This window comes from Crocodylus siamensis, chromosome 3 (assembly GCF_052110815.1).
Source record: "Crocodylus siamensis isolate JL-2025a chromosome 3, ASM5211081v1, whole genome shotgun sequence".
Lineage (NCBI taxonomy): Eukaryota > Metazoa > Chordata > Crocodylia > Crocodylidae > Crocodylus > Crocodylus siamensis.
Genome location: NC_143397.1, coordinates 143,889,211 through 144,177,568, shown reverse-complemented (window position 1 = coordinate 144,177,568; position 288,358 = coordinate 143,889,211). Strand labels below are relative to the sequence as shown.

The 288,358-nt window shown below is 44.0% G+C and overlaps 1 protein-coding gene across 5 annotated transcripts; it reads right to left on the bottom strand.

The window, feature by feature from the left end:
- Positions 1 to 131,823: 131,823 nt before the first annotated feature.
- On the bottom strand, positions 131,824 to 285,545 carry RNF144B (ring finger protein 144B). 5 transcript variants are annotated; one of them, XM_090039406.1, is made up of 9 exons: positions 285,359 to 285,545; positions 222,005 to 222,064; positions 189,069 to 189,265; positions 168,786 to 168,890; positions 155,497 to 155,557; positions 145,749 to 145,953; positions 143,999 to 144,143; positions 140,406 to 140,495; positions 131,824 to 139,702 (listed from the first exon to the last, which is right to left on the bottom strand). In XM_090039406.1, the coding sequence occupies exons 3-9, from the start codon at positions 189,231 to 189,233 to the stop codon at positions 139,562 to 139,564; spliced, it is 912 nt and encodes a 303-aa protein (XP_089895532.1). In that variant the 5' UTR covers positions 189,234 to 189,265; positions 222,005 to 222,064; positions 285,359 to 285,545; the 3' UTR covers positions 131,824 to 139,561. The 5 variants fall into 5 exon arrangements, with proteins under 5 accessions (XP_089895532.1, XP_089895531.1, XP_089895530.1 ...); XM_090039405.1 differs by lacking the exon at positions 222,005 to 222,064; XM_090039404.1 differs by lacking the exons at positions 222,005 to 222,064; positions 285,359 to 285,545 and adding an exon at positions 212,190 to 212,472.
- Positions 285,546 to 288,358: the final 2,813 nt, after the last annotated feature.

The following is a 288,358-nucleotide window of genomic DNA, read 5'->3' as shown; positions in this document are numbered from 1 at the left end:
AAACTCTCCCAGGAGTGATTTAATCCTGGTTGTTCTCAGGTTATTTTTCTCCTGAAGTGGCCATTTTTTCTCTAAGACAAAAAGCCTTAACATCTGTACGCTCATGGGCAGAAACTCTCCCAGGAGAAACAGAATGTCTGTATGAGGCCTCTTTCTCATTCTAGCTTTTTATCTCTATGTTGCTACTGCTGGACTTTATCCAAAGAGGACACCTCCCAAACCTGTGAAACACAAATCCTCAGCTCTTACAAAATGAATCAAGAATCCTGAATTCCTAATAGGTAGATGAGAGAGAGAGAAACTGATTTTCAATTATATATCATACAGTTATAGAATCATAGAAAATTAGGGTTGGAAGGGACAGTAGAAAGTCATCTAGTCCAACTCCCTGCTCAAAGCAGGACCATCCCCAACTAGATCATTTCAGCCAGGGTTTTTTCTACCCAGGTCTTAAACACTTCCAAGGAAGGAGAGTCCACAACCTCTCTGGGTAGCCTGTTCCAGTGTTTTACTACCCTCCTAGTGAGAATTTTTCCCTAATATCTAACCTAAACTTCCCTTGCTGCAACTTGAGATCATTGCTCCTTGTTCTGTTATGTGTCACCACCGAGAACAGTCTAGTTCTATCCTTTTTGGAACCACCATTCAAGTAGTTGAAGGCTGCTATTAAATTCCCCCTCGGTCTTCTTTTTGCCAGACTAAATAAGTTGAATTCCCTTAGCTTCTCCTCATATGTCATGTGCCCCAGCCCCCAAACCATTTTCATTACCCTCCACTGAGCTATCTCCAATTTGTCCACATCCTTTCTGTAGTAGGGGGCCCAAAACTGGACACAGTGTTTCAGATGTGGCCTCACCAGTGCTGAATAGAGGGAAATAATCACTTCCCTTGATCTGCTGGCAATGTTCCTACTAATGCAGTCCATTAGCCTTCTTCACAACAAGGGCACACTGTTGGCTGATATTCAGTTTATTGTCCACTGTAACCTCCAGCTCCTTTTCTGCACAGCTGCTCCTTAGCCAGTCAGTCCCCAGCCTGTAGCAGTGTATGGGATTTTTTTGTCCTAAGTGCAGGACTTTGTACTTGTCCTTATTGAACTCCATGAGATTTCTTTTAGTCCAATCCTTTTGTCCTAAGTGCAGGACTTTGCACTTGTCCTTATTAAACTTCATGAGATTTCTTTTGGTTCAATCCTCCAATTTGTTGAGGTCTCTCCAAATCCTAGCCTTACTGTCCAGAGTATCTACTACTCTCCCCAGCTTGGTTTCATCTGCAAACTTGCTGAGGGTGCACTCTTTCCCATCTTCCAGGTCACTGATGAACAGGGACCCTGGTTTTCCCAATGAAAAAATTGCAAATTCTCTGATAAAACAATAGCAAATTCTGTGATGAAAACCCCAAAATCCCTGATTAAAATGAAAGTTCACTATATACATAGCATAGGTATCAGTTGAACACAATGTTTTATTGATATATTTACAGTTTTAAAGCAATTTGGATGCTTACCAGTGTCTCAATCTCTATAATAGAATGAATTCTAAATACCTATAAAGTTTGGTATTTAATTAGGGGTTTATCGTGGAAAATCAGAGCTCCCACTGTCCCCTTAGTTCACAGAACACAGGTACAGGCCCTTTACTCTGCCCCTCCCAGCCCTGCTGGTGTGCTTCACTCCCCACAACATCCCCCTGGTGCTGGTGCCCCTCACTCCCCTGCCACAGCCCCCTGCACCTGCTGGTACTACTCAGTCCCTCCCCTCCACAGACCCTTCAGCCCTGCTGGTGCCCCTCACTCCCCACCCACAGCCCCCTGCCCCCCCAGTCCTGCCAGAAAGGGCCCCCAGCTACCAGGGCTATGGCAGCTGGGGGCCCAGGTCTGCAGCCCCCTTCCCCTTGCAGCAGCACCCAAGCCCTGGCTGCTGCCTGATGGAGGCAGCAGTTGCTGCAGCAAAGCAGAGCATGGCTCTCCATCCCCCATAGGCAGCACAGCCACAATGGAGCCTGTGGTGAGGTGGGGTGTTGGCTGCCTTCTGTGGGCTCAGGCAGGGCCAGCTCCCCACCGCCATGTGCACTCCCAGATCTGTGTGCAGGGCAGGGGTGGGTGTCAGCTGCCCATTCCAGGCTCAGGCTCTCCACCTTGATGTCCTCTCCTGGGGTCCCCATTGCCCAGCGGATGGGATGTGGCATGGCAGAGCAGAGCAGGGTGTGTGGGGAAGCTCCTTGCACTGCAAGCTACACACTAAACTGGTGAGGTGTCCTTGCCCACCTGGCAGCAGCGGAGGTGGCAGAGTTGTGCCCCTCTTCTGGGGGGTAGGCAGAGGGCACATAGCCAGGGCAGCATGGAGTTCACAGAGACAAGGAGGTTCCCCACCTGGCCCCGATCTGCCCTGCCACACCATGTCTTGCCCACTGGGCTAGCGAGGCCCTGGGGGAGGGCAGCAGGATGGGGAGCCTGATCCTGCAGCAGGCAGTCCACACCTGCCTCCAACCTGTGCACGGATCTTGGAGACACAGGTCTCCCCTGCCCTGCTAGGAGTGGACATAGCAGCAGGGAGCTGGCTTCAACCCCTGCCCCTGGACAAGCCACCCGCCCCATCCCACTCCCTGTCAGACCCAGCAGCCACACATTCCAACTCTGGGCCCCAAGCCCCGCATCCCCAGCCTGCCTGACTCATTACCTTCCACGATATGGGGGCCCAAATCTCCACCCCGACCCCACCAGACTTACATGTGGGAACTGTTCTCCAGGCTGCCTGGTGGCCATGTGCATATACGTGCACATGGTGCCCCCTGCCTGGGTGCCCTCATCCCACTCCTCCCAGCCCCCTGCAGGCTGGAACTCTGCCAGCCTACAGCGAGCTCTTTGCAAATGGGCAAAACCCATGTGTTTCTTTGTTAAAATTAGAAACCTGTGTTTTCCTTAAGTAAAGAGGCAAATCTGCATTTTTTGTTTCCATTTTTCCATGGGAAACAGAAAACTGGGATCCCAGATGATTAAAATATTGAACAAAACCAGCCCCAGAACTGACTCCCAGAGCACTCCACTTGATACCAGCTGCCAACTAGACATTGAGCCATTGACTACTACCCTCTGAGCCCAATGATCCAGCCAGTTTTCTATCCATTTTACAGTCCATTCATCCAGTCCATACTTCCTTAGCTTGCTTGCAAGAATGTTGTAGGAAACCATATCAAAAGCCTTGCTAAAGTCAAGGTACAGCACATCCACTGGTCTCCACACATCCATAGTCAGTCATCCCAGTCACAGCTATGACTATGCACAGCTCCTCTTAGCTATTTTGAAGCCAGTTTTTAGCTAAATGTAAAGATATGCTTTCCCATTTAGCTTGAAACTTAGTTCTGTGTGACAGAGAAGAGAGACATCAAATAGGAGATAAAAAAAAGAGAAAGAAAGGAAAAAAGCAACAATGCAAGCTTACAAATTACAACCAAGTGGAGCTGTCAATAAGATCTTATTTAACATACTGTCAGAGAATTTTCCTTCTGTGTCATGCTGGTCATTACTGTAACACTACATGAGAAGTTACTCCATCTGTTAAAAGAAAAAAGAAAAGCAGCTGCGATCCTCCTGCAAAGATAAAATTAACAAACACCAGTAACTGCATTCCTTTAAACTTTTACAGTCACAATTTTAGTCTTGCTTTATTTGTTTTGCACAAACCACTAACAGTTCTCCTGTTGTAACAAGCTCCCTCAAAAAAGCTCATTAACAGAAATGAGAAGAGTGGTACCTGTGAAGATAATAATGACTGCTAATGCACATACCATTATAAAACAACACTCTGCTTTATTTTTAATTCCAAAGGCCCTTTTGTTACTGAGTTACTGCCTTAGCCTGTTTTGCTGCCATAGCCTGACAGCCAAACCATGTGGGTCCCCATTATCTGCAATCATGGAAAATATATTTGACTTTTTCTGAAACCAAGGGAGCCTAAGGTAAGGATAGCAAGGTACTGCAAAGACAAGCTCAGGAGAAAGCCCAGATAGGTTTTTAAGTTTGCTAGCATTTAAAACAAAGTTAACGGAAACCCTAGAAAAGGGTTCTACTATTTGGATCACAGCTAGAACTGTGATATCAGGAGTGGGCAATTATTTCGGGTGGTGGGCCACTTAATGAGTTTTGGTAAGCTGTTGATGGCCACATGGATAGCCCTGCCCCTTGACAGTTGCCCTGCCCCCTGGTTGCCATCTTTGAACCAGAAGTCCCACCCCCTAACCCCTGACCTTTGCCACCAGAAGTCCCTCCCCTTGTCCCCAGAAATACTCCTTTGGGAGGGGGGCAGCCATCTTGGAACCAGCAAAAGCCCAAATCATACACTAAAAGTCAAACACCCACTATTCCACGACATATTTTAATTTTATTACAAAAAATGCTTTTGCCATGATTGTGTTTGCATCGAGTATATAGACACGATTGCATAATTACTCAAAAATATATCCTTAGTCTTATATATTGTGGGGGGGGGGTGTATGGTGGGATGTGGGGCTGTGAATAGTGGGGTGTGGGTATGTGTGTGTATGGTGGAGTGTGGATATGTGTATGGTGTGTTGTGGGTGTGTATGGTGGGGTGCAAGGGTGTCTAAGGTGAGTTGTTGGGGGTGTATGGTGGGATGTGTGTGGATGTGTGTATGGTGGGTTGTGGGTATGTGCATGGTGGGGTGTGGGAGGGTGTGGGGTATACAGTAAGTTGGGCGTTATGTATATGTGGGGAGTTGTGGGGCAGGGTGTGCAGTTTATGGAGCGTGAGGGAAAGTGGGGGGTGTGGGGACCCTCCCACTCCCCATGTGGCATAGCAGCAGCAGGTGGGGGTGCTCAAGGCACAGGCATCCAGAGGGGCTTGGCTCTGGCCAGCATTGTACACTGCAGTGAGCTCCACCCCGCACCCAGCCGTCTCTATCACTGGCGCTCCCTGCATTCATGTAGCACAGGAGGGAAGCCCCACACACTGGTGCCAGCTGCCTTCCAAGCCAGCACTGTGCTGGCATGAGAGAGAAGCCCCAGGTACCTTCCCCTGGGGGGCAGAAGAGGGAGCTGGCTCCTGCATGTGGGGACGTCTGGATAGAACTTTTGATTCTATTCAATGATGTACAAAAAGCCAAACTCTACAGAGAACCAAATCAACCATAAACAAGAAGGCCCATATTGAAAGTGGCTTGACTAGATCTCCCACCCATTAAATATTCACTTCCCAAATGGGACACATGTCATTAGAAATGGGATAATGACTTTTACCTTTGCTTTGACTGAGTGTTAAGGTTTCAGATGAACACAAGAGGCAATCTTTGGATCAACTAAGGTTTAGATCAGTGGTTCAATATTTGAGATCAAAGTCAACTTGAAGTTAAAGCTTTTTATTCAAACCTGATAGTGTCAAACTTTTGTAAACAGTATTCTTCTAAGAGTTGCATACTGAAATTTCTACCCTCTTCACCTGAAATCTATCAGAGGGTTCTTTTGACAAGATCTGGAACTGAAAATAAGTAGGTAACTTTGGATTCTGCTTTTTTTTTAACTTAAACCTCTGGAAATGGAGAGAGGTCCACTTTCAAATTTCACAATTTGGTGCATTTCCAGTTGTGTTTGGCTGTTTCAAGAAAGTTATTTGGTTGCTCAGGGATTATTTTGGGAAGAGGAGCTGATTAAAGGAGTACTATAATCATTTTTATGAGACTGCACTGCCCAAAAAAGGAACAAGAATTATTACAAAGGAAAAGGTGTGGGATATATCCTTTCACTGGATCATCTAGGGATTCCAGAATGGGATTAGTCTTTCATTTCTAAAGTTGTTAAGTAATCTCCAGAGCTGCTATTACAAATATTTTTGAAATATTAGTCAATTACTTCAGAATTACTTATCATTTAAATTGTAGTGGGAACATAAAGGACTAATTGAGATCAAGGCCTCAGTTTCTAGACACTGAGCAAATAAGTAGTTAGAACAGAATTTTTCCTGAAGAATCTATAATGTAGAGCGCAGGAACTCAACCTTCAGCCTGCAAGCCATATCCAGTCCATGAAAACATGGCATCCAGCCTATGGGTTTCCCCATGGGCCAGGAAATTTGGTGGCAGGGGACCAGCAGCAAATAATACTGCCACACCTCCTCCCACTGACAAATTCTCAAGCCACAGACGGCCTGATTGCACCTGTCCACACTCCCTGCCAGCCTCCCTTGCATGGCTGAAGTGAGGCCAGGCCACACCCCTTTCTCCCTGTAGGCCTGAACTGGGGATGGCTCATGGCCCCTCTTTCCATGTAGCTGGGTTGGGCCAGTTCTTGCCTCCCCCTTCCTCCTCCCCCTCCCCTGGCCAGATCAGTCATGACTCACCCATCCCGCATGCCAAATTTGGTTTACTAGCCAGATGTGGCCTATGGACAAACTGGGCACTGTGCATCTGGCCCACAGGGCAACAAGGTTGGACATCAGTGATGTAGAGGGACAATGATTGACCAAATCATTTTAAATCTCTGTGCCTGAGTTGCGCATTAAGTGGCATGGCCAGGAACAGAAACAGGCCATCTTAGCCTGAGTTCAGTATTTTATAGACTGGATTATGCTGTTGTTCATTATATAACATGTTCAAATAAATAATTCAGGTGATTATAGTTGGGGGGAACCCCCATCACTATCCACTAGAAGTAATCAGGAGATTTTTCAACAACAGTTTTTCATCTGAAAATGTTAACCCAAATAAAGTGAAACTTGTCAAGAGAACATGCAAATTTGGGTGAAACTCTGTTGGGGGAAGATTCTCTGATTCAAGGTAGAGTTTCTGGTCAAAAACTCGGGGAAATGGCAGTGGTTAGGACACTTCTGGGTTGCTGGAGTCCCGGGCTCAAGTTCAAAACCCTTCTCTGCCCAATTCTGAGCAGGGTTCACCCTGGATCTTCCACAGGCCAAATGACTTCCCTAACCTCTTCTAGAGCACAGCTCTCAGTCTCTCCCAGTGGCATTTGATCCCCTTGTATAAAACAATAGAAGATTCTACAGCTTACCACTTTCAGTGCACTCTCTCAGGATGCTAGAAACCCCTGCTCAAGTCCCTGTTCTGAAGGTGGAAAGGCAGTGTCATCCCAGGTCCAAACCACTAGGTCAGGGCTAGCAACCTACAGCGTGCCAGAAGTGGCACGGGCAGCCTCTGTGTGTGGCATACAGCTGATTGGGGAGGGTACAGGCAGCACAGTGGCACACAAGGCAGGGAGCAGAAAGCAGATCATCAAATCAGGCAGGGATCACAGAGTAGTAAGCAGAAAGAACTGCAGCTTGGTGAGGGAGCACAAGGCAGGGAGCAGAAAAGAGAGCAGCAGATCAGGTAAGGAAAGAGGATTGGAGTGGCACTCGGGGCGGGTGCAAGGTTAATTTGTGACATGTCTGCCAAAAACAAAAGTTTGCCTCTACTGCACAAGATTATTCTAACACTTTCCTTCCCCACCCAGAAAAGGTCTCCAGATTGTTCTGATGAGGAACAAGGAACTTTGAAATCCCTGAAATTGTTCCAAATTTTTGGAAATCCCCTTCCTTAGTCACTTATACAGACCAAACAAAAAAAAAAAGAAGGAAAGAGTTATGATATAGGTCTTCCTGTGCTGGTTAAAACATTTATTTGAAACATACCATTCTATTCCTTTGAATTAAGCCAAATATTTATTGGCCTGTATCTTAGAGAAGGAATAAAAAGAGTAAGAAGTTCACATATGCACTATAGCAATTTTACCCTTCTAAATTTGTTTTTATTTGATACTTTATTCCCCCCCCCCCACCCCAAACTGGGAATTTTAAATCTGGGAACATGTTGAATTCAAAGACATGTTATATTCATAGGGATATGGTATGCCTAATGGACAAGGTAAATTTCCAGTCCTATTGTTTTAACTACAGATTAACAATGAAATGTAGGTCTTTGCAAGAATTCTGAGCATGATGGAATTTGATGTTATCATTTGTGTGGTTTTGGACCAGGCAGGCATCTCTAGTTTTGAAAATAAAACTAGAGGCTACATGAGGTTAAGGGATTTGGTGCCACTGTCAGTCCAACAAAGTAATTTTTTCAGAGCAAAGGATCAGCAGAACAACTGCACCAACCATGAACTTTTACACAGCTATATTTATTGTGCAAACAGAAAGCTATTTTACACAGCTTGCCTGACTGAGATCTTGGCAATACAGCAAAAGCTGATCTATGAAGTAAACTGGATTTTATCACAGGCTGAAAGACTCTTAAGGTCCTTGAATACAAAGGGCTCCATTTAGAACAAAATTGCAGTCTGTAAATATAATCCACAATCAAGGCTCTCAAAGTCACAAAATAGCATGACTATATATCTGATTACTAATTTAATCAGGCACCACAAGCACTTAAGTGAAGCACCCCAACCAGACAAAGGGAGCTCCTTACAGCTGTTTTCAGTACGCTGCCTTGTGCAATGAATGTCTGAAGCAAAGCTCCCAGTTTGTAAGTAATCCCATGTCTGTGTGGCAACACTTTACTAAAACAGAGTTAAATTATGATGATATGTATTGTAGAAATATGCTTGGATCCAATATTGCCTCAGTAAACAACGTATTAGCTACATTACTAGTAATCATCAATCTTTGTAACATTCTCACTGACTTCAGGTCAGTCAAGAAGCATCAAAAACTAGAGCCAATCAGGTACAATATGGATGTCTGAACAAAAGATACTGGAAAGGTTAAGTATTTCCAACAATCACACAGAATACTTAAAATAGGACAAATGATGAACCAACAACAGCCAAGCATCTCATGCTGATGAAAATCTCATCTCCAACAATAAGTATAGTCTGTTCTCTGTATGGAGGGATCCCCAAAGTCACCTTGTTGGTATTAAGACATTATTCAGAAACTAAGTTCTATATTAAGTTTGCTTTTTTTTCCCTCCAGTTTAAATCATCATTTATTTTACGGATCTCTTAGATACTAAAACAATGTGAGCAAACTGCCAGCTTTTAATTTGGGCTCCAGAGGCCTCCTTTCTTTTTCTCTCTTTCCCATTTTGATTCCATTTATTCCATCCACCTTTATGTAGAGTTGTTGCTACACCTGGCAGGCATTGTTTGCAGCTTACAAACATTTAATATAGCCTTCAGTCGTATTATTTGGGAGTACTTCAAAAACATCATAAACACGTTGAAGTAACACAAGTTATCACACCCCTGAATAATGTAATGGGTAAAAAATTCACAATGCCACGCAATGTGAAATTTCTGCTTAGCTGATATATTAATAGCTCAACCCATTTTCTGATGTAATTGAATTAATTGTTCCTGTCCCAGCTGGCTTTGCAGGAGAAAAGGAAGGTTTATTCAAATAATAAACAGAGAAAGTGTTGGATTTTTGTTATGGGTTTGTAGGCAGATGTGAAACAGAGTGCTAAATATCAGAACCCTGACTAGTTAAAGGCTGTTGTGTTAGCAGGAATCCTCACCTATTCATATAAACTAGCACATACCAGATGGCTCCATGGGAGTCAGGAGGCTTGAAATGGAGCAATCATTCAGTCTGCAGATGGAATATACAGTACGTTCCCAGTTAAATAAGGGGCTCATTTATTTAGATGGATTCTGCATATATGGAGCATGTCTCCAAGGACATACCATTTTGTTCCTCCAGATTTCTAGCACATTTCAAAGCTAGTGTCCACCCTCCTTCACATTTCTGCAACCCCATTCAGCAAAAACTCCATTTAACTAAAGGCCTGAAACGTTGCTTGCTAAACCTGGGCTAGAAGATGAATGTAAAATTTATATTACATTTCTAATCCTGCCTTGGGAAATAAGGGAGCTCCATTTTACAGAGTACCATTGTTTTTACTTCTCAAAACAATTAGTGGGTGGAATCTTCAAGTACTACATACTTCAAAATTGGTAGATCTAATGGTATGACACATTATCACCAAAAATTAAACTAATGACACAATGTTAAGGACTATGCAATAAAACCTTTAAAATCTAAAGTACCAGAACCAGTTTTGTTACCATATAAAATCCAATGAGGTAAGGTCCCTTTCAGCCTTGTTACCATATAAAGTCCCATGAGTTAAGGTCCCCTTCAGCCCTTAACAACTATACAACTATGAAACTGTCTCCTTTATATGTAATATAACATATTATATTGTGGAGTTCCATAGGCAGAATGCAGGGAAATACATGTATCCTGCCTATGAAGCTCCATACATACAGGATCTAGAACTTGACATATAGAAAATATGAAATTATTATGTCCAAATTTACGTATTCACAAATGAAGGTTAACAGCCCTTTTTTTTCACTTTCCATAAAGTATTTTTAGATAAGTTCATATTTTTGGGCAGTTGGGGTGGCAAGGGCACTTAGGCACATGGTTGACAGTACAAAAGTCACAAGTTCAAGGTCATAGCAGAAATGCTCACAGTGGGCATGTGCACATGTGCTTTTATGTGTGCCTAAACATAATGCGCATTTACTTAATGAGCATTAAGATGATTTAGGCATGTGTCTACACATGTATACGCTAAGGTGCATTAGCACGGTGTGCAGACTGACTTGGGACTAAAGTTAGTCCCAATTCAGTCAACATACAATGTGCCTTAGCATTCCTAAGGCACATTAAAGGCATGCATGTGCAGACCTGCACCCTTAATGTGCCTTAAAAATGGTTAAGCACTTTGAATCAGTATATGTAGATGGTCCCAGTGTGACCCTATCAGATTCTAATGAATCTATAAATTCTGCTAAATACCTTGTCACAAGGACATAAGGAAGGATAGCATTTTGGATGGATGCTTTTGGAAATTAATAGGAAGTTTCATAGTACAATCACAGGAAGCAGGATTTTGGGACTGGCAAAATAAAAAGAAGGGCAGCAAGATACTTTATATAAATTATGAGCCGTGAACACTCAGTCAGCATTCACAGCTAATAGTGCTAGGTAGGTGTGAGAGAATGAACCTTATATCTAACCTTACACATTGGGGAACCTACTTCATTTTATCTGGTGTAGTATTTGACTATTTTATGAAAGTAACACATACCTGACCATTTTTTCAGCGTCTTACTTGAGACACAAGACTGAAATAAGAAAATATTTCAGGTCAAGATTGCTTTGCCCACAGACTGGACTATGCAGTATAAAGCCCAAGCACCGCAGGGTCAAGCTAGGTCTGGTTCAAGCCAGTGCCATGGCTGTTTGTATGACAATAGCACCCAAAAGCTTCCCCCAAAGGAATCAGGGTTTCACAGCGCCCAGGGCTGTTCAAAAACATACAAAAACATAGGGCGCTTGTACATGTGGTGATCATCACAATGTACACATGATGCAAATGTAATTTGAATGACTTAATGGAGTCATGCATTACACATGGGCCAGTTTTGGGGGGTTAAAATTACTTTGCATCATTACAAACTAAACTACATCTGTCAGCTCACCCTCTGCTATGGGAGAGGTGGGCAGGCTCTGCCAAAAAAAGGATCAGGCCTCTCACCAGTTCTTCCTTCTACAGGCACCTCCTAAAGGCAGAAGTGGCGAGGAGCCCGATTCTTTTTTTTTTTTTTATGGCAGAGCCTGCCTGCCTCTCCTGTAGCTGGGGGGGAGGGGAGGGAGGGGGCAAGCTGAGCATCCCCGGAGTTGCAGGGGGCAGTCCTTCCCTGCACAGCAACAGCACCCCCAGAGCCACCCAGGCAGGCTGGTGCTGACACAGCTCAGAGGCAGCACCCAACTAGAACCAACTCTTCCCCAAGCCTGGCAGGGTTTCCAGTGCCCATGCACTGTTCCTGCCACCTTCCCACTGCCTGGGACCACCCCGGGGCAGTGCAGGGAGGTGGCAGGAGGATGGCTGAGTGTGCTGGCAGCCAGAGAAGGCAGCAGAGAATTGAACCCCCTTCATGTGTACAAGTGCCATTGGTCCCTAAGTTAGAGATCAGCCCCAGATTTTCATATACCCTAAACTCACCTACCTACAGAACTACTGAAGACATCTGTGCAAAAATTTGTACATATTATACAAGCTTGGGGAAAAGTTATTCATAACATTACATTTAGAGTCAATGAGAATAGTCACCCACATAAAAAGATGTATTATAAACTCCCTCTTTAACCAGCTCTAAAATAAAATCTGCACAGGAAACCACAAAGGTCCATATCTTACGTAGAGCAAAAACCTCCATCCATCGATCAGTTCCATTGAAAAAGATATTAACAACAACAAAGTACAGCTTAAACCTTCTCCCAAAACTTGGCCAGCAACTCAGGTTTCTGCCTGTAGGGTGTTCAACTCTAACCTTCAGGCTTTTCTCTACAAAATCATGTCCTCCTCCAACCTCTTGAGGTGATGAGCTACCTGCTTCACAGAACCAGCAGAACTCATTTAATCTTTTCCTAGCAGGAACAATTGTAGCAACACTCCCAGTTTTTCTTTTTTTAATACATATTTATATATATATAAATGGTAGATATGTATTCCCTTCCCTTCCCCAATTATTTCTAACTTTTCTTTCTCTCCATTTCTATTCCCTATAGACAAGCATAAGCGAGCTCAGACTTAAGATAAGCTTTAACATTTTTATTTTGGTAGCAAGTTTTTGGTGTTGGATATCCACTGTTTTATATTGTATTATTATTAGGTTTGTATTGATTCTTACTGTTGCATATTGTATTATTATCATTTTCGTATTGATTTTTATTGTTTCATATGGATATTATATGGTTTAGGCCTGTGTTTGTAAGTGAACCAAAGTCATGTTAAGTTGCCATTTTGTATGTCAAGTCTCCATCTTGTGTCCTCTTCCTGGGCATCCCCTGTGTCGCAACTGTATAAGTCATGTGCCCCTCCCATGTAAATTGGTTCCCAGATGAATGAGAGTGATTTGGAATAATTGAAATACAATGGTAGCAGGCCTCTACTGAATGCCCTGTAATGACTGGGCCATCACCTTGCATTGATTCATCCAGGAACCAGGGACCTCACCCAGGAACAGAGACAAGAAGCCAGCATTTGACAGATAAAAGACCCTGCAGAACCAGCAGCTCTACCATTGTACCCCACCATTACAGACACCCGAAACTGCACATCCCTGCATGGATCACACATGCTTAGTACACCAGGGGCTGACCCTTGCCTGGGCATGCCTCCTGTCATTAGGGTCATACAAGGCCTGCCCCTATAAAAAGGGGCAGTGAAGACAGGCCCAGTGGGATGCCCTCTCCTTCTGGACCAGTACCATGCCACACTACCTATCCACCCAGAGGCCCTGCCGGCGACCCTCCTCTGGACAACACTTACTGAACAAGGACCCCTTTCAAGCCTGTATAGGCAGCCATCATCCCCCATCCCCTCTTCAACTAAAGACTTGGACTCTGCTTCTCTTCCCTAGCTGGACTCCAGTCCTTCCACTGAGTCTCTTTCTCCTGCTGCCTCTGTGTGTGTGTGTGTGTGTGTGTGTGTGTGTGTGTGTGAACAAATAACTTCATGGGGCTGTGTAGTGTGTTGTCTGTGTAATAAAACTGTTATTTGGACCCCTAAGTTGGGTTTTCCTTTACTATGGTTTGGCCCTGCTCCAATTTCTGCTCCTCGCCCCTCTAACTTCTGTCTCATTTCTCCCTCTCCTGCTTCTGGCTCACTGCCACCTCCAACACCTTTCCAGAGCTCCTGTCTGCCTCCAAACCCCCTGTTTCTTTGCCACTGTCTTATCCCACTGCCTTTTCCTTTTCCCCTGAGCAACCAAGTTTCTGCCTCAGTTTCTTTCCTGGCTGTCTCCTCCTTGCCACCACTTATCTGCCCCCCCCCAATATCTCAGCTGTCTGCCTCAGTTTCCAGCCCCAGTCTACCTTAAGTAAACCCAAGCCTCAGCTCCTCAGCCAGCTTCTCTGTAGTCCACCGATTCTGTCTCCCGGTTCTGGCAACTTTCACTCCCTACACTTCAACTCTCTCTCTCTCTCACCTGAATCTTCGCCCAAGTATCCCAAGTACGCCAAGCACACACGTACACACTGTACCATCCAAGTTAGGAACCAACCTGTGTGTATGTGTAGGTGGGTTGTATGTGTGTGAACTGGTGAGTGTGTGTGTGCATGATATATGAATTAGTGATCTGTGTCTAACTTTTGGGGTGTATAGTGTATGTGCTTGAATTGGTGATAGGTATACATGTGTCTAGGCTGGTTTGGATGTGTATGTGCTTGAGCTGGTAGTGTATGTGTGTATGCATCTAATTGATTTGTGTGTTTTTATATGTGCAATTGTGTCACACTCTCCTGTCTAACACCGCAATATTGAAATCCTGAGAATTGGCCTGATCCCACAGGGCAGCACAATATCTAACAGAGCGAAGTGTTTTAAATGATTACTGCCAGCCTATAACATGGAGCAAATCACACTAATCTTTGCAGAGTTCTATATCTCCCTTTTTTACCCAGTCCACGATCCACACCAGCCAATGGGTGGAGAAAAGCAGAAGGCAAGCTACACAACTGGGCCATTGTTATTCACCAGTAGACAAAGTTCTAGCTTTTAATAATGTGACAGTCAGAATAGGATAATTATATAGTTTAAAAATGTGACGATCACAGGAAATGTATTGATTTATATTAATAATCTGGACAACAGGAAGAGGGGACATTTTCCTCTCAATTCTGTGTTCTATCACATTCCAAGGATGGAAGAAACTTGATTATACACAGCAGCATTACTTAATGTAATTGTGTTATCTGGCTGCTTGCCTTTGAGCTGACTCTTCTGCAGTGTGTCTTGGCAATGTATTCTGCCACTTCAAAAGGGAAAGTTTTACTACCTGTGATTTTGGAAGGCTTGTTAAAAGCACACCAAGTAAGAGGATGGAGCAGATAATTGCTATCAAACCTCCTGGTTTTGTTTTCCTTTGTTTTCCCCTCAGATCACACAGCAGCACACACACTTTGTGGACTCTGTTAGAGAAATGTTGATCACACAGCCCTGTTAATACATCACAGCTTTACTGGGCTACTTGTCTTCATTTGCCATAAAAAGGCAAACAAATTCTACAGACCTGCCATACCAAATCTGTTCTCCTGAAAAGACACATTCACTGGTGAAACAAAGAGAAATGTAATGGCAATTAATAAACTAACATTTACTGCACTAATTAGCATCTCCTAGAGGGCTTGATTATGTGTTTACACCAGTTAGTTGCTGCTCAGTATGAGAAAATACCCACATTTCATACATCAAAAGGCACTTCTTTCATAGTCTCTCTTCCATTTTACTGTAGTGAAGTGTGAAGACGAGAGCATGAAGGAAGGTAGAATAATTCATTACCTTGTCTCCTACTGATTTGTATGTTCAACATTTTTTGAATAAACACAAAGTCATAAATTAGCTTGTAGCAAAATAGAATTAATTGAATGTCTTAGTAGGATCATCAAACCAAGGTTTAAAGTCAATTTATCTGCCTAAGATTTCACTAATGTAGTTTCAGCTCATTAGGGTGAGAGCAGATATTGGGGATGGGACATGCATAAGCCCAGATCAAACTACATTTTCTCTAGGTCTTCGATCACAGATATATGGGAGATATTTTGTATCTTAATTTATAAAACAAGTCTCCTGAGGAAAAAAATCTTGTATCAGGGGAAACATGCTAGGGGAAACTAGCATGATTTCAAATATCCTCCGAAGGCACATATAGAGTACCTTTGGCTGCCTTGGGTTTCCCAGGGTCTTTAAGATACAATATAATTTTTTTAGCCCTATATTAGATCAGTCCCTATTACCAAAAATGGTAATATTCTGGGGCACAAGACTGATAAGAGAATTTGTACACAGGAGTCAGAAGGAGAATATGTGGTGTTAGGGGAGGTTTTGGTAACATAATTGATATTAAATCTTAGTGGATGCTCCATTAGAGCTAGAATGTTTCCCCTTGGGGGGCTTTTGACAATAAATGTTCCACCTAAATGAGGCAAAGTGCTGCAGAAACTGCCTGAAATGTATCATTCTCTGCCCTCATCACCCTACATCTTGTTCTTGGAGGCCAGTTTGTTAGGGTCTTGGATCAAGAGTTTTCTGGTCAGTGGCCAAGTTCATCCATGGTCTCAATCCAATATGTTGGTACAAGCAAATGAGAAAGAAATGGTATTTTAAGAAAGAGCATACCAGCTACCTCAGTACACATAATCAATCTTGAGTTGTAGTTTGAGTGCTGCAGAATTTTACATTATGAAACCAGTGATGGGTCTGTATAGTTTTACCGGGTTAGTGAAAAGCACCAGAGCACTAAAGTCCTTCAGAACCATACCCAGTTGAAACAAAAACTCCAGAATAATAGGAAGGAAAGTATAATCACTGACACTATTTTTAATGACATACAAAAGGTCTGCCCAATCATAACAGACCATTGGACTAGCAAACCTGACTGACAAAGTAGCCTAAGGGTGGGCAAGTATTTGGGCTGTAGAACCACTTAGGGAGTTTTGGTGAGCTCTTGCAGGCCAGGTCAGCACCCCCCTCCCACCCTTTGCCCGCTCACCAAACATCACCAAACCTCCTTAAGTGGATGTGCCCCGGGGCCAGGTCCTGCTCTGGCACTGCCTGGTGATCCCAGCCCCAGGGTCTCCATGGAGACTAGTCCAGGACTCCTGGCTGCAGCCACTAGTGTCACTGCCACTGCCAGCCCTGGGTCAACTGCCTGTGTATGTGGGGTGGGTCATGGGTAGGTAGGGAGCAATGTCTAGGAGCAGGATGAGTGGGTGGGGGCTGGGGCTGGGGTTGGGGCTGGAGCCGGGGCTCATACCTGGGCCAGCTGAGACAGAGGGACCTGCCATGGGCTGGATAAAATCCACTGGTGGGCTGAATCTGGCTGGTGGGCCATATTTTGCCAACCCCTGAAATTGCCTTTCACAGCTGGGTTGGCTGGTTGGAAAGCCATAGTGTTTCACTATAGTTTCAGAGGCATAAATTCAAGTTCTGCTAGGCTGTGCATTTCTGTCTCTGAATCTGTAGTAAAACACCTTAATTGCTCTTCCACCATGCCTCAGCATATGATATTATAAAGAAGATAAGCCCATGTATCATTTATACACTGGACTGGACAGACTGGGCGACCATTGCCCAGTCACAGTTGGAAATGCCAGGTTATTGTGGTGGGCGACTCACTCCTGAGAGGCACTGAGGGGCCAATCTGCCAGCCGGATCCTATGGCAAGAATGGTCTCCTGCCTGTCAGAAGCTAAGATCAGTAACATCACTAAAAGGATTCCTGATCTCATCCAGCCCTCTGACTACTACCGCATGGTCCTTGTCCATGTGGGTATGAATGATGCAGCTGGGAGTAGCCCAGATGGCATCATGAAGGACTTCCATGAACTGGGGGCCAGGCTTAGGAACTTGGAGGCACAGGTGTTTCTCTTCCATCCTTCCAGTTGGCAGCAGCCAGCAGCACCAGGATGCCTGGGAGATAGTGACCATCATTTGGTCGAATTCACGATCCAGCAAAGGGTAGGAAAAATAACCAGTGAGGCTAAAGTGTTAGACTTTAGACAGACCAATTTTAGTAAGCTTAGAAGCTAGTTAGTGACGTGGCTGAACTCAAGAGCATTGAGTAAATGGGGGTCCAGGAGGGTTGGCAGTATCTCAAGGGAGTGATCCTTGGGGCACAAAAGGAGACTATCATATTTCACAGGAAAGGGGGTAAAAGGACAAAAAAGGCCCCTTGGCTGAACAGGGAACTCCAGAAAAGACTGGGGGCAAAGAGCGAGATTTACTGGCAGTGGAAGCATGAGGCAGCCACCAAGGGGGAATATATCTTCGGCATGCTATTGCAGGGAATCAGTTAGGCAGGCCAAGGCAGGACTGAAGCTTAGGCTGGCTACAAAAACCAAGGACAATACAAAGTCCTTCTACAGATACACAGCAAGCAAAAGGAAGGCACAGAGTAGCATAGGGCCGCCTACAGGACAAATCAGGGCAGTTGGTGACAGAGAAAGGGAAAAAAGAGGAGCTCTTCAATGAGTTCTTCGCTTCAATACTCCTAAGTACTAGCCAAGACTATTCGTCCAACTTGAACATAGATAGATGTTTGGGAGGCGTTAGACTGCCAACAGTTAGTGCTGACTTAGTGAAGGAGCACTTGGAGGGGCTGGATGGGTACAAGTCAGCAGGCCCAGATGACCTCCATCCATGGATGCTGAAGGAATTGGCCATTGGCACAGCTGTTCGAGCACTCATGGTGCTCTTGCCAGGTCCCTGAGGACTGGAAAAGGGCCAATGTGGTGCCCATTTTTAAGAAGGGGAGGAGGGATGAGCCAGGTAACTTTAGACCAGTCAGTATTACCTCTATCCCCGGGAAAACACTGGAAAAAATCATTAAAGAGTGCATTTGTGAAAGACCAGCAGGGGAAATGATGCTGAAGGGAAACCAGCATGGGCTCATCACAGGTAGATCCTGCCTGACAAACCTTATAGCCTTTTATGACCAGGTTACACAATGCCTAGATGCAGGAGCCAAGGCAGAAGTCATCCACCTGGACTTTAAAAAGGTCTTTGACACAGCTTCACATCCTAGTCTCATAAGGAAGCTAGCAAGCTGTGGAACAGATGCTTATACAGTCAGGTGGGTGGCCAACTAGCCTAGGGACTGCACCCAGAGAGTGGTAGTGGATGGGTTGTTTTTGGCCTGGAAGGAGGTGGGCAGTTGTGTCCCACAGGGTTTGGTCCTTGGACCGGTGCTATTTAATCTCTTCATCAGTGATTTGGATGAGGGTGTGGAGAGCACCCTGCACAAGTTCACAGATGACACCAAGTTATGGGGTAAAGTTGACACACCAAAGGGCAGAGAGCAGATACAGGCTGATCTGGACAGGTTGGATCAATGGGCAGAACATAACAGGATGCAATTTAACAAAGACAAATACAAGGTGATCCACCTAGGGAGGAGGAATCCCCAGCACACCTATAGGTTGGGAGATGACCTCCTCAGCAGCTCAGCAGCTGAGAGGGATCTTAGAGTCATAGTTTACTGCAAGATGAACATGAGCTGGCAGTGTAACAAAGCCATCAACAAAGCCAATCACACCTTGTTATACATTAGCAGATGCATGACCAACAGATCAAGGGAGGTGATGCTCCCCCTCTATGCAGCATTGGTCAGGCTGCAGTTGGAATACTGTGTCCAATTCTGGGCACTGCACTTCAAGAGGGATCCGGAGAATCTGGAAAGGGTTCAAAGGAGGGCTGCTCGTATGATTAGTGGTCTCCGTGCAAGACCCTACGAGGGGAGATTGAGGGACCTGGATGTCTTCAGCCTTCACAAGAGATGGCTGAGGAGTGACCTTGTAGCCACCTATAAGTTTGTCAAGGGAGGACAACAGAAAATTGGAGATGCACTATTTACCAGGGCACCCCTAGGATTTAGGGCTGTGCAAAGCTTCAAACCGCGCTTCAGATCCAGAGGAGATTTGGACGCCTTGGATGCTGATGCACCATGTCTGGATTGAAGTCCTGGCTTCTTTAAGCTTTCTGAAGTGGTTTGGAGCTTCTGAACTGCTTCAGAAAAGTTTTGGAGCCACTTCAGAGATCTGGCCATAGGGTATAATGGGGAATCAATTAAATATCTATAATTTTGTTATTGTTTTGTCTGATTTGGATGAAACCTGTGGGGGGGGGTAGCCTCTGCTGAGAGCATGAAGCCTGCCAAGTTTCAAGAAGTTAGGTGCAGGGGTTTGGAGGGACCTGCACCCCAAATTCTTGAAAGCAAAACTCATGTCACATGTATGTGTTATGCCACAGTGGTGTGAAAACTGCGGAGATCGTAGCCCCTGGTGAGGCCATGAAGCTTGCCAAGTTTCAAGGAGATAGGTGCAGGGGTTTGGGGGAAACTGCACCTCAAGCTGTGGACAAGTAAAACTCATGACATGGGTGACACCGTGTATGTTAAGGTGCAGCAGGATGAAAGCTGCAGTGATGGTAGCCCTTGATGAGACCATGAAGCCTGCCAGCTGTCAAGGGATAGGTGCAGGGCTTCTGGGTTCTAAGGCCCTGCACCTCTAGCTGTAGACAGGCAAAACTTGTGTCATGGGTGCTTGTGCAACTGTGTCTGTCTTGGGGCATGGTAGGGTGGTACAGCGGGGGCACTATTTCAGGCCTGGCTGCTAGGCTACTGTGTTACCAATAAATTGTGATTCACTCAGGGACCGGCTCCATACGCAGTAGCTAGATAATGTAACCAGTTAATTAGCATGGATTAACACCTACAAAACCACAGACTAAGGAGAGGAAATAATCAATACAGATAATCAACTGCCCCAAAACAGAGACAGTCAGTTGCACAAGCACCCATGTCATGAGTTTTGTCTGTCAGAAGTTAGGGGTGCAGGGCCCCAGAACCCCCCTGTACCTATCTCCTTGACAGCTGGCAGGCTTCGTGACCTCAGCAGGGGCTAGCAGGCCTGCATTTTTGACCTCACTGTGCCTTACACACAGTGTCACCCATGTCACAAGTTTTGCCTGTTAGCAGCCAGAGGTGCAGGGCCCCAGAAGCCAGACTCCCCCTGCACCTATAACTTTGAAACTTGGCAGACTGTGTAGCCTCAGCAGGAACCACCACCTCTGCAGTTTTCAGCCCACTGTACCTTAACACACACAGGGTCATCTATGTCATGAGTTTTGCCTGTCAGTAGCTTGAGGTACAGTTCCCCCCAAGCCCCTGAACTTATCTCCTTAAAACTTGGAAGGCTTTGTGGCCTCACCAGGGGCTACCATCCCTGCAGTTTTCACACCATTGTGGTGTAACACATACACATGACATGAGTTTTGCTTTCAAGAATTTGGGGTGCAGGTCTCTCCAAACCCCTGCACCTATCTTCTTGAAACTTGGCAGGCTTCATGCTGTCAGCAGAGGCTACTCCCCACCCACCCCCTTGCAGGTTTCATCCAAATCAGACGAAAAATAACAAAGTTATAGACATTGCATTGATTCCCTATTATACCCTATGGCTGGATCTCCAAAACATCTCCAAAGCTTCGGGGCAGCTTTGGCTGAATCAAAACGGGAAACTGATCTGGAGCTGCAGATTGGATCGCTGGCATCCAAAGTGGCCAGATCTGAAGCCAAATTGAATAGCTGCCTATTCACACAGGCCTACTAGGAGTAAATAAGAATAACGGATACAAATTGGTGAAGAGTAGATTCAGGTTAGACATTAGGAAGAAATTTTTCAGAGTAAAGGTGGCCAGAATCTGAAATGGGCTGCCAAGGGAGGTGGTACTCCCACCTAACTTGGAGGTCTTCAGGAGGAGGCTAGATAGATACCTGGCTGGGGTTGTATAACCTCAGTGCTCTTCCCTGCCCAGGGCAGGGGGTCAGGCACGATGATCCTTCATAGTCCCTTCTGACTCTACAATCTATAAATCTATGAATCTATTTTATCTTAAGTATTAAGGAACAAGTTACAATCTACAGCTACATTAATGTGCTACATCAATGACACCAACAGTCTTTGTGTCTGCTTATGCCAACGGGCAAAGTCATATCAAGTCTAACTCCATTGAACTGATACAAGCAAAACAAGAAATAAATGCACTCAAACTAAACCCTCAGACACAAAACCTGCCAACAGTGTACATTCCTAATATGTCAGCATACTTTCTATTCATTCCTATCCTTATTCTTTGTATTATACCAATACTCCAAACTGATTAATCTGTGCTCAAGTTTGTAGCAAGGAGTAGTTTCTATTCTATTCTGTTTTTTTAGACCATTACAATATTATTCAAGGACCAGACTCTGAAAAATATTTAGGAACCTAACTATGCAGGTAAATATCTAGCTGGATCTTCAGAAGAGCTTAACTCAAATCCTTAGGTGCCTATAGTCAGGTGCTGAGGCACTTCTGAAAATATGCATTAATACATTTAAAAATCTGAAGACAGATTGGTGCCATAACCTACTCAATCATGGGTAACCAAGGTGGTTGGCTAGGGACTGAATAACTTAAATTGTTTAGCACCAAGCTAAATTTTTACTCCAAGAATTTAAGGATGAGCAAGGCTTTCACTAGATCCATCAGCACCTTTGATACTACTGATCACAAGATTTGTTGAATACTCTACAAGAAATAATGGTCAATCGGTCAATTCCATTTTTTTCGGCAGGCACCAAGAATCTCCTTTTCTCAGATGGGCAAAGGAATGATGCCAACAGGTTTCAAATTTGTTGCTATCCCTGCTTAATGCATTTGTGTGACCACAGACAAGACAGACAGTTTGACCTGTAATGTGATTTGTGCAAAGATGGTACTAATATCTAAATATTCTTTTTATTGAAACCACATCTCATGTGTCTTTGCTTTCTCGGCATCTGCTAACATTAGGCAAATGGATAAGAAGCTATCCGAGGCTCAATGTAGATATCATAAATGCAATGTCAATAATTAGTCACGACATTCTAGGGAAAGGAAGTTTGGGCCATGACTGCTGTTGGATGTGTGTGTTAATGCTTTTTGAGGATAGTTTGCTGTTCTATGTTGTATTGGATCAATTACTGCTCTTCAATTCTCAGGAGACAATGGGAGGGGCAGGGGGGGAAGAGGAGGGTGGCACTCTACTTCATCTAATGGTGGCCAAAAGAGATTGTGGCTTCTCTTAAGTGATATGGATTTTATTACAGTGATCCAAACCTCAGCACTACATTTTATTTCAGTTTAGCCTTGATGGTTCAGTTAATTCTGAATACAGTGGCTAATCTCTTAAGTGGAATGAGCCACTCTGAACACATAACCCAATGGCTCTGAACTCTGCATGGGTTATTTATTCATTTCCAAGAAAAGTATGGTGGAAGTAGCAATCCATAAATCTAGTTTAGCTATTTGTAAAATACTTACCCCTTGCAGTTTGCACCTTTCTGCGTTAAGGAAAGCAGCTCCATGCGGGAAAGGGTACAAGCCATCCAGGAGAGGGAAGGGCCAACAGGGTATTGCAGTCAAGACTCTATGAGAGCCCCAGCGGTAAAGGCGCCCATGCCTTCTCAGCAGCCAACATCACACACTTTTGCAGTTACATTGACTGGCTCCAGGCCACCTGGTACAGAGAAGATTGCAGGCGCCTTGTCTGGATAGACTTATCACTGCCAAGGGCTCTGGCACTGGGTTTTTACAAACGAAAGCCAGAGCAGAAATGTTTTATATGAATTACTATATTATACAGGATTAATAAAAGTCTTGGGTCATATCTTCAGTGGGAGTAAATCAGCCTAGAGCCACTGGCTTCAAGGGAGCAATTCCATGCTACACCAGCCAAGGATATGGTCTTTCTAAAGGCTTTAGCTGAACATAAAATAGCACCTATGTATGTGAAACAGAATCTATTGGAGCAGAAGCCATTTTTAAAAACGAACAAATCCTTTTTTTTCCAGGTAAAATTCCCATGAGGCTTCAGGGAGGGTTGTAATGGAAGAAGGTGTTTCAGGCTGAGTTTTTGGAATCTCTACATCCTGCTGCCTTTGGAGTGGAGTTGGGCCAACTCTGAGGAGCTCTGAGAAACTGTGGCCCTTAGTTCTGTTGTTCCTACACAGGCTACTACCCTTTGGACCTTATATGTTTACACACATGCACAAATCTTTTCTGGGAGTGGCTTCCTGATTTCTTCCCACATTATATGCTCATTTTGCAGGTGATGTTTCAGCAGCAGCCTTGATATCACCTATTACTTTTTTTTTTTTACCTAGTAGAAATCCCCTTCCAGACTGACAGAGGCAGTTCAGGGAATACCTTCTATTCAGACTTTTAGCAAGTAGTTTGTGCAGCTTGGAAATAAACAAACACAAACAGTTAGGTAAAAATAAGAATGAAATTAAGAAGATGACAAAACCCTGGAAATTCAGCTATTTTAAGAAAAGGGACGTTTGTTTTCCAGCAAAAATGACCCTGCTGCAGTTAAAAAAAGAAGGAGATTGTTTATTTTTGGTGGATTTACATTTATTGCCAGCAGAATGTCACTCCAGTGCCACTGTTCCTCTATTTCTCACCTCCACACTATGCGAAAGCAACTTTTGGTTTGCTTCTCTCCCTCACAGCAAAGCAGAGCTGCAATAACAGCAAATGGTCCTTGGAAATCACAGTCACATTAGGCTTCTGTTCAAATAGCTTTTAGGGTTGTGATAATAGGAGGCATTCCTAATAACTTGTGACTCGGTGAGACCCTGCACAGAAGGCCTCCAAATGACAGTACACAATTTAGAATTTAATCTAGAAACAGTGGCGGTGATGAGAATCCAGCTGGGGACCTTCTGGTCTGAAGGCCGGTGCTGTACCAAATACTCTAAAGTGACTGTTTCACTGGATCATCAGTCTTTTTCTTTTCACAAACTTCCCAGTAACTTTAGTTCACACAGACTATCTTTGACCACAGAAGAAGACAGTACCAAGGTTCCAGTCATTCTGGTGCCAGGCAGATTTACCCCTGAGCTTACAGCACATTATTCAACAGTGACATGTGGAAAAGTTCAGCACAATATGATCATGCAGAATTAGTAGAAAAGTAACCGTACTCCTCTCCCCCTACCCCCTGCTATTTTTCACTATGCTGTGCTTGACTTTCTGTTATCATAGACTCGACAAAAAATGTCTTGCATTCAAATGCTTGCCTAACTGCATCCCAACTACATAGTTAGTCCAATAAATAATATCACCCAAGAAATCATTGCCTCTTCAAAAGTAAATTCAAAGAGTCTGAGGAACTGCACTGCTCTTCATTTCACAGGTCGCTCGGACTGTGGTTTTTAACTATCCTTGGTCTGCTATCAATCTCTATTAGATGCATGCAGAAGAAAGACAATTCTCCTTTCCTCCCACCCCTCTCAAAATACTCTTTACATTGAATCATGTCACATTAACAAGCCCTGAACTTGCCAGCACTAATGGAAGGCAGGTAGGCAGGCTCTCTCTTCTGTGATAGGGTAAAGAAGTAGCTTATGTGGTAGAAGTGGGTGCACCCCTTTAAAACACAGCCTCAAAACCCTCACTCCTTGACTCAGTAGGGACTGGGGAGTATTTCAGCAGACTGTGTTCAGTGGTACTGTTGTCACTTCAGTGGCCACTGATATTTTACAATGAAATAGTGGGGTCAACAGCTCTGGAGAAAAACCAGGATCTATGCCAAAACACGAGGGGTGTGTGAAGCGGGCCATATTTGATTTGGATTCAGATTTGGCCTGATCTGTGGGACCGTGATTTGATTAGTTGATTTGGATCACTGTCCCGATTCGATTTGGCCAAATAGGAATCTGAAGATTCGATGCTGATTCAGTGAATCAGCAATTTAGCCATAGACGCAACTTTACATGTTTTTTCTACTTACTTTGAGGTACCAGGTGTGGCTCATGAACGCTGCAATGGTGGGGCAGATGGAGCTTCCCACAGGAGCACGAGGAGGGAGGGGGGGACGCGTGCTTGGTGGCAGACCTAGAAGTGGACCACAAATACTTCTGTTCCACTTCTGAGCCCCAGAGTCCCATGCCCCACAGCTTGGCAATTGGCCGCAGGGGGACCCCAGGTGCCACCCCAGACCCAGGAGGCACCAGCCGCTGAGCTGGGGTGTGGGGGGGTGGTCCCCCATGCACTCCATGGTGGACCCAGAAGTGGACCAGAAGTGCTGGGGACCACCCCCCGCGCTCCCATGGGATGCTCCATCCATCGTACCATCTCAGCATTCACAAACCACCTGGTACCTTCAGGTATGTAGAAAAAACATTTAAAGCTGTGTCTATGTTCTAATCATCAAATCTCTCTGAATCAATTTGGAGGGTTCTGTTTTGATCTGGAGAGATTAAAAGGTCTCTTGATTCAATCTGGATTCAGAGATTCAGCGGCTGAATTGGGCCAAATTTCCACCTAATTGAATCAGTGACCAAAGGTTTGCAAAGCCCTACATAACACCAGTTCTTTGACCAACCAGTTGACTCAATTCTCTGCCATAGGAAGATATAACCACACTTCTACATTCAAAGTTAAATTGGTTTCTTTTTCTGCTGTATATCTGTAACATTACTTTACAATTATGGGAACCACACACATGAATGAAGGGGAAAGGAGATCCTTACACCAGGAAAAGGAAATGTAGAGTAGAAGAGCCTGTGCCTAGATGTTGGGTCCTGACTTGAAAAATCACAATAATAATGAGGTTACCATAGACAGGACCACATTGGCTGGAAGGTAGTGAGCACACACCAGTGTTTGGGAATTTCTTTTGTAGCTGAGTTTCAAATGAGGTATAATATTTGCTAACACAGAGTAATTTGAATTATCCATGGATAGTTCAAAAATACAAAGAGTTCATTACCCAGATATCTCTGTTTAAGATGGATTTGCTTTTGTTCATCACTGCAGTGCACGTGGCTGGGAAATGGCAAGATGCCAAAATGAAACTGCTCCTAATTTTCAGAGGAGGCCACTGGCTAATTACAGAGACTGCAGGTGTGAAGAGAGAAGCTCAAAGTAATCAATAGCAGTAATTAATCTGCTAGACTGGAGCTAAAGAGCTAACAGCTGGACATCAGAAATGGACACATGCAACAAGATCAGCAATAATTACCTCTTTAAATATTGAATTTCCATAGCAACAATTAGGCATATAAATAAAAGCTTGAAATCAAGGCTCGCAGGCATGATGCTGAATTGCAAACACAACATTCTCCAAATCAACCCTTTTAATAAAACAGCAACAATATGCTTGGACTGGGTCAACCATTCTCCAGTGCTACTGCAAATTCAGCTTCTGTTGCTTCTACCGTCTTCGGAGCTTCTTCCTTGGCTGCTACTGAACTTAAAGGCTCTGCTGTAACTTCTCTTTGTTCAGCCATTGGCAAAAGAGAACAGGTGATATTTTTGGATACAAAACACATTCCCCCTTCACCTTCAACATGCCTTTTTTTGTTTGTTTGGTGGTTTGCCCCTGTAAACTGGAGAGGCCACTCTCTAAAGAGCTTACCTGAACCAGATTCTCATCCATAGCACACATGGAACTCCTCAAGCTCCACACTTTTAATCCATAAGAACAGCGGTAGTGGGTGACCATAAACAATCCTCTTCTACCAGTGGTCAATCACCACCCGGGACTTTAACTTGGGGACTCCCAAGCATATCCTTCTTCAAGTAATAAAAAACTCCTACCATAACTTTTCCTCTTCAACTCATTCAGCTTTGATCCTTCTTCAGGTGTTTGTGTCTGCCATGTCTCTCTTTCTCTTCACATACTCCCTCCTTGTGATATTCAATTTGTTCCCCCAGTTCTCTCATTATTGCTGGCCTGAGAGAACCAGAGCTGGTTGCAAAGTTTGGGTTTAGGAGTGAATAGAATAAACAAGCTACAAAGTCTTGAAGCAGCTTTTGGCCCATAGTGTCTTTGTTTCTGCCACTAAAAGATTTAGCATCCTGGCTAGGTATTTCAGTATCCTTGCTTGCTTTGTTTCAGTACAGTTGGGCCTACATTCTGATGCCTATATTGCTTCAAATGATATTTTCTAAGCCTATTCATTGCCTGGAAGCATGGGTTTCTCCATATTTTGGGTATCACTCAAGTTCAAGGTACCTTGCTGAGACTATTTTCTGTTGATTTTAAGAGTTCACCTATTGCCTTGGTCCACCAGGAGGAAGGTGGAGACCCACTGGTTTCAGTGTTAGTGCAGCATCAGAATACTCAAAACTGATGGACAGGTTTCATTGCATCATCTAGTTGGAAGTCAGACATGTTGTTCAGAGATGGCAGTTTTGTTAGAAGATGTTACTTTGAGCATCCCAGAATCAAGGAGAAAATAGTCCCTTCACTAGAAATCACAGGATGATCCCTGTAATGTAAAAATTAAAGAGCTTCAAGGGACAAGCTCTTAGAGTAAACACTTGAATCCACTTTAGCCATAGCACTAAGAATCTATTACTAATGTCTGTGGTAGAGACCAGGTAAGTGGCATTCAGTACTATTTCAGAAAATTTTAGATCCAATTCCTCCTTGCACAACTAGACTTGTCTATAGGTGGATCCAGGATTTTGTAAAGGGGAATGCAAGAGCAACAACTGAAGCTTCAGAGTTGGCAGCACCTCAATTCTCAGCTCCCTCCACCCCACCAGAGTAGGCAGACCATGCTGCAGAAACAGCAGCTGAGGACTTTTTCTTAAATTCCTGAATCAGGTGAGAATCCCACTCCCATCCCTCAGCACGCCCTCCTTTCCCTCCATGGTCAGTAGCACATCTTTTTCCTTCCCATTCCCCTCTCCCCCTCCCAACAGATCTGGGGGCAGGGGGAGCTTCAGTGCCACTCTTGCCCTGCTCCAGCCAGGCTGCATGTGGAGCTGGACTCAGCCAGGGACAGTGGCAGCAGTGGGAGGGTTCCCTGTCCCTACTCCTGGGCCCAGGGAATACCCAGGGGACTGAGCAGGGAGGGGGATTCCACATGTTGTCACTGCTGCTGTTGTCCCATGCAGCCCAGCTGGGGTGGGGCAGGAGCAGCACTGGAGCTTCCCGTATCCCAAGGGTAGCCAGAGACAGTGGAGGCATCAGGAAGGGGAAGGGAGGGGATATAGCATTAGGCACAGAGGGGAATGGAGGTAGGGTGGAATTTTTACTTGTTTTGGGGGCTTTAAAAAGTCCCCAGTTGCAGCTCCCATGGCATGATCCAAAATGGGAACAAAGGTGCAACCACACCACTGCACCCTGGCTGGATCCGCCCCAAATTTTGTCTGCTGCACATACTCACAAGTGATCTTAACACACCTACCTAGTTGTCTAACACTATTTATGCCCTGCTGTTCTCTTTACTTATCTAGGAAAATGCATAAATTCCATGCAAGTCCCTTGTAAGTTCCCAAAAATATCAGACTGAAAAATTATATGTCTAATAATGGTGGGGGGAACCATCGGGGAACCATCTACACATGTGCTTTACAGTGTCACTGTCCACACATGCAGTGGTATTAGGTTGCAGTAAACTAATTAACTCCACCATAAGATAGTACTGTTGGGGACAGTACTATCTTACAGCAGAAAAATTTACTATGACTAAATGGACGTGTGGATGGTGACTGTGAGTGTCAATTGCACCCTATCAGCCCAGCCAGTCGGGGGGCCAGACTCCTGCTTACCATCTAACCACACAGCTGCACATGTCAGCACCCCTGTGCTACAGCCAGTCCCTCCACTACCTGACACCACCACCACAGTCTGGGGCTGACCCCCTAGTGTCCCCTGCCAGCCTGAGCCTGCTTCACTGCAGCTCAAATTGCGGCCTGGGTATAGTTTACTCTGGCTCAAACTATTCCAGAGTTTATTGCTTCACATTAGTTGCACATGTAGGCAGACTCAGTACGATAGTCAGCTTCTAATTGCCCTGCTTATAACTTTAGCACACATGCATGAACATGCACATGCACATACACATAGATCACCTAGCCACTTCCTTTTAATATGATTTTTTACCAAAGTTAGTCTTTAGAAATTTATGGGGATGGAAGAGGAAAATATTTGACTAGAATGGTTTAGGGAACCTCATTTTGAATGTCTTGAATTGTAAGCGTTTGTTTATCCAGACATTTATTTTAATCTTGGAATGCCTTTGTTTTAAAATATTTTTCCATAAAAATATTCTTAGAACATCTAGAATGTTCCTTTAAAAATTGTCTAAAATAGCCAGAAGAAAGGGACAGCTCTTGCAATGTTATTTGTATCTTAATTAAGGCCACAGTCTGACAATCTAATTCTGTAGCACAGACCCCTCCAGAGCTCCATTGATTTCAGCAAAACTCTGCAAGGGTCCACACTAGCTGATGTTATAGTAGGATTGGGGCCTATAATTTTTGTCTGGGAAAAAAAAGGCATTTCATAATCACCTTCATCTATTGATTTCCACAACCAAGTCAGCAGTATTTCTGAGTCTCTGTGGTCTGTAATATTTCTTTACATAGCATTTCAAAGTCTCTGTAATATTGATTTGTGTTGTTCTTCTTCTATAATATTTTGTTTTGTACTGGGCTTTTGCAGTCCTGGTATTGACTACAGTAGTTTTCTGCCTTCCTAACAAATGGAGCAGGACTCAGGCCCCTCTCAAGAATATTTTAGATATTAAAGAACCATTTATAATTAAATGAAAACAGAATCAAGCAATGTAACAGGAAGACAAAATTTCGCTTCTGACCGCCCTTCTAGCAGCATAACGTATTGCTACCCAGTCTCATCTTCTCCTCTCCCCATCTTTCTTTGTGTGGCAGGAGTGGTCCACCCACTTTGCGGTAGCAAGTTATGTATGTACTGCTGCAGTCACCACCAACAGGGGTCTGGAAAAGCCAGATCTAGTAAAGAAGGGTTCCTTTCTCATCTCTTCCTGTAGCATTGGTGCGTGGGAATGAATACATGCATTGATCCATTTATATTGTCATAGAGTGCCCCCAGGGGTGTTGGCTCAGGAAGGCTGCTGGCTTGTCTGGTCTGTAATAGTGTCCCCAGAAGCCAGCACAGGAGTGGCTTCTAAAGCAGGAGAGAGGGGAGCCGCAGCTAATTTCTACTCTGATACCCTGGGCTTTTTGTTCCTCAACCTCCCTAGTTTTCTGTGGCCCTGACTCCAGGAGCTGGCTTTTAGTTCTGTTCCTGAGAGAGGAATTTTACTTCTCATGGGGAAGAACAAGTGCAACTGGAACTTCCAAGCAGCAAGGTCACCCAGATAGAGGTTCTCTGCCTCCTCTAAAGTCTTAACCAGTCCTTCTGTCCCCATTTCATGCCACACTGCCCTGAGCACCCCAAAGTTACTCATCTGTTCCCTTTCTAGTCTCAGCTTCCTGACTCTGACAGCTATCCAGCTGTTCTCTGCCTCCAGACTCTCTCACCCAGGAGCTAATACCTCCATATGTCCACCCTGCTCTCCTATTGTCATGCTCATCATGCCTCCCTGGAGTCACCAGCAATCCGTACCCTTGTTAATGTCAACAAAACTCTTCAAGTCTCTGTTGATGCTAGGTATCCATCTCATCTCCTATGACTCTTATTATTTGTCTCAAATCTGAAGTTTGAAGTGAATACCAAGAATGGTGATACTCTGAGCCAAGTTGATCTACACAAAAACAATGAGATCTGGGCACTGGATAGAAAAGCATCAAGATAAACAAATGCCTCCCTAGCAGTCACCAAGAAGCAAGAGATCCAGTTAGTACCATAGCAAGGTTGGTCTCAGTGTTGCTCCAGGTGCCAAATTGGAGGGACCAATATAAAGTGGCTGCTACCAGCAGCTGCATGATTGCAATTGCAGATAGCGGCAGTCAGAAAACACTGCTGCTCCTGTGCACGGGGCAACCGGCTGCGACCCTACATGGCTAGGTCCAGTTCTTCAAGGCCTTGCATCTTATTCCCGCTCACAGAGTAGAAAGAAGTGCTGACATTCTAAATTGGACACCAAGGATAACCTTGTCATCAAGGGGATGCATCAGGGCTTCAGATCTGAGTTCAATTTGTTTTATGCCCCAAACTTTCTATGTGACCATGGTTACATTATTTAAGGTCCTAGAACAACCATTTACTATCTGTATTAAAAAGTGTAGGAGGTGTAGGGGAATATTGCTTCCTCCCTCTCACCATTTCTCTGCCTGCTCCTTTTAGACTAGGAATTATTCAGAGCAGGTACTCACTACGGTTTGTCTAGATTTTTTTGAAGTTTTTTGTCTAGATTTTTTAGTCAGCTTTTTCTGCTAAGCTAGACAAACTGTGTTTCTGTAGTCTCTAGCACAATGCAGGTTTAATCTTCCTGGAACCTCTAGGCACTATATCAGTACAAATAATAATGCTCCAGTTATTGTGCATTGTGCAAACATTGTTTTAGTGTTAATGAACACACAGAGTGCTAAGCAGTGCTGAATTAATACAACAGTGCTTTCCCCAATACGTATGTAACAAACACACACACGCAGATATAAGCATAATATATGTTTTCATGTGAAATACCAGTTTGCCTTTCCATTTAGAGAAACGTATAGGTAGATGAGTCATAAAACACAATCCCTTTCTTCAGCAGCCAGGACACAGTAGCGCTTCCTTACAGCTTCCCTATGACTATCCTTAAAATTCCTAGCTTGAAGGCTACAGACAGACATTCAAAAAGCCTGCGCCTGAATTGATTCAATCTTTGCAGGTTAGTCTAACCTGGCTAGGCTAAACCAGTTTGTAACTGACCAGACATCCCAGAAATGCAGGCACATGCCTGCCATGGCTCAGGCTACAAGTCGGGGGGGGCGCTACAGTAGCCCTCCCTTTCCTTGTACAGAACTGAGCTGAGCAGGGGGCGGTATGGCCAGGTTCTGGCAAGAATTGATAACAGTGTTTATCACCCCTAATTCAGTGTTTATCATCCCATTAAGAAAACAACGTAGGGACATTACCAGCTACCTGTTGATTCTACCTGTTGATTCTGTCTGTTGATTCAGCATGGACTGTAGCCAGCATGTGGTCTGCTAGTTAATACACAGATACCTCCTCAGCAAGGCAGACGGGAGGGGGGAATTCCTGCTTATCAGGGAGTGGTAAGGGGGGGGGGAGCAGGCCACAGTCTGTGCTGGAGCTGCAGCCAGGAGGCAGAGGGGAGGGGCCAGCCCTGCTGTGGAGCTGAGAGCCCCGCCCAGGCCAGGGAGCATGCAGGAATGCTGGGGGTGTCAGGTTTATTTTAAACCAGGAAGTGGTCTAGGACAGACAGTGCATAAACCAGTTTGAGCCAAATCAGTTAATTCTGATACTACATTCAACCAGGTTTATCTCAAACCGGTTTCAGTCATTTTCAAACTGGTTTATGTGCACTGAACATCTGTTATGTTACAGGTTTAAACCAATTTCTGATCACTTAAACCACTTTGTTTGTAATGTCTGCCCTTTGCTGAAGGGGCAGCAAAAAGGAAGAACTGTCTTGGTCTCTTAAAATGGGTGTTCTAGGTACAACCCCAATAATGTAGTTTCTAAAACATACATGGTACACAGCCTAAAATTAGGTTGCTATTCTTAAGAAATCTTTTCTGATATAAAGTAAAAAACTTTGCTGAACTAGAATTAGGATCAGACATACCTCATCAGGATAAATAGAGTCCCATTAACATTGGGCACTGGAGGGATTTTGTCATTTCTTTGTCCAAATGTTCCAGTGGGTCTCATCAGCAGGCATCCATCTCAGGGCCTGAAAATTGCTCAGGATGCAGGTGGAGTCTGAAAGCTGTGCCAGGTTGGATCCTCTGCTATGGTGGCAGACTATCATCTGTCCTCCTCCCTTCAGCTACCAGATGGACACTCTTAGAGTGTGTGTGTGTGTGTGTGTGTGTGTGTGTGTGTGTGTGTGTGTGAGAGAGAGAGAGAGAGAGAGAGAGACTCTGTCCCACTCTCCCTGGACCAGCCCTGATAATACATGTGGTTTCTTGCCTGCTGCTCCCTCATCAAGGCCATCTGTACTGGGGACATGCAGCATTTATAAAGGCTCTAATGGAAGGCTTTACAGTGTATGCCTCTGAAATAGGGGTCATGCAAGCTTTCTAAGGCACACATCACAGCTGGGGCAATGTTTTGGAAATCCATATCAAGCTGGTATGATCACACTTGAGGCCAGCAGCCAAATGCCTCTGCTACAGCAGGTCTCAAAGGCATACAACACTCTTGCACATGACACTCTTCTCAATTCAGTTTCACAAAGAAGAGAGTATTTTAGAGTGACCATTGCTGGCCACATCAGTATATACCTTCTTTGCTATCTGTTACATTTCTTCCCTTTTATCTTGGGCACTGGGCCTTTTACATTTGTTTCACTTGTTAATTTAAATGAAGATGATCTCTGTGTTAATATTTTATAAAGTTTATTTCAAAATGGGTTTTAATTATGCTTTGAGTATTGCCCAGAGTCTCTTGGTGGGAGTGTATTTACTTAAAGTATGTATAATAATTTTTACTAATGCTGACATCAGTCAGGCATGGGGTGAGAAGAGATCCATTTTTTCTTCCCTATGCAGCCATCTTTTTGCCATTTCAGGAAAGAAGCCAGGAAGAAGAAGGAAAAAAATCAGGTCAAAACGAGTTCATTAGGAAAAATACCAAAGCTGCTTTTCTCAGGGTATTTAAGCAGATTCACACTGGAAACAGGCAAGGATAAGAAGTCTCATGCTATTTCTTCCAATGTACGTCTGGATTGAATTAATATTTGAGGATGAGCTCAGCCCAAACCAAAAACTGTCGGTCACTTCTACAAACAGTCACTGAACTGACACAACACTGAATGCAGCTATGGATGGAACCAAATACAGTTCAGTCTCAGACCCCACAATTCTTAAAGGGCCCAACTAGCATGGACCCGCGTGATTATGCTAATGCTTCCTAAGGTCAGCTGAGACTGATGGATGCTTGGCACTTAAAAAAAAATGGTCCTCTGATTTAAATGTTCAAATATGGATTTAGAAGCTTAACTAATAACACCCGTCTTAGAAAATCTTGGCCTCCACAAATGATATACAGTATCTTTGGTATACATCAAAAGAGACAAAAATGGTCTTCAGGCTTCTGATCCAGTGGAAGATAACTTGCCCCGAGCAGGCTGTTTGCCTGGGTGTGTAAGGGCTCCAACAGTATGTATTTGTAGTGTACACACAACATACTACTGGATCTGTTATTATTTCAGGGGGAGTTATATACTTTTGCATCTGATTAGAACTTCATCTCTTCATGTAATCAGGATTTGTTGCCTCATAGTTGCCTTGTTAAGCTTTAGCTGTGTCTTGATTACTTCTCTTTGGGCTTTATTGCAGAAATCCTTAGCTTTCCTACACAAAGTATTAAGAATCAGAGAGCAAAAAGCCACCAGGCTCTTAACCAGTTTAGGAACCACCAATTCAGTGAAAATGGGTTCGCAAATTGCCAAATGTTTTTTCGTTTTTATTGCATTTATAACTTTTAACTCCAGCACTGCTGTGCTCACTAATGTACTAGGTTCTTTTTACTTTACATTCCTGTCCCATTCCCCACCCCTTGACCACACATTATTATATAAGGTAACAAACTGTTTAACCCTACAGTTGTATATTCTCTGGTTTCTGTCAGAAAAAAAAAATGCATAAACATGTAAAATGGGGCATCTGCTGAGCCCAGGTTGAAGCACTGATGTGTGGGCTCCTTTGCGACAACATAAATTATTTGCATATTGATGTTATAGGAGGGTTTTCATTTTGTCAGGTAAACTGCACAAGGTGATTCAACAGAGGCACCTGCAGATATTTCTGGGGATCTTTATACTTTATGGAAGCAATGTCACATCAGAGCCACTTGTTCACTTTCAGCTGCTACTGAATGAGTGTTAAGGTGCAAATTGGTATCAGTGTGACACATCACAGCCTCTAGCTATTGAGTGAGACATCTAAATAAGGTCACCTGTCTAATGCCAGTAGCAGCTCCTGAAACTCTTGGCAATGACTCAATGCCTAACACAAATAGTTGTTTCTGGAAGATTGAAATGATATGACTGTATCCAGTGTGACAGTAGAACTTCCCAACCATTTTTGCATGGCACAAAATGACTCCTCATTGGGCCCAATGCTTTATTCTTATTTACACAAAACTCCTATTGAAGTCACAGCATGAGAACATGGATGCTTTAATTGAGCACAATTTGATCCATTCTTTTTTTTTTTTAGCACTTTCCTTTTTAAGCTTATTAGCTTAAGCTTCTGTAGAAAAAGACCAGCAGACTCTCCCTATGCCTAAGGAAGGGTGCCTGTGTGCAAAAGCTTGCAAACAACAATTTTTCCAACTACTCAGGTGGTCTAATAAAAAATATCCCGTTTACCAAATAACCTCATCGTTCCAGAATGACATTTTTCAGAGGGTGAGTGTTCAGGTGGCCTGAAAGCCAGTTTCCTTTTAAGGATCTCAGGCTGGGCAACAAAAATTGAAATGTTTAGTTAACTGTAAAACAAACAAATCAAACAAAAAGGATGTTGGGGCAAACTAATCCAAAATAGCTTTTTTCAGTTTTATTTATTACGTTAAAAACCTGAAATATGATAATTTGGGTTGAACAAACTGCAATTTGACACAAAGTAAAATGGTTTGGTTTGGGACACTCAGAGGGAAAGGAAATTAATGCTAACGTTCACCATAGATGCCAACTTTTATTTCTGCTGGGGTCGGGGGGAGGGCTAAAATGATGGACATGAGAAAGTTTTATGTATTTCACATCACAGTCCTCTTCCTGAAGGGAGCCACAGCCCTTGGGCCCTCATGTACTTGGCACCACTGACATTAATATAACCGCAACAGGAGGAAGACCTCTCTTTCTATTATTGGCATAAAGTGGGGGGGAAGGAGGGGACAGGTGGGACACTAGCCTTGGATGCCATCTTAGGGAAGATGCCAGAATCGCTCCCCTCCACAGGAATCTTGCCACAGCAGAAAGAGCCCTGCACCACCCAGGCAAAGAAGCCAGGCAGGTGTAGCTGGTGTGCAGTGAGCCAGTCCCCCAGCATCAGCAGCCCAGGCTCACGCTGGTACAGCAGCAGCCACAGCAGTAACAGCTGCCACTTGAGCGCAGAGAGTCCCCTCTGCCCTCGACTCGCCCTGGGTGCTGAAGGAGCTCACTATGTCTCCACCTTCTATCCAATAGCTTGATGCTTAGGGCACTCGCATTCAAGTCCACTGTCTTACCACTGTCCGCCTGTTTTATGGTAGGGATTTGAACAATGGTCCCACACATCTCAGGATGCATCTCAGTGGCCTAACCACCAGGGTATTCTGTGGGGGTGGTTTCCCTACATTTCTCTGTTGGAGCTGATTCACTTGGTATGGGATACTTAAATAAAAAAAAGAGGGGAGGCAAAGACGGAAAAAAATTCTCTAGCCGGTTGGTTACTACATCTGCCTGGGAGACAGGATCCCTGGTTTCAGTCCCTGCTTCAATACCTATCTAAGTTTGAAAACAGGTCTCCTTTATCAAAACAGAATTTAGCAGGCCTTTTACCCTAGAATACCATAGGGATCAGGGATTGAAGCATTCTGCTGGGATGTCAAAGGTAGATTCAAATCACTTCTGAGAGAGAAGGGAATTGAACCTGGCCTTCCATGTTTTGGACCGGTGCCCTAATTAGCAGGCTGCTGGGTAAAAGGGAAAGCACAATGACAAAATCTGTTCCCACCCTTTTAATTATGTGGTTGTTTATTTACTTAATAACAGCTGAAATGATTCAACCATAAAAATTCCCACTCTAATCTCAAGATGGGCATCCAAAAAAAGACGCATGCAAGATTGACAGCTGTTCTTAAAAGGGTTTGTCCAAAGTTGGTCCAATGGTCTAATGACTCTTAACAACAGCATTTATTTCTTTTGTCAAATGTTCTGAGTTTTGAACTGTAATCAGTTAAATGCATGTGCTTGAACCCAGTTCTTTTCTCCTATCATACCATCTTCTGCCCTGATTTACACCTAGAGGCTTGAGTGTTATTTATATTGAATGTTATTTTGGTATCACTTAAAATGACCTACAACACATAAATACAGTAATAATTAACAAGGCATCCATGAAGAATAATCTACCTCAGTCAGACCAAAATTAATTAAGCTGATTGAGTAAGCATGTGGATGTTCTCCATGAATTTACCCTGCCATAATTGTATTCCAATGCATACTATTTTGCGTGTGTTTTAATGTATTTTGAATGTGTTGTGTAATGCATTTGTGGTCTCTTGCTATAGCACCCTGGTGAAAAATGCCCTCTGGTAAAAAATGTTTGAATAAATTAATAAATCTAACACAAAGGAAAGAAAACAAACAAGGAGATTGGGGAGGACAAGAAATCAGTGTGAGGAGAGAATATATTCTTAGACAAAAACGCCCTTCCATAATATTGTGTTCAGTAGATTATCTTTTTTCTTTAGTACTTAGGAGAGAGGGGGTTTTCTGAAGATCAGAACATTTTAAGCATTTGATGGAAAGCAGAGTTAGTTTATAACTTAACAGACCTGCAAGGGAACAATAGTCATTTACATCTATAGTCACTTGTGAGTTATGTTTCCAAGTATCAGCCTGAGAATATGAATCGTTTCAGTGCAGACCATACAGTTTATCATCAAATCCAGTTCGGTGAATATAACACCCCCAGTGCATGCAATTATATGTCTTCAGGATTAATCCCATACAAGACAATGATTTGGAAAATAGATGCATTGTATTTGAGGAGAGCTTTTAAATCATAAAAAAGTAATTTTCCCTTCTAAACCCTTTTTTCCTGTCCATTAAAGGTATAAAAACAGTGCTCCACCTGCTAACACTCACAGACCAATAACTTTAATTTTTGGCATTTATTTATAGACTGAATAGATCCATCCACACCTGCTTTCCACTTAATTAGTTGGCTATCTACAGGCTGCAGATTGGATGCTGCCAGCTTCCTGTACTAATAGGAAGATCATTCAGGGCTGATGTAGGAGCACAGAGAAAAAACCCTCATACAGAAACATTAAGGGAAAAAACATCAACACAAAAAGAAAATTATGAAAAACCAAGAGGTGACGGAAAGGTTAGTGCACTGCATTTTTAATGAATTCTGAACAGCAATGCTCTACAGACTCAAACAGACTCATAGTAAGCAATATAGGGCCTGATTCAATGCCTATCAAAATCCATACTGGGCTCAACAAGCTTCTGGAATAGAATCATGGTCAAGATTCACCTCTTAACACCACACGCCTCCAACGAAGGACAGCTACAATGGCAAGAGTCAAATCCTGGACAACAGCCTTCAGACTTACACCCTGCTCAACTTCATTCACAGACTTGACTTTAAACATAAGTTTAAACTCCACAGCCGCACACTCTTGAACCTGGTTGCTAGAATGGTGTTTACTCCCCAGGATCTCAGTGGTATACCAAACATGTGCACCAGCCACCCCCATTTCCTCACCAACCATGCTCAAGAAAGCCTCACTGACCTTTCCAAGAGCACCACTGTGTATGAATAAGCCTTACTGGGACTGCAGGAACAAACCATCCCAATGTGCAGGAAGACTAGCAAGTATGGCAGTTGGCTTGGCTTATCAGGGAACACTTCAGTAAACTAAATAACAAAAAGAAAGCTTATAAGACATGGACACTTGGACAAATAACTAGGGAAGAATCAATATAAGAGCACTGCTAGAGCATGCACGGAAGAGGTCAGAAAGGCCAAAATGCAACTGGAGTTGCAGCTAGCAAGGGATGTGAAAGGTAACAAGAAGGGTTTCTACAAGCTTGTCAGTAGTAGGGGAGGATGAGGGAAAGTGCGGGTCCCTTGCTGAATGGGGGAGGCAACCTTCTGACAGAGTGGCTGAAGTGCTCAATGCCTTTTTTGCCTCTGTTTTCACAGACAAGGTCAGCTCCCAGACTACTGCACAGCACAGTTTGGGGAGGAGGGGAGCAGCCCTCAGTGGTGAAATAACAGGTCAGGAACTACTTAGAAAACCTGGACCATGGAAAACTACTTGGAAAACCTGGAAAAGTCCATAGGGCCAGATGGGATGTACCTGAGGGTGCTGAGGGAATTGGCTGAAGTGACTGCAGACCATTGACCATCTTCTTTGAAAACTCATGGCAATCAGAAGAGGTCCCAGAGGACTGGAAAAAGGCAAACAGAGTGCCAATATTTAACAAAGAGAAAAAGAAGAATCTAGGGAACTATAAGCCAGTCATCCCCACCTCAGTCCCTGGAAAAATCATGGAGCAGATCCTCAAGGAAGCCATTTCTAAGCACTCGGAGAAGAAAGTGTTTAGGAACAGTCTGCATGGAGTCCCCAGGGGCTAGTCATACCTGACCAACCTGATTGCCTTCTATAATGAGGTGACTGGCTCTGTGGATGTGGGGAGATCAGTGGATGTGGTATACCTTGATTTTAGCAAGGATTTTGATACAGTATGCTTGCAAGCAAGCTAAGGAAGTATGGGCTGGATGCATGAACTGGGCGAGTAGTAGATACTGGAGGATTCAGAGGAAAATGTAATATGAATATTGCAAGACATTCAGAAGACATTCTGAAAGTGTTCTTCAAAAGAAAGTGAATTGCAAGTGAGTGAGTGCTTCTACACGAGCTGCTTAATGCAAGACAAATGAAAGGTTTGGGCCAAAAGGAATCTCATGAGGTTCAACAAGGACAAGTGCAAAATCCCGTACTCAGTACAGAACAGTCCCAACCACCAGTACAGGCTGGGGACTGACTGGTTGGGCAGCAGCTCTTCAGTAAAGGACCTTGGGGTTATAGTGGACAATAAGCTGAATATGGGCCAGCAATGTGACCTTGTTTCCAAGAAAGCTAACAGCATACTGGGCTGCATTGGTAGATGTGTTGTCAGTAGGTCAAGGGAAGTGATTCTTCTCCTCTATTCAGCACTGGCGACATCTGGAGTACTGTGTTCAACTTTGGGCCCCCACCACAGAAAGGATGTGGACAAATTGGAGAGAGTCCAGCAGAGGTTGGCAAAAATGGTGAGAGGGCTGGGGTAGGTAATTCTTGAGGAAAGAACGAGGGAACTGGTCTTATTTAATCTAGAGAAGAGGAGAATGAGAGGGGACTTAATAGCAGCCTTCAACTACCTGAAGGGAGGTTCAAAAGAAGCAAGGTCTCAAGTTATAGCAAGAGAACTTTAAGTTAGCTATTAGGAAGAATCTTCTTACCAGAAGGGTAGTAAAACACTGGAACAGGTTACCTAGAGAGGTGGTGGAATCTCCTTGGAGGTTGATCCTGCTTTGAACAGGGGGCTGGATTAGGTGACTTCCTGAGGTCCCTTGCAATCCTAACTTTCTATGATTTTATATGTAGCAAAACCCCCAATTTTTGTTGTTGTTGTTTTTTTATTGCATTCACTCCCCTTCCCAAGCATATCCGACTTTTTCTCTCCCTCTCTATTCCCTATAGATAAGTATAAGTAAGCTAAGATGTGGGATAAGCTTTAACATTTTAATTTTGGTAGCAAGTTTTTGATTTTGGATATCTACTGTTTTATATTGTATTATATTTAGGTTTGTATTGATTCTTACTGTTGTATATTATATTATTATCATTTTTGTCTTCATTTTCATTGTTTCATATGGATATTGTACAGTTTAGGCCTGTGTTTGTAAGTGAACCAAAGTCATGTCAAGTTTCCATTTTATATGTCAAGTCTCCATCTTGTATCCTCTTCCCGGGCATCCCCTATGTCGCAACTGTATGAGTCATTTATCCCTCCCATGTAAATTAGTTCCCCAATGAATGAGTGTGATTGGGAATGACTGAAATACAATGGTAGCAGGCCTCTACTGAATGGCCTGTAATGACTGGGCCATCGCCTCACATTGATTCTTCCAGGAACCAGGGACCTCACCCAGGAACAGAGACAAGACCAGCATTTGAAAGACAAAAGACCCTGCAGAACCAGCAACTCTCACCATTACAGACACCTGAAACTGCACATCCCTGCATGGAGCACACATGCTCAGTATGCCAGGGGTTGACCCTTGCCTGGGCATGCCTCCTGTCACTAGGGTCACACAAGTTCTGCCCCTATAAAAAGGGGCAGTGAAGACAGACCCAGTGGAATGCCCTCTCCATTTGGACCAGCACCATACCACACCACCTATCCACCCAGAGGCCCTGCTGGCAGCCCCCCTCTGGACAACATCTACTAGACAAGGACCCCTTTCCAGCCTGGACATGTAAATATTACCTGCAAGCCTTCTCCTACAATTTGAACTCTTTCTGTCTGTCTTACTATCTCCTCCTGGACTTCAGCCCCTGCACCAAGTCTCTCTAACTCTTGCTGCCATTTTGTGTGTGTGTGCATGTGTGTGTGGGTGGGTAAGTGCAAGGGAACCAATAAGACATTGTGTCACCATCTCCCCTGTTCAATAAAACCACTGTCATTTGCAACCCTGATTTGGGTCATGTTTTTCTAAATCCCAGTCCCTTCCTTATCTTAAATGCCAGCCTCATTCTCTCTCTCTCTCAGCTCCAGTCCCCACCCTCTGTGCTAGTTTCCCAATCTCCTTCCAATTCCATCTCCCCTTTTCTGCCATCTCTCAGCCCCCCTACTCCTACTACCTTTTCCCTGTGACTTTCTGCTGCCTTTCTCTGCTTTCCTGCTCCCCTGCCGCCTGCTGCTTTTCCTGTGATTTTCTGCTGTCTACCTCTCTGTTTTCAGGCTTCCCCTGCGCCTTCTGTATTTCTCCCCCCCCACCTTCCTGCAGCTTCCCAGCTCCTCTTAGCTGTCCTGCAGTTTTCTCCTGCAGCTGGAGCCTTTTTCTAGCTTCCAGCACCTACTGCCACTCCCTGCAACTTCTCTAGTTGCCCCAGAGCCATCCTCTGGCTCCCCACATCCAGAGCCCCTCTTTAACACCCACTCTTTCCCTTAGTCCCATTTTCCCCCCTCCCTACCTACCTTTTCAGCTCCCGCATAGCTCTGGCTCCAGCCCAGCATTGCTTCCCTGTTTTGCAGGCTTTGGGCATTGTCTTTTAATCAATTAAGATCAATTAACCTGAAGTTACCCCCGAGCCTCAGTTCTTCAGCCCAGGCCCCTTTAGTCTACCAGTTCTAATCCTGGTCCTGGTAACTCTAACCCCCTACACTTCTACTTTCTTATCTTAACCTTTCCCCAGGTATCCCAAGTGCACTAAGCACATACACATACACATCACAACACCCAATTTAGGAACTTACCAGTGTGTATGTGTAGGTGGGTCGTATGTGTGTAAATTAGTGAATACACATATGTATACATATATAGATATCATTGTGTGTGTGTGGTATATAAATTAGTAATCCACATATGTGTATTGGATGTGCAGGTGTTGGTAACTGGTAACTGATTCTGTCTAAATTTGGTGTGCGTAGCATGTATGGGCTTAAACTGGTGATAGGTGTGCATGAACCTAGACTAGTTATTTTGAACGTGTGTGTATCTCAGTTGCTAGTGTGAGTGGTGGGGGGTGTATATATATATGGCATTGTGTGCATGATATACGAATTAGTGATCTGTGTCTAACTTCTGGGGTGTACAGTGTATGTGCTTGAATTGGTAGCAGGTATTGGTGCCTAGGCTTATTTGGATGTGTATGTGCGTGAGCTGGTAGTGTGCATGTGTATGCACCTGATTGATTTTTGTGTTTGTATATATGCAATTGTGTTACACCCTCCTCTCTAACAGTGCAATATTGAGATCCTGAGAATTGGCCTGACCCCACAGGGCAACATTTTCATGTGCATTATGCAATATTAAGTGCACATTGTAGCAGGGCACTGAGGTGCCTGCTACTGGTGAATCAATAAGTAGGGGGCCCAACTGCTGGTTGCCAGGGTAACCAGGGAAGTCAGCTGACTGAAAGGGGCAGGGCCTGGATCTTATATAACTCCCAGGCTGAGGCCAGGCAGGCAGTTCCCTGCTGGCAGCCTAGGAGGAAGGAACTCTGCTGGAGTGAATAATGAGTAGAGGCCAAACAGCAGGTGTGGTCTGAGATTGGGGATGGATGGAACATCTCTGATGTGACATGAGAAAGGTTGAAGCCAGATGGCTTAGAGTTATGTTATAGCCAAGGGGCTTCTGTTTTGTTTACTGTTTGACCAGAGGACTGGGTGGGGCTAGAAGGGGATGGAGGAGACCTCATAGGGGAACCATGATAGTGTGGGAGCCCCAGCCCCAAGCGTGGGCAGCGAGAAGCCCCAAGCATGGGCAGCACAAAGCCCCAAGCATGGGCAGCACGAGAAGTTCCAGAGCAAAGGGGGCGCTGAGAGTGACAAGGGCTGCAGGGAGCCCGAGCACCAGAGGGTGCCGAGAGTGACGAGGGCTGTGATTAAGACCAAACAACATCTGGTAGATCTGCAAGGCTTGGAGCGTGGTACAGGGGTGGTTGGAGCCACGCATAGCCCAGAAAGCTTGGGTGCTCAGACCCTCATTATATAAACAAGGGTCGGGGTAGCAGGAACCTTGACAGGGAGGACAAGAGGTGACCTCCCTTTAATTGTTACAAGATCAAAACGTGGCAGGCAAGAATGAGGGTGTTTTAACCCAAATTTGGCACGGTAGGGGGCACTAGGGGAGAGCACGGCAACCCTAGGATATCCCACCCCCCCACCTACCTGGTACACACATGATAGATAGATAGACAGACAGATACGTTATGTAATACTAAGTGCACAATCTATACATAATTATACACACACACACACACACACATATACACACATATAATATACAATATACATATGCATATACTCTTAATATTGCATAATCCTTACACCAGCTTCAGTGGGCCAAGTTAATGTTGCACTGACACATACCTTAACTTTGTATTTCCTATTTTTCAGTGGTTTGAAACAGCACAAGATGCCACCAAGAAATCTAAACTCTATGTTAACAAAGTGTTTTTTGTCATAATGCTACGTGCTTCCTTGTGTTACAACTACTGTAATTGCCTTGGAGTCCTTCTCTTATAAGGTTTCCATTTCTCATGCAATACATTTATAATGGCAAAATACAGAACCTGAATTGAAAGAGTAACTGACAGTGAGATATGACACACAAACATACTAAACTTGATTAATGAAAACAGATTTGCAGCTAAATGACTTTCGTTTCTTGAGCTGTTACTGGAAAGCTACTAATGATAAGTATTCTGGTGCTGTTTTAACTACCAGGACAGTGAGACATGTTCATGGGCTCATACTGTTCTTTATCAATAAACATTTAGATTGCTACCAGTATTCTCTGAGGCATTTGAGTATCCTAGAAGGCCAAGAAAAAAAATCATTCCAGGAACGTATTATTTTCTTTGAGAGAGAGTATCAATATACTGTATAGAATTCAGGAAAAAAATTGCATTTGAAAAGTGTTATTGGGACTTGTGCCCTGAACCCCTCTGGCACATTTGAAAATCTTCAGCTATGCACCTGGAGTAAATATTAACCCCATTCCTTGTATCCACATAGACAGCTAGACTTTGGAAAGTCCTGGTGTTTAGTATAACTAGGTATTTAATCCTAGTGAGAGAAAACTATAAATTCCTTTTAAGTTCTTACAACATCCATGCCACGAAAAGCCTCTTAAGAGATGAACCAAATCAGTATTTTCCCCATGTGCCATAACTTCAATTGGGTCTACATGAATTGCTAGGGAAGCTGACAAGCTCTAGAACCCCTAATAGACTGAGGGTTAAACGCAGACAGATGGGAGTGCAGTCAAATGAATCAAGCCCATTGGGCATGTCTACACATGCCTCTTTTAGGCACGATCAGCCAAAATCGCCATTTTTAAGGTGCAGCTGTGCATGCAAGTTGGAGGCTGTCCAGGGTGCTGCTCAGTGCAGGCTGCAAATGCGTTCACCCAGTGAGCCGCATTAAGGTACCTTAAGGTGTGCACATGTAGACGCGCACCTAAATCACATGAACGTGCCTTAGGCTAAGGCACATTAAGTTTAGGTGTGCATAGATTCACATACTGACACACCCATTAAGTTCTATTCTTAGTTTATAAGCTCACGGACACCTGACAAATAAACAGTGTTGTCACTGTTCCCCCCCACCCTGATGGGGAATCACTTCATCATGTGTTAATTATTTAAAATGAAGGGCTACCAAGTCTTATTCCCCTCTCCTTTGCATCTCATGTCATTTTACTTCCGTACAGAACAAGTAGGAGTGGGGGAAGCTTTTCTGAAAATAAAATACCAAACGAGAATAGTATCTACCCTACTTTCCTCAGAGGTAAAGGTCTACCCAATGGTTGTGGAAAATCTGGCCCTATAGATCTTGTAGAAATTGGTGTTTATCCCATGACCCCTGAGCCAATCCTCACACAAGCAGCAGTGTCCAGCAACCCATGGACAGCTACATCTAAATGATGTAGACAATGTAGTTTATTCTGACCTTGTTCAGAGGTTGTTCACTCAGCAGTATAGGAATTATCACAGTGATGCCAAACTCGGCTGTCATGTCACCAGTGTAATACAATCTTCTCTATATGTTTATTATAATTACTTAACTTCATGAAAAAATCCTTCCTCTTATTTTAAAATAATCATAAATCATATTGAATCATGGATTCTAAAAACTATTTTATATTTTTTGGCAATACTCTTTCACTTAATTTTATTTCCTGCCTGTTTGGCCTAGTGGAATAAACTTAACTTTTAATTTCTCTTTTAAAGTATATCCCTTGTCCCCTGCTTCCCTGAGAACTTTTAAGTGTAGATGTCTTTTGCTCTTATTCACACAGCTCCATATTGCACCTACATTTTTTCTGCTGCTTAAAAAATGGGAGTGAAGCCAACCAACTCACTGTCATTAAAAAAAAAATCCTACCATATACTGAAAAAACAGCTTTACATATTTTATAAAGCCTCATCCCCTTCTTGTCTTAAAAAAGCTCTTTAAAGGATACCAATATTCCCAAGGAAACGGTGCCTTCTTCTTTTACTGCACTAGTAAAATATAAGAGAGCTAGCAGCACCCATATCTTTGTTTGGCAAATGGAGTAGTCTCATCTCTTAGTCCTGTTCATAGCAACCTACAATGGAGTACACTGTAGCCAGGGGTAATAGCTGATCCCATAATCTGGCACTAACACTTAGAAAGATTAATAACCCTATTAAAATCTTAGACACTACTAAGAAAAATCTTTGTACAAACCTTTTAACTCACAACAAAAGCAGCATATTTGGTGCCATCAGTTTGTTGCACAATAAAGGTTCTCACCCTCCCACACTTGTTCAATTTTGTCTCTGTCTCCTATACTACATAAACATGTGCACATATATATGCGCGCGCACACACACACACACACACACACGCTCACACAGGTTTGGGGTTTTTTTTCTGATTTTCAATACAAAGGAATAAAATACAAGCATGTTTGCAGCAGATAAAGTAAAAATTCCTTCTGTCCCTAAATTGGCTGCCTCAGAGATTAAGCAGCAAGAGCAGACTCACACCGATTCAAAGGCTGCTGCTGTGTCAAAAACCAGAGGCATCAAAACAGATCTGGCTTGTAATCACCATACAAATTATATATCCAAAATATGAGGAGGGTTAAATTAAAGCATGTTATCAAAGACACTTCCTAAAGTATTGTAATGTGGCTGTAATGTGTGTAACAGCAGGTGGAACCAGGGGGCAGTCTGAAGACCTATGATGTCTGTTAATTTGGACTGCAACTCCCAGAAACCCCCAGGGTTTGGTGGGGCAGGGGGAAAAGGAAGAGGAAGCTTGAGGCTGAAATAAAGGGAAGAAAGAGCAGCATGCACGTGGAACCTAATCAGCCCTACACAGGTTGCACAGTGGAGCTGGAGAACTCACTGGCTCATTTAGCCAGGACTGTGGACGGAAGGAGCTGGACTCAGACTTGGAAGCAATTGCAAGCTGCTGTTTGAGCACACTAGGGGCTAAAGGCTTGGTTTGGGACACCTCTGGAGGTGTGGGGGGAAATGAAGGAGCAGAGGATATGTTACCACAATGTATGTAACATTTTACCTGTTCCCTTGACCATCAGTATGGACAACATCTCAATAACATCCATTTATAAGCTTCCAGGGAAGCCTTTCACCTTTGTGAGCCCAGGAAACCTAGGCCACAAAAAATCACATGTTATCATTGGTGACTTTAATAGCCACAGCATCACATGGGGTTACAGAGAAAACAATGAGAATGACAACTTGGTTGAGTTGTGGACTGAGATATACCGCCTAAACCTGATACACAGCTCAAAGCTACCTAGATCTTTCTGACTACCTTCCAATGGAGATGAAGCTATAATCCAGGCCACACCTTTGTTGATAGCAATATAGAAGATATGTGCAAAAAAGACTAGTTGGAATGCATTCCCCACACACAGCACAGACCAATCGCTATCAATGTCATAGCAGCCATAACTCCAAATATAGTGCCAATACTTAGATGCTTCAATTTTAAGAAAGCAGACTGGAGAGGCTTTTCTGAATACTTTGACAAAAGAGTGACACACATTGAACCAGTTTTGGATAACTATGACCTCTTCATGAATGCACTGTGAAAAATCTCCACTGGTTATATACACTGAGAATGCAGAACTGAGTTCTGACATCCGTTCTGACATCCGTAAGAACTACTTCACAGTTAGGGTGGCTAGGATCTGGAACCAACTTCCGAGGGAAGTGGTGTTGGCTCCTACCCTGGGGATCTTTAAGAGGAGTCTTGATGCCCACCTGGCTGGAATCATTTGAGCCCAGTTTTTTCTCCTGCCCAAAAAGGGGGTCGGACTTGAAGATCTACAAGGTCCCTTCCGACCCTACATCTATGATTCTATGAGTGTATACCAGGGCTTACTACCCTACTAGCAGCCAAATACAAAACAATACCAGTAAATGTTTCAAAGGGATGCTTTCTTAGAAGACACTATTGAGGCAGGGACAGCCCTAACTAACAAGCTCCAAGAGGAAAGACAACAGAACTAGAAAGAATTGATCAGAGGAATAAATATATGACCCACAGTAGCAGGAAAGCATGGGTAATCATTTGCAAGCTGGGTAATGACTTGAAGGAAGTACAGTCACAGCACAACATCACAACCAGGTGGCTCACCAACCTCTGGTCAATGGTAGAGCCTCAAACCAACAGCCTAAAATATGGATTACATGGCACACTGGTCTGAAGGAAACTCATTTTAATACACCACACACAATGGATGAACTTGATGTCAAAATAAGTCACTTGAAGAATGGCAGAACAGCTGGACTCAATGACATGTGCATGGAACAGATGGAACGCTCTGGTCCTGCAATCAAGATATGGGTATTATACCATTTTAACAATTGCTCTTCAACCCGTAGAATACTGAAATTATGGAGACAGACCCATGTAATATCTCTACTAAAGCCAGGGAAGCATGCCTCTGGCCCAGGGATCTTTAAGCTTTATGAACATCTTATCTCAATTACCTTTCACCCCAAATTGAACTACGTCTAGTACTAGAACAAGCCATATTTAGACTAGCCAAGTCCTTCACCAGACAAATACTAAACATCACCTAGCATACAGAAGATGGATTTATCATGGGTGACCTAAACTGCCCAGACATCTGCTGGGAAGAGCAGTCAGCCAGGTCTGACCACTCACGTAGGTTCCTAGCTAAGTTACATGACTTCCACCTAACCCAGGAGTTGCACAGTCCCACCAGGGAAAATGCCTTGTTGGACCTGGTTCTGGCCACAGGCAATGACTGGTGAGGGGAGTGCAGGTGCTCAACCACCTGGACGATAGTGACAATCGCCTACTGGAATTTACCATCCAGTGCATGGTGTCAAAGGCCTGCAGCAAGGCAGCAGCCCTGGACTTCAGGAGGGCAGATTTCAACGAAGTAAGGAGACTAGTCAGGGAGGCACTAAGGTCCCGGAGGGGAGAGGAGCTGGGAGTCCAAGAAGAGTAGTCGTTCCTTAAGGAGACGATCCTCCAAGCCCAAAACATGACAATCTCCATGCAGATCAAAGGGGGCAAGAGTGTTCAAAAGCTCCCATGGCTCACCAAAAGCATCCACAAACATCTCAAAGCCAAAAAGGAGGTGTACACCCAATGGAAGGGAGGGGCCATCACCAAGGAGGCTTGAGATTGTAGGGGGGCTATTAGGAAGGCTAAGGCAGAGATGGAATTGGGACTAACGATGCAGATCACAGATAACAAGAAGTCATTTTTTAAATACATAGGGGGTAAAAAGAAGGTACCAAATAATGTGGGGCCTTTGCAGGACATGCTTGGTAATCTGGTGGTAGCACCAGATGACAAAGCTAATCTCTTTAACAGATTCTTTGCTTCCATTTTTCTTAGCAGGAACAGGGACATCCCCCCTACTGGGATTCCAGACAGACCCAGGGGAGGCGCAGCCAGGCCCAGGGTCAGTGAGGACCTAGTCAGGGAACTTCTGGAAGGACTAGATGTGTTAAAATCAACAGGTCCAGATGATCTCCACCCCAGAGTGCTTAGGGAACTGGCAGAGGTTATTGAAGGACCCCTGGCACAGCTTTATGAGCACTTCTGGTGAGGTGGCAGAGGACTGGAAAAGGGCCAATGTGGTCCCCATTTTCAAAAAAGGGAGGAAAGAGGACCCAGGAAACTAACTAGGCCAGTTAGTTTTACTTTAGTACTGGGGGAAACTCTTTGAGAAAATTATCCAGAAGCACATCTGCGAGGGGCCAGCAGGGGAGGTTATGCTTAGGACCAATCAACACAGGTTCATTAGAAGCATGTCCTGTCAGACCAACCTGGTGGCCTTCTATGACCAGGTCACAAAAGCCTTGGACATAGGTGTTGTAGTGGACGTAGTCTTCCTGGACTTTAGGAAGGCCTTCAACACTGTCTCTCACCTCATCCTCATTAAAAAATTAGGTGTCTGTGGTGTCGATGCCTACACAGTCAGATAAGTCACAAATTGGCTGGAGGGCTGTACCCAGAGAGTGGTGGTGGACGGATCATTTTTGACCTGGTGAGATGTGGGCAGTGGGGTTCCCCAGGGCTTGGTCCTCGGGCCCTCACTGTTCAATATCTTCATCAGCGATTTGGATGAGGGGGTGAAAAGTACCTTATTCCAGTTCGCAGATGACACTAAGATGTGGGGAGAAATGAGCACACTAGAAGTGAGGGACAGGCTACAACTAGATCTCGACAGGTTACAGAGGTGGGCAAATGAAAATAGGATGGGTTTCAATATGGGCAAGGACAAGGTGTTGCAACTGGGGAGCAGCATCATACCTACAGGCTGGGGAACTCCATTCTCATTAGCACAGAGGCAGAAAAGGATCTTGGAGTCATTATTGATTTCAAGATGAAGATGGGCCGCCAATGTGAAGACACAGTCAGGAAGGCTAATCGCACTTTGTCATGCATCCATTGATGCATCACCAGCAGGTCCAAGGAGGTGATCTTCCCCCTCTATGCAACATTGGTAGGGCCGCAGTTGGAGTACTGTGTCCAGTTCTGAGTACTGCACTTCAGGAGGGATGTGGACAGTAACGAGATGGTCCAGAGGAGGGCCACTCGCATGATTAGGGGGCAGCAGCGCAGGCCCTACGAGGAGAGGCTACGGGACCTGAACCTGTTCAGACTCCACAAAAGAAGGCCCAGAAGGGACCTGGTGGCCACCTATAAACTTGCCAAGGGGGACCAGCAGGCAATGGGAGAGTCCCTGTTCCCCTGAGCACTACCAGGGGTAACAAGGAACAATGGCCATAAATTGACTGAGAGCAGATTCAGGCTAGATATCAGGAGGCACTATTTCACAGTCAGGGTGACTAGGAGCTGGAACCAACTTTCCCTACCCTGGGGGTCTTCAAAAGGAGGCTAGACAGCCACCTAGCTGGGGTCATTTGACCCCAGCATCCTTTCCTGCCCATGGGAGGGGTTGGACTAGATGATCTGCTTAGGTCCCTTCCAACCCTACCAACTATGAAACTATGAGAAAAGGATAACAAATGCTGTGTTTGCAGACATATCAATAGCATACAACACAGCTGGTCACCAAAACCTGCTTGCCAAAGTCTACACAACTACCACCTAGTGCAGCTTACCCAGTCTCTTTTGGAGAGCAGACATTTTTCTGTAGAACTGTGTAGGAAACGGATGCACTGGAGATTAAAACAATATGGCCTCCCATAGTTAGTGCACTAGCACTGATCCTTTTTAACCTGTATGCCAATGACCAACCCATACAGAATAATACAAGCAAATTCATATATACTGATTATCTATATATCATATTGTAAGAGAAGGACTTTGCCACTGTCAAGAACAGACTGACACATGCACTGAACAACCACTCAGATTACTATAATAAGAACCAGCTTTGTGCCAACCCAACCAAGATGCAGATCACAGCTTTTCACTTATGCTACAGCAAAGCTAAGTGGAAGTTAAACATCATCTGGCATAGAATACCGCTGAGTAATCACCAGAACCGCGCGTACTTGAGGGTTGCATTGGACCAAACACTTACCTTCAAAGAACATGTAGAAGAGACAAAAGGGAAAACAAATACTTTCAACAACATACTTCAAAAGTCGGCCACCTCTGGGTGGGAAGTGAACCCAGCTACATTATGAACCACTGCTATTCTCTTGTGTTAGTCCACTACAGAGCATACATGTCCAGTATGGGAACAATACTGCTCTTGCCAAAAAAACAGACCCAGTTCTAAATGACAGGTATCATGAAATAACAGGATATCCAAAGCCAACACCAAAGGATAGCTTTTACTTACTGGCTGGCATTGTACCACCTGATATCGTAAGAAAGGTAGCGAACCAAAAAGAAATGACAGATGGAAGGCATCCAATTTACAGTCACACAGAAGTAACTAAATGACTTAAAGTTCAGAAGAGTTTTGGACATCTTTAGACGTGTGTGCAATACAGTACTAGGTGCTTTTGAAAGCACCTGGTGCTGCATCGCATGTATTTGTATAAATGGTGAAATGAATGTCAGTGCTGAGAAAATGACAGGGGTGTGCTTTTGAACTAAAACACATTGAAGGTATTTTAGTTCAAAAGTGCAACAGTGCCATTTTCTCAGCACATTTCACCATTTATACAAACACATGCGACGCAGCGCCAGGCACATCAGCTTGCATGTGTAGCAGAATCGATTAATTGAGTCTGCTCCAATGCACCAGATCTCCAGTGCATCATAGCACAAAAAGGTATTGTGACCAGTGTTGTTACTGGACTCAATGGCTGACAGGGTGCAACTGAGGTTATGGAAGGAAAGATTACATGCAATCAGGTGCTGTGAAATGGACCTGCAGCCCCAGGAGGACCTTCCAAGAGGGGTGGTTCTAGGTTGGTCAACATGGCAATTCCTGAATAACCTGCACAAAAAAAAATTGGAAGATCAAAAACAAATATGGTCAAATGGGGCTATTCTAATTATATGAATATATGTGAATTCAGTCAAGTGCAGATTATGGAGCACACACCTGTTTGCTGACTTTGTGGTGAGACCTGTAGAAAGCAGGACCTCGCTGCAGCAATGGAAAGAGCCATTGCTTGTGCACAATTCTGGAAAAAATATCTAACTTATGACAAAGCCATGAGAAGAAGAACCTGTTTTCTCCTTTTGGCCCACTGGCTTGTTACCCTAACCCCTACGAGTTTCTAGGTAAAAGTGAAACTCCCCCTTGCTTCTTTTGCCAGTTTCTGGGGTTACAGGGTTGGCACAGTATGTCATTACAGATTAACACCACCAGATGCCAGTGCAAAATAGCTTGTCATTTTGGCGTGGCCTTATGCTTTCCATTTACATGTCTCTCTGCCACACTGTCATTACCAAAGAAAGCTTTAACAGTATGAACATACCTAAATGTTAGTCAGGCATCAAAGTTTAGGATCTCACTGCCTTGGCTACCTGACAGATAAATCACACAATTAACATCTTGTAGAACTTTGAAACCTGTCTTACAGGAAAGGAGAACTGTGCTAGTCAAAGAAAAAGCTAAAATACTTATAATCAGGGGCATCAGTAATGCTGTTTCCATAGTTGGGGCATGTACCTATTTTTCATTTATGGTGGTACTAAGTCAGGCTTTCTATGAGGGGAAGCACATCCCTATTCAAGAAAATGGAGAATTGTAAGCCCTTTCCCCCTCCCCCACAATACTCCAATTGACACTTGAAGGCTTTGCTTAATCTCTCACAATACTTTTATTAGGATTTACTTTCAAAATTTCGTAATAATCCTTGATCCTTTTTTCCAGCAGGGACTACAAAAGTGAGTTTCCTTCCCTTCCCTAGAGTCTAAATATAAAAAGGCACATTAGTAATTGTCCAACAACTTACCCTTACTATGCTGTTATCAGGCCAAGAGCTCAAACAGGCACTTTTAATTAATACTTTGCACATTAATAATTTTTACACATACTTTGTGGCTTTCTTCAAAGATCTCAAGGCATTTCATAAAATGGGAGTAACTATTATGTGCACCATAACATTAACTAATGATTTTTTTAGACATCTTTAAACAAAAACTCTACAAAGCATAGCTACATAGAGAAATTTGATAAGGGTGTGCTCCGTACTCCTGAGATATTTATCCTTTCATGGACTCTTCAGAACCGTAAGATTTACCACCTTCAGTAAGAAACTAAGTGGAAAATCTTTTCTTGGTTTCAGTGATATATGACAATGATTAGATGGATTTGCTATTCTTCCAAGTTTCAGCACATTGCTCACCACTTAAGACTGGTCTTCAGTGGAGAGTGACCAAATGGAAAAAAGGAAGGCATAAGAAAAGCAAAAGCAAAGAGTATACAGCAAAGCTACCAGACTTTTCCTGATTGAATTACACAAGCAGCCAAGTGAAAATACTGATTGTCTTGATTAGTCTTGGACCTCTGTGCCACAACTTTGAAATCATGTTGCTTTGATTTGTTGCCCTCATTTTGCTCTACTTCTGAAAAAGCTGCCTTTGGGAACAAGTCATCATCCCCTACAGCATCACTCCTTAGCTGGGATTCCATCAGAGTGGTTCATGTTATTCAAGTCAGATACTAACCACACAAGTGGTGTGAGCTTGCCAAATCATGCCCTGCTGCCTAAAAAGAGCTCACCACATTTCCAATTGCTTCTCCATAATCATACTCACTAGAATATATTGGTGTAACTGAGCAACCTTTACATTGATGAGAACTTGCTCATATGAGCAGACAATTGGACTATTGTGTACTCTGATGATGCCCCATTTCCTCCTCACCGACATCTGGCAGTTTTTCTATCATCCAATAGCTAGGACAGAGTGCAGTACCTCTGATATCTTCTGATGCAGCATCCAGGTCCTTTCAGTGCCTGATGGCCTGCACTGTTCCTGTCGCAGTGATTATGGAGGCAGCAGTTGTATTGTAATTAGGATCCTCATGGGCCAGCCAATCTGTACAAGCAGTGGAAGCCAGCTGCTTTTCTGCCAGCAAGATCTTTTTGGCACATCTTCATCCCAGCCACTCTTTCTCTCTTAGAATCCATCCTCTCTTCCAAACCACTGGCAATATTCATTTAGGCTGCCTGCCAAGTAGACTGCCCTATCTTCCATCACAGACTATAGTCACTTGCCACCTGTGCTTATGACCCAAGGTCTCTGCTTGAGACCCAAGCTGAGCTGGAAGCAGATCTTCAGTCTCAGATTCCTCTCTGCCACTTTTCTCACACTGAGTGTTGCAGATGTTGTAGACTTTCCATTGGGAATGTTAAATCCTTGCAGCACTATCCAGTGCTGCTGTTCCACTAACCTTCATTTCTCCCAGTTTGCATATCCTTCTGCTACTGCTTCTCCACCTATTGTCTTGGGTATTTCCATGTAAAACTATGTATTTTCAGCATGCCTGCCTATAATGGCTACAGATACTGTCTTCCAACAGAAATGAGTGGTCTCTGGATCTCCCCTATGTCACTCTAATGCATTCTCATCCTTCCCTATCAAAGATCCAGATTAGAAATACTCTGACTGGATCACACAGTTGTGACTCCTAGAGCTTTTCTAAAAACTGTTGTGTTGTTTGATCCCAATTTTTCAGAGTTAACAATAGGTAACAGTCTTGTTTTACTTTGTCTCATTACAACAGGAGCAAACATAAAATAATCATTTAAAAGAAAAAACCCTTAACTGCATTTGATTCTTTGTATAGATATATATACACATACATACATACATACACACACACACACAAATCTTTTCCACCTTTTTAAAAAAAAACAAAACATTGACTCTTGCTCCAGCCACGCAAAACAAAAACAAAAACTGAGTCTATTCCATGTTTGTTTAGGGTTAGTGTTACCCTCTTGTGCATTAATTCAGTGCTATGGGACAGGCTATTCTTGATTTATGTAGGTTCTATATATGGAAATTTGCTCTTATGCAATGACCCTTTTTATACCCCAAATTCATTATGTACGAGGTAAATTCACTCTTATGCAATCGGCACAGCTGCACTCCTCCCTCCCCCAAGCAGGCAAGTCTATGGGGGGAGGGGAAGGGGCCGTAAGGCCAGGGCCCCACTCACCCCAGCCCCTGCTGCAGCTGCTTTGGGATCAGCTGACACCAGCCACCTGCAGCCACTGAGCTGGACCATACCCTGAACCCTCCAGCGCTCCACTTGTTCCCACAATGTCTTCTTCCTCCGATTTGCCTGTCACTTGCAATCACAGGTAAGACTTGAATGCAGTTCAACCCCTCACTTTTGCTGTTGACCCAATGGCTCATGCTGGCAGTCTTCTTTTTCCTACTCCAAACTATGACATCCCACCCCCCTTTTCCTTGCCAGGTTCACATAGGTGCCCTAACCAGTTTGTACGCTTTTGGTGAGATACAGGTGGCTGAAAACTCGGCTTACCTAACTATTTAAAATCAAGTTAATGGATGATTTGCATCCCTTGTATGGCATGTAGCCACTGGAGTATACTTGCAAACCTGGCCAATGATTTTTGCAGTTCAACATGCAGGTGAATAGCGAAATACTGCAACTCCAATAAGCACATACAAATAGTGTCAGACATACTAGAAAAGAATTTCAGTTGTTTGAAATATTCTTTACCATCATGAATCATGCCTCTTACTTCAGTGTGTTGTACTCAGTCTTGTGGATTACCTAAAGCAGGGCTGTCCAACTTCTTGGTGGTTAGAGGCCATGCACCATACAAGCCACAGACTAGGAAGCCCACAGACTAGGGTGCCACATGCCATTCATATAATGCCTAGCTTCCTTAGTGGGTTAACTACTTAATTTTTTCCTACCTACCCGTTTTGCCTCTAGCAGCAGTGCTCCCTCCATTTCCCTCCCCTTTGTATTCTAATCACTGTTTTCTATTTAGAATCTGCTTCCTTCTTGATAGGGTTATGCAAAACTACAGTAGCCAGTTCAATTCGGAGGAGATTTAGCCCGATTCGGTGGCTGAATCTCCAAATCCAAATCAAATTGGGAGACCCATTAAAAGCTCTGAATCAAATTGGAAGCCTCCAAATAGATTTGGAGAGATTTGGCCATACACTAAACAGGCAGCAGTCCTTCAGGATGCTGAACAAAGCTGTCTCCAGCTGGTAAGTCTGTTATGGTGGGTGGAGGGGGGAGGGGGGATTGGCCACTGGGGGACCCCTGCAGTCAGTGGAACTGGCCACAGGGGGTGCATGTGCCCCGTCTGACTAAGGCAGCATCACTCGCCCATGCCCTCCACTCACCATAACAGACTTACCAGCTAAAGGAAGCTGTGTCCAGTGTGGTGAGGACTGCTGCCTGTTTAGTCTATGACCAAAGCTTCAGATTCGAATCAGTAGTATCAAATCGGGACAGTGATTCAAATCACCAAATCAAATCCCTGTCCCTCCGAATCAGACGAATCTGAATCGAATACTTGCCACTTCACATAGACCTTCATCCTGAAGTCCCTTTGTAGCATCTGATGAAATAAGCTGCTGTTTACAAAATCTTACACATCTCCGACTTAGTTGGTCTATGAGGTTCAAAACTACAATGCCTTCTGCCTTATTTCAGACTAACATGGCTAACTATATCCCTACTCCAAAAAAGAAAAAAAAAGGCTCGCCCTACTCTCCTGTCAGTGTGGAATTTTGTTAAACTTCTGTTTCTTGGTGCACACAAGACTCAAAACAGTCTTTCCCTATGGAATATAATAAACACTCTTCCGAAAGAGTGAAAAGGTTTCTAATGTATCTAATGTATGCTTCTTAGGCTTTACTGCATTAACAGGAAGAAGTTGTCCCAAGTAGATGATAACCCACAATCTTCCTTTTAGAAGAGCTACTGGATCTTATATCTAAGACAACGCTGCCTTCCTTCTTCTCAGAAATGAGAAGCATAACACAGCTGGACTTCAGCCAGGCCTTCAACACACAAAAACATTACATTATTTTGTTCACAACCTACCTGGTTAGTGACACACTATTGAGGCCACCCAGTTTCTTAATCATTGAACTAGAAGGTCAGCTATCAAAAAATATCCCAGAAAAAAACATGGGTAGTACTTCTTGACTGTCTTTACTTCTAATGTCTTAAGGGTATAATCTTCCTATCCCTTGATGTTCTCTATTCATCAGGGAGATCAGCAGCTACAATAAAAGAGTACATGCACAGATCTTTTCCAAAAGATGCCTCTATGGTATGTTCCCCAGCCACATACAAAATCATGGAAAAAAGTTTTATGTATAAATATTTTTTTAAAAAGCTATGAGACAATATTATTAATAAAACACCTTTAATATAGTTCTCTCGCTAAAGACACCAAAAGAGCATTGCCCCTCCTGTTTGAGGTGGATAAACAGATGGGTAGATAAGGAAGAAGTTAAGAAGCTTATAATTCCATGTAGTTGCCCTCCCTCTAGTGACTAAAATAAAGATTACACCTCACTATTTATAGATTGGTACAAGGCTCAGGAGATGCTAGGGAAATCCTTTGCGATGAAACTTCTGCATTTCAAATTAGAGGGGCTGAATTTTCAGACTAACCTTCAAAATTGTATATGTAAAACTTAGGTTTATGTTTTTGAGGGGGCCTCTGCATACTAAAATTGGAGACTTAGGAATGCATTTATCTGATTTGCATTTGCAAAGAATTCCCTCGTGGGGATTCAGAAGCAACATTTTTAAATTTTGATTCAAGATATATAAGGACATGTCTTACTATACAGACAAAGGCAAAACAGAGTGATAAATGTCAATTGCATGAGCCCTTACATGGTATTTTGCCATCTCTTAATGATCACAGAACTTACAAAAGAGCATGTGTCTTCACAACATAGCTTGGCAGAGCTTTTCAAATATTTACAAAATCTATTTTGTATCCCATGCTAATAATAGTCCAGTAGGTCCCCAGATAGAGTGTAGGAGACTGAGGCGCCCTTGTTCTGCCTGTTATTTAGTACCCCTCCGTCAGAACGCTGAAAGACTTCTCAGTTCATGTTAAAAGTCAGAAACAGGGAAAAAAGGATTGCAGGGAGTCTCGGATGCTGTCATTACAGGAAACTTTTGGCTCCGGGTTGAAAATGCCCATTTTTACAAACTGAAGTCGTGTGGTGCCCCATATTCCACACTGCATGCACTCGATTTGCTTATATTATTCATTAAAATAAAGAAGAAAATTCTTTTAAAAAAATCAAGCCAGCTAGTGGGAAACATCACACATGATTCCCTTTTCTACAAAAAGTACTGTCATTTTGGCTCCTATCACATTTCAGGTAAAAAATTCCAGGGAGCAAAACTGCAGTTTGAGACCCCTCATATTGGGGACTCGTGGATGAGAGCTCCACAGCCAACACTCCTCTGTATACCAGGGCACACGAAACCAGACCCACACTCTTGGGTCAGTTCCAGGTTATGCCGAGCTTTGTTCCATGTGCCTGACTGGTAATGGAAGGAAGCAAAGACACTTCATACTTTTCCCCTTATTCTGGGCTGGCGGCAGGACAAAATGGGCTCTGTCTCATTATGGCAGTATTGTGCCCCAGTCACACACCCCACTATGCTTAGAAAAAAATAGAGTAGGGACATTTTCAGCATCCTGGCAGCCATGACCTCCCTGGAAAGACTTTTGCACTCCCTATCCCTGTAGCATGCCAAACCAAAGCCATATCTGGGGCTCCATCACTTCTTCATGAACTTCCTCCAGCAAGCATAGCTCAACCATGGGTAGCTCCACAGTGAAGGCAGGGAAGTAGGGATTCACCTTATATACTAAGTGCACCAGGCAAACATAAGTTAGTGAGTCTATAATTCAGTTAGTCTCTAAGATGCATCTCTACCCTGCCTTCTGCCTGACTTCAGAATAACACCGCCAACTACCTCTCTCTAGCTTCACATTGGTCTTGTAGATATACTAGCACGCATGATCAAGAAGTCACAGGCCTTTCCATTCTCACTGCTTTGACTCAGTGACTTTCAGTCTAATCACTCCTGATTTACATCAGTTAGATTCAGAGAAAATATAGGTCTACCAACTTTGCCACCATTAACCATTTAAGAGCAGTATTGTAGATAGGTTAAGATGCCTCCGCAACATTCCAGAGACCCACATTTGAGCCTTACTCTGGGCACAAAGATGCTCGGTACGGATGCTTTCTTGAATAAGGATCAGCATGCAGATTTCTTACACTCTATACAGTAGGAGAAACAAATTTAATAGAGGTGTTGTTATTATGGGCATTTCTACAGGCTATGGAAAAACTCAGCAGCAATGTGTTAGTGACTAGGCAAAAGAATGTGTATTGGCAGAAGGAAGGTTTTTCCCCCCTCTAAAGTCCCCCTCTGTGCTCTTTGGTGTGTGTGTTGAGGGGTTACTGCACATGTGTTTGTGGCAAAAAAATGAACAACAACACTCAATGGTGGCGAGTCAGCTCCATGGGGTATGTCTCCGATTCTAGGAAATTTGGACTGATGCCAAATTCAAGGGAGCCATGTATCCCTCCAGTTTTCAAGAATACTGTAGCAGTCATTCCAAGGGCATGTACTCACTCTGCAAGAAAGCTGTCCGCACAGAATACCAACACCATCACTTGTCAGGAGAAGATTCCACACACATCCATGCACCCCATTCATCATTTTTATACCTCAGCTTTATACATTCCCTTTGATTCCCAAGGTTACCAATTGGCATAACAGTGGCCAGCCATGAAAATGAAACAATGATAAATTACCAAGAGCCCACACTTACCACTGACCTCCACCCTGCCTTGTATTCCAGAAACTGCCCACAAATGTTTATGTATTAACTTAACTGATTTTTCCCAAATCTCCAAAGAGCAACATGATGCGTACAGGTTCATCTCCTGAACTCTCACAGTCATAACCTTTATCCTCTCATGCCCTTTCCCCCCTCCATTTCATTAACCATCATCACGAGCTATACGTAGTGTCTAAGTTGTAAACCTCTGGGACCTAGGCATGTCATTTGATTGGTTGTAAAGTGATGTCCACACTTGTCATTTGTATAAACAATAGTAATGCATGCTAAGGCACTAGCACCCTACTTGGTCACTATAACTGAAGTATGTGCAGACAAGCAAGAAGAAAGAGGGACCAAAGCTTTCTTTTCAAAACAACTTTGTAAATATCCTTTAAGAGCCATGAGATTTCATTTGAAAAAACAGGAGAGTAAATTTACAATGAGAACATGTATATGTGTATGTCAAGGACAGGTCTGGGGGAATGGGAAACTAGCTCATACAATAATACAATGTACAATGTACTTATTAATGCAGTTCAAGACTGTATAATAATGCATATATACATGTATAGGAAGATCTTCCTCCCCTTCCATTCCCCAAACTCTCCTTTCCCAATTGTACTAGTTCCTTGTATCATTTCTCACGTAGGACCACCACCATACATCAGCTCCTGGTCTGGCCTCAATTTATACCTCTCAAGTGGCTCCAAATGCCATCCTCATTCTTTCGTTCACCATTCCTTTTTACAGAGTCCCAGACATCCCATCCCTTCTCTGTCCTCTTGCCCAGCTGATCCCCTTCTTCCCCCGCCCCATCACCCGTCTGAGCTGTCCATCCCCCCTCCCACCTTATAGTTTAACCTTTTTCCCCCACTTACACTCTAATCTGACTTGTTGTCTCTGACATCAAATCAGGAAGGGTCCTTCTCCCTGCATGGGTTATTGATACTGCAGAATTAAATTCCAATGCATGGAACCAGGCCTAGCCCCAAAAAGCTAGGAATTGCAATTGCAAGAAATGCCCTAATGAGTCATAGCCTAAAGCGGTAGCATAGCAAACAAGGATGGCACCCAGGGTAAACCCTGAAGGAAAGCAGGATGAGGGGTTAGCACATGCGTTCAGGATTCTTCGGGTTCTCAGAGCAGTGGCTGGGGGGCACCAGCCTTACCCATGTTGAGACTCCTACATAGTCCAGCTGAGCTGCTGCTGCCGCCACTGCACATGCTCTGCCCACCTTGGCTGTTGCTCTTAAACCAGCAGCAACTGAAAACTGTTTAGAGCTCCCAGCATTGGCAGGCTGCTGGGGTACAGACACCATGGAAGTGAGGAGCAACTCCACTGTCCCTCCTGACTTGGTAGCCAGGGCTGGTGCTCCTCTTGCCCACCTCTACTTACCATAGAATCAGAATCTTAGAAAGTTAGGGTTGGAAGGGATCCTCCTTGTTCTCTTTCTTAAATATGGGCACTACGTTTGTCTGCTTCCAATCACCCAGGATCTCTCCTGATTGCCAAGAGTTTTCAAAGATGATGGCCAGTAGGGATGTGCGAAGCAGGCTATATTCAATTCAGATTCTGATTCGGCCCAAATCTGTGACAGTGATTCAATTTGTTTCATAGTTCATAGTTTCATAGTTTCTAGGGTCGGAAGGGACTTGAGCATATCATCTAGTCCGACCCCCTGCCATGGCAGGAAAGAATACTGGGGTCAAACGACCCCAGCAAGGTGTTCATCTAACCTCCTCTTAAAAACCTCCAGGGTAGGAGCCTGCACCACTTCTCTTGGAAGTTGGTTCCAGACCCTAGCCACCCTGACTGTGAAGTAGCGCCTCCTGATATCTAACCTAAACCTACCCTCGCCAGCTTGTGACCATTATTCCTGGTCACTCCTGGCAGTGCTCGGGGGAACAGTGACTCCCCCAATGCCTGCTGATCCCCCCCGACTAGTTTATAACAGGCCACAAGGTCCCCCCTCAGCCTTCTCTTTTGGAGGCTGAACAGGTTCAGGTCCCGTAGCCTGTCCTCATAGGGCCTGCCCTGTTGTCCCCTGATCATATGAGTGGCCCTCCTCTGGACTCTCTCCATGCTGTCGACATCCCTCTTGAAGTGTGGCGCCCAGAACTGGACACAATACTCCAGCTGCGGCCTGACCAGTGCCGCATAGAGGGGGAGGATCACCTCCTTGGACCTGCTCGAGATGCAGTTGGCCTTCCTAACTGCCTGTCCACACTGCCGGCCCATGTTCATCTTGGAGTCAATGATGACCCCAAGATCCTTTTCCGCCTCCGTGCTTACAAGAGGGGAGTTCCCTAACCTGTAGGTATGGTGCTGGTTGTTCCTCCCGAGGTGCATCACCTTGCACTTGTCTGTGTTGAAACCCATCCTGTTCTTGTCCGCCCACCCTTGTAACCTGTCTAGGTCTGATTGTAGCCTGTTGCATCCTTCCAGTGTGCCCACGTCCCCCCACATCTTAGTGTCATCAGCAAATTTGAACAGGGTGCTTTTTACCCCCTCATCCAAATCACTGATGAAGGTGTTGAACAGTGCGGGCCCAAGGACCGAGCCCTGCGGAACCCCACTGCCCACGTCCTTCCAGGTTGAGAAGGACCCATCCACTACCACCCTCTGGGTGCGGCCCTCCAGCCAGTTGGCGACCCATTTGACTGTGTGGGTGTCGACACCACAGCCCCCCAGTTTCTTGATGAGAACAGGGTGAGAGACAGTGTCAAAAGCCTTCCGGAAGTCCAGGAAGACTATATCCAGTGCTACCCCTGCATCTAATGATCTGGTGATCTGATCATAAAAGGCTACCAGGTTGGTCTGACAGGACCTGCCACTGATGAACCCGTGTTGGTTGCCCCTAAGCATGCAGTCCCCTGCTGGCCCCTCTTGGATGTGTGTCAGCATAATTTTCTTGAACAGCTTGCCTAGGATTGAGGTAAGACTAACCGGCCTATAGTTTCCCGGGTCCTCCTTCCTCCCTGTTTTGAAGATGGGGACCACGTTGGCCCTCTTCCAGTCCTCCAGTACCTCACCAGAGCACCACGAGTGCTCGTAAAGCCATGCCAGGGGACTTGCAATGACCTCGGCCAGTTCCTTTAGAACTCTAGGGTGGAGATCATCCGGACCGGCTGACTTGAATACGTCCAACCCCTCCAGAAGCTCCCTAACTAAATCCTCGCTAACCCGTGGCCCAGGTGTGCCCCCCCACCCCGGGGCCTGAGGGGGGCCCAGCAGGGAGGTGGCTGTTCTGGTCCCTACTTAGGAAGACAGAGGCAAAGAAATCATTAAACATGTTAGCTTTGCCGTCTGGTGTGACGACCAAGTTTCCCAACGCGTCCTGCAAGGGCCCCACATTACCCGGGACCTTCTTTTTACCCGCTGTGTATTTAAAAAAGGACTTCTTATTGTCCTTAATCTGGGAAGCTAGTCCCAGTTCCATCTCTGCCTTGGCCTTCCTAACTGCCCCCCTACATCCCCGAGCAACTACAGAATAGTCCTCCCTGGTGATGACCCCTTCTTTCCAATGGGTGTAAGCCTCCTTTTTAGCAAGGAGACATTCCCAGATGCTTTTGGTGAGCCACAGAGGCTTATGTGCTCTCCTGCTCCCTTTGATCCTCGTTGGGATTACCTTCCTTTGGACTTGGAGAATCATCTCCTTAAGGATCACTGTCCTAATTTGATTCGGCCAAAACCAAAGATTTCATAGATTTCATAGACATTAGGGCTGGAAGGGACCTTGGGAGATCATCGAGTCCAGCCCCCTGCCCAAAGGGCATGAAGTCAGCTGGGGTCGTAGGATCCCAGCAAGATAAGCATCCAATTTACACTTGAAGGTGTTCGATGTAGGTGCTTGAACCACCTCCGCTGGCAGACTGTTCCAGACCTTGGGGGCTTGGACAGTAAAGAAATTCTTCCTTATGTCCAGCCTGAAACGGTCTTGCAGGAGTTTGTGATCGTTCGACCTCGTCATCCCTTGGGGCGCTCTGGTGAACAAACGTTCCCCCAGATCCTGGTGGTCACCCCTGATAAATTTATAGGTGGCCATCAGATCACCCCTCAGCCTACACTTTTCCAGGCTAAAGAGTCCCGTGGCTCTCAGCCTGTCATCGTAAGATCTGTTTTCCTGACCTCTGATCATGCGCATGGCTCTCCTCTGGACTCTCTCAAGCTTCTCCACATCCTTTTTGAATTGTGGAGTCCAAAACTGGACGCAGTACTCCAGCTGCGGCCTCACCAAGGCCGAATACAAGGCGAGAATGATGTCCCGGGATTTGCTCGAGAAGCATCTATGGATGCAAGCCAGCGTTTTGGTCGCTTTACTAGCCACAGCATTGCATTGCAGGCTCATGCTCATTGAGTCAAAGAGTCGATACTGATTTGGAGAATCAGCAATTCAGCCATAGACACAGTTTTAAATGTTTTTTCTACATTCCTTGAAGTACCAGGTGTGGCTCATGAACGCTGCAATGCTGGGGCGGATGGAGCATAACATGGAGTGCGGGAGGGCCCCCCGTGCGCTCATTGCCAAACCTGGAAGTGGACCGGAAGTACTTGCCCCCCACACACACACCACCCTTGGCTCAGCAATTGACTGCAGGGGGACCCCAGGTGCCCCCTCAGACCCAAGAGGCACCAGTTGTGACATGGGGTAACATGGGGGTGGGGCCTCGGCATGGTCCCCAGTGGATCTGGCAGTCCTTTTGGTCCACTTTTGGGTCTGCTGTGCTGCTGAGTGCCCCGGGGGGACCCCCCAACACATGCTCCTTTGGGATGCTCCATCCACCCCACCATCAGAGCATTCACGAGCCGCCTGGTACCTTGAGGTATGTAGAAAAAAACATTTAAAGCTGTGCCTACGTCTGGATTATCAAATCTTTCTATATCTCTCCTAATTGATTTGGAGGTTTCCAATTAGATTTGGAGAGATTAAAGGGTCTCATGATTCATTTCAGATTCAGAGATTTGGCCACTGAATTGGGCCAAATCTCTGCCGAATCAAATCAGGGACCAAAGCTTTGTACAGCCCTAATGGCCAGCAGCTCTACGATCTCATCAGCCAACTCCTTCAGCACCCTCGGATGTATCCCATCCAGCCCCATGGACTTGTACACATCCAGCTTTTCTAAGTAGTCCCTGACCTGTTCTTTTACCACTGAGGGCTGTTCCTCTCCTTCCCAAACTGTGCTGCTTGGTGCAGTAGTCTGGGAGCTGATATTACCTGATGAACACGGAGGTGAAAAAGGCATTGAGCAGTTCAGGCTTTTTCCATCCTCTGTCACAAGGTTGCCTCCCCCATTCAGTAAGGGTCCCATACTTTTCCTTATCCTCCTCTTGCTACCTACTTACTTGTAGAAACCCTAGGACACTACCTCCCCTCTGACCAGAACCCAGAGACTCTCAACAGGCCTATCTCCAGCTTCATAGTGGAGCTCTGAGCAATCTTATGGCTCTTTTACAAGAAGTGCAAGTCCTTCTCCTCTTCTCCCCTGCCTGTCCTTCCTGAACAATTTGTAGCCATCCATGACAGTACTCCGGTCATGAGAGCTATCCCACCAAGTCTCTGTTATTCCAATCACATCATAGTGCCATGATTGTGCAAGGACTTCCATATCTTCCGGCTTGTTTCCCAAGCTCCATGTACTTGTGTACAGGCACCTGAGGTAACTAGTTGATTGCCCTGATTTCTTAGGAAATATGAGAGTATCTCCCCTATTGCCCCCTCTTGCTTGCTCTTCCTTGAGGTCTCCCACTTCCCTACTTATCTCAGGGCTTTGGTCTCCATCCCCCAGCGGACCTAGTTTGAAGCCCTCCTCACTAGGTTAGCAATCCTGGCTGCAAAGATGCTTTTCCCTCTCTTTGTCAGGTGGATCCCATCTCTTCCCAGCAATCCTTCTTTTTGGAACAACATCTCATGGTCAAAGAAGCCAAATCCTTGCTGGTGACACCACCTGTGCAGCCAGGTGTTGATCTGCAGGATGCAGCTGCTCCTACCCAGGCCCTTTCACTTGACTGGAAGGATCAATGAGAACACAACCTGAGCCCCAGATCCCTTCACTCTTGCACTCAGAGCAGAGCCCTGTAGTCATTTTTGATATGCTCACGGTCTCCCCTGGCAGTATCATTGGTGCCCACATGGATGAGCAGCATGGGGTAGTAGTCAGAGGGCTGGAGGAGCCTGGGTAGCATGCTTGTACTACTGGCCTGGAGCATGCTCACAAAAACAGAATCTTTATGGAATTTAATTGTAAAACTCTACCAATTCTACAGAGTGCCTGCAATATGTGGTGTTTCAAAGGCTTAAAATTTGGTCAAATATGGATGGATTTTCACTGAAACAAGAGGCAAGGGCCTCCTCTTAGCCAAGTTTCAATGTCATACTCCAAATTATGAGAATGCTTGAAAACCGTGAAGAAAAGTTTACCAGAAATATTTTTAAGATGTACAAAACATATATTTTCATCTTACCTTGATTTTTGAAACCACTAATTCAATTTGATTGAAGTTTTCCAAAAATGTTCAGCTTCAAACATCCATCTAGCATAAAAAATTCCCATCTAAATTGTTAAAGCTTGGCAACACTAAAGCAACTGAAACAGAATCTTAGAATAGAAACATTAACAATCCTAAGGCAACCTTAAAAACAGATGGTGCTCTCAGCTTCCCTAAGATAGGAAGAAGGATGTATGGATCTCAAGTAGCTCACCTTCTAACATTTGGTGTTGCTCTGCTTCAGTTTTTTTTCCGGTTTGAACAAGTAGATTTTGCTTTATATGCAAGCAAACATGGGGTTCATTTAATGTTCACTTTCTCCTCCCCTTCTGTCTGAAACTGTTCAGACAAACCTGCATGTTCTCTAGCACAGTTCCCTCTCCTCCCCTTCCTTAGGAAATCACAGCTAGTTTCCATCCAAAGCTCTCGCTCAGAAGCAGCTACTGTTGACCTTGGATTTCTTGACTGCCCTTGTGCTACTGAAGCCAAGCTCAAGTCAGGGCTATATCCCCAAGCCTCTTTTGGACCATGAAAGAGACACTCAACAGACCATGATTTCTCTTATTCTCTGCCTGAGCTGTAGGCAACCTTAAATAACCATCCTGACACATAACTTTTGATCACATGACCTTCTACTTCTAATTCTCCAGCCAAAAGGAAAACTCAGGCATAGATCAGAGCTGAGACTTGAGCTCCAAAATGTCCCAATCCTATGACAACGAGTGGATCTGAGAATGTGAGGTGAGGTTTTGAGTAAAAAAAAGCACAAAAGTGTGTATGCATATATTCACCTCACCTCTCCTTAGCTTTGCTTTTCAAATTTATTTGATCCCAATAGTGGTGCATAAACCAAATGACATGATTGGGCACCAGACACAGCAGTTTTTTCTGCATATACTATAATCTGTCCTTCAGAAAACTTCAAAGCATCGTCATGAATCTCTATGATTTACATTACCTGCTGCTAGCTGGAACACACAGATGGAGCATCAGTACTTCAGACTGACAATAAGCAGCCAGTAACATCAAATGGGGAGGTATCACCTCTGTAGAGGTTGAAAACAGGACAAAATATCAGAGAATGGAATAAACTATCAAAGAGCCTATTAAAATTTTCTCAGTTGAATATTCAGACTTATTTTTATATTTTGCATTAGGCCAACTGACACCCACAACATGTCATAACACTGAAGCTATCAATGAATGTTAATTTTGTAATTGCTCTACAAGTACAATTGGTCACTTACTTGATTGTCAACTTACTGATAGATTTTGTCAAAAAAATAAAATGGAGAAACTAATGAAAATACTTTTGAGGAGTAATTTTCCCCTTGTCAACTTAAAAGACAAACAGGTTGTTTTGTCACTCCCAGTGTGGAAACCTCAGTTATATATTTAAATTATTACACAACAGGGATGAAGATATGTTTCTGAATGCTGCACTGCTAAACCAGGTGCAAGTATTACACAATTTTTAATATATCAGACCATTTAAATAGGAAAAATAACTAAAACAAAAAGGAAAAATTAATTGTTGGAATAATACCTAAAATACTAGCTAAGGACCAGGAAATTAGGCAAAAGTATCTAATTTAAGCCTCTGTTTAGTTCTGCATTTTTCTTAGTTCATAAAGCATGACCTGAGACACCTATCTGTCACACCTATTTGTCTTGACAGGGTCATGCTAAAGAGAATAGGAAAATTTCTAAAATATCAATGAAAATTCACATGATTTTTTAAACTGAGAGCAAACAAAAAAAGTCTGACTATTTTTTTCTCATCCCTCCCCACAGATTCCATTATCTTCAGGATATATGACCTTACCTGGAATTCTGCATGCTACAGGTATTCTAATATTTGTTTCACCAGTGAAAGAAAATGTTAATATACTGTGGCTGATAACAGTGTTTCCCATCAACCTCTCCAACCACACATTCAAAAACTTCCCTTTGTTTCTTCCCACATCCCAAACTGTATCATTCTTTGTAGATGCAAAGTATTTTGGAATACAAAGGGGCCATGAGATGATTTTTGAGGGCAATTTTATGCATTGCTGACCACAGAAGTTGAAAACTGCAATCAAGATAGGCTTACTCATAGCAGAACATGCTTCAGTTTCAGTCCCTTCCCATAATATATGGAGTTTAACAATTTTCACTTATCATCTAGTAAACATTGCTGTTTTCACATATTTCCCAGCAGAAAAGATTCAGGCTGCTTCCAGCCACATCTCATGGTGTGGCTTCACATGTGTTTGCAAGTTTGGCTTGCTCTTATGCTCAATGGTGCTGCTAGGAAGTTAGGTCATTCCAGTCCAGTTCCCAGTGTACAACTGTTCACATAATAAAAATAGGAGCATCACTAGTACTAAACTGCATGTACAATAGACATATTAGAATAGAAGCTGAGGGATAAAAGGGGATTGAAAAAACCTTGGCAATGATGCCTATTTTATACCAACCACAGCCATGAATCTTTATTTTAATTAGTGATATATTTTATGTTAAAAGTAATGCCTACATAAGACCCTTACAAGTAAACACATCATATTCCCTTGTTCTTGCACCCATGATGCATTCCACTTATACTAAATTAAACAGGAGATTATGACAAACCCCAGACTAGATTGTGATACTGACCCTACTGATATTCCAAACAAGGACTTTGTAGCATGGAGTAAAATGTTTAGTTTGTTAAGTTCGAGATACTTTGGTTAAAACAAAGATTAAGATTAGGTCAAACCACTTAAACTCAGTTTAGGAGAAATTCCTGGGCTTTGTTTGTTAAAAGTAGGTAGAATACCTCAATACCTTTAAATATTCATTTTCAGGCAGATCTCCACTAAAATATCTCTGAGAGTCTGCTCTCCAAAGACATTGTTATAACACCTTCAGTATTTAGGGCTACCTTTCCAACAACTTTCACCAGTACGTAATTCATACACACATGCACATGTCAAAGAAACCCGCCCCACAAAAGCTAAACTTCTCTAAATTTCTTGCACATCCTATACTATAGAGTACATCCTTTTTACCTTTATAAATGTTACTTTTGCACATGTAAGATGAGCAATAATGTGTCTGAATATGCATACAGAAACAAAAATGCACACTTCCAACATACAAATATATGCTTCTTCTTGTATTATACATGGACTTTGAGAACCAATATATTTCTGCTTTTCCTCCCTTCATTTAGTTCTATTTAGAAAGGACCAAAGTTTATTTGAAAGCTTTTTTCATATAAAATAAAAATCTCCAAAGACAATAACATTATTTATTTTATGCATTTATTTATTGGCATTTTCTGTGTTTTTATTTCAAGGAAATGACAACTTTTACTTTCACTTTTCACAAACCAAAACATTTTCATGGGAAACTTCAAAAGCAATCTTTAAAAAAAAATCCCATAGAAAGCAGCAGGGGGGGAAGGGAAACAAACTTTAGGTGATAATAAGCTAAACCGAGAAAGAAAAGAGAGGGGAAAGAAAAAAATAATGTCCTTAGGAAAGAAAGTCAATTTACTGTATAACAGGACATCTGGCTGTCTAACAGAATTTTTAAGCTTTTACATAGGGTTCTGGATAAATTAGTTCCTTTCCTTTACTCCACAGAGAAAGACCTCTCCCTGAAGTTACATTCAATTATTGCAGATTCAGAAAGGTAATTTTAAAACATTAAAAATTATTACAAAGAATGGAATCATAGCTCATCTTACCAAGGAGACATTTAACAAATGAAGCTACAGACTACAGCAACACAAATAAAAAAAAAACAAAACAAGGATTCACAGCATTTGAGTTCCAGCTTGCTCTCCTTTCTTTACCAAAGGCCTACTTTGCTGGAAATTCTCTGCTGTATTAGAGACATCTCATGGTTGATGAACATACTGCATGGAAGGTATTATTACTTAAGTGATGCATCAAAAACATATAGCTAGTGGCCACGTATACACGAGACGCTGACTGTGCAATAGCTTGATACTACTGAACAGAAGCTTCATATGGCATGAAATGTGATGTGACACTACTCTACAGTAGTAACGAGCTACTGCACAGTAATAATGAGCTACTGCACAATCAGCGTCACCAAAAAAAACTGTTCGGAGACACTATTGTGCAGTAATACCAGTTACTGCACAGCCATTTAGTACTCGTGTATGCAAGTTCTAGATGACTGTGCAGTAACAAGTGCGCAGTCAGCATCTCATGTAGATGCCAGTGAGATCTATTGTAATGGAATGAACTGAAAAATAGATTAACGGTGACCAGATTATGTGCTTAAATCTGGTGGCTTTGACTATTGATGTTTGAATTCTATTAATACATAAAGATAATAGAAGATACCACGTCTAAAAAAAATATCGCATCGACTCAAAGAACCTTGCATGTCCTTAGATCAACACAGCTACAACCAACAACCCATTAATACATAAAAGCCCTATTCAGGTTCCTTTTTGCCTGCTACTTCCACCCTCCCAGCCACTATTCATTACCCATATAAGATATTACCTGTAGCAACACAGAACAGAACAGCCCTTTTCTGAAGAAAATTACAATTTAAAAAAATTAAGGAAGCAATTGTTAGCTTTCTTAAGGATACAGGGTCCATTTTTTTTTTTCAGATTTATACTTTTGAAAGTGGCCCTGGCTAGGACACAAGCTCGAGGGACTGATTTCAGACCTATTTTCACTGAGTGCACTTGGACTTGTGCTTTATTGCTCTAGGGCTGCACTTGGTGCTGGGTTGACAAAGAGAATATCACCTTTTTAATCTTAGCCTAAGAGTCTGAATAAAACGCCAATTGTTATCACATACACTTGATGAACATCATTTCAAAGACAGTTCAACAGACTGTGGAGAGGTCATAGGGAATCAGTCATTTTAGTGATGAAGGAAGCTGTGTTTCTGCCAGTCAAAAGCTGGAGCCAGCTGTGTTTGGCCCGTGACAAACCAGGTGCTGACAGCTGACTCAGGAGCACACTGCCAAACCTTGGTCATGGAGGAAAGCTGGCAACTGTTTCAGGTTTTGCTCCTATAACAAACTATAACAGACCCACAGGGGCCTAAAGTGGTAGTAAAATTCAAACACAAGCAAAGAGGAGAGTGGCAGAGGTCAGAAAAGGAGAGAAGACTATATAGGAAGAAAGCAAGAAAAAAGAAAGGACAGCTGACATGGGAGAGAGAGATCCTATTTGGGAGCTTTAAGGAACAAGATTCTCATGAAGTGAGGAAAGGAATATTGGATAGCAACCTGCTAACAACATAGAAGAGTACAGTATAACCTCATAAATATGGATCTTGAAAATTCCCACAGATCTGGAACTTTTTAAGCTTCCCCCTCTGTTTCTCCAGATGTGGAGGGGGAAGCTTGCATGAGGCGACCACCGTCGCCATCCACCACCCTGGGTCGCTGCTCTGTGTGCAGTTGCTTTTCCAGGACTGGCCGCCATTCTCCCCCACCCCACCAGATGTGGAGGGGGAAGGTTGCACACAATAGCTGCCACCACCATTCACCACCCTGCTCTGCATGTGGCTACTGCTTCAGAACCAGCTGCCACTACCCCCTCCCCTCCACCTGCCCCCCCACCTCCCACTCTGCAACCAGCAGCCACTCTGGTTTAAAAAACCCAGAATTTTCAAATTTTCAGCAGATGCTCAGTCCCAAGCAAGCCGGATTTTTGAGGCTATACTATACCCATTTGTCAAAAACAAGCACACTGTAAAGAAGTGGCACATAATTGGCCTCTCTCCCATCATCTCTTTCTCTCTCCTTTTCTTCCTTACTTCCCCTTGGACTAATATTTTTTTATATATATATATATTTGGTTTTTTTTTAAATTGAAGTAAATATAGGGCTTAGCATCCCAGACTTTAGGGATGCATGCAAGCCTTTGGACAAGTTCTATAGCATGGTAGAGCATGGGACTTGTCATTTTTGTGACTTCCATTTACAGCCTTCTTGGCCTGACAGGCCTTCATTGTAATCTCCCAGGAGGCTGTTGTTAGTGCAGAGCTCCAAAATCTGATGAACCCAAAAAGACTGGGGTGAGAAAGGGAGGGCGAAGAGAACTATCCTGAATAACTTTTACAGACTGACTCATCCTTTCACTGACAACATTAACATCTCTGCTTTTGCCAGCTGGACAGCTGCTCTGGCCATGTGAACAGTAAGGGAATGTTTTGTTCCAAGGAGAAAAAAACCCCTCTGTGTGCATGCGTGAGTGTATATGTGTAATTGCTGTATGATTTCAGCTATTTTGACCTAATAAGAGTGTCTACATTAGTCACTAGGCCTGGTAGGAACAGATGGATTTGTAATGCTTGAAACAGCAAAGTGACACAAGACACGCTACAGATCCTGGCACTTGACCGGGACAAAAGAAGTTACTTTTGTCGGAAAAGTGAGAGGTGGAAATATTTGATTTCCAAAAAGAGGAGCCCTGACTTTGTGGCATATATATGCTGTGAGCAAAATCCAGGAGAACATTTCAGACTAGCAGAGCACTGGGTTTATTCTGAAAGGGTTCTTTTTTCCCCTCCATACACTGAACAGATTGATTTTGGAGAACATATTTTTGTTTCAAATAACCCAGATTTTTCATTCATGACCACTTAATTGATAGTTAAAATACTTTTCTTATGAGGGGAAGCACATGTGATTTTAAACAAAGGTTCTTTTAAGCTCTCAAAACTCCATCATGAGGAAGCAACAGCTTTAGGTCACAGGCCATGAAGATGCAATCCAACTGTTTATTAATAATGTTTCACTTAGCGTATGAGCTGCATTTTGTTTAGGGAGATGTATTGGAAGGTGACTCTTTGATACCACCAGGTCTCATCCAACTTTTTCTTCTAAAAATGGTAGTGAACACAGCTCATCGCTCAAGGAGTCATAAATATTTCATCTTATATCCTAACTCCCTTCCCTACTTCTTCCCTTCCTCACTCCACATCATTCATTGTTCATCTAGAGGCCCTCTGCACTGATAGGTCCCTGTTCAGAGCCAGCTGATAGCTCTTAACTAGGCCTGTGCAAAGCAGCTAGTATTTGCTTTGGATTTGGATACGGCCTATTCGGGGGACAGTGATTCGATTCAGTGATCTGAATCGCTGTCCTGAATTGATTTGGGATGGGCTCCACCCCCCATCTCCGAATTGGACAGGCCCTGTCCCCCATGCATTCTCCCAGCTCTGTCAGTGGCTGTTCAGCCTGGCCCCAGCTCCTGGCTCTTTAAAAATAAATAAATAAAAAAGGTCTGGCCTCACCAGTTCCTGCCAGGCAGGGGAAATCCCAGCCTGCTCTCCCAGACCCTGCCCTGGCTGCCCTGCATGCTCCAGCTCCAGCTCCTGGTTCTTTAAAAAAAAAACAGGGGGAACGGGGCTGGGAGAGCAGGTGGGGATTAGAGGAGCTCATGGCAAAGCCCCTCAGTGTGGGGTAGAGGGGGGCAGCAGGGATTGCCCCCCTGCCTGGCAGCAGCCAGTGAATGGGGGCGCTTTCTTTTTTTTTTTTTTAAGAGCCGGAAGCAGGGACCACATGGGGCAGTCATGGTGGGGCAGGGAGCTGAGAGAGCAGGTGGAGGATGGGGCAAGGCAGGGGTTCCCCCATGGCCCTCTCTGCCCCCCCCCCCCCCCGCCCCACTTATCAGCATGGAGTCCAGGTCTAGTTCCCTGCAGCAGCGAGCAGGGACTGCCCAAATCCCTGGACCTCTCAGAATCAATTTGGAGAGCTTCAAATTGATTCAGACCTTTTTACTGGTCTCTTGATTTGATTCAGATTTAGAAATTCAGCTGCTGAATTGGGCCAAATCTCCTCCAAATCAAATCAGCACCCAAAGCTTTGCACAGCCCTACTCTTAATACATTGAATTCCAGTCCCCAAAGTGACTGAACATATTCCCTACAACATAACTCAATCCTGATCCCATTCAAACTGACGAAAAAAAACCTCATATTGATCTCAGTTGAAGAGAACTGAGTCCTATTTCCTTCTTGTCAAATCATTCCTTCATTCCTGTTTGTTACAGACAGGTTGGTTAGAATCTTCATTTCACCGGGCGGGAAAGAACCCGCAAGGGTTATCTTGTCTAGGTGCCTGCCCAGATAAGGATTTGTATTCCTAAACCCTCTTAAACAGATGTTCATAAATTTCATAGACATTTGGGCTGGAAGGGACCCCGAAGGATCATCGAGTCCAGCCCCCTGCCCCAGGGGCAGGAAGCCAGCAGGGATCATAGGATCCCAGCAAGATAAACATCCAAATGTGTCTTGAAGGCATTCAAAGTGGGTGCTTGAACCGCCTCCAGTGGCAGTCTATTCTAAACCTTGGGGGCTCAGACAGTAAAGAAGTTCTTCCTTATGTCCTTCTTGAAAACCAGAGAAGGAGACTCCACAAATGTCCTAGGAAGCTTATTCCCTTTGTCTTACCGTTCTCATAAGCAGGATTTTTCCCAGAGATTCAGTTTAAATTTGCCTTGCTACAGTTAAAATTCGGTGCCTTTTATCCTGCCATCTGTGGCAAGGGAGAACAATGTTTTTCTGTCTTCTTCATGGGAGCCTTTCCAATATTTGAAAACTCCCATCATTTAATTATCTTTTCCCCTAACTAAATTTACCTAGTTATTTCAACCGTTCCTTAACAGCTTGCATTTCAATACTTCATCTTCTTAATTTCTTGGTTCTGGATCTTCTCCAGCTTTTCCACATCCTTCTTAGGATAGGGGCACAAAAGTTGGACATAGAACTCTTGTTCTCGGCCTCTGTCTTCTTTGGGCACAAAAAATGGTACTGCCCCATGGCCATTTAAAGGGATAATGGCACCTTCAACACACTTGGGTCTTATAGCTCTGCTTATACACTTTCAAGCCAGTATTTACCACTGGAGCCAGCCAGAGGACAGGCAGGGAGGTGTAGCTAATAAAAAACAGTAGCCCCTTAGAACAATGCGTGACAAGGTTGCAGAGAAGCCATGATTGCTTTCCTTTTTCTGAGTGAAAAGATTTTTAAAAATTGGGAACTGGAAGCACTGCCAGAGGTGCCAAACTCATACACTTAACGCAATCCAGCCAGCAGAGAGAAAGGAAAGGAGGGCTTCCTACACTAAACACAATTATAAACTTAACTATAAAGAGCCCCAAATGCTCGGAACATATGAAGGACCTGCATAAATATTTCCATTTCCATTTAAAAAAGTACAGAGAATGAATCTGGGAGCAAAAAGGTTTTAAACTGTTGATTGGAAGATTTGCATGTAGGCAGAGTATTGTTTTCTTCTCCTGGCTCCCTGGGTAGCAAAACAGAAAAATTATATGTAATTAAAATTGAAACAGTATCAATTAGCAGTGATTCTGTGAGCTAGGGAGGGGGTAGACCAATGAGGAAAGACTGTTCTTATTGTGCAGCAGCCTCTTCACATCAAGATTACTCCAAAGATATCTCAAAACCACTTCAGCATAAAGTATGCAAACTAAATTAAATGACATTTATGCAGGTGGAGGGTTACTTTTCAGTGAGAATAATCTTTTATGAACAAACATATTCTGAAAAGAACTAACACTTGATTCCAAATAACTTGTGATCAATTGTTTAGTTCTCCAAGCCCTTGTCCTTCTCTGTTTGCACTATAGTCTTTATCGCCCCTGGATGCACTCAGCCTGTATTAGATAGGAAGAGACTTGTCTCTTCCTTATCTGCAAATACCTTGCATGCTAGCACCTGAATAGGTTCCAAAGCAAAGCAAAATTTAAAAACAATAGGGAAAACTGGTAAGTGACAATACCTGAACACCCACAAAACCAAAGCTTTTAAAAGCAAGCAAATGGTTAAGGAAATTATAAAATATAGGACTGCCCACAAAATATGTTATTCTCATGAAGCATAAATCAATGAATAATTCACAATAACACACAATCTTAATTGTGCCCCTAAAAGGGTTTTTAACAACTTTTATCTTGAGTTTGGTATCTAAATGTTTTCTTTTAAAGAATATTTTTAAGTGTCAAGTCTTAGCATTAGCATGTTTTATCAATTCACTACAAGATACTTTTTTTCAAGATACTTTTTATTGCAGCTTCTTGAGAATCTTGTACTGAATGTGTAGCTTAAAAAGCAAAAGTACATTCTTGTTTTATATTATTTTTTTATACAAATATGGACTTACACTTGAGTCTAAGTAATTCATACATAGCTAGCTAATGTTTACATATCTTTATTATAAAGCCCATTGTTTACATGCTTATAGTGAAGCACATACTTCAAAGCTTTATGGGATAGATCTTAAATCTTGACTCAAGTTCAGGGCTCTAACCATCTGACAAAACACATTCTGCTTACCATAATAATGTTTCCCTTTCTTTGCATGCATTGTTTCCAGCTTTAGTGCTAACAGCATTTATATAGAAGAAAATACCTGAGAGTGTATACTGTAGTTATCCCTTTTAAGAATTACTATAGGGACAGTCACAGTGCTGTCTTGAAGTACTTGAACATGCAAGAATATATTATACTGCAATCAATGCAGGGCTTGCAACATACAATAAATACAAGGACATCATATAGTATATGTACTCTCCGAAATAAAAGAGATGCCATGTTATTTGTTGATTGGTTTATTTTGGCTTTTCCTTAACCACGATCCAGCTCAAGTGAATCCTCCTGAATGAATAGACAAAGAAACCCTTTCATTTGGATGAACACCTAGGGTATGATTCTACTGCTTTGCACCTTGTGCATGACATTTACGCTTGTGCTAAGCAAATTCTAGATTCTTAGCAGTGCAGTTTAGACCTGGAACAGCTGAGGAGAGCAGGTAGGAAAGATAACTCTTCGATCCCCCAATCCCTAGTCAGCCATGGACAACTATGTTTCTTGGCATACATTAGAACAGGCCAAACAATGCTCTAAAATAAGGCTGTCTAATTCTGGTGTGGCCAGGGATTTCACATGATGTTGGCATGTGGCCCCTGGGCCACATACCACATGAGTCACCCACTATGGGGGCAGCACTCCCTGGGTTTCCCCACCACTACCTGGGCTGCACGAGCAGACCCCTGCCCTCTACTGCACAGGTTATGAGGACAATGACAGTAGCAAATGGCCTTCTACTTTCCCCCACTACTACAGTGTAGGCGGCATGCAATTGCCTTGGCCCATAACTGTCACAAAGCAATGAGTGAGGCAGCTACCAGGGCCTACAGGCTGCATGTTAATCTCATGGCAAATGTCATGATCTGTTCATGGAAAAAAGACCTCCAATCCAGATAAAGTATTACAGTGATTCTCAACCAGGGGACCACAGAACTCCAGGTTGCCTTGAGATCCTTATAAGGTGCCACAGGATGCCATGCAGTACTAGGTGTGCAAACACATTATTTACAAGATAAACCCAACAATTTCAAATAGGAAGCCAGAGCGTGAAAACCATCCTGACCTGTTGTGGCTTTTCTAAGTTCTTTTGCAACAGAAGAACTACTCCATTACTTTTCTGTAGTCAAATAACAACTGACAATTAAGAGCTGGCATTTCCGAGGAGTGCCTTGAGTCTAGTGAGGTTGAGAACCACTGAACTATTAGCCGCAAATTAATGTCTTGTTTCTAATAACAACAGTGACATTACTGGTACATTTTATTTGGTCAGATTATTATAGGTAGACACTGACCCTTGTTAAAAAAAAGACAGACACATTTTTCTGTGATGGCATTCATGATTACATCAATTATATTTGGTGGGCAATACTGGCAGATGCAATTTCATAGATATTACTACACAATCACCAAGCTAGTCTCATGTTAGTCATCAAGAAATCTTTATAAAATTTGCTTATTGTCGATGTCTCAGGTTCCTGGGATCTTGGAGCCCTAGGCGTCTGGAAAAGATGGCACAAGCTATCAAAGCTGGGCACTTAGAAAACAAAGTATACAAAATGAATGGATGCTTCATGCTTCATGCTTCTGCCTTCCTTGTCAAGACAACCTCTAGACCGTATTTACTTATAATTTGCATCTACTTCTAAACTAGGGACAACAAAAACTGCAAAGAGGCTTGAAATGTGATATCACATATCACAATTTAATGAGGCCTCTAGGGCTACCAGAAACATAGCCTCTTTCCCTCTGCATATACACAGACACTGAATCAGAACAGAGAGCTTCTTGCAAAGCACCCCAGGGCTTCACTTAAGGAGAAAACTGTGATTTGTCAAAGATACTACAGCTACAGTTGTTTAGGAGGGATGAGATAGCATTTTTGGAGTATTTGTTTTTGGCAAAAGAATTGACAGAGATGGAAAAAGAGAATATTTAAAAAATCTACAACTGAAGTACAGCTGGGCATCAGAAACATGCCATTCCTCAAAAATCACATACTTCTGACCTAGAAGAGGTTTTACACAGGAAAACACATCCTCTTCCACGGATGAGAAGCAGTTCAGATAGCATACAACTTCTATCCAGGGGCCTTTTGAAGGCAGGCTGCCAATCGTCTCTGTTACATGAAGTTGATTAGGAGGTTGGTTAATGCTCCCTAACATCACTGATCTCATGCCTGCAAATTAATGTAACACCTTAAACTGGAATTAGTTTCTAATCCTAGAAATTACCTGATAGGCAGGCAGGAGAACAGAGGCTCTGGGGGCAGGTGGCAGGGAGCAGAGGTGGCAGTGGGGCTAAGCAGCGGCTACAACTCCAATCCCAATTCAGGGCTGGACTCAGAGCTGCAGCAGCCACCTGCACCCCCACCCTTCCTCCCCTGTTCACCTTGTACTTGAATCCAAGACAGAAAAAGGGGCTTTTTTTCACCCATGTTAAATGAGGAAAAACCTTGTCTTAGATTTGGTAAATATAGTAATTTCATTTTAAAAAGACAAAGCAATGGTGAATCTACCACCTCCTACTCTAAACTACTTATGAAATTGCACCTTTGTTCAACCTTTCAAGGTTGAATTTGTCTAATTCCAACTCCCAGGCAGTGTTCCCTGTTACGCTTTTTTCAGAAAGGTTGAAACCCTCTTCCTCCCTCCCTCCATCACTAATCAGATACATCTTTTTCCACATATAAGCACTTATATACTCACTTGTATTTGATTCCAGAACTGGATATAGTATCCTAATAGCTATCTTACTAACAGTGTACAAAAGTGAGAACACTTGTCTCCTTCAGTGCAATACTCCCTTTTGTCACAGCACTGCCCTGAGGGCTCATGACTAGGCTATTACCTGAGACGAGTCCTCCAAAGTCCTTGTCTAGGTCATTGCATTCCAAGACTCCCATGCTGCCCTGCATCCATTGTTTATAGATGTTTTATTGTGCATTTGCCTGTATTTAACTGCATGCTTCAGGGTGTCAAAGAGAAAGGGATAGGTCAGGTGAACATGGCTCACTGAATGCCTGTCAGCAAGGTACCATAGATCTGCACCAGAGGAGGAGAAATTTGGCAGATAGAACAGGCATTATAGAACAAACTAACTACAGCTTCTATTTGTGTTATTGAAGAAAGCAACAGACAGAAGAGAGATCAGCTAAACAAAGTCCCCTGACGAAAAGAAAATGAAACTTCAAATGTTTTTTTAGAATATTGGCATGCAATTTTGCTATGGAGTCAGTAGCAGGAGGGCTCTGAAAGCGTATGACAGCCAGACAGAAAACGCTCTCCTAAAAATGCTCATCTTTGGACATTCTGCTGTAAGCACCCAATGTGTCTTCTTTACTACATAGTTTGGTTATACTACAATGGCCAAGTTATAGGGGAATAGCTAGCCTTAAACAGACTTGGGTGTGTTGGAAAAATAAAAGGGTGGCATAGCAAAGATGTCTTCACATCTCTTCTCTACATTTTCCATCTCTCAGTTTTCTACCTTTCATCCTGTTATTGCCAGGGATCCTGGTTTTCTCTGATTTAAAAAAATCCCCAATTCTTGAATTAAAAAAGTAACCCCAAATCCACATTTCCCTGTAATTAAAATGAAATGCCACCAATTTATAGATCTATATAATTGTGTTTCATTTTAATCACACAAAAATGTGGATTTGGGGTTACTTTTTTTATCCAGAAATTGGGGATTTTTTTTAGATCAGAGAAAACCAGGATCCCTGGATCATGACAGGGACATTGTGAAATTTTTTGCTGATTTAAAATCACGTGTTTATATTTCATCTTTAAAATGCATTACCCTTTCCTACCTTTGATGCCCTCTCTTTGCACATTCAGTACTGTGAAGCTTTTTTCAAAGAGATTTATTTAAAGAGAAAGAGAGAGAAAGCTGGCAGTTGAAAATTTAAGGGTAGTGAAATACAGCTAAGACTGTGAACTCTTCAGACTTGGACTGTCCTTTCTTGTATGCCTGGGAAGTACTTATTACACAGCTTGAGCCACAAACAAATAAATGATATGGTAATGATGAATATTCAGTCTCTGTGCTATTATTATCTATATTACAAGAGCAGCTAGAGTTCCCAAACAAGGATGATAGCCCCATTATGCTAGGTGTCATACAAACATGGAGATACATTCAGATAACCATAATAGCTTTATGGGGCTGGATTCTGGTCACTCTATTAACAGGGTATCAGCTTCCTGCTCCTGCTAGTCTCTGGGATTGCAAATTAAAACAGTTTTTCCAGAGACTGACCAAAATAGAAATCTAAGCTTGCTAAATCTGCTATTGGAAATTTCAGTTAATGGCAAGTTTTTAAATAAAACTTGAAAGCTATTCAGGTTCAAAATGAATTGCTTAAAGAGATCTGAAATTTGAATAGTATTTTTTTAGTTACTAGTCAGGATCTACAATAAACATGCATAATTACTTTAAAGTTAACATTAATTCTCATATTTGAGAAGAAAATAGACTAGTGAGGGGAGCCAGAAAGAGGGAAGCCTTAACCTTGGAGAACACTATCTTATTTCAAGGCTATGATTTTTATGTTGATTTCTGGGGTCCTAAAAGTCAATAATGCAGAGAAAAAAATGAGGAAATGAAAGGGATTCATGCAGGTGGAGCAACATTTGGGCAGCAAACGTACTCTCCAAAGAGCAAAGAGTCAATTGACCAATAGCATGCAATTGATTGATTGATCGATCCAGAGTGTGTGGAACTGCCTTCGGGAAAGGAGGGAGTTATCTTGAGAGACAAGCAAAGCAATTGTTTGCCTTCTCTCATGTTCACAAAGTGCCCTGCGGTAACCCTCGTGCTCTGAAATCCTCATATTGGTTATTTCAAAGTTGGGTGCAGAGCTGCGCTTTCCCATGTCTGCCACTAATGACTTGCAGCTGTTGCTAATCTGCGCTTCTGATTTCCTTTGATTACTATGTGTATTGATGCCTGTGGTAAATAGGCATCTGCCAGGTGCCAGCACAATCAGGGGGAAAATATAAAAAGTTCCCTGTTTCAAATTCAATGTGACATTGTGCTAGTTGAGATGCAGCCGTTTAACTATTTAAGGGGAACCGTTTCCTGGGACCATCACTAGCCTCCTGGCTATGGAAATTCCTACATTTTTGTAACTGCAATTCCCTCTTTTCCCATCCCATTGCCCATGAGGAAATAGCAATGAGATGAAGTTGGCTGTTGGGGAGTAAGGAAAGGTCATCCCATGGCAAGTGCAGTTTTAATGAGAATTTGGTCTGGCTTTCCAGCACAGCTAGACTCCGATGCACTACTTTCCTCAGTCTACTCTGCTGATTTGGTCTCCTCTGTTTGCTAAAAGTGGTAGTAGCCAATTCTCTGCTGTCTCCCATCATCCACCATCAGTTCTTTCTGAGCAGAGAAAAGGTAAAATATCACACTGTGCACCTATCTTGCCAGGAAGAAGACAATGAAGAATTTCAGCTCATAATACCAGGATTACAAGACTAGAACAGCAGCAGCTTCTTACTGTCTGTTAAGAAACTATACTCTAGGCAGGAAGCCAGGCCTAAGTGTAGCTTTGCTCGAATGAAGCAAAGCATACCTCACTGCAAGAAGAGAAACAGTACTCCAAGGGTTTCCTCAAAGACTGTTTGCTATCTTGACCCACCACAATCCATTTGCTAGGCCCTGCACATCTGTGCTGCCTATACACACTAGAGCTTGCAAGAATAATTTCCCTTCCAGCATGTTCTCAGGGCATTTCTCCTGTTCCAGCAAGCCAAAGTACCACCAGATGCTGTGCAGCTGTTCTGTGCTTCCATCCATCATTCTTCTTTCTGGTAGCAGGTAATTATTTCCAGCTGTTAATTATCTAAAACTATAGCACCTGACCCATATTGTTTGCCTTTCATTTGCTCCTCATGTGTTCAAAAACAAAACAACAGAAACCAACAGATCTAGAAAATAGTCATATGCCATCGCCAAAGAGAGAGGCCTCCCAGCTGAAGGCTATTCTTGCGGTCAGTCCCATCACCTTTTAGAAGTCATTATTCATTTAACTATCAGATAACATTCCCATGCCTGTCGTGATCTGAAGTTATAGAGATTACTGGAATATTTTCCTTCTTTTCCATGTCCTTGTGACAAGGGATTTAGCAGAATTCACAGATCCATAGGTATCCGACAGGGCCGCACTATGAATGCTTCTGCTATGGCCTCAAACTTGCAACCTCTAACCTGTCAACCGTGTAGCTTAGCTCACTCCAACCCCCACTGGGAAGGGTGATGCATGTGTGGTATTTATAGGCTAACAACATTCACACATTCTCTCCTCACCTGCCTCCTGCCTTTTCTCCCACTACCAGGCTCCCCTCCCTACTATAAGCAATACTTAGCCTATGGGCTTCAACAGAAAGCATGCCGGCTACTAAATGTATAAATACTGAAAGTGAATTGTGCGTAATCAAAGGACTGAATATTTCAATTATATTACAAGGAGATTAGGCCTCATCTGAAATCATCTGCATGGGAAGACAGGACTGGAAAGGGACACTTGGGTCATCAAGCCCACAGCTGTCCCCTGAAATCACAAGCAATAAATCCACAAGAACATCCACTCCAGCCTCCTTCCCCCTCCTCACCCTCAAATACCCTATGGTCACAAAACACCACCTAACACTTCTAACAAATTTAGGATTTTCAGTGCAACAAACCAGGAGTCTTAAAAACTATGAGCCACCAGAAAAGAGAGCCACGAGTGTCTTGGCTTCCTTCAGTGGAAAGGAATTTTAGGTAAAATATGAAGAAGTGGACAGGTCCCAGCCAGCAGAGGAAAGCAAAAGAAGTCTGACTAGTCTGACCCCAAAACCTTACATGTGGCAATTGTTTTAACTATGAGAGCAAGACCTACCAACTAAGCGCCTAAGAAGTTTCAGTGTACCACTAGAAGCATGGGTGCATCCTAGATAATTTCGTGTCTGTAGCTGTGGCTAATCTCTAATGCTTCAGAAAAAGGAAAGAATAAAGAGAAACCAATATGTATTCAAGCCTAGGAAGGAGCAGAGGGAGTTTTTCTGTTCTTTAGGGCTAGGGACAGACATTCAAAAAGCCCAGTCCTTCATTTCCATAGGGAAGCTAAGCTGGGGGAGATCCTGGGGGGAGGAAGGCATGGCCAGGCCTGGCCACTTTTCTTCCTCCTCCTCCTCCTTCCCCCATCCCCCACAACCACAGGCTGGGGAGGAGAGCTCTCTATGGCACTGCCTGGACCGGCCCAGCTGCCGATGGTCCCCCCCACTCTCATGGCCCAGACCAGCCCCAGCCAAGGCAGCTGCACAGTGGGGCCAAACTGGGCCATGGGGGTAGGGTCACCTGTGACAGCTGTGGCTCGGTGACAAGGATGCTGAGCCCTGTCAGTATCACAGTCCAGCCTGGCCCAGCACACATGGCTGGTGGCTGGCCAGGAAGAGGGCTAGCCAAGCTGGCTTAGAGGCACTGGCAGGCCCAAAGCCTGGCAACCACCCACTGCTGGGGCTGGCTATGGACCCATGAGCCCCTGCAATGACTCTGACTTGGCCCTACTAGCCTGCTGCTTGGCCAGCCACCAGCCATGCACACCAGACCAGGCTGGGCTGCTTTCAGGGCTCAGCATCCATGTCACTGAGTTGCATCCAACAGGGTGGTCCTGCCCCCGCAGCTCAGCCCGGCCCACCATGCAGCTGCCTTGGCCAGGGCTGAGCGAGGCCAGCCCAGGCCATGGGGGCAGGGCCACTCCCAGCTGCAGGAGTGGGGCTACTCCTGGCAGCTGTGGCTCAGTTATAGCCACTCCCCATGCCCCAACTGGGCCAGAGCAGGCAGCACTGCACAGAGCCCCCCTTCCCCACCCTGTGGCAGTGAGGGGAGGAGCCAGAGGAGATGGGGGAAGAGCCCCCTCCCCTGCACTGAACAGAACCCTGCTCCCTGCCCCATGGTGGCAGGGATTGAGGAGTGGGGGGATGAGTCCCCCTCTGGGGCTGGGCAGCCTGGCATATTAGCCCCCTTCCCTACCCTACAGCAGTGGGGGAGGAGCAGGAGAAAGAGTCCTCATTTGGGGCTGGGCAGGCTTGCAGAGCCCCCCTCCCCACCCCATGGCAGGGGGGGAGGGGGAGGAGGAGACACCCTCCACCAGCACCACACAGAGCCTCCCCCCTCCCAGAGGGAGAAGGAGCAGGGGGAAGAGTCCCTGCCAACACAGAACAGAGCCCCAGCATGTTAAGGTGAAGGGGGCAGGGAAAAGGGTTAATTCCTCCCTCTGTCCACTCTGTCCTGCAGCTGGGGCCTGCCAGCCCCAAGGGCCACCGCCGCAGCTCCGTTCCCTCTGCTCCCTGCAAATAGGCAGACCCCAGCTGCGGTGAGGGAGGAGGGGAAGTAGGGAAGAATTAACTCCTTCCCTGCTCACTTTGCCTTAACAGGGCCTTGCTGGCCGGTGTCTTGCCATGTCCCACCCCCGGTCAGGCTAGAAAGCAGAGGAGTGGGGCCATCCCTGCTCTAGAACAGAGAGCAGAGCCCCACCCACAGAGCATACTGGGATGCTGGAGGACTCTGGTTTAATTTAAACCAGGAAGGGGTGTGGGACAGATGTTGCATAAACCAGTTTGAGTTCAATCAGTTAAGTCCAATACTATATTCAACCAGGTTTATCTCAAACCAGTTTCTCCCATGTTGAAACTGGTTTATATGCACTGAACTTATGTTCTGTTACAGGTTTAAACCAGTTTCTGACCACTTAAACCAGTTTATGTGTAATGTCTGTCCCCAGCCTAGAGGTAACCAGCAGAAACCCTGAAGCACAGTCTAGATTGATTAACTACATTAAAATACAGTGCAACAAGTAATAAAGCATATTAACAGCTCAGGATGATGAACAAGGGAAGAAAATCAAATCTAGAAAGACTTGATTACTTAGTTTAGAAATGGCCAGGAAAAATTGTAGTGGAGAGGTATAAGATTTGCTTAGTGCAATAAACTGTGTTTTACAGAGAAAGGTAACTATAGCCAGGCACAGGCATTCATTTTCTATTGTGAGAGTCCTGGCAGAAACCACAAGCGTACAGACATTCAAGATCTGTCCTGCCCCTAGTGGCAGTGGCAAAAAGACCACTGTCAAGAAGAAAAATCTTGTCTTCGAAATGTACATACACATGTATTCTATAGATTTTCTCCCCTAAGATTAGTGAAACTACTTGGAATAAAGGGTCTAATATACTGTTTTAGGTTGAGTTAAACCTGGTTGTCATCCTTCATTTAAAATATCTGCAAGGAGACAGGTAAGCTCATTTTTCTGCATCGAAGCAAAAGCAAATTCAAGTCTGTTCTAGAATTTAAATGTGGGATATAAGACGTCTCTGGTTTAGAATGAGTGAGCCAGCATACAGGAACACACAGAGAAAGGAAGCTTCTACACAGCCTGAACTGCACTTACAGGCCCTAGGAGAAGCCTAGGAAATAGCTTGTGGGTTGAACTAGCCTACTGTGTGTGGCACTAGGAGAAGCCTGGGGAATAAGCTGTTGGCTGAAGGAAGTCTGGGGGCTGTGAGCAGAGAAAATATTTTCTAGTCATTTGCTGTTGCTAGCTACTGAGATAAAAGGGATAATAATTATATTGGAAAGGTGTGTTTTTGATTTAGGTTTTGCATTTTTTCCAGCTTGAACAACAAAATCAGTCAAATCAGTTTGACTGAGGCTTCTTCTACATGTTACAGGTACTGCACAATTAACTGGCTAATTGTGCAATTACCTTGAGACCAGGTACATATGCAAAGAAGTGATATATCACAACAAAAAGCTTCAACCATCTATAAATTTAGACTTTGAAAATATGTACTAACTTTATAGCTGGTTGCTATCTAGGTTTAATTTGCACATGTAGCATGGCGGCTGTGACAGCGGTACAGCCAGGAAACAGCCCTATAGGTTGCCAGGTCTCAGGCCCAGCTGCACACGGCCCCCACAGCTGGGAGCCCCCTCAGTGAAGGGGCCTCCCCAGTGTGGGTGCCTGCTTCTTACTAATGCATGGGGAGCCCAGGACTCAGGGAGCCAATGCAGGCAATAAGGCATGACTGGATCTGATGTGTGATCCTGCAAACGTATAAAGTACATCTACACAGAGCTTTGTTCAAGTTCAGAGGACAGAGACCTTTCGCGTTTAGGAGATAGAGACGTTCTGAGTAGATATGATCAAGAATTTTTAAACTATTTTTCTGTATGAATTTGTTGGTTCATCAAGCTCCACACTATTTTGAGTAATCCCTTGACTTAAAATAATGTCAAAGTAATGTTTGAAATGTCTCAGTTTAACATTTTTTAAATAAACTGTTAATTGTTTCTGGTATGAAAATACTTTTTGTCCTGAAATGTAAGGTAAAAACAAAATTAGTAGGATAAGAATGATAAAAATTGAAACAAAATGTTCTTGCACTTTTAAAAATAAATGTATTGCTTGCCTAGATGTTTGGGAGGTTGTCAGTTTGCAAACATTTTTTTTAATTCCTGTTATTTTACATCCTAATAGGGAACTAGAAAAATATCTGAAATCCTCGGGCAGTACACAGGAATTGCACTGACAGAAGCCAGTTGCTTGCATGCAAGCAGCCAGTTCATGAATGCCACATGCCCCCAGAGGCTGCGGGGGCACAGCAACTGCCTGCAGACAGTGGCAGTGTAGGCGGAGGGGGCTTGGCAGCAGGGAGCTCCCGCAGGTGGCCACAGTGGTGTTGGTGGTAGGGGAGGGAAAGTGGCAAGCGCCAACTGGCAGTCAGCAACCACCCGCAGACACTGCCGGCTGGCAGTGGCCAGCAGTGATAAGGGACTGCCTGCAGACACTGTCAGCGGTGGGTGGGGCAAGCAGTGACCACTCACAGGCACTGCCAGCAGTGTCAGCGGTGCTTTTTGCAGGAGGTGCACCACCAAGCTCAAGGAGTGCACATGCACCCCCTACGAGGCACCAATAAGCCAGTTAGAGAAGACTGGGCATGCCAATGATGTTTGATGGAAGAGGGGATTGGTTCAAGCCCATCTTAGTATTCTGCCTGACAATAATCAGCGATCAAACAGGAGTTTGCAGTATTTAATAAACTGAAAATAATAATAATACTTCAATAGAAAACAATAACCCTGAAGTTTGCATGTTTCTTAGCACCTGCCAGTCAAGCTTACTGCACTCACTATAGGTTCCTTATATTCCTTCAGGCCCTCCATTAAGTTGTGCATCACCCTCCATCCCCTTCTATTTAAGGTCTTTTCTGCAGCTACTCAACTGCCTTCGCCATGCTTCTATACGACACCATTCCTCCTTCCCCTTACATCAGGGTTACACATTTTGCCCCCTGCCACAGGTTCTATGTACTCTATTCCTTAATGCCTCTCCTTTCTCTCTTCCCCTCATGCCATGACTCTGTGTGTTGCCTTCCCCTTTCCCCCATGTCATGCTTTTTCAGTGTCTCTCCAAGGAATTTGGTGTGTCCCCTTTTCCTTATGCCACATACTAGGGCCTCCCTTCATCTCTCACCACACTAGAGGCTCTATCAGACCTTCAATGCCCCTATTCCCACTTTCTTCTTCACCAAGGATTTTTGTGTATTCCCTACCCACTATGTTGGAGTCCATTATTCCAGACTGTGCGTATGCCTCCATTAACCTCTTCTCCTCATGCCCCACCTTTCTCCCTCTCTAGTATTTATCTTTCTATCTGGTAGTCCTTCAGTCTGTCAACCTGCTAGTCAATTAGGAGACAGACTGAGCTGAAACTGGGTGTTATTATGATGGAAGACATTAATGGATATCAACTTTGATCTACAGACAGCTGCAGAGATACTTGAAACAACAGATCTGCTAAACAGATGATGAAAGACTTATGTATTTCCCTTTTCTGACCCCTTTTTCCCTAGAACCAATGGAGTTTTGCCCACTGGTGCCTGAAACGTCCTCTGATATTTCAGAACACATCATATATGGTATCCTAAAGGTATCATGGAATAGACATAACTATGGAGAAATGTAACTGAGCTGAATATAAGGCCTTGCAAACTTGGTTAATAAATAAAGCATCTCTCTTGCCTCTGGTCCAGTTCTTTGCTGAAAACAAAATTCCCTCCACACTTTCAAGTTAAAAAAGTGTGCAGTTCACAGCATCCCCAATTAGCATGTTTCAGTTTTCTTTGAGAAAGCTGTGTATTTAGAAATACCCTTGCTCAGCTGTGGCTGGGGGACCGATAGGGGCACAAAGGTTTTGCATTTCACCACTGGGACTCCCAAAGGTTTTGTGAAGAAGCCAGTAAGTTATTTAATACAAAAACAAGAACTCCCATCTGGGCTTCTCCTTTGTTTAGGACATGCTTTGAGCTCACAGGTTGGGGACAGCAGCGGCAGCTGTGTTTCTCTTTAATGGGGTCAGGGAAATGGGGCATTTTTTTTACTGTCATCCCCATTGGCATATCTAATTTCTGTAAACTTACATCCTGTAACTAGTCAAAGTTAGTTAGAGTATTACAATAAAAAAAATGGACTCTGGCTTCAGAAATGACTGGAAACTAGCCATTTCCCAGAATGAAACTGAACTATTCAGCTTGGCAGCAATGTGCTCTCAGCAGCTAGAGAGAGATCTCCCAGGGTAAAATATTTACAAGATTGTGAGCAAAAGGGTGTTTTATTATGAGTTATGATTTTAGAGGTACAGGTCATACGGTGCTGTCATATTTGCATAAAACCAATATTATATAAGTTCTATTTACACTCTGACATCATTATCATTTGGGAATCGCTCTCTACCTTAGTTTCAAACCTGGCCAAAAGTGGAGTATTATGGTCTAAGGAGGAGACTGGATTACCAGAGCCTGCCTGGAGGACAGTAGCCTCTGCTGAGATCTCTCCCACTGGCACAGATATGGAGTAAATAGAAATCTGGCATGCAAGGATGAGGAGTGGATGAAGCCAAGACTGCACCCAACAGCACTTCAGCCCACACATCACAGCTAACAAGGGTCTGTGGCAGGAAAACGTGTGTCATAGATTACTCCATCCCACCCCACAGCAAGGGAAAAGTAGGGACCAGATTTTGCCTTTAGAATCTGTTTCTTGCTTTGCAAACTGACCTGTATGGTGATAATCTAAACACTTCAGTGTCACATCATGCACAAATTGCCCTGGAAACCACACAGTACCGTACTAGGATCAAGTATGGTAACAACTCCTTCTAAGGCTGCCACGTTCTAATACTCCATAGAGTAATAGAGCATTGCAATAAACTAACATAAGCCCCTCTTATGGTCACCACTTTATGACACTAATCTCTCCCCACCATGTCTAGAAACTGTCATAGAGATAAAAGAGGGTGAAAAAATTGTTACTATATCGAAGCAGATCTGTTGTGCATGAGTTTTGTTTTGTTTTCTCTACTTATAAAATCCAAGCTAGAAAAGTAATTTGCTCTTAAGCTCAGTGTGTAAAAGAGTTTTCTTTTTATTGGCATCTTTACTCACCCTTATCTTATAATAAGACCCAAGCAATTTCTTCGAGTTTCTTTGAGCTTCTTGTGCCAGACTTTATTTCTCCTAGGCGCTGCATTTACATGTGCACCTGGGGCCGCAGCATAGTGAGCTGGGTCAGAGCAGTCCTGGCTGGCAGGGGACCCATAGGGTCAGACTCAATGTGCTGCAGAGGGGCTGGCTGGGGCATGAGGGTGATCTAGTGTAGGGCTAGCTGGCTAGCCTGAACCAGCCACATTAGTATCTACACACATGGTGCTGCGGAGTAAAAAACTCCACAGCAGAATAGTACTTAGTCTACTCCTCAGTAAACATCTCATGTAGATGCTCCCACTGCACAGCATCACATCCCTCATCCTGATGTGAATGTTTCTCTGGGCTGCCTCAGGACCATTCAGTCAGCTTCTGAAATGTGACTAGCATTTTTCTTTCCACTCTGGATGTGCTATAGGCAGATTAGGAAAACGGAAGTGAAATGGATTTGCCAAGGCAGTAGAGTGAGAGTTTCTAAAACTGAGTTGGTGGGATCCTCTCAAGGGATGTGGGGAAGGGAAATTAGGGCCACCCAAACTCCATGTACTAAGGAAAAGGACATGCTTTTCAGACATGATCCAAAACATATGGAGACATGACATGATAATATGACATGAGAGTCTTATTATTAATGTTAATGTTTCTAGATTAGACTCATAAATTCTAGTTATACACAGTGCCTGCTACTTCCACATGTCTGCCTGTAGCTATGGCCACAAACAATTTAATGAGTTCATTGCCTGGTTGACCATTTGTGATCTCAAAAATTCTGTATCCTCTGTGTCAGATTGTCAGCTGTCTAAGATTAGTTAACAAAGAGTGAGCCTCAAAATATGAGATTAGAATATTAAGGCCTGGTTCTTCCCTCTTGCAGTGAATATCATGTGAACAAGATGCTGTTCTCACCCAATCATATAAAAGAAAACATTCATTTATTTGATATTGCTGATGAGAAGTCATTATACTGTTAACAATACAGCGATAAGGCATGACTGAGGTCCATATTCATGGCAATGACAGAAACCATGCTGAGATAAATTTTTTATTTTTATTTTAGTAACAAGTGATTTTGTGTGGCTGAAGCTTTGGCACCTACTTTGACATACCTTAGATCTTACCTGGAAATGCTAAGCATCTCCCTTCTGACAATTAAGGCCCTTCTAAAGTTTTTCTATTTGAATATTAAAACTTGGTATTAAATCACTAATTCCTTTTTTAAAACCTTGGTCTGTATGCAGTGGCTACAGCTTCCTGAAGACTGATCTCATGGTCTTTTTCTGACCAAAGAGGACTGGATGAGAATATGGAGCTGTGGCACAGAAGCCAAATGTTCTGATTTAAGTTTTTAAGGCCACACTTAATTTCACAGATTAGCATGGATTTGTGCTTAAACTTTATACAGCCCCAGGTAACCATATCATGGATAGCTGCACAACCCATGGTGATTGTTTGCTCCTGGGTGAAGCCAGGTAAAAGCACAAACAAACTTGTTATTACAATATTTATTAAATAACCATCTGAAAATACTTTTAACAAATTAGCCACCAACATATTGAGCATCCTGAGCCTTCCCTTTGTGATCCTTTATCTATAAGTAATAATCCACTGAGTGGAAGGAGAACACTTTACTTTAATTAGGGAGGAGCTAATTAGCCCTCATCAATTAGATCCTCCAACACTTATCTGTAAACAGTTGTTGGGAAGGTGCATAACAGATTAGTGACTGAAGGCCTAATTAATAAGAAATAATGAGCTCCTTCCTCTACAAGGTGGAGGAATTGTATTTGCATCTGTAAAGCACACTGATACAAATGATGCAAGTGATATATAGTTTATAATACCATCCTAATTTTATTTTATATCTAATACATGCTCTTTATTTTACAGACTTACCATAAGATCAAGTTACTTATTGCACTAATGAATTTGGCTTGCATTTCCTCTGACCAGAAGTAAGGTTGCTACACCTCCATGTGTAGCATGGAGGAAATCAAGGCTATATTGGAACCTTCACTTACTATGACTTATTCATATTATAATAATATCTAGACACCCCAGCCAAGATCAGGGCCCCATTATGCTACAAGCAGGGGGAAAGAAGCAATCTCTATCTTGAAATTATCTTCCTAGTGGAGAAGAAAGACAGAGTACAGTAAAAGAAGCAGATGGGAAACTGAGGCACAAAGAAATTCAAGAACTTGCTCAAGATTACACTAGAAGGCTATTATAGAACCCAGATTTGAATGAACATCCCTCAAGTCAAGTGCTATAGCCAAAAGATTGTCCTCCTTCCCTTTCAACATTTCTTTCTGAACAGTTGAAATTCCTAAGCTATATGCAACATCAGCAGGCTGGACAGTCACAAAGGTCAGTCAAACAGGAAATGATGCTGTAACCAGGTGGTTTGTTCTTTTAAGAGGGAATAGTTAGCCCTGTTATGAGAATCCAGCTGCAGGAAATTTAGATAGGCAGAGTGTCTTGCAAGGATAGAAGAGTAATCAGGAGAGGAGGAACCATGTTGGAACACAACATCTTGCTACATAAGGGGCCGGAGTCAAACAGCTCCCATTCTAGGTCCCAGGACAAGACTGAAAGGTTTGGTTTTGTTTGCTTGCTTGTGACAGACTGTGCTTTATTTGGGAGGACTGGCTAAAGAGCTCTACAGGCAGCAAAGCCTATTTGGAGAAGCCAGCAAGTAGGTAACTTATTTATAGTTAACATGTAGATCTTGAACTTAGCAGAGATATGTTAAATGGGGAACTCAGCAAATTCTTCATGGTGCTTCTTTTCCAACTTTGCAGTAATTTTTCAAAGCTGCACCTGCTGATTTGGCTGCAGGGTTCCCATTAGCACAGCAGAACAAATACTCTACAAATCTTGTGAATGTGAGGTGATAATTTTACTTCTTGATATTTTGCTATGAGTAGACCTAAAATTCCACAATCTGCCCTGAGGGACAGAAGCCTTAAGTGTTACATGAAGTGTAGGATCATGGAAATGTAGGGCTGGAAAGGATTTCAAGAGATTGTACAGTTAGTACATCTCCTACATTAAAACTGACTCAAACATTCCTTCCCAGTTCCTGAAAAATGCCAATTCCCTGATACTAGATGCCATATCCAGCTAAGAATCACCAAGCACAGCAAAATAATGACCTCCTGTGTCTTATATACAACATGCCTATTAATTTATCCCAGAATGAGATTTACCTTTTTTTTTTTTTTTCAACATCATTGCACTGCCAATTTATATTAAATGATTAGTATGGTTATTTCATCTAGATTGTGATTCCTTAGTTTGCTTCTGAAAATGTTGTATGGAATAGTGTCCAAAGCTGCCTAAAGACAAGACATGCCACATGCACCATTTCCCTGTTACCTACAAGGCCAGGTTTCCCATTTTAGAAGGAAATTGCTTGGTTAAACATGATTTGTCCTGAACAAATCCATGGGGCTGTTTTTTTTTATCACCTTACTATCTCTAGGTGCTTATTAGGTGTGTGCAAAACAGGCCGTATTCAATTCAGACTTGGCCTGAATCAGGGGCAGTGATCCAATTAATTGTTTTGGTTTGCTGTCCCCAATTCAATAGAGCTGAATCTGAATCTGAAGATTTGATGCTGATTCAGAGAATCAGCGATTTGGCCACAGAGACAGCTTTTAAAGTTTTTTCTACAGGCCTTGAGGTACCAGGCATGGCTCATGAACACTACAATACTGGGGTGGATGGAGCATCCCACAGGAGCACCCCCCCACAACCCAGCATGCTTGACGGCAAACCCAGAAGTGGACCAGAAGTACTTTGGGTCCACTTCTGGGTCCATTGGGGAGTGTGCAATCAGCCAAGGGGGGACCCCAGCTGCCCGCCAGATCCAGGAACCACCAGTCACCAAGCTAGGGTGATCCAGGTGACCCCCCCCATGTGTGCTCCCCAGCAGACCCGGAAGTGGACTGGAAGTGCTTCTGGTCCACTTCTGGGTCTGCTGCCGAGCATGCTGGGGACCTCCCCCACTGCCTCCCGCACTCCTGTGGGACATTTTATCTGCCCCACCATCACAGCCTTGATGAGCTGCTTGGTACCTTGAGGTATGTGAAAAAACTTTTAAAGCTATGTCTATGTGTGAATCTCTGAATCTTTTCAAATTTCTCCGAATCAATTCAGAGGGTTCCAATTTGATTCAGAGAGATTAAAAGGTCTCCTGATTTGATTCAGACTTGAAGATTCAGCCACCGAATTGAGCCAAATCTCAACCAAATCGAATCAGGGAACAAAGCTTCACGCAGCCCTAGTGCTTATAAACTTTAATTATAACTTAATTGTTTGTTCTGGCATCTTTCTGAGTACTGAATTTAGACTGACTGGTTTATTAGTCTCTAAGGCTAGGGATAGAAGTTACACATAAACTGGTTTAGATAATTAGAAACCAGTTTAAACCTGTAACAAAACAGAAGTTCAGTGCATATAAGTCAGTTTCAAAATGACTGGAACTGATTTAAGATAAACCTGGTTGAATGTAGTATCAGACTTAACTGATTTGGATCAAACCAGTTTATGAAACTTCTTGTCACGGAGTCACATAGGTGCCCCGTGACTGTGAGTGAGATTGGCAGAGCTGCCAATCACCAGGGCAGCTCAGGTGCCAGTTGCCAGGGCGACTAGGTGGGTCAGGTGGCCAGAAGGGAGCAGGGCCAGGCCTTTATAAACAGCCCAGGCCGGAGCCTGACTAGCAGTTCCCTTCTGGTAGCCGCAGGAGCTCTGTGGCTGAGCTGAGCGGCCAGAGTTGGTGATTGCAGCCTTACCTTGCTGACCGGCCGCAATGATGCTAGGGAGGAGAGAACCCTGAAAGAAGGTAGGGTGGAAGCCCTGCTGGGGCTGGGAGTTTGCATTACGAGCGGGAAGGCTCTTTGTTATTTATGTTATAGCCAGGTGGCTTGGCTTATGTTACAGTTTACACTGGAGGACCAGGTGAGGCTGTAGGGGAGTAAGGAGACCTCACAGGGGCTCCCCAGCAGCTTGGGGTTCCCAGTGCCCAGGAGGGGCAGGGTGCCAGTGGGGCACTATTGTTGGTGCCGGAGAGGCGCGGGGTGTGGGGTCAGGGACCCCAGCCCATAAGGGCGGTGTTTGCCCAGTGAGGGCAACAGACCCAGCGAAGGGTCCGGGGGATAGGCATAGTGGCGGCCGCCTGTGCCCCAGCATGCGGAGCGCGGTAGTGGCCCCAGAGAGGGCAAGGCCCCAGAGCGGGACAGAGAGAGAGAGAGCGCATGCGAGGAATGCGGGAGTGGGCCCAGAAAGGGTGGGCAATGGCTGCAGAGAGCGCGGGCGCCGGTAACGGGGGCGGCGGCGTCGAGCCAGGCCCGGGGGCGCCGGTAACGGGAGAGAGCACCAGAGGGGCGAGGGACCATACAACGTCCCACAGAACAGCTGCAAGGCTTGGGGCATGCTAAAGGGGAGGTTTGGAGGCACACATACCCCTTAAGGGAAGGGCACACAGGCACCCCATTTGGAGTAGGGGTAAGAACCGTCATACCGTTCACTAGGGGAATAAAGGCAGCCTCCCATTTACCGATTCAACATCAAAGTTGTGGTGGGCGAGGATTCGAGGGTGCTGAGTATAGCCTTGAGTGATGGTAGGGGGTGCTAGGGAGTTCATGGCCACTCCTAGGCCCTGCTCCCTCACTTCTATCCCAGACCCCTTCCTGGTTCAAGTTATATCACAGTCCCCCCAGCATGCTTTCCATCCCTGGGCTGTGCTGTGCAGTGCAGTCTGCTCCAGCAGAGAAGGGTTGAGTGGGGGGAGAGGAGGAGGCAAGGACTGCCCCCCCAGACAAACCCCAGCTGGGGTCGGGGGAGGGCTTAAACCTCCTTCCCCCCCCCAAGTACAAAGCTATCCTGCTTTGCTAAACATACTGCTTACAGCAACTGTGGACTACAAATACCAGAGGCACCTGGAAGCAGGAAGAGGAAGTGATGAGCAACCCTGCAGAGTCCTTCTGCTGTGATTCTGGACTGGAAATCCCAAAGACCTCAGAGGCAGCAGGAAGAAGCAGTAAACACACGGCCCATACTGGTTAAATGCCAGAAAGCCATGCTGTAGCACCCCCCAGCTCCTGGCCTGTGTCACTGCAGGCATGTGGCTGCAAAAGGTAAATGTCTGTTCACTTTTTAGTCAGTTTAATCTTTGTAACTTGAACTAAACTGCAAAGGCTGAGTCTATTCAGCCTTGGGCTTTTTGGCTGTCTGTACTTAGCCTAAGTCTTCTTTTTGCCCTTTTCTAAGGACAGTATGTTTACCCTTCCCCAGTCCTCTGGGATCTTTCCCTCCCCTCTCCTCCAAATGTTCTCAAAGACAATTGCTCATAATTCATAGATCACAGTAGTTAGTTTCTAAAGCACTATAGGGTTAATTTCAGTTCAGTTGTTCAGTTGAATGCATCTACCTTATTTAAATATTCTTTGACCTGTTTTTTCCTATTCTGGGCTGTGTTTCTGTTCCTACCTCTTTTTGATTTCAGGTAATTGAAGTGCTCCCCACACAACCATATGGTCTTTTAACATCCTTTCTATCTTCTTCTCTGGGAAGATTAGCAGGTGGAGTGGGGATGGGAAGGTGACACATCATCTTCTCATCTTTATGGTACCCCTTCCCTTAGGTGGCACCTAAGGCATGTGCCTAGCATGTCCAGCCCATGTTGTACTCCTCCATCATTTGTTCTTTTCCCCATTATCTTCATACAGAGACATCGAATGAGTTTTCCTCTTGCCTGCCTTCAAAGTAATTATATTAATTCTTGACATGTAATGCAACACCACCTTTCCTTTTTCCCTAGCTGCCCTTCCTGTGATAGCTTTATCCTTCTTTATTCTATCTATTATCCTTTCCTGTTGTTTTTCCCACTATTTGTGAATTTGTAATATTCTCATGCTGAGGACCAATTTTAGAGAGACAGAAACTGAGGAAAAGATTGTTGCTTCTGGCCATGTTAGAACTAATATTCAACAACAGCTATCATGATTGGAAGATGTATTGTCTCCCCACTCCAGCACTTTTGCACTTTTGGTCAGTTTTCCACTCTGAAAAATATCTCACATTTGTTCATTGTTAGTGACTACCACAGCAGAATTATTATTCCAGAGTCATAGTCCCATACAAAATGTGGTAGACTTTGCCAAGAATGTAATGACCTATATTTGTCACCTTCACTATACCAGGCTCCTGTTGACTCTTTCAACCATGCAGCAACTTGCTATGCCAACAGCTGTATCATGAAGTATGATCAAGTTGAAAAAAAATCTTATGATATGCTTCAGCTTATTTTAGAACAGGAGAAGGTGGTTGCTGGTGAGAGCATATAGCTGGCAGGACAGCAGAGCAACTGGGCAATGATGAAAAAATCTCTCCCCAGCTTGGCAACTGGTGCTCCTGTGGCTGATCACCAAGCTGGGTGGGTGCAGGGAGAGCCCCCCATATGCTCCCCAGCACACCCAGAAGTACTTCCAGTCCACTTCCAGATTCACTGCCAAGCACATGGGGGGCCTGTGACAGGTGTCTCTTCGGGGTCTGTCCACTGGTGACACCACCCACCTGTTATGGGCCAACCGCCTGCCTTCTCTCCTGCCATGCTTTGTTATTAGTTGCTTAATTAGAGAATGTTAGTTAAGCAGGAGGCTGCCCATTTTCTGCCCCGATGCCAGGGGGTGCCATCTGTGGCTCCTTTCCTCCCCTTACACCGCAGCCCAAGCCTTGCTGATGTACTGGATGTTGTTTGCTCAGTCTTGCTCTCTGCACCCTCTGGCGCTCGGGCTTTGTGTAGCCTTGTCTCACAACTGTGCCCCCCTGGGGCTTGTCAATTGTCACCCCCTCTGCTCTGGAGCTTCTCTCAGCCTCAGGTCTCAGGGGGCTGTAGCCGTGCCTGGCCCCTTCCTTGGTGCCGGGGTCAGTGTAACCAAATGCTGCGCCCTCCCTGGTGCTGGGGTCAGTGCACTCCAAAATGTTGTGCCCACTCTGGTGCCAGGGTCAGTGCACCCCAAACGCCGTGCCCTCTCTGGCGCTGGGGTCAGTGCACCCCAAATGCAGCACCCTCTCTGGTGCCAGGATCCCCATGCTACCATGGACCCCCTATGGGGCTGCCTCCAACCCCTAATAGCCTCACCCAGTCCTCTGGTTTAAACAGCAAACCCCAAAACACAAGACCCTGGGCTATAACATAAAATCTATGCCATCTGGCTAAACAACATTCAATCCCTACCAGGGAATTCTCCACCCCATAACAGCAATCAGGAGCTGCTTGTGCAGTCAGGCTTTTCCTCGCTGTTTTTTCTGGCAGAGCTCCTTCTCCCTTGACTGCCAGCGGGGAACTCTCAGCCTGGGGTTATATGGGAGCCAGGCCCTGCCCCTTCCCATCAGCTGACTCCCACTGGTTACCCTGGCAACCTGCAGCTGAATTCCTTACTGATCACTCCACAAGTAGCAGGCACCTCAGTGCCCTGCTACAGAGCCCCCCCACACTCCTGTGGGATGCTCCATCCGCCCCGGCATCATAGTGTTTATGAGCCCCACTAGTACCTTGAGGTATGTAGAAAAAGCATTTAAAGTGGTGTCTACATCCAAATCACTGATTCTCTGAATCAACATCGAATCTTCAGATTTGGATTCGGCCAAATCAAATCAGGGACAGTGATCCGAATCAACAAATTGAATCGCTGTCCACGATTCAGGCTGAATCTGAATCTGAACTGAATAGGGCCCATTTTGCACACCCCTAGTGGGCATGTTAACCTGGCCCAAGACCTATGAAACAGGAGCGTGGTGGTCATTTTGTTATACATTGGATGATTTTGTTACTATTTTTAGGTGTGTTTTATTTACTGAGCATTCATATTTAATTGGCCATAAAAGAAAAAAGGTCAAAGCAATAAGGAGTGACCAAAGAAGGCAAAGGTAGTTTCATTGCACTGTGGAGCTAACTGGTTTAAGTACTTACTGGAAAACTTTATAACGGTGTGTTCTTGTTTCTTTATTAGGTCTCACAAAAAGGCCTTTGGTTGACTTATATCCAGATATCCAAAGTCTAGCTTTGTTTTTGAATTTTGGTTTTCTCCTTGAGTCACTACTTTTTTGACTGAACAGAAAATATGATACTTCAGAGATGATCAGGAAGTTTATGTCAAAATGATTTTTCTACAGAACATGTAGTCATTGCAAAATCCAAAACTAACACAAGGAAATGATTAATTTTACCTTTAAAAATTACATTTTGCATTTGGAAGATTGAAAAGCAACACTTCATTTTGGACTGGGTCCATTCAAATCAAAGCATTTTGGTTAGTTGAACTGATTTTAAATGAGTCTCCTTAGAGTGCCCCATCAGAGGCACAGCTGGGCAACTTCATGCCCTGAGCAACTGGGCAACACTTTCAGAGCAGCACCATCTGCCATAGTGCTGTTAGTAGTGGCAAGATCAGCCACTGCTGCAGTTATGGCTATTTTTGCGTTGTTCCACAAAGGTGGTATCTGGGGTGGCTGCCCCTTTTTCCCTCTCTCACCCCTCAGTTATGTTACTGTATGCCATTGCCTTGGTTGAGTTGCAGTTAACATACTGGATTCTACATACCCTCCCCCCACCATAGTCAAGGCACAGTTAACATACCAGATTCTATATACCCTCCCCCCGACCATAGTCAAGGCCCTTTTGTTAGACTGTATTTCCTATGATTGATCTATATAATCATGGGAGGGTGGTCTATAGTCTAGCCAAGGAAATCAGAAGAGTGGTAGCCTTAAGCACTTAAATTAGAACAAGCATAAGGCAATCTGCTACAAAAGGGAATTGAAAGTAATGTTCAACTAAGAACAAAGTCATTTTGCAAGGAATGAATTTTTTAAAGTTCAGTTTTCACAATTTCTTCCCCAAGTCTTCATCAAAAAAGTTGAACTATGTATCAATATAGCTATGTAATATTTTTTTGTTTATAAATCATTTTTATAAGGTTAATGATGGAATTTTCATGAAAATAATGTTTTAAAATAGGTCTGTTATAAAGTCTGAAAAATGGAAAAAGTTTGGCAAGTTCAGCATTTTGCTTATGTTTTCAGCCAGACTCTGGGGAAAAAAAAGTATTTTAGTAGTTCCCACGTGTCCAGTAGGGGTAGGCAAACAGATTTGGTATAAGATACAAATAATGCCTCAATGAACTCATACCATAAACTTGAATGTATTCAAAGCATGTATACTTACTGAAGTTCAAATAAATTAGGGTAACATTTCTTCCCTTTGTTCTTGCCTTTAATTCCCCTTTGTACCTTTTGATTGCCAGCCAAGATGGAAAGCAGATATACAAATCATGAAGCCATTGGGACCCTTGTGGCCACATAGAGCTCCACTTATATAAACACTTTCTGGACCTTCCTGGACAAAGGGGTACACAGGATCAGGTTCACAGCATGCATCTACATGTGTGCGTTTACTGCAGTAACTGAAATTACTGGGCAGTATGGGCCTCTTGCAGTGTCTCAAAGGGTTTGAGATGCTGCAAGAGCACATGTAGGCTCGTCTGGACACACCCCATGACTTATAAAATAAACCCAAAGATTTCAACCATGAATTCATAATGTTAAAAGCTTTCTGACCTGCTCTGGTCTTTCCAAGTTTTTTGCAACAGAAGAATTGCTCTCTTATTTTTTCACTTGATTTTTGATTATCAAAACTGCAACATGACATTTTCTGAGAGGTGCTTTGAGTTTGTTGAGGGGTGCCTTGCATCTATCAAGGTTGAAAATCACTGGTATAGAAACTTTTTTCAGGAAAACTATTTAAAAATTTGATCTGATTAACATATTTACTTGAAAGCGGAATGCCAACATGTTTACATGAAAATAATATGTAAATATATTAACTGGGGGGAAAATGGGCCACATATTGTGTTGACTTCTCTGCTTATGCACAACCCTTTGTGCCATAGATGCTGTACAGAATGATATTAATGAAACTAAAATATTATTGCCCTTAGTTTACATTAAATGGAACCTAGTTAATTTTAGAAAAATCTAGAAAAATGGGGAGTCCCTTAAATGGTTTAAATTCACACCCTTTTTATCCATATCTTTCCTCTCCTCCATTTCAGGAAATTACTACTACTTGGAGTCACTTGAAATAAATACAGGTAGGCTTCCTTCATAAATTTGTCTAGCCTTGCTCTTTTGTATAGCATTTCATTCCAATTTCTAAAACAAGATAGTATTCAGAAAGTCCCGGGAGCTGAGCTTCCAAACTTTTAGTTGATTTCCCATCACCATCAGCAGAATACAGAAGTGAATCAATGTGCACACAGTCACTGTGAAGAAGTCTTAACTCTCTTTTTCTTATCTGAACATGGTACCATGGAGTAAATTGATCACAGGCTTCATGGGTCTACATAATCATGCATGATGTTGTCTCTTTGCACGTATTCACCACTAGAGGTCATAATACAGTTCTTTCAACACCCACATTACAAGAATCTTCAAATAACATTGCTGCTAGATATCTTCAGAGGCGAACGATCTGTGCAGAATGGAGGGCAGAAACTTTTCCCCTCTGATACTTCCTTTTCTTAGTTTTTTATAGTATTTGCCATCTGGAAGGAATTTTCCTCCCCTGATTTTTTTGTCTTGTTGCAGGATTCTAAAAAAAAAAAAAAAGCAAAAAATCAAACTACCTGCTTTTTTCTTCTGTCTGGTTCAATGCAAGAATTTCAGTGAATAATATTTTGCCACTACTAGGCGCACACAAGTACACACAGGATTCCCTGTCTGACATTCAAGTTTTTCAACATCTTTTCAGTTGTGGATCTAGGAGAAGGGTGAAGTGGTACGATTGCACCCCCAATCCACTGTAGTACAGTGAGCTCTCCACCCCAGGGCTGGAGGGGGAAGCCAAGGTGGCTAGACACAGAAAAGGGCAACCTGCCTGATGCTGCTCCCACCATCTCCAGCCAAGCCTGGCACCCTGTGCAGCTGTTCTCCACAGCTGGAGCCCCGACATCAGCTGAGGAAACCTGGGGGGTGGGGGGACAGCCAGGTAGCAGGGCCCATCTGCCACTGCTGTTCCTGGCCAAGTCCAACACACCACACAGCCACACTCTGCAGCTGGAGTCTCCAAGAGCAGGTGCAGGAAGGGGGAAACCCACACACAACCACTACTGTCACTAGCTTAACTAGGAGCAGGGGGAGCCCAGGTTGTCTCTTGCTTTGCTCTAGCCAGGGGCTGTAGGGAGCAATAGCATGGTGTATTGAGTTTGGTCAGGGACAGTGGTGGTGGCAAGCAGTCCCCACCCCCCCTTCTGTGCCTGCTCTGCCCATCCCTGGTGCCCTCCCACAGGTATCCTACCCCCTTCCCTCTCCATTGATTGATCTGTGGCACAAGGCCACCTATGCTATACCTCCTTTTTAATATCCTGGATCTACTGATGAAGGGTTTTCTTTCTTTTTTCCCCCTCCTTCATTTAAAAGCCTTATTTTAGATTTAATACCACCTTGTCCCCAGATATTCAAAAACCCTTTCTTGTGTTTGATTTCAAACAAAGGAAGATGTGTGTAGGTATTCAAGTCTAAGCTTATGGCTATTCTTTCCTTGCACTGTGATTTCATTTAGTGAAAAAGCAGGGGTGGATCCAGAGGGGGAGCAGTGGTGTGCCTACAGTTCCCCTTTCTGATCATACCCCCAGATAAACAGCCTGGGATTAAAGTCTCAAAGAAGGTAAGCATTTCCCCCCACCTTCCCCTCCATGCTCAGAGAAACATCCCCTCTCCCTCGCCCTCTGTTCTCCACCTGCTGCTGGAGGTGGGGAGCTCCTGCCTGCTCCAGCTGGGTGGCACAGGGACTGTAGATTGTGTAGCCTGGGATTGTGACAGTGGTGGCAGCAGGCAAGTGCATTCCCCCTCCCTGCCTGCTCCCATGGGTGTTCTCTGCCAGCCCAGGAGCTGGTGCAGGGAAAGGGAACATGCCTCCTTGCCACTGATGCTGCTGCCACCATCTCCAATGAGTACAGCCCCCATGCAACCTAGCTGGAAGGGGCAGCAGCTCATTTCATTCCCAGGGCAGCACCGGGCAGTGTCAGGCAGGAGACAAAAGGAATGGGAGGAGAAGGGACAGAGAGGGAAGGGGACCTGCCTCTGAGCATAGAGGGGACAGGGGTAGGTAAGTGTTTCTACCGTTGGGACTTAGACAGGGCTGCAGGAAGAGTAGCCAAGGGCTTGCCTGCCCCAGTTGAGAGAGCAGGGGGAGGAGGCTGGGAGTGGGGAGTGCAGCCACCTCTGCAACTACACTCCCCTTCACCAAATCCTGAATTCATTTCTGCTGCCACCCCTGCAGTGCTACATTCCCCTTTACCAAATCCTGGATCCACCCCTGTAAACAAGGTCATCACAAGATTAGAATAGCATTTAATTATTGCATTCACCGATTGCTACATTTATGCCCCTTAACATATCAATCAGGTTGTAAAGAGGGTTTTTTTGTTTGTGGGGTTTTTTTGGTGGTTGTTAAGCATGACCTCTTCTAGGCCAAGGTCTTTATTGAACAAAGCATTAAATGGTAAAAAAGAAATGCCGTTGAAATTCAAAAGTGTTTTAGAGCTTCAATAATTATTATGAAGATGTTACAAGCAATAGGATCTGACATCAGCAGCCGGGACTTCTGGACTATCTGCTAATGAGCTTCAGTTACCTGCAACCACTATTGCCAAAAATTAACCGATAGCTTTTTGAGCCATTTGGGATCACCTTCTCTGATTTCCTGCATATGAAGGATGTAGATTTCACCCAGTGATTCCTGCCCTGTACTCAAAGACTTGTGTAAAAATGACTGCATATGTTCTAGAAAGACATCCAATTTTGATCTGAAGGCTCCAAGTGACAGAGCACTTGCCACATCACTTGGTAAGCTAGGTGTTCTAGTACTTAATTACCCTTTCTGATTAAAAAAAAAAAAAAAAAAAAAAAAATTTGCATCTCATTTCTAGTTTGAGCAGGTAGCATGAATATGCAATAACACGTGTGGTATTTGTGAAGAATGATATTAGAAACAGACTTTTCATGGTTATTAAACATTCTGGGCAGCAGATGCCCAGGGCTTCAGCATTCACAGGCTAGATTTCTTCATACGATCCAACTGTGACTATCAACTGTTTGAGCTGGCCATATCACCACCAAAATAGAGAATGCAAGGCTCTCACCTATGGAGCTTGAAAACATGTAAGTGCTATGAGCAAGCCCTGCAGGTGGCATTTCTGCATATATCAGCAAAACACTTCAAAATCACATGCAAATGGTATTTTCCGCAAGTGTTTTTGCAGAGAGCATCTTGCAATGCACTGGCTGTCCTTCAAAAACGTTGTTAGGAAACATCCCAGCTCAGCTGCAGATTTTTCCAGAAGTCCAGGGCAGAGCAAGAATTCATCAAACAGAAATGGGCTTTATGATTGTGTATGTACCAAAGGATGACAAGGGCAGTCAGCCTGCATACCACAGGAGTTAACCACAAGTTGTGCTGTATGGTCTTTCTGAGCACAGGGTAATAGCAAAGCCATTCACCTTGTGGAAATGTATTATTTTTGGAGAGGCCACATTGACATTGCTATTTTTAATCTCACTTTCACCACCTGAGGGTGATCCACAAGCCTTCAGGAGCTTTTTGACTTTGAATCACTTCATCGTTGCGCTTCCCCAGTATTCAAAACATACTGCAAACCTGTCAGGAAGAAGACAGATTCACCTTTAGAGGGAGGAAATATCGCACTACTGCCTTATTATGAGGTAATCTGAATGTGCCTGATACATGATTCCCAGTTCCACTGAAGTGCTTTCTACACTCCCCTGTGTACCATGCATATAACTAACATCCATTTGAAGCAAGCTAGACTCCAGTGAAGAGTTCTCTAAAGGGACGATCCTCATTGATTTCCAGGTAATAGTCAGGGGGGTGGGCAGAAGCAAAACCCAACAGCTAAAATGTCCCCATATTTTTAAGATAATTACACATTTGTTCCTTAACAAAAAATCCTTTAACCTTGTTCTAAAAAGATTTGGGTAGCATAGCAATTGGCTGAGTGCTACACCCTACTGCACCTGTACTCTGCCCTCAGTGCCAGTCTTTTATGCCCCATCAAATATTAAGCTGTCCTGCGATTATGGCAAAACTTCCCTGATGGTGGAAATGAGGGTCACTCAAAATAATTACAACTACTGCCCCAAAGAAAAGGAAATGTAGGAGTGATTTATTATCACTGGCACTATTAAGCCCATGGGTGCTATTGAATGTAAATGAGAAAGTAGCAGCAATAATGGAGATCTTAGGGTATTTACAGTAGGGCTGTGTGAAACACCATCATTTCATTTCGACGTCTGTTTCACCATTTTAAAGGGACAATGTTTTGTTTCATTTAGTTTTGAAGCACTGTCCCGTTTTGTTTTGTTGAAACTGTTTTGCTGTTTTGACGAGCTTCAACGTTCCACCCTTAGGCTATAATGGGGAATCGTGAAAATGCCTAAACTGTTGTCATTTCTTGCCTAATTTGGATGAAACTTGCAGGGATCATAGCCTCTTCTGAGGTTTCAAGGAGATAGGCGCAGAGGTTTCTGAGAAACTGTACCTCAGACTGTTCAAAGCAAAAGTCCTGATACTTGCTGTCAGTGGCAGCCTCCTCATCTGGTGCACAGAGCTAGGGGCCTGCAACCCCAGGAGGGCTGTGGGGCTGTGCCAGACTCCTCCCAGTGGTATGAACCCCTGGATCTGCACCCTGGATAAGAGGAGGCTGCCGCTGCCGCCTGGGACCAATGCAGCCCGCACCCAGCTCAAGAGAAGATTGCTGCTGCTGCCTGGGATTCCTCTCATCCAGCATGCAGATCCAGGGGCTTGCACCCCTGGGAGGGCTGCGGAGCTGTGCCGGACTCCTCCCAGGGGTCTGAGCCCCCAGATCTGTGCTGGATGAGAGAAGGCTCAGGCTGCAGCAGCAGCAATCTTGTCCAGTGCTGGGCAGAGCCTGTGCCCAGTGCCAGTCCCAGGTGGGAGAGGCAGCCTGAGCCTCCTCTCATCTGGGGTGCAGATCCAGGGGCTCACACCCCCAGGAGGGCTGCAGGGCTGTGCCAGATGCCTTTCGGGGGGTCTGAGCCCCCAGATCTGTGCACCAAATGAGAGGAGGCTCAGGCTGCCACCTAGGACTAGCACTGGGGTAGATTGATGCTGCTACTGGTCCCAGGCGGCAGCAGCAGCAGCAGCCTCCTCTCATCCAGCACACAGATCGGGGGGCTCACACCCCTGGGAGGAGTCTGGCACAGCCCCGCAGCCCTCCTGGAGTTGCAGGCCGCCAGATCTACATGTCAGATAAGAGGAAGCTGCCACCTGGGACCAGCGCTGAAGCCAAGTAACCCTGGCTTCAAAACTCAAAATGTTTTGAAACTTTCAAAACATTTTGAGCACCCTTATTTCATTTTGATTTCAGTGTTTTGAGCTCAAAACGCATTGAAACAACTTTGAAATGAAAACACCCAGCAAAATTTTGCACAGCCCTAATTTACAAGTCCATTGCTCTCAGCAGGTGAGGTCATCTTTGGTACACCTAACACTGAAGATGAAAGGGTGAAGCATAACAAAATAATGATATGTAGCAATTGTTTTAATTACTGTTACTGAAAGTCACAGATATACTTAATCATTGGTTGCAAGTGTACAGACAGAAGGCTGCCAGGAGTTAGGGCATGAAGAAATATTAGGTCCTATAGAGAAAAATAAGAGGCACTGGCAAATGTTTTGTGCCGCATATTGCAATAATTCCAGAGTGAATTTATATTTGCCCATGTAAGTGCACACATGCAAATGGGAGTCAAAGATTTTAAATCAAAGACCCAAATGAAAACCTGACCTAAGTGAAGGCAATAGGAGTGTTTTTTTAGGGAATCCTTTTAAGCAGCAACAGAAAAAGGCTAAAATCTTTATTGATATTTGGGAGGTGCCAGTGTTCAGAGAACAGTCATTTAGTTTAAACTAATTTCTGGTAAAGGTAGCGTGGTTAAAAAGCCTGAATACAGTGGCATTAGACCAACTGCTGTATACTGTGGCATTAGACCAACTCCTGTATACTGTATTTGTCTGTCTAGGAGTGGCCGTGATCTCTCCTAGCGCCCCCTACCGTGCCAAGTTGGTATAAATGCACCCTCGTTCTTGCCCGCCACATCTTTGATGGTATTAGTGTTATGGGAGGCTGCCTTGTCAACCCCTTGGACACGGTACCCCTGATGTATCCCAGTCAGTGCCCCATCTCAGCTGACCCCATGCATTAAAGCTTTAAGGGCTACATGTGGCTCCTACCACCCCTGATACCACGCCCCAAGCCTTGCAGATGTACCGGCCGTTGTCTAGGCAAATCCTTTGCTGCGCCCTCAAGGCAGCCCCTTGCTTGCCTCGCTATAGCCCACATCCTCACGGACGTCCTCTGTGCTCATCTTAGTTGCCTGCACCCTCTCAGGTTCCCTGGCCTCTCTCGTGGCTGTTTAGCCTGCACTCTCTCACAAGCACTCCCTGGTCTCTCTCTCCTCTCACCAATGCCCACGTTCCCCATGGACGCTTTCTGGCCTCTCTTGCAGCCGTACCCCACCGGGGCACTCTCACAATCCCACCCGCACTGGGGCCCTGGCTCACAAACAGGGCTCAGGTGGCCGTAGCCGTGTCTGGCCCCCAAATCCCCTCCTTGGGGCTTCTATCCCTGTGCACCCTCCCTGGGGCTTAATGCAAGCACCCTCTGGACTTCTCTCTGGTGCCCATCTGGTGCTCCTCACAATTGGGGCTCAGGTGGCCATAGCCATGCCTGGCCCCCAATGCACTGTGCCCCTTCTCAGGGCCGGGGTCAGTGCACCCCCTCCTCAGATCTACAACCCCCGCCGAGGATCAGGTGGCTGTAGCTGTGCCTAGCCCCCAAATCCCCTCCTTGGGCCTTAACCCAAGCACCCTCTGGGGTTTGCAATACAATTAAGGGGGGTTGGGGTCAGTACCCCCTTAATGCTGTGCCCTCTCTGGCACCGGGGTCTCCTCCAACCCCTTATAGCCTCACCCAGTCCTTCGGTGTAACAACAAAGCAAAGCCATAAGCCAATCAGCTACAACTCAAAACCCAGCCTCCTGGCTAAAACGCAAACTCTAGCCCTCTGGCTAAACCTCCCTCAAATCCCTACTACGGGTTTCTCCTCCCAGTCTTCATGAACCAAAGCTGTTCAGGCTACCAAGCTGCTTTAGGCTGCATACTCTAGCAGAGCTCCTCCTCCCTGGGATGTTAAAGAACTGCCTGCTTGGCCTCAGCCTGGGCTGTTTATATAGGCCAGCCCCTGCCCTCTTCCGGTCAGCTGACCATTGCGGTTGCCCCAGCAACCGGCACCTGTACCTTTCCTAGGAGCAGGGCACTTCAGTACACTGCGACACACCTCCCCCCTTAAGTTCATACCTCACTAGGAGCAGGGCACGAGAGTGTCCTGCGACGGTCTGTATTGTTAGACTTCTTTATATGTTTAATACAGAGGATTCATAACCTTATTGATATCAAACTGCCTGTGATAGGATGCTGCCTTCTGTAATCATAGAATCATAGAGAAGTAGGGCTGAACAGTACCTCCAAAGGTCATTGTTGCACATAGAAAGCAGGTTTTTAAACCTGGTGCCCCAAGAATTGACACAACACCCGGTTGATCAATTGTAGAAAGGCTTTAATAACAATACCACAAGCAAACTTATAAAACTAAATGAAGTAGCAATAGTGTTTTCTCACCAATGCTGGTGAAGAAAGGTGGTCCAATCTTGCAGCTTTCACCAAGCAGGATCTATTTCTGGATAAGCTGAGTGCAATGTAGCAGTGATCTCCCTCTGCTTCTCCTGGAGTGCACACTTTGCTAGCAAATTCTGTTAGTTCTTATACTGTTTAATTGTATAACTTCAAAGCATTTTTCCTTCACGGTTGGCTGATTAGAGTCCAAACAAACAGAGAGAAAAGGTTGATCATCATATCATAACTGTTAATTGCCTGACTCCTGTTCTGGATCATCTAGGTGTCAAGATGTGTGCATTTCTGCAGCCCTTGCAATTATAGGTCACTTTACAGGTGATGGGCAGTCAGACAGGATGCTTACAGGTGTCACCAAACCTGTTTTGGGATATTTGTATATCCATGGGGCACATTCACAATAGGTGGTATGGGTGATGGTCTGTTTCCCAAACTCCTGACATACACTGAATGATTCAGACATTTGTAACACCCTATGTACTAGATGTTTGTTGGGAGAAATGTGAGCAGGGTGTGTTTATCATGTACAGGGCATTTTCCTGTATCTTTTACAAGTTTCTCTTGATATGCATATTTAGCCTTTTGTCTTCTTTAGCTGTTAGGTCAATTGAAATACATATGTAGCTTCATTGCCTCTCTTAGACACACACATGTGAGGAGTATGCTAGGTCTTTGTTGACAGTTTTCTTGATTTGGCATAATCTAGCACAGTGAATAAAATGATTTGGGGTAACTCTATTTTGTATGGTTCCAGCTGTCACTTTGCATTTTTGTGCAAGATGAACTGTTATTTTAATTTTTTATACAGATTTTTATATATAGGCCTAGCTAAGCTGTTACTATACTAAAACAGCCATCTAGTCCAACCCCAAGGCTGTGGCACCCCTGACATCCACACTAACCATGCCCTACCCATTCTAGTATCTCAGGCTGCTGCCCTGTCCTTTCCTGCCATACCTTTTGATGATAAATATAAGTGTGTGGGGGGGGGGGGGGGAGTGCTGCCCTCCAAGTACCAGAATGAGCCTTCACTCTCTAACTAGTTTCATTGTTGGTCTGGCCCAATTTCTGCCTTGAGCAAGGTATTGCTTTTTCCGTGGCCTCAGCCACCTCACTCTCCTAATTTCTTTCTACACTAGACCCCTGATTTCACCTTGATCCACCAGGCCAGGCCCTAAGCCCACCAACTAAAACCAGTATCCAACCATAATTTTCAATACCTCCTACCCTCTGGACACATCTACACATGCATTTGATCTGGCCAAAGTTTACTCTGGTGTAAGATAGTCTGGAGTAAGGACTTTTGGACAGGTGTCTATACATGCAGGGATTAGGGAGAAGATTTGCTGTGCTTTGCACCAAGTTCCCTGCAGCCCTGCATTGGGCCCCTGCTGACATCAGAAGGGAGCTCCAAATGTCTCCTGGCCCCAGGAAGCTACTTGCAGCTGGAGTGAAGACAATGTCCCTTTGCCCCAGTAGTACAGAGCTCTTGGCCCAGGGACAGGGGACTTGGAAAGAGCTGCAGGGGAGGGGCAGGTCCCAGCCCCCTGCTCCAATCCACCAGTCGGGCAGCTAGCTCACTGCTTTAACAGAAGGAGACAGTCATATGGCCCAGTAATGGACAAGACCCCAGACTAATCCATTCCAACTTGAAAAACAAATTCTAGAAGAGGTAGAATGTTGTTATTATTTTTCCCCTCTACTTTAGATATGGCCTAAACCAAGCATAAGACTGGAACTATTTTGCAAGAGTTCCTGTTGGGAAGAAGAAAAACAAGGATGATATGTTAAGATTCTTTCCCCTTCTTGCTTTGTTCTGCAAATGTAATGGCCTAGCCTGTACTCTAGTCCTAAACACAGATGCCTGTGTTATAAATGCCATCACTGATACTGTAACTTATTGTACAAAATCAGTTTTCAGATACCCCTAAAAGTCACTAGGTGGCAGCAAGAAACTATGCTTCAAAAAGTCCGTCAGTTAACACATGCAGAAGTCTGTCCATCATCTCAAATGAATAGCTTCTTTCATGCACATCAAGTTTAAGCTAAAGGCACTAGCATTTGGATCCAGTTTCAAATTCTTCCTAGTTCAGGCAGTGGAGGGAAAAACAGATCCAATCTACAGAATGGACCAAGTTCTCAGCTTAGGTTTCCGTTCAGCTTCTGAAAATCAGCAACACTCAAGGATGCTCAGGACTACAGTTTCACATTCTCTCTATACTTAATACATGGTTTCTAACCATAAAAATCCCTGAGCCTAGTTGTCTTCTCACTTGTACTGGTATAGGTGTAGAGAAACTCTGTTAAGTCGATGGAGGCACCCTTATATACAGCTGCTATGAGTGATGAGAGAATCAGGCCCTGTTTCATTATTACACTCTTCCTATCCGGTTATCCTGCCCCCCGGAGTCCCTCATCCTTTCACTACTCCATAGGAGCAGATCCAGGATTGTGCAGCAGTACGGATGTATGTCCTTTCCACCACTGTCACTGCTATCTCTTGCTGATCCAATTGCAGGGGGAGCCCCAAAGCCACTCCTGCCCTAGTCCAGCAGCGTGCAGTCCAGGCATGGCAAGGGACAGAAACAGCAGTGCATAGGTTCCTCCTTCCTTTGCCTGTTCTCTGCCCACCCTTTTCTTGCAGTTGTCTCCCACTGACAGAAGCAGGCATTAGAAGGAGGAGCCAGCATGTTTTTACTGGCACAGGCATGGGGAGAGTCCCAGAGCTGCTCCTGACCTGTTCCAGCCCTGTGCTGCAGGGAGCAGCTGAGCTGGGAGCTAGGCTCAGCCAGGAATAACGGTGGTGGTGCACAGGTTTCTTCTTCCAGTGGCTGCTCCCAGGAGACCCCTGGGCTAAGTACATACAGTCAAAAAGCCCAAAGCTGAATTGACTCAGTCTTTGCAGGTTAGTCAAAAGCTGCAAAGATTGAACCAATAAGCAAATGAACAGACATTCACTGTTGATTCAAGAAATGCAGCCACATGCCTGCCGTGGCTCAAGTCAGAAGCCAGAGAGCACTGAAGCACAGATCTCTAGCACATAGCCAGAATAGCTTGTGTGTTCACTTCCTCTTCCTCCTGCCCCCGAGTTCTCTGGGATTTGAAGTCCACAGTCACAACAACAGGACTCTGCAGGATTGCTCATTACTTACTCCTCCTGTTTCCAGGTGCATCTGGGTTTTGTAATCCACAGTCAGAACCAGCACTAAGCAAGCATGGCAGGGCAGCTCTGTACTGTGGGAAAGGAAGTTTAACTGTCCTCCCAGACCCCAGCAGCAGTTTGCTGGGGTGGGGACAGTAAGCCAGCCCTTACTGCTCCAGCTAGGGAAGAGGGGTGGGACCAGCTCTGCCCCATCTAGGGCTGGAAAACTCTAATTTAAATTGAACCAGGAAGCGGTCTGGGTCAGAAGTTTCATAAATCGGTTTTACCAAAATCAGTTAAATCTGATATTGCATTCAACCAGGTTTATCTTAAACCAGTTTCAGCCATTTTGAAACTCATTTATGTACACTGAATTTCTATTTTGGTACAGGTTTAAACCAGTTTCTGATCACTTAAACCAGTTTACCTGTAACTTCTGGCTCTAGCCCTGGGATAAGGGGGCAGCAGGGAGCAGGTGTTACCTTTTGATTGGATTTGTGGTTAAGAGTGAGATTAATTGATCAATGAGACTGTTCCAGTAACAACTTGAAAACAGTATTAGGATATGTAATAGCAAAGTCTTATTGGTACTAATAAAGACAATGCTTATGTAGCCTTTGATTCAGGAAGAACAGATTTGTTGGCCAGGTGTATCAGCTTTCCTGGAGACTCTTCCTGGGTTGTTTTTTCCGCTTAGCTTTGGTAAAGGTCCAATTTGTTGCTTGTTCCAGGCCCAATATTTATAGCTGGTTGATTTGACATGCTAATAGTTGATCTCTGAGTGGTTTTACTTACATTTCTTTGTTTTACTGGAACTTTTGAAACTGGATGGAACCAGATTTTAATGGCTCTGGAAAAGGGGTCAAGGAATCAACTTAGCTAAGGTTCCTTATATTTAGGAGTCTGACCACAGTCTTTTAATTATCTAGTAATCTTTGCTTTAATCAAGATTGTGTTAATCAATTAAAAGTTATATTTTTGAGATAAAGAAAATAAGAAATCTGTCCTTCTGCTATGGCTTGCCTTGTGGCTTTTGGTAAGTTATTTACTAACTGTGCCTGTGGTCTGACAAGACTACTCTGCACTTTCCATCCTCAAGGCTGCCTTTGTGTCTATAATCATTTGAACATGTATTTTTTGCTAACGTTATAGCAAAATAATTCATACATTTGGTTACCTTAGTTATTAATGGTTTAGGGTGCACTTGTAATCCAGAATATCTTGGATATAGGCCCTTAGCTTGCTCTTCAGTCATATTTCTGCAGCTTTTCCCTGAAAAAGGCCAAGCCTGACATCCACATTTTCCCTACAATTTGGTTATGCTTTGGATGATATGTTTAATTCAAGTTATAGCACTGTTTGTCACCCATAGCTCATGCCGCACAGGCCTATGCATTGATACACAGGCAATGGAAGAAAGAATCTGTCACTGCCATTGTCCCAGTCAGTCCCAGCTCCCCACAGCTCTGGCTGCAGTGGGGCAGGAGCAGCTCTGCCTGTCCCCTTCATAGGTCAGCTGGGAACAGGTCCCCTCCAGCCCCCTGCCCTGCTTCCTAGTATCCTCTGCTGACCTTTAGGCTCCGGCCACTCCACACACCCATGGTCTGAGGGGCAGTGTGCCACACCACCTTTTATTAATTCCTGGATCCACTCAGGCTGCACAGGAATGATTGCACTTGAACTGTAAAGGGAACAGAAACACCTGCTGGACCTGCTCTTCAGCTGTAGCCTTGACAGCAGCTGGGTAAACTGGAGGAAGTCTCTCCAACCCCTCCCCCTCCCCCAGTTCAGAGCAATATAACCCCTGCCAAAAGCAGCTCCACAGACATTTTCTACAGTCAGCATGCATTTGATTAACTATTTTTCTATGCTGTGTGCAGAAGAAAACAGGAGTTCACGCATTTACAGTAAATGGCATTAATTAGCAGGCTGCTACTCTGTTTCACATCCTCTGAACAATAGTGTCAGGCTTTTCCTGCCCAACCCATTATATGCCTCACACCAAGAGTTTTATCTTCCCCTCTCCTATGTATCTTCCAGGCTTTATCCCCTTCTCAGAGGCCCTGGCCCTGTCCCAAGCTCCCCATTTCCCTTTGCCTTCATTGGACTATTCCCTGTGCTTTACTTTGTACCAAAATATATTTTGAATGGCTTTTTCCCTTTGCTCCCTGGCCTGTTCTTTGCATTAGACTTTCCCCTTCCTCTTCAGATTACAGTGCACTGCACTGTACCTGACTTTCCTTCACCCTAACCTATCCCTTAGCCAATCAGCCACTTTCTGTCATAGTCATCAGACTGTGCCTGACATTTTCCCCCATTCCACATTGCCTTGTGCCTCTTTTATCAACCCAGCCCTGAACCTAACACCATCTCCTGCCCATCCTAGTTTAGCTCTAGTTCTCCTCAGTTCAGGAGTTTTCTCTGGAATTAAGGATGAGAAATAAACCTTTCTGGTATATGTCTGAATAACTCACTGGATTGGGGAAGTGACAGAAGGGAAGGGAAATAATTAGGATAATGAATTCATTCTGTTTGACTGCATTTTCAGTGTTTATTGATGCCTTCTGGGGCCTGGGAGACCATACATAATGCAGTGTTTTCCCAAATGATATGCCATTACAGATCTCTCCTGAAGAGCTGTGAAGGTTACATCAGTCGTGGAGAGCCCTCTCATACATCCTGTCTTTGCTAATGCATTCTGTACATCATATCCAGTGTCATAAATAGAAACAAGGCATGGAGCTATTTAAAAATCATGACAATGGGCTAGATAACTGTCTCACGTGGCACTTGGATTAGCAGCTTTTCACAGGTTTATTTTCCTGGCCTCTTTTTTTCCCCTGCATGCATGCTATAATATTCTTACACCAGATATCAGTTTTTAGGATATCAAAAGGGAAGAGAGCCATTATCACCTTTCATCTGTGGGAAGATTTCAGAAGTCATGTAGGTTATAAGGTGTCATAAAACCAATATCAATGGTTAGTCCTTCATTTTTAGTATCCAGTTAACGTACATTATACCTGTTTCAACAGAACTTGTTTTGCCTTTGTCTTAGAATTATGACAGCACATTGGTTCAGTTGAACATCTGTTTTAAGGACCCCGATTATACAATTTAGGGAATGTATTCAAACATCTATCTGTACTACAAGTAACAAATCAGTTCCTCCTTCCTCGTTATTTTTGCATTACTTGAACACCAAAGCAGATACACAGACAAAGGAGGGGTGGGGAATCAGGTGGACCCATGCTAAGGGAGAGGACTGAATACCAGAGAGAGCAAGGAGGAGTTCATAAGGTGAGTTACCTGGAGTGCCTACGTGGAACAAAGTGGAGAGGCAGTTGGTTGATCTGGGCAAGGGAAAGGATGTTGGATGATGAGGATAGACTGGATGAACCTGGGATGAGTATGAGGAATATTGGATAAGGAGGGTGAGAGAGGAAAATAGACAGGATAAGGTGACCAAATTGTTTTAATTGGGTGGGAAAGGGGAGATGGTTTTGTACATACTGGAGAATGTTTCCTGTAAATGACATGTGTCTTAACATAGTATTACCAATGTCAAGAAAGCATGGAACAATCACAAATCAGGATTGGGCTCCCTCTACACTGGCAATAAGGTGCGACTGGATCGAATGCATAATCCCACAGTCATGTGTGGCAGGGCACCAGGCGTAGCAATATAGATCAGACATTAGATCTAATCATACCTGCATGTGTCAATGGATCTTTCTGTACAACAAACCTTTTTATTTTTTTTTGAAGGCTGCTACTATATTCCCGTTTGGTCTTCTTTTCCTTAGACTAAATAATCCCAGTTGCTCCAGCCTTTCCTTAACACTTACTGTTCCTCACGCTGTAATATTTGTAATCAAGCATTTTTACACCACCTTTGCACCTAATAGGGCTTCTGGCCTGTTCTTTACTCCATTTCCTATTTCATGTCCCCATCATTTGCTGTGATTTTCATGAACTGACATTTTCTGAGAGAAAACAGTTCTGTTGGAAATTTTTCAACCAACTCTAGTTATTCTTGATTTAACAGAGCTGTCCCAAACTGTCTTTTCTTTGTCTCCTCACTAAAGAGAGCAGAGAATTCCATCTTCATAGTTTCATAGTTTCTAGGGTCGGAAGGGACCTGAGCAGATCATCTAGTCCGACCCCCTGCCATGGCAAGAAAGAGTACTGGGGTCAAATGACCCCAGCAAGATGTTCATCTAGCCTCCTCTTAAACACCCCCAGGGTAGGAGCCTGCACCACTTCTCTTGGAAGTTGGTTCCAGACCCTAGCCGCCCTGACAGTGAAGTAGCGCCTCCTGATATCTAACCTAAACCCTACCCTCTGCCAGCTTGTGACTGTTATTCCTGGTCACTCCTGGCGGTGCTCGGGGAAACAGTGACTTCTGTCTTTGGTTTTACATATACCAAAGCAGCTATTGATGTTGGGTCCCAAAGACAATTAAGAACATTTATTTATGGACATGGGTACTGCAGTGGATCTTTACTGTCACTGAAGTCTTGATTTTTTATTTAGAAAATAATACAATTTGAAGATGACCTCTGTTGATGTAAGGCATTTAATCCAGCCTTGTTGCATGCCAGGATACATTTTATTAGCCCGAGGGTATTCCCAGTACTGGCTATTGACAACAATTCCATCATCTCCCTTGATAGCTTTTTTCATTTGTCTTAATTGTTCTTATTGTGTGAAATCATGATCTTATTGAAATCAATGGGAATTTTCCATTGACTTAAAGTAACAGGTGAAATTCAAGCTCCTTTGAAATCAGTGGCAAATTTCTGGTGCCTTCAGGTTGGGGGGAGCTTTTCCCTATTGCTTAACTTTAAATATCCTCTGCTGCAGCTTTAGCCTATTGATATTTACTTGTGCTTGCTGACGATGAGAAAACTCCAGTTGTGCTTTTCCATATTTTATTATTTTGACAGGCAAAACAATCTCCCTTAAGTTACATTTTAATAATATTTTGTTCCAGCATTTGGGTGTCTGAGGTTTGAATGCCCAACGTGGGGCATGTAGTCACTGAGGCGCTAAATAATTGTAACTTCCCTTGATTTCATTTAGGAATTTGTAAGTTCATCACATCTAAAACACAATTTCTCTCATGCCTGTAGACATGCTGGGATACTGCTCCAAGGTACTATAATTACAGTGTATCGAAACAAACCTGATTAACTGAATTTGCTGCAGCACTCCGGCCAGTCTCCGTGTCTCGTGTATCAGCATCCCTGCACTTCAAAATGGCGGTGGGGGCATTTTAACTAAAGCTAGTTAAACTGCCCCACTGCCATTTTGAACCGTGGAGATGCTGATACGTGAGATGCTGTGGACACTTTAATTAAAGCAGCTCTCAGAGCCACTCTAATTAAAGCATCCACGCCACACCCTCATGTCTAATACCAGGTGTGCAAAGAATGAGGTACCTAAAATAACATCATACTTTAGAGAAGCAAAGATTTCTTGGGTTATATCTTTTAATGGACCAAGTGCATAGTTGGGATGGAGTTAGACTTTTGAATGCAAGACATTCTTCTTTAGGTCTGAGGGGAAAAGCAAGCCAGTGATAGTAGAAAACCATTTTTGTAGTGCTGTGAAATGTAAGGGGAGAGAAATGCCTAGGGGTAGCAGTCAAACAATTAGCAAAAGAGAAGATGATTACTGGGAGAGAAAGGCCTATCAAAAGGGAAGAGGGCCATTATCATATATGGGAAGAATTCAGAAATCATGTATGTTATAAGGTGCCATAAAACCAATATCGATGTTTAGTCCTAGGGTTTTAGTATCCAGCTAATGTACAAACTTTTGTTCTCATGTTTACCTTTTAAAGGTGTCAGGTAGATTTCCCTTAAGCATGAGGATAGTGAGGTCAGAGAAGGTGTGGTTTTTCTGTAAGAAATGTGCTTATAATAGTGTATGTGCGCCGCTGTCCTTTTTTTTCTATAGGTCCATCCTGGTGTATAGTTTCTGTTTAGTATCACCCACATTTGCTATGAGTGCATCTGGTGCATTGGATAAGATATAGCACCTTTTTGGAAAGACTTGAAATTTAGCTATAAATGGCAATCTACCCAAATCAAGGTAGCAATTTTGTGGGCTTATTGACCCCCCCACCAGCTGATTGGTTAAGAGGCCCTGGCCCTTATCACTGATTGGCAAAGAGGGGTAGGACCACAGCTCTCTCAGCAAATCTGTGGTGGAGGGAGAAGACATTATCTTGGCTGCTCCCCCTCCTGTCGGTGGCTTCCCTGCCCCTAGCGGGCCATGAGGCTGGACCACAATGGCTGCTGGCTCCCACTGGGATGCCAACATTTTATTTTTAGTAAGTTTTTTCTTATTTTTCCCAGTGATTCCATGCAAAATCACAGAAACCACCATTTTTCATGATGTTCATAGAAACCACCATTTTTTGCAGTTTCCATGAAAATCGTGAAATTGCTGTTTGAGTAGGTCCCTCCTTATAAAGCGCTGCTGAACTGAAAATCTCAAATTAAAGTGTTCTCTGCTCTTGTGTTGAAGAAGAATACCTACAAGATCTTTGGATAATCACTGTTGCCCTGCAAGCCATTTTCATACTTTCTAGCATTCCAGAAATGCAAAAGGAAGAAAAAAGAAAAATAATAAGAACCTGGAAATGCAGAAGGAAAACACACCGATGGGAAAGGAAAATTATTTTCACTCTTTTAAAGAGCCCATTCCTGCAAACAATGGAGGAAGGCCAAAAATGAAACAATGTATGAAATATTTTTAAGTGTGTCCCTTTAAGTATGGGAAATCAAGAATTAGAATGAATTTTGTTTCACTTTACTGAGGTAAATATTTTACAAGATCAACGGGTTCATGACAATAGCAACTGGTCTCACTTAAATGGAATCTGCCTCAAGCTAATAACTCAGACTATTATTTACATGCTCAGACAATAGACTTTGAGATTATGACTTATTCAGTTGTATACAAATCTCCCATCATAATGCACTTGGTGAAATGAGGTGGGATATGAAATTGGCTTTGGAATGAGCCAGGATTTATTCCTCTCTTGACTTCAGGAGTAATAGACATCCTTATTGCTGAGTCACTATATGCACAGAATTCACGCAGTTTCTCCACGCCACTTGTGGAGGACTTACGAAGAAAGAGTGTGACTGATGTTCATCAGTTGCCAACACAGTCTTTCAGTTTTGCAATGAAAGCCAATGTGCCCTGATATCTACTCATGTCCCCTATTATCTACTCATCTACCCCGCTGCCTGCCTGCAGAAAACAGATGGCATTTTATGAACTAAAAAGAAGAATATTCTTCTGTTCATTGCTGCAGCAAGTACCAGCCAAGACTGCAGCAGACTTTCCATGCAACAAGACTGACAGAAACGTCTCACAATTGTTCCCAAAGGGCCTCCTTGCAAAGTCCAGTTGGTATGAAAAGACCTCCATGTCAAGGTCAGTATTCTTTGATTTTAGCTCAAATTGTGTTGACAAGCATAACACATAATATTGTAGAGTAATGGGATTGTGCTACTTCAGCTCTGTACATCAATACAACTTTCTACCCATTATGAAAGTGAGGACCTCAGCTGTGACAACTATATCAGCTGTCCCTTCCATCTACTCCTGTGGAAAGTGCTCTGTGGAAGGTGGGAGCAATGTGACTGGCCAGGGCAGAAAAAAGGATGAGCAAAAAGACCTAGATTGGGAGGGGTGAGGAGGGAATTAACATCATTTCCCATGAAAATAAAGCTTGAAGCTGAAAAATCTGTTTTTGTGAAGCCTTGTCTATGGGGGATGCTCTTTTGAGGTGGTTCAAGGTAACCATGTGCAGTTCTGATACGTCTCTCTGGAAAGCATCATCAGAAAAATCAAAGGGAAAAAAACATGTAGTGCCACACTCAGTGCTGAGCCTTTTGTTATTTCACCAGAGCCATGAAGATGTGAGAAGAGGGATAGAACCTCACAGCCCAAACTGATAATGATCTCACTGGATATAGAGCAGGATCTTTGTAAGGAGAATGATAAAATGATCTCGCTTTCCATAAAATCTGTCCAGTCACCCAACTTGGTGACATATGTAATTCTGTTAGGAATAGAAACACTGCATAATCTATCACTATCTGGTCCCTCCTCTGTGTATGCAGGACATTCTCTCTCTAGCCCTATTCTCTCCTTGCATCTCAGTGAGTGTGTCTACGTGGGACATTTACTGCTGAGTTGTCTATTTAGCTCTGCAGTCTCTATGAGTGCAGCCCTATTAGGCCACAAAAAGTAATAAACTCTGAAGCAGGTTAGCACTTGTAAATACAAGTATTACCCTGCTGTGGAGGGGTTTTTTTCTGTGTACAGCAAAGCACATATAGACACTGACTTGGCTGGCTTAGGCACGAGGATGATTCAGTGTGTGGGCTACCTGTTATCTAGCCTCACACTTAAAACACTCTTTGCCCCAGCCAAACCCACTTCTGCATATTCAGTCGGGTTAGAGAAGACCTGGGCTTGCAGGTTTACCTTCCCCCACCCCCCAGGGCCCTCTGCCAGCTGAGGCTGCTCCAAGCTGACTCAGCATGCTGTGGTCCTAGGTGCATGTGTAAACATGGCACCTGGGAGTAATAAACCCCAGCACGATAAGCTGTTGTTAGTGTGTAACAACACAGTCAAGCAACCAGGGCAGCTGAAACACATGGGGACAGTGCCAATATCTGACTGCTGCCATGCCACCAACACGATCCTGTTAGGGCTGTGTGAAACGCCTGCATTTCATTTTGGTTTCTGATTCGGTATTTGGGAGAGACAGTGTTTCATTTCAGCATTTCAAATCATTGTCCTGTTTTTGTTTCAACTGAAACTGTTTCGGAATGTCGATGGTGTTTAAGTGTTTTGGTCATAGGTTATAATGAGGAATCACAAAACTGCCTATAACTTGTAATTTCTTGCCTGATTCAGATTAAACTTGCAAGCGTGGTATCCCCTTCTCAGGCCATGAAGCCAGCCAAGTTTCAGGGAGATAGGTGCAGGAGTTTCTTCTGGGAAACTGCACCTCAAACTGTTCGAAGCAAAACTAAACTAGTACTGGTATCACTTGCTGGCAGCGGCAGCCCACACCCCCCAGGAGAGCTGTGGAGCTGTGCCAGACTCCTCCCAGGGGGCACAGGCTCCTGGATCTGTGCACGGGATAACAGCATGCTGCCATTGCCAGCTGGGACCAGCAGCAACACTAGGCTTCCCTGCGCTCAGCACGGGCTGCACCCAGCGCCAGTCCCAGCCAACAGTGGCACCCTGGTGTAATCCTGCATGCAGATCTGGGGGCCTGTGCCCAGTGGGAGGAATCTGGCACAGCCCTGTGAAACCATGCCTCTAGATAGCTTGGGCCAAGGCTATCCCACAAAGAGGGCTATCATTTTCATCCCTATAGAGGAGGTGCAAAGCATCCTGGGACACTACGAGTTAATTTGAATCTGGAGAGAATCTGAAACAGAAGTTTAATAAACCAATTTAACCTAAATCAGTTGAGTCTGATATAACATCTATCCAGCTTTATCTTAAACCAGTTTTGGCCATTTTGAAAGCAGTTTATATACACTGAACTTCTGTTGTGTTACAAATCTGAACCAGCTTCTAATCACTTATACATTTTATGTGTAATTTCTGTTCCTAGCCCTAATGAAATCAACTCAATAGCCTCAGGGTTGCTATTTTTCCTCCCAGCCTCATGCCTTTTACAACCTACTTCTCATTTCTCCAGGCATCAGTCTATCATTTATTCATCCAAAATCTGATTTCAAACTATGAAAGTAGGGAGCAGTTTCATGGACATGAGCTCAGCCAGCAATCAATATCCCAAGCGTAAAGCATTTCTAGTAACCCAGTCATTTTCTGGAAGCTTAGATGATTTAGAATGACTTGTGCTAATGACATGCCATGGCACTATATAGCACTGCTTACATGTGCAGAAGAGCTGTTTTCTGTTGTGCTGGCCTCCCTGTAGTAGAACATCCAAAAGGTTTTCAGGCATTATTAGTATTAGTCAGTGGAACCTGAAATCACTCAAGCACTCACCAATGCTTCTGCTTCTCTCCTCTTCCCTACCTTCCTGCCATAGGGTATGTTGCCGTCACACTGAACTAGTTAGTGTGAAGCTGTTCCTGTGCCTTTTACTGAACAGACTCAGAACTACTGAACTGTGTGTCATTGACCCCATGCTGGTACTGGATACAAAGATCCTTCTTCAGCTCAAATGGTACAGGGTTGTGCTTTCTATTTTCAGTGTCCCCAGTTCCAAAGGACCGTAGTACACGATGTAGTGCCAACTGTGAACTCTTCAGTGACCATGGATTTCTTATATTGAGTTTATGTCACACTGCTCAGTAGCTTTTAATTACCTACGTACATCTTTTACTGATTGCTTTTGTTTAGCATATGAGATGAAACAAATCCTGAGAGACTTCGAGCAGGATTTTTAGGAAATACTGTTTAAACAGCCTGCTTCCTTTTAATGGCTTAGCTTCTGCTTTTTATGACAAATATTTTTGGAAAATTAAATGCAGACCTATGCAGTCCTTACAGAATATAAAAGAGGCTCTTCTCTGCCTTCTGTCCCCAGACTTCACTGCCTCAGACTCTGGAAATACTGTGGTTCATCAGCAGCTATATTAAAATTGTCCTTTATATGTCAGGTTTAGAAAAGCTCTCCATTTAGGCCAGCTTTCACTTGATAGAGAAAATATTCTCTTGATTTTTTTGAATTTCAGACAAAATGCCTCCTCAATGTCTGAAAAAGGTCTATGGGAAAATATATCATTTTAGAATGTTAAAAAGTCTGGTGGCACTGGAGAGCATCATCCCCCTCCTCCCCCAAGCTTTTAATCAGGGTCCTGAAATTTCACCTAATAATGCACCCACATACTGTAATTCTAGAATTTCCTGACTTTAAGTGCTTGATTTTCTAGCACCTGAGCACCTAGTTTCTTAACATAGGTGCTCAGTGTGCATTTATAGCATACCAACAACGTCTGACTGTCTCCCCACCCTTCTGTCCCTGGATGGTGGCCACATGTTCTGGTTTTGCCTGTTCTTAGAGCATAGCCTCTTCAGGGCAGGACCTAGTGTCCCAGTTGTTTTGAAAGCACCGTGTATATGTGTAGCTTTATATAAATAATGATAGTATCATTATTTATAACTACCAAGTTGCCAAATCTTCAAGTAAACACTTGTCTGTTTGTGTGTTTAATTAGACTAACAAAGATTATATCTGTATATCAGATTCTCAACGGATGTTTTTCTGTGTCTATTTAAAAAACCTTAGAAAATATATCTAAAGTTTAACACAAATCTGGAGTTGGATAGTGTTATCATTTTCATCCCTACAGTAGTTGTCATTTCACTAGAATTTCTTTAAAGCAGCCTTCATTTTGGGATTGTGGAAAAAAAATACTTTTTTCCCGTGGGCCACAGAAGACTCTGGTGTACTTCTTAATATGTAATAAAATTATTTCTATAATTTTTTACTTTGTTTTGGAAATTATTTAACTGGAACATGAAGTGATTTGGCTAGATTGCTGGGCTCAAAAGGTGCATCTACGTGACACGCTTTACTGTGTAGTAGCATAGTTTACTGCACATTAAGTGTGCGCGTCTACAAGTACACATGCTTACTGCACAGTAAACCTTGTTAATTGCGAGCAAATTTGCTACATGCAAATACAAGTATCATATTTACTTGCAATTACTTACTGTGCAGTAACGCTTATGTAGACACCTCACCAGGAGCAAATCTGCTCCCCGTCAGCCAGCTATCAGTGGGAAGGAAATTGTTCCCTGCCCCCAGGAGCTGCCTGCTGCCGGGGCAGTCTCTGCCACTGGAGCCTAGGCAAGGACTATGTTCCCCTGCCCCAAAAACAGGTTGCTCCAAGCCACCCATTCCAAGATTGCAATTGGGGAGTGGGGGCTGAAAGATAATGATCACTTCACTATCACTACTGGGGAACAGGGGGCTGGGAGATCCTTATCTCCCAGCCTGAGCACCGTAACCATGGAGCTTGGGCTGAGAGAGAAGGATCTCCCAGCACTGGCCCCATGACTGTGGAGTTTGGGCTAGGAGATAAGGATCTCCTACTGCTGGCCCCATGCTCACAGAGAGCACGGGGAGCACGGGGCACTGGGAGCTCCCTGCTGGTGGAGGCTGGAGAACCTCTTCCCTGCCCAGCTCTGCGATTATGGAGCTAGGTGGGGGAGCAGGCCTGTTCCCTCACCCAGCCTGTTCCCCCACCCAGCTCCTCAATTGTGATCACAGAGTGGGGACTGGAAACTGTCCTGGTCAGGGGAAGATCCCACCCAGCCCCATGCCCCAATAGGGCAAATCAAGGTGTGAGGTTTGGAAAGAGCTGCAGGTGTGCCCTGCCTACCTGCCACACGAGTGGATCAAGGCAGGGGTCTGGGACCTGCCCCACCCCTGCAGCTCTTTTCAAGTCCCCTGCCCCCAGTTGGGGAGCAGGGACCAGAAGCTCCCTGTTGCTGGGGCAGGGGGACATTGTCAATGACCTTTAGTTAAAGTGCCCCCACCTCCATTTTGAAATGTGGGAGTGCTGAATACATGCGACACAGAGGCTGTTGGAGCACTCTAATTAGCACTCTCAAGCAGACTCAATTAATCAAGTCTACTCCAGTGCATGCTAATTAGTACATGTCAGAGCAGAGGTCCATCACATGTATACATGTCCATAATGTTCCCCTTGCAGATATTTCGGCATGTGTTCTATTATCCCTCTATATCAGTATGGCCCCCCATCACAGATCTGAATGTGTTCAAAGCATTTAAAATGCTTATGACAGTAATAGTGTCTGTCTCTTCCTTCCTGTTTCTGCCTCAGTCATAGGAAAAATTGCTTGATGCAGGTGGGGGGCTCCTAAAGTTGTTAGATGCTGACATATAAAAGTTTATGCCCAAGCCTGGCCCAGCCCCACAACAATGGTGGGGAGGGTTGGGGTGCAGGGCGAGCCTGGCCCTGCAGCAGAGGGGAGGAAAGGGGGAGCAGGCCTGGCCCCAAATTTGGTTGGGCTTTTTGAATGTCTGTACTTAGCCTTGGAGAGGATGACCTGCACATGTGATTGGGCACAGTACACCACGAAGGTAGTCATGTGAGATAAACTTGATGCAAATCCTGAGTACCAAAGGCAGGATTTCGTGCAGAATGTCTCCACCTATGGGTAGGAAACATGCCTTGAAGACTGCAGGGCTGACATAAAGATAGCATTGTGGGCTGCCTACTGTAGCTGAGTTTTGCTTTACTAAACCAGTACTTCTGATGACAAGAGGGAGGTGATAGGTAGTGACTGCATAATAAAGTTCTCTCTTTCCTTTGGCTTCTCCATGGCAGGCCTTTGTCAGAACTCTGTGCAAATGATATGTGGGTCCCAGCATAGCTCCCACGTAAAAGCATTACCACTGAGGATGGTATATTTATGACCTTTTGTCATGCTTATGCAGACTGGATTTCTGAAGTAATGCACCAGCAGAGAGTTTTGTGCCAAGCCCAAATAATCGTGAAGTACTGCAGGTTTTAAACTCTTCACAGCTGGCATTTCTCCAGTCCTGATCACACTCAAGTTCAGTACTCTCCTCCCCTTGACTTGCTTCAGCAGAACATCAGACAACAGAAAAATCCACCCGTAAGCAAACACAGGGTTCAGGAAAATGCTATATTTCCCCCTGAAGGATTAACATACTGAATCAAGACATTAACTCCATTCTCCCAACCAATATAAACACTTGAAGTCTGCAGATTTAGTAAATGGATTTTGCTACTCAAAAATATCCTATCCACTCATATAATGTATATATATTTAATCGCTCACAAAAACAATGAAGTGACTAGAAAAAAACTGGAGCAGAATGAGAGGTGTAGAAGCAAGCAAAGTGCAGTGCCACTGAAGAATAATGCTACATACTAAAAAAAATTAACCTGAAACAACCCTAAGTTTTAGGAGCACTGAAACCAGGTACCAGAGGATTTTGATTTTCTTTTATTTCAGTGCAGGCCTTCATCTCAGTCTCTCACTTGTCTCCAAGTTACAAAGGGCATCCCTAATTGGGCATAAATATTTTCTCCCTTAACTGTATGATATTATCCATTTATTGTTCCATAAATCGAAAAGGTTGCATTATTTTAACCCTTCCATACATTTTGTGTCAGGAGGGCAGCCTAAAAGATTTCTTGGCACCCAATTGCAGAGACTGCTGAAGACAGACTAACTCAGTGCATTGCATTGTCCTTTTCCTGGCCAGTGAGTCCTTGGACCCTTTTTTACATGGACAAAGGCAGCATAAGTCCAAGCTGCTCCTGGTCCAAGGCACATTTACAAAAGTAGTAAGAAAGTAATGAGTACCTTAGGCTAATTTGTTTTGACAGGATCTTGTTCATGTTACATATGTGCTGACCCAGGTAGAGACAGTAGTTTTCACTTTCATGTTGACTAAATATATTTTTTTTAAATCCAAAGGATGCTTTATTGCTTTCTATCTTGGAAATGTGTGACCTCAGCTTCCCCAGTTTAGTGGATGCTTTCCCACTTCAAAAACTCTGCCCCTGCCCAGCAACATAAACAAATCTGCAAAGCAAGACGTTTACCAGGCTGATTCAGATTGTGTAATAAGCTCCTTCCCCACTGTGGTGAGTTGAAGAGGATCTACCCAACCCACCACTGGAACTGCTAGGCCCCTAAAAAGAATAAAAAAAGCTTAACCCAGATCTTCCTGAATACACACTCTATTTCCTATCCCAAGGTTAGTTATTTCACCTAAAATACTCCACTACTTCTGGTTCCTAACTGGAGCCGATCACAACATTTCAAATTCTGAATGAAACACGTGACAGCATTGAGAAAGGTGCAAGGTGAAAAAAGACATGAAGCTGTATTACCAAAAGGTTTCATTGAATTCTTGTCCAGAAGAAATATTTCGAAACATTCATTTTAGACAGCAGAGTTAATAATGATTTCACTTTTCAGGTAAACATGGGCAGCTACCTTTTGGACAGAAGGAAACAGAACTCTTACTCACCAGATCCACTACCATATCTAGTTAAGCATATCTGCTTGCTTTAAAACATCTATTTGAATCATCAGTCCTCTAGAAACTCAGTTTAGGAAGGAAGGATCAAGTGGGCTTTTTCCTTGTCACTTTACCGCTACTAACAAGGTTTTGAAGACTTAAGTTTACCTTTAGTTAAACCCATGCAACCCCATTACTTAATTATGCCTTTAGTTTCACCAGCTGCTTTCAGTCAGGTATCAACCATTGCATCCAATCAGGTTGTATAACTAATCGTTTTTTGGGGAGATGAACAGATGCAAGTGGCATGTAATCTGGCTCTGCAGCTGAAATATATTCTACAGTGAATTAGAATTGGCAAGAAATGGAAAGTATCTCTATAAAAAGGATTTAAAAATTCCACCAAGTTTTCAGGGATTCCTGATGGAAACATAGAAATTGATTTTCCCCGTATGTTTGTGGTTTTAAAAAGCTGAAAAGTTGTTAAATGCAGTGGTTTTTACATTAAAAATAACTTTTCAGAAAAAAAATTTTTGTTTTAAATGAGATAGCAATTTTTGTTTAAAAACTAGTTATGGTTCCCTAATGCTTTTTATTAGGAATATCTTACATCTCCAGGATGGAGACATTTGCAACTTTTGAATGCTTGGCCTTGTTTAAAATGTGGCACAGTTTTATGAGAGAGAGTCACTAAAGAAATTTAATAGATACAAGGACTAGTTGGGGGTGGGGAGGTGCTATTTTTTGCACAGCCATTTTTCAGACTAGTACTGCACTTCAAAAATATTTTACTGGCTGTATCTGCCATACATCAATTGAAAGGGAGATGAAAGACATCCTCTTGGTTTTGCCTTTAAAAAAAACCTTGGTTTTAAAGTGAGAAAGAGAACACTGTTTTTAACTCCAGGCCTGAAAGCACTTAGGTCCACAAAGATTCAAAGGGACTTGGGAACCTAATTTCAAAATTTAGATCTTCAAACTTTGTCCCCCTGCCTATGAAGGCATCTAAGTTTCCACCAATAAAGTTCCATAAGTCCTGAAGGTACCAAGCTGTACAGAGATATAAACACAAGGTTATATTGTCATACCCATAAAAACTAGGAATACAACAAAAGCCAATCTTACATCTCCAGGATGTAAGAGTATCTCTTGAAAAAGAGTATCCAGGAGATAAGTATCTCTTGAAAAAAAGCACTGCAGGCAGAAACTAAAATTAATTAAATCCATCCATCCAAATCAGAGAAAGAAACTGGAAAAATTTTTTTTTTACATCTCTCCACTTTGATCCAAGCTTCAATATATATTTGCTTCAATATTAGCTTATATATATATATATATATATATATATATATATTGAAGCTTGGATCAAAGTGGATTTAAAACCCCAATTTCCCTAGAACTGGTCAGAAAACATTGGGAGTGACATAGGTAAATAACATTTTCCCTGGAGTCACATGGGTAATTATATCAGACGCACTGATTAGTTCCCATCTGTCATGAAGAATAGACCTGAATTGAGGAAGGTGCCAGTTAGAGTAGCAAATGGAATGTCCATCTTGCAGAACATTTCAAATATTGATTTTCCCCCATTCTGGAAAATGTATATATTTAAAACATAGCTGACTTTTCTCCCCTAACAAATACCTGGAAGCAAGCCAGGCAGCCCACCCACCAACCAGGTGGGAAGCCAGGCAGCAAGTTTGCCAAGCAGCTGCTGGTAGCCTAGTGGAAAACCAGGCGTGACTGCATGCTTGCATGGTTTCCATTCAAATTTTGACAGGATTGACACTTCCAACAGAACATGTCAATTCCACTGAATCAACATTTTCCAACAGAAAACCATTCCCTCTGGAAAATTTTCTATCTAAAATGTTTTATATGTTTCTGTATACCCTTGCCATGTGCCACTGTTGTTTTGTTACACATTCTTAAAACAGAGACATCAAACTTGCTGTAAAATATCTTATAGTCTCATAGGTGAGTGGCCGCTAATATCAGGCATGGTTAATTTGCCAAACTTCTGTGCTTTAATGGTAGTTACAGATATCTATGTATCCTTAAAAAGACTCAGTCAACAACAGAATCTAGTGATTGAATTTTCAAGAAGCCTCTGAGCCAGGGAAACCAATGTAGCTGGGGGGATGCAAAAGAAAGTGGGCAATGGGAATTTGGTAACACAGTTATCCAGAAATGTACAGGTGTACAACCCCTCTCAATCTCTTCCCATGTGTTTTCCACAGTCAGAAAATCCCAAGATTTGTCAGGTTACATACTGAGAAGACTCCAAACACCAAGTTGGATTTTCACGTTATTTCACCAAGATGAACAGCAAATAGGATAAAATCCTGTTTTAATGTTTGGATAGCAATGGATAGCTACAGATACGAACACAAAGAAGCCAATGTGTGTATGTTCTACTACCTGATACTTGTCCATAAATGTATTTAAGACAAGCTGTAAGAGCGTATCTGGTTGTGTAGTGTAAGGCCAGCATTAAAAAGTAACATAAACCTGTGATCACATAGGATAATGGAAAATAGGGCTGGAAGGGACCACACAAGGTCATCTATTCCAGCCCCTGGCTCAAGGCAGAATTGTCCCTGACTAAACCATCCCATGGTTGAATGCAAATGCATACTCCACTGCATTGAGGCCCCAGCAGGCATTACATTTAAGATGCAATTAGTCCATTAAACACATCTTAAATAGCAACTGGCCATGTGTTCAGGCAATTAATAGCACCATAAAGAAGGAAACCAGCCACAAAAAGGTTACACAAAAAATGTGCAATATATTTGTGGCTGGTTTCTATCACACCATAAATTGAACATGTGGCAGGGTTAGGACCAGGGTTTCCAACTATGCCTCATGTAGTTCCTGCCCACTGCTGATCAGCTGGCTCCAGGACCACACTTTGTCTTGAATAAGACCTGGAACCCTGGCATGGTCCTGATCCAGCCAGCGATTGTCTGATTATTGGCTGGCTCCAGGGAACACAGTGGGGCTAGTTCAAGCTCCAGTGCGCTCCCAATCCACCTGATAAGCTGACTGTCAGCCAGCTCTGGGGATCACGCTGGAGTTGGCTTGAGCCCTGGTGTAGTCCTGGAACTGGTAGATAATTAGTTGATTGTTGGGCACTCAGCTTTCAACTTGCTGGTACAAGGGGAGCCCAAGATAATGAGCCCAGGCTCCCCCTGCACTGATCAGTAGGGCACACTTGGAATCTGACACCCATTCCAAAATTGCATGTCCTGCCCATGAACATATAGCATGGCAGGATGTGCAACTGTTGGGGTAGGGATCAGATCCCATCTAGTTTTAAATGAACTTCTTTCAATGGCTTGAGTAGCTATGAGGGGGCCATGTGTAGCAATGCTAAACTTTTCTGAACAGAGAACACATGCATCATAATCCTGGCTTTTGTATGCCACTGCAGCAGCATACAAGGGCTGAGTCTCATTGGGTCCTTCTCTGTGTGTATATTTTGCAATCTCAAAGCCTTGAAAGGTTGTTCTAGGGTCCAACAAAGAGTCCCTACGGCAATATGTACCTTTTTATTTTCTTTTAAAGAAACCAGATGAAATTCAGAAATTACATGGGATCTCATTTCTTTCATCCTTTGTCTTATCCACCCCCCCCACCCCAATACCCATTAAATACTGTGGATGTGTTTAAATTATTTCCATTAAAAACTCCCCCAAATGTCCATAGAATCAGTTATTTGAGAATTAAATCGAAGTAAGACAAACATCTACACACTACTTTTTAATGTTGTACATATTGCATTTTATGGCATCAGAAAGGAAAAAAATAAAGTAACCTTAGAGGCAGAAAATAAATATATACTATAGGAGTATATGCACAGTGCCAAAATTGCATTTGTAAATTTGTAAATGCTGAATCATAAAACAAAATGTACAAAAGCACTTATTATTTCTTTATACATGTCAACCTTCTTTTTTAAAAACTCAAAAATAGTTTAACAAATCTTACAAAGATCAAAGTCTTTTTCCCCTTCACCTGGTTAAGAAGGGTGAAGAAAGTATATCAACAGGAAACAAACAAATAAAATAAGCCTAAACAGGTAACATAATTGGGGCACATTGTAAAGATAGATTTCACCCCTTGGCAGAAAGCCAACAAAAAAGCTAATACTCCACTTACTTCCTCCTAAACCAGAAATGTTGGCCCTCTGAAGATCGGTCTGAAACAGAACTACTCTTTACCACCCTACTTATCAGGTACAGTAATGTTCCCCTTTTTTTGTCCTTTTCAACTGATACATTAATTTAAATCAAAATGCCTATGAAAATAGGGTATCATGTTTTGTGTCCCTCAGTCCTGTGAAGAATTATGCACATTATTAACTTCCTGCACTGTGAGTAGCCTAGTTGATGTTTCTGGTACTACACACAAAGTGTGAAACTTAGAACAAGCCTAAGTTCTTGCAGGATTGGGGCCCATGACTGGTGCCAATTTGTGTTATTAGGTGGAACTGCAACCTCTTGCTATATTTGGGTGTTTACATTTAATTACACTTTTGAAAATAAAATCATTAAAAATACATAATACTGCCTGGCATCTCAACAACAACTGTCAAAGTATAAATGTCACTTGGTGTTTGTGATGCTAACAACTGCTTTGTTCATTTTGCAATGTATTCCTTTAAAAAGAACATGCTTTAACAACTATTTGTAAAGAATTGAATCAGTCTTGCTTTTCAGAGCAAACAGACAGGTATCAAACAACAGACTTCAAAGTTATGGGATATGATATTTTGCTGTGAACTTTAGCTTTTGCACTTGCTGATTATTTTTATTAGAAGAGGCATACTAAAGAGAGAAAAGATGCCATAGGTTTTTAAGCACAACTCTCTACCAAAATTAGTGGTGAATTCTGTTTGAAACTTGTTGGTACTACATGAACCAATATTACTATGTATAGTCAATTGTATGGTCATAGAGAAATTCATTGCTAAGAAAAAGTGAAGTTGTCTAACAACAGAAATCAGTAAAGTTTACTCAATGTGACATGATTTTGGGGAGTATAACAAGACATGTTTACATACTACATATTTTTTTATTCATTGTACCTAAACATGTTTACAGTAGGTTTCAGCATAATCTTGAGTATTCAGGCTTGCTATAAAATGTACTGTAATGACATTTCAATAGAAAATTACAAAGTTTTTCCATGACAAACACAATTAAAGTAAACATCATATTGTAAGAAGTATGTTGAACCAGATCTTTACTTTCTGTTCATCATGGACAACTGAGCTCTATGCCAAAACCCAATAAATCTTCTGAGGCCTTACTTCATCCATGCATTCCATTGAGCAAAGTGCATGCTGAAATGCTTTGCAAATCAGAAGCCCAAATTATTTAAAAATAAAATGCATGGTGAAGTTTTCCACAATCTTAGTGGCAAGTTTATTTTACAGTGGTCCTTGGAAGCATCAACCCTCGCACTAGTTTAGAGAGAAATGTTTATGTGCAGTAGGATACAGTCTTAGAGCTGATAGATAGAGAAAATTTGCCATGGCTAGGGACTGCCCGCAGCGCTGGCCCATGATCCCTAGGACACACTGCACAAGCCGTCTGCTAAGGTGGCAGGCACCTTGAATCCCTCCACTGTGCAGATAGCATGAAGCCTCCTGCCCCATCCTATACAGGTATTACTAGTGCCACAAGGTCTTACCTCTTCCCTGACCCTCCCACACTATGCGCCAGTGGTAGAGACGGCTGCAGGAGCTTGCAGACCACACGTTAATCACTTGCCAGCCACATGTGGCCTGTAGGTCTCCAATCGGACAGTGTGATAGAGTATGTTATGATATTTTTTGCAAAAAAATGTTACTCCATTGCATAAATATACAATTTATGAGATCCTAATCTTTTTTTCTGGAAAGACGTACCCTAACTCCAAATACATAAACAGTCATTTGGACTCCTTATAATGGGCATCTAAGGAATATGGATACATTAAGGAATATATTTTGATGGAAATAATTAAAATATGTACATTTTTTTTTCAGCAACATTTCCCAAAGACTGGAGTCCTTCACCATACAAAAAAGTTTCTCTCATCTAGCTCATAAGCTCCATCCCCTGATATCTCTATCTCTGATATTTGTACAGTCAATAACAGAACTTTATATCTTCTTACCATTCACAAAACAAGTTAAAAGCGGTAATTGCAATAGAGACTGGAACTCAAAAGTAGCAGGCACTACAGCACAATCATCCATTATGGTACACAGAAAAACAGCAAACAAATGTTGATGCTGTTTTCACTGTCCAGTTCCACTGAAAATAGAAGTGGAACTGGTCTTGCTCATTTACATGCTTCCACATCAACTATGGAGAAAAATGCATTATTCTCTTTATTTTGATGCATTTATTTTATAGGTTATGGCACAATTGCCTCTCTGAAGTATTAACCGTAACTCTTGGAGAGACACTATCAATACTGAAATGCAGTAATTGACAATTAATTAATGGTGCATGTGCTATTTACCTCACAGAAATGCATGAGGAATAATAGTAGTTAATATTAGTATAGCATTTTAAAGCTATTAAGTGCTACATACTGTTGTTTATATTTAATCATTTTAAGAGTGGGAGTGTGGATGGATTGGATCCCCACCTTGCAGGGGCTCCAGTCTACCCACCCCATCCTCCAGTGTGGGCTGAACAAGCCCCAGACTGAACTCCCTCCCTTCTCTTCTCCCCGTCCCATTCTAACAGCACCCACAGCAGGGCTGGGTTGTGTTAGCTCAGCCCAGCTCCAGGCAGGTGCTGAAAGATGTTAATGAAGGTACTCCACTTCAGAGTACCTTCATCTAAACCCTCATGTAATGAGGGTTCAGACTGTCATGAGAATGGGCATTTTTAAAGCACTTTGCACCCATGCACTTCTGTCAGCGCATGGCTATAGAGCACTTTCAGTGGCTGATCGTGTGACAAACCATCATGTCTGATCACGCTCCAAAGGCCTGACTGACTTAACTAAGGTCACCACCATATCACTGTTACAGCTGAGACTGGAAATGAGAAGGGCTCAGTGAAACCCAGCCTTATCCCACTAAATTATCCTGCCAATCATAGGCCATAATACCTCTAACTAGCCTTCATACTAGTCACCATAAAACTGGTGAAAGATGGTACAGTGACAGTAATAAGAGTAGAATGGAATTACTATAGCATAGTTCAAATGTAGTATCAATAGCTGGTGCTCATTGAGAGATTTTGAAACTACACAAGTGTGGATCCTCAGTGACATTAATTTAAAGGGGTCATAAATACTCTGCGTCTCCAGACCTTTTGGCCCTACTATCTTGCTTGCACAACTTGTATCACTTGTAATTTATCATTTGTCTCATAAATAAAGCCTTTTTAATTGGATTCTTCTTTAAATTATTTCTTAGGAATGCCAGAACAGACTCAGTGTGGACAGTTTTCTGTACGGTGTCCCAGAAGAATCAAGCAATAGCTCCATCAAGTAGTATGGACCTCATGCTACCTACACTTAAGCGCATGTGTAAGTTCAGCCATGCAAAATTACTATGTACTTAAGATCTGGCCACCTAAGTTGCCAAACAGAAGCTGCTAAGTTGTGTAGAGAAGTTGCTTTTTCACCATTCAAAGCTCTATATTGCTGTGACTTAGAAGCGCATGGCTTTACAGCACTTTAAAAATGAGCACAGCACTTTAAATTAACCATTGTTAAATGAGATATTAAAATTTGAAGTGCTGTATTTTACAGCACTTTCACAACCTACAGTGCTTTAAATAACTTTTGCATGCTTGTCAAATTTCTGGTTCTGGGCTGCAGAGACCCCTGCATCCTAGCCTTAGCCTTGAAAGTGCAGGGAGGCTCATGCCCGGAGCACTTTTGTACACAACCTAAAGGCCCAAGTTACTGCAAATGCTCAGATATATTGTACTTTGAAAAAACAAGATAAGTTGATGCAATTAATATGCCCAATTAATGGAAAACCATTTTGGTCTGATATATAGTTTCAGTTTTAAAAGCACTTTTAAAAGATTTTTGATTTGAGCACTTAAAATATTGTGTAAAATACTTCTCTTAAGGTATGGCCACATACATATAGACACAGCTTTGGAAAGAAGATAGCTTGATTGTAGAACAACATACCAAAAGTGAAAAGATATTTTATCATTTCAATAAACTGGTTTCTTAGCAAAAATGCTGTTATATAAAACACATATATACTTTATCAACTAATAGTCAGATTTCAAATATTTTTAAAAAAAAAAAAAATCAGACTCTACTAACTAGAGATTTTCAGTTTAGATCATCTTAAAGTGCTGAACAAGTGTAGGATTTTACATTACATTATAATAAACTGAGGCATACACAGACTTTATATCTGTTCATGTGTACTGAGCAAAATTCTCCTCGGTTACTTCTGTTCAACTGAATTTGGTATACAGAGGGGATGTCTACATGTGCGCTTTAATGCACAGTAGCTTATTTTACTACACATTAAGTGTCACATCAAAAACCACACTAATAAGCTAATGCACAGTAAAAGAAAGACTACTGCGCATTAAGCATCACTAAAAAAAAGTGTGTGCTTTCATTCCTGCACATTAGGACAGCCCAATGCACATTTATTACTACCTCACCCTAGAGATACTAAATTTAATAGACATGTAGATGCTCCCAGTTTGTAACTGAAATATAAACAAAACCATTATACTTATAAAGAAATATCTTCAATTTATTTGGCAACACTGACTTCAAAGGGGAAAAAAAGTTGGGGTAGGGAATGGATAGATTGCACCCAGTCCCACAGAGCTACTGGACAGTCTTTTAGACAGAATTAAAGCATGACATTTATGAAAAACTCATTAAATTTAACTGGCAAATGGTACAGTCTCATAGTACCAGTTATAGTTACAGAGAATCTACAATGAGTTAGAGAGAGTCTACCATTACTTTATCCTTGGAGCTTCCCTCAAATGAGACTCTACTAGAAATTCATAAACATGGAAATGACAGTAGTGACAAACTGTAGATAGAAAAGAATAGTGCAAAGCCAAGGGCTAGACATTTTAATCTGTCACAACTAACCCTGAGCACTATCATTACTGCTCTTAAAGAAAACATGTACATAAAATAATTTCAATCTTTAATAAATCAGTTGCCTGCATTGCACTTCATATTTAGAATGCACTTACTATCTTCCTGCTTTCCTCAGAAGCAGTGGATGGACAATAAATATAAATTTTCAAACAAGTACATGCTGACTGCCTTCCAGTCATTATTGGTAGCAAATTCATTCAGCATTTAAAAAAAGAAATCAACTAAAAAGTAAAGCAGACAATATTTAAGGCCTTTGTCCCTGCTAGTCTACTCTACAGACTATACTTCCTTAAAATAAGAACATTTACCACTTGTGTTACAGTAACCAAAAAGAGAAGTAAAAAAAGATCACATTTACTGCCAAGAAGGCAAGGTTCCTGAGGCTTAGCTAAACAAAATTAAAAGGATGTTCACTTTATCAGTTTTTCTCTAGCCTCACATATAATAAGCAAAAAGGTAAGCTAAAAGATATTGTCCGATGTGTTTATTTCTGACTTTGCATCACGTTCACCACATATCTATCTTCAACAGTCCTTAGCAAAAGGACTTGGAATCACTACTGATTGTAGTGCAAAATCATACCAATTCCCACGTTATGAAAATGCACAAACAGAAACCAGGCACAAAAGCAAACGCTGGCCAATGCTGGTATGAACACCAGCCAATGATATTATAATTGCTAGGGAATCCAGATCCAATCTTGGTAGTCCCACGCGAAGTAAACCCACTAGTTTCAGTGGAGTTACTCTGAATTATGCATTGGGGTAGCTGAGATCAGGATTTGAAACACTGTAGTGAGGCACCAAATTAAGAGAGCATTAAATGACAGCCTTTTAGATACAAAATAACCAAAAATAAATCATTAGTAATAGTGCTATTTACCTATGTGGGGGACAGAAGTGAAGATGACCAAATGAACAGAGTTAATATTTACATAGGATTTTTTAAGAATTATTTGTAACAATTCCTTAAGGGTTACTTGGCTTAGCCACATATCTAACCAAGTAATAATTTTTCCAAGATTCTTGTTACTACTTTTTTTGAGTCGCTGCAACATTATGATGTACATATATTACATACTGTCTGAGTACATACAAAATGTACTGTGTACTTTGTGTGCATGTGTTCCATTTTTTCAAATATATGTAGATTTCACACGCACCTGCACAATATACATCCACACACACATTCTCCATGGTGTACTTTATGCTCTCTTGGAGATAGATCGTGGCTTTTCATAATGTATTAGATTTACACAAGTTCATAACATCCTCATTATTCACAACAGGCAGCCAATAGTAGATCAGCCCAATGCAGCAGAAGTGCAGATAAACCTAATATTTCAAGAAAACCATGCCACATTTGACTTGAACCAATATTATTTTTTAAGAAAGAATTTGCTACTTTTCCACTCCAGTGAAAGCCCCATCAACTTGAAAAGCAGCAAATTTGGGACATTTTTAGAACCTTATTGTAGTAATAGATATCCAATTTAGATGACACTTTATAGAAGTTTTCAAGTCTGGTTATATATAGTACCAACTGTGAGATGTGCATATTAGTTTCACAGTTAAATAATACACCAAACAGTATCTTTTAACATGATTTATAACACAAATATCAACCATCAATAAGGGTATAATACTCCTAAAACATTACCAGCATAAACAATTCTGTATGTGTGTGTATGCAAATTTTCACTGAAATAATCCATATAATTCAATAGTTTAGTTACAAAATATGAGTTACCTGAATTGCATTCTTGGTAACTTATTCACTTCATAATTTTTCAAGCATCCCTCCCAACAGACATTTTCAGATACAGAAGAAAGAAACTTCATTGCATCTGGATACACGGAAACTAGCAAATACATTTTGTTAAACAAAATGGTAAGAACAGACCAACAGGTAACAGTAATTAATTTCTTTAAAAAAAAAAAAAAAAAAAAAAATCAAAATCTTGATGTATTAGCAGAGTTTTAAGAGGAAGTCTTATATGTTTACACATACTCCCTCGGTTGAATGAGTGGTTCTGCTAAGGCAGAAGAACAATACTGCAGGAACAACACACATTCTGACTGTAGGAAGTTCTCTCATTCTTAGCGCATCTATCATGTTCAAAGGTGGAACATATATGGAGCCTAAACTACCTGACCATCTTTTTGACATAACCATATATACACACCACAGATTCCTAGTCTTTTCCTGCACTGTGACTTGCAAATGATATAGTGGCCTGTAAAGTAGAGGCACTTATCCCAAAAGTTGGCAAGAAGAGGGAAAAGTATTTGGTAGGGATGGCACCAAAATGCAACCTTTGTGCTTTCTCTCTCACACAGATACTATATAGCCAGATGCAAAGACGCACACCGAGTTTTAGGTTGTGGGTGGGTTGTGCTTTTTCTTTTTGCCTCGGCATGATTTGCAGATGCAGCAGATAATACATGGAGATGCTACAAGCAGCAAAGGAGATGTCACCAATGCTATGATGCCCAGACCCACCAGGATGCCCACAACCTGAAAAACAAAAGAAAATTATGATATTTAACAAAACAAGAAATAAAGTGAATTTTATGTGCAAATCACAAGCCAAACAAATGCAGCTGGTCTAAGTACAAACAGTCAAAAAGTATGCGGCTGAATTGACTACATCCTCACTGGTTAGTCTAAGATGTGTGGATTAAACCAACGAGCAAATCCTCAATTTTAATTCCAGAAATACAGCCACATGCCTGCAGTGGCCCAAGCCAGAAGCCAGGGGGCACTAGAGCACACCTCCCTACTTGACTGGAGCAAACAGCTTGGGCCAAGGCTAGCCCACCCACCCTGCAAGGTGAGGAAGAGGTGGGTGGGGGAGGGTTGCGAGGGAGGTGAAAAACCATCCTGGGATGCTGGGGGACTGTGAGTTAACTCAAATATGGAGGAACCTAGAACAGAAGTTCAATAAACTGATTTAACCTAAAATCAGTTAGGTTGATACTATATCCATCCCGGTTTGTCTTAAACCCGTTTCAGCCATTTTGAAAGCAGTTTATGTGCACTGAACTTCTGTTGTGTTACAGACTTGAACTAGTTTCTGATCACTTGTACCAGTTTATGTATCATTTCTGTCCCTAGCCCTGAAGTCCTGATTAATGATTTGGTTCATTAACCAAAGGATGAAATCTCCCTTCCCCAGATATTTGTGACACTGCTCTGTTTCAGTTCTGTGTCAGCCTACCTGTGTTCTGTTCCACATAACAGAGGCTCGGGAGTGGCCCAGTTTATTTCTGCAGGGGCCTTTGTCATAATGTCTTAGGAAGATATCATTCTGAAAGACAAAGGAAAGCTTGTACTGAGCTGATCATAATAATATGGGAAGATGCCCAGGACAGAACTAGAAATACCACTTTTCCATGAGTGCTGTAATATTAACTGCTTCTGGCAAGCAAGCTCACCTGCCTGCCTGGAAAAATATCAGACACACTTTTTAAGTTACTTCTGATCTTTTCGTGGGGGGGGGGGGAGGGGGGGTGTGGTTAATCTTCAGTTCTAATATTGCTATATTTTCTAGTCAGTTCATTCAGATGCTTAATGGGGTGCTCATCAAAATGGGAACTCCCCACTTCCATTTTCTTCTTTCGTAATGTCTATTAAACTATTTTATCATAATAAAACCGACAGTGTTCAGTCTTCTGCCAGACAGGTCCCCTACTGTCAAAGCCTTGCATTTCCTTTTATTTCTCAACCTGTATAGCAACCTGGTTGCTATACCAGCATTCTAAAACTATGAGCACTTATAACCTTGTGTGTTTTACAAATGCTTTATTGTAACCATTTAATTGCTACACTTTGTTGAGAAATAATTTAATAGGTTTCTCTTGAGCTGATTAAATCCAGATAAGGGCATTTCTACAGATGATATGGAAATTTGACATCCTTCCAATTCAGCAGAGCATTAAGTGATCATTGCGTACTGTATGTACCCAGAGCCTACGAAACAGGCTTGAAAAAACAGCATGCTTACATAAATAAATGGCCTGAACAGAAAGTTGAGCAAACCCTACTTAATGTGTTGAAAAAGGGAAGGCTCGAGAAGAGGAGGTTTCATAATTTACAAGCCACGTAGCAAAAACAAAATCCATCATTTTATCTCAAGTACTGGTACAAGAAGTTCTTTTTTTCTCACCTCCCACAAGCATTACTAGTGACTATGCCAAACTGATGCATCACTGTACACCAATGCATTGCTTCTTTTGGACTTACTCCTACAAGGAATCCTCAAACCAAAGGGAGTTGAGTTTATTTGATCTTGTGTAGGAGGTGGTTGGCAAGTTGCAAATTTGGGCCATTTTTATGGTAACACGCCAACTGAGTTCAGACTCCCCATACTTGCACGCCCTTGAGCAGTTTATATACATAATAAAATTCTAAACATGGAAAATATTTTCTTCCACCATTAAGCTTATTAACCTCAGCAAACACAGCACAAAAAACTGTCTATGAAGGAGAGACTTAAAATGAACTCAACACCGACTGTATTTTGGATTGTATTCTTCACCTAGAACCAAGCAAAGGTTTTGGATAAGTTGGTATTGGAAGCAGGGAGAAGACATCAACCACTTTTCTCTCTTTAGCTCTTCTCCCATTTATCTTTAGCTAGGCCACCAACAGAGATTATCTTAGAAATGCATGGCTGGAATCTCAGCCACAAGTCCATCTCACTACGCTAAGACAGTATCCATTTTCCCCAGAAGAAGTTATCATGGACAAAGGGGCTTTGATATATTCCACTTCTCTCTTTGGCAGCAAGGGAGTGGCAGGTAATGCTGCCACCCTTCCCCCACCACCAAATTTCTGGACCTATGGGGGGGCCCTGGGCTGGATGACATGGCCTCATGCATGAGGTCTGGCCCATCAGTCAGAGGCTGAGTACCACTAGTATAAACGATAGGTTTGGATGAGTGAAACAAAAAACACGTGAAGGTAAAGAAATGGATCAAGAAACTTATCAGAAGATAAGGGAGTGTGGGACCACTTAAATAGTAACCTCAGACTTTTTAAAATGTACTCTTTAACCATTAAAGAATCCCAGGGAATCAACATTAATATATCATTGTCCAAGAAAGAGTTGAGGAATATGGAGATACCATATTTTCATGCATGCCCTGGCCTTTCACACACGCACACATAAGACATGCACCTTGTTCTGGCAAAACTGGAATGAAAAATAAAAAGTTTTTTCTATGGTTATGACTGCACAAAACAGGGATGGAGAATAATCTTCAGCTCACTTCTCCTCTCTTTTCTCCTTAACCAGAAGTTGAAATACTAGCTACTGCTGAAGACTGGTCTCCATAAGTGACAAACCTGAGGAAAATTATATAATCTCTCTTAGGAATGATGACTGAAGCTAGGGATCCAGGTTTTCCATTCACTGTGGAAAAATGTGGATTTTCTCTTTTAACTGAGAAAAAATGTGGGAAACTGCGGGTTTCCCCTCACAGGTTGGCAGAGTTCTAGCCTACAAGGAGCTGCTTTAGCTGGGGGGAGCAGAGAGGGTGATTGGAGGCAAGGGGCACCACATGTGTGTGCACACGCACATGCACATGGCAGCCAAGCAGCGGTGGAGAGCAGCTTCCTCCAGGTATGTTTATAGAGGCACAGGGGGCTCAAGAGATGCACTGGGGGAGAGGTGGGGTGGAGAGATAGGCAACATGACAGAGGGGCCAAGGCAACGTGGCAGAGAGAGCACAGGCCCCCTGAGATTTCTGCACCCACAGCTGGCCATGTGGGGCTGCAGCTGGGCCAGACCAGCTTTGGGCAGGAGCTGCCTCCACATCCCAGTGGACAGGACCCTGCACAGGTAGCAACACTGCTCTTGCAGTGGCCAGTCTGAGGTATGTCAGCAGCAGTGGTGCAGTTGTGCCCTTGCTGTTGCAGGATGGGCAGGGAGCATCTCACCTTGGCAGCCATAGCAGCATGGTTCTCCTTCCTGTGCCAGGTCCTGCCAACTGGCCTACAGAGCTGATCTGGCCCACTGCAGCCATGACACCCACTGTAGGCACAGAAATCTTGCGGAGGCACGGCCTCCCACTCCCCAGCTGCATTGCCTGTGCCCCTTCCTGCCCCCCCCCCGCCCTTCTGCACACACTGTGGGGGATGGGGATGGGGAGCACATGTCCATCATCTTAGCCCACCCCCCCAGCAAAAATAAAAGTTGGTCCTTAGGTCTCTAGGTAATCCATTCCCAGTGCTTCATCACCTTCCTAGTGAGAAAGCTTTTCCTAATAACCAACCTAAACTTCCCCTGTTGAGGAATGCAGTGCCACTAAGTCAACTGATTCCCTCAGCTGCCTGGATATAAAATGCCATCGGTGCTGTGAGCTAGAATCAAAGCTGAAGCAGAAATCAAAAGCAGAATTTTTCTATTCCAGGAAGAAAAATCAGCATCCCCGCTTTTTGGAAAATTCATGTGTGGTATGTGAGTAAATACAGTAATTCGACCTAGGCATTAAAAGAGTGCGAGGTAGCCTGAAACAAAACCTTGTAAAATTAAGGAGCTCCCAACAAGATGATAAGACATAGAAAAAGCTTCTAGTCTTCCTTACCCACCAAAACCAAAATATATTTTGGCCCCTCCAAGATCCACTTAGATACTAAGACATATCTTCAAGTAAAAAAAAAACCCCAAACCCAACCACATCCCCTCTATCCTTCATATAAAGGACACAACAATGGCATAAATGATTCTGGTTTTAACAGGCATGAGGGACTTGGCCCCTGAATCCCCCAAAACCCTTTCCTTAAGAGTGTCTAGCACATGGAACTTACGTCCAAGTTCTGTAGACAGTACCAGCAAAATGTATGCTTGCAGTTCTTACACATCATTTGAGCACAGCCTTCATTTCGTTCAATATAGATCCGGCACACTGGACACTGTTTAATTGAAGCCTCTGTGTCAGTTCTGATAAGCGCTCTAGAAGAGTAAAGAAATATTTAAAAAGAGGAAATCAAAAGAATTGTGGCTGGGAGTCTCAAAGGTACAACAACGTCAAGCAGTAGGTACATCATTACACGGTCATGATCTCTAATTCACACCCAGCTCTGTGGCTTGATATGCCCTGTGCTGAGTTTCCTGATTGCCTACAGTCTTAGTCTTAATGCACTGGAAGTGTAAAGTCCAGTACGCATACTAGAATACATTAAAACATATATGACTTGAGTAGAAAAAAGCAGAGTGACAAATTAAACTTTCAGTTCCATTAACCTTTCATACTGCATAAAATAGGCACCCAGAAGACATACTCATATTGCATGGCTCATATTCAGCATTAAAAGGATCAAAAGCCAAATTCAAAGGGCTGCCTGAGCTGGATGGCTGGATAGCTGGGTACCAAGGTTAAGGCACACAGATTCTGTCTATAGTTAATGGCACTCAAGGAAGAGATGCTGCCAGAATCATGTCCAACTGCCTTTGCCCAGTCTGCATAGCCAGGTACCCATTTACAGCTGCATCAACTGGGAACAGCTTTTGTAACAAGTCTAGAGCAGGGCTCAAATTCATGCCTCTGAAGATGTAGTAGGCTGTTGTAATTGCTCTGTCATCAAACCACAGCATTAAAAGAACTGGTCTTCTACATTATGGAAAAAAGCTTATGTAATTTATTAAAACGACTGGACTATGTATTTCAATGTACTGCCCTTGCTGTTGAAGAACAAACTTGGAGATTAAAAAAAACAACAACAACAACCACTTCACAGCTTGCCTTGAGTTTGATAAAGTCTCCAGGCCTATCAAACTGTTTAGTTTTAACTCTTTTAGTTCTTGCAAAAATTGTAGCAATCTTTTGAGCACAACAGACAGTTTACAGATTATACCGTACATGCCACTGAGAACGTAGTCATTTCTGAAAGCACAAATTAGCTACAGACCTTACATAATGTAAAAGCAGGAACACTTAAGGTATATCAGTTACTAAAGCACTACACAGCCATTTCCAGTACAATGAGCAGAGTGTTGCAAAAAACAACTCCTGTGCATGTGTACAAAAGATTACTGTATCAGACTTGTTTAAATCACACAGATGAAAACATTTTACATCCACTTAATACAAAATTTAGGCCTGACCTACAAGTGCTTTTATATTATTATTAAATATTATTCAACAACGGCAATTTTTCTACTAGACTCAACATTACCAGTGTATGGATGCCGTTATATCAGTATACCAGTGTTTTGTTTTGTTTTGTTTTTTTACTGTTATAGCAATGAACTCTACAGAGTAAACAAGGCCTTAATGACACATGGATGTTCACAATGCTGGATAACCCAATCTTCCTTGAGGACCAACGGAGGTCAAAACCCTAAAAAAGCCCCCACATAGAACATTACTCCTTAATGCAGTAATTACAGCAGCATCTGAATTAGATTGATAAACACTTGCAGATCCGTGCTGTACTAGAAAGATGTTTCATAAAAGTAGAGGATGTGGATTCATAAGGCAAATGAAGCATCCAACACTCATTTTGTACCACTAGTAAAGCTGAACAATTGCAAACCCATGTTGAACTCTGTTCTTACCCATGCTCAGTTGGCATTACAATGGGTTGGTTTTCTTGGCACAAGCTTTCTGGGTGCCATGCTTCCTTGCAAGATGAACAGAACTTCAGGTGACATGCCTGGCATTCTACTGGCACTGCTTGTCCCAAATCATTCAATTCAACATAGCACACAGTCTGGCAGTCAGCATCAGGGCACCACATTCTGTTTGGATCCAGATGAACTTCTGAAATGTAATAAAGATGTGAAAACTAAGAAGTTTAAGTCCATTATATACCCCTTGTTTCACTCCTACTAACATTTCTCTGTCCATACAGGTCCTCTTTCATTGCTCATATACTCATTGGCAATTTTCCTTTTGATTTCCATGGATGTTATATCTTAGATCTTTCTACAGATTTACTGTGACTATGGGGCATTTTGTGAAGACAGCTGCACTGTAAACATTATCAAGATTTTAAGAAGCTCTATCAGACACACACCTCTCCCCTTTCACCACAGGAAGCCTGTGAAAAGTTAATGACAGATTCTGTCAGGTAGTACCTTGTACCTACATTTAGAAAAGTAAGAACAGGTGTACTTGCATTGCTTTGCTCATTCAAAGCATCCTGCAGAAAAAAATTATATGAGAAAATGTATTCTTGCTTATGGACTGGAATGGTATATTTTTCTGGAAGCCCTTGCTGAGCAATACTTGTACTGCTGTGATTCTAAATTTAAACTACTTGTTATCCATGCCCTTGTGTATTCATAGGCAGCACGACTGAATTACAAAAATAGGAATAAATGCTGCTAGGTAAGAAGTCTTTTAAAGTGTGGCATCATTTCCTTCACAATGCCAGACCCGATATGTTCATGTGCCCCTGTAAAAACATGGGCAATTTTGATCTCATATCTCTATGTAACCTTAAAAGTCAAGTAAAGTTTGATGTTGTCTAATTTTCCTCTAATCTGTAAACTCATAAAACCATTACTAACAATCTTATTAACTCATCTTCATTAGAGCTAGGGATAGACATTCAAAAAGTGTGAGCTTGAATTGATTCAACCTTTGCAGGTTAGTCTATGCAGGCTAGGTCTGAACCAGTTTCCAACCATACAGACAATCCCTCTGGACTGAGAAAATTCAGGCACATGCCGGCAGTGGCTCAGGCTAGAAGCCAGGGGACACTAGAGCAGCCCTCCCTTCCCTTGGACAGAGTTGAGCTGAGGGGGGCATGGCCAGGCCCCAGCAGGACTTTCTCATTAGGGAGGTCTGCCTGCACCATCTCAGGTTTTTCCCTGCTAGCACTTTAAGACTAGGGGGAAAGGGGGTGCAGTGCATGCATCTGTTGATGATACAGAGCCTTTCAATTTCCCTCCCTGCTTGTCAGACTGCCTGAAGCAAACTGACAGATAATCAAGGTAGCCCAGAGCTGCTAAGAGTCTTTATCACCCAATTAGCAAAGCAATAGCCTCTCCTCCATTACTTCAAACTCTGCCTACACAGCTTACTGGGGTGATCTATTGATTAGCTCCAAAAGCCCTGTTCTGTCCGCCTGCCTGTCCCAATGAAACTGGAGAGACGCACACAAACACACAGACACTTCTCACGTTAGCTAGCATGCCTAGGATCTGTGGGGCTGGGGTCTATGATGTAGGAGAAAGGAGGAAGGGGGGTGGGATTTCCTGCTTGAGCAGCGCGGGGGATAGGGCAGGGGGAAGACAGCAGATCCTGCTGTGTCTGCAGTCTCTGCCAGAGCCTTATACTAGTACTAACTAGCATATCACATGATGGCTATGGTCCGTGGTGTGGGAGCGGGGAGGAAGGGATCCCTGCTGAAGCAGCAAGTAGGTGAGAGGGGAAGGGAAGGGAGGCACAGGGAAGCCAGCAGACCCTGCTGCATCTGCCAGTCTATGCCAGAGGAGCTATGGCCAGGGAGCAGAGGGGAGGGGCCAGCCTTGCTGTGAAGCAGAGAATTCCCCCAACCTAGAGAGCATGCCCAGCATGCCAGGTGTCTGGTTCATCTTAAACCAGCAAGTGGCCTGGGACAGACATTGCATAAACCGGTTTGACCCAAATTAGTTAAGTCTGATACCATGGGTGACTGGTGCCTCCTCTTGAGTTGGGGGGGCACGTGCCCCAATCACGCTAACCAGGGAGGTAGGGGGGGGCAGCAGCTGATTGCACTCACCAAACAGTGGCCACGCCACTTCTGGAAGTCCCACGGTCACTTCTAAAAGTGGCACGGCTGCTTTTGCTGGTGGCCCTGCTCCCTGGCCGGCACAGGTGCTCCTGCCTGCCCATCGCCTAAACAGGGAGCACGGCCTTACAAGAGGGGTACCAGCACTCTCAGGGGGTGCACGTACACCCCCATGCACCCCCTATGCCTTGCCACTGTCTGATACTACATTCAACCAGGTTTTTCTCAAACAGGTTTCAGCCATTTTCAAACTGGTTTATATGCACTGAACATCTGTTCTGTTACAGGTTTAAACCAGTTTCTGATCACTTAAACCAGTTTCTGTGTAATGTCTGTCCCTAGCCTAAAAGGTCAATATTTGTCAGATGTTATCACACAATCTTAGATACCTTTGTTACCACTTGGATGTAGACACTGTGTTGCATACACTCACCAAGATGTGTGAATGTGAGTACCTTTTTCCACTGCTACTCCCCCTTGACCCAAGAAATCTGCACTTGAAGTGAACCCCAACTGGATGATAATCACTAGGCACATCTACACGTCACCATACAGCAATGTTGCTATGGCACTGTACTTAAGTACTTCGTTTTGGAAGTACTAAAGCGTGGTGCGGTACGAGCTGTTATTGTGCCATGTGCATGGTGCTTGAGTAAATTTCCCAGCTACCTCGCTATAGTGGCACGCTATACTGGGAGAGCACACCATTCTGGTGATGTACTTGGTGATCACGTGTTGGCCCATGTGATTGCTACATTGCCGTAGTGTGCCACGCAGTGATGTAACGTATTGCTACATTGCCTTAGGGCAATGTGTAAACATGCCCACTGTGAAGCAGTTTCTCCTTGAGACTTCTCAAAAGGCAGATTTCCCTGCTTACATGCATGACCTGGAAGAGCCCAACCTGCACGTTACCACAGTATCACTGCAAAAGTTTATCTGGAGCTTAGAGTTTACAGCAGCACATGTAAACTGCAACTCCTCCTCCTCAGGCAGCTTTTGGGAACAGCCACAGGAAATGGATGGGGGTGACAGCCTTAAGTAGGACTGGTCTAGTTCTCAGTTATTCTTCAACACATCTAATGGGACACCTTTTCCAGTAAACCTCCATTGGAACTCACCTCACAGAATGCTCAGTGAGGCCCAGACAGCTTGCTATGCAGCGAAACAAATCCTGTGCCCTGGGAGCCAGAGACTAGAAAATGTGCAGATAGAGAAATGCTCACTGGGAAATCAGAGAATGGAACTTTTGCCAAACACTGGAATAGTGGAGGGTCTTCAAACTTCAAACCCAGTTTGAAATTTCATGCTAAGATCTTCCATGTTTTTAATGAGCCAAATCAAAGCCTTTGGTTTGACCATCCTTATACCTTGATTCAAGCTAATTGAATTTTGAATAAATGCTGCTAGGTAACACATCTTCTAAAAGTGTGGCCTTTACTTCACAACATCAGAACCAATATATTCATGTGCCCCTGTAAAAATGCAGGCACTTTTGATCTCACAGCTCTGTGTCCATTAAAGTCTAACTGAAACAGAAATATTTTTGTTTAAGCCGCAGTTGCTGAGTTCCCTGAACTCCCCATGGGAGCTCAGAGCAGTCCAGATTAGAATTAGGCATATTTTTATGTGAATAGTTGCAAATTCATAGCAAAAATGCACCACCTCAGAATACCTTTGCAGTTAGGGCACTCACCCAAGAGGTGAGAGAGAGAGCCATGTTCAAATCAGCTCTTTGCAACCAATCTCTGGGTTCAGGGCAGAGCTTTGACTCTGGGACTCCCAGCTCTCAGGTGAGTGTCCTAGCCATCAAGCTACAGGACATGTCAGTGTGGAGTATCTGCAGTTCCTCCTGTTGTGCAAAATATTTAAGCAGTCATTAAGCAAGAGAGCAACAATGACTCTAACCTCCTGATTAGACAACACCTGGGTTCCAGTCAGTGCTCCAATTAATGGGTCTTTATTTATTAATAATCATCTGCAAAAGTGGAACAGTGTTAACAGGAGAGATTTAGAACACCACACCTGAGATGACTTCATCACCTCATGCTTGGGAGATGGGTGACATGGGTTCAAATCCTGGGGCAGAAGAGGGAATTGTGCATCCTTGATACGTACACTGAGTGTACTACTTGCCTCTTCCTCAGACAGCTGTGTAAATCTGCCTTTCTATTTCCTCTGCTTTTCTTATGAGCCCCAAAACAAAACATTCTGTTTGGCTTAACACAAAGCACAATGTTTTGGCTCTTAATTTTGGCAAGAAAAAGCACACCAATATTTTAATCTAGGATTGACCCAAATTGATTAATCCATATAATGATTACTACTGTTTTGGGTTCATATGCCAAACTGAAAAAAATCATTATTCACACAGCACTACTTTAGCACCTCCCAAGCTATCCTCCAAACTATATGGGATCATGCTACAACATGACACATGTGCATATTGTACATATTGTTCACTGAACCTAGCCCCTGCAACTACAGAGGTATAACAGGAAGAATGGATTTCCCCCCCCATCAATACAGAGCAGTAAAAATGAAACAAATTGTCCAATATAAACAACTATGTGGCATACTCTGGAAACTTCAGTTCTTTCAAAAATAAAAGGTGAGGGAAGACAGGGAAGGAAGTCTGCTTTAGACATCCAGTTATCAGGTTTTTTAAGCTTTACAGATTTACAGGAATCATTGTAGCAAGATATAAGTGATTCATGAAATAAAACTTTCTGCCCATCCATTTCACAAAGAATATATAGGTGGGACTTTACCTTCACTGCTCAGTTGTACTATTTGATTTAATATGGAGCAGAAATTAAACCAGAAAGAAACACTAAGCCTAGAAAGCGGCAGTTAAAAATAACCAAATAAATAAAGGAAATGCATTACTTTACAAGGTTGTTAAATATTTGTGGTTGGGTGGTTATTTTTCTCCAAGTCTCACTACTTGTGTAGCCAACCCAATTCATGGTTAAGGAGGGATGTCTCCCAAACACCAGACCAATCCCACACCATAGTGGCTATGATCTGGTCAGCTCTCACAAAACCAGCAGTTAGGTAAGATCTGGGAGAAAGCCTAAGAAAATAGCATATGCTACAGGAAGTGGCATTTCTGGATCAGTGGGTAATACTCTTTCCTTTGAATCGGTACTGAGCCAATGCCTTTCACACAGTGTAAAGGCAAAGCATGGCATTAAATGTGCTACATTTTCGATTCAACATAAAATAGAGGTCCTGATCATTTGTGGTCCCTAGCAACCACATGCAAGTTTTCCCAGTAACAGAAATACAAACCATGCATTGTGTCCAAATTCCACTCGGTGAACTGCATTCCAGTTACCTCAGGTGGGCACAGTCTTCTTTAATTCCCACCCTAAACAGTTTTACTGTGCTACTATCCACCAGGGGTGGATCCAGAGGCAGTGTGGTGTCATGGTTGCACCCCCTTTGGCCGTGTTCTCAGTGTAGAGTCTGGTCAGGGACTCTGCTTTCATGAGCCAAGGGTCCAAGTGCTGCTCATTCCCTCCTTTTCCCTCATGTTGAATTCAGTGAGAAGTAGAGAGGGAGGGGAAAGGCTAACAACAGCAGTGTTCACCTTCTGGCGTGGTCAGAGCTCCCTGCTTATGCAGAGTGTTCCACCACTAGCCAGGTACACCAATTCCCCCTTGCCCCATTCCTAAATCTGCTACACTTAACCACAGTTAAAGAACTCCAACTTTTCACTGCAAAGAAGGCTGCACTGATTTAGTGGATGATCCCCTATTTATTAATAGGATTAAATATTTAGTAGAGTGAAGAGGCCTAGATATCCAAGATTCTCTACAAACATATAGAAACACCTGGCCTCTGCTCAAAGAGTTTACAAACTAAGATGGTAATTGGCAGAAACGAGGGACACAGGTACATCTGCTCACCTTAAAAACACTAACAAAGAAAGCACAACTAATCCCAACTTCCCCTCAAGCCACTATGAACTGTCTGATTTCTTACAGCCATCTCTCTCAACAAAAGATGTGTCTTGAAGATAAATTTGAAGGACAAGAGGGTAGTGGCTCTGATAGTCACTCCAGGATTGGTGTAGCATGCCCAAGAGGGAGAAGGAGCAGGAAGGTGTGTGCAGAAGCCAGCAAATGATGCTGATGTTGGCAAAGTAAAGGAGCTGAAGGAATTTTAGTGGGAGGCAATTAAACAAACAGACTCATAGGTACGGGCAAAATTGTGAAAGGTACTGGTGCTGAGAAAAAGCACCTAGACCTTGATGCAGTAGGCCTGAGGTAGCCAGCAAAGTGGTATTATCAGAACAGTCAGAAGAAAACGTCTTAGTAATGCTAAAGCAGATCTGAGGGTATTCAGAAGTCTGGAAAGGAGGAGATTATAATAATTAATATGGGATGTGGGGATTACTAGGATGACAGGGTTGCCCGTCATAAAGGGAAAAGAGCTTAGAAAAATTACAGAGGAAGAAGTGGGAGAATTTGGACACAGCCTGAGACATTTAGGGTAAAGGGAAGAAATTAAAAATGACAGTTATGGCTGTAAGTGTGTGGGAGGTTGTTGGTGTTGTCAGAAAAGTGACAGAATGGGGAGGATGGGGGTAGAGTGGAGAAGAGCTGAAGATCAGGAATTCCATTACGTAGAAAGAGGTGATTGCCTAAGAGAATTTTTAGAGTGGCACAAATTGTGAGCCAATAGATGGTGCTGGCCTTTGCCACACATTAAAACAAAAATCAGTGGCACAACAAAAAGTTCTCACTTCTTGGCCTCTTGAGGGCTAAGATCAAGTATAGACTCTGCTGCTATATGATGAGATGTCTATTAGCTCTGTATGGGAGAGTACAGGCGGCCGTATCCTTCAGCAACCATGGGCAGATGTTTTGGGGTCTTGAGAGTCTCTCAAGCCTCCAAAGCACCTGCTCTCTTCCCTGCTTACAGGGAGACACTGCAAGTAATCTCAGGATGCCTCTACATACATGGGGAAGTTGGGGTTCTCTACTCAGCAGGGAAAGTGGCAAGTTCACATTGTCCCTTATCCCACACCGCAGGCAGAACAAGGGTCAATGTGTGGTTCATCCAATGTTCTGTGACACATTGCAGCACAGCCGATCTGCTCCATTTGGTGATGTCTATTTCTCGCCATTTTGACCAGGTTATGTTTCAGCTGACAATGCAGCATCTAGTAGGAGAGGTGAGACTATTACTATCATCCCCATCTACAACTCTTTCTTATCTCCAAAAAACAAAAACAAACCCAAAGACAATTTTTCCAATACTTTGTTAAAAACAATCAAGTTAACATATTCTAATAGCCTTCACTTTTTTAATCCTTTAGCCTGGACCACAGGAGAGTAGTGTTGGAAGGGATTTCAGAAGGTCATCTAGTTCTGCCCCCTGCACAAGGCCAGATCACTCTTTAAGGATATTAAGTAAAAGGATATTTACTTTAACTCTGAAGAGTTTGCCTATATTTTTCTGTTCTTTCTATCAAACCCTAAAGAAGAGGTCACTTGTTATACAAAAAAAGAAAAACTGCAATGATTTCCCAAAGACTTACATGAAAAGAGGAATCAAAATAAGAGATGATTATAGAAATAAATGTGCCTCTTGATTTGGATCTGTGGAAACTATTATAGCTGCAATCTAATGTGCCTTTTGCAATCTGCATTTAACTATGTTTTTTAAATTTATCATGCTAAATCAGTGGTCTCCAACTTTTTTAAAGGTGAAGATCACTTTCTGAAATAAAGGGTAACCCAGGATCTACTGCCCTCCCACCTCCCACCCCACCACCTTGCCCTGCCCTCCCCACACTGGGCTGGGTCAGGAGCACCCTGCTGGGATCAGCAGTGTAGTGCTCTTCTATTTCCTGGTGCTGCCTGGGCTTACTCCTGCCCAAGCCCCAGTAGTCTCCTAGCCCCAAGGGCTCTGGGCTGCTAGTTCCTGCCTTCCCAGCTCTTTTTCTCCCCGCCCCACCCCAATCCCAGCCAGGTGGAGCTGTGCCCTCTCTGGCCCAGAGCTGTGGTGGGGCTGGTGTGGGGAGTGGCCAGCAAGCAGAGGCAGGTTCTCCCCTCATCTCTCAGCATTTCTGGTACCCTTCTCAGCCTCAGGATGCAGGCCTTCCCGCTCTGCCAAGGGAAAGCGGGTTTCAGCTGGAGTCCAGCACTGGGAGCGGGATGGGGGAGGCTGGGACGCAGAGCCTGGCAGGCAGGGGGGCGAACAGCGCCTTGCTGGGCACAGCCTGCATGGGGCAGAGCAGACTGCCCCAGAGCCCTCCTTCTCTGGCCCAGGTGCAGGACAGATGCAGACAGGGAAGTCCTGGAGCAGGGTTGGGTCCCAGCCGACCTCCCAAAGTAGAATGTTCACTTCCAGTGACATACTAAACTTATAATTCATAAACCCTCAGTGTCAAAGAGGCTATTCATTTTTAACCACTTTAAAAGAAGAAGGGAGCACCTGTCAGCTGTTACAACATAACTATTGTATCTGTATGCTCCTATGACAATACAAACTAGCTAAATTGCTAAAATTTGAACCCTGAATGAAACTGAATTAACCTTGCAATGTTTTTGTTATGCTTGCATTGCTACAGGATCATGTGGACATAACAGGTACATCATAACAGATTATATCAGTATAATTTGATATTGATACAATTGATATGTCTGTATATACTTATACTTGTTTTAGGACAAGGCACTAGTTAATAATAATGAGCAAGATCATGTCCTCCGTGGTAAAACAATCAAAAAGGAGCTTCTAGAAGAGAACCCCAGTGAAGATTCCCTTGTAAGTGTTTTCTCTACGTCATCCCATCATAAAAACTGAGTTTACCCCACACTGAAAGCAGAAACTTCAAAGATCTGCGTGGATGTATGGAAGGCTAGGACATACCATGACTCTCCATCAATACTAATATTTGACACACTGCTCCTTTTCTGTCATCTGTACCTGCCTTCCTGCACTCTGAAGCTAAGATAACAGTTTGGGGCAAATAACTTTGAAAATGTTGCCAAGAATCCAAAAAGCCTAATTGAAAGATTTATTTTACAGGTTATTTTACAGGGCACATCTACACATCACCCTACAGCAATATAGCAATGAGCTACGTTGCCATACAGCACACTATGGCCAGGTAGGAATCACACATGTCTATACATGATCTTGTGCTATGTTGCAGTAGTGGTATGCTCCATGCTTATTGTGCACCGCTATGGTGACATAGCAGAGAAATCTAAGCATGTACTGCCCATGTGATGCAGTACCCACCAACTGCACCAACTTTACTACTTCCAAAAGGAAGTATGAAAGCATGGTGCCATAGCAACATCATCATGCAGCAACTTGTAGACATGCCCAACGTGTAGCTGAGTACCTTTCTTCCACTGTAGTCTTTGAAGTTGCAAATAAAAGCCTCACTGTGAGCACCAACTTATTGGCTACTTGTACTTAACTATATCAAAATGAAGTTTTTCCACAAACCTCCAAGTCTTTGCTTGAAAACGCAGTGCTTTGTGATAGTCAAAATTAATCCTTCCTCCCCCCTCCCTTTTAAGCCAAGGTAATATAAATATAAAATAAATGGTCCACACCTCGTTCAAATTTCAGTCGCTGATATAACTGAAACTGATCAACAGGTACCAAACAGGCAATCTGAAAGGAAAAACATAAGGATAGGAAAAAAATGTTAGAGTTTGACTCTTTTGAGTATAATCTTAAATCAACTTTCCTTTTCTACTGTCCTTCCCACCCCCCACAAATATTACTCAACACTTAGACTTACAAGTCCAGAAGAAAGGAATGTCTTCCATTTCAGTCGCATGTCCTTCTAACTTAGCCCATGTATTTATTACGTTATATATGAACAGCATTCTAAACATTTTAGAAACATATTTCCTGTAGATTTAGTACTAATGGAAATTAACAGACTGGATGCTCTAGAGATTTAAATCTGCTATATACACACACACAAGATGCAGCAAACATAGAAGTCTCCCTCATCTATGCTTCTAAAGTTTGATGATAAGGGTTATCTCGAGGGATCCAAAGGTTGTTTTCTCTCTATTTACATTCCTTCCTTGGTCTTGTGGCTACAACGGACACGACCAGTGATTCTAGATTCTGCGATCCACATATTTGTGAATCCCAGTTCCTGGGATATTAACTGAAGTCACTAAACCCATTTCACATCATGAAGGTAACTAAAGAGAGGTTAGCTCGTGTGTGTGTGTGTGTGTGCATACATACTATGTATGTATATTAACAACCTAGGCTGAATTAGACTAACTCATAACCTAGAGCTGAAAAGCTCTATCCTCCATTATTAGTCCAAGACACACACTTAGAGAGGTTTCTTTAAACTAGTATACATCAGTACATTTTTGTTGAAGCCAATAATGTTATACTAATTTACACCAGCTGAAGATGTGGCATTCTGCTCTTTGATACTGAGCCCATCATCTGTATCTGAATAGTGTACATCACTCTAAACCAGGGGTGGGCAAAATCCAGCCCACAGGTCTGATTGGGCCCACGGTGGACTCCATTTCCCAGGTCTCCCCTCTACCCCCATATTGCTCTGGCAGATCTCCATGGAGACCCCAGGAGCAGTAGGGCCATAAGAGAAGGGAGCCAGTATCTCCATGGAGACCAGCCTGAGACACTGGCAGGGCATGTGACTGGGCAAGGAGCTGCTCCAGGGCTGGGGCCAGGATCTTTAGACAATGCCAGTGTAGGCTGGAGCCAGAGCAGAGCCATGATCCATTGCCCCAGGAGTGTGCAGGCAGCGGATTGCAGCTCTGTCCTGCCTAGCTGAGGGCATTGTCACTGCTGCAAAATCCTGCCCTGGCCCTGGAGCAGCTCCCCACCCAGCCACACACCCTGCCCTGCACTGTGGGCCGGTCTCCATGGAGACCTTGGCCCCACAATGTCACAGCCCCACCAATCCCGGGGTCTCCGTGGAGACCTGCCAGAGCAATGCAAGTGGGAGCTGCTGGCTGGATGCACCATTTTGCCCAACCCTGCTCTAAAAACCGTCTGCAATAATTTTTGAAGGTTTCCATTAGGCCACCTAAGCATCTTCTCTTTTCCACTGAGAAGTCCAGCTCCCTTACCTTTTCCTCATATGTCAGGATTCTTTTGAGGGACTGAGCAACTGCAGCTTCTACAGATATACATTCATAATTTCTGAGAGGGGGTAGAAGCTCTTAGCACAGCACATGAAACACTGTGGCATCATAGCCCTCAGATTCCAGAGGTAGGGCCCAATCAATGCCTCACTGAGGGAATATCAAACTGGTATCAAAACACCTTCATGGCATCAGCCTAAAAAAGAATTCAAAACAGTAGGGAAAAAATCCTGTTCTCCTGCTTGTGGATGGCTTTTGCCAGGGTGAATGGAAAAGGAAATAAAAGCAAAGAATAGATTCATTTTTATGTAATAACTGTCGTTATTTTATTAAAAGATAGAAATCAATCAATCAGTCTGGAATATAAAATTACATTTAAAAGGCAGCTATTTGACTTAAATCCTTGTTATATACAAACAATAATGTCACTAACATCAAAATGTAAGTGTTCTAGCAGTGCTTAAAAGATTTGTAACCAAGGAAATGAAAGGATTTGATAGCAGATTGAAACATTGGCAGGTCTTTGCAGTTTCAGTTGAGTCATCCATAGGCTTATGCTTTGAAATGTTTATTTTCTTTCTAATTCAATAATTGATTAAATACAACTTAGCATACATTGTCTTTTAAAAGGATAAATCATTTTTTCTTTTATATCTCTCTAGGGTACAAGGAACTGCTAAATTTTTATCAGTTTAAAGAAAACATTCTTAGAAATATAGCAAGAACTAACCGAAATTAGGAAAGATGAAAGTTAGAAAATTTCAGCAACAAATGATGTGAATCAGTGAGCATTATAAATAACTACAAGAAGTATGCAATGCTGGTATTATCCATATTCTGGACTTGAAATCTAAACAGAGTTTGGAGAACAGTTAGGCCATCTGCTTTTCAGGCAGATAGATATTTAAAAGTGTGTGTGGTATCATGAATGTACTAAACAGTAATTCTCAAGTCTGACTTCTATTCTTCTAGTATTGATGATTTTTTTTATTATTATTTTGACAAACAGCTTCTTGAGATTACAGTTTTATTTATCCTGAGGTTTTCAGAAGTATTCACCATTGGCCTCACTTTACAACTATGCAAAATAAGGTCAATACCAAGAACTTTCATTTCTTTTGTTTAAATAGAAGTCCCTTACTGGCAGCATCTGCTCACTATTCAGCACCTATGGACTTACATCTCCAGAGATAGGAACCCAATACCTAGGAGTTTTAGACCACGTAGTCACACTACCAACAGCACTATGAGACAGAAATAAATCTTGCTACTAGTTTTAAAACCAGTCACCCCTGGTTCACAAGAACCTTAGGGAACTAGACTGTTATTCATAGCTCTGCTTAAAGTCAATGAATATATTGTGGAGTGCACAATGGTTCAAAGTTCATTGTAGACTTTATTCCTTCCACATATATATATGTGCTCATTGCAAAACAAGACAAAACAAGCTAAAAACCAAAATTCCCAAAACACCCTAACCCTGAGAAGCAATGTGTGTTTCTTAACAAATATTATAAGGGCAAGCCTATAGAAAAAGGTTAAATATAGAACATTTAATTATACTGTGAATTTAGAGACTAATTGCAATATACACCTGATCTTTGAGATTTCAGTGGGATTTGGATTAGGTCCTACATTATGATACAGGCAGAGAAGTACACTGAAGTAGCTCAGCTGTAGGCTAAGGAGCCAGAAGACTCTGCATTCTACTTCTAGCAGTGTCATTGACTTACTCTGATCTAGAGGCAAATCAGGTAACCACAGTTCTGTCTTTAAAAAGAGAGACACTACATAGTCCTCTCAGGAGTGATTGTAGGGTGCATGTAAAATTTCTGAATAAATGTGTTCTACAGGTACAAAATATTACCAATTCTTTCCTGCCCATTGATGTGTGGAAATCATCTTGCGTAAGAAATATTCACTCCCTACTTAACAATCAAAAACATAATCGATCTGGGTTATGCAAGCAGGGCTAGATTCTGAGCTATGACTAAAATACATTTGGAAGGAGGAAGGTAGCATACGTGACTTTACGCTGGCTTGTCACTTCCTGTACCCAGGGCTGACTATTGCCAGCCCTTGTCCCTCTACCTCTTGGCCAGTGAATCTTTGCAGCAATTTAGAATTGCAGAAGCACTCCTGTGACATCCCCGTCTCTGGGAAATGCTGTGGAAAGTAGGAAGCATAATGTTAATTTCTTCATGCCACAAAAATTATTGGGTGGACAAACAAATCAAGTTTCCTGGTTCCTTTGTACAACTGGAACTCAACAAGGACAAAGCAAGGCTAAGGACCTGTCCCACAAACATCCCAGTGTTCCAGCTGCCTTAAGAAATACCCAAATTGATTCCTTCAAAAAAATACCATCGTGCCTGCTGTACATGTGACCGTAGGAGATGCCAATGGTCTGAGTTATAACATGCAGTGATTATTACTTATTCAAGCCATTGCATTTCATAGGAAAGAAGTGGCACTTCCCTGCTTTGGGAAGATTTTCTGAAAGCAAGGGTGACAAGGTTGAAAAGAAATATCGATGTTCATCTCCTCCCATTCTGGCATTTTTTTGAGGTACATTTAGCTGATATTTTACATTTCCTACTGCCTGGCAATCCCATTCATATCCCAATAATCCACAACCACGTATATCTATGCACACCCAAAGCTTCTACATCAGGAATCAAAACAACAAGCTTGATTAAAAAGTAGCAAGGGAGGAATAACAAGTATTCATCTAAACGGAAAATGCTAAAGTTTATTCTGGATTAAGAAATCAGACATGGAGGCTGGTTCAGAAATGCCAAAGGATACATTTCAGAGAGATTTTTTTTAATTATGTTAATGTTCCTATACAAATGTACATGGATAACAGAAACTAAATGCACTTTTGTGAAAAGCTTTACAAATATATACTTGACATTTAGCTTCTGATTTGTCTATATATATTAGGAACTTGTACACCTATGCACTTCTCTTACAACAATAAGACTTTTTGTCTTAAAAAACAAAAAGATTGTATGAAATGCTGTTAAACTTCTTGAGACACTGTGCCTTAGAAGTAGATAGTGAGGACCATTTAAGTTTATTCAACAAATGGGTTGTTGATATTATCTCTGGAGTTCAATACTGTGGATTGCCAAGAGAAGAAAACAAAGAAAAAAGATAAAAAGCAGAAAGAATAAGGTTCATTGCCAGATTGTTCTTTATACTAGAAGCAGCACTCAGAAGCACGCCAGAAACAATTTACTTATTTATTTCACTGGTCAACAGATTGGAAGGAGTAAAGCCAAGGCTCTACATACTACCTTCATCATCTGCCCAAGCTAGGAGGTGTACCACATAGATATGGCCTGTGCTTATACTCTCAGTCTTACAGTGGAGATGTAGAGAGATCACAAAGGGACACATGAACAGCTCTCACTTCCCCTCCTGCTCAGGAGCAGCTATGTGAATCGGCATAGGGTGGCACGGAGCCCTGGTGTCTGATCCCAGTTGGCAAGGTCCAATTCAGACTGCGGACTGGCCCTGCACAACTCATAGCCTGCAGGGCCTGAAGATCGAGCACCGCTTCTTTAGAAGATGGATGCTAGCACTGTTAACTCTAGCCCAGTGTAAACAGCATAGATTAGCTGTAATTTTAGGGATGGCAGCAGAACGAAAAATGGCAAAACTGTGCTAGCAAGAGTAGAATCAGGCCTGGTTTATTTTTAAAAATCCCCAGTGAAAAGGATACAATTTAGTCACATACATATAGGCACTCTGCAGTCATCCAGTTCTATAAGCCTTAGACAATATGGCAAATTGGAAATAGTGAACAAAACAGAAATAGAGTACCACAGAACTACAGACTGTGGCCAACAATGACCAGATGTGCAGTGACTGGTACTGCTATAAGAGTCAGCATTATGTAATCAGCTAACATTCTCCCTTGTTTTCAGCTGCTAAATTAAAATTAAAAAAAAATAAAATACAGTAAATACATCCTTAATTTGACTTTGGAGACTGCTATCTTTGCCAGAGAGGTTTGTAGCAGAAGCTCTTAAGTTTTCTCCACAACCTGCTTGAGTACCTGGACATTAACTTTTTGTATCAAGAAAAATGTCTTTTTCTTGGTACAAATATAAACCCTGCCCAGGGCCTTAGAATACATAGGCCAGTGATTCTCAACCAAAGTGCCCTGATACCTAGACTGCCTTGAGATCTTTTCAAGGGTGCCAGGTAATGGTAGCACAGTTATGTGTACAAGTATGATTGACAAGATAAACCCAGAGATTTCAAATAGAAATCCATAGCATTTAAAATAGTCTGACCTGGTGTGGTCTTCCTGAGCTTCTGGCAGTAGAAAAAGTGTTCTATTATTATTCTGTAATAAAAAAAATTGAGTGGAAACAGAAGACAGGTATTTTCCAAGGGGTGCCTTGAGTATAAGAAGGTGGAAAACCATTGACATAAGCCTTGCCTACTGGGGATTTTCTCTAATTCAGCTAATTAGTGTAAATACAATGGTGGAGTTTACCTCCGTTTGAAAGCAGAGTAAGCCGCCCCAGTGCAAACTATTTTAGCATGTATATACATGAGGTATGAAGCGGTGAATTTATACCAGTAAGGGCTTGAGGCAGACAAGGTCATCGAGTATAGAACAATGTTCCACTGGCAAGAAGGACTGGATGACATAGCAAGTTTTTTCTAACTCTTAACTACCAGGAACAAATCCAAGCCGTTTTCAAGGTGATTGGGTCTCAAAAGACAAATAACTTGTTTGTCATCAAACACAATTGTCTATTAACACTTTAAAAGAAGCTACATAACAGGCAACTGTTGTTTTAGTACAATGGACCAAGATTTGAACTAGACCTAGAGCTGGTTAAATTTTTTTTCAGTGGAATATTTTTCTTTTGAAAATGCCATTTTGTCAAAACCAAAAAAAAACTTTTCCCAGGAGCATCTCAGTTTTGTTTAGAATAAAATGTATGTTCATAAAGTTGAAAGAAGCAGTTCTATTTTTTTTCTGGAGTTTTTTTAAGGTCAAAATAGCAAAACTATAGAATCTATAAAAGAAGGCTATAAGGGACCAGAAATCATCTAGTCCAACCCCCTGCTCTGAATGTAATGTTTCAGTTTTTTAAAAGAAAACATTCTAATCAACGTAAAATATTTTAATTGATTTTTTCAAAGAATTTCATTTTTTAATTTTGATCCAAGTCAAAACGCAAGCATGTTTTGAAGTCTTGAAATTTTTCAGACAAAAATTTCAGTTTCCCTACAGCTCTGACTTAGGGCAGAGATACCTTAGAACAAATTTAAATTTTAAAAACTTTAAATGTTTATGTACTTGTTAAAAACAAATGACAATACCGTGATGAAAACTGGTTACTGATACTCAAGTGACTGGTGCTTTGAAAGAAACGAAACCACCATTACCACAGTGCTAGAGTAATGCTAAAGAGAACAGAAAAGATGCAGACAGAAGTGAGGCGCTGGATGGACTGGAGCCCCTGATCTTGAGAGATGGGGCTTCAATCCACCTACCCTCCTCTTGCACAGTTTGACAAACCCTAGAACAGACCTCCCCCTCCCCTGCCTTCTCCCCTTCCCATCCTCAGACAGCACCAGGGAAGGAGTTAGATTGCTTCAGCCCAGCCACCAGAACAAACAGAAGTTAATGAAGGTTCTGTGCTTTGGAGCACCTTCATTTGAACCCTCATATAACAAGGGTTCATTTGGCACAGAACTGGAGTGCTCAGCAGTTGTGCTCTTCTATTTATGTATGCCTATAGAGCACTTTCAAGGGACTAATAATGCGACAAATGTAATTTCTGTCTGCCCCGTAACTCTTTCTAAAGAACATTAAAATTGTAAGTTTTCCACTCAAGACTTCAGCAACATAATTAAATAACCACTGGGCTCAGTCTTCAAATGTTATTACATATGAATTGAAAATATTGGTGGCTTCCTTGTTGTGGTGAAGTGGGGCTCTCTGCCTAGCCACAGTGCTAGATGCCCCACTTGCCTTTGGTCATGCTCCCCACCTGACTTACCTGCCATGCCTTGGGTGGCAGATGTACCCTCTTTTGGGCCTCTCCCGCGACCCTCACCAGGGTAGCACCCAGCCAATTACCCTTCCAGGTCTAAGCATACTCAGGCCCCTACCAGGACAATACTATATATATATATATATATATATACACACACACACATATATACACACATATACACACACACACACACACACACACACACACACACACACACACACACACACACACACACACACACACTGGACCCTCAGCCCTCTGGTTCTTTTCCCCCTTCACTGGGACTCCCCATCTCTGCTGCCCCCTCCACTCAGGGCTCCACACCGCCCCCTCCACTCAGGGCTACTCATCTCTCTCCCCTTCACTTGGGACTCCACACTGCCCCCTCACTTGGGGCCATGGGGCTTCACTCCCCAGTGGGCTCAGGTGGCCATAGCCATGCCTGGCCCCACTCTCCCTCCTCAGCATCTCCTGGGGTCTTGCATCCCACAGGGCTCAGGTGGCTTCAGCCGTGCCTGGGCCCCAACTACCTCTGGTGTTACCTAAACCTCCCTGAAGGCGAGGGCTAGGGTTAAGGCACCCCTACCCACCTTTCACTCGGGTGATTACTGGCCTGGCGTTTTCTGGGGACTCCCGCACCACTGAGAGACTCACCAGGCCACCCACTCCCAGCAGGGTGCAGCGTTACGTCATGCCCAGGACCAGGAGCCTCCTGACCATCCCCCTACAGCTCCTGCCCTTACCTCCAGGTTGTTATGAAGCCTCACAGCCAGGCGATGTTGCTGCCTGGGCTGCCAGCAGTGAGCTGCCCTATTTATATGGGTGGCCAGAGCTCTAAAATGGCCACCGCAATTAAGCACCTGCTGGCTGCTTGGCCCCCAATCTTAAAGTGGAAGGCACTGACAGTGCCCTGCCACGCACCTTTCCCCTTTAAAAGGGTACATGGGGGATGGTTTCCCCTGCTGCTCCTTGAAGCAGGCTTCCCTCAGAGCCTGTGAGAGCCCTAAAGTGGTGAGCACCCCAAAAGGTGCTCCACCACACACCTCCCCCCTTAGAATGAGATCCTGGGGGCTTCATTTGGCCGATTTCCCTCCTGGGCTCTGCCCCAGCCTACTGCAGCCCCTGCCACATGGTGAGTGTAAGGGAGTGGGGCCTAGGAGCGGCCGTGAACTCCCTAGCGCCCCCTACCATCACGTTAGGGTGGACTAGGCACCCTCGAATCCTCGCCCGCCACGACTTTGCTGTTGAATAGGTTAAATGGGAGGCCGCCTTTGTTCCCCTAGTGAACGGTATGTGTGTTCTTGCCCCTACTCCAAATGGGGCGCCTCTGTGCGCCCCTCCCTTAAGGGGTATGCGTGCTCCAAACCTCCCCTTTAGCATGCCCCAAGCCTCGCAGCTGTTCCGTGGGACGTTGTACAGTCCCCTGCCTCTCAGGTGCTCTCTCCCTGGCACCCTGGGCTTGTTGCCCGCCTGGCGCCCCCTGGGCCGGGCTCCTACCCACCGGCCTGTTACCAGCGCCTAGGGCCTGTCTCTCCGCTGTTCGGCTCCTACCAGCACCCCTGGGCCTGGCGCGTCACCGCCGCCCTGTTCCCGGCGCGTCACCACCGCCCTAGCTCCTACTATTCACTCCAATGTCCTGCTACTGGTAAATATCGAGTTGGGCTCAGGCGGCCGGAGCCTTACCTGGCCTCCCCGACCCTACTGGGTATTGCCAAGAAGCCCAGGTTGGGCTCAGGCGGCCGGAGCCTTACCTGGCCTCCCCGACCCTACTGGGTCTTTATCGATCAGAGCCTGCCCCACTCTGGGGCCTGGGTCGTGCCTCTCGCGCCCACTGCCCCACTCTGGGGCCTGTGCCGCGCCTCTCGCGGCTGGGGCTACAACCCCCACTCAGCAAGCGCCCTCCTGGCACTCCTTATGCTGTGCCTGTTGTGACACTGTGCCCCTAATGGGCACCGGGAATGCCCAAGCTGCTGGGGAGCTCCCGTGAGGCCTCCTCTCTCCCCTACAGCCTCACCCGGTCCTCCGGAGTAACTGTAACACAACGCAAGCCACCTGGCTTCAACACAGAACACAGAGCCTCCTGCTCACAACACAAACACTGAGCCCCCACCAGGGCCTCCAACCCTACCTTTTGTCAAGGGGCTCTCATCCCCGGCATCATCGCAGCCAGTCATTACCACAAGGCTGCCACTACCAATTCAGGCTGCTTAGCTCAGCTGCAGAGCTCCTGCTCCTGCTCCTGCTCCTGCTCCTGCTCCTGCTCCTGCTCCTGCTCCTGCTCCTGCTCCTGCTCCTGCTCCTGCTCCTGCTCCTGCTCCTGCTCCTGCTCCTGCTCCTGCTCCTGCCAAAAAGGAACTGCTACTAGGCCCAGGCCTCAGTTGTTATAAAGGGCCCGGCCCTGCCCCCTTCCGGTCACCTGACCGGCTGGTTGGCCTGGCAACCCACAGCTGCCTTGCCCTGATGATTGGCAGCTCTGACAACCCTCACCTGAGCTGCCCTGGTGACTGGCAATTCACCTCTTCTTCATCTCAGGCACGGAACACCCCAGTGCCTCCGTGACAGTGAGCACCCAAAAGGTGCTCCACCACACTTGTATTCAAAAGGTCTGCCAGTAGCATAATCTTCTCAAGTATAGAATAAAACTTCCTAAAGCATTAAATATCTAGTATAAAAAGATTTATTTGAAACTCTCATCTCAATATCTACGAACCATCCTCAGAATGGTATATCCTATTATTTCTAAAAGCTTTATGCTTCCTATTCCATTTCAGTTAAACTAAGGCCATTTACATGATGGAAAAACCTGAAAACAATAGTGAATTTGGGCAGCATATAATCACACAGTGACACTGAGCTTTTGGAAACCAGTTAATATTCAGAAATATACAGTTAATTCGCAGATTTGCAGGAATAGTGGGTGCAGTGCCCAGGACAAAATAAGAGATAAGTCTGTGGATAGATAGGAAGGTGGTACATCAATAGTAAATCCTGACTGCCAATCTGCTTTCTGAAGGGAAATCCCTCTTTATCTCAGCCTATTTTCCCAATGAGTTTAGTTTTACTGCCCATGTAGTTTCCAATATCTAAAATCTAGTTTCTAGTTTGCAATATCTTCTTCAAGTTAGGAACAACAACAAAAAACCACAGTGTACTCATACTCAGCTGAAATGTTTAGCTGTGTTTTAAAAAGAAACATTCTTTTTCCTTTGTTCCTTAACACATTGTGTGTACGCGTGTGCGCACTTTTGCTACAAGAGAAAGCAGCAAAAATCTCAGGGCGCTCAGGCATATGCCTCGGAGTGCAGTGAAAATAAAGATTAATGGTATAGATATCCCTAAAAATAAAATGTGTATTTTTAAGGATTTTAGCAAGATCACAAAACAGACATCTTAACTACAGTGAAAACCAAATCAGCCATGGAGTAGAATAATAGAAATGCTGTATACCAAGCATATTAGTACATTAGTAGAGGGATGTGGAAACATTTTCATAACAGTAATTTACCCTATACCCATTTTATTAGTCCCTCATGTTCATGAGCTCACAGGATTTGATCCAAAGTTTCTTGGAAGTAAACAGAAAGACTTCTAAGACTCTCATTGACTTCTGGTGGCTTTGAGTTAGGCCCCAAATTCACCCCATTACCTTTTCTAAACTAGGATAAAAGGTGGGGGAAGGGGATTAATTGTATTAGGTAACACAATTAGAAAAATTACTTAGCCTCTAGTGTAAACAACAGTTTAACCCCAGACCTATCTGACATGATTTTGAAGGTGTTAAGGAAGAAAGAAATGAAAAAAGTGGTTTTGTTATATGCTTCTGTTATGATTTTTCATAATCCAAAACTTGATTTTAAAAAAAAAGCAAGCAATGCACTTATATTATAGTAGCAATGCCAAGATAGAGTTACAGAGCATTCATTCATGGGCCATTAATGCACTTTTATGTTTGTTTAGTCATTCAGCCTTTAACTCTACAATGTACCCATGGAATTAGTTAATGGCCCATTAATACAATGCCCTGGAGTGTCCTCATGATTAGCTAATGGGAAATAAGTCTTCAGAATTTCTGCAGCTTCACAAACATAGCTTAACAGAGTAAAAAAAATAAATATAACATTTGTTAAGTGTTTGTATACAACTAAAAAGAAAACTTTCTTTTCAATTTATGGTTCGTTGTCTACACTCTAGTACCAGAGAAAATTCACTAGTATCCCAGCTGTATCCAAAAAGCAGTAAAAATGTGTAGCTATTCTTGCTTTTCCTTATATGTGGCAGAATAGCAGGGGCCTGCAGGTTCCCCTGTGCATGTCAGCACACTCTTGTTTTCTACAGCCCCTTCAAAGCAGAGAATAGCCCTCTAACCAAAATACCCATGCATCCTCCACACTATGGATTGGAAGTTGGCCCGTTACACCATCAGTAGAACAGCCAGAAAAACTGTCTGAGTTAAGGGCATTATCAGGGGGCCGCTTCTGATCTTTTCACACACAGAGTACGGTTCAGATAGAATGGTTCAGAAATGGATACTCCCTCCATTTCTTTATATTAAATATTAGAAATGTAGGCATGCTGTTTTGCACATATTTATGTTATCGTGTGTGCACATGCATACACACAAAAATAATCACATACAATATATGTAAACACCCATGCCTATACTGCACTTACCCTTTGAGGCTCCATCTATACTGCTTCAGCAGCAATCTCAGGAGCTCTGGTCCTAAGCAAGCACTTCCCACCACTTGATCCTGTTCCACATGCACCAAAGTCAGGAGTGTAAAGCCATTCTGAACAGTTTCAGCCTTCTGAGTTTGGTGTGTGTAAAGTAGCAAAGTGGCAGTGGGTGGGTAGGGTATGCCTGAGAGCAGTGCTGCAGCAGAGCTTCCCAGATATCCCATCTCATCACTCTTCTCAACTCAGGAGTCTAGTTCCCACCCAGCTTTCCATTACAGTCTACACAAAGACAGACAGCTAAGAAAGAGTTCCTTATTTTTCCTGTTACAGGTTACTACAAACACACAGGGTGAATTCCAGCCCCACTTAAAGCAATGGGGCTAGGAGCAGACATTCAAAAAGCCTGAGCCTAAATTGATTCAATCTTTGCAAGTTAGTCTAACCTGGCTAGGCTGAACTGGTTTAAAACTGGAGAGACATTCTGTCTGGGCTCAAGAAATTCAGGCACATGCCTGCAGTGGCGCAGGTTAAAAGCTGGGGGTGCTTTAGTAGCCCTCCCTTCCCTTGCAAGGGAATGCCATTCTGAGCAGTCAGCAAAACAATGGTCTCTCAACCATTAATTCAAACTTTTTAAACAGCTTACCAGCTACCTGTTGATTAACTGTTCTGCCTGCCTTTCCCAGTGAAATTGGAGAGAGACACAAGCAGAGACACCTCTGGGCATTAGCTAACATACCACATGACTAGGGTCTGTGGGGTCCCTGCTGTGGGAGAAGGGAGAGAGGGAGGGAGAAGGGGGATTTCCTGCTTGAGCAGTAAGGAGTGGGGTAGGGCAGGGGGAAGCCAGGCAGACCCTGCTGTGTCTGCAGTCTCTGCCAGAGCCATATGCAGCATTAGCTAGCATACCACATGCTGGCTATGGTCCATGCTGTGGCAGAGAGGAGGAAGGTAATTAGAGAGGAAGAAACAACATATTATCATATTTACTGTGTAAATGAACAAAGAAGGTGAAAATCAAAGAGGAGAGAGGGCAAGTAGTGATACCTCTGATTCTTGTAGGGTCCCATGATTCAAGCACACCATGTCTGGACAAGTGATAGGACAACCACAGCCTTCTCGAATCGCCAGCTCCATATACTGTTTTAGGCACTAGAAAGAAGGAAAGCAAAAAAATAAGATGGAACAGTTACAACTCACATGACAGTAACACTCAGAAGTTACAGCACTGCATTGCACTGCACAGCTACCACCTCCACTTCCTTAATTGGCTATCCTAGAGCTCTAGCTCTCAGAAAACATCAATTACCATAAGTGTGAATGCTAGGAGTCATTACCTTGGAAAGCACGCAAACAAAGAGCAATTAATTATGCATGACTTCATCCATGGAGTATTGAGTTTATTCAAGTCAGCAACTCAAATCCTTTTTTCCTAAAACATCTTCTCTTTCCTAAGCCTGGACTTGGAAAAGAACAAGCCATATTTCACTATAATTAAAAGGATTTTGTTCTTGTATTTTCTCTTCATGTATTCTTAATTCAGTCTCTCATCTAGCGGTGACTCTTTTAAGGCCTCATTTGCAAGCAAGGGCATGCCATTGGGAGCAGTCTGCAATGGAGACAGTTCATGGCCTGGGCAAATGAACACTACTCCAGAAGCAATGAAGCTACCAACTTTCCCCTAAAAAGGTTATGTGATTTCCATGATGTACCATCAACCACAGGCCTACTGAGCAAGTGTTTGAAGTTCATTTCTAAGCCAGAGGCCCTCCTGTGTACACCCATGTACCCTCATTATGTAAAAAAAAATCATTATGTGAATTTTTCTAACTTTTCATTATAGTGGTTTCAGCCCACTAATTGCATGGGGTCATATTATGACCCAAGGAATGTTAGGAATCAGCTCTACAGTCTGTTTTATGCCAGGGAAACTCCAAGGAAGAAACTGGTGTAGTATAAAACTAACTTAACAGAACCCTAAATGACATGGGTAAGGAATCAATCTGCAATGTCCCAGGAAAAATATTGACCAATGTTCCAGGCAAAAGCAACAAAGCATACCATATATTGCAAAATATGCTGTTTCAACCCTCCCCCAATATAACAATGCATTCTCTTCTTCCAGATTCTTTTATCAGCTTAAACAGCTCACTGAACATGAAAATAAAAATATCTTTGTTCAAATCTCCCAGCACTGAGGATGGAGCACATGATTTCCAAGAAAGTGCCCAAAACAGAGGTTCATACTTATAAACACTTCTGCTTTGCACTGTTATAAGTTATAACTAATGGAGGCTTACTGAATGCTATGTGCCTGTGAATAGCAAAAACCTTATTTGTGAAGATGTCTGCAACTCAGGCTGTTATTGTAATGCCTACGCATGTTTAAAATTAATCAGAATTAACTGGAGATCAAGAATTTGGTTCCTTCAAATGTAGATTTTTAATGATTTTGGTTGGATAATTTTAATTTGATTTTTAAAAACATGTCACTTATTTCCTTAAAGAGATATTGGCAGCTTATATTTAAAATTTAAATGTTATTTTAAAAAGGATTATAAAATGCTTCAAAAGAAATAGGTTGCAACTATGAGCCCTAGTACGTAGGCCGGCTAGACTGGAAGGAATCCTTTACACCCCTGCATAATTTAGTTGTGTTGCCAGAGATTGTGCAGGTGCTGGGGATGATGAAGAGCAATTACCCCAAAGTAGTTCTTACTCTACCTGGGAAACTGGACAGGAAGCATGTGGAGTTTTGGAGGTACAGAGAGGTGCAGACAGAGTCAATGTGCTGGCCTGCACAGATGAGTTCATGCAAGGTGGAAGTAATCTGTGCCAGCAAAAGGGCCAATGGGGAAAAAAGGCATGGAATTGTTACTCAGATCCTACTCCTGGATTAAAGTTTGGCCCAGTGTGTTTATTATTTTAAACCTTAATCAACATTTAGATTGAAACATTCCCTGGTCCAGGGGAACCAGAAGGTACTACTGAGTGGAAACAATAATAAGTGTTATCGGGTTGGTGGAGTACCTCCTGTTCCTCTGGTTCTCACATGCCACGACTTAGATCACATGAGGGGAGGAAAGAGATTGATGAGTGGTTAATTGATACCTGCCGAATGATTATTCCGGACCAGTTACGTAATTTTTAGCATTTCATTTATTCTTCTCTTATTTTCTTTTATAGAGGACCGGATGGGAGGCAGCAGCTCATCCGAGCTGTCCCCAGGATCACCTCTGGGCTCAAAAGAGGATCCCTGGCAGTGAACTCTCCAAGATGAGTGCCAGCTAATGTTTCACAGGCTAACGGCTGTGCCCATAATCAGCACACCTGGTGGCTTCTGCTCTATGCCAGCTGCCCTTATGAAGGGTGTTCCTGTCTGCCTTTCTCCGTACGGGTCACTCCCGGTGACTACCTGCTGCCCCAGTCATTGTCCACGCAAAATAATAAGGGAAAGAAAAAAGATCAGAGGGGACTTTCTTTGCCCGTGTCTCGGCTTCCCGCTGCCAGTTAGCTCATTAGCGGCTTGTTACAGGCGCGGCCCAGTCTCTCTTTCCACACTCTGTGCCAGCGTGACTCAGGGAATCTTCCTTCCGTCAGGGTTGCAAAACTTGGACCTGGCTCCCCTCAAGCTCTGGTGTGGTGGACCGCATCTCTTCCGGGGTCTCGTCTTACAACCCCTTTTTACTTCAGCACTACTCAGCTGCGTCCTGGCACTGAAATGCGGCTCATCCCAGCATGGAGGCTCAGCTTTTCCTGGACTCATCGCAACTCCTGTAGGCTCATGGTAAGTAGTGAGTGGGGGTTTGTTGGCCCCGAGCTCCGTGGTCCCTCCGTCTCTACGCTTGACTCATGTCTCGGATCCCTCCACCAGATCCTCTCTCTCAGAAGTCTCAAGTAGCTCCTCTCCTCTCCATGGTACCCGAAGGCATTTTCATTAGGACTTCCCCTTTCTTTTATTCTTGGAGATTGTGTCCTATTGGCTGCCCGAGTGGGGGGTGGGGAGTCCTTCCCCAGCTGTCAGGAATTTTCCCCAAGTAACAGGGTTCCTAACAGGGACCCGGTTACAATAAGACTAGTTATTTAATCTTTATAGTCCACGATGAATGAAAGGGTGGGGGGAGAGAAGGGGGGGGAAACAAATGCCACAAATATTCTAATGATTTTAAAATTTAAGGCATTATTAGCACCACAAGGTATATAACTGGACTTAGGCAAACACTGTGCCTTTATTCATTCAAACAATGTATTTAATGCATTTTGAGCACAACACCAGGAAGTTAATTTAAATCATAAAGTGTGCTACATGGCTCATCTGTAGTACACACTTCCCCTATGCACAGAAAGGTGGATGGAAAGAGAAAAAGTTGTATGAGCAACTCCAGTAGGGAATTATCTACTCAAAAGGTTAATTCCCCAAAACTGTCCATGAAGTGGGGTGGAGGAAACCATGAAAGAAGCTACTGCAGCACACAGGAGTTTTGTAGCTCTCACATGCACATAGTTCCTGTATCCTGCCTCTTTTGCTAGTGATGCCCTGATAAGTTTGTGTGTCCAGTTCTTAGTGCCCTTTAGGGACTTTCCTCATGCCTTTAAGATGAAGAATTCAGCTCCCCTTAGATTTGTTTATCAGTCAGCATTGCAAAAAAACCATTTTCTTTCACTGAGAGCCCAGCTTCTGTTCTTTCTAGGATGGGTGATGCCATTAAATGATTTATTTTGTCAGAACAACACAGAGGACTTAAGATTCTGAGGTCAGCTCAGACCATCCTATTGAGGAAACAGCAAGGGCAGCATTAGGTCAGTACAAACCAAGCAAGTAACCGAGGCCCCTGCTGCATTCTGATTATGTTTTGGTATAGTTGTCCAGCATCAGAGAGGGACCTTAAACTGAATCATTGCATGGGACCCCAGAAAGATAAATCCCATCACTAGGAGAAAAGACAAAGCTTGAAAAGTTACTGCATGCTACACAAAAGCGCAAAGGCTGTTTATGAATTTAGACTCCTAGGTTAGTTAAACCCAACAGTAAAAATTACTAACATATGGAATATATCATGCATGAGTCTCATATGGGGCTGAGCAACAAAAGGCATCACATTTGGTTTCTGCATCCAATATCAACCTCTCAGGACACATAGCCAAGTGACTAGATGCTTCAGAGGAACAGTAATGCTTTATGGACTTTGCTGGTTTGCTGTTCAAATCCAGGTGAGGTAAGTAAGGGTTTGCTGCATGCTGGTGACAGAAGTTACACATGAATTGGTATAAGTGATCAGAAACTGGTTCAAATAACACAACAGAAATTCACTGCACACAAACCACTTTTTAAATGGCTGAAACTGATTTAAGACAAACCTGGAGGGATGTAGCATTAGACATAACTAATTGAGGTTAAATCAGTTTACTGAATCAAAGAGAATCATAGAATCATATAAAATTAGGGTTGGAAGGGACCTCAGAAAGTCATCTAGTCCAACTGCCTGCTCAAAGCAGAACCAACCTCAATTAGATCATCCCAGCCAAGGCTTTGTATACCTGGGTCTTAAAAAGCACCAAGGATGAAGATTCCACAACCTCTTTGGCTAACTTGTTCCAGTGTTTTACTACCCTCCTAGTGAGAATTTTTTTTCCTAATATCTAACCTAAACTTCCCTTGCTGCAACTTGAGACTGTTTCTCCTTGTCTTGCTATCTGCCACCACTGAGAACAATCTAGCTCCATATTCTCTGAAACCACTCTTCACATAGTTGAACTTCTGTCCCAGATTCCCTCTAGATTCAAATTCACAGTCCCCCAGCATCCCAGGATGCTTTGCACCTCCCCTGAAAACTGTCTTGCAGGGTGAGTGGGCTAGTCTTGGCTCAAGCTGTCTGCTGCAGACAGACAGCAGTCTTCTGGCCTAGGCCACTGCAGGCATATGACTGCATTTCCATAATCAAAAGTGAATGCCTGTTCACTTACTTATTAGTTCAACCTATGCAGTTTAGACTAACCTGCAAAGATTTAATCAATTCAAGGTTTTTCACAGTCTGTACTTAGCCTAAGGTTTGACGTTTTACAGACTTTGGACCAGGCTCCTATTGAGCTGAGTGTCTCAAGAAGTGCTTTACTGACAGCATCCCTGTTGCACATATTTATTGATTTAAGATTTGCAAAAAGCAGTGGCAGAGGAAGATTATGGCATAATCTTGTAAGGTGCTGAAGTCACTGAGCACTTTAAAGAGGCACTCAGCCTGCAGAATGATCGAGTCTGAAGTAAACTGCCCTAGATAGAACACAAGTCTGCATGGGATGGAGACTCCTCTTCCCACAGTTATCATTAAAGGGAAGAATGTAGCGAACATGTAGAAAACAGCAGAAATGTACTGTAACCTTTGGGGATTTATTTGATTAATGGTTGCCTGTAATAATGGAGACTGGACTTGATGGCCCAGTAGGCTGCCTTCCAGACCTCTATTTCTATTATAACATACAGTAGAACTGCCTTATGCATAGCATTACATTATATATAGAATTTATTGTACATGGGAACTATGACCAAGTTTTACATGTTTAGCCAGCTGTGAGAACTAGAATGCACAAGACCATGCTCACACACACACCACACACACACACACAGAATACACTTCTCTGAAAATATGATTAGTATATAAACCCTGGGGCTAGGGACAGACAGTCAAAAAGCCTGAGCCTGAATTGATTCAATCTTTGCAGGTTAATCTAATCTGGCTAGGCTGAACTGGTTTGTAACTACACAGACATCCCAGATATGCAGGCATATGCCTCCAGTGGCTCAGGCTGGAAGTGTGGGGTGCTAGAGCAGCCTTCCCATCCCTTCCACAGCACTGAGCTGAGGTGGGGTATGGCCAGACCCCAACAGGACACTCTAATTAGCCCAGGAGGGAATTGACAACAGTGCTTATCACCCTATTAAGAAAACAACAGAGGGAAGTTACCAGCTTTCTGCTGATTCTACCCATTCATTCAGCATGGACAGTAGCCAGCATATGGTCTGCTAGCTAATACACAGACACCTGTCCACAAGGTAGAGGGATGTGGGGAGTTCCTGCTTAGCAAGGAGTGTGGGGGAGGGGTGAGCAGCCCACAGTCTGTGCCAGAGCTGCAGCCAGGGAGCAAAGGAGAGGGGCCAGCTCTCCTGTGCAGCAGAGAACCCTGTCCAACCCAGAGAGCATGCTGGGATGCTTGGGGTGTCTGCTTTATCTTAAATCAGCAAAGGATCTGGGACAGACGTTGCATAAACTGGTTCAAACCAAATCAGTCAAGTCTGATATAACATTCAGTCTGGTTTATCTCAAACTGGTGTCAGCCATTTTCAAACTGGTTTATGTACACTGAACATCTGTTCTGTTACAGGTTTAAACCAGTTTCTGATCACTGAAACCGGTTTCTGATCACTGAAACCAGTTTATGTGTAATGTCTGTTCTGAGCCTGGGAGAAGTGTACAGAGAAGTCCCCTTGATAAGTAGTAGCTTATATTCATGGCTCTATCATAATTTTTCTGCATGTCCTTGGCAAGTTATATTTAATTGCACTCTACTTTGGAAGTAACTTTCTAAGACTGGCATTGTGCGTTCCATATTCATTGACTCACACTGAAAGGCAACTTTTATCAAATTTGATTTAGCAATAAGTGTATGTGTGTTGGGGGCAGGGGGTCACGATGACTTAGCTTCCAGATTTGCAAATCTACATTGGTTACACTGTGTTCTTTTTGGCTCACCAGCTAATTCAATAGCACTAACCTCAGTAGGAACAAAGGCCAATGCTAAGCATCTTAAAAAATCCTACTGAAATAGGATAGAATATTTTCTTCATTGAAGTGAACAGTTAAGATTCAAAACAGACAAAGTACCTGTTGGGTAAGGGGTGCCATTTTTATGTAATCACTTTTCTGACCATATCTAAATTTCTGCTTTTCAGTACTGTGGCTTCCCTATATATAAAATTAGGAAAATACATACCTACCTCACCTGATGCTATACACATTAGTTAGCAATTAACTTCTATTCCTACAAACACAGCACTTTATTATATTTTCTATATATAAAAAGAATGCATATATAGATATATATTTATTATGTATACAGAAGCTATACCTAAAAACAGAGATAAGATGTTGTGTTACCACACTTACTTTCAAAAGGAACACAACTATTAAGAGAGAAGCACTAAAAAGGCCAGCATAAAAAAAATTACATTTCATCTTCAGTGAGAAACCTATTTCATGCAAGTTTCAGTCAAAAGGATACTGTTATGATGAAATTCTAACTCTGAAAAAGACTATTAGTGAATCCTTAATTTCTGAAGTACTCCAAGGTGCTTCTCTACCCTCACTGTTTTTCTGAGAAAGTGTAAAGAGGATTTCAAAAGTGTTGCCAGAGAGAGTTTGTTTTGGCATGGGGTTCAATTTTCAGGGGGCAGTAACACAGAGTTCCACCTTTTACCTCTAGATTTTTAAGTTAGTTCAAGGAAGCCATTTAAATCTCATGTTGGTAGATAATGACACAACAAGGCCATTTGCATCTCTCTCACAACAAACCCATATTTCTATTCAAGGCCATTTTCAGACAATCTTCCCCTTGCCACGGACAAAAGACTAGTTTCAACAGTTACCGCATATTGGTTTTTCAAGTACATCAGGTTCATTCAATATGTTCCACTGGCTTTCTCCTTTCCAATTTCTACAAATCTTTCCAACTCACTAATTATAATCTCTATTTCTTTGGATAGAAAACATGAAATGAAACCACAAAGGTGGTTTCATATGACAAATTCAGCATCATGTGACAAATTCTAACATCAATTCATTGTTTTCATTAAGAAAAATAAAGGGGATAGTTCAGTGATAACAAATGACAGAAGACAGCCTTTTCAATATCTAGTCAGCAATTATAAATTATACAATTAAAGTACTGTCAAGATAGATCTGCCAAAAAAGACCTCGCTAGTTTCATTTTCCACATCTGGAGTTAAACCTTTAACCCAAGGCTAACGCAAGCTATGCTGATGCAATGCTAATTAAAGTTGTTGTCAGTGTCAGGGGCCAATGCATCAGGCCATATAAAAACTATTATAGAGACACGTAAGAAACTGGAAAATCCCTTTTTGGCATAATGGGCATACTGTAGCCTTGTGGCCCAATTAACTGACAAAAATGTATATAAAATATATATCTATAGCATATTCAAAATGTACAGGTCGTGTTGTGCTATAAAGTGTGTTTCATGGTGCTGTGTATCTTGTTTGGCCGTAAAGCATGATCATGTTTTCTGTGTGACACAATTGTTGTATAGATTTCATAGACATTAGGGCTGGAAGGGACCTCGGGAGATCATTGAGTCCAGCCCCCTGCCCAAAGAGCAGGAAGTCAGCTGGGGTCATAGGATCCCAGCAAGATAAGCATCCAATTTACTCTTGAAGGTGTTCAATGTAGGTGCTTGAACCACCTCCGCTGGCAGACTGTTCCAGACCTTGGGGGCTCGGACAGTAAAGAAATTCTTCCTTATGTCCAGCCTGAAACGGTCTTGTAGAGTTTGTGACCATTCAACCTCGTCATCCCTTGGGGTGCTCTGGTATATTGTGCCTCCTCTAGGATTGAAGAGGCCCACTTCCTATCCCCTTCATTGTGTCCAGACCATTGCCTTAAGATTCCTCAACAGAACCTGTAAAACCAGTTTAGTGACTCTGGCCAAATCCTGGAGTGCTGACCCCCTTTGAATTGATTGATCTGCATTAGCAATGTTTCAACTGCAATGTGATGAGATCAGAAAAGTTATTTAAGGTTCAGGCCACTTGGGCTGGGGGTCTCTCTCTTTGTTTATCCCTTGTGGAAGGGAGGGGAAATGCTGGCATGCTTTCTGGAGCCTGAGGCCAGGTGACACAGAGAGTCAGGGTTTCAAGTCAAGTAGCCATGTGGCGTTTGGACTGGGAGTCTAGGGCAGAAGCTCGTAGCTCCCCCCAACAACCACTCAGGCAGGAGCAGAGATCGGCACTTCCCAGCAGAGCTACATCATCTCACCAAAGGGCCCTTGGCAATGTAGACAGAGCTGGCACTCCCAACAAACAGCAATGGTGAGGGAGATGACGCACTCATTCTCAGGGACTAACCTCTTTTGGGCCAAGACTCCCCTGCTCGGACTGTCGAGCCTGGGGTTGAAGGCTCCCCAGAAGGGGTAGGGGTGATATGCAGTATACTTTGAACCAGGACAGTGTTTTTGTTTTTCTTGACCGTATGTTGTGTTCTGGTGTTTGCCTCAGGGGTTTGTGTTAATATTGCTTGTGATGGAAGGGTTGTTAGCTTTATTGTGATTCACTTAGTGTTTCCCAGGTGGTCTGGGTGGTGGCTCAAGCCAAGGTGAAATATATTTAGTACCCCAAAATTGAACCCGGCCCATGTTGCTGCTGACAGATGCTCAGCAAAAGAGTTACATATCTATATATCTATAACAATGACTACATTTTTAATGGTGTTCAAACAGCCATTAAAATGCCAATTGTGAAAAGCTAATGGGCATCAACAGGGAAGCATGACCATGGGCTAGTGTTTCCTGCTTTCTAGATCACCACTCCATAACAATACTTTCTTTTAAATGAAGAACTCATTCTCATACCATATCAGTAAAAGGACTTGATCCATCACTAAATCTACTGTTAGTGTTGTTAATCTTCATTCTAACATAGAGTTTTAAAGCCTGCACAAACATTTTTTTTTAAATACAGGTATCTGGTACCAAAGGAGGTGGGATCATCATGAGTAAACCAACTGCTGCTACCCCAGGCGATGTATTTTAGGCTGCAAGTGAAGCGACATGGTAAATCAGAGCTGGTCCCACAGTCAGTAGCTTATGTCAATAAGCCTGGCTCTGTTACCAATTTCCTGTGGGATATTGGGCAAGTTACTGTATGTCTCTGTGTCAATTTCTCTACTACTAAGATAGAAATACTGTATTTTCTTGCCTACAGCATGCCCAAGAATATAATACAAACCTTATTTTTGAAAGGCAGCATGAAGGGGGGAAAAAAAAATCTTCCCTAGTAGTACCAGAAAGTAGCAGAGTAGCAGTATCTAGGGAGCCAAGCCTGATGGGCCCTGTATACTGCCACTGTCCACCACCTCTGAGGCTGCAAGCTGGGTCCAACCCCTTGTGCCAAATCTGGGGCTGTGCACTGGATCCAGGCACGGACCAACCTTGTGCATCAGGTCCAGCTGCAAACTGATCCCACGCTGGCCTGACCATGTGTGTGGGGCCATGTGATCCGGCTGTGGTCCAGAAGTTTGGCTCCCAGAGCTATAGCAGTTAAAGCTGATTCCACTCCCCCACCACCGAATGTACAGATCCCCGTGGGTCTGGAAATTTTTCATATGATATGCATCCCAATTTCTAGCAGGTGGTTTCAGGGAAAAGGCATGTGTTTTATGTGAGAAAAGAAGGTAATGTCATTCTGTAAGAGACTCATTAAACATGTAAAGTCTCTATACAAATGTTAAATATTAGTCTTTGTGCCAAAGTTATAAGAACCCCCCCACTTCTACACAAGTTAAAACCTGAGGCATTTCAAACTTCAAGCAGGGCAGGGGGGGACCAAATGTCAGAACTTGATAGGTGGCTGTGGGTGAAAATGAAAAACAAAGCTGAGGTGCTGAGGTTAGCTTTATTTAAAAATCACTGGGGCATTGCAGCACGGAGCCCAAACATTTCATCTGCCTTCTAACAAGAGAGCAGTGTAACAATATTTGGGAATGAGAACCGAATCTATTCTTTAAATTAGCAAAATAATAAGAATGGATGCACAGACACATATCCAAACTGCCCTTGTCAGTACCTTCACATAGGCCTAATAATATCTAAAATGTAGGTGTCTTGTCCCAGAAGGGTGATTTGAATTAACAAGGTAAAACATATAAGTTTCATAAATAGTGAATGGGGAAGCCATGGGACCTCCCAAGGACCATCTAGCAAGGGAGAGTAAGGTGGTATAGCTCTGTGAGGAAGGCACACTCCTGATTTTCAGGACTGTTTATGAGTTCTACATTAGATGGGTATTGGTTAAAGACCAGAAACAACACGGAACTGTCCCCTCCCAGGGAAAGGCCTTCCTCATAAGTGTGCAGTCATACTCCTTCTGGCCCATGAATCTTGGATTCCTGGACTTCCTGTACAGTGGGCCAGCTTCAACAGGACAAGCAGCAGGAACTCCCCTGCACCCTGGTTCATATTCAGATGGTTGGGATACTTTACCTGGAAATGGGAGATGTGGGCTTGAATCTGCTCATGGTGAGGTACGCCTGTAATCTTCATCTCCCACTCCCTGTGGGAATGTTATTTGGGCAGAACCAGATTCTTAAACTGAAATATATGTTTACACTCAGTGTTAACCAGTTACTATGCATTCTCTTTTCCTTCCTATGGAATCAGCAACTTAGAGTTTAAGGTACTCAAGCTGTGTATTGTACTGAGATGTATGTGTAAGCTCAGAAGTCATACAGAAGTAGAGCTGGAAGGGACCTCCAAAGGTCATCTAGTTCAGCCTGAGGCAGGATCATCCTATCCAACCCATGCCATACAACTCTATATAAGACTGTCTTCGACCTTGATACAACATAGACATGCTAACCTGCTACAGGTAAAGCAGAGGAACCATGACAGCCAATGTCCTACTTCTATAAAACGCTGTAAATATATGCTCAAGAGGTCCTAGGTAGAGGGTCACACCTCCTGCCACAGAGGAAGGCAAAAGCCCCCACAGTCCATATCAATCTGACCATAGGGCAGAATTCCTTCCTGACCCCAAATATGGCAGTCTGGCCCCAAACAGAAGGGCAAGACCCTCTAGCCAGAACGCTCTAGCTTTTCTCTCAGTAGAAGCATTGGCACAACCCAGTCAATGTTCCCAGCCTTGGCTGTAGCCAACACTCAATGCCTCTGGGAAGGCTTAAAAATACACACAAAGCAGAAAAAAGGTAGGGGAAGATGGGGTGGCAGGGGCAACCAGCAAAACCCATGCCATCTACAAACTTGCTCAAGAGGCTTTCTATGCCAGTATCCAAATCATTAATAAACATGTTGAACGGCACCAGGCCCAAGACATAATCCTGTGGGACTCCATTCAAAACCTCCTGTCATTCTGACACAGACCCATTAATTAATTAATTACCCTTTGCTTGAGGCTATTGAGCCAGCTATCTATCTACCTTGTAGTAGTTTTATGTGGCCCACATTTCTCCAATTTGATTATGATTGTGTGGGAAGGGGTCAGTTGCTAGGCATGCTCTGTTTTTACTTAAGGAACTGAGGACTTTTCTGCTGGGAGGAACCTAAACTCTGCCAATCTAGATGGCAACCAAGCTTAGGCACCTGCCTGTGTGGCTGGCCTGGCCTGATTTTGAGCGGTGCAACGTCAAAGATTTTTTCAGGATAAAATACAGTGATTCTCAGAGTGCCATGGCACCCTGGGATGTCCATACAATGTTAGCATTGTTAGGTTTGAAAACGTAATACAGAGATTTCCATGAGTAATCTATAGTGTTAAAAAAAAATTCTGACCTGTTATGATCTTTTTGAGTTCTCTGCAACAGAAGAATTGTTCTATTACTTTTCTATACTCAAAAACCCAAGTAAAAACTAAGAGCTGGCCTCACATCTATAAAGCTTGAGAACCACTGGCCTAGTAAAACTAGATAGAATTGCCAGCAACCTCTCCCCTCCCCCCACAAAAGCAAAATCACTTCTCCAAGCTTTATTTGCCTCACAATTTGGAAAAATTAGTGGATATAAATACTCCTGCTTCCCAGTGTGCCCTTGTGTTTTAATTTCATGCAGAATGTAAAAGGAGAAGTCCTATTTTTCTTTCTACAGATGTGCACGTACCATTCAGACACCAGTTGGGCTGTTACAACAGTGCTTGTCTTGTTTATTTCCCGTACTGATTACTTCACACACTTCTCAGAAGTATGAAAAGAACCTTAACGATAAAAAATAAGGTTGAATAATGAGTCATACTGGTCCTGCATAGACATGTACCAACTCCACAGAAGCTAGCATGGAAAACTATCTTTTGTTTTCATAGTTTTTATAGTCTGCTGTTGCATATTATTTTAAGCAGTTCAAATCTTGTTTTAGTGTGACTTAACATACAGCTTGAAATGAATTGTTGCCTGATGCACTTGCAATTGATTTCATTCATATCATAGAATCAGTGAGTCAGAAGGGACCTAGACAGATCATCTAGTCCAACCCCCTGCCATGGGCAGGAAGGAGCACTGGAGGTGGCAGGGGTCATAAGACCCCAGCCAGGTGCCTATCCAGTCTCCTCTTGAAGATGTCCAGGAAAGGTGAGAGCACCACCTCTCTGGGAAGCCTATTCCAGGCTCTGGCCACCCTTACAGTGAAGTAGTTCTTCCTAATATCCAACCTAAACCTATCCTCCCTCAGCTTGTGGCCATTGTTCCCGGTGACTCCAAGGGGGGCCCTGGTGAACAGATTTTCCCCGAGTCCCTGCTGCTGGCCCCGATAAGGTTGTAGGCAGCCACAAGATCCCCCCTGAGTCTTCTCTTGCAGAGACTAAAGAGATTCAGGTCCCTCAGCCTCTCCTCACAGGGCTGGCCACGGAGGCCCCCGACCATACGAGTGGCCCTCCTCTGGACCCTCTCCAGGTTCTCCACATCCTTCTTGAAGTGCGGCGCCCAGAACTGGACACAGTATCCAGCTGCAGCCTGACCAGCGCCACATAGAGGGGGAGCAAGACCTCTCTGGACCTGTTAGTGATGCCCCTGTTGATGTATGACAGGGTGCGGTTGGCTCTGCCTATTCCTTTGTTGCATTGGCAACTCATATTCATCCCAAAGTCAATCATGACTCCAAGATCCCTCTCTGCCTGTGTGCTGCTGAGAGGGTCAGCCCCTAACCTATAACCATAATGCTGGCTCCCTCTCCCCAGGTGTAGTACTCTGCACTTGTCCTTGTTGAACCGCATCCTGTTCAGCTCCGCCCACTTCTCTAACCTATCCAGATCTGCCTGGATGCAGTCCCTGCCTGCCGGTGTATTCACTTTACCCCACAGCTTGGTGTCATCAGCGAACTTGAACGGGGTGCTCTCCATACCCTCGTCCAGGTCGCTAACAAAGATGTTGAACAGCACCGGCCCAAGGACCGAGGCCTGGGGGGACTCTGCTGCCCACACCCTCCCAGGTCAACATCGACCCATCCACCACCACCCTCTGGGTTCGCCCCAGGAGCCAGTTTGCCACCCATGTGACTGTGCATTCGTCAATGCCGCAGTCCCTCAGCTTGCCCACCAGAATTGGGTGGGACACTGTGTCGAAGGCCTTCTGGAAGTCCAAGATGACATTAACTTCCACCTTCCCATCTAAGCTCTTTGTTATGTGGTCATAGAAAGAGACCAGGTTAGCCAGGCAGGATCGGCCTTGCATGAACCCATGCTGGTTACTCCTCAACATCACTTCCTCTGCAGGGCTCTCACAAATGTGGCCCTCGATAATTTTTTCAAAGACCTTCCCCAGAACAGAAGTGAGGCTGACTGGCCTGTAGTTGCCAGGCTCTTCCTTCTTCCCCTTCTTGAAAATAGGGATCACTTTGGCCCTTTTCCAGTCCTCAGGGACTTGGCCCAAGCACCAGGAGTCCTCAAACAGCCGTGCCAATGGCTCCGTGATGGCACCAGGCAATTCCCTTAACATCCGCGGGTGAAGGTCATCTGGGCCCGCTGACTTGGACACATCTAAGCCCTCCAGGTAATCCTTAACTAGGTCTGAACTAACAGTTGGGGGACTCGCATCCTCCCTGGGCCTCTCTATGCTATCACCTGAGAGCACCCCATTGTCAGCAGACAAGAACATGGAGGCAAAAAACTTGTTAAAGAGTTCTGCCTTCTCTCACGCATCCATCACCAGCTGTCCTGCCCTGCCTTGTAGGAGTCCAATGTTACCCCGAGACTTCTTGCTACCTATATACTTGAAGAAGGACTTTTTGTTATCCTTAATCCCAGAAATCCACTTATCCACTAAGATCTAGTGCTGCTTTCACCTTCTTCACCAAATCCCTACAAGCTTGGGTCAGGGAGGTGTACTCCTTTGTCCCTGCCCCCTGCTTCCACTGCCAGTATGCTTTTTTCTTTGCCCTCAGGCCAACCTGGATATCCACGCTCAGGCATGAAGGTTTCTTGGACCCTTTTCCCGCCTTCCTGCACAGAGAAATTGTGTCCTGCTGTGCCCCAAGGATAGCCTCCTTGAGGAAGGACCACCTTTCCTGGACCCCCATACTAGCTACCCCCTGGGCTCCAAGTGCCTCCCTGACTACTGCCCTGAGCACATCGAAGTTGGCTTTCCTAAAAAGTCAAGCATTTGTGCTGTGCTAGTTATCCTTCCCCACTTCCTCCGAATAGCAAACTGGATCATTTCATGATCACTGTCCCCTAGCCTCCCTTATACTAGCACCTCCCCCACCAGGTCATCCCCAGAGGCTAACACCAGATCCAGTATGGCATTTCCCCTAGTGGGGATGAGTACCTCCTGCATGAGGTGTAGGTCCTGTACACAAGTCAGGAACCTTCGTGAGTGGCTAGACCTGGCTGACTGCTCCTCCCAGTTGATGTCAGGGTAGTTCATATCACCCAGGACCACAACTTCCTTTGCACGGACGGCCTCCCCCAGCTGCCTGGAAAATTCCAGATTCAGCTCTTCCTCCTGATGTGGTGGCCTGTAGTAAACCCCTACCAGATCCCTCTCCCTCTGCCCTGCCCTCCTTGAAGTTTGACCCACAGGGTCTCAGTTAAGCTTTCCTCTGGTCCCACTTGGAAGGTAGAACTGGTATACTGTTCCCTAACATACAGCGCTAACCCCCACCCTTTTTTTCTCCTTCCTATCTCTTCTAAACAACCTATAGCCCTCTATGTCTACTGCCTAGTCAAAAGTTTCATCCCATATGGGGGAAATTGGAGTCAAACTTTTTAAGAACAAGTAGAAAAGGGAGGACTGGAAGAGGAGCTGGCACTTAGGCCGCTGACAGATGTAAACTCCTCCCCCAAACCCCCTTCAGTGCATGCTCAGAAGTGGAGCCACATCAGTTTGACCTAGCTCACCCAACACCTGTATAGATAGCAAGCTTCAGTGGGGTTTTTTGGTGTTTTTATCTAATAGCCAAATCAAGCACCAAAGAGCCCTGCCAAAGCATGCCATCTACACAGATGTTAGGCAAGCCAGGTCAAACTGACACAGCTCCTCTTCCAGTGAAGCACTTTCCCTGCCCTGGCTGTCAGGGCCCTATTTGCTGTAAGCCTCTTCCAGAATAGGCTGAGACTCTATATACATCTAGCCCTAGTATTCATTCCTAGCTCTTAAGATCAATCTAGTCTCTTGGGTGTAAAACAGCTAAACATTTTTAGATGGAGAAATGCTAATTTTTTAAAGGCTTCTACAGCTCCTCCAACCTCAGTGCAATTGGACTCTTGGTGACTTATTTTTAAGCACAGTTATGCTACAGTTTTTCCTGTAGCATACATGGCCGTTATAGCACAGCACACATGTGTTACTCTAAAGATTATATTGGCACTTGTAGGCATCCCAAACTTATGCTGACAAACCTTTTAAACCACATTACACCTTCGTGTAGTCCTCTAATATGCTATTTATAATAATTCAGATACAGTTTGTTGTGGGACTCTTACATATTCTCATTTGAAACTTAAAAACAAACTCACCAAGCCAAGCCATCACCTATTTCTACATACCTCAAGAAGCTTCAGGCAATGGTTAATTTGGGCTTGAGCTCTTGACTTTTTACTGTAATCTCACTTCAAAAGTAAGAAGTATTATCCACAATTTGGTAAAAGTTCTCGTTTGACTTCAAGAAGAGTTCCAAAGAGAAAGAGCAAAAAAAAAAATCTATGTACAAATGCACCGTTTCATCTGATTTTCACTTTTTTTCCCCTTTAAACAGCTCAAGTGAAAGGCTTATTTCTAGATGAAATTTCCAGTTGAAATAGCAACATTCCTCTCAAATGCAAATACACAAACTGAAATGCAATTTACTTACTTTGGCTGCAGTACAGATTTTACAAGGGGTAATGTTTATTGCATCAGTCTCTAAGCTGGAAGTATACCAGTACACAGTACTAACCCATTAAATTTGTGTTTTATAGACCACAAATGATAGGTAAAAACATAAGCTTGGATGCCCAACTAAGTACATTTCCATTCCCCCCACCCTCCAAGTTGGTAATGCTTTGGTAGAAACTAATGTTTAGTTGAAAAATTCTGAGTGAGCAAACCAAAGTTAGTGTCAGCTGAAAAATAACAGGTATGTAAAAGGAAAGAAAAATATAGCCACTCCTTAGCATAGGATACATTTTCTCCATATGGAGTTCTCTTGCTACTTCAGGAGTAATCTGGGCTGTATGTTGTTAATCCTAGTTATGAAAAAACAAACTAGACTTTTTTTTAAAAGACTCAGTGTCCCGAAGACAAAGATATCATGATTCAAGATATTAATGCTGAGAGTCTCACCCCAACTCCAGTCCCTTTATGCAGGTAAAGAGAGTTCCAGGTAATGTTAAACGGGGATCTAAAAAAGGAGGAGGGGAATTATCCCAGCACAGGAACTAAAACAGCTTCAGGTTTTCCCATGAGCCTCCCCCAACTCTCCCTCACAGTGCCTGACAGAAGGGATGTTCTGGGGTGCAAGGATATATCAAAATGGTGTCACAACATAGAATCATAGACAATTAGGGTTGGAAGGGACCTCAGGAGGTCATCTAATCCAATCCCCTGCTCAAAGCAGGACCAGCCCGAACAAGATCATCCCAGCCAAGGCTTGGTCTAGCCAGGTCTTAAAAACTTCTAAGGATGGAGATTCCACAGTCTCTCCCAGTAACCTGTTTCAGTTAGTTACTAACCTCCCAGTGAGAAAACTTCTCCTGATATCTTACCTAAACTTACCTTGCTGCAACTTAAGACCATGCTCCTTGTCCTGTCATCTGGTACCACAGAGAACAGTCTAGCTCCATCCCCTTTGTAACCACCCACCATGTGGTTAATAAAGGCTGCTATTAAAGTCCCTCTTAGTCTTCTCTTCTCCAGAATAACTAAGCCCAGTTCCCTCAGCCTCTCCTCATATGTCATGTGCTCCAGCCCCATAACCATATACCACATATAGCAATATGTATTGCTGCCAAAAGGCAGCTGGAGACAAGCTGCTGTAACTCATACAACCACCCAAAAGCCATTCTGGCCTCCATAACATCCCAATATCAGAGGGACATAAAGCTAACTTTCTGTCTGGGCCTTGAGTTCTGTGCTCTACCTCTCAGAAACACAACATGGACATTCATCCCAGAAGGAAATAATCTTCTCAAAAGGTGGGTGATTAACAATCCAAGTGCTATGATTAACAGCAAAAATTCCTTTGAATTGCATCCTATGAAAATGCTTTCAGGTACTTTTAATGTTGCTTTCCTAGAGATCCTCAGCACAGTCAAGACCTGCCCACTCAGCACATGCTGCCTGCTGAAACAAGTCACATAGTCATTTTTTGGTGTATGAGGATCAGCAGTGCTCTAAGGATTTCAGGTCTCAGCTATGCTCCCAAGAGCTGTACTGATCACTCTTAGCACTATTTTAATAGCAACTGCCTGGCATACTTTCAGCATGCAGCTCATACAGAGCAGGAGCAAGTAGGCAGGGCTCATTTCTTAGCAATTGTCTCATGATTACCACAGAAGCAGAACAGACACACCCTTAGAAACATTCTGTGCCTAGTTTAAAGAGGAAGAAATAGCTAAGGACTGGTTTGTGTTCCTGGTTTTATACACAATACACCACTGTGAGGGCCCACTAACATTGTGTGGAACAATGATCAGGATACCAGATAAGGTGTATAGAATGAAAAGGTATTAGGAACTGTATCATAGCTGGCTTCCACAGATGGCTAATACAGCCATGCTGACAGCCTTCAATCTCAGTAAGTGTCAGGAAGAGAGCCAACAGAAACAGCATGAAAGAAGGCAGAATTATTTGCAATCAAGGACACAGCCCTCAGCCACCCGACTCATACAATGTCACAAACAGCTGTACTTCCACAATTTCTGCTAATTAAGAGAAAGTTTAACCAAGAGGAAAAGGGGAAAAAATATCATTTTTGCCCATCCCTTCCATGACAAGCAAGCCATGAAAAACGTGGGAGAGAAACAAGTGAACAATATAAAGGCAAAAAACACCAGGTTCAAACATGTTATAGCCTACTGGAATGGGTGAGAGAGGTATGTGGATAGTCTGCAAAGTGTGTGAATGCAGGGACTAAGGTCCAATTCCCCTTGGGTGTAAATTGTCATGGCTTCATGAGCTCAATGTAGCTATGCTGATTTGCCTCACCTGAAGTGATTGAACAAAGATTTGGAGATTATCTAAATAGAATTGCTACAAAATGAATTTGCAGAGAAGAATACATGAAAAAGTGCTAAAGAAATTCCACAAACAAAGTTACATTTATGGTATTTAAAACCATAATTTGGTTTCTAAGGCCATTCTCAAAAACAGCATCTCTGCAGTATGTAATGCACCTGAGGCTTGTGTCTTTTAGACTGTCTGTAAAAGCTTTGTGGGGAAGAATTTTTATAAAATGCTGCTTCAAACACCCTATAGCAATCCTATTTTATTTAAGAGTTTTCCTAAGGAAAAATAATAAACCAGATTGAATATAAACTGTTTACATGCTCCGCTATTCTTTTTTTGATAGATGGTATTCTACTGTAGTTTATTATTCAATTTATTTAAAATATATCAATTATCAATGTATTAGGTAAAAGTGAAAGCAAGTCAATTGATAAAAATATGTGGCTGTGGGAGTATTTTTGTTGGAATTCTAGGGTGCTGGATTTTGTGTGGGGCTGGAAAGGAGAAGATGATATTAGTGCTTGATTCCTACTATAAAAACACTATATTAGATCTTTCCTGTTTCCACCTTCTGTGACTGATCCCAATGATTCTCACCCGAGTGCTGGGGCACCCTGAGCTGCTGCAAAATCGTCTGAAAGGTGCTACAAGGTGTGAGGAGGTAAGCAGATATGCCAGGCTCAGGCTTGTCTCAGCCTGGCAAGTCTCCCACTGCCACTGCCTGCCCCCTCTTCAACGAGGTAAGTGCTATAATATATAAAATTTGTTTTTGAAATCAGGAGCCACTCAATTCACAAAAGTTATGGAGGGGGGCCTTGAGCCCAAGGAGGATGCCTCGAGCCCAAATAGGTTGAGAACCACTGCTCTATCCTGAAACTTTGATTAAGAAGCTGCTGATGCTTACCGCTGTACAAAAGATGCAGCTGCATTCCTGAAGGGTGGTCATCTTATCAAGAGAATATTCACAGAGACATAGCTTGCAAGTGACCAGGGGCTCCAGAACTAATTCCCCAGCTTCTGCCTTGCCGGCTGTCATGGTGTGACTGCAGATCTTACCAGCAGAACTCATCCGTTCAATGTCTTACTCTTATTCTGGCCAGTCTGCAGAAAAAAAAACAACAACTGAAACTCTCAAAAAAAATTCCTGAGGCTGGCAAGGTTACACCATGGTGCAGTGAACTGTAAAGCACTCTTCAGCTAAGCAAGCTTCCTTTCATATAGCCAGCAGTTCTCATTCACGTTTGTGTATATGACCGAAGATCTAAAAAGCACTTCGGTACTGAAAGTGGAGCATAGGTAGAACTAAGGATCCCTAATGACAGCACCATTGAGTTTAGCATAAAACTGAAGCCCTCCAAAATAACCAGTGACAGTGCTTACCTCTTGCCCAATATCCTGTAGTAAGGGTACCAAGAAGCCAGAGACCGGGGTTTTAGGACCTCCTTACCCATCTATACCCGTAACTCCCACTTGAGAGAACCCTTACCACCAGGCTAAGGGCTTTGGACGCCATCCATCCTGTTGAAGCTGGCCCTCTAGACAGCCAACAGTGCAAGATTCCTGGGATAAAAAGGATAAGGAGCAAGTAGGAGCAGCTCAGAGATGATGGCACTCCCCTGTAAGGGAAAAGTGCTAGACTATGGTCTGTGGCTCAAAGACTGTGCACTCTATTTACATTAGACAGTCACTTGGCTGCAGAGAAAGGCAGGATTTCAAGCACCCTTTCTCCAGCATTACACTTTAGCTCAGTTTTTTCCTGGCATTTTATAGGGAATTTGGTGCCTAACTCATGCTCATTAACTCCACTCCAGAAGCAGGGTGCCAAAGAGTTAGGCACAGCAACACTGAGCATTGCCACATTTCCTGGATTTCATCCCATAGACAGCACTTATAGAAGGAAATCTCTCTCTCTTTCACTTGAGAGACACTAACCGAAAACCTTTTGTTTTATGCATTTTCACCGTGATACTTTTTTGCACATATCTAGTCGGTCTAATAAAAGATATCACCTCTGCCATGAGTTCAAATTTCTTTTCACAGTGAGGCCTTTAAGAAACCCTGCATAATACACAAAACACTTTCCTTCAATTGTTCTGTTTTCACTGTTCAAGAGCCTCATTATTAATGAAGCATTTCAAATTCTGAACTGTGACATAATGGAGAACACTCTCAGAGATTTCTACTACTACTGATGGACAAAAAGAGGAAGGTGAAGTGGTTAAAGCACAGGATGAAGTCTAGAGATCTGGAATCAATCCTCTGTCCTAACAGTGAATTGTTATACAATCTTGAACGTGCGCTCTATATACAATACTTTTTTTTTTTTTTAAGTTATTTTAACATAGAGCAAGCAAACCTCCCCACTCAGCTCCTAGAACTGGAAGCCTGATTTTCTGTTGCCCCTGCAATATGTATAATTACCCGCATCAGTGCAAATCAAGGTTATGACAACTTAATCACAATGGCAGCACTATGTATTTGCTTTGCACAGGAGTCAGTTGACAAATAGTAGAAAAACAGGTCCAGTATACATACATGCATATGACAAAAGAAAATCTTTTGGAGACAGGGCTAGCTTATTACAACTTACTCCATTTTTAGACTCCTGTACTTCCTAGTTCAGCACCTCAGCAAAGCCCTGAAATAGCCTAACAAGGGCTCCTCTTCTGGTATGAACCCAGTGTCACAGATGTAGTCAAAGTTCAAGTAACAAAACTTCTGGATGTTCATCCAAAGCAAGAGTCTCCCTTTAAGGGGAACAATACTAGTTCTAAAACCCATTTCACTCATGCTTCTTGGTGCAGGACTTACTTGCTGCCACGCTGACCATACCAATTAATTCTTCCTGACGAAAACTAGCATTGCCAGGACCTACTGGAACAAAACCCTACTCTGAGTCAGAACCTGTAATATATTGTTCTATAATTGCTGCAACAATTAGTGTAACAATACATCAGCGAGTCACTGGAAATGTATGGTGGATAAAAAGCCACCTATTGTTTAAATCTACACTTTAGACTTCAACCTAATACTTAAGAATTCTATCATATATTTATAAAAAGCACAGTTGTTGCACCTGTGTAGAATCCTGCTACAACCACATGCTACAAAGTACTGTATTTTTTCACTTCAGTCCTCAGGACTAAGTACAGACACTCAAAAAGCCCAAGACTGTATTGATTCAGTCCGCAGGTTAGTCTAAGCTTCAAAGATTGAACCAACAAGCAAATGAACAGACATTTGCTTTCAATTCAGGAAACATAGCCACATGCCTGCAGTGGCTTAAGCTAGAAGCCAGGGTGGGAGGGAGGAGAGGAGGGAGGTGCTATATGTCAGCTTCCTCTTTCTGCTGCCCCACAGAGTCTCTAGGATGTTGGGTCCAGGCTCACAGCAGCAGGACTCTGCAGGGTTGCTAATCACTTCAAATCCCAGAGGCACCTGGAAACGGGAAGAGGTAGTCTACAGTTGCAGCCAGCAGTAAGTAAGCAGGGCAGGGCAGGGCAGTTCTGTACGCAGGGGAAGGTGAATTTAAATCCTCTCCCTGGCCCCAGACCCCAGCAGGGGGTGAGGGGGAAAGGGGGGGGCAGTGAGCCAGCCAGTAAGCCAGCCCTCACTTCTCTAGCTAGGGAGAAGACATGTGGGGCCCGCCCTGCTCTCTGGAGCAGGCAGCACAGCCTAGCCCAGGGCTGCAAAGTGCTGGGATGCTGGGGGACTCTGATTTAACTTGAACCAGGAAGGGGTCTGGGACAGAAGTTTCATAAACTGGCTTAATCCAAATCAGTTAAGTCTGGTACTACATTCAGCCAGGTTTATCTTAAACCAGTTTCAGTCATTTTGAAATTGGTTTAGGGTCACTGAACTTCTGTTCTGTTACAGGTTTAAACCAGTTTCTGATCACTTAAACTGGTTTATGTATAAATTCTGCCCCTAGTCCAAGAGAATTTCCATTTCTGATACATACAGTAAAAGATTAGGATGGCAAGAGGAAGAAAGAGATTAAAAAAGAAGAGTGAGAATATTTAGGGATTAGGACCGTAAAATGGGAACCATTGCTCATCTTTTCCGGAGTAATATTTCTGGCTAGCACAAAAGGAGCTATGACATTGAACTTAACCAGTGAATTAATGAAGTAATAAAAAAAATAATGAGCCACAAAATGTCCACCAGTGATTTAACAGGTTATTTCCCAATTTAAGAACTGCTCAAGTTTGGTGCTCAAAGTGACAAGACAGATAGCATTAGCCATTGTAAATACAAAGGGCCCTGGTTCTCTACTATGTCCAAGCTGCACTTCAGGTAATGGATACTGGCAGCCACAAGGCACTGAAGGTGGCTTCTTGCTCCTCAAATGTCCAGTCCAGGCTGCTCTATTATTTCCTTCAACCCCATTCCTCAGTATGACAGATGTTCCCATTACTTGGAGGTAGAATTCTCCTGGTGGAACCTCCAGCAGGTGAAGCAAAGTCAATGTTATGGATTAGAAAAATCCAGCCCAAATCTTGCCCGCTTCATCACACAGTCCTATTAGCCACAGTGGGATTCTGTGAGTAAGGCATACAGGATCTGAGACAATGCAAGTTTTACGCAAGTTTCCTGTACAACAACTATATTCCAACTAGGTGAGATTTTGGCTTCCCCAGAGCAGACAATCCATAAAACAGGTGGGTCATCAGTAAGTGAAAGAAACTCCTGTGAGCTTAAAAACAGACACTTCAAAAAAACTACAGAAAGGGCAGGGACTAAGGCCCAGATTTTATTCCACCAAGCAAAAATCTGTTCGGATTTAGGTGCCAGAATGTGATTCTATTACACCCTGTTCAAGTTCTTAGAATCCTTTCATGTGTCTACTTTTGTAATACGCTTACATCATCTTACCTTTAAAGTCTGAGTCACAAAAGCAATGAAGAAGAAAACCCACCGTCTTTGGTATTAACTGTTTTCAGGGACTTGAAAAGGGTGGATAGAATCATACTTAAGTGCTGAATAGGTGAAACAGTATCTTGCCCTTACTGTGCATCTACTACTGTGTGGGCGTATCTATACATGCTATTACAGCACCTGAATAAACTGCAAAAGTTACTGCCATCTGAATGTGAGCCTGGGAGATAAAACTGCAGTTTATTCAGGCACGGCACATGGAGCCAGGTCAGAGCAGACCCAGCTGGCAGGGAGGGGTCCAAGGAGTCAGCCTGCCAGCCCCAGGCTGCTCCCCCAGCTCAATGTGCTGCAGAGGGGCTGGTTGAGGCACAAGGGAGCTTGAGCACAGGGCTAGCCAGCAGGCAATCCCCACACTGAAGCATCTACATGCCCCAGTCATCTTTTCCAGCATCTACACTAGCACTGCTGTCGACATGTGCACTGCTGCAGAGTTTGGGCAATTTGGGAGGGGGGTAAGGGGGGGTTGTTTGTTGGGGGGGTTTTTTGTTTTGTTTTTTTTTACAAGTACTATCCTGCTGTAGAATTTACTAGTTTCCTGTGGCTGCACATGTAGATGCTGAGATGTTTACTGAGCAGCTAATTAGTCTACTGCACAGTAAATGTCTTATGAAGATGTGCCCTATGTTAAACTATCTGTGTGCCTGTTCTTGCCCACAGACCATGAAAGCTCAGCCACCTGCCTCTAAATTTCCTATGGGTACTTTAAGTAAACAACCACCACGGGAACTCATCCACATGTCCTTATAAATGATTATAATGCAGTTTTAATCTAGAAGTAGACTACTTTCAAGTCTACTAGTACCCTCTGAAAATTCAAGTTGAACACAAAGTAAACAGCTGGATATATGATAGCAGTAGACTGCAGAGGGGGAAAGTGTCTAGAGTTTTGGTTAGATCTGTTTAAAAACCTGAACTACAGATCTCCAACACAAGTCTGATGATCCACTGTCAGTGTCATCATTCACCCACAGAAGCCTTTCATTCAAAGACATTAAACAAAACAATAAGCACTATGAACCATTTCATCCTCCTACCCCACCCTTTCTTCCATTGCCTTGGACTTATACCAAACTTTAGCCCACTTAGGATAGAATACCCAAATCAAGCATAAAATGTATCATTGAACGCTGAGTGACCTAGAGTATGGAGCATAACCATGCAATAAAAGCTTCACTGACAATAATAAAACACCTCTATCATGTGTTTTTGAATATTACTGTAATTCAGAAAGCTAACCCTGAGCAAAATACTGGACTAAACACATACCCGATATAAAAATCAGCAGCATTACACCAGGGTGAACTGGACAAGCTGAAAAGACAAGGGCTCCTGGCTTTTATTTAAAAATAAAACTAAAAATCCCTTAATGTCCCTCACAGTTAATTCCCTTTAGACCATGGGTACTTTCCAGGAAACGTGGTTTGTTTCCTCAATTTCTCTTTCAACTCACTTGTAAAGAAAAGCACCATCTCAAAATAAATGTTCAAATTTCCATTAATGGTGGAATCACTGACAGGATAGCTTTAGTGCTAAACAACCATGTATATCCAGTATTCTAACACTGCTCCCTGGACCAGTCCTAAGGAAGAGAGCGCTGCCTGAATGCCGGGAGTGCCATTTGTCGAGTTCTCAGTACTGTCAATGTTTCTGTCTGTTTCATTCAGTTGCCTGAAGACACGTTCACTTTGTCTCTGGGACATACCAAAGCTTCATGTTTCAAAGCAGTTCTGAAATTTCTCAACACAATCCATATGCAAAAAAGCATAAATGCATCTTCAAAGTAGAGCAGAGATGGGTAGGGAGAATGAAAGAAGATAGACAAGAAACACTAACAGGAGAACAGTGGAGGCCTCCAGAGTATGAAGAAATAAAAGTAAACAAACAAACAAAATAAATAAGCACATTTTGGAAGCACATAAAGTTGTTGCTTGTCCTAGAGACTCTGACACTGCCATTGCTTCTGCTCTGCCTGTTACAGCACAAAAACCTATACTGACTACATTTTATACAGAAGTAATTTCAAGGAAAATTAAACATTAAGTTCAATAAATGCTTTCAGGAATATACCTTGCATTGCACCCCCAAAATAACAGTGGGTGTTGGGGCGGTTAAAGAAATATGGATATGAGTGCTTGGCAGGACAAAGCTCTGTGTGCGGAGGGGTGGAATTAACAGCTATGGGAATACCCAATAGGCTCTATTTACCTCTCTCTCCCCTACGCCCCCCCCAAAGGTACAGGGCAGAGCACTTCATATAAGAAGAGGGCTTCACCAGTTGAAAGAGTTAGACAATGTCCCAAACAGTTTCAAAGTGCAGCCTGTATCCAATTCTGAGTTACCTGACAGACACGTAGGACTAATGTGTTACCCCTGCTAGGTGCCTAACTGCCCCTGTTATAGGAGTAGGATTGCCCTCTAGAGACATGGCACAAGGAAATATCTCTATGACTTTAGACGGCAATCCTACTCTTATAATGGGGGGGACTGACATGCCCCAGAGTGAGAAACAGAATTACACTTACAGTTGGGTAACTCAGAATTGGTCTCAAGCTGCATTTGAGTCATCTACTAGGTCAGGACTCCATCAGGCAGTCCATGAGAGCTATCTAGTAACCTCCAAACTCCTGGTCAGGCACCTCTTCCCGCTTCCCTCTCCTTGGCTGCTACTGGAATCTTTAGGTTCCCCCTTCCTGTCCCCAGCTTCTCTTTCCTATCTCTAGGGGGTAGAGTAGGTTGGGGGTGGTGCAACCTTTAGGGAGCCCTTGGCCTGGAAGCCTGAGGTGGGGAGGGGACCAGGGGCCCTGTGTGTGGGGGGAGAGAGGGGGAAGTATAATACAGCGGAGAGAGAAAAGAGGAAGCTTTTGCATAGCATGGCAGAGGGGACCAATGCAACACAGTATGTGGTCCCTGGCCACTCAGAAGTTGAAGAGCTCTGCCCAAGGAAGGTGTCCATCACTGACTATCCTATGGGTTTGGAGAGCAGAAGTTTCAACAATGATAAGTGCTCCATAAATCAAGGCTAAGCCTGAATCTGTATCCATGTACCAAATATTTCTATTATTTGACTTGTCAATACCTATTCAACCCTGAATTTCATTAAATCAGGATACCTTTTTGCCCCATGGGTGGTGCCAGGTCCCTCTGCAGGCTAGATGCAGCTGGTGGGCCCAAGGCAGCCCGAAGGGTGGGAGCAGCAGAGTTCAATCTAGAACAGAGGGCTGATCTGGCTATGTGACTGGGAGCTGATCCAGTTTGTGGGAGAGGTGCAGCCACAGCCCAATCCAGCCATGTGACCCCAGCCTAGGCCCATCCAGGCACGTGGCATTGACCTGGGCCCAATCTGGACATACCGGGCTTGGAAATTTGGCAGTGGAGGATCAGTGGCAGTGCTAGCTGCTACCACTCCTCTGCTGCCAAAATTTCCCAGCCTATAGGAAGCCCTGTGGGCCAGATGTCATGGCTCTACAGGCCAGATTTGGCCTGCAAGCTGGGGGTTGAGCTTCCCTGCACTAAAACATGGTATGAAGTATCATCAAAAATTATTTTCAAACAGAACATTGTGAAAATAAGGTGGCCCTAAGATTACCCAAAGCTCATATCAACACAAGTTTGAAAAGGCATCTGATCCAAGCCACAAAAAGGGAACAGCAGTGTCTGCGTCTCAGATGAAAACTACAAACCAAAAAATGTGATGTAATCTTTCATGGTCTGGTTAACCTTTAAAATCCACATTCAGGTCATTTTTAGATTATATATTTTAGAAAAATATGCACACATACAATTACTATTTTTAAATAATACAAGTTTATTTGTTATTCATATATATAATTTATTAGGCCAACTCCTGAATTCACATACGCACATGGATCACCAAAAAAAAGAAAAGAAAAGAAAAAAAGAACTCTGCACTGGTTTTTAAAAAAAGTACAAAAAATGACCACATTCCAAATGGCAGGGTCTTCTTCATTCCCCAAAACTGTACAGCAGAACAATTAGGAGATAACTTCCTTGGCCAACATCTTGCCTAACCTCGTGCATAACAGAGGTCACCGAGTTTGATCCCATTATTCTTGAATTGAACCCAATTACCTTGTGGCTGAACTCAGGCATATCTGTATTCAAAATGCATGATAGTAAAAGCAGCATGTGGCAAGTATCCACAGTACCATTTGTGCTCCCACTGAAACTATTTCAAAGTTTTTAGTGGAAGCAGGACCAAGTCTATTGTATTTCATGCTGCAAAAAGCTAGGCCAGAAGGAAATGTAGGAAACAGGAAAAATGAGTATTTGGCACCTCACACTTCCATGTATTTTCTAAGCAACAAGAAAGAATGAAATCATAAAACTGGAACTCTGGTTTGCCTGTAGGAGCAGGATTAACATATAAAACTGTAGGTAAATTAATCCACAGTTGACACCACTGTATGATGTGTGTTAATATAAGTCTGAATTAACTGCCATATAAACATGCCACTTCAAATGAATTCATCATTTATGGCTACAGATTAGCATAATTAACAATCTTAACACAAGAGCAACAAATTTACAAGAGCAAACAATAATTTTATGTAATGTGTCACAATACACAGACCATTGTTTTGGATAAAAGGATGCCATTCAAGATAATTAAGGAAGTGCTTTAATTTTTTAATATATTTTTAGCGCATTGGACTAACATGTTCTAAAAAAGTGCCAAAGTAATAAGGAGGCTTCTAAAATATTTATCCAGAAGCAATGACTCTAAAGGGTAAGTCACTTTTGGCAAAACGGCAGTTACTAAAGGAATAATACTGCAGTAAGTCCATTGGCTATGCTGCTGGTCAAATAGAAGTGAATTTGACCCAGTAAAAGGAGCATTACTGTAATCAGGCCCTAGGTATATCATTCTGAAACTATTCAGTGCTAGTGTGATTATGGGAACAACTAACATTTTACCTCAGAATTTTTAATTACTGTTAGTAAATCCTAATATCTTCATTCAGCCAGCCCTCTATCGTTTTCAAAGATAAAGAAAAGAGAAATCTCACGTGGACACCTCTTTAATAAGTCCTGCAAGAGGAGCTGAGGGGTAGAACATTCAGTAAAGATTTTTTGATTCAGCATCCCTCTTATTGTTCTAGCAGGATTTAGATTTTACTCCCTTTCCTGCCCAACCTGCTTATGGAATGAAAGATCCAACTCAAATGATGTGTTTGATCATGTATGGGTGGCCTTTAGTCAGCGCCCCAACTGTTTAAGGTTTGCTATTGCAAGTCAAGAGTATCAGGCTCCAAATTCTTTGGATACAAGATACTCCATCTGCAGATTTACAAAAAACAACTCACAAAATTCCTCTCAAGGGCATCAATAGGAAGCTGCTTCTAAGGATGTTAGTTCAGAGGCTCAAATGCAACTTCAAGCATTTACGCTAAGTACAGGCAGTCAAAAAGCCCCAGTCTGAATTGATTCAATCTTCACAGGTTAGTCTGCATAGTTGCATAGATTGCTTAGCATAGACTGCTAAACTACACAGATTGAACCAATAAGCAAGTGAACAGACATTCACTTTTGATTCTGGAAATGCAGCCACATGTCTGCAGAGGCCTAGGTCAGAAGTCAGGGAGTGCTAGAACACACTTCCCTGCTTGGTTGGAACAGACAGCTTCGGCCAAAGCTAGCCTGCCCACCCTGCAAGGAGGAGTTTTCAGGGGAAGTACAAAGCATCTGGGATGCTGAGGGACTGAGTTAATTGGAGTCTGGAAGGGATCTGAGACGGAAGTTCAAGAAACCGATTTAACCTAAATCAGTTAAGTCTAGTGCTACAACCATTCAGGTTTACCTTAAACTGGTTCCAGCCATTTTGAAATGTGAGCGCTGAACTTCGGTTGTGTTACAAATTTGAACTGGTTTCCAGTTCCAATCATATATACTGGTTTCTGTGCAACTTCTATCCCTAGTCTTAGGGATATTTTGTAGAGTTAGGAAAACCTTCTGTAACAACCTTGGATTTATAAATGAATAAACAGAATTACATTCATCCATATATGCCATACTTTCATCATACATGTAATACTCAGTTATTAGATACGTGTTGCTAAGCAACTTAACTCATGGCTTGCCTGTACAGACATGTTTCCACTACAGTCAGCAGAGCTGTGTTCAGCAAACACAGAAAGTGAGGTTCCAAAAACTGTTTATTGCAAAAAAAGTCACTGTTTATTTTCAGTAATAGAGCCTTTAATAAAACATAACAGCAAAACTAAACCTACAGTTTTTGTATGTTGCTGCCTAATAATTAGGCAAATATCTCCACATTCAGAAGACTGTACCTACAACCAAAGTTAAAGCAGACCTTATGGTCTGAATATGATATTCAATTTCTAAACAACTAGTACTAAGATTTTAGAGAGTGAGGTTCCCAAATGAACCAACTCCTATGATGCCATTCTTGGTAATGGAGAATATGGTCATAATTTCATAGATGTGTATAGATATCAGCTGGGATAAATGGGAGAAGTGACTTCAGTAAATTTTGATGGAACTTACCAGTCTCTACCAAATGAGGATCTGTCCCCAAAAATGTTTAGAAAAAAATTCTGTGCATCTCAGTACACGATTTTGGTGCTTCAAAATCATCTTAAAATGCAACACCTTTAAACACACTGGGGCTACACCAAAATTAATTTAAGTCATGAGTGTTTAGTGCCATCCACAGGATGGACAGCTACGTAGATATGCTATAGTCACCGTGCATTCTCTCTCACTTCTCCTGGCCCACTAGGCACAAACATACACAGCTACTTATCACATCCTGATTCAGCAAAACACTGAGCCTGTGATTAAGGTTCCAGTTCAGGAAAGACATTTAAGCACATGATTAAATGCAACCTAAATGTCTTGCTGAACAGGGACAAGATCACTAATCTGCTTAAAGAAGTCCTTGGATCATTTGCCAAATTTGGGACCTAAAAAAGGACCACGAACCACAGAAAATGAAAGTTTTATTTTAAAAGCAACATCTTTTACTGCATGTAGAGCTTAAACAAATGACAGTTGTACACCAGTAAAGACAGTCTTTACACTGGTATAAAAATGGAGATAGTTGGACTACATAAAACAGGGGTTGCAAATCATCTGGTCCCAGATACTACCACTTTGTCCAGACTTGACCCACATGCAGCCTGAGTGGTGGGGGTGGAGGAGGTAGTGGCAAGTCAGTGAGCCTGATCCAGCCCACAGGGCTGGCCACATGCCATTCATCTGGCCTCTGGTCCAGCCCCACACCACCCATTGGGTGCGCACTGTGCAGGGCCAAATGAGTTTGACACCCCTGACAAATCCCTACACAAGTGCAACTTATACAAATCCTAAATAAAGTTACCCTGGGGGAAAAAGGGTAAACCTGTACTAGTGTAGACACTGTCTGCCCACTTTGATCCTACCATAGCCACGGCTGAATACAGATTATCATTACCTGCTCCCCCATCACCTCATGGTGAGACACTGTACCAGGAGCAGCTACCATGGAATAATTGTTAGTCTGTCTGCTCTGATCCACAGCAATTTACATCATTTACAAAACCAGTATAAATCAAACTGATGCAAATGTGTCATCTGACCAAAGCCTTAGATTGATTGTCTTGCACACGTGCCCTGAGAATACAGTAAACTTGGTGTATACAGGTGAACAGGTCCCAAAAGTGAAAATGTATTTTTTGAGGGATCCCTCTGAAAGTCTTCTAAAATAGGGTATTAAGAAGGCAAAAAGATCCTTCTGAGTCAAATCATCTCTTTTATGCAGTGCTAAGGAGCCAACATTGGCAAACTCATAGTCTCTTTCCTGACAGTCTCTTGCACTGCAAAATACATTTAAAAAAAGATGTTTAAGATCAAGCGGCCTAAGTAAACATGCTGTCTGGTACAAGAGAACACACCAAAGGCAATCTCTCCAATTTGTTTTCATTGAGATGGCTGAAAAAAATAAGCATCTGAGCTGCTGTTCAAGAAGCAGTGAGTATACCATGCATTTTCATATCATGCTAGCAACAGAAAATAAATAAAATACTTTAAAAAGAATGCAGTGGGTGGGAAAGCTCCAACACTGGAAATAGTCTCAATTAGCACAATCACAGCATAATACATTAATAAATGTCTTACCAGGTATTCTCAAATCTGTTTCTTTTTCTATTACTATTTAGAGCACCTGAAACATTAATTTTAAAACTTCCTGATAACATATTTACCCAATATCTCAGTGCCATTTTAAACAAACAGATAAATCTTAATTTCAATGGAACAAAACTATGGCATTTATTGTGATCACTACATACCACTGCAAAATGTTTTTGGGGCTGACTACAGCATGCTGCGCTGTTTCCTCCAATAGTAAGGATAAATAGGGCAATTTTAGAATATTGATTCTAAATAGACTACTTGGATTCTATAATACTGATTGTTGGAACTGCAACAATTACTCATCATATCAAGACCTTCTAGGAGGCTTATGGAAGAGGGAATACTGATCTTGATTGAACATAAATGAATAAAATGCAGCATTTGTATGAACAGATGCAACAGCTAGGATACCAATTAATGCTCACTGCAATGATGGAGGTCTTTGTGTGTGCACTTGGCATGAGGAATTGGCTCCTTTCAAAGGAAGGGAGGAAAAAAAAAAAACCCACAGGGCAGTTTGGTTCTTTCTTATTATTATTTAGGACTGGGGGGAGGGGTTGCCAGTACACATCCCTACACTAGGAAACAGACATCTCATTTGTATTGGCGTAAAATTTAAAGCGGCACAAGAGACAGCTAAAGGAAAGTCTTTAAGATCACTTTTCCCTAAAACCTGCAAATGGTGGAACAAATGAGACTCCATGCTGTTACTAAATTGAAATGCATAGCTTTACAATAGTCCTATGGCATCCCATGACTGGCCACAGCCACAAACTGGCAATTGTCAGAGATTGCAAGGCTAGAAGGGACTATTATGATCACCTTGCCTAATGTTATTTTTTTTATTGTAATCCGCTCTGAGCCTTTGTTGGGAAGGGTGACATGCACCAGTAAATGGAATATATAAGTCTCCTACATAACAGAGGTCACTGAATTTCATCTAGTTATTCCTGAACTCAGCCTTATAGCTTGTGACTCAACCCAAGCATAAGTATATGCAAGTATATTTGCCAGCACATCCTGGCAAAAGCTGCAGGTGGCAAGTGTCCAGAGTACTATTTCTGCTCCCACTGAAATCCATGGCAAATATCCCACAGATTTCAGCAAGAGCAAGAGCAGAATCCATACTGTAACAAGAAAGACCACAAAGGAATGTAGGAAACAGGAAAAGCGAATACATCTGGCACATCACATCACACTTCCATGTATTTTCTAAATGTGGTGGACTTACCAATTCAGCCTGGCTCGGGGTAACTTTGTTTTGAGCCCATGCACCAAAGGCTGGGCGGAGTCAGCCTTGCCCCCTACTGGAGTGGCGGGGAGGAGGGGAGAGGCAAAAAGCCTCCCAGACTTCACTGAAGCCTGCGTTCTGCTGGTAGAGCAAAACTTTGGGGGCGGAGCCTCCAAAGTGAATAAAAGGAGCTGCATGTGGCAGACACACTGGGGGAACGGAGAAGAAGGGGCCAAGAAGAACTGGGGAAGGTGAAGCAGTGCCCCCAAAGAGCACAGAAGACTCCCCTGACTGGGACAGGTGTCACAGCCTCATCGGTGCGCAGAACAGCGCACAGGGCCCAGACCTGGGGGCTGCTCAAGGCAGTCCGTATGTGCGTTCCCTGGCAGGCAGCAAGGGGGCGGTGCAGAGACCGCTGCACGGAGCTCAGACCCTGAAGCTGCTTGAGGCAGCTGAGGTCTGTAACCCTTGGCAAGCGGCCAAAGGACACAATGCAGAGATCATTGCATGGAGGATCAGGGATCTGGGAGCTGCTTTGGGTGGTTCAAGCCCCATTCCCTGGCACATGGCCAGGTAGTTGATGCAAGCAGCATTGGACCAGAGGGTGCAAGAGCTGATTGAGCCCCAGTACATCACAAGGCAGCCCAGGCCTCCAACCAATCCAGGCAGAAGGATATGTCCTGCAGTGCACGGGGCCACATTGGGCTGCTGTGCAGGAAGAGAGTGCCCAGGCAGCGAAAGGTCACTCCGGTGGGAGCCAGAGACAGCCCTACAACAACAGGAGTCATGAGTTGCAAGGGAGAGGGGTCTCCCAGAGCAGAGGGAATCCTCAGGAGGGGAGACAACAGGGGCCCTGCAGGAAAAGGGTCCTGACCCTACCAAAGATAGCCAGGAAGACCTGAGACCTTGTGCCTCTCACCGACTAGTAGCAGCAAGGGCTCCCATCACAGAACTGGGGGGGGAGGGGGAAGTCCAGGTATACCTACCCTCACTGGGGTCAGACTGCACCTTATATTTTGTTATATTTGGGTTGTTTTGAGCTTACTATTTTATGAGCATGAGTATATATACACACATACATACATACACATACCTCTTATCTAATATTTTTTGGTTAATGGTTTGTCAGAAGTTGTAAATAGTTACCTGTTGTTTATCCTGTGATATTGTTGTACTTGCCTGCACTTACCTATTCCTGGAGCTACCTGCTCATTTCTGACAGGTGTGTACTGTTGGCATTTGCTTTTGCTTATAGTTTTAGGGATCAGTACTGACCTACATGGGGTTTGAGGCCACTGATGGTAGTACTTTTCCTGGGTTGTTGATTATTTAAGATAGCATTGTATGTAAAGTTGAATTGTAAAGTATTTATTCTCAGTTGAAGTGTGTGTGTGTATTATATATGGGAGGTGCCAGATAACCAAATATGCCCGTTACCTGAAAGGTGCAAAACAGGTATCTTTGCCTGTTCGGGCCGCTACCCCTCCCACCATGTTAGTGTGCTGGGGGACAGGGAGGGGGACCTCAGGCACACTGGGGACAGACTGCTATGCCCCAGTCCACAGGGGCTCAGCAGCACAGGCTGCATTGCCCTGGGTTGTTGGGGGCTCAGCGAAACCGGATGTGCCACGGTGGGTACTTCCAGTTTCACTTTGGTCACATTGACTGGCATGCCAGTTAATAGAGCATGCTGGTTTGTATGATGCCGGATAACACGGCTTTTGCTGTACACAGATACAAGTGAAACATATATAATGTTAATAAATTTGTAAATAGTTAAGCCATCTTGTCTTGGCCTGGCTCTGTAGAGAATAAAGGAACTGGTACAGAGATGATCAGATCCCTCTCACAGCACTACCACCTGATCACTCATCCCTTCCATTTCTAGATGGGGCATGCCCTTGGGTGTATCTGGGCTACATAAACAAGAAACAAAATCATAGAGCTGGAACTGCATGAACTGTCTGTAGGAACAGGATTAAAATATGAAACTAGAGCTAAATTAATGCATGATTGAAACCACCATATGCTTAATTAATGCTAAAGTACAATTCATTGCTGGTACAAAAGTACAAATCACTTTTCTGGATTGTATCAGCAGAACATTTTTTTAAAACTCATGCCACTTTCAAAGGAATACTTTAAGCATGGCATTAGTTTAGCATAATTAACAATTAATTTAAAAATAAAACAAAACAATAGCTTTTCCAAAATATGTTACAATATATTGCCCATTATTTTAGAAACAGAATGCCATTCAAACTAATTAAGGGGTTTTAATTTTTCACATTTGTAGCAAATTGTCAAAAGTGCCTAAGTCAGTGAGAGGATTCTGAAATGTTTACCCAAAGGCTCTGAGGAGTCTGTCTCAATGACCTTCAGTGTGCCTAGAGGGCCATGTTATTTTTGAAAATGGACTAAAAGTAATTTTGAAAATTTCACATCAATAATTTGGGTAACTCCACTGACTAGAGTTTAATTAAAAGTGAATCTGGCCCATTAAAGGGGCAGTACTGTAAACACAGGCAGTAAGTATATCATTCTGAAACTATCAAACATTGGTATAATTAGGGGGTGCTTCTGTTAGAGGTCCTACCAATGCCTCAGCTCTGTAACTGTAATTTCCCCTTCATCCTTAGGAGCTGTATTCCACTCACAACACTCCTCAGGACCAGGCACCAAAAGCACTGGCAGAGGCACTGCAGACACCCCCCACTGATGGAGGCTGCCTCTGGCTACCATGGTACTAAAAGGATATAGGACATCGACACCACCAGTCAACGTTTCTTTTTAACCATATTCCTTCTAACAGAAACTGTCCTTTATATTCTTGGATAGGACCAGTTACTGCAGACTTTTAAATTATTATGTCTTTCTACTATGTTCATTTTTAATGAGCAGGGAGTGTTTTCCTCTGCAGCTTCAGGTACACAAGAGTCTCACATTTTATCAGACTCCAGCTAAAAACTTGATAGCAGCCAGGCAGCCAGTGTGCTAAAAGCAGTGCAGGTTGTGCTGACAAAAAGGCTTGTGTATTTTTTTCCTTGTTTTCCCCTGTCTGTCTCTATCTCTTGTCCTTTGACTTGGATGGTAAGTGCATTGCAGATTTGTATAGTATCTCCTCAAAATGAGGTCCTGTTCAATATATCAGTGCTATACTTGTGAAGGCCAGAACCAGAGGGATTAATAAACAATAAGTACGTGCTTCTCGGAGGCATTTAGTATTTTGCCTAACAGGTAATATTAGCTAATATAAAGTTTGTATGTTCATAACCTGCACATGTAATTTGTTGTCATAAGTTTAACCAAAATGATAAAACTAACTGTTTGTATTAATCGTGGAACTGACTGGGCCCCAAAGGCAAAGTTGTAGCTGGAAGACTAGCTGACCTAACAGTTTTTGCTCAGGGTTCAGCCTTGAAAATAAAAACTGGATCCAACCACCTGGCACACCCAACACATTCCAGGAAAGCACGTCCCAAGAAAGCATATTCAGAGAAACCTAAAAGGGTTGGGCTTAGTAATGTTACTTTCAAACCTGAAGATGCTGCATTGTAATTTGCTTATTGGATAAATCCAAGTCTGGGTAGTGACCTTTTTGATAATTTTTAAACCTTTCAATCCGATAGGGTAACAGCTATAGGGCAAGATTGTGAGTGGCTCTAAAGCCAACGGATTAGTATATGAATAGGCATAAAAAGCATGCGTGTCAGGTGACCAGCAGGAAGGAGGGAACAGAATGGTCACTGCTGTTCCAAACCCAGACTCTGGACTCCCAGTATGAGTGAGGATCAGATCCTAAATCAAGAGACCTTCTCCAGTAATCCCTCCAACAGCGTTGATCAGGGACACTTGACGTCGCTGAAATCACTTCAGAAGTACCTGGCATTGAGGGACTATTGATAAGTTGCCAACCCATGTCTGCCTATTTGTTGTTTTGAACAGCCCAGTGGCTGATCCCCTCACAGTGCCCAGTTGGCCTGCAACAGAATTGATCCATCTATCTGTTGTTATTATTTACTATTAGCTCTTTAATACTGCATTATTTGCTCATCACATTCATCTTTCTGTTAACTGCCGTGTGTGTAAGCTATAATAAATTTGCCTTTCCTTCACTCCCAACTTTGCCTCCTTGATCCGAAACTGAACCAAACAGCCCAGTGGCCGATTCCCTCGCAGCGCCGTTGGCCTCCGATAGAATTAATACACTCATAGTGCCCAGCTGGTCTGTAACAAAAATGGCATCACCTGCACTAACTGTAGCGAATGACTGATGCTCATTCCCCAAATTCATCAAGGCAGAGGAAGACAAAGAAATGACAATATCCCCACATGTGAAGTTCTATCTTTGAAAACTTCACTGTGCCTCATAACTGTGCCCAGGGTCAGCTGCTACAAACTCTTAGCTATTATGTTTAACCTTGCTTTTCCAAGTACTCCAATTATCCTCTACATGAATAAGCTACATGAATAATTACAATCATGTGAATAAAGTTCAAGCAGGGATGTCTGAAAAGATGTAGTTCTAAATCTTCAGAGATAGACAGCCAGCCCTTCATGACCTCCTAAAATCCTTCTCCAGTGTGCCTGTGAGCCACCCCATTAAATATAACAAACAAGCAGCTACCATCCTGAAGGGACCATTTTCCAACATCTTGCTACCTTTTTTCCAACTTGGTTTGGTGTTCCTTGTGTCTGTGAGGTTGCTGACAGATGTTCAGTTAAAGGTACAATAGGATCTGATCCCCAATCCCAACAATCATGGCTCCTGCCATACCACATGCACATGTAGGAATTCAGCTCCGAGTTATGCCTGACTGGCAGTTCACAGAGAGCCTGAGATTGTGATCACTCTGGGCTCCCCCTGCACCAGCAAGTAAAGAGCTGAGAGCCTAGGGAGCCCATGGCTAGGAGCACCAGTCTGCTGATCACCAGACTGGCACTTCCAGCCATATAAAAAGGAAAAACCTTGCAAACATGCAATTAATTTTTTGTCACAAGCAAAATGGTTTCAAGTCTTTATAGTCTGCAATCAGGAAAGAAAAAGAATATTCTGTCTTACAATAATAAAGTTACCCAGAGTCAAAGCATGTGACATGCACCCAGAGCAAGTTCTAATTCTATATATGTACACACACACGAATTAGAACTACATGTATGTGTGGGTTTTCAGCTCTTTGAGAAAAATTACATAAGGAGCTGAAATGTCTTTCTAATTACAGGGCTTGCCTAACCACTTATACATTAGAGGGGTTTTCCTTTGAGGGTGGGGAGTGTTTACCAACAGTACAAAATATTCCACCAGTGCCTTTAATAAAATTCTTAATCTTCTTAGAAAGAACAATGGGGAACTGTGATCTCACTGTATGTGAAGATACCAAGAGTCGGGGAAATCAACAAAGGAGGATTTTTTTTTTGTTTTATATATTTTAATTTAAAACTATCACTGTGTTTGCTGTGCTTTTAGCCCAATTCATCACTTCTTAAGTAGCTGAAATTTCTACTCTGTGCTGCCTTAACCCTGCTCCCACTGAAGTCAATGGGAGTTTTATAGAAGTCTTGCTTGACTGAGGGCAAGATGAGGTCCTTTATAATTTAGCCCTTTCAGTGTATTTTCTTAATGAATACCTTAATATTGTCTAGCACTGATCTACTTTTTTAATTTAATGTCCACTCAGTTCCCACTGAAGTGAAACCATTTATATGAGAGAGAGAGAGAGAACCAAACACTGTATTTTCTTAGTGGATCAGCACAAAGTTATTTGGCACAGGCACCTCTGTAAATATTTGTGAAACACTGGGTAAATTTTCAGTGCACCACAGTCCTCAGACCTGCACTTTTCTCAATTGAGTATGGAGGCTAGGAGTCTAGAACTGGTGCTCAATACTGTTGTAAAAGAAAATATGAATTGATACAGGCTGGCTCTGATGTCACTGGGTTACTGTTTTCTTCTGCTTTGTTTAGCTTGGTTTCCTTTTATTTACAAAAGCAGATTGTTTTTAAAGGTAGCAGAATCCTACCATATCTCTAGTTATTTCTACTTTTACTAGGTAATAAAGAAACCCTGCAAAGTGCACTGCTCAGAGTGTAGAGCCTGCAAAAACAAGATGTACCCATTTCTCAGGGGTCCATCTATAAAAGTAGGAAGTAAATTGTGGGAGTAGTTTTCACCATCAAGTAGAAGGTGCAGGCAACCCCCGCTTAATGCAGTTTTACTTAGTGCTATTTCGCTATAGCACTCATTTAAAATTAATACCTGATTTCACTTAGCACTGAGTCAGTTTCACTATAGCGCTCAGTGAAGCAGCAGCGGTGGCAAGAAACGGTGAGTGACAGCAAGTGAGCAGACAGGAATGAGCTCGGGAATGCACTGGTGCCACAGGGCCAGAGCCAGCAGGGGCCAAGGGTGGGGCAGCAGAAGCAAGAAGCAGCAAGTGGGGGGCAGGCATGAGTGCAGGGCCCCTGACAGAGTGCCAAAGCCAGCAGGAGCATGGGCCATGGGCTGACACATGCGGCCGGAGTGGCCAGTAGGCAGGCAGAGGGGTGTGGAGAGGCAGCAGCAATCGTGAGAAGCTACGGTAAGAAGCAGCAGTAACCAATTATTTCTATTTGTATTAATGCCTATGGGTAAATGGGTTCCACTTAACGCTCAGTTTTCCTGGAACCAATTAAGAGCGTTAAGCAGGGGTTGCCTGGAAAGTAGTCTCTGTTTTGATATGTCCTATGAATTCAGGACAACCGACTTAACAATGTGCCTTAAGTGGATACCACAAGCGCATGTGAACATATTAAGAGTATGAGAATGCAATAAAGGTCTTAAGTTTCTTAATGCTACCAGCTCAGGAGGTATTTATGTATTTGATACCTCTAGGATTTAGGCACTGTATAAATTTTAGGGTATGAACAGATGCACAATTATACTATACCTTTTAACTAGGAGAGTGTCATCTGTTGCAGCATAACTATTTTATCTGTTTGCTCCTAAACTACAGTAAGTGATGTTAAGCTACAGTAAATAATGCCTTACTGAAATGAAGGTTATTACTACAGTTTAACTTCACTTACTCTGGGTTAGGAATGGATAGATAAAACAGTTATACTACAGCTACAGTGCAGTAATTGCCTTCCTCAGGGGAGTGTAGCTGTTTCATCTGTCCACACATTTAGATAAATCAAAATAAATCTTCTTCCCTAAAAGAACACAAGAGGGGGAAGTTGAAGATCTAGGGACCTTTAAAGCTATGTACCAAAGACTTACTCCAATAGGTATTCCATATGTGGGACTCCCACAGACACTAACAGGAATTCCTCAGAAGGACTCATATCATTGGCATTGTATGAGGTATACTAAAAGAACAAGAGCCAAGTTTAAAATGATAGCTCTTTCTGTTCCCCTGCAAAGTGACTCACTTCTTTCTCGTGGGGATATTTTGAATATCTTATGTTGTGTTAAGGACAGGTTACATCTCCCAAATATATGGAAACAATAGATATACTCCTCCCATTTTCATTTTCCTTGTACCCAGCCCTATATCATCTAACTGCCTTAAAAACCAGGTTAAAGAGATAAACCAAATGGAAATGACAGGTTCCATTTATTTATATAATACATTTCACTGCAGAGTGCTTCATGAGCTATATGCACATGTATGTGCATTCACACACAGAAATGTAGCCATGTCTGGTGATAACCATCACACAGTATGCAATTCAACAAAGGTGTGGAATGAAATTTTGTGCAATAGTTAAATCTTTTTCATGAACAGAGCCATTCAGGTTAATATCCAAAGAGCAGACAGGGCCTTGTTTTTAGATATAGTATTGTGCAGTTAGCTGCATGGAACAAAATGAGTCTAATTCCTCCCCCTCACTGGTTAACCCTGGAGATAGCTCTATGTACTTTAAAAAGAGTATCTTTTTTATGATTTACAATAGTTTTAAAACACTGTTTGCATGGGAGTTGTTTTTTTGTTTTTTTTAATATAGCCTGTGCCTTGAATTTAAACTGCTATCATTTTACAATGAAAACCCTTATGTGGACACGTAAGTGCCTTGATTCAGTTTAGTTTGTGTCACTTGGGAGGGAGTTTAGATACTCTTACACCCAAGGGATTTATTTTGGTACACCCAGGATGCAGATACACATGCAATTAAAAACACAGCAATGAACTCCAACACATATTGCATCACAGTTTATTGCTCCTAGGTGCTACATTAAAACATGCACCCAGGATCGCAGCACATCGATTTGGGGCCCGGGGCATCAGCCTGCCAGCCTGGGGCTGCTCCAATGTGCTGTGGAGGGGCTGGCTGGTGCCCAGCCAGCCCTTTCAGCAGCTACACATGCATTGTTGTGCACTAAAGAAGTAGGATAGTACTTGCAAATGCATGTACCTGTAAATACAAGTACTATCCTATGGAGTACATTAATTTATTGCAGCCTAATAGGACTGGACATGTAGACAATGAGACTTTTACCGGGGAGCTCATTAGTCAGCTCTGCAGTAAATGTCTCATGTAGACATGCCCCCCAATAACACTTCCATGTGTAGACAAGCACTAAGTGAGAAGAGCACAAGGCCAATGTGCCTAGTTCAGAAAGGATTAAGGGCTGGATTATGAAACTTTTGTTTCAAGATAACACAGTACTCCAAACCAGCTATTTAGACCTCAAAGCCACCCACAAGCAAAGCACCACCCCTACTACTAGAATGTAAGTACCACTCAGTAATTTCAGCACATGTGGGTATTTCAGTCCTGGCCTGTTATGCTACAATTCTCCTCTTCTAAAACATTCATGTTCTATTTACCAGGAGGATGGAAAGCCACACTACACTGTTTCCTTAACTATAGTCCTTCTAAATATTGAACTATGTATAGTGCTCCATGAACAAGGGCATTTGATATAAAAGTACATCATAAACAGCAGAATGCCTTGTATTCTCTAGAATACAGAGCCTGAAAACTGCACAAGTAATCTTGTGTTGAGAGAGCCTTAAGATGAGAAAGAGGAAACACTATATTTGCACCAGCAAATGCACAGTGTTTCATTCCCTTTAGAAAATAATCTGCATTAGTGTTCATACATACTGCAAATGCTGGATTTATTTGCCTAATCTCAATATCCCCAAACTCTGAATGGAATTAGAGGAATGCACTAATATTTAGCACACAGATCTGTCCTCTGTTTTTCCTGATCCAGCTACTTTATGCTGGAAAGTGGTTTTTAAACCAGCAGAAAATCCATGTGTTTTAAGACCAGCCTCTGTTCGTCTTGTTATATTTAAGCTATAACAGATAAGCTTAACCATATGCCTTTTTAGTCACTTTTACACACACAAACATGCCCTAGTACTGCAGCATTTTCAAACACACCATGAAGATATTTCTTTAAAAAGTTACCTTGACAAAACTAATATCATTCTCTTGAACAGGACTGCATTTTCTCTGCCTTTGATAGTCAAGTTTGCAAGATTTGTTCTAATCTCAGCTGTTTTAAACACCATATAGTTACAGATTTAGGTCAACATCACACACAAATGTTTTCTAGTTCTTTAACCTTTCCATTTTCTTACCTTTCTTGCCAGTCAAGCACTGTAAGCAGAGCCATTTAGCCACTTCATTGTCTTACATTATAAGGAAAAATGAATTGTAAAAAAAAAAAAAAAAAGAGAGAGAACGCGAGCTACCTCCTAACATACCTTGAACGGAGGGTAGTGGTCACTGCCAGCTGTTTGACTTTTCAATAGCTTCACTCACACTTCAGTGCTCCAAAGCTTCATGTCACAACCACTGTAGCTTGCAGTCTAAAGCAGAAACAGATTTCTCTCACACACACCCTCTTCCTTTAGCTGTGTGTCTGACAGCTTTGCACTCTTCAGGACTGTAACAGGACTTGTCTCCCAGCCCTTTTGCCACACGAATAAATAATCCCCTCCCTGCTTTTAAGAGCATGTTACCATTATATCTTAAAAAGCACGTCACAGCTTGCATGCAGTAGCAATGAGAAAGCTACATGTATTTATACAGGAAGCTTGAGCACAGCACTTCCTACTTCCCATCTGAGTCTCAGTTCAACTGCAGGTGATTACTTAAACCCTGTCAGCTTTTAACCAATACCTACCAATACCTATCCCAACCTTATTTTGGGGATCTGTGCTGCTTTACGTTTATAATCCCCCTTCAATTCCTGACAAGATAAAAGTCAAGGGAATAATACAATTTGTGACACCTCCAGCTGCTACTTAACCTCTTCTCAGACAGTAGATTGTCTAGTAGCTGACCTATTGGCAAATGTTGCCTGAAATGTTATCGCTTTCTTCTAATCCTGTCCCACAAAAGAAATTTTCCAAATATGAAGCAATTTTCCCATGGGGAAAATGTCCAAAATTGACAGTGTAATTTCAAGTCTGGATCATTTATGCTGCTGATTTTATTCAGCTTGCTTTGTTAGGACAAACTAAAGACATGACACTACTGCAGGAAAAAAGCTGCAAGTCTAACATGAAATTTTGACTCTTGAGGCTGAGGGCTTTACATAATAGAGATTATACATACATGAACAAAGAAGTTCTGAATAAGTGTCATTTTTTGTTTATCCAGCTGAAAAAAATCAGCAACAGATACTGTGCCATCTAACACTGGATACAGACAGACTAGACATTTACACGACTGTAATTAGCATTACACCAGTGTAAAAAAAGTAATGAACATGCAACACAAGTCTCTGAATTAATTACCCCTTAAAATAGACAGGAGTAAAGTACTTTTGGTATAATTTATATTAAGTTAACTTAAATCTGCCTACCCCTGGGCAGCCATCTGTGAAAACCTGTCAGGCTATTTACCTGCACCCTCACCAACTAGTGGCTTGGCATAGTAATAGCCACCCACTGGGCAAATTACCACAGGATAGCTGCACATCTGTCCCTTCCCAATCCCAGTGTAATTTATGTCGATACACAAAACCTATGTAAATAATGCCAAGTTATATGCACATCTTTCTATACCCAAAGAGCCAATAGAAGCTCTTCTCTTTCTGCTGAAGGAAAGTGCTACACCATTGATAAGATGTACAGAGATTCCATACCAGAGCTCCAATGGTGTGGTAAGAGACCTAAAGAAACAAACTAAGGATGCTAATCTATAATTTTCTCTTTATGATGAAATGTGTTTATTTGCATAACATATAATTATTGTTGGCAAATTGCCTGCATACTTAGTGGTACAAACTGCTGAATGTAGACTAATTTCTTTTGTGTAAATATCTCATGCCCAACTTTCCACTCATTTTCAGAGTTGTTCTACATATGTGTTTGAGAGATGCCCGAATTAAATAAAATTTCCTTTTGCGACCTGAATTCAGCCCCCTAGCGTGTATGATACTGTCTTTCATTTTATGATCACATACTACGTGTTCCACAAGCAGAGCTGTCAGCTTTGCTACCTTAATTCTCTTTTAACATTCAGTGCTTTTATAATTCATTTTCCTTTAAGAGAACAGAAAAAAAATTGATTGTGTGGAATCATGTTTACCCCTCCGTGACATAATTCATTGGCAAGATTGGAACCCTTGAATCCACAAAGCAAATCTTTGTCTTGTGAGCTGCTCCTAGTATAGTAAGCCATTCATCTCATTTGCCTGACAGAAACCTATTTTACTAGTGGGTTTCATAGCTATTTGCTGTTCTGCAAGGGAATATTGAGTTTATAGGTTCAATTCCAAGTTCAGGAAAGAGACTTAATAGTGGGGGTCTACTACAGACCTCCCAACCAAGGGGAAGAGCTTGACCAGGAATTCTTAGGTCAGCTCATGGAGGTAGTGAAGTCTAAGGATGTGGTAGTCATGGGGGACCTAAACTTCCTGGACATCTGCTGGGAAGAGCAGTCAGCCAGGTCTGACCGCTCACGTAGGTTCTTAGCCAGAGTGCAGGACCTCCATCTAACCCAGGAGATGCACAGCCCCACCAGGGGTGACGCCTTGTTGGACCTAGTGCTGGCCACGGATGATGACCTGGTGAGGGGGCTGCAGGTGCTCGACCACCTGGGCAACAGTGATCATTCCCTGCTGGAATTCACCATCCAGCGCAAGGTGGCAAAGGCCTGCAGCAAGGCAGCAGCCCTAGATTTCAGGAGGGCAAACTTCAATGAGCTAAGGAGAATAGTCCTGGAAGCACTGTGGTCCCAGAGGGGAGGGGAGCCAGGTGTCCAAGGAGAGTGGTCACTCCTTAAGGAGACAATCCTCCAAGCCCAAAGGGAGGTAATCCCAATGAGGATCAAAGGGAGCAGGAGGGCACACAACCCCCCATGGCTCACCAAAAGCATCCGGGAATGTCTCCTTGCTAAAAGGGAGGCATACACCCAATGGAAGGGAGGGGACATCACCAGAGATGACTATACTGCAGTTGCTCAGGGATGTAGGGGGACAGTCAGGAAGGCCAAGGCAGAGATGGAATTAGGACTAGCTTCCTGGATTAAGGACAATAAGAAGTCCTTCTTTAAATACATAGGGGGTAAAAAGAAAGTTCCGGGTAATGTGGAGCCCCTGCAGGACACGTTAGGAAATTTGGTCATCATTCCAGATGACAAAGCCAACATATTTAACGATTTCTTTGCCTCTATCTTCCTAAGCAGGGACCAGAACAGCTACCCCTGCTGGGCCCTCCTCAGGCCCCAAGGGAGGCACACCTGGGCCAAGGGTTAGGGAGGAACTAGTTAGGGAGCTTCTGGAGGGACTGAACATATTCAAGTCAGCCGGTCTGGAAGATTTCCACCCTAGAGTAGTAAAGGAATTGGCAGAGGTCATTGCAGGACCCCAGCACAGCTTTAAGAGCACTCGTGGTCCTCTGGTGTGGTGCCAGAGGACTGGAAGAGGCCCAATGTGGTTCCCATCTTCAAAAAGGGTAAGAAGGAGGACCCAGAAAACTACAGGCCAGTTAGTCTTACCTCAATCCTAGGCAAGCTGTTTGAGAAAATTACTCTGGCACACATCCATGAGGGGCCAGCAGGGGATTTCATGCTTAGGAGCAACCAACATGGGTTCATCAGTGGCAGGTCCTGTCAGACCAACCTGGTGGCCTTCTATGATCAGATCACCAAATCATTAGATGCAGGGGTAGCAATGGACATAGTCTTCCTGAACTTTCGGAAGGCCTTCGGCACTGTCTCTCACCCTGTTCTCATTAAGAAACCGGGGGACTGTAGTGTCGACACCCACACAGTCAATTGGGTCGCCAACTGGCTGGAGGGTTGCACCAAGACAGTGGTGGTGGATGGGTCATTTTCAACCTGGAGGGATGTTGGCAGTGGGGTTCTGCAGGGCTCGGTCCTCGGGCCCGCACTGTTCAACATCTTCATAAGTGACTTGGACAAGGAGGTAAAAAGCACCCTGTTCAAATTTGCTGATGACACGAAGATGTGGGGGGATGTGGGCACACTACAAGGTAGCAATAGGCTACAGTCAGACCTAGACAGGCTACAAGGGTGGGCGGATGAGAATAGGATGGGTTTCAACACCAACAAGTGCAAAGTGATTCACCTGGGGAAGAACAACCGGCACCATACCTACAGGTTTGGGAACTCCCTTCTCATCAGCACAGAGGCAGAAAAGGATCTTGGAGTTATCATTGACTCCAAGATAAACATGGGCCGGCAGTGTGGAGAGGCAGTAAGGAAGGCCAGCTGCACCCTGTCATGCATCCACAGATGCATCTCGAGCAGGTCCAAGGAGGTGATCCTCCCCCTCTATGTGGCACTGGTCAGGCCGCAGCTGGAGTACTGCATTCAGTTCTGGGCACCGCACTTGAAGAGGGACGTGGACAACATGGAGAGAGTCCAGAGGAGAGCCACTCGCATGATCGGGGGCAGCAGGGTAGGCCCTACGAGGAGAGGCTACGGGACCTGAACCTGTTCAGCCTCCACAAGAGAAGGCCGAGGGGGGATCTTGTGGCCTGTTATAAACTAGTCAGGGGGGATCAGCAGGCATTGGGGGAGTCACTGTTCCCCCAAGCACTGCCAGGAGTGACCAGGAATAATGGTCACGAGCTGGCAGAGGGTAGATTTAGGCTAGATATCAGGAGGCGCTACTTCACTGTCAGGGTGGCTAGGATCTGGAACCAACTTCCAAGAGAAGTGGTGCTGGCTCCTACCCTGGAGGTCTTTAAGAGGAGGTTAAATGACCACCTTGCTGGGGTTGTTTGACCCCAGTACTCTTTCCTGCCATGGAAGGGGGTCAGACTAGAAGATCTACTCAGGTCCCTTCTGTGCGGGGCATGAGCCAGGTTGTGACTGTTGCCCCGGTGGGTTCTATCCCCTGATGTTAGTTTGCGAGAGGGAGAGGTGGACTCGTAAGGGTTCCAGAACATTTTTATTTGATTTCTTACTTACGCACCACCGGTGTGGATGTGGCTGTGCAGGCGGTTACGCTTGGATCTGACCCGGTTCGGGTGAGGGACAAACGAACGAGAAACAAAACAATGGATCCGAGATCGAATACGAGCATGCGAGATACAAACTAATGACGAGATACAAACTAGTGAGATACGAGTGAGTGCACAAATGATTGCCTATGGTTCCGGAGGCAGGAGAAGCCGTGGGAAGCTGGCCAGGCCTATCCACTGAGCAGTGAATGCCCTGGCTTCTTCCTGGGCGGAGACTCAACCCTAGCTTTTATAGGCCAGATGACAAGCACAATTTCAAGCCCCAATTGGTCACATTTTCGCGCTAAGATGTTCACGGGTTTTTCCACAGGGGACGAGGTTTCCCGAGCACATGGCCAGGGCCATGCAGCAAGCCGAATAGGGGCTTTCCAGATTGTGAGGAGAGTGCTTGCTTGTTTCCAAAACAATGGCATGAAAGACTGGATTTTGGAATATGCCATGAAAGGAATACTTCATACATAACCACTGCATAGCATTACAAATAAAAACCCAGGAGTATGTGAAAAATCAAATGGCAATTCATATGCACCATTCCATAGTGCCTGTACATACCTATCACCATTGAGAAGTCAGATCCAGCACACAGCAGCTAAAGGGGGTCAGATATTCCAGACTGAGGTACTAATGGCATAGAAACATTCACATTCTGTACAGCAGCACAAAACACAGCTATTCCTTTAGACTTTAAATATCTGAATTATTTGGAACTAGATTAGATCAAAACCACCTTCCTTTCAGAAAAAAAATAATACAAAACAGACTGAGTGGCTCGTAAAAGTAACAATACTCGACAGAAATAAAACAACACTAATGCAATACTTGGGTCTGTAAGGAGAGTGCTTGACGGCATCTGTTGCTGGGCAAAGCTGGCAGAGTCCAGCTGGAGCGTGACACCTTCTGACCCTAGAAACTATGAAATGTGCCCTTCCTGTCTCCTATCCCATGCCCAGCTCAGGCAAGGTCTTTTGTATTTGCTATATTGGCTGCTATCCCTTCTTCCCCTAGCTCCTACACTTCTGCACAAAAAATACTGATGGGCAGAAAGAGAAACAATGTGAACACTTAAAAAAACACCCCAAAACACCCTTCCTATACTCACATTCTGTGCCCAGCACCCTTCACCCCAGGACCCTAAGAATGGCACATACTAAAATGCTTAGTGAAAATTGTACACAAACTGTACAATCAGCATAAAGGAGAGATGGAGCACACTCAATACACGAAAAATCTTTGGTAAATTTGGTAAAGTTGAACAAGTCTCTGAGTACAGGCAATATATCAGAGGCTTATAATTCAGAAAAATGTAGGCAGATGATCTCTATGACAGCTAATATACATCCCTCACATCATACTGACCCAACCACTATGAAATTTCAAGTCTCGGCTGGGGAAGTGCTTGAGATGGGCTGCCAAATTGAAAGGCCACGCTTTGTTGGATGGTTTCTAGTTCTCAGTTGTTTCTCAGGACCAGTCTCTCAAGACACCGTTAGCAAATCAGCACCTTGACCCTCTATCACATACATACTTAAGTACATTCACATGATCCCTTTAAATCTCCTTCTACCACATGACAAAGTCTGGGAAATTATAGACTCAGTGGGTATGTCTACCCTGGATGCTTTACTGCACAGTAGAATAGTTCACTAAGAAGTAAGCATGTGAGTCTACATGTGCATACACTTAATGTAGAGTAAACCTCCATAATCATATTTGCTACCTGCAAATGCAAGTAGTAAATTTACTTATAATTACTTATTGCACAGTAGTACTCATGTAAATACCTGACTGGGAGCAAATCTGGTCAGCTAGCCACCAGGGGGCAGGAGACTGCTCCCTGCCCCCAGGAGCTGCCTGCTGCCAGGGCAAGCTCCACCACCAGGGCCCTGGCAGAGACTATGTTCCCCTGTCCCAGCAGCAGGAAGCTCCATGCCCCCTGCTCCAAGATTGTGATTGGGGAGCAGGGCCTGGGAGAAAGGATAAGGATCTCCCAGCATCAGCCCCATGACCACAGAACTAGCACGGGGAGCTCTCTGCTGGCAGGGGATAGGGAGCCTGTTCCATGCCCAGCTCTGTGATCACAGACCTGCATGGGGAACAAGTTCTCTAGCCTGTTCCCCACCCAGCTCTGCTATCAGAGAGCTGACCAGGCAACAGACTCCCTGCAATCACAAAGATGATCAGCAAACAGGCTCCCCAGCCTATTCCCCACCAAGCAGGAAAACAGGCTCCACAGCCCACAATCACAGAGTGGGGGCTAGGAACTGTCCTGGTCACGGGCAGGTCCCAGCCCCATGCTGTGATCAACTGATTAAAGCAAAGGGCTTGGAAAGAGCTGCAGGGGTGGGGTAGGTCCCAGCCCCCTGCCCTGATCCACCAGTGAAGCAGCCAGCACCTAGTGACAGGGTGTAATGTCTCCTGGCCCAGTGCTCCCTGCCAAGAATGTCCCCCCTAATGGCAGTAAGGGCCTATTGCAGGGCTCCAGGAGGCAAGAGCAGTTTGCTGCCATTAGCAGCAAATATGTTCCTGTTTCCCTGCACATGTGGACACCTGCCTGAGAGCATTTACTCACAGGTTTACTCACAAGTAAGCTGCTCCTGGACCCAGTGTGGACTGTTGCATTGATCTTTTTCCCAGTCTCTATACAGAAGTGGAGTGAAGGGTCCACAAACTAGCCCCATGCAGGTGCCACAAAGTGTAGGTTCTAGAGTAGGTGCCATATGCACTGCATGTCCTAGGCCCTGTGCACAGGGCTGGTCCAGCATACACTACAAGCGAGTCAACTCTAGATGCAGAACCAGCAGTGGGGTCCAGCTGATGCAACTCAGTGGGCAAGATCCACCCCAAGGACTCCATCATTAGCACTCCTGGTTTAGAGAATAGTGGATAAGCTAACTCCTGTTTACATTACTTATGAACATAGTTCCATTGACATCTAGAAAAACTACCCTTTTAAGTTAAGTAAGCTGCATTTCTCAAATTAAGGCTACAAGACATATTGCAACATGCATCTTAGACTGTTGTATGAAACGTTCCATGATCCCATATGCATATTTTTGCATTCCTTAAATGTTGAGAGAGGATGTGGACAAGTCATCAAAATATTTTGACTGCATGGACATGAAAAACCATTGGCTTTTCTCAACAAACAAATAGTTTCCTTCAAGGAAATCTGTGACAAACATAGCTCAAAAAAAATCTTTTAAATGTTAAAATCAGGACCCATTACACTATTTAACATACACTTCTAAAGCAAAAGTTTCCAGACTCTGGCTTATGATGGTCACTTGCTGATATTCTTTGAACAGCTGAATCCCCTTTGCATGTTTCTTTCTTGCTTGTTGCTGCTTCTGTGTTTACAGAGGATCTTCACAGCAAAGGAGAGTGAGGCTAAAGTCAGGCTACATATGGTAAATATGGGTTGGCTGGTATAGTCACTGACCAGTGAGCATGCATTTCAGATTTCCTTCTATGTCTGCAGAAGGTATGATGCTAGTAAGCAGCACTACAAAGTTTGACTCAAGCTCTAATGACTCACACTTCTAGCACTGGAGGTCCTAATTTAATGTATGGTATGTCACCCAAGACAGCAGCCACCACGTTATAGCACAGGAAGAGCAAGAAAGCAAATCAGACAATGGGATTACAATTTTTCAAAAAGAAAAGCATTAAAGTCTGCTAGTAATTTAATATTACCATATTTTCTCACACACAACACATACTTTTTTTTTCCAAAAACCAGCTGCTGCAAACTGCAGTGTACATTATGCGTGAGAAATATGGTAAGTGCAGCTTCTTCTACACCAGGCAAAAGCAAAAGTAAAATCTGCATATGACTCAGAGGAAGCAGAACAATGAGCAGGCTTAGCTCCGTAGCTGCTGCTATTCAGTTACTTATACAAGGAAAGATATCTTTTTTTTTTAATTCTGCCTTTTCAAAACAAGGTGTGTATCTTATTCTGTGCATCTTATTTTGAAAAATATAGTATTTTATTTTTCGGCCTAACTCTATTGAGGTAGCCTATGCAAATGTGAAAAGTGAAAGGTTGTTCACAAGACCATCTCAAATGCAGCATCCTTCCAGCATGCTGATATGAGACAGTGCAATTGTGCAGGCTTGAGCTCATGAGATGATGTCATGGCAATTATTTCAATTGTCTTCAGTAAAAGCAGTAACTTAAGTCATTATATCATTATCTCCTTGTCATACTTATGGACTCCAGTACTGATGGACAGTTCTGTAGAATTATTTTTCCTCCCAAATATTCCTCAAGCTTGTGTGCTTAAGGATAGTAAAGAAAACATCCTCTTGGTGAAGTGGTTTTGAGATGTGTTATGAGTCATGCTAAAATTGCTACCCGGCTGGATTCTCCTGCCTCTCACAGCAATTCAATTGGTTTTGCTTTATTTGTTAGTTTAAAAAGAAAAAAAAAATTCACAAGGGAATGTCATGGCATATCAACCACATCACAAACTAATCACTTCCCAAATTAGATTCCTTTTTAAGTTATAATGATGGGAGTCATGCAAGCATAGTGTCAAGTTAGTTCTGTACATTTATTGATACTCCTATAGCTTTGGGGGGGAAAGCCCTTCCTGCCCGAGATGTTATCTGCCAAGAGGCAGTCCCACAGCAAATTTTAAGTTGAGTTAAAACCTCCAAGAAGAGTACAACCTTGGCACAAGCTTAACTAAATCTCTCTCTTCATCCACTGTTAATATTTCTATCTGAGCACTAACATGTTACTAAATTAATAATTAATGTCTACGGTAATGTGTCAATACTGATCACCGAGGAAACAGTTTTCATGTTACCACAACCAAAACTGCCTCTCAAACCAATCCTATTAAAGGCAAATTAATACATCAAGCTATAACAGTCTTATAAATTTATATAATGAGGCCAGAATCAAATCTACAAGAAAAAAATTGTTTCTAATATGACTGATAATAGTACAACAAAAATTATAATTGCTTACGACTTCTGGCAGAAAAATAACATCATGCTTTTGAACAAGGTTTTTGTTCATTTGTTTTTTAAAAGATGAAGACACACAAAACATAAGAAAATGTACCTTTACCTGTTTCCGCCATTGTGTATGCATGCTTCATATTTTCATGCACAAAATAGTATTTGTAATCTGCAAATACAAGAAAAATCAGTACTTATGCGCTATTTTTTTAAAGATAATATTTGCCTTTTATGATAACAAATGGCTTTTTGTATGCATAATCAGTGAATGTGCATTTTATGCAGTTGCAAGTAAGCAGCATCATAGAATGGTAATGGCTTTTCTCAAAACAGCAAGAAGAAGCAGTTTTCTGAAGTGGTAATCATCCTAAAAAGTCAATTTGCCATCACACTAGTCTTACTTGCTTCACTATGAAGTTCTATACAGTTGGGCCTTGATTTATACAGTATGTTTCTGCATGGTTTCAGTTATACGCAGTCAATTAATTGTGACTCTTTATTTTTGTACACAGTATGAATTAACTGTACACAGTATGAATTTTGCATGGTGAAATGCAGTCACCAGGATGTGCAGATCCGTGTAGAATCAGCTGATCCCTTCCCACCCCCATCCACCACGCTGCTCTCAGTGTAGCTGCTAAATGTGTTGGCTTGTGGTGGAAGGGTAGGGGGGAAGGAAGGGACATGGGGTGCAGATCCATGCCCCCTGTGGTGAGGGAGGGAGTGGGGTAGGTGTTGGGGCTGGAGCAGGCACTGCCCAGCTAGGGTGAGCCAGGCATGGGACAGAGCCACAGCTCATCTGGAAGCCCGGCACTGGCCCAGCTCCAGCCTACAGCTGCAGCCCAGTCGCCCCATGCAGATGTGGGGGCACATGACCCCCACCCCCCGGGGTGCTCTCCTGGGGTAAGAACAGCAGTGGGAGTGTCCCCGTACCCCCTGGATGAGCCACGGCTCCATCCTGTGCCTGCTTCACCCCAGCTGGGCAGCATCTGCACCTGCCCCACTCCTCCCTCACTACAGGGAGCATTGATCTACACCCCCCTCCCCCCAAGCCCCTTCCCTCCCTCCTCCACTTCCACCACATCAGACTTACCAGCTGGCATGTAGCTCTCCAAGCCATCGGGCTCTGCTCCTCGCTGCCTGTGTGTTGCGCTGCCGCTGTGCTCACGCACAGACATTTATCATCCAAATTATCATCCGCATCTGGAACCTAAACCCTTATTTCCCATAGATCCTTGGTATCTTTTTATGCGATTTCTATTTGCAGGGTGTTTCTTCAAGAATGTAACCACTGTGTAGATCAAGGCCTGGCTGTACTTAAAATTTTGTATTTCCATGATATATATGGGTTTAGTGTATAGAAGGCTAGAATAAATGTATAAAGCTCCTTGGTATCATTTGGGATTATTTTTACCTTACAAGTTTTACTTTGATTAGCTGCAAGAAAATCAAGATCACACCTTGTCATGTTTAAGTAACTACTGTTCTACAAGTGTAACTTGGTATGCAAGTCACTCACTGATATGCCTGTTAGTGGTCTATTTCCTTTTGCCTAAAACAGAGTAACATTTTATAATAAGGTATTATACCATGTATAATAAATCAAATAGATGTTTTAAAGTGTGCTGAGTAAAAATCTTAAGCAAAGAGCATATTTTTTTCCTATTGTAAAAACCATGACTAAAAGGGTACACTACTTTCTGAATGTCTGCAATGCTTACATCCTCAAAATATGTGCCTAAGTCTCAACTAGACACAAAGAAGAAAAGAAAAAGGTGATTTGGTGATTGTTAATCACCCTGCTCTATTTCAGATTAGGAGATTCCCGAAACCTACAAATAAATGGCACTGCCATGATCTTATGCATAGCTCCACAATATTCCAATATATTTATTACAGATCTTGAAGTACACCTCCCTTGCAGTTGTCCTCTCATCTCCCTATTACACCCAAGATACACTAATGACATCTCTGTTATGCAAACACATGGGAAGGAATATCAGGAAAAATTCTACCAGGATATTAATAATATCTACTTCTCCATCAAACTGACTCTTGAATGCTCCACCTAGCTAATTCACTCCTTGAACATGACCATGAAACTTTGCATTAGCCACATCACCATAACTGCTACAGCTACTTCCATGCCACCAGCTTTCATCCTAAGCAAAATACTAGATCCATCATCTACAGCCACGCTCTACATTACAGCAGCGTTTGCTCTGATCCCACTGATCAGGATATATGCCTCAGGGATCTAGAATAGTTTCTTCCAATACAATATCAAAACCTTAGCCATCCAGAAAAAAGCCAGGCTCAAATCCTACTCCAACCTGCTACACATCCAACCCCAAGACAGGGAAAACAAAACCCTTCTGGTAATCACTTCAGGCATTTTTACATGTGCTCCAGGAGTGGTGGGGAGGGGAATCGCTTTAATTAGAGTGAATCCATTGAATGAGTTTTTATGAAACCACCCCCACTGCCACTTTGAAGTGCACAGACATGATACATGAGACACAAAGACTAATTAGGATGCTCCAGCAGACTTCATAGATTTCATAGACATTAGGGCTGGAAGGGACCTCGGGAGATCATCGAGTCCAGCCCCCTGCCCAAAGGGCAGGAAGTCAGCTGGGGTCATAGGATCCCAGCAAGATAAGCATCCAATTTACTCTTGAAGGTGTTCAATGTAGGTGCTTGAACCACCTCCGCTGGCAGACTGTTCCAGACCTTGGGGGCTCGGACAGTAAAGAAATTCTTCCTTATGTCCAGCCTGAAACGGTCTTGCAGGAGTTTGTGATCGTTCGACCTCGTCATCCCTTGGGGTGCTCTGGTGAACAGACGTTCCCCCAGATCCTGGTGGTCACCCCTGATAAACTTATAGGTGGCCATCAGATCACCCCTGAGCCTGCGCTTTTCCAGGCTAAAGAGTCCCATGGCTCTCAGCCTGTCATCGTAAGATCTGTTTTCCTGACCTCTGATCATGCGCGTGGCTCTCCTCTGGACTCTCTCAAGCTTCTCCACATCCTTTTTGAATTGTGGAGCCCAAAACCGGACGCAGTACTCCAGCTGCGGCCTCACCAAGGCCGAGTACAAGGGGAGAATGACGTCCCGGGATTTACTCGAGAAGCATCTATGGATGCATGCCAGCATTTTGGTCGCTTTACTAGCCGCAGCATCGCATTGGAGGCTCATGTTCATCTTGTGGTCAATGATGACCCCCAAGTCTCTTTCTTCTGTAGTGCTAACCAATGTAGCACTGCCGAGCCTATAAGGGTGCTGCAGGTTTTTCCTCCCAAGGTGGAGAACCTTGCATTTATCGGTGTTAAACACCATGAGGTTCTCGTCTGCCCATTTGCTGAGCTTGTCCAGGTCAGCCTGGATCACCCGCCTATCTTCTGGCGTGGATGCTTTGCCCCGAAGTTTGGTGTCATCGGCGAACTTGGCCAGTCCACTCCTGACTCCAATGTCCACATCGTTAATGAAGATGTTGAACAGGATGGGTCCCAGGACAGAGCCTCGAGGGACCCCACTGGTCACAGGGCACCATGATGAGCGACTGCCATCAATCACAACCCTCTGGGTCCGACCACGAAGCCAATTTCCCAGCCAGTGGATCGTGGTGGAGCCAAGGCCACAACTGGGCAGTTTGGCCAAGAGGTGATCATGGGATACCAGATCAAAACCTTTTTTGAAGTCAAGATACATGACATCAATCTCTTCTCCCTTGTCCAGGTGATAGGTCACCTGGTCATAGAAGGAAATGAGATTGGTCAAACAAGACCTACCCACAACTAACCCGTGCTGGCTGTCCCTTAGAATGTTAGCCTGGGCCAGTCCCTCAAGGATGGCCTCCTTAATAAACTTTTCTAAGATCTTCCCCAGGATAGAAGTCAGGCTAATGGGCCTGTAGTTAGCCGGATCCACTCTCCTCCCTTTCTTGAAGATTGGCACCACATTGGCCTTCTTCCAGTCTTCGGGCACTACACCAGAGCGCCAGGAGTTTTCAAAGATCCGTGCCAGGGGCTGGGCTATGACGCTCGCCAGCTCCTTGAGTACCCTGGGGTGCAGGTTGTCAGGGCCAGCTGACTTGAAGGTATCCAGCTTCTCAAGGTGTTCCTTCACGAGGTCAGCATTGATGGAGGGTAGGGGATTCCCCTCACCCAGATTTCCCTTTCCCATAGCAGGCATGGGCATCCCGTGTGACTGATGAAAGACTGACGCAAAGTACCTATTTAATAGGTTGGCTTTTTCCTGGGCGTCAGTTGTCAGTTGCCCCATCTGGTTTAGCAGGGGTCCAACATTGCCCTTGCTTTTCCTCTGGTTCCCCACATACCTGAAAAAGGACTTTTTGTTGTCCTTGATGCCTGAAGCTAGTTGGAGTTCAGTTGCAGCCTTGGCTTTCCTGGTTTGGTCCCTGCAGGACCGGACCAGCGCGGAGTAATCCTCCTTGGAGGTGAATCCCGTCCTCCATCCTTTGTAGGCTTTCCTTTTTAGCCACAGTAGGTCCGCTAGGTCTCTGGAGAGCCAGGGGGGCTGCTGTGCCTTCATGCTGCCTTTCCTCCGTGTTGGAATAGATTTAGCTTGTGCACTGAGGATCGCTTCCTTGAGAAGCAACCACTCTTCTTGAACTCCCATCTCCCTGGGGTCATGGTCCCTGAGGGCCTGACCGACTAGCCTCTTGAGCTTGTCAAAGTCGGCTTTTCTGAAGTCAAGGACTTCTGTGTTGCTGACTGACTTGCCAGCTTTACGGCGGATGGTGAAGGTGATCAGCTCGTGGTCGCTGTCACCCAACTTCCCATCAATCACTAGGTCGCCGATTAGGTCGTCCCCCGTAGCCAGTACCAGGTCAAGCAGCGCTTTGCCTCTCGTTGGCCCATAGACTTCTTGGGTCAGGTAGAGGTCATCCACGCACGAGAGAAAGCTTTGCGCCCGCTCAGATTTAGCTGAGTGATCTTCCCACGAGATGGCCGGGTAATTGAAGTCACCCATGACAACCAAGGTCCTGGAGCAAGCGGCCTCAGTCAGTTCCCGGGCGAACTCCTGGTCAAGCTCGGGACTTTGAGTGGGAGGTCTGTAGTAGACTCCCACCGTTGTGTCCCCTGTGCCGAATTCCCCACGAATTTTTACCCAGAGGGTCTCTAGCTGTCCATGCCGGTCACCAACATCAGCTTGCAGGGACATGTAGCTTTCCTTCACATAGAGAGCTACATCCCCGCCCCTTTTGTCAACACGATCCCTCCTGTATAGGGTATAGCCCTCTATACCCGTGGTCCAGTCATGGGTGGAGTCCCACCAGGTCTCCGTTATCCCAATGACATCATATTTCTTTGCACTGAGCAGGAGAACGAGCTCGTCCTGCTTGTTGCCCAGGCTCCTGGCATTAGTGTACAGGCAGGCAAGTGTGCCCTTGGGGGCTCTTGCCTTGCCCACAGATTGTGCCAGGGCTGGGGAGGGGTGAGCTCCCTTAAGTGCCCCCTTAAGTGCCTTGGTCCGCTGGCTTTGCAAGGGCCGTTCAGCGGGACAGCAGGGGCAGTAGTCCCCCCATCCCCCAGCGGGCTTAGTTTAAAGCCCGGTGGAGCAGGTCAGCCAGCCTGGCTGAGAAGAGCCTCCTCCCCAGAGGAGAGAGGTGGAGGCCATCTCTTCCCAGCAGCTCGCTGCCTCTCTCTCCAAAGAGCGGGCTGTGGTCATGGAAGCCAAAGCCTTCCCGATAACACCAGCGCCGCAGTCTTTGGTTCACCACGTGGATCCTCCTCTCCCTCCTCAGCCCATAGCCCGAGACTGGGAGGATCGAGGAAAATACCACCTGAGCTCCCAGACCCCTAAGCCCTGCTCCCAACTCCCTGTAGCGCCTCATGACCTGGCTGGGGGTGCTCCGAGCCGTGTCATTGGTGCCTACATGAATAAGGAGCATGGGGTAGTGGTCTGTGGGCCGGAGGAGCTGCGGGATCCTCTCCGCAATGTCTCGGATGCGGGCCCCCGGGAAGCAGCAGACTTCCCGGGCTAAGGGGTCAGGGCGGCAGATTGCCCCCTCAGTGCCCCGCAGGATGGAGTCTCCCACAACAAACACCTTACGCTTTGTCTTGGGGTCGGCAGGGGGCTCGGTGGCTGCTGAGAGGGTGTCTGGGGGGGCTTCGGGGGAGTGGGGGCGCAGCGGGCTTCACCCGCGCATCTCTCACCGCTCCAGAGCCTACCTGAGTGTGATTGAGTCTACTCTGACATGCTGTAATTACAGCACATCAAAGCAGCTTCCCAGCATGTCTACAAACACCCTTACAGCCCTCATCTGTAGGAACATGGAAAGATACGTGCAGTGGTGGTTTTACAGGAGGGTTTGACTGGCAAAGGGAGAGGAGTTAGGAACACTTTAGACATATCATTAATGACCTCCTGGAAAATGACATCTCAAAACTGCCTTGGGGGACAAACCTATCCTGGTTTCCAGGTAGCCCCTCAAGCTTAGATGATGTCTCTCCCTCAACAGACTACCTAAATTATATTCTCACCAGGCAACACACCTTATTAAAGATCCAGATATCAGATGTGTCCTCTCATCAACACAGATCACATCATCACTGAAGAAGCAAACACCACAAATAATAACATTCAGGGTTCATTTACCTGCTCCTCCACCAATGTCATATGCACCACCACTTATTTACAGAGCCCCTCTGCTATCTATGTTGGCCAGACAGGCCAATCCCCAAGTAAAAGAATGAATGAACACTGATATGACATCAAATCCAGAAGCACAAAGTCCCAACAATACTTTAGCTTCCCTGAACACATCATCACTGACTTGAGATTAACTGTATTTAACAAAAGAATTTTAAAAACCAACTTGAACATGACTGCCTAGGCCCTTCCCCTTGACCAGAAGCATTGAGGTGAACACCACCTGAGCCCCTGTGCCCTTCACCTTTGCACACAGAGCCCTTTAGTCACTTTTGATTTGCTCAGAGTCTCCCTTGGTAGTGTCACTGGTGCCCACAAGGATGAGCAGTATGGAGTAATAGTCAGAGGACTGGACGAGTCTCGGTAATCTTTCTGTGACATCTCAGATCCAGGCTCCAGGCAAGCAGCAGACCTCCTGACACAACAGGTCAAGCCAGCAAATGGATGCCTCCACCCCTCTCAAAAGGGAGTCTCTAACTACCACCATCACCTGTCACTTCTTGGTGGCAGTGGTCTCAATCCTTCCAACTTTGGGGAGACCAGGCCTGTCCACCTCCAACAACAGAATGTGTTCCCCCTCCTCTGTTGCTAGGGCCCCACATCTGTTCTCTAGGCAAACTGCTGCAGGTGGAGAAGTCAAAAGCTTCCAGCTTCCACTTTCCTGGGAGACCATGTCCTCTCCCTTCTCTAGCTCTGCCTTTGGCAGTCCTTCCTCCACAGTCTCACAAGTCTCCTCCAGCACTGAACTGATGAAGTCTTCATGGCAGAGGATGCTTCAGAACCTTGCCACCTCCTTCTATAGCTCTCTTGCCTGCTCCTTGAGAGACACCACGAGAAGGCACCACTCACATCACAGACACTCCCCACATGCCTGTCACTGGACAGAATCTGTTGGAAGCCCTCTATTCCTTCATGCATGCACATTAAATCATAGACCAGGTATTGTTACAATAAATATACATGGAATCTGCTCCAATACATTTTCTCTCCCCTATAAATTACAATTGAAAGAATTTATAAATGATAGTAGTCTGAGTATCTTGCACATACAAAACAATAAAAAAAGACACTTAATTTTTTCTGGTCACATGCCTCTCTACAGGCACTCATAGTTAACAAGCATATAAAAAGTAACACACTAGAAACTCAGAGTTTAGTAACATAAACTCTTGTGTTCACAGTTGATTTTGGAGCTTGGCATAGACTTTAGTTTATAAAGAGAATTTTTTTATCATGATTCCAAACTGACACAATTGGTTCATTGTCAAACAAGTGCTTTGTTGACTTACCTAGAGTTGTAGTGGTTCTATACAATGAACCTACATGGTTTTTAAAAAACAAATATGCTGTCCACCTACACAGATAGGAAGCTTCCTCTGTAATAAGAGGCCACTGACCTGTAATCAAAAGAAAATCTTAAACTCTCTGCCTTCTGTATGTCTGATGGTCTTCATTGCCCTTTTCACATAAGTATTCAATTACAGCTTTATTCTAAATTGAGTCAGTTTCAGAGATAGTTTGAGTTTCCTCTGTGCCTGGTGAGCCCTGATCTCCCATTCAGAAGACAGCTAAGATATAGAGCATGGGTGGGCAAAATGGCAGATCTGGCCAGCAGCCAGTATCCATTTCCCAGCAGCCCCTGCCCATGTGGCTGGAGCCAGTTTCCATGGAGACCCCAGCAGCAGCTGCACTGTGATAGCACAGGTCAGGGTTTCCATGGAGACCAGCCCCAGCAGCGCTGGCAGGGCACGCAGCAGGGCAGAGTGGCTCCAGAGTCAGGCTGGGATCTCGTGGTGGTGAGACTGTGGTCCAGATCTGGGCCGAGGGTGTGCAGGTAGCAGATTGCAGCTCTGCCCAGGCTCCTTGCAGCAGCAACAACAAGGAGGCAGAGAAGCAATCTGCTGCCTGCACTCCTCTTCCCAGAGCATGCAGGCTGCAGACCACAGCTCTGCCTCAGCTCCAGACCACATCACTGCCACAAGATCCCAGCCCACCTGCAGAGTAGCTCTGTTCACTGTCACATGCCCTGCCAGCGGGGATGGCATTAGAGGGAGACTTGGGAGAGCTATAGCTACCCCAAAATTCCTCGTAGCCCCCTCTAGCCACCCCTCCCAGTGCCACCCTTGCCACCACCGCTGCCCACCCTGCAGACAGAGCCTGCCTCGCCCTGGTTCAACCCACAGCACCCCCTCCTCAGCACCCCCTCGCCACCCACACGGGGAAGAGGCTGGCGCTGCTGCTGCCTGCCAGTGCTGCTGGGGCTGGATGAGTCTACATGGAAACTGGCCCTAGTCATGCGGGCACAGGCTGCTGGGAAATGGAGTCCACTGCCAGCCAGATACAGCCCACGGGCTGGACTTAGCCCACCCCTGATGTAGAGGGAGCTTGATAATACATTTTGGCCTAGACCTTGTTCTGAATATTCAAATGCCAGCTAGTATCTTGGGGGAGAAAGGGGGGAGAAGTGAACAGCTGATAGACCCTAGAGATTAAAAGCCTGATTCTACACCAGTTAGAGCTAGTATTAGGATGTCTTCCTGACTTCAATGCTATAGGACCAGGCTGTAGGCATGTAACAAATCTCTGACATACAAATGATGCTTTTCCTTTACTACTCAGTTCACAAAAGGAACCTAATATTTGATTAACTTGGGTCCTTGTTACACCTTACACAGAGCTGCACAGATGTTGATGGGTGTTAGTGGTAGCTCAAGTTTGTATAAGTCACACATTCAGGCCAGCAGAGGCCTGGAGGACTCCCTCCCCCAGCTTACTTATGGCTGCCTGGGCTGTCAGTCCTAGCCCAGCAACAGTACCTGGACAGGCATGTTAACTCTTCTCTGTCTGCTCCCCTAGGACTGACAGCCTGGGCAGACATATGTAAGGAGGTGAAAGGGAGGCAATGAGCAGGGATCTGGAGTGCTGGTGAGGTCAGGGGGGAAGCAGCAGTGGGCCTAATCCAAGCTAGCGGGGGAAGAGGGCCAGGCCATGAATTTACACTAAGGTGTAGCCTAGAGTGGCTACACTTTAGTGTAACACAAGCTGGATAACATGGATCATAAATAATCCTGTCCTGAAATGGCATAACTTTGAGCAGTATAACAAGTGCTTAAAACCAGTTTCAGGTGTTAATGTGAAGACAGTCTAGGTGTTAAGAGCTTGAGGAGCTGCCTAAAATTACTACGTAACAAGGTCTTTCCTATTGACCATAGCTGCCATGTTTTGAGGAGCTCCTTAAATGATAAATTCCCAACAAGAATTTACACTGAAATATCAGGACCAAGGTTGTACCCTGGGTTAAAATTCAGGATTAGCTCTTCTCATTTAATTCCTCATTTTGTCTTTTTCTTTCAATTCCTCTTTCCTCAATCATCCTTACCCCACTCCAGTTTTCCCTCTATTCCATTATGCTAAGAAGAGGTGCAAGAAGACTGCCCTTCACTCTCCATTGAGCATAACTACAAAAAACCCAAGATTTCTCAATACTTCTGGTGGGTAGTGAGTGGTAGCATCCCTTCCTCCTCCCTGCTTAGAGCAGAAGTGACAGAGATTATGATAATGTTCGAATGAGGCACTTGAACACCTACCACCTTGTAGGTGGGTGTTAAATGCTACATTCCTAAAATTAGCACAGTTGAACTTCAAAATAACTAGAGTGATTTTTTTGCCGCAAGCAGCATGAGGATTCTGAATTACTCTGAAGCTATTTAGGGCTTTCACTTCATGCTAAGTGGTGCCTAACTATGACAGCATTCATTATATTCAAGTTCCATTCGAGTCCACCAGAAATAAAAAGGTATCTTAGCAGAATTTTGTAAATTCACATCTGTCCTAGTGGGTAGAGAGAGGTTCCTTAAGCTCTACTCAGAGAGATGAGTAGAGAAGGAGGAATATTTAGGTTACATGATGTCCAGTAGGATAGAAGAGCAGGCAGTATAACAACACAATTTCTTTTTTAGTTCAAGTACCACTCAAGTTTAAACAAATAACCTCTTTACCTCACCCCTGTCTGCTGCCATAGAAGAAGTGGCAAGGTAATTAAGCTATTCATGAAGTACAATTTCATTTGTGAAAATTCATGCTGCCTTTGTCCACCTCAAGGTGGCCAAATGCAGCAGAGGTGCCACACATGGTATGGGCAGCCACTATGTGTGGCATGAAACACACTGGGGAGAGAACAGACATCACAGTGGCAGGTAGGACAGAAAGCAGAGCAGCAGCTTAGGCAGGGAGCACAGGGCAGGGAGCAGAAAGGTAAGCAGTGAAGAAAAGTATGATACAGGGCTCACGTAAGCCCAACTCTCATCAATCTACGTCTAAGTTAATATGTGTATTTCACAAACACACATTAGAAATGTAGCCCTGGATATGTTTTAGCAACAAATTAACTTCTACAGAGACCTGTCTCTTACACCAAACTGCACAGACCTGGAACACAGCCTCTGCCTGTAGATATTTCACAGCTTTCAGTTTCATAGATTTCATAGATTTCATAGACATTAGGGCTGGAAGGGACCTCGGGAGATCATCGAGTCCAGCCCCCTGCCCAAAGGGCAGGAAGTCAGCTGGGGTCATAGGATCCCAGCAAGATAAGCATCCAATATGCTCTTGAAGGTGTTCAATGTAGGTACTTGAACCACCTCCGCTGGCAGACTGTTCCAGACCTTGGGGGCTCGGACAGTAAAGAAATTCTTCCTTATGTCCAGCCTGAAACGGTCTTGCAGGAGTTTGTGACCGTTCGACCTCGTCATCCCTTGGGGCGCTCTGGTGAACAGACGTTCCCCCAGATCCTGGTGGTCACCCATGATAAACTTATAGGTGGCCATCAGATCACCCCTGAGCCTGCGCTTTTCCAGGCTAAAGAGTCCCGTGGCTCTCAGCCTGTCATCGTAAGATCTGTTTTCCTGACCTCTGATCATGCGCATGGCTCTCCTCTGGACTCTCTCAAGCTTCTCCACATCCTTTTTGTATTGTGGAGCCCAAAACTGGACGCAGTACTCCAGCTGTGGCCTCACCAAGGCCAAGTACAGGGGGAGAATGACGTCCCAGGATTTGCTCGAGAAGCATCTATGGATGCATGCCAGCATTTTGGTCGCTTTACTAGCCGCAGCATTGCATTGCAGGCTCATGTTCATCTTGTGGTCAATGATGACCCCCAAGTCTCTTTCTTCTGTAGTGCTAACCAACGTAGCACTGCTGAGCCTATAAGGGTGCTGCAGGTTTTTCCTCCCAAGGTGGAGAACCTTGCATTTATCGGTGTTAAACACCATGAGGTTCTCGTCTGCCCATTTGCTGAGCTTGTCCAGGTCAGCCTGGATCACCCGCCTATCTTCTGGCGTGGATGCTTTGCCCCAAAGTTTGGTATCATCGGCGAACTTGGCCAGTCCACTCCTGACTCCAATGTCCACATCGTTAATGAAGATGTTGAACAGTATGGGTCCCAGGACAGAGCCTCGAGGGACCCCACTGGTCACAGGGCACCATGATGAGCGACTGCCATCAATCACAACCCTCTGGGTCCGACCACGAAGCCAATTTCCCAGCCAGCGGATCGTGGTGGAGCCAAGGCCACAACTGGGCAGTTTGGCCAAGAGGTGATCATGGGATACCAGATCAAAACCTTTTTTGAAGTCAAGATATATGACATCAATCTCTTCTCCCTTGTCCAGGTGATAGGTCACCTGGTCATAGAAGAAAATGAGATTGGTCAAACAAGACCACAAGTTCCATGTGGCCAAGTTACATGACTCCAATGGTGAATCTGCAGAGACAATATATTAAATGAATTCCAACTACAGGTAAATGACTAGCATTTCCCCCTTATTTGGCTATAGGTCACTGGCTAATAGGGCTGTGTGAAACGACTCTTTCAATTCGGTTTCAGATTTGGCCATTTCAGAGGGACAGTGATTAATCCTGGTGCTTCAGATCACAGTTCCATTTCAATTTGGCTGGATCTTTTTCAGAGTTTCAACGCTGTTTTGGTGGTTCGACGATAGGCTATAGTGGGAAATCACTAAAATGCTTATAACTTTGTCATTTATTGCCTGATTCAGATGAAAATTGCAGGGATGGTAGCCCTTCTGAGGCCATGAAGCCTGCCAAGTGTCAAGGAGATAGGTACAGGGGTTGCTGTGAAACTGCACCCTAAACTGTTCAAAACAAAACTCGTATCACTTGCTGGCAGTGGCAGCATGCTGTCATCCTGCATGCAGATCCAGGGGTCTGTGCCCCCTGGGAGTGTTGTGGGGCTGTGCCAGACTCCTCCCAGGAGGTGCAGGCCCCTGCATCTATGTGCGGAATGACAGCAGTCTGCCACTGGTGGCTGGGGCCATTGCCAGCACTGGATTCTTTCCAGAGCTTGGGGCAGGCTGCACCAAGCACACTCCAGTGCTGGTTCTGGCCCCAGCTGGTCTCGGCAGCATGCTGTCACCCCGGCATGCAGATCCGGGGTCCCACAACCTCCAGGAGGCCTGTGGGGCTGTGCCAGACTCCTACTGGGGGATGCAGGCCCCCAGATCTGCACACAGGATAACAACAGGCTGCTGTCCCTCCCCCAGAGCACTGGAATTGGAAGGGACCTCAGGGACAGATTGCAGACACTGGCCAGCTACAGATGTCAATATCAGAGCAGTTCTTCACCCCCTTTCCCTCCTCCCTCTTCTTAGTTTCTGTTTCCCTGCAAACCTGGCTCCAAAACTCCCAAATTTTCTGAAATTTCCCAAAACATTTTGGGTGGTTTTGTTTCAGAGATGTTTCGGAGCCTTCCGTTTCATTTTGGATTAGGTGTTTCAGGCACTAAAACAAGCCAAAACATCTCCAAAACAAAATGGTTGCCAAAGTTTTGCACAACCCTACTGGCTACTCACCAAAGGCCAAATCTAATAAAGGATTTAGATGTCTGTAAGTCTGGTGCTCCAATGCCTAACCTTTTGGTGCCTATCCAACACAGAGGAATCCAAAGCCTTGAGTTTGGTGTCTAGACTCCTACATGGTACATGAAGACAGGTATGCATCTCAAAAGGGCAATGCAAATAATTCACATGCTAAAGGTATTGACACACATACCTCTGGAGCTGTTTCAAAAGGGGAAGTTTAGAGGCCTGTCCTATAAAATGTATGAGCTTTCCTCAGAGCAGGGATCAGAAATAGTATTTCAAATGTTATTTTCAATGTCCATGAGAATTTTTTTAAAGGTTTTCCTAGGTTTTCCTCTCCCAGTGGCAATGCGTACGAGGTACATGAGGGTGTACGTGCACTTCTGAGAGCACTGGTGTACCCCCTGACTGGTCATGCTTGCCACTTAGGCAATGGGCTGGGGGGGCCAGGTAACCAACCGATCACTGCAGCCACTTCCAGAAGCAGCCACAGCCATTCCTGTAAGCAGCTGCAGCAATTGGCTGCAGTGATCAGTGCAGGATTGGCCACAGGGGTTCCCCCGGGCAGTGAGATCGCCGCCCCCCGCAGGCAGGGAGATCAGCTGCCAGGGGACCCCTTCCCTCCCTGGTCAGCAGGATCGCTTGCAGGGGGGGCACATGACCCCCCTGACTAAGGAGGCACCAGTCTCCCATGTCCTCTCTCCTCCTCCTTACTTCTTCCTTTTACCCTTGAAAACAATAAAACCAGTGATGTCTGAGGGATCTGTTTTTCTTGTCCAGTTTTTGGTTTGTTAGGTTCACTGGCTTTGTTTAGAAAAGTTTCATAATAGCAGAAGGAAAAAATGAATGTGGTAATTTAATTTATTTTAATTCAAATATTAGAACAGTTTGAGAAAAAACAAATTAAAAACCTCGCACATAATATTCTTTTGCATCCAGGAGCTAAACAACAAGAAATAGATTAAAAGACGAAGAGAAAGAGAATATTTCAACATTTTAAAAAGAATGAAAATATTCAAAAAAAAGATGCTAATAATAATAACAACAAGAGTAGTGTAACTAAAGGCTGATGAAGCAGTATTTGGGACCTGGTGACTGGAGCACCAGCTCTGGAGCTAATTTAGGCCCCTAGCAGATGTTAATATGTGCAAATGCACACTTTGCATGTTCATGTGTGCAACTAGGATCTGAGGAATTGTATGCCTCAGAAGTGCATGACAGGCTGTGCAGTTTTTGAGATCAGTGATATAATTCTGTGGATCAATCCCATGACTGCTGACATACAGGAAGCCTGGCATCAGGCTCCCCGTACCTAGGCCTTCAAAGGGCACCACGGGAGGCTGATAATCTGGATTAGGCAGGGGGAAGCTCTGGGTCCTGATTTAGGATCTGGGGCTTCCCCTTGCTTGATCCTAGGGATTGGGTTAGAGGAGCTATCCTAAAGCCTGGGGTTGTCTTACCCCTAAACCTTACAACTTGGAGTTCAAGCCAACTGCCTGAATCAGGATTGCCCAATCCCAAAGACTGAGAATGGGGCATCTTATGCCAGCCCTGAGGACTCCCCCTACCTGGTCCCCACCATCTCCAGGTCTGGGACACATGCCACATGTTCCATATAAAGTGGGATACAAGCCAACCACAAAGACTGGAATATCTTTGTGGCTAGTTTGCCATTTTATCTGACCATAAATTACTTATATGTGTAGTGTAGTATGTTATAATTTATCATACAACTCATGTGTTAATTACATGATAAATGTAACATCAGCCAAGGGTCTTAGAGGAGGCACAAAAAGTAGCCACCAGTAGATGAGTCTGCTGCCTCATATGCCACTGCTGCCCTATTATGCCTCTGAATAATAATGATAATAATAATAACAATGATGATATGTAGTAGGGTCCTGTAACTCCTCCTATTTAGAGAAAGAAAGGGCAGGACAGTAGGTCTATAATCTATAGGCAGCTGGAGCAGAGCTCGCTGCCAGTGAGTAAGCAGTTGGTGGCCACAGAAAGATGGGACCCTACAGATGACTACTTGGGAGCAAGCTGAACTGCAACAGGGCAAAGCTCCAGATAAGTAGTTACGTAGGGACTGAAGTGCAGGAGGAGAAAGCTGATTAAGACTAAGGAGAACCCTTGTGTGGGTTTGGGAAACACGTGACTGGTGCTTCTGGGGGATATAAGCCAGCTCCTGAGCTAGAGCAGGAAATCTAGTTCTGGACTCTGCAGAGAAAGGAGATACTGTGAGCATAAACTGCCAGGGGAAAAAGCTGCAGGCCTACGAGCTATTCTGCAAGCTGAGAGGGGGCCTGCTGAGTAGGGAGTAGGGTTTTTGTGGGAGAGCAGAGATCCGAGGTGGGGTAAGGCTTTGCATTAAAAACCAATTGGTTTGTGTTTGGGGTTCTGTTTCTTCCTGTGAGGGGAGGAGGAGGCTACAAAGGGGTAGAAAGGGTGCTGTCAGGATGGGTGCCAGTGAGAAAGGGTTGGAGCCCTGAAAGGTGGCCTGTCAGGGACAGGTGAAGGACAACTACCTGGAGTGGTTGGAATCCCAAAAGACACAGAGAGGAAAAAGGAAAAATACCCACAAGCACTGCAGGGAGCAGCTGGAGGCAATGATTAATTCCTGTAAGGCACAGATACAGCCAGGAGCACCAAAACTTCATGCCATAAGGCGAAAGTAGGGCTAGAAGACTATGATTAGGACTGGGGGTCTGCTTAAGTAAAGTGAATTGAGGTAAACTGAAGCTCACTAGGACCCTGAGACATCCTCCCTATATACTATGATACATCTACCAAGGCATGGCAGAAAAGATAGGGCACTCTGGGGAGGCAGAGTGGGACAGGAGCAATGCAGCCACCATGAGATGCCATAGCCACTCTAGTGGCTTGCCTGCTACAGATGTTATCATCATCATCAAAACCTAAAAAAAATTGGAAATCTTGAAATTCCATTCATTTTCAAAAAATGTTTTTAAATTCTTTGTTCAGCTCTGTAAATATCTCTGCAAACTACTACCCATCATCTAACCTCCCTATTTTAGCAATGTAAAAATCACACATTAACAAACACCTGTCCTTTTATTTTTTTAAACTCTTTCCAATCAGGCTTTTGATCACAAAAGAACCACAGAAAGGCACTGGTTACTGCACTGGATTATTTCATCCAGGTTTAAAGGGAAGTAGAGCATAAGTAATGGTGTACACTACAACACTTCTTTACTTTGTGTAAGAACATTGGAGGTGAGAAGCTGTAATGCCTTTTGGTTCTCCTCCATCACTTATTATTGTCTTTGCAGAAAGACAGACACTTCTCCCCTTTAAGTAAAATAACCAGGAAAGGGAACTGAAACTCTTTGAAAATTAACTCTTTGAGAAAATTATCCAGATGCACACCTGCGAGGGGCAAGCAAGGGAATGCATGCTTAGGGAAGAACATGGGTTCATTAGAGGCAGGTCCTATCAGACCAACCTGGTAGCCTTTTATGACCAGGTCACAAAATCCTTGGATGCCGGTGTCGCGGTGGATGTAATCTTTCTGGACTTTAGGAAGGCCTTTGACACTTTCTCTCACCCCACCTTCATTAAAAAATTAGGAAATTGTGGTGTCGATGCCTACACAGTCAGATGGGTCGCCAATTGGCTGGTGGGCCGCACCCAGAGAGTGGTGGTGGATGGGTCATTTTTCGACCTGGAGGGATGTGGGCAGTGGGGTCCCCCAGGGCTCAGTCCTCAGGCCCGCACTGTTCAACATCTTCATCAGCAACTTGGACAAGGAGGTGAAAAGCACCTTGTTCAAATTCACAGGTGACACTAAGATGTGGGGAGAAGTGGCATGCTAGAAAGGAGGGACAGGCTGCAATTGGATCTAGACAGGTTGCAGGGGTGGGCAGATGAGAATAAGATGGGATTCAATACTGACAAGTGCAGGATACTGCACCTGGGGAGAAAGAACCAGCAGCATACCTACAGGCTGGGGAACTCCCTTCTCGTCAGCACAGAGGCAGAAAAGGATCTTGGAGTCATTATAGACTCCAAGATGAACATGGGCTGCCAATGTGGGGACGCAGTCAGGAAGGCTAACCACATCTTGTTATGCATCCACAGATAATGGCCATAAGTTGACTGAGAGTAGATTCAGGCTAGATATCAAGAGACACTACTTCACAGTCAGAGCGGCTAGGATCTGGAACCAACTTCCAAGAGAAGTGGTGCTTGCTCCCACCCTTGGGGTCTTTAAAAGGAGGCTAGATAGACACCTTGCTGGGGTCGTTTGACCCCAGCATTCTTTCCTGCCCATGGCAGGGGGGTCGGACTTGATGATCTGCTCAGGTCCCTTCCGACCCTACCAACTATGAAACATAACTTCCTTCATCCTTACCGATAAATACTTAAGGTTATATGTCTGCTATGGGAATTCCATAAATTCTTAGTGACTCACTGGTTTGATGCAACACCTTAAATAAAAAGAACCATCAACACATGTAAATGAGTGCAACCTACTTCTTCCTCAGAAAATGAGTGGATATACAATATTTAGTCTGTTACAGAACATATTGACAGTGTAACTTACTAAAATCCTGTTTAGAACTATCATATTTACTCAAATCCAGGATGAAAGTTTTTCCCTTTGTCACCTGGGAGAAAAACAAATTTTGTCTTGGATTTGACTACTAGGGTTCGAGCTCTACTCCAGCTCCAGCCCTAGTCTTAGCCAACAGTGATAACCAGAGCTGCCAGGGCTGCTGTTGTCACTACCACTTGGAACCAGCAGCAATCCAGTGAATGTTGATCAGGGGCCAGGGATTAGGCAGGGAATGGGGTGGTAGTACAAGGAAGGGAACAGGCAGCAGCGTAGGTCAGGGGATGCAGTACTAATGCGAGTGGGGGATTGGGCAGCAGCACTATCCACTGACCTGCACTGCTTCCTCATCCCTTGACCTCTGCTTCTGCTACTGGATACCCTGACATGCACTGCTGCCAACAGGAAAGGTGAGTTAGAGGATGTGGCAGCAGCAATTTAGGAGGAGGGGACAGCAGAATGCACTGCTGTTTGGGCAGCAGAGTTCATGGGGGATCAGGCAGGGGATGGGGCAGCAGCAAGGGGTGGTGCGGGTACAGGTGGCTGGGGCCGAAGTATGGGAGGGACAAGCAGTGGGGGTGTCAGATGTGAGGGTCAGGCTGCCTGCTCCCCTGCCCTTCCACCTGTGGTTTGGGGAATATTTAAGATGACCCCCCAATAATTGGGGGGATACATGGAAAATTATAACAAATTTGTTTTAATTTTCCATGTATAGAATATAATTACTGGGGAGTCATCTTACATTTTAAGTCATCTTGGACTTGGATAAATATGATAGCCTGGGAAAAAATCAGAAGCACAACTGTGCTGCTTTAATACAGATTAGCGGAAGTGCCATGTATGTGCTTCTAGATTGGTGCAACCATTTCCTTTAAGCAAACTGGCACTAAAAGGTTTCCCCCATCACCTAATGTCAGGGTACTATCATAGTACTTACTATGGCAGATACGCCACATCATCGGCCTGCTCTGCAGATGTAAGTTACGACCGTCTGCATGTGCCATGCGTCCAGATCCTTTGTTTTAAGAAAGTTGTTGTCAAGGGGGTTTGGAAAGAGAAAGAGAGTTACAAAAATAAAGCAATGAGAGCAACTAAAATGTATGTTTTAAGATTGTTAGGGACATCAGATTCTCTGCTGCAGTCAGTTTCCCATTAATACAGCAGAGTATAGGGTAAGTGAACAGGGTGTAAGGAGAATTCCAGCAACAATATATATTTTTTTGATGTATGGCTAGCCCCAATGTTAGTGCAGATCAGAACAGCCAAAGCTCTTCTAAATTGTTTCAGCTGGCCACAGTCCCACATCCACAACATGGTGATAGAAAAAATACCTTGTACTCTGGCCACTAGTGTGCAGTACTTCAGAAAACCAAGGACAAGCATTCTGCATCTTCTAAAAATTCCCCATGCTGGGATATCCCCAGAAAGAACTACGGCAGTTTCTCTCCCATGCTTAGGGTAGGGGAGAGACTCTAGTTCAACATTTTCACCTTTCAAATTAACAATTCCACAAAAAAATTAAAGATCAGAAAGATTACTATACAGTAAAACACAGTGTAGTAAGCTTTCCCTGAGTGCACATCTATACTTGCACCTACTGGGAGCAAATCTGCTCCTGACAAGAACAGTTTGGGGCAGGGACACTACTGCCCTGCTCTCCTGCTATATGGTAGCCTGAGGGAGCTCCACCAAGTGCCAGCCCCGAGCTGGCAGAAGGCACCAGTGTCAGGCCTGGGCTCCAGGTGTCAGGCCTGGGCTCCCCACCTTGAGGACAGCTGCCTCCCAGGCCCACCCCTGCCCCAGGCAGCTGCCTGATGTCTAAACACTGCTCTGATCCCACAACCAGGGCAGGGACAATGTCCCCTTGCCCCTGCAGCAGACAGCTCTGGCCCCCAGTTCCAAGATCAGAGCTGGGGGCTGAGACATTGTCCAGTCCCACAGCACCCACCTGCGGCTAGGGCGGGCTCCGATCATGGGAGCTTGGGCAGCGACAATTTTCCTGCTCTGGCTCTGTGATCAGAGCCGGCCCTGGAAGCAGGCAGCTGCTTGGGGGCAGGAACATTCTCCCTCATTTGTATGGCAGCCCTTCAGATATTTGAAGACAGCTATCCTATACCCTCTTAAACGACATTTTTATAAGGAACATAACTATTTCCTTCAACCTCTTCTCATATAGCTTGCCTTCCAAGGCCCCTGTGATTTTTGTTGCCTGCCACTGGACCCTCTCTAACTTCTTGATGTCCTTTTTAAAATGTGGAGTCCAAAACTGTACACAATACTCTAGATGAGGCCTAACCAATGCTGAGTAAAGAGGCACTATCACACTTCCTGTGTCTTGCATCTAGAGCTCTTATTGATGCAACCCAAAACGGCATTTGCCTTTTGTGTGGCTGCACCATGAGTAGCCTATATATTTATATAGGTATCAGTTGAACACAATATTTTATTGATGTATTCACAATTTTAAAGTCATTTGGAAGCCTACCAGTGCCTCAATCACTATAATAAAATACATTCTAAATACCTATACATTTTCACGCTTGATTTGGGGTTTTTTATAATGGAAAATCAGAACTCCCCCTGCCCTCTTTTGCTCACCAGGATGCAGGTCCCCTTACCCTGCTTTGTGGTGCTGAGCATCTCTGATATGCCAGTGCACTGCCCATGCCATTGCCCCTCACTCCCAAACCACAGGCCCCTGGGCCCCACTGATGCTCCTCACTCCCTCCCATAACCCCTTGTTCCCACAGCCCTGCCGGAGAGACCCCCAGCTGGCAGGACTATAGGCCCAGAGACCCAGGTCCACAGCCCCCTGCCCCACCCAGCAGCACCTGAGAACTGGCTGCTGCCTGCAGGAGCCTGGCTCCCCCTCCCCAGTGGGCAGGAGGGCCAAAGTGAAGCCTGTTGGGGGTGTCAATGTGGGCTGCCCACTATAGGCTCAGGGCACCCCACCCTGCTGCCCTCCCTACAGGGCCTCCAGAGCCCAGCGGGCAGGATCCAGAGCAGCAGGGCAAAGCGGGGCCAGGCGGGGAAGCTCATTGCCACTGATGGAAGCTCTGCACTTCCATCGCAAAGTGCCCCCCACCTGCCTGGTAGCAGCAAGGGGCATAACCCCGTGCCACCACCCCCACTGCTGCCAGGTGAGTGGGGGGCACCTTGCCATGGTGGCACAGAGCTCACAACAATGGCAATAAACTTCCCAGTTGATTCTGCTTTGCCCTGCTACACTGGGTCCTGCCCACTGGGCTGCAGAGGCCCCAGAGGGAGAGCAACAGGGTGGGGAGTATGAGACTGCAGCAGACAGCCTGCCCCCACCCCATGCACAAATCTGAGGAGTAGGGTTTACCTTCCTCAGGAACCCTGGGGGTTTACTACAGCCAAGGCTGGAGATTTTGACTGGGATGTGCCAGGGCTCCTGCTAGGACTTAAACACAGAGGTTCTTGGATAGAGGGTCTTGCCTCTCTACTCAGGGTTGCCACGATTGCCATATTTGGGGTCAAGAAAGAATTTTACCCCATGGTCAGATTGGTACAAACTAGGAGGGGCAAGGAGGATTGCCTTTCTCTGTATTGGGGGTGTGGCCCTCTTTCTTTCTTTCTTTCTTTCTTGGCCCTCTTCTGTATTTTAACATCCCTCATAGCAACAGAACATCAGCCATTGATGTCACCCTGCTTTGTGTGTCATTCAAAGTTAGGATATTATGTCTTATGGTTGTGTGACAGGATTGCTTGGGTAGTTTTCCTAAAGAGTTAGACAAGGATTTGCTTGAGACTGGACGAGATAGACTCCAGAGGTCCCTTCCAGCCCTATTTTTCTATGATTCTATGACAGCCAACAGAGAAAAATTCATACTAGATCAATCAGATACTTAGGAAGGGAGGCCCATCCAACTTTAATAGCTCACTGAGCTAATATTGCTCAGGCACACCAGTTTCTTAGCTAACAGCCCACAAGAGGGCGTTGGGGCTACCATCATGTGTGGTCACCTTTGACTTCCCAGCCTGAGTGTCCCAGATACCCATTTGTACCTGAGTCAACTGAGAGCATCCTTTACCACAAATCTTGATCTGAGACCTCCAGAGCCATAGGGAGATGTCTTAGTTGCTCTGTCACCATACCCCTAGCTCAAGCAAGTTTCACTGTATTCTTCCAGTTTGAAAGTCTGAGCCTTTGCAACCATGTACAGAAAATGATTTTAAAGTTCACAACTGGTGAATTTGTCACTTACTATACAAAGATTATTAAAAAAAATTATGAACAACTACAAAGAAAACTACAGTATTTTCTATGGATTCTGACACACAGATGCACTCCATCTTCCTTCTCATGATTTATATTGTCATTAGAAACCTTTAACTATATTACAGTCAGCTTATACAGATGGGTATAGTTTATTTTATATTTAGTCATATATACTTTTATGTGTGCACTAAATCTTAAGAAACATAATATACAAAAAATGTTTATACTATGTTAACTGGAAGATTTTTTTATGTCACCAATGGGCCTATGTGGGCTTTCAGGTTTTTTGTCCATAAAATGCTAACGTTCATGGACAAGACAGATTACATAAGGGACCAGTGCAATTTCCTAAAAAAGCTCCTGGGGCCTCTATATTAGAATATGTTCTCACTAATTTTATTCACTGTAGAGATGAAAAATTCTCTAGCAGACATACGCTACCACTGAGATATGCAATAAAATTTTAAGATGCATTAAGAATATGCCCATATTTAGAAGTATGTTCACAATTAAAAATACACTATTTTTAAAGGGCAACACTTCTGTGGTGTTTACCAACCCACCCCTTTCAGGAAACTCATCATTACAAAGTTATCAGAACACCTGCATTTCAGTGATATCATACAATGACCTTTTATTCATCTATAGCTATTTTAGAATGTTCATTTTCACTGTTGACCTCAGAAAAAATGGCTATGGAGTGAGTGCCAAGCTATGCCTCAAAACTTTGATTGGATTTGTTTATGGGAATCTTTAAAAAGCCATCCAAAAATCACTAGTGCTGCTGTCTAAAAGCCAGCAGCACATTACTGCTCATGTATTATGATCAAAATCTTCCATCCTGTCTTCCACAGATCAAGCAAGTTTGCATGCAGGAAAGAGGATATTAGAAATCTTTGCAAGAGGTCCATCATTCCTCACAGAATCCGTACTTGTTGCAAAGTTTATTTGCTTTCCCCTACTTCAGAGATAGCAGAAGGATGCCGGCAAGGAAGGTTTAAGATGTTTAATGAGTTTTTGGCTGTAGGGATACTACTGATGTTATGTTGAGTAAAGAGTGTTTGGAATACACTTGTGTTTTAAATGGTGCCAAGGAGATGCCATAGAGCAAAGCTAGGGACTGCTCTCATAAGTCAAAACGAATGAAAATGGGCATATACCACAGCTATGCATAATTAGATCCTTGCTCCTAATAGTAGCCAATAGAAAATGCTAAGTACAGGGGAGTATCTGAACTCTCACACCTCTCAGGAGCTTAACTGCCTGACTCACGCTGTAGGATGTGTTCCTCTGTATGATGGGGGGTGGAGAAGCACAATATTTTTTCATAGATTCATAGATGCTAGGGTCGGAATAGATCATCGAGTCCGACCCCCTGCATAAGCAGGAAAGAGTGCTGGGCCTACATTACCCCAGCTAGATACACATCCAACCCACATGAGATTTCCTATATGAAGTCAAGTTATTCAGCCTGAGCACTGCAGGGAGGATAGAAACAGGATTCCATTCCAGTAAGACATCTATATAAACAGAATGTTTCATCCTTCTTTACATCCTATGTAAAGAGACCAAACATTCTTTTCTTTAGAGCCTCAAGAAGCTGCATGTGTATGTGAGGTTTAGTGCTAATCACTGCTGCTCATCTTACCCCATAGATATCAATGAATTTGATAAATATCATCAAAACCACAGAATTCTGTTAGCCTTTCCACTTCCACCGGTAAATGTGAAAATAACTTTTTTTTTTTTTTTTTTTTTTTTACAGTTATTTCTAGTTTTATTAGCAGACATTAGGGTCCAGGTTGAACACACTACTCACAGCACACTATGTCCACCAAAGTCAAGATATAAGTTGCCTTTCTGAGTCTCCCTCTCACTTTTTTCCCAGCATTTATGGAACATTGTATCTTTTCTTCTAGAGCAGGGTTGTCAAACATATGGCCCATGGGTCAAATCTGACCCATAGTGCCATTTGATCTGGGCAGTAGACACCATCCAGGGTCAGCCTGGATTTGGCTCACAGACTGGCTCAGCTACATTCATCCAGCCCACAAGGCCAGATGAGTTTAACAGCCCTGTTCTAGACTAATCCATGTCCTCAATTGTAAATATTAGTATTATTTATCCTAAGTGATAAAAGGTGAAAAGGTATAAATTAGATATAAAAAGAGTGAGTTTCCCTAAATTTCCAAAAGTTTCCTAATGAAATTCACTGACTTCTTAGAACACCTGTCATTCTCCCATACAATTGGCAATTAAGCCAAACACACCTGAGGTATCATGAGATTGCTCACTCACAGGTACAGCTTTTGGGAAGAATGTGTCAGTCATGGTTCTTTACTTTACCATTTATATCTATGTGGGACTAGCACACAGCACTAGGCTCCTCACCAATTTTTGTACATGTTGTACCACCAAGATTCCTGGTTAGGGAAGCAGTAGGAAAGGGATTTTTCCCATGTTTTTCCCTTTTTTTTTCCAGGGACTGCTTAAGTGTTCTGCCATAAAGAGTCACTGGATAAATTGCATAAGCGGCATTAGGAGCAGAATCCAGAATCCAGGTCTACTGTCTTCAAGGCAAGTGCCTCATTCCCTGGGCTACAGAGGGCACGTCTACACAACACCCTATGGCGATGTAGCAATATGCTATGTCACTGTAAGGCACAGTACAGCAACGTAGCAATCACATGTATCTAAATGTGAATGCCAGCTACATTGCCTTAGTGGTGACATAGCAGCAAAATCTATCTGTGTGCTGTGTGCACAATGCTGTAACTGCCCATAATGCACCATGCTTTAGCACTTCCAAAAGGAAGTATTAAAACATGGCACCATAGCAACATCGCCATATGGTGATGTGTAGATGCACCCAGAGTACATCTTTCTGGCTTATTCTCCTTGTGATCCTATGAATCTTACATTCCCTTCTACATAGCTATTCTGTTTCATAGAAGGACGAAGGGACCCTTATTCAGCCAAGCCTATAGTCTATTTACCCTAGAACAATTAGCAGATTATTCTCATATGGCTGTTCATCTTTGACATACAACATTATTCTTTAAAAATTCTAAACTTTTTTGTCCCATATTTAACTTAAAGTACATTCTTCCTGAAAAAGTATACATTCAGTCAGCACTAAAGTCCACCCCTCAACCTACAAGTGAGAAAAATGGTTTTAAAAATATTTCAAATAGAAAGAGTGCATTTTAGTTCACACCAGCAAAACTTGAAAAGGATCAAACTGACTAAGCTTTCCAAAACATCTGTCTTTTGTATTCCAATTATACCTAATCAGATAGAGTTAGTCATATAAAACAATAGACAGAAATTATTTGAAAATATCGTCACAAATAAGAGTACTAATTTAATTTCTTAGGATTCTTACAATTAAGATTACACTAGCTATTACCTGCTAGTATTCAGATACTTGTTATGTATTCAAAGTGTTCATGAATATTTCATAAAATTTTAATAGGTTCATAAGTCTGAAATTGTACACGAAAAGCACATTATCCTCCATTTGTAATTTTTCTTCTTTAAAAGGTTTAATCCTGCAATCAAGGAGGGGATAGGTTAAATAGTTAGCCAGTTATACAGCACTAATAAGGGATAATTAATTCCAAAAAGCAAAGTGAACAGTTCACAACAACACAGAGACTAAAAGTTATTCCACAAATACTTACAAATAGAAAATACATTTGCAAAATGCCAGACTTTGTTCAAAGAAAAGGGACTAAAGGCCAGACCTACTTTGTTCACGTAGGTGCCCAAGTATGGACCTTGGTGCACCTAAACCTTAAGTATCCTGCCCAGGAGGGTAACCCAATTTGATCAGATTTTGTCACTGAGGGCTTCCTGCCAAACCTGGAATTGTTGTCAGGGCAGAAGCTCTGCCCATTTGTCCCTATTTCATGTGCGCCCAAACCTAACAGTTAGGCAAAGCCAGTGTCCAGGGTGTGAAACAGTCTGCTATGCAGGAACAAGTTTTTGGTGGTTGCCTGGGAGTCAGAAGGTAGGCAGCATAGATAAGGGATTAGTCACCTCCAAAGAGTGAGTACTTCTGAAAGTCCTGTGGCTCCTAATGGTGGCCAACAGCAAGCTATGTGTATACTTGAATATACACCTGATTCTTAAGCACTCAATTCACACTACAACATAGATGCCTCTGCGCATTTGTATTCTAGAATACCTACTCCTGCTTTTGTGTATAGGTGCCTAACTGATGTGGCAGGAATTGTAATGCCCATCTTTCCCATGATAACCTATGAGGTTAAAACACTTAAGCAGAGAAACCTGGATTCAGTTCCTTCCCAAGGAGTTTCAAACCCACCTCCCAGGTGCCATAACTAACAAACTATAGACTAATATGGACAACTTTTCTTTCCATTCTTCCTTTGGAAGCTTGGCCTATTGGTAATGGCACTCCCACATGAAAGGGGAGACACCTGGATTCTTGTTCCCAAGACTGGTTATGCATTTTGCATTAGACAGGCATCAGTTAAAAAACAGATATACATAGCAATATATTTAAAGATTTATATTTTAAAATAAATTGAGGATACAGGCGATACATTCTGGTATCACCTTCTCATGACCTGGTATAATCATTCATGGGGGGACTGCTGATTACTCTCGAGTCATTTACTAGGCAAATAATTTGACAATCGCACGTTTTTTTCCCCAATAGCCAATTTTTATATTGCAATATTTATATTTTATACTAGCCAGTACTTTTGCATTTGTCAGATTGCTATACTTCAAAATATTTCCACAAGAATGGCAGTAGGATTTAGAATTTTCAGCCAGGTCAAGAAAGGGGTATCCAAATTTACACCGAAAAGTAAACTCTGACACTAAACTAATACTAATAATGGGGGTGGAGAAGGGGAGAAATGGCTGCAACTCCAACCCTGAACCTGGGTTGGGGCCAGAGCCATGGCAGTCACCCCCAGCATCCCAGCCTTCAATCCAGGACAAAGGGTTTCTTTCACCCCATTCTAAATGGTGAAAAAAAGATCCATCTTTGATTTGAGGAAATATGGTATTATCCCCTGGCCAGCCCTTTAAGTGTCATTAGGTTCCTCATTGTCACTAGCCAAATATATAAACTACTTCCTAAACTACTCACACTATACTCCACAAGCTTTTTCCTAAAATTATACATCAGCCTTAGACTTTACATAATAGTTTTATTAGCTTTCATGCACACGTTCAGACCTCTTTCTGATAGCAAGAAACAGCAGTGGGTTTTAAATTGCTCCTTAGACTAATGTAATTTAGAATTATTGCAATAACTAGTTTCAACTCATCACTCTCTAAAATAAATTATTTTTACAGAATATCAGTATCAGTGAAAAATGTTAGAACAAATGATGTATACACACTCTACAAAAGGAAGACCTGAAGAGGCTGAATGGAAAAACCCTCTAACTGCAAGCAAAATTTAAACTATGGCAATGAGTACAGTGTTCCTCTAAAGCTTATATAGCATCTTTTCTGGCCCTATTGATTTCCCCCCTTAAATACTGCTTTTCACTATAGCTTTACTCCAAACAGTATTAGTTAAGACCGAAATAAACACAGCAAAGTAAATTTTCAACTGGTGCAACCTGATGTAGAGCACTTCAACTTCACTGATTTACCCAACTAAGGTTCTTTTTCCACTACCTTGGCCCTTGTACAATTATTCACAACTTGTGCAAAGTGAGGCAAGCACTTCAAATCAAAATAGTTGCATTACCCCCTTTTGTACGTGTACTAGGTGTCCTGCAGGACAATGAAGATTTAGAACTCATCTATGCTTTATTAAAAATACAACCACTGTCTGAGAAAAATAACAGAGGAAGACAAACAGTCAAGTAGAGTGACATATAGAAAACATTCTTAGCTTAAACTCCATGAAATTGACACATGAAGAAAACTTGAATGAACAGTGATCGGAAAATTACATAAAATTACTGGATTAATCTAGTCCATTGGTGCCCAACCTTTTGCCTGATGGGCTCGATGAGCAGTGTCTGGTCTGTCTGTGGGCCAGATCCAGCTGGTAGTCCTTATCTGGCATCCAGATCAGGCACAGCAGGCACCATCAGGCCACATGCAGGGATGTGGCGGGACAGGCTAGTCTTAACATGGCCCTGCAGCAGAAAGGAGCTTGACCTGGCCCCACAGCACGGAAAGAAAGCACAGCCCAGTTTCAATCTTGTCCCATGGAAAGGAAGGGGGCATGGCCAGGCCCTGATCCAGAAGTAGGAGGGCATGGACAGGCCCCACAGGACAAGGGAGCAGGGCTTGGGGTAATTTGACAGCAGGGTAGAGTAATTTGACATTAATGGCCACTGCTCTCCCAGAACCAAAGTTCCAGACCTGTGGAGCTCCCTGTGGGCCAGATGACATGGCTCCACAGACTGCATTTGGCCCATGGACTGGAGGTTGAATATCCCCAATCTAGTCAGATTAGGATAGCATCTCTAACATCACAAAAATATATTTGTTTGTAAAACAAAAGCCCATTCTTTTCCTGATTTAAACAGCATTATTTAATTAACAAAAAAGGGTTATTATATTTTACCGTAGGTCAGGGGTTTTCAGCCTTTTTGGATCAGCGTACCCCTGGCGACCGGACATGGGGCAGTGTACCCCCGGCAGCCAGACGCAGAGCAGGGAAGGGAGTTGCAGGATGGTGCATGGTGGCATTCCATCCCTGCCCACCCATGCATACCCCCTAGAGCCTTCTCAAGTATCCCTGGGGGTACGCATACCCCTGGTTGACAACCCCTGCCATAGATGGTAAAGCTTATCACTTAGTGTTATTGAATGTAACATGTAAGAGGGAAAGTGCCTTAGGTATTTCATTTGTAAGTACTACCAAAGTATCTTATATAAGTCTGAAGAGCCCTCTAGTGACCATGTATACAAGTTCCATAAGCAATTTCACATGACAAATATGACTTCATGGCAAATTTCTACTTGCTGTGTTCTTAATTTAAAGGTGGCTGAGTTAGATTTTGAGCTTTGGCACTAAACCTTCATGAAGGTTTGGCAGACTGAACTAGTCTTATTGTAAATTATGGAGATTAAACTATGTATTTAGTTCAAGAATTCATACTGTATTTACTCACAAAACACATGCACCTTTCCCCCCAGAATCATCCTTCCAAAATTGAACTGTGTGTCTTCAATGGGGAAGCTGATTTTTCTTCACTGGAAAGAAAGCAGGGACGAAAAGAAACATGAAGACATTGTACTATAATGGCTGCCAAAATGTCTGCTGCTTCTCTCTGTCCCCAACAAATAGAAGGGATAGAACACTATTTTAACCACCTCATAGCCACTAAGGAATTTGCAGTAACTGTAGACCTAGCATTACATCTTGTCTCTGAAGCAGCAACTGATCTGGCTCAGGGAAGTGAGCTGCTACATGCAGTCTACAGTGTCTTGATGAGACTTGTGGTATAATGCTTCACTATTTTACAATTTACATGAAGAACTATATATGTTTTAAAAGTAACAGATCTGCTACTGCTCTTGCAAGGATCAGGGGCCTAGCCTGGTTGCTGTCCTTCCACAACAAGAAATTCCTGATGCCTAGACCAGACTGTCTCCTGGGATGCCACACTTCCCAGACACTCTGTTTCCAGGAGGATTTACGTTCTGTCAGTCACCCATGACTCTAGAACAGTTTCTCAACCTGTGGGTCGCAACCCAAAAGTGGGATGCAAGAATATATGAAAATGATCTCCCAGCACTGGCTCCGCTGTTGTAGAGCTGGTGCTGGGAGATCCTTAATATATGAAAGGACAAACAGACTTTAAAAATAGATCAACAAATTTTAAAAATAGATTCTCCTTTAAAGGAGAAATACATGGTGTCACGGAGTCACGTAGGTGCCCCGTGACTGTGAGGGTGATTGGCAGAGCTGCCAATCACCCAGGCAGCTCAGGTGCCGGTTACCAGGGTGACCAGGCGGGTCACGTGGCCAGAAGGGGGCAGGGCCAGGCCTTTATAAACAGCTTAGGCCGGAGCCTGCCTCACAGTTCCCTTCTGGCTGCCGCAGGAGCAGGAGCAGGAGCAGGAGCAGGAGCAGGAGCAGGAGCAGGAGCAGGAGCAGGAGCAGGAGCAGGAGCAGGAGCAGGAGCAGGAGCAGGAGCAGGAGCAGAGCGGCCCGAGGCAAGTGTGGCAGCCTTACCATACTAACCAGCTGCGATGATGCAGGGAACAAGATCGCTTTCAAGGGTAGGTAGATTCGGAGGACCGGGTGAGGCTGTAGGGGAGCGAGGAGGCCTCAGCAGGGCTCCCCAACAGCTTGGGGGTTCCAGATGCCCAATAGGGGCGTAGTACCAACGGAGCACTATTGTTTGTGCCGGGGAGGCACCGGCGCCAGGGGGGCGCGGTGTGGAGGGGGGTTGCAGACCTCAGCCCATTAGGGCGGTGTTGGGCCCCAGAGGGGGCGAAGCGCAGAGGGCGCGGGAGAGGCCCCAGAGGGGGCAGGGCCCCAGAGCAGGGCAGAACAAGCAGGGATAGCGAGCCACCCAATGGTGCTGAGACTAGGGCGGCGGTAGTGCCAGCCCAATGGCGCTGAGAGTTGGGCGGCAATGGCGCTATAGGCCCTAAGGGGCGCCAGGTGGCTGAGGGGCACCCGAGGGGCGAGGGATAATACAAACGTCCCCGGGACAAGCTGCGAGGCTTGGGGTGTGCTGAAGGGGAGGTTTGGAAGCACGCGTGGCCCTTAAGGCAGGGCACAGATAGATACCCCATTGAAGAGTACGGACAGGAGCACCAGTACCGTCCACTAGGGAAACAGGCAGCCTCCATACTATATATTAGTCATCAAAGTCATGGCGGGCGAGATTCTGAGGGTGCTATGTTCACCCTAACGTGATGGTAGGGGGCGCTAGGGAGTTCACGGCCGCCCCTAGGCCCCGCTCCCTCACACATGGGAAATTGGCTTTTCCCTTGCAGGTTGGCAGAGTTCCAGCCTGCAAGGGACTGCTTAAGGCGCCCCCTACCCAACTCACCCACCTTCTGCCCCACACACTGGGGATCTCCCAGTGCCAGCCCCACAACCATGGCACTGGGAGATAAGGGTCTCCCAATGACGGCCTTGCTGTTGAGGAGCTGGTTCTGGGAGATAGACCGAGCCCTACAACTGTGGAGCTCATGCTGGAAGACAAGGATCTCCAAGCACCCACTCCCTGATCACAATCACAGAGCGGGAGGCTTGCAGCTCCCAAGGGGACAGCCCCTGCCCAGGCTCGGATGGTGGAGCCCACCCTGGCAGCAGATAGCTCCCAGAGACAGGGAGCAATCTCCTGGCTCGTGGTGGCTGGCTGATTGGGAGCAGATTTGCTCCCAGTGAGGGGTCTACATGAGTGCTACTTAGCCATTAATTATCAAAAATAAGCCTGCTACTTGCATTTTCAGGTAGCAAATTTAATCACAATCAACAAGGTTTACTGTTCAGTAAGCATGTGCACATGTAGACGCACATGCTTACTATGGAGGTATAGAGAGAGAGAGACAGCAATCAGTTGGGCAATGTTTTATTGCTACATACAGTTAAAGCAATTGGGAAGCCTACTAGCAGTGTCTCTATCATCATCATAAAATGAATTCTAAATTTCTATATGTTTTGCTACCACCCACCAGGGTGGACTACTTCCTGCCACCACGGGCCAAATGGCCTCTGTAGGGCCTACCACCCCCCCTGCAGGGCACACATGCTGCACCCCAACCCCCCCGATTGCTACCCTGCCTGGCCCCATCACCTACCGGCTCCTGCAGCCCCTATGATGTCTGCCCCACTCAGCCCCATGCCCCTGGCTCCCCCAGACTCCTCAATGGCTACCTCCCTACCCCAGGTGCCGGCACTTAAAAAATAAAAATAAAAGGCCTGTACTCACCCCAGGAGCAGGGGCTCTGTGTCTCCTGGCAGAGCCCCCACCCTGGGCAGCATAGGGCAGTGGAGGGCAGTGGGGCCCAGCCTGGGGCCATCACCCAGCTCTGCTGTGCGGGCAGGGCCCCAGTGATCCCGACTGGCAGCTAGAACTGTGGTGAGTCCCATGGGCAGGCAGCGTGCTTCAGCACCAGGGCATAGGGCTAACCATAGAGATGCTCTGGCAGCCAGAGCATCTTTGTGGAGGACCCAGCCTGCGGTTGCCTGCCCTGCTTTTTTTCACTTTTACCCCTATATCCAAAAGTCTAATTTTGCCCTCGCACTGCAAACCTGCAGCAGGGAGGAACCTTTTCCCATTCCCACACATGCCTCTTGCAGTGTCTTAAAAGGAGTTGAGACACTACAAGAGGCACATGTGGGCTTGTCTGGATGCACCCACTGAGTCTCTCCTCTTAAGTATTAAGTCCTCCTCATGAACTCAGTCACCTGCCCACCTCAGAGTGCAGCCATGAAGGCTAGCCAAGCTCACTACTTCCATTAACTCATTTAAGCCTTGTATAGACTAGCACAGAGATGTATGCAGGATAGAATATTACCATATGCTGCTATATTTATAGCTAGACTAATAAATTCAGTTATGAATTCAGGTAGTTATATTGGTTGGAGTAAGAAAAATATAAAGTGTTTATAAAATTATTAGTGAATTTTGGCTATGTGTTTTGAAGACTTCTTCATATATGTGCTATTATTCTTTATTAATAATTAGGCAAAAGGCTTGTTTAGGAACCAGTTTAAGCTGTGGTCAACCTTTTGAAGTGTTCCTTCTAACCATTTCACTCATACATACCTGAATTTTCTCACATACCATAAACTGTCAAATAAAGCATACACCCTTTTTTGAAAGACAGAAAGCAGAACAAGAGATTATTCTAGAGCAGCAGTTCTCAACATTTTTTTACCAGGACCCATTTGTAAACATCAATGACCATTCCCAACCTAGTGCCCTTCACTCCCAATCCACTGCTCCCAGGTCCCACTGCTCCTGCTGAAATACTGGTCGTCCTGTGCCCCAGTCCCTCATCTGTAAAATGGAGAACCTCTTTCCCACACAGGGGTTTTGAGAGAATATATAAAAAGTATGGAGCATTTGGATGTTATGGTGAGAGAATATAAGATCGTGGATATTTAAGGGCTTGATTGGGTCAGCCCTTTGTGCAGTAGTACAGAGGGGAAGAAACAAAAAATGTGTGTACCCAGCAAGGGCACATCGCAGATTTAGTTACACAAACACAGAAAGATTGCCCTGGGGAAGAAAAGGTTGTAAAACCTCCATCCCTGGACTGCTGGGGTGAATTTGGAACAGAATTCCAAGAAACTCATATCCCTCATTGTGAAATTAAGCAAACATCCCACCTAACTCTGTTCCATTTTCCTGGGTTATGGTACAAACCCAAAGTATACTCCATTTTGGGTATTTATCTTTACACGTGTCTACAGAATTTCATGAGCTGCGGAGGGTTTTTTGTGGGGGTGGGGTTTGGGGAGGGGGTTGGCTCTTTCCAGTCGCTCTGAAAAACTCCCACGGCCTGCTTTAGATCTCTGCCTCACTATAGCTTTGCAAGTTCATGGAGAAATCTTGAAACTGAGCCTGAAATATGAGAAGTGTGTGTACTTAGAAGTAGCTCAAATCCAGTGTACAATATGAGTGAGTGCAAAAAAGCAAGCTTTAATGGCCCTTAACTTGAAAAACTGTAACTAGTGTGGACACTATGGATTACCCCAGTATCACATTATAATCCCAACTGTTGGATAAGCAACGGCCCAGTTCCGTAGTACATGTATTAATTTAAAGCAAGGTAGATATGCACCTTTAAAGACTAACTGTCTATGATATTTATATACAGAGACAGCACAAGCTTTTGTGAACCCAAGTTCGCTTCATCAGATGCTGTAAAAGGACCAATTTAAAGCCTCAATCTTAATGTTGCATTAATCTTTTTTCTTTTGGAGGGCTTATCTGTATTGAGAGTGTGGTGAAAAGCCTCTAAATGTGAAATCCTGACCTATATTTAGCTTAATCACTCTGAGTGTCCTCACTGCCTCCTAGGAATCAGAGCTAGCTGGGCATTTCCTTGCCTGTATTGAAGATGGTTCTTTAAGGAGGTTTTAACACCCACTTCATGGTGGTGACTGCTGAAAATGAGTAAGAATTGCAAACCTGAGCTGAAATACAATTTTACACCTTTGGTAACAGCATGCTTACTCCTCCATTAGTAGATTAAGAAAAAGCAAAACACTCTTAAAACCCATGCTTTTACATAAAGGATTCTAACTTCAGGGATTTGCAAGAATATGTTTGTCTCACTTATACTATAACTAGGATTTGACTCATTTTTACACAGAGAAGAAATCGACACCCAATGACCTGGCTTATACAGCATTTCTACAAAAGATTTCAAACTAAGTATGGTTTCCTAGATTTAACTCAAAATTCTATCTAAATGTAAATTACATTTATGTTTCCCACCAGTATCAAAAAAATTATCAAGGCATAATATTAAAGGTTTTATACAGAAAGTCCTGGAAAGTCTGCAATAGGACTTTCCAGAAGTCATTAATAATCACAGGGTCAGAGTGCACATTATTTATAAATGCCTAGAAAATCAAGTAAAGCAAACCTTGTTTTCCCAAAGGAAATTCAGTTCTCCTTCAGAATCATTACAATTGTATAGTATAAATTATGGTAGAACTCTTAGAATTATGTTATTTTTTACTTTTCCTGTCTTTCACACTCAGTTTACATTGGAGGGTTGAAAGACTATACACTGACACTTGAACAAAAGAATTATGATGTTCTGACACTGTGGATCAGGATTGCTGTTTTATTATGCTAATAATGATCGAAATCCACTCTAAAAAGTTTACTGTGTTCCTCTTTGCTAGGAGTTGTTGTACAACAGTGATTCTCAGCCAGGGTGACAGGGTACAAGAAGGGTGAAGGGCGTTGCAGGAAGTGTGAAGAGGTAAGTAAGTTATAAAATGTGAGGAAATTTTCAGATAAAAGCAAAATCAGGCTCTCCTTACCTGGCCAGCCTTCTGCCCCCACTGTCTGGCCCCTCTGCAAGAAGGTAAGTACTGTACTTAATAAATTCATTTTTGTAAAATTATGGAGGGGTGCCTGGGGTATAAAAAGTCTGATAACTGTTATAGAAGAAATAAATTTATAATCTTACCTAGGGAAATATTCCTTCCAAATCAGCAACAGTAACTAGTATGCTCCTGAGCAGAAAATCTTTTGCTAGTTAAGATCCTCTGAGTTTTTCTAAGTACCAGCAGAATTATCTATGCATCCAGGTCAAAGACTTCTAGCTAAGGACAGCACTCCAATGCCTCAGCAAGGGCTCCCTCCCTCCAGAACCCAGTAGCATTCATCACAGGAAAAAATTGTTTCTTGGACCCACAGACAACCAGCAAAAGCCATGGAGCATGGAATTACTATGCATCTACCACAAAGCAAGGGAGTTCTCTCTAAACCCCAACATGGGAATTGCAAATACTTGATTCCATGTATCACTGCGGACCCAAGAACTCCCTGTCCTCTCTCTTTCATATTTTCAAGTTCAGCCTTAAAACCATTCAGGTTCTTTGCCTCCACTATCTGGCTAGGGAGACGATTCCAAAATATCACTCCTCTGATGGAAATTAAACAAAAAATTCTAAGTCTAAATTTGTTCATAGCCAGTCTGTATGCTTTTCATCTTGTCCTGAAGTTGATTGTAGTAGGTTATTACTCTCTTTTCTCTCCCTAATAATCAGCCACAAATGTATTTATAAAATGTAATCACCTCGGTTTTAAGCTAAACATGTCAAGCTCCTTTAATCTTCTTTCATAAGAAAACTATCTGTTTCTTCAACCACTTCCATGGCTCTTCTTTCTATATCTGTTGCCAGTTCAAGTTCTTTTTTTAAAAACACTGGTAAACTATTCACAGGCTTCTAAATGCTTGTACAATAGTGCGCAATACATCTAATACACCCTCAGATTGTTTTACCCTTTTTCACACCTGGAGCACACTGGAAGCTCATCTAGATTCTGTAACCAACCAATAAACTCAAGTTCCTCTCATTCTCAGTAGTCTCCAGGCTGTGTCCCTTTATGGGCCACAACATAAAGGGTTTTTAATTCATGTTGGTCTGCCTAACAGCTAGTAATTTCAACTTCAAATGAAACAATACTAGAAATAGATATAAATGTGTGATTATATAATCACATAAAATTAGATAACCTCCTGAGGTCCCTTCCAACCCTAAGTCCAACCCCTGCTCAAAGCAGGACCAGCCCCAAATAGAACATCCCAGCAAAAGCTTTTTCTAGCTGAGTTTTGAAAAACTCTCAAGGGTGGAGATTCCACCACCTCCCTGGGTAACCTGTTCCAGTGTTTTACTACCCTCCTAGTAAGCAAATTATTCCTAATATCTAAACTAAACTTCCCTTTTTGCAACTTGAGACCATTGCTCCTTGTTCTCTCATCTGCCACCACTGAGAACAGTCTAGCTCCATCCTCTTTCAACCCCGCACTTCAGGTAGTTGAAGGCTGTTACTAAGTCCCCTCTCAGTCTCTTCGTCTCTAGACAGTTCCCTCAGTCTTTCCTCACAAGTCATGTCCCCCAGCCCCCTCACCATTTTTGTCAACCTCTGCTGGACTTTCTTCAATTTGTCCACATCCTTTCTGTGTGGGGGGGGGGGGCAGCAAAACTGCACACACTACTCCAGATGTGGCCGCACTAGTGCTGAATAGAAGAGAATAATCACTTCCCTTGACCTACTGGCAACACTCCTACCAGTGCAGCCCAGTATACCCATTAACCTTCTCAAAAACATAGGCACACTGCTGGTTCATATTCAGCTTAGTGTCCACTGTAACCCCAGGGTCCTTTTCTGCAGAGCTGCTGCCCAGCCAGTCAGCCCCCAGCCTGAACTGGTGCATGGGATTCTTCCATTCTAAGTGCAGAACTTTGCACTTGTCCTTGTTGAACCTCATCAGATCCTTTTAGCCCAATCCTCCAATTTGTCTAGGTCCTTCTGAATCCTAGCCCTACCCTGTAGCATATCTACTATCCACCTGCCCAACCTTGGTTTCAACTGCAGACTTGCTGAGGGTGCACTCTATGCCATCTTCCAGGTCGTTGATGAAGACATTGAACAAAACTGGCCACAGGACCAACCTCTGGGGCACTCTACTTGATACTGGCTGCCAATTAGACACCAAGCCATTGATTACTAGTCTCTGAGCCTGATGCTCCAGCCACCTTACAGTCCATCCACCTTACAGTCCATTCATCCAGCCCATACTTCTTTAGCTTGCCTGTGAGATTGTTGTGGGAGACACAAGCCTTGCTAAAGCCATATCACAAGCCTTGATAAAATCACATCTACCAGTCTCCCCATATCCACAGAGCCAGTCACCTCATCATAGAAGGCAATCAGGTTGGTCAGGCATGATTTGCCCTTGGTGAATCCATGCTGGCTATTCCTAATTATCTTTTTCTCCTCCAAGTTCTTAGACATGGATTCCTTGAGGACCTGCTCCATGATACCAAGTGGAAGTTCCAGATTCAACCTCTCTAGTGGTATATAGTGCTTATTTCTAGTTACAGCAGTTAATGAGATAGTGGCCCCTAATCCTTACCAGAAATAAAGTTGGAATCCAGCAAGATTATACTGAACTAGGAATGACATATGTGATATTAAAATCTACCATCTCATGTACTGCTATGGTTATTATAATGATAAACCACAGGGCTTCTGGGAACCATAGCCTTGCATCTCCAAAGGAATGTATGATATTATTCTTTGAAATGATCACTGTTCCTTCAGTCTTGCAGGGCATTTTTGATAATGGTCCAGGGATTGAAGAGACCAGATAACAGACTTTAGATCAGTGTAATTTTCATTCCCTGAATATAAAGTGCTGTCCCTGGTAGCAGGATATTATCTGATAGGCAATATATAGCAGCTATTAAACAACATTACAAACCCTGATTTTGTTAGTCATTGGTCATGGTCTCATTTTTACATTTGTACTTCTTGTAGATGTGGGATCAGAGTTCAGAGTTTAAGAGTTCAGAGTTTAAGTTCCTGTTTTCAAAGCATATATTTACCAGCACTGATATAATCCCAAAGAAAAATGTCTCTCATCTGTGAGAGTTAATAGAGCTAAACAACCTACGCTTTCTGTTGTACAATAAAGAAATAGAACTATAGCCATAATTTAGGACTTTTTCTTGACCCCTATTAATATTCTCTGCTCAAAACCAAATGTTTCATGTTTTAAAATGAAAAAAGCAATAAGGGAGCCTGAAAAGAAGTCTACTTTCATGTATTTCAGTACCTCTTTCTTATGAGGCAGGTGATTTATTTTTTCAAAATTACTCAAAACTAATATATCCTTCAGCTATTTACAGTAGCAATACACTAGGCGAGCTACAGCTGATTTTCCATCAGCAAAGCAAACACATCAGTGTGAAAATTGTGCTAAAATAACACACTAGCCCTTTCTACACTGATGCTAGTACTTTGGACTAGTATTAGTCCCAGTTTCAAAATAGCACTTGACTAAACCAGGGGTGCTCAACCTTTTCAGCCCATGGACAAAATGCAGCCTGCAGAGCCACTGCATCTGGCCCATGGGGCTCCCCACATGTCAGGTAATTTGGTGGGGATCAGGGGCTATTATGGGCACACTCCCTCGCTGCATTTCTGGGCCATGTCCCCTCCCCTACCACCAAGGCTGGGTTGGGGCCTGGCCAAGCCCCCTCAGCCCCCCCACCCCACACAACTGAGCCACACCCCTTTCCCTCTCTGCAGGGCCAGCTTGGGACCTGGCCATGTCTGTTTCCCTCTCCATGGGGCCAGGTCAAGCACCTTTCCCCTGCGGGGCTGCAGTGGGACCTGCCACCTGCCCCCTCTATGCAGCTAGATGGTGCCCTGCGTATCTGCCTGGGCACCGGCTCAGAAACAGCGGTAGAGACAGCCTACGGACAAAACGGGCACTGCCAATATGGCCCACTAGGAAAACACGTTGGCCGACTAGGAAAAAACTAAACTGCTCACTAGGTTCTCCCAATCATCAATGCAAATTTATTTGAATTGAAATAAAACAACTATATGAAGTCCAAGCACAAATATCTGACATTCTGTCAGACCACCAAGAAGTGAGCACACAGCAAACTGGCAATGATGACTATTGCTTTAAATGACAGATGTATCTTGCGGCAGGAAGAGGGTAGTGGAAGGAGATGGGATATCTTAAGACATGCCCCTGTATGCTCTGAAAACCTCACATAAATTTTGAAAACAAAAGAAGAAAATCAAAATCAAATATTTGAATTTCATTCATTTCAAGAGGACTGTTCACAGTGGGGAAGCATGTGAATAAATTTTTGCAGGCCTAAAATACAAATAAAATGAAGGGACGAAGGTAATAAAAAAGAATCCAAATGACTGGTGGCCACTCAGGAGATTAGTGAGTCTAGTTGACTGTTAATATATATGTGAGGGTGTGGGGCCTAGGAGCGGCTGTGAACTCCCTAGCGCCCCCTACCATCACTCTAGGTGATTCAGCACCCTCAGTTTCTCGCCCGCCACGACTTTGAAGACAATTAAGTTTATATGGGAGGCTACCTTTATCCCCGGGTGAACGGTACGTGTGTTCCTACCCCTACTCCATGTGGGGTGCCTCTGCGCACCCCTGCCTTAAGGGCTATGTGTGCCTCCAACCTCCCCTTTAGCATGCCCCAAGCCTCGCAGCTGTTCTCTGGATGTTGTTTGGTCCCTTGCCCTCCTGTACTCTCTGGCATCCCAGGGCCTATCCCGCCCTGGTGCCCTCTCTGGCACCCCGGGCCTATGGCGCGCTCCTCGCGCCCGCTGCCCCCTTCTGGGGCCTGTGCTGCGCCTCACGCACCCTGCTGCCCCCTCTGAGGCCTATGCTATGCTCTGCGCACCTGTTGCCCTCCCTAGGGCCTGTGCCGCGCCTCTCGCACTCGCTGCCCCTCTGGGGCCAGTTCCGCCTCTCACGGCTGGGGCTACAACCCCACACCCCAAGCACCTTTCCGGCACTCCTCGTGCTGTGCCTAAAGTGGCACTGTGCCCCTACTGGGCACCAGGAACCCCCAAGCTGCTGGGGAGCCCCCATGAGGCCTCCTCTCACCCCTACAGCCTCACCCGGTCCTCCGATGTAACTATAACCGAAACCCGAGCCACCTGGCTACAACATAAACAACACAGAGCCTCCCCACTCATAATGTAAACTCCAAGCCCCTCTAGGGCTTCCAACCCTACCTCTCTTCAGGGTGTTCTCATCCCTAGCATCATTGCGGCCGGTCAGCAAGGTAAGGCTGCAACCACCAACTCAGGCCGCTCAGCTCAGCCGCAGAGCTCCTGCTCCTGCAGCTGCCAAAAGGGAACTACTCCTGGGCCCAGGTGTGAGCTGTTATAAAGGGCCCGGCCCTGCCCCCTTCCGGTCACCTGACCGGCTGGCTGCCAGAGCAACCCACAGCTGCACTGCCCTGTTGATTGACAGCTCTGTTACTTACTTATCTAAGGCACAGGACACCTCAGTGCTCCTGTGACAATATAATGTAAGTCATAATGTCATAATTTCCATTTTAAAAGGTACAGTATTAAAGGACGTCACAATTCATATCTATCCAGCCTTCATTTCTTCAGAGTCAGAATGCTTAGTGTGGCATTAACCAGTGACCACATCACCTCCTTCTCATGTTGAAGTCAAAAAAATGTACGTAGGCCTTGATATGACCAATGCCATTTTAAGGCTTTAACATAATCAATGCCATTTTGAGCCTGGACATAACAGATGCCATTAGCTGGATAGGGGGCAAACACACAGAAGCTTGAGCGGGGAGTAACCAACCTACTTGACCGACTTGGATGACCTACATAAGTGACCTACCTAGCCATGAGAAAGTTGGAATACAGAATGTGGGCAACCAAGCAACAGGGTGGTAACTGCTGTGAGGGGGTGACTGGCGAGAACCTGTGACACCACCATATGTGAAAGCTTGTCAATCATGTGGAAGAAAGAAAAAGTATAACACATAAATAGCTACAGAAGAACCTTAACACTTGGGAAGCCAGCCTAGCAAGTTAGGGAAGCTATGGAACCCAAAAGAGTAGACAGCACCCAGATGCTGTACGCAACCCCTAGTGCCAAGTCACTGCATCGTGTGGAAGGCCTATGTTAGAATGCTTTTGTAAACTGTTTGGAGTTTTGTTTGGTATTTCTTGTGTTTAACAGATTTTGGATTTGCAGTTGAAACAGCCTCAGTAACCAATTAATCCATCAGTACCACCCCTTAACTAAAATAGAGTGTAACAAGTAGAGCCCTGCCTTCACTGCCCCAATGGCCTGTAAGCAGAACACAAACAAGAAAGAAGTCATAATGCTTATTTTAATAAAAAATACATCAGAATTATTTGTACTTCATGTTTGCTTCACTAAGGCAATAAATCTGCTTGCAGACATTAAAAAAAAAAAAGCAAAAAAATATGCTTTACCAGAAGAAGCAACACATTACTTCAGCCTGGCTGTGCAGCATCTGTAAAGTTTGGGCACTTAGGCAGGGCTTTTGGCCACTTTTAGCTGAAGCCAACTGAATCAGCTGTTAGATAAAAGCGCCAAAAAACCACATTAAAGCACTTGTTCTATACAGATGTTCGGCAAGCCAGGTCCAACTAAGCCACTGCCTTTTCTGGGCATGCACTGGGCTTGGGCACAGGAGCGTGCCAAATTTAAAGTAAAGCACCATTTTGTTTTGTTTTTCTTTTAATGCCTGAAGCAGCCCAAGAGTCACCTTGTTCCATGTTAAAATTGTTTTGGATATTTCAGAATGCTATGATCTTAATATTTAGGCACACATCTTGATTCTGCAGATGATAAAAAAAGACATTTCATAACAAAGCAAAAATGAAAACATTCAAATAGCTTCAACATGTTTTCTTTTTCATTTTTATGTCAGTTTTTTCTGATTTTTCACTTTATTTTTCATTTACAATGATGTGGGCAGAAAAATGGATGCTTCATAATCAAGTAAAAATCACTAATACTACAAAGAAAGAGAATAGGGGGCACGTCTACATGAAACGCATCAAGCGCAGTAGACTAATTCTACTGCGTATTAGCATGGCAGGCAAAATTAGCACAACAGGCAAGAATTAATCTACTGCACATCAGTGTCACAAAAAAGCATGAGCTGGCACTAATGTGCAGTAGCATCGATTACAACGCATTAAGTTTAGTACCTGTAATTATAGGTACTAAATTTAATGCGCTGTAATTACAGCCCACTGATGAACATGCAGAAGCACCCAGGACATTTCAACTGAAAATGTTCCAATTAATGGCTTTTTGTAATTATTTGGAGGCACTCTACTACAGCAATGAGGGACAGCCATCTAAACAGGCTTATCCAGCTGTCTGAGTTGAAACAAGCAATAAAGGAGAATAGCTCCATCTAGTGCAATTATACAGCAAGCACAAAATGAACCAGTCCTCAAAAAATGTAGAATGTCTTTTTGCAGTGTACTGGCATACAGCTGGATGTGAACAACTGCTGTATTTTTTACATGTCCCATCTTGGGGAAGACAATTGCCAATACCTAGTACTTTTTGCTGAAATTAAGGGAAAACCCAAGATAGTTTGAAATGCATTTCTCTATTTTAAGAGTCAGGAGACTCAAACTCCTTTCCTTGATTTGCTCCTATGTAATCTGGACCAACCCATTTACCTCTCTGCATCCCTGTTTTCCCTTCTCTCTCTGTCTTATCTGTTTAGATCATAAATTTCTTGGGGCAAAGACTGCCATTTGTTATGCATACATACAGTACCTTAGCACAAAAGACCCATGATCTTGACTATAGCCTTAAGGTTCTACAGTAATACAACTATACTTCATGCACTTTGAAATAATTTTACATTAAATAATTAATCTTTTTTTTTCTCAAATACTCATGAAAACTATAATCAACTACAGCCAGTCACTTAAGTACACAAAGCGGTGATTATTTCCCAAAATAAAGTGTACTGTAGAAAGTGGGCCATAAACCATTCTCACTTTTGGCTGCTTGCAAGCGAAAGTGAAATATGGCCCAATGGGTGCACTTACACATCACCATATGGCCACATTGCTATGGCACTGCGCTTCAGTACTTCCTTTTGGAAATACTAAAGCATGGCGCAGTAACCACTCTTACTGCACCATAATCACAGTGCACTGTTAAGAATTCACTGCTATGTCACCATAGCAGCGCACTAAAACAGGGGAGTTCACTGCAGCAGCGACATAGCTGCTGATCACACGTAGACCCACATGATCATTACATCGCCATAGCACACCATACGGCAACATGAAGACATGCCCAATGGGAAAACAAAAGTAGATTCCAAAGTTAATTCCTACTACACTGACAGGATAAACAACGGTATTTATAGGTGCAAAAATATATATGATTACTGAATGTGGGCCTCCTACATGAATATGAGTGTCACCTGCATCTGAAAAGCCAGGTAAACATGGAAGCCAATATTTGATACCACTTCTACAGAAACTATCTTGCCTTAAGCTGTTTATTTTTTATATATTTATTTTTTAAGATAGAGTTGATGCTGATGGAAATAAAGTTTCTTGTGGTCAGAAATGCATGCCATGCCAGAGAATGTGATCTGTTTGATTAATACAGAAGTAGTATTTGGTTTTGGAAGCGAAGTGGAATACACTTTGGCTTTTTGCAATTTATTTTGCAAGCTGTAAATCTTGTAGACTCTGCCAATTTCAGGAAGATCAAGGCTGGGTGCTAGTAAACAAAAATAAATATGACATGCACCTAAAATATTACTATGAAGAATTTTAATGTAACAATATTACATGCTGATTTTGATAAGTACAAAATGTTTCTAACTGTTTTAGATTCTGGCTATAGAGACCGCACAGGTTAATCCAAATCTGATCATATTCCAGAAAAGAAGAAAAAAAAAGTGTCCTTTTGATTACACTACCTGTTGCATTTGGGATCTTTTCTAACCAGAACCATGACTATTCAGACCGTATCTGTAGGACAGCCTCCTCCAATGAACAACTTTGACATCAGTGTTGTCCACAGCAGGAGGAAGAGAATCCCAAGGCTGATAACAAGTAGGCAGATGAACAGCCTGGGAGATTCTCTAAGGATTTTCATCCTGTTTAAAAGCGTGTGATGATAATAAAGGGTGTGTTCCTCCTAAACAGATGGACAAAGATTTTCAGAGTTTATCTACACAAGGAAATTACTGTATCCTAACTGAGGCAGTTAACCTGGAGACACCAACTACTCTGCCCAAACTCACTGCATAAACACCTCTCAGTGCACCCAAAGTGCAAGGTGCTTACTCCTCTTTGAAGTACCTGTGAAAGTGGAATAAGCCCTTTAGGCTAGGGCAGACTTTACACATAAACTGGTTTAAGTGATCAGAAACTGGTTTAAACCTGTAACAGAACAGATGTTTAGTGTACATAAACCAGTTTGAAAATGGCTGAAACCAGTTTGAGATGCTACATTCAACCAGGTTTATCAGACTTAACTGATTTGGCTCAAACTGGTTTATGAAATGTCTGTCCCAGACCCCTTGCTGTTTTAAGATAAACCCGAGTCCCACAGCATCCCGGCATGCTTTCTGGGCTGGGTGGGGCTCTCTGCTCCACAGCAGGGCTGGCCCCTCCCCTCTGCTCCCTGGCTGGAGCTCCAGCAGAGACTACAAGTACACCAGGGTCTGCCTGGCTTCTGCCTGCTCTACTTCCACACCCCTCCACCTGCGATACTAAAGAAAGGATTCCCCCCCTCCCTCCCATCTCCCACAGCACAGGCCCGAGCCCCATGGACCCTAGGCATGTGGTATGCTAGCTAATGCCAAGGGTGTGTGTGTGCATGTGTGTGTGTGTGTATGTGTGTGTCCAGTTTTGCTGGGACAGGCAGACAGAACAGTGACTGCTTAGGGCTTTTTGAACTAATAAACAGGTCAGCTCGTAAGCGGTTTAAGAAGAGTCTGAACTAATGGAGAGAAGTTATTGTTTTGCTGATGGGGTGATAGAGCTCCCCCTGGCTGATGCAGGGAACCAGTGCAGGGCCAGAGGGGGTGGAAGCAGACTGCTGCCAGGACAAGCAAATCTTATAGGGAAGGTTAGAGACAAAAAGCCCTTTAGGACTTGGAGCGAGGGGGTAGCAAAAGCACCAGTCGCAGGGCTCAAGTGCCTATATACTAATGCTAGGAGCATGGGGAACAAGCAGGATGAACTAGCGCTCCTGGTTGCACTAAACGACTACGACTTAGTGGGGCTGACGGAAACCTGGTGGGATCCATCCCACGACTGGGCGGTACATATTGAGGGCTATAGATTGTACAGAAAGGACAGAGTGGGGAAAAGGGGGGGAGGGGTTGCGCTCTATGTTAAGGAGCAATATACATCAACCCTCATCAAGACAGAATCAAAGGATGAGGAAGTAGAAGGACTGTCGGTTAGGCTACATGGGGGGCAAGGAGAAAAGGATTTGGTGGTAGGGGTCTGCTACAGACTCCCACATCAAGGGGAAGAAATAGATTTGGGGCTCCTGAGGCAACTCTCAGAGACCATAAAAGCTAAAGAGGCGGTGGTCATGGGGGACCTAAACTACCCGGACATCTGTTGGGAGACACAGACAGCAAAGTCCCACCGCTCACGCAGGTTTCTAACCTGTGTACAGGACCTCCACCTGACGCAGGAGGTACATGGTCCCACTAGGGGGAATGCCTTACTGGATCTGGTATTGGCAACGGGGGATGACATAGTAGGGGACCTACAGATCGGTAGCCATCTGGGGGACAGTGATCACCTAAAAGTACAATTCAACATAAGGCGTCGAGTGGGTAAGGTAACCAGTAGGGTGAACGTGCTGGACTTTAGCAAAGCTGATTTCAGCAAACTCAGGCGATTAGTGAAGGATGCACTGCAGAGTAGTAGTTTTGAAATGATGGGAGCCCAAGAAGGGTGGCTGTGCCTTAAGGAAGCTATCCTTCTCGCACAAAGCGAGACGATCCCCGTGCGAGGTAAAAGAGGGAAAGGGGCCAGGAGGCTTCCCTGGCTGACCAGAGAAATCCAGGGCAGACTAAGGGCCAAAAGGGGAGCACATAAAAAGTGGAAACAGGGAGAGATCACCAAAGAGGAATATACCTCTTCTGCTCGTGCTTGTAGGGAGGCAGTTAGACAGGCCAAAGCTACCATGGAGCTGAGGATGGCAACCCAAGTAAAAGACAATAAGAAATTGTTTTTTAGATATATAGGGAGTAAAAGGAAGGCCCAGGGAGGAATAGGACCCCTGCTAAATGGGCAGAAACAATTGGTGACGGACAGAGGGGACAAGGCTGAACTCCTCAACGAGTTCTTCGCCTCAGTGTTCCTAAGCGAGAGGCATGACAAGTCTCTCACTGGGAGTGTAGGGAGGCAGCAGCAAGGCACCAGACTTCCATGCGTGGACCCTGAGGTGGTGCAGGGTCACTTGGAAGAACTGGATGCCTTTAAGTCGGCAGGCCCGGATGAGCTCCATCCGAGGGTACTGAAGGCACTGGCCGACATCATTGCAGAGCCACTGGCGGGAATATTTGAACGCTCGTGGCGCACGGGTCAAGTCCCGGAGGACTGGAAAAGGGCCAATGTGGTTCCCATTTTCAAGAAGGGGAGGAAGGAGGACCCGGGTAACTATAGGCCAGTCAGTCTCACCTCCATCCTTGGCAAAATCTTTGAGAAAATCATCAAGGCTCACATTTGTGAGAGCCCGGCAGGACAAATTATGCTGAGGGGAAACCAGCACGGGTTCGTGGCAGGTAGATCGTGCCTGACCAATCTAGTCTCTTTTTATGACCAGGTCACAAAACGCCTCGACGCAGGAGGAGGGGTGGATGTCGTATACTTGGACTTCAGGAAGGCCTTTGATACGGTATCCCACCCCATACTGGTGAACAAGTTAAGGGGCTGTGACTTGGATTACTGCACAGTCCGGTGGGTGGAGAATTGGCTGGAGGGTCGCACCCAGAGAGTTGTGGTGGATGGGTCGGTTTCGACCTGGAAGAGTGTGGGCAGTGGGGTCCCGCAGGGCTCGGTGCTTGGACCGATACTCTTTAATGTCTTCATCAGCGACTTGGACGAGGGGGTGAAATGTACTCTGTCCAAGTTTGCAGATGACACTAAGCTATGGGGCGAAGTGGACACGCCGGAGGGCAGGGAACAGCTGCAAGCAGACCTGGACAGGTTAGACAAGTGGGCAGAAAACAACAGAATGCAGTTCAACAAGGAGAAATGCAAAGTGCTGCATCTAGGGAGGAAAAATGTCCAGCACACCTACAGCCTAGGAAATGACCTGCTGGGTGGCACGGAAGTGGAAAGGGATCTTGGAGACCTAGTGGACTACAAGATGAACATGAGTCAGCAGTGTGACGAAACCATCAGAAAAGCCAATGGCACTTTATCGTGCATCAGCAGATGCATGACAAATAGGTCCAAGGAGGTGATACTTCCCCTCTATCGGGCGCTGGTCAGACCGCAGCTGGAGTACTGTGTGCAATTCTGGGCGCCGCACTTCAAGAAGGATGTGGATAACCTGGAGAGGGTCCAGAGAAGGGCCACTCGTATGGCTAAGGGCCTGCAGGCCAAGCCCTACGAGGAGAGATTAGAGAAACTGGACCTTTTCAGCCTCTGCAAGAGAAGGTTGAGAGGCGACCTGGTGGCTGCCTATAAGTTCGTCAGGGGGGCGCAGAAGGGAATTGGTGAGTATTTATTCACCAAGGCGCCCCCGGGGGTTACAAGAAATAATGGCCACAAGCTAGAAGAGAGCAGATTTAGATTGGATATTAGGAGGAACTTCTTCACAGTTCGAGTGGCCAAGGTCTGGAACTTCTCTTCCAGGTTGGTGAACCTCCTTCGGCGGGCTTTAAACTAGGCTCGTCGGGGGAGGGGGAAGATGAAGGCGGAGGAGACAATGAACTACCAGGCCCAGCAACAGCCAGCGAGCCCAGACCAATGGTCAAAAGGGAGAAACAGGTAAGTGATGGGGGACGGGGCATTGCTGAGACTAGGGGGTCAGTGGGCACAACCGTTGGAGGCCTCAAATGCCTCTACACGAATGCTCGAAGTATGGGGAAGAAGCAGGAGGAACTCGCCCTCCTCCTAGCTGTCACCAGCCCTGACATAGTAGGGATCACAGAAACTTGGTGGGACTCATCGCATGACTGGGCGGTGAGTGTCAAGGGCTATAGGCTATACAGGAGGGACAGGATAGGAAGGAAAGGTGGAGGAGTAGCACTCTACATCAAGGAGGAATATACTTCCTCGTTAATTAGCAAGGGGGTAGAGGGGGGGCACTCTGAGGTGCTCTGGGTTAGAGTAAAAGGCAGTCCAGGGGAGAGAGACTTAACGGTGGGAGTCTACTATAGACCTCCCAACCAGGGAGAAGAGCTCGACCAGGAATTCTTAGGTCAGCTCACAGAGGCAGTGAGGGCTAAGGATGTGGTCATCATGGGGGACCTGAACTTCCCAGACATCTGCTGGGAGGAGCAGTCAGCCAAGTCTGATCGCTCACGTCGGTTCTTAGCCAGAGTGCAGGACCTCCATCTAACCCAGGAGGTGCACAGTCCCACCAGGGGAGACGCCTTGTTGGACCTGGTGCTGGCCACGGGTGATGACCTGGTGAGGGGGCTGCGGGTGATGGGCCACCTGGGAGACAGTGATCATCGCTTGCTGGAATTCACCATCCAGCGTAAGGTGGCAAAGGGCTGCAGCAAGGCAACAGCCCTAGACTTTAGGAGGGCTGACTTCAACAAGCTAAGGAGGATCATTGGGGAAGCGCTGAGGACCCAGGGGGGAAGGGAATCAGATGTCCAAGGTGAGTGGTTGCTCCTTAAGGAAACGATCCTCCATGCCCAAAGGGAGGTAATCCCAACAAGGATCAAAGGGAGCAGGAGGGCACATAAACCCCCATGGCTCACTAGGAGAATCCGGGAATGTCTCCTTGCTAAAAGGGAGGCATACACACAATGGAGAGATGGGGTCATCACCAAGAAGGACTATGTTACAGTCGCCCGAGGATGTAGGGGGGCAGTCAGGAGGGCCAAGGCAGAGATGGAGATAGGACTAGCTTCCTGGATTAAGGACAATAAGAAGTCCTTCTTCAAATACATAGGGGGTAAAAAGAGGGTCCCGGGTAATGTGGGGCCCCTGCAGGACACGATGGGCAACTTAGTCATCACGCCAGATGACAAAGCTAACATATTTAACGATTTCTTTGCCTCTGTCTTCCTAAGTAGGGACCAGTTCAGCCACCTCCCTGCTGGGCCCCCCTCGGGCCCCGGGAGAGACATGCCTGGGCCAGGGGTTAGCGAGGAGTTAGTTAGGGTACTTCTGGAGAGGCTGGACGTGTTCAAGTCCGCTGGTCCGGACGATCTTCACCCTAGGGTTCTACAGGAACTGGCCGAGGTCATTGCGGGACCCCTGGCGCGGCTCTATGAGCACTCGTGGTGCTCTGGCGAGGTGCCGGAGGACTGGAAGAGGGCCAATGTGGTCCCTATCTTCAAAAAGGAAAAAAAAGAGGACCCGGGAAATTACAGGCCAGTTAGTCTTACCTCAATCCCGGGTAAGCTCTTTGAAAAAATTATCCTGGCACACATCCAGGAGGGCCTTGCGGGGGAATGCATGCTCAGGGGCAACCAACATGGGTTCATCAGTGGCAGGTCTTGTCAGACCAACCTGGTGGCCTTTTACGATCAGGTCACCAAATCATTAGACGCAGGGGTTGCTGTGGATGTAGTCTTTCTGGACTTCCGGAAGGCTTTCGACACTGTCTCTCACCCTGTCCTCATCAAAAAGCTGGGAGACTATGGTGTCAATGCCCACACGGTCAAATGGGTCGCCAACTGGTTGGAGGGCCGCACCCAGAGGGTGGTAGTGGATGGGTTCTTCTCGACCTGGAAGGACGTGGGCAGTGGGGTTCCGCAGGGCTCGGTCCTCGGGCCCGCACTGTTCAACATCTTCATCAGTGACTTGGATGACGGGGTAGAAAGCACCCTGTTCAAGTTTGCTGATGACACTAAGATGTGGGGGGATGTGGGTGCACTAGAAGGGTGCAATAGGCTACAAGCTGACCTTGACAGGTTGCAACGGTGGGCGGATGAGAATAGGATGGGGTTTAACACTGATAAGTGCAAGGTGTTGCACATGGGGAGGAAGAACCGGCACCACACTTACAGGTTGGGGAACTCCCCTCTTGCCAGCACGGAGACGGAAAAGGATCTTGGAGTCGTCATTGACTCCACGATGAACATGGGCCGGCAGTGTGGGGAGGCAGTCAAGAAGGCCAACCGTACCCTGTCATGCATCCACAGATGCATCTCGAGCAGGTCCAGGGAGGTGATCCTCCCCCTCTATGCAGCACTGGTCAGGCCGCAGCTGGAGTACTGCGTCCAGTTCTGGGCGCCACACTTCAAGAGGGACGTGGACGATATGGAAAGAGTTCAGAGGAGGGCCACTCGTATGATCAGGGGTCAGCAGGGCAGGCCTTATGAGGAGAGGCTACGGGACCTGAACCTGTTTAGCCTCCACAAGAGAAGGTTAAGGGGGGACCTTGTGGCCTGCTACAAACTGGTCAGGGGGGATCAGCAGGTATTGGGGGAGTCCCTGTTCCCCCGTGCGCTGCCAGGAGTGACCAGGAATAATGGTCACAAGCTGGCGGAGGGTAAGTTTAGATTAGATATTAGGAGGCGCTACTTCACAGTCAGGGCGGCTAGGGCCTGGAACCAGCTTCCAGGGGAAGTGATGCAGGCTCCTAGCCTGGGGATTTTTAAAAGGAAGTTAGATGAGCACCTTGCCGGGGTCATCTGACCCCGGTGCTCTTTCCTGCCAAGGCAGGGGGTCGGACTAGATGATCTACCTAGGTCCCTTCCGACTCTAGCTACTATGAACTATGAACTATAAGGGAGGTGGTGCTCTCCCCTACCCTGGGGGTATTCAAGAGAAGGTTGGATGTGTATCTAGCTGGGGTAATGTAGGCCCAGCACTCTTTCCTGCTTATGCAGGGGGTCGGACTCGATGATCTATTGAGGTCCCTTCCGACCCTAGCATCTATGAATCTATGAATCTTCTCCCATATCCCTGAGCTTGTAGATGCCTGCCTGCAGCATTTACATGTGTAGACATACCCAGTGACAACCAGGCAGGGGAAATCCCCCCATCTGGGACAGAGCTACATCCTACCTGGTCCCGCATATCAGCTGGGACTAGGCAGAAGGCAGCTCTCCCTGACAGTTCACTGCTGAGAAGGCTATCAGGGAGGTAAGGGAAGCATGTGTTTCTCTGCTCACCCTATAAGATGAAAACCCAAATCAAAACTTTTTCCCAGTTTAGTGCAATTCCAGCTTAGACAGGTTTCCATCTGTACCTTCAACAGAATAGAGCTAAGCAAAAATCCCCCTCTTTCCTACTATAAAAAAAAACGAGTCATATATGATTTCATAAGGATAAAACAGATACAGTCCTATGGGCTAGGGAGAGAAATTACACATTAACCAGTATAAGTAATTGGAAACCAGTTCAAATCTGTAACACAACAGAAGTTCAGTGCACATAAGCCACTTTCAAAATGGCCAAAAATGGTTTAAGATAAACCTGGTTGGATGTAGTATCAGACTTAACAGATTTAGGTTAAATCAGTTTATTGAACTTCTACCCCAGATCCCTCCCCCCCCAGATTTAAGTTAACTCACAGTCCCCCAGCATCCCAAGGTGCTTTGCACATCCCCCTCAAACTCCCACTCACAGGGTGGGTGGACTAGCCTTAGCCCAAACTATTTAGCCAAGCAGGCAGGCATGCTCTAGTGCCCCCCAGAATGCAGCATGTGACTGCATTTCCAGAATCAAAAGTGAATGTCTGTTCACTTGCTTATTGGTTCACTCTATGTAGCTTAGACTAACCTGAAAAGATTGAATTGACTCAGCCTCAAGCTTTTGACTTTCTGTACTTACCCTTTAAAAACCAAAGAGCTCTACTGAAACTACACTTAAAACATAGAATAGAAAACAAGGCTTATAAAAAAAACAACAAAGACAAACCACACCCTGCATGGTTTTGTTTTTTTAATAAATATCCCTCCCTGCAAATCTCTAGAAGCAATATACATTTCAATCAATTTCAATATTTTGTAAGACCGGTAGAAGGTTATTTTCTGTTCAGATCTATGAAAGCTTTCCTCCTGGATTATTTAAATAAAGGAAAAGGAATATATAATAGATTAGATAAAATCAGCATCTTAATTTATACAATGTACGTGGAACTGATGCCAGCTTCTTTAGGTTTCATTCTGGTATTTCAAGATCTTCTTTACAACCCATGCTAAGTACAGTGTGTCTAGAAAAAATGAGGTTGAGTGAGACAGAGGAGCCATAATTACTAGATGTAGATATTTCTGTTACAACTTATATCTGTTTACCTATTAGTGTATTCTGAATACACAGTGGAGGTGGCAACAATAAAAATCATTATTTCTTTCTGTGGAGATTTTGAGTAGCACAGCTAATACATTTTCTTCACTTACCCCTAGAAAAAGCTGCAAATAATTGTGTTTGTCATGGTATTTCAAGCCAACAGAACAGTATCCATCATGGTCAAAACACATACTGAATACAAAATCATGTAGGTACAGGGGAAAATCACGGGATAAAATTGCATTCAGAGTTTGTACTACTGCATGATCTAATTAAACAGTGTTTATTTTTCTCATGTTTATAAACTTTCAGGAAAAGTATTATGACTTGTTTTCCTCCTCTCCCAATCCAATAATTAGAGAATTGAGAATCATTCTACTCCCACTTTGCTATCCAAATGTTGCATCCCTCTAATGATGTCATTTAATTTCTCTTCCTGTTCAACTTCGTCATCTACAAAATGGGAATAGTCCCCCTTTTGAACAGAGAGTCTATTAAGAATTTGATGTCTTTTAGTTTAGTCCAGGAGAAGTGATAGAGCCAGGTATTTATTTTAGAGACTTGTCTTTATTTGCAAAGATCATGAAGTCCTGTTTTCCTGAATGCAGAAGGAAACAAACAAACCAGAGTTCCCATGCTCACAACACACAGGTTCTTTCAGCCAGTACGCAGTGCAAATGCTCTCTCAGGATCATGCACGTTTATGTGAGCTATGCTGGAGTTTTCTTTTGCTCCTCTTTATGTGGTGCTTTATCTTGCTTCTCAAATTAAGCTAATTCCCAGAAACAATACCTGAAAAACTACCTGAATCATTCAAACTCCTGAAAGTACTGAATTGACCTTTGTTTTGGATGTTGACATGCCTAATTGTTTCTTACAAGTAGCTTAAGTGAATAGAAGAAGTTAAACATACCAAATTCAAATACTAAAAGAGATAGTCACCTTTCTTTGTAAAACACTGAGATTTTACATAATGAAAAACATTATCTATGAACTAAGCATGATTATTTCAATGATGAATTATAACAACAAATGACTCTAGTTATCTTAGTCTAACTGCCTTCACACATGCTGGGTGTGTCTACACGAGATGCTTTACTGCACAGCAGACTAATCTGCTGCACAGTAAAGCATCACCATTTACACACGCATAGCAACTAGAGTACACTATACTAATTTACCTGTGCTTCCAAATAGTGCCTCAGATACAAATGGTATCTGGCACGGCAGTAAATGACTGTGCTTAAACAAACATGTAAATGGTGACATTGGGATTAGTTTATTCTGGCACAAATTGAGCCAGAGTATATTCAGTTTCATTAATTGCATGTGTAGATGCACCCACTGAGGATGAAGCATTTCTCATATCTTTGCCCTTTCACAGATTTATCAGACTGGGTTTATGACCAGCTGCCTGATTTCTACTCTATTGGAGAGAAAGAATAATATTATGATGATGGCACAAGACAAGAGTCAGGGACCCTGAGTTCTATTCTTGGATCTGTCGTGAAATTGTATGTTGTATGCCTCAGGTTGGTCTGAATTATTACTTGTATAGTGATAACAGTTTATGAAAACAAAAGTTCAAGCCCTAAAGAGGTTAAAGTCTAAAGGCCTGATTCCGCTAATATTTATTTCACAGAAATATATATAGTAATAAGCATTCTGCCCAGGAGCAAACATTTGCAAATTTAGGGCCAAAATAATCATTCAGGTATACATTTGTTAGAGTAGAGATTTTCTTGTTAATACAATACCTGTCAGTGCATCATTTTAGGTAATGCGAACTCCTGGAAATACTAAAATACTAATCCTAACAGCCACACCCTTGGAGAAATTGTATCACTTACCCTCAGGCAATCCACTGCACAAATTCTGCCCCGGTAACATGCATGGGATTGCTTTATGCTACTGACTTGCATTGGGATTGCCTTATGGTAGGATATGGCCCAATGCATTTTACAGAGCAACATAATATCTTAAGTATCACAGTCAGATCCAGGACTTCTAGAAATGCAGGCAAGTGAAATAGTTCCTTGACACTGTTTGGAAGGTAGATTGGGTTATCAAAACTGACTTACAAAGAGCTAAATGTGTACCTTCATCTATCTCTCTTCCAAAAAAACTAAGAAAGTGATCAAGAAGCTCACTAAGTGTAAATGAATGTATTCTTCTTCCAAAGGGAGGCTATGAAGTACTGGAGAAGAGATCAAAGGTAAACACAAATCCTGCCGAATCTGAAGATGCTCGGGCAAAGATCACAGTCTGAGTCCTATTTCACAGTGGCATTACAGCAATGCTATTCCTATCCTGAACTCACACTTTTACTCTGCCGGTGCCCCAACCCACATCAAGGTAGTACTTCCTGGAAAAGTGTTGAGCATTCTCAGCTCTATTAAAATCCATAGTGAGGAAAGAACTTCCTTAACATTAGGACATCAAATAAATTCACTGATGTGTTCAGTGACTTTTCTTTCATTCTTTATTATTCTGCTGAGCCTGTTTGGTTTATATGGCAACTGGTTGAATGAAGCCTGTCTTTTCTTCCTCTGCTAAAGAAAAAGACTTCACTAGCACTAGTAGCATCTCCATTGCCATCATACACAGCATTCCTTGGTTTTGCAAAGCTTTCCAGATCAACCATAACAGTGAATTTCATAATAGTGCTTTTTTCATCAAACTAAATCCACTGGCTAGAAGGGTGATTCATTCCTCTGTGTACTTGCTTAAATTCTTGTGGGTTATTCCTTTTCCACTTGTTCTGAATCATTATTCTGTTCATATCTTTTAAAAGACAAAGCAAACAACATTTTTATTAAACTTCAAATGAAAACTTAAATTTAGACTAGAAAGAAAAAAAAGAGACAAGGTGAAAAAGAGAATGGTGGAACACTGCAGTGGCAGCAGTCATGACTACAAAGTATAATGGTTGGAAAACTACAAGGTTTCACTTAGCAGAGCCTTCAGACTACACACATTCCCTTGTTCCCCTGTCAGCATGACAAGCAGTACTTTGACACTCACATTTATATTACCCTACCATATATTTGTCTCCAAGGCTAGGGACAGAAGTTACACATAAACCAATTTAATTAATCAGAAACTGGTTTAAACCTGTAACAGAATAGAAGTTCAATGCACATAAGCCAGTTTCAAAATGGCTGAAACTGGTTAGAGATAAACTTGGTTGAATGTAGTATCAGACTTAACTGATTTAAGTTAAACCTGTTTATGAAACTTATGTCCCAGACCCCTTGCTGGTTCAAGTTAAATTAGTGTCCCCCAGCATCCCAGCATTTTGCAGCCCTGGGCTGGGCTGTCTGCTCCAGAGAGCAGGGCTAGCCCTGCCTGTCTTCTCTGTAGCTGCAGCTGTGTGGGCTGGCTCACATCCCCCCACCCCAGGAAAACCCTAGCTGATAGCTGGGACCAGGGAAGGGAAGTCAAACTGCCCTTCCCCTGAGTATGGAGCTCCTTGCCCTGCCCTGCTAAACTTACTGCTGGCTATGACTGTGGACGACAAAGCAGGAAGTGGAAGTGATGAGAAACCCTGTGGAGTCCTGATGCTGTGATCATGGATTGCAAAACCCAGAGACCTTGGGAGCAGCACAAGAGGAAATGAATACAAAGCCCATGCCGGCTACATGCCACAGAACCATGCCCTAGCACCCCCTGGCTTCTGACTTGAGCCACTGCAGACATGTGGCTGCATTTCCTGAATTAAAAACGAATGTCTGTTCACTTGTTTATTGGTTCAATCTTTGCAGCTTAGACTAACCTGCAAAGACTTAATCAATTCAGCCTCGAGCTGAATTGTCTGTATTTAACCCAAAAAGAAGAGTGATACGATTCCTGCCTTCAAAGGTCAACATTCACCAAAGTGGCATTCGAGATAACAGGTTACAAGGGTGGGCGGATGAGAATAGGATGGGTTTCAACACAGACAAGTGCAAGGTGATGCACCTCGGGAGGAACAACTGGCACCATACCTACAGGTTGGGGAACTCCCCTCTTGTCAGCACAGAGGCAGAAAGGGATCTGGGAGTGATCATTGACTCCAAGATGAACATGGGCCGGCAGTGTGGAGAGGCACTAAGGAAGGCCAACCGCACCTTGGCATGCATCCACAGATGTGACCCTTCCCCTCTATGCGGCATTGGTCAGGCCGCAGCTGGAGTACTGCATCCAGTTCTGGGCGCCGCACTTCAAGAGGGATGTTGACGGCATCGAGAGGGTCCAGAGGAGGGCCACTCGTATGATCAGGGGACAACAGGGCAGGCCCTATGAGGACAGGCTGCGGGACCTGAACCTGTTCAGCCTCCAAAAGAGAAGGCTGAGGGGGGATCTTGTGGCCTGTTATAAACTAGTCAGGGGGGATCAGCAGGTATTGGGGAAGTCACTGTTTCCCCAAGCACCGCCAGGAGTGACCAGAAATAACGGTCACAAGCTGGCAGAGGGTAGGTTTAGGTTAGATATCAGAAGGCGCTACTTCACAGTCAGGGCGGCTAGGGTCTGGAACCAGCTTCCAAGAGAAGTGGTGCAGGCTCCTACCCTGGGGGTGTTTAAGAGGAGGTTAGATGAACATCTAGCTGGGGTCATTTGACCCCAGTACTCTTTCCTGCCATGGCAGGGGGTCGGACTAGATGATCTGCTCAGGTCCCTTCCGACCCTACAAACTATGAAACTATAAGCAATATTTCATTTCCCCATACATACAATATTTTTTAAACTTTTGATATGTTTTGATGTTTTACTGGCAACCAATATCTACCTGTTAAATTTCTATGTATAGTGAAAACCATCCCAAAATACATAACTACATCTATATTTAGAATCTTATCTGGCACAATCACTGTTACGTCTTCTAAAAATAAATTGACAGAAAACAATAAAAAAAAATGTATTTTATTTTTTTAATTCCTTATTCTGTGACCACAACTTCCCTCCTCCCTCTCCAACTGTCTGCAGAGTCAATATTAGCCCATGGAAGTCCTGAACCACAGATTCAAAAACACTACCTGTGTGGGGATATAGAACAACCTGTGGGGTAGCTAGATGCCAGAAATTTGTGGGTCTTTTTCTATTTAAATTATTCTCTGTTCAAGGACCTCATCACTATATACAAAAACACATTATTAAATGAAGATTCCATCTCATATCTTGATTTGTAAATGTGAGATTTCTGAAGCTATTTGTCTTCAGAAAAAGACATATGTGAAAGGCTTTCCCTAGCCATATCAGAGTTTCCACTGAAGAAAAGTAATCAAAACTGAATGTTTATAGCTTTTGGCCACGCAAAACAGTACTGTAGTTTATTGGCCCTATTAAAAATATGTGTTACACATATACTCACAATTCTGTGAGTCCCATTAAAGAGGAAAACCAGTCAATTCATGCATTATCCTATTTACACACAGATCCTGTGTTAAAATAATGCTAGAAGTCTGAATCGAAGCAGCAAAGTCGGAGTAACTCCAAGATGGCAGGCTGACCCCAACTCATGTACTGAAGTCTGGGCACGTGCATAAACAGCATGCCCAGGAACTTCCTGGGAGCAATAAACTCCAACACAATAAGATCTGGAGTTTATTGCTACAAATTAATGGCATATGTAGATGCACCCACTGAGACCAGAATTTGCCTGATTGTCCTTAATTCACTTCACTGAACCTAGATACTACATGGGTGAAACCACTTCATATAAGAAGCAAAACTTAGATACAGTAAAACCTGCATTAACTGGCATTTTAATCAGAATATTAACTGGAATTTCCAATATCATCCAATCCTCACTTTAGCAACAGGAATATTTGCTAAGTCTATGTAGCATGCACATCGAGTATTTTTATTGTTTACATTACTTAATGACGCTGCCGGGAGTCTGTGGGGGAAAGGGCAGGAAGAGGGGAAAGAGATCTGTGCGGGGCAGGGCAGGCTACCACTGCAGGCTGAGGCTGGTATAATTCTCAGATAACCAGAATTTTTAGATAACTGGCACCCCCTTTGCCCCACTCATGCTGGATAACAAAGCTTTTACTGTATCTGAAATCTAGTACAGAGAGGTGAGTTAAGGACACTGCTTTGGCTTTCATGCTGAGTTTTTTGGATTCTGAGCCAGACCATTAATATTATTTTAATATGCCAGTGTGAGAATGTGTGTATTTCCACTGGGAAATTCCATTCATTTACAAAATCAAAAAATTACTCATATAAGAATATATGATATCCTATGTCATTTCTGAAGAAACCTGTACATTTTATACTATATACAGATACAGTATGCCTTTAGGCAATCCTCACAACCATTTGTTATTTCTACACTATATGTAGGCATTATTCAAAATGTGGATTCTAAAATACTAAGAGACTAATTCCTGCCACCACCTAGTGTTTCTGTATTTCTCAATGCAAACTGAGACCCCAGTTCTTCAAAGTGAATGGAACTCTTCACAGCAACCAGGCTTTGCTCTATATTAAGCACTTACAAGATTGGGTTCTAATATCACACATGCAGAAAAAAGGCCAAGAACAGTCATCCACAAACTGCACTGGCCCACAGGTACTATACTGTGCTAAAAATATGCTGTGAGCAATGTCATACTTCGCTCCCCTCCTCCCTTCCTGTGGGTCATGCTTTGCTCAGTTTTAATTTTTTAAGATCCTGAAAGGCTATGAACAACATCACAGGGTCTCACAGGCAGCAAACATGTAAAGACCTCAGTTGGGGACTGCTGGCTTAGAGAAAAGGCAGGCTGTGAATATGCCAGCTCTTCCCAAACTAGGAGTTATAAGCCAAGATGGGGAAGCTGTGCCCAAACTAGGAGTTACAAGTCAAGCTTTATGGAAATTCCACTGCAGAAGCAGAGCTCACAGTCAGAAGCAGGGTCAACAATGAAAAAGTTCAAGGGCTATGGACATATGCACAACACATCAAAATGTGCATTAGTTGTAGTCTTAAATCAAAACTATTTTTAAACAAATACCAGTATAACTTTAGATTTCACGTGTTATTATAAGAATATATAAGAACATAAGAATTGCCATTTACTGGGTCAGACCATGGGTCCATCTTGCCTAGTGTCCCATGTCATATTGTCCAATGTACTCTGCTTGGTGTCCTCCCCGCTCCCTTTGTACATTCGTTTTGAACCTATGAGCTTCACTCCTGTCCCCATTTTGAGCTGTCCCAAGCAATCAGTGACATGCCCTTAGTGACTCCCATCACCAAGGGGTGATGGGGGGGCTTATAGCTTTACTTGGTGGGCTTTGGCCCAGATTCCAGAATGGTATATCAAAAGGCCTATGGTATATCAAAAGGCCAACAGTAGTACATAATGGATAATAAAAGGGAGAGTGAACTGAGTATGACTAGGTTTTTCGTTCTACCACTGTTCCTCTCTCACATGCAGCCTCTAGCACTTAAGGTCTAGGAAATACTGATTCAGAGGCTGTATCTTAGCTCTCATGCTCAATAGCTACTGATGTGCCTTTCCTCCAAGAATTTGTCCAATCTCTTTTTGAATCTAGGTAAACTGGTTAAATTCTCATGGTCCCAATCTGCTTATTGACACCCTCAAAAAACTCTAGTAGGTTGGTGAGGCAAGATCTCCCTTTGACAAAATCATGTGGATTTCTCTGGTTCAGGGTCTGCACCCCTAACTCTCATGCCCATTAGCTATTGATTCTCAGAAGAAAGGGGCATTTGTCCAATCCCCTTTTTTATCTAGTTAAAAACTCTCAGCTTCCACAACATCTGGCAGCAATGAGTCCCATGCTGTATGAAAAAGAACTTCCTTTGGGAACTGGACCTCTTGAGGTCCCTTCCAGCCCTACTTCTCTACGAGCCTCGTTACACCTTATACTGTGAGCCACCCAAATGTTGATTGCTGTTAGTACTAGCTTGGAGTTTGAAGCAGTCACACCATTAGTCTAGAAACTTTCCCTGACTGTCCCCAACCTGTACAGCTATAACTTGACACTACAGGCCTGGTGAGCAGTGGCAAGACTAGGAGCTATAACTGTGAGATGCCACTAGAGGGCTGGTGCGTTGTATCCATGCTCTGTGGTGCTGGGGTGTGAGAGATCCTAGGATACTGGAGGAGTTCAACTTGGGCAGCATATCTATGGGGAGTGGCCACATCTTAATGGAATAGGAAGTTGGTAGAGATAATCCTGCCCTGGAACAGCATAACTTTGAGTTGTATAACAAGTGCTTAAAATCACTTTAAGGTATTAATGTGTGGATAATCCCCCTGCTCCAGGAGCTGCCCAAAATTACTGTTCAACAAGGCCCAGTGATTCTATGACCCTTTTCTTGGGTTTAAACCTACTAGTAGGGGTGCACTGATAAAGATTTCTTTGACCAATGCCAATGGCCAATTATAAACCAGATTGGCCGATACCAATCTGAAAGCCAATATGCAGCCCAGCAGTGTGGAGAGCAGCATCCAGCCAGTAGGTCTGTGGGAGGCGAAGGGGTGTGTGTGGGGGGAGTACATCAAGGCCCCCCACAGTGAAGAAAGGAGTGGGGATGGAGCAGGCACTGCCCAGCTGGGCTGGGGTGGTGCTGAGCACGGGATGGAGCCATGGGCAGCTCGTCTAGTGGACGCAGAGGGGTGGGTGGCTCCCTGCTGCTGTGTGCACCCCCAAGGGAGGCATGGGAGACATGTGCCCCCCAGATCTGTGCACAGGCCAAGGGCATTCTACCCATTGTGGGCTTGGGTCCAGGGGCTACACCAGCCTGTTCCCAGCAAGGGGGCTAGGCTGGGGCTGTACTCTGGGCAGGCAGGGGCAGGGTGGGTGGTATCTCAGGGAGGGAGGGTATTACAGGGAATTTTGGGATGGCTGTAGCCCACCCCGTAGCCCCGCTTCCCAGTGCCACCACCACCTGCCCCAAGTGCAGCCCCAAGCCAGCCCCCCCAAGAAGAGGCCAGCACAGCTACTAACCCCAAGCCCACAGTGAGCAGCTTGCCCTTGGCCCGTGCACAAATCCAGGGGACACATGCCCTCCATTCTTCCCCCAGGGGTGTACGCAGAGACAGGGAGCCATCTCCCTCCCTGCCACCCTGCGCCCCCTGGATGAGCTGCCCATGGCTCCATCCCATACCCCACCCCAGCTGGGCAGCCCCAGCCCCACTCCCTCCCTCACCATGGAGGCCTCATTCTGCCTTCCCCCACACACACACACTCCTTCCCTCCCACAGACTTACCAGCTGGATGCTGCTCTCCAAGCTGCATTCCTGGCTGCGAGCATGCTGTGGCTACGTGTATGCACATGGCATTTATTGGTAAAGTTATCAGCTACACCGGGCAAAAAAAGCTGGCTGCTGATAATGTCCCTTGGATTTGAATCTGTTGAAGATTTTAGTTTGCATACAATATAGAGTTGACAGCGAGGGAGTCACAAAATCAAATTAGTAGGTACATGTGCACCAATATATTGGTCCATATCAGATTGGCACCAGCAAAAAGAAAATTGACCTTACCAGCAACTGACCTGTTTTGGCCGTTGTAACCAATAATGTCACCGGTAAATGCCGCATGCATGCACGGAGTTGCAGCATGTATGGAGCCAGAAATGCAGCCCAGCAGCTTGGAGATCAATTGATCATCTCCAAGCTCCTGGGCTGCATTCCTGGCTGTGTGTATGCTGTGGCTCCATGCACATGTGACATTTATCAGTGACATTATCAGCTACGCTGGCCAAAAAAAGCCAAATGCTGATAATATCTATATCGATATCGATCTATATCTATATAAAGAAGGATCACGTAGCTTGTGAACCTATGCACATTCATCAGATGAGAGAAAGGGGTGAGAAAAGGTCCAGTAACATTCTGGTGGGGGGGGGGGGCGGGGAAGGAAGTTGCTAAAGCTGTAGCCCAGTAGTCCTCAACCTTTTTTTTTCTCTAGACTCAGTGAACCCTTGTTGGACTCCAAGCAGTGCTGGCTGGACTTGAGACGCCCTCAGAAAATGGCAGCACTTAGCTTTCACTCTCTTTCTTTTTTGGACTGTGGGAAAATGACTAGAGCCGTGCTTCTGTTGCAAAGAACTCAGGAAGCCAAGGGCAGTGTCCCTATATCAACCACGATGGAAGGTTTTTAAGCCCTAGGTAGACAAAGCCTTGTTGGCTGGGATGATCTAGTTGAGGCTGGCCCTGCTTTGAGCAGGGGGTCGGACTAGATGACCCCCCAAGATCCCTTCCAACCTGAATTGTCTATGATCCTATGAATGTAGCTTGCCAAGGGCTACCTCCCAGCGCTGCCCTGGCGTGGCACCCTGACCCTGCCGCACCCTTCGGCGGCTCTCCAGGCACCGTGCTTGAGCATCTTTGCCGCAGCCCAGGGCACGTGCTTGCCCAGTGCTTATGCAGAGCACCCCAAATCTTTGGAGGGGGAGTGGGGAGAGCATATGCTTTGAATGGAAAAATCAAGGTTTAGTTAGAAACAAAGAGCTGTTGACCCGGGTGGGAGAAAGACCCCCCCCCCCCCCCCCGCGCGCCCAGCCAGATGTGGCTGCGGTGTAGCAGCAGCTGCCCGCCCCCACCGCAGGCACGCATGCAATGTGCTCCGAGCGGGACCGCGCTGGGGGCTCCGCACGGGCCACTGGCTGCAGGGGGGGACAAGGCCCGGCACTTACCGCCCCTGCTTTGCCCCCGCAGCAGATCCTCGGGCTCCGGGCATGCCAGGGAGGGCGAGTGTCTCCGTCTCCTCCGCCTCCCGGGCAGCCTCCGCCTTCCTCCCCGCGGGAGGATGCGCTGCCGCCTCTCCCGCCGGAGCTGCGAGGCGCTCGGGCGGGTGAGGGGCGCTTTCCCCACGGCCCAAGTCTCCCGCCGCCGCCTGCTCCTCTCACAAAGGGCAAATTCACTCGCGCTGGAGGGAGGGATCCCTGTGCGAGGACCCCCTCACCAGGAGAAGCCCTTGCAAGCTGGGGGGGAAATACCAGTTCAAACACATGCCAGAGGCAAGGGTTTCCGAGCGTGATCTGAACCAACTGGGTAGTTGGCATCAAGACAGACAAGCTTTCCAGCCTAAGCTGGCCTTCCTCAGGTCTCTCACCCAAAATGTTCTTCCTCATTCCTCAGGTGTCTCACGTGAGACAACCCTCCTCAGACGAATCCCTCCTCGTGAAGAAGGGGGACTGCGCCTGGAAACTTGCCAAGAACTTTTCCCCCAACTACTCAGTTGGTCTAATACAAACCTACCCAACAAAACCTGGCCTGCCTTCCTCCTCAGAGACCCTCCTCTGATCTCCCAGGTCACACATTCCTCCTCCAAGACCTTCCTCAGGGCTCCCTGTACTTCCTCATTCCTAAAGTGTCCCATATGAGACATGACACCTCAGGGCCAGGCCAGGTTCTTTGGGGAGATGTGATGTCTTTTATTAGACCAACTGAGTAGTTGGAGACTAGTTTTTTTGCAAGCTTTGGGGCGAATTCACCCTTCTTCGGGCCTAGGGAAGGCTGTTCTCTGCTGTTCTGAGGCTGCAAGGAATGAGAGAAGCTAAAAGTAGCTAGATGTCAGTGAGCATGTAAATAGATAGAAATTAGGAAAACAAACGGTAAAGCAGGGAAGGGAGGGGGGAAAAAGCCAAAGGTAGGTAAGGGAGACTCTACAATAGTAGTAATTCAAGGTAGAAAAGAGGTTGTCTGTGAAAAAGGAAATAGCTGGAAATTAGGAAGACAAAGGGCATAAAAAGAGGGGGGGAGGGGAGGGAAGAAGGGGTGGGAAGAAAAGTGTTGCTCCTCAGAGACTTTCTTCAGGTCTGGAGTGCGAGACATTCTCGCTCAGCTCTCTGAGGAAGAATATCTTATCCAGCAAAAGCTTGTCTAAGTTTATCCCAACTACAGAGTCGGTCCATGAAAAGAGATCACTCTAAGAAATCCTTGCCTCCTGCATAATTTCTGGATAGTGGCAGCTACAACGTCACTCTTACATGCCTAATTAAAGGTGCATACATGGTCACCAAACCGTTTATCACTGCCCCTGCTGGTGGCACTTTCCAGGATTTAAAGCGAACTGGTTTTTAATTTGTGGCAGGTGAACTGTTTTAGACAGGAGGTTTTACCATACCTTCAACTCTCCTATGAAATATGAACTTTCATGTCTACCCAGGAAAACTTTTACAATCTTGTTTCAGACTTTTGCTTTATTTTTTAATTTATTTTTAGAAGTTATGAAAAATATGTCATGCAGCAATCCTCAAACTGAGGATTGTTGTTTTTCCTCAGCCCTGGAACCCCCTCCATCTTGAAGCCCAGCAGAGGCCCAGCCTGGACATCTTTTGGAAGTGCTACAAGACCTGTCTGTTTAAGTAGGCATTTAGCACCAAAAATGAGGCTATGTTGTTAAACGCATCTCTGCTTTATTTTGTTATTCTGTTTTTATATTCTAGTTGCCCTTTCAAGTTGCTCTGTTTTTCTTCCTGTATGCTCCCCTGAGGCTTTGCTGGGAAGGGTAGCATGTAAATTGCATAAGCAAACAAATAAACTCTAGAGAAAAAATAATAAATACCACGTTGTCTCCGAAACATAATTTTAAAATGGTGAACTTATAGAACCATTCTGACACATTCTGACTGAGTTAGTGTTCATTTTCAACATGTGAGGTAGCATAGCTGAGGTAGGGTAATAGAAGAAGGGCGAGTGGAAGAATTACCAAGTTGCACCATTTCACTTCTGAACAGGTGTATCATACAGTCTAGAAGATGGTTCTGGCAGCTGGGCAGATCTGGCCCACCGGCCATAGGTTGCTGACCTCTGTCTGAGAAGGGCAACTCATCAAACCCAGTAAGTGGAACAAGCAAACACAGATAAAGAGTTTAAATGAAGCTGCATTCTACTGTTCCACTAATAGGCAAACTATGTAGTAGAATACCAGAAGAACACATTGGCAGGGTGTTGTTAGGGTTAAACAGAATTTCATTATGAAGCACTTTGCAAATAAATTATTCTTGTCACTCAAAACAAGTTTTAAATTATCTTGTATAAGCATGCAGGGAGCAATTTGTGCTATTAGGCATAATAGTTATTAATTAGGATATAAATTAACTACAGAGTGTTTCACTAATTTTCAGTTTACCACTATATTGCAAGCTATTTGTGTTAATTAGGTCAGCCAATTATCTTCTTCATACTTAGATTTCTCTTTTTGCTAACAATTAGGAGGCATTTAGGTTGAAACTGCTGTAGAAAGCTTCAAATGTTAATAATAATAATGCTTAGCATTTATATTAGGCTTTACATTTCCTCAGCATTTTATAGACATTAACTAATCCCTTTAAATGTTTGTGAGATAAATGAGCAATTATTTATATTTCTTTTTTATAGATGGGGAAACCAAAGCAGGGAAGTTAAGTGACTCACAAAAGGCACTTGTTTGGAATCTACATATGTCTTTAAGAGCTTAAAGGAAGCTCTATACCAGTTTACAATATTACCATTTACCTCATACTACAAAGGATTTTCATGATGTTACAGTTCCACTACAGGTATCTGTAGCGTGTTATATACCTCTTACAGTAGAGCCGTCAGTTTTTACGTTGTTTTTTGGCATTCAGGTTATCAAAGTCACTTTGAAAATGACACTTAAATAGAATGCTTGGGGCCTTCTACAGTTCATAAAATTTGTGCATAATTCT

What these genes read in the sequence shown, in the direction of transcription:
- RNF144B (XM_090039406.1), bottom strand. Translation starts at nt 189,233, where the DNA reads ATGAGTTCTGCTGGTAAGATCTGCAGTCACACCATGACAGCCGGCAAG. An exon ending in GGACCCTACAAGAATCAGAG is followed by an intron (nt 155,558 to 168,785) that starts GTATCACTACTT and finishes TTTTCCTTTCAG; the next exon opens with ATTGCCTGTTTGGTACCTGT. An exon ending in GTAATGCCAACTGAGCATGG is followed by an intron (nt 144,144 to 145,748) that starts GTAAGAACAGAG and finishes TTACTCTTCTAG; the next exon opens with AGCGCTTATCAGAACTGACA.